Source organism: Pezoporus wallicus, unplaced genomic scaffold, assembly GCF_028554395.1.
Source record: "Pezoporus wallicus isolate ANWC-B61680 ecotype Strahan unplaced genomic scaffold, APGP_CSIRO_Pwel_v1 contig_642, whole genome shotgun sequence".
Taxonomy (NCBI): Eukaryota; Metazoa; Chordata; class Aves; order Psittaciformes; family Psittacidae; genus Pezoporus; species Pezoporus wallicus.
In genome coordinates, this window is record NW_026637470.1 from 702,198 (window position 1) to 981,397 (window position 279,200).

Consider the following 279,200-nt stretch of genomic DNA (forward strand, 5'->3'; position numbering starts at 1 on the left):
TGCCGCCGACTCCCGGGGCCGCTCCCCCTCGGCTCCCCGCAGCCTCACGAAGATGGAGAGTAGGGCGAGGGCCAGGACGGTGAAGAGCAGCCGGACGGCCAGGTACAAGTCCACGGCCACGTCCGTCCCGCCCTGCTGCTGGAGCCCACCCGTATTACAAGCCATTGCCATAAAGCACAGTGAGACAAGAACCTTAGCCCAGGCCCCACACTTGATAAACACTAACACAGCAAATACCGGCTCTACGTAAGTTACAACATTCTGAAGCTGTGAGATCAAGAGAAACAACTCTGAGAGCCAATAAATCAGTATTGTGACGAATGACTATTAATCCAGTCAGATCTGTCGTTATCTCAACCCTTCGTGCCCCACGTTGGGCACCAAAAAGAACTGTCGTGGTTTAAACCCAGTCAGGTAACTCGTTCACTCACCCCCCCCCTTCTTTCCCTCCCCCTACTCCCGGAGGGACGGAGAGGAGAATCGAAAAGAATGCAACTCCCACGGGTTGAGATAAGAACAGTTTAGTAACTAAGGTATAACACAAATCACTGCTGCTACCACCAATGATAATAATGATAAAGGAAATAACAAGGGAAGAGAATACAACACCTCAGCACCAGCTGACCGATAACTCGGCCCCCAAGCCCGACCAAGCTCCGACCGATACCTCCTCCAACCCTGCAGACCCCCAGCCCTTCCGGCTTACTCCCAGTTACATCCTGGGCATGTCGTGCTGTGGTATGGAATACCTCTTTGGTCAGTTTGGGTCAGGTGTCCTGTCTCTTCTTCCTCCTGGCTTCCCCTCCCCCCTGGCAGAGCATGAGGCTCACAAAGTCCTTGGCCAAACCAAAACATCTCTATCAGCTCTGTTCCCAGGCCTAAAGTCAAAACACAGCACTGCATCAGCTACCAAGAAGGGGAAAAATGACTGCTACTGCTGAACCCAGGACACTGATTTAAGATGAGAAGGAAGCAGGTTTTAGTTCTTTCTGTTCTTGGTTCAGAAAAAGGATTTCAGCCTCAGCTTGCCCTATTCAAGGTGAAACGAACCCACTGAAAGGTTACATGGAAAACAGACTTTATAACCTCTCTGGGGAGGGGTTTTATCAGTGCCTATAAACTATTCTTAACTGGAAAACCAGGGAAAACAGATTAGAAAACTCTAGAGAAACTGTTACTGTACTTCAGTGGGATGCAAGACAGTTACTCATGTCCCAGCTCTGCATGCAAAGCAAGTAACTTGACCAGATTTTATTTTTTTATTTTTTTACCCTTTTCTGCTTCTTAAAAAACTTGCTCTATGTGGCTCTGAAACACATCAAATTGATTAAGATTATGTAAATTCAAGATGATTTCAACTTGGACAGCACACACGCCCAAGCTGTCCTAGTAGGTATCGTATATATGATTTGATATTTTGTACCTGAGCTCTTGGCTGTTTACCAATGACAGTAAATGAATTGCTGGAGAAAGACAGCTCAAGTCCAACAGCTGACTGCACTGCTGTTACCTTTCATCTCTTGATTTTTCCCATTTTACACTGTTAGGTTTTAGAATAAAATGATTCATAAGTCCTGGTCATCAAGGAGACACCTTAGCTGGTACTCAGCAGAAGGGTTTCATGTGTCATCATTCCTCCTTCTGAGTCAGCAGCACTGTTGGCCACTGGAACAAACCCCTAACAGCATCTCCTCTTGGCCTATATGACAAGTCATACTCTGACTTTCATAATGGCTGCATACATTACATGATTCATAACTCCCATCAGCCCTGAAATTTCCAGCAGCCTTGCTTAAAAGCTGGCATTTACCTTTGCTGTTAGCTCTCTTCTTCCATCTTATGTAATAATTTGACAGGACTTACGTTTTACTTAAGGTCTAAACTCTTTTTTTCACCCTCATCTCAAACCTGGGCAAATGTCCTTTGCATCAGGATATTACTGCATTGGGACTGTGAATTTCCTGCATCAGAAAAATGAAAAGTGTCCAATTTGCATTGAACATGCCATAGTTCTTATGCAGAGAATACTTCACTAGCTGGCTAGCTAGAGAAAAAAAAAAAACAAACCATCACTTTTAAAAGAAATGCTTCCATATATATCAAATTAATTGAACAACAAGATAAACATCAATATTGTTTGTGTTCACTCTAATATGAACAGCTGCAAATAATTCACTTGTTAAAACAGCATGAAAGTACAGGTAAGAGAAAGAGAAGAGAGATTGTAATATGTGAAACTGGTTAATACTTTTCTCAGATCCTGACAGATGAAGAGCAAAACTCTGCCTATATTTAGAATCATAGGTTAGGGCTGTAAAGGACCTTAAGATCATCAAGTTCCAACCCCCCTGCCATGGGCAGGGACATCTCACACTAAACCATATCACCCAAGGCCTCGTCCAACCTGGCCTTGAACACTGCCAGGGATGGAGCATTCACAACCTCCCTGGGCAACCCATTCCAGTGCCTCACCACCCTAACAGGAAAGAACTTCTTCCTTGTATCCAATCTAAACTTCCCCTGTTTAAGTTTGAACCCGTTGCCCCTTGACCTATCACTACAGTCCCTAATGAAGAGTCCCTCCCCAGCACCCCTATAGGCCCCCTTCAGATACTGGAAGGCTGCTATGAGGTCTCCACGCAGCCTTCTCTTCTCCAGGCTGAACAGCCCCAACTTTCTCAGCCTGTCTTCATACAGGAGGTGCTCCAGTCCCCTGATCAGACTCATGGCCCTTCTCTGGACTTGTTCCAACAGTTCACACAGTATCACAGTATCACAGTATGCTAGAGATTGGAAGGGACCTCGAAAGATCATCTAGTCCAATCCCCCTGCCGGAGCAGGAACACCTAGATAATGTTACACAGGAATGTGTCCAGGCGGGTTTTGAATGTCTCCAGGGAAGGAGACTCCACAACCTCCCTGGGCAGCCTGTTCCAGTGTTCCGTCACCCTCACTGAGAAGAAGTTTCTTCTCAAGTTTAAGTGGAACCTCTTGTGCTCCAGTTTGTACCCATTACCCCTTGTCCTATCATTGTTTGCCACTGAGTAGAGCCTGGCTCCATCCTCGTGACACTCCCCCTTTATATATTTATATACACTAATAAGGTCACCCCTCAGTCTCCTCTTCTCCAAACTGTAGAGACCCAGCTCCCTCAGTCTTTCCTCATAAGGGAGATGCTCCACTCCCTTAATCATCTTCGCTGCCCTGCGCTGGACTCTCTCCAGCAGGTCCCTGTCCTTCTTGACCTGAGGGGCCCAGAACTGGACACAATATTCCAGATGGGGTCTCACCAGGGCAGAGTAGAGGGGAAGGAGGACCTCTCTCGACCTACTAACCACCGCCCTTCTAATACACCCCAGGATGCCATTGGCCTTCTTGGCCACAAGGGCACAGTGTTGGCTCATGGTCATCCTGTCGTCCACTAGGACCCCCAGGTCCCTCTCCCCTACACTGCCCTCTAACAGGTCGTTCCCCAACCTATACTGGAACCTGGGGTTGTTCCTGCCCAGATGCAGGACTCTACACTTTGCCTTGTTATATTTCATCAAGTTACTCCCTGCCCAACTCTCCAGCCTGTCCAGGTCTCACTGGATGGCAGCACAGCCTTCTGGCGTGTCAGCCACTCCTCCCAGCTTAGTGTCATCAGCAAACTTGCTGATAGTACACTCTATTTCCTCATCTAAATCGTTGATGAATATATTAAATAATACCGGTCCCAGTACTGACCCTTGAGGCACTCCACTAGTTACAGGCCTCCAACTAGACTCAGCCCCATAGACTACAACTCTCTGGCTTCTCTCCTTCAGCCAGTTCGCAGTCCACCTCACTACCTGATCATCCAGTCCACACTTCCTCATTTTAGCCGTGAGGATGCTGTGGGAGACTGTGTCAAATGCTTTGCTGAAGTCAAGGTAGACCACATCCACTGCTCTGCCATCATCCATCCACCATGTTATTTCCTCATAAAAGGCTAAGAGATTGGTCAAACATGATTTCCCCCTGGTGAAGCCATGTTGACTGCCCCTCATAACCTTCTTATCCTTGATATGCCTTAAGATGGCACCAAGGATAAGGTGTTCCATCACTTTCCCAGGGATGGAGGTGAGGCTGACCGGTCTATAGTTACCCGGGTCCTCCTTCTTGCCCTTTTTGAAGACTGGAGTGACATTCGCTTTCCTCCAGTCCTCAGGCACCTCTCCCGTTTCCCAAGACTTGGTAAAGATGATGGAGAGTGGTCTAGCAATGACTTCCGCCAGTTCCCTCAGCACCCGCGGGTGCATCCCATCTGGACCCATGGATTTCTGGATGTCCAGATTGCTCAACTGGTCTCTAACCCATTCCTCATCGACTAAGGCAAAGCGCTCCGTCGACCTGACTTCATCTAAGGTCTCAGGGGTACAGGGCTCTTCAGGACTGCCTGCAGCAGAGTAGACAGAGACAAAGAAGGCATTCAGTAACTCTGCCATCTCTGTATCTTCTGTCACCAGGGCACCCATCCCGTTCATCAGTGGGCCTACATTGCCTCTGGTGTTAGTTTTGTCTGCCATGTATTTGAAAAAGCTCTTTTTGCTGTCCTTGACCCTTCTTGCCAGGTTTAATTCTAAGGATGTCTTAGTCCTCCTAGCTGCCTTCCTACATCCTCTAGCAGCAGCCTTATATTCCTCCCAAGTGGCCAGCCCCTCCTTCCATGACCTGTAAACTCTCCTCTTCCACCTGAGCATACCCAGCAATTCCCTATTTAGCCACGCAGGTCTCTTGGCCCTCTTCCTTGACTTCCTATGTGTCGGGATGCTCCGATCTTGAGCACGGAAAAAGCAATCCTTGAATGTCAACCAACTATCTTGGGCCCCTTTACCTTCAAGCAGCCTTGCCCATGGGATTTCCCCTAGCAATTGCTTGAAAAGGCCAAAGTTTGCCCTGCTAAAGTCCAGGGTTGCAATTCTACTTGGTATTCTACTGCTCCTACCACACAAGATCCTGAACTCCACCATCTCGGGGTCGCTGCAACCAAGGCAGCCCTCAACCCTTACTGCTTCAACCAGACCCTCCTTGTTAGTGAGGATGAGATCCAGCAGCGCTCCTCTCCTGGTCGGCTCATCCACCATTTGCAGGAGGAAGTTATCATCCATACACTGGAGGAACCTCCTGGACCGTGGCTGGGTTGCCGAGTGGTCCTTCCAGCAAACATCAGGGAAGTTAAAATCCCCCACGACGACCACGGCCTGTGACTGTGAGGCCGCTCTCAGCTGCCTGTAGAAGGCCTCGTCAACTTCCTCACTCTGATCTGGTGGTCTGTAACAGACACCCACAACAGTATCCCCCCTGCCAGCCTGCCCCTTAATTCTCACCCACAGACTCTCATCTCGCTCGTCATCTGTCCCTGGACAGAACTCGGTGCATTGTAGTTCCTCCCGCACATAAAGAGCAGCCCCACCACCCCGCCTGGCTGGCCTGTCTTTCCTGAAAAGGACATAGCCCTCCATGACTATCTTCCAGTCATGTGAGCTGTCCCACCACGTCTCTGTAATTGCCACCAGATCATAGTCTCCTGACTTAACACAGGTTTCCAACTCCTCCTGCTTATTTCCCATGCTGCGCGCATTGGTGTACAGGCATTCCAGGGAGCAAGCTGAGCACACCGATTTCACCCTAGGATTGTAGGAGGCCTCCCAGTCTTCATTAATTCTGGAGCGCTGCCCCACTGGGGCAAGCCCAGCTACAACCCCATCCCCCTTCGAATCTAGTTTAAAGCTCTCCAAATGAGCCCTGCTAATTCGTTCCATGTCCTTTTTATGTTGAGGACACCAGAACTGCACACAATACTCGATGTGAGGTCTCACAAGAGCAGAGTAAAGGGGCAGGATCACCTCCTTCAACCTGCTGGTCACACTCCTTTTGTTGCAGCCCAGGATACGGTTGGCTTTCTGGGCTGTGAGCACACATTGAATGCGGCTCATGTTCATTTTCTCATCGACCAACACCCCCAAGTCCTTCTCAGTAGGGCTGCTCTGAATCTCTTCTCTGCCCAACCTGTAGCTGTGCCTGGGATTGCTCCGACCCAGGTGTAGGACCTTGCACTTGGCATGGTTAAACTTCATGAGGTTGGCATCAGCCCACCTCACAAGTGTGTCAAGGTCCCTCTGGATGGCATTCCTTCCCTCCAGCATATCAACCGAACCACACAGCTTGGTGTCATCAGCAAACTTGCCGAGGGCGGACTCAATCCTACTGTCCATGTCAGCCACAGAGGTGTTGAACAAGACCAGTCCCAACACTAATCCCTGAGGGACACCACTTGTTACTGGTCTCCAGCTGGACATTGAGCCATTGACCACAACTCTTCGTGTGTGGCCATCCAGCCAGTTCTTTATCCACCGAGTGGTCCATCCATCAAATTGATGTCTCTCCAATTTAGAGACAAGGATGTCGTTTGGGACAGTGTCGAATGCTTTACACAAGTCCAGGTAGATGACATCAGCTGCTCTACCCTTGTCCATCAGTTCTGTAGCCCCATCATAGAAGGCCACCAAATGGGTCAGGCAGGATTTCCCCTTAGTGAAGCCATGCTGGCTGTCACCAAGCACCTTGTTGTTTTTCATGTGCCTTAGCATGCCTTCCAGGAGAATCTGCTCCAAGATTTTGCCAGTCACAGAGGTGGGACTGACTGGTCTGTAATTCCCTGGGTCATCCATTTTCCCCTTCCTGAAAATGGGGGTTATATTTCCCTTTTTCCAGTCATCAGAAACTTCACCTGACTGCCATGATTTTTCAACTATGATGGACAGTGACTTAGCAACTTCATTTGCCAGCTCCTTCAGGACCCACAGATGGATTTCATCAGGACCCATGGACTTGCGGACGTTCAGATTTTTAAGATGGTCTCGAACCAGATCCTCTCCTACAGTGGGCCTAGGGTCTTCATTCTCACAGTCCCTGCATCTGCCTTCCAAGACTTGGGTGGTGTGGTCAGAGCATTTGCCAGTGAAGACCGAGGCAAAGAAGTCATTCAGAACCTCAGTTTTCTCCAAATCCAGGGTAGCCAGCTCTCCTGATAGCTTCTGGAGGGGGCCTACGTTGTTCCAAGTCTGTCTTTTATTTGCTGCATACCTATAGAATCCCTTCCTGTTATCCTTAACATCCCTAGCCAAGTTTAATTCTAACTAGGCCTTAGCTTTCCTAACCTGGTCCCTAGCTTCCCAGACAACATCCCTGTGCTTTTCCCAGGCTGCCTGTCCTTGCTTCCACCTTTTATAAGCCTCTTTTTTCATTTTCATTTGAATTTTCCTCAGCAGCTCCTTATCCATCCAAGGAGGTCTCCTGGCCCTCCTGCTGCACTTCCTTCTGGTTGGGATGCAACACTCCTGAGCTTGTAGCAGGTGATCCTTGAATATCAACCAACAGTCTTGGGCCCCCCTGCCCTCTAGGGCTGTATCCCATGGAACCTTACTAAGTAGGTTCTTGAAGAGGCCAAAGTCTGCTCTTTTGAAGTCCAGGGCAGTGAGCTTGCTGCACGCTCTTCTCACTGTCCTGAGGATCTTAAACTCAACCATCTCGTGATCACTGCAACCAAGGCTGCCCTGGAGAGTCGTATTTCCAACGAGCCCTTCCCTGTTGGTGAGCACGAGGTCAAGCACGGCACCTCTCCTTGTCGGCTCCTCTATTACTTGCAGAAGGAAGTTGCCTTCCACACAATCAAGGAACCTCCCGGATTGCTTGTGCCAGGCCGTACCGTCCTTCCAACAGATGTCAGGGTGGTTGAAGTCCCCCATGAGAACAAGGGCCTGTGAGCGTGAGGCTGTTCCTATCTGTCTATGGAGTGCTTCATCCGCAGGTTCTCCTTGATCAGGCCGTCTGTAACAGATCCGCACAGTAATGTCTCCCATAGCTATATTCCCTTTAACCCTGACCCACAAACTCTCTGTGGACTGCTCACCTTTCCCCAGACAGAGTTCCATACTCTCCAGCCTATCCCTAACACAAAGGGCAACTCCCCCTCCCCACCTGCCAGGCCTATCTTTTCTAAAGAGCCTGTAACCTTCCATTCCAACACTCCAGTCATAGGAGCCATCCCACCATGTTTCTGTGATGCCTATTGTATCATACCCCCGTAGACGTGCACACATCTCTAATTCCTCTTGTTTGTTCCCCATGCTACGGGTGTTTGTATAGAGGCATCTGAGCCGAGCTCCAGCTGAAGCCGGCTCATTAGCTGGAGCAGCTGGGATATCTCTACATTGCTCTGAGCATTTATTATAGGTGCTGGCAACTGACTGGGTGTGTTGGGATGGGATGATGCCCCCATCAGAGTTAAATCTCTGAATTTTAAAGTAGTCCAGGATATAAAGACACTCAGATAATAAATTTTTAGGATGAAAGACACTTGGCTCATGATAGCTCAAGAGTCAAAGTATCTGAAGGTAGACTATAAATCAACACATAAAAAAACATGTAACTTTTTTTCTTTGACTAAGTAGCATAAAATTAACTTGCATAATGAACCAGCAGGTAGAAAGTGCAGATGTATTTGAAAGCTTAAACACTCACTGATTGCATTTATACTGCCAAAATCAGAAAAAGTATTTTCCTTATTCACATTACTTGTAAATTAATTAAATAATAAACTTTTTTTTTTCAGACTGTTGCTCCATTTCTATGTCTATTGAACCTCCAAGGTAAAACCCTTCACCAGGAATTGATTTAGAAGTCTAAAACTTTCTGAATGTAAGGAACTGGGAAAATGACATAAGCATCAGTCTCACAACTAAGGTCATCACATCAAGCAGAGTCCAAAACCCTGACAGCTCCTCAAACCATGGCATGCTGTAAAAAGCAGTATGGAGCAGCAAAAGGACTGTCAAAACAGATACACATGCCCACAAAGAGGTTAATCCACATCAGGCCCTTCAGAAATTATTTAATTTGCTAGGAACTCTTCTGAAATTTGCACTAACTAAGCAGTGATCTGCACAGCACTGCCACAAGGTGTTTTCATTTGGAAAAAAAAAAGAAACTAAATTCCTTCTTCAACTGGGATTTTGTTCTAGTTGCTTACTTTGTCAACAAAAGATTTTTTTGTGGTTTTTAATTGTTTTGCAAGATATTCTGCTTTGTATTGCTGCAGGCTACAAGACTATGCCACCTTAGCAACTATACTTGATCACACCACTTAAATTGTCACACAAACCAGGCTCTACCACCCATAAAACCTGATCAGGCTGAAGAAACAATGCGACTACTGACTTTTTTCCCTCAAAAGAAGAAAGTAGATGCTTTGGCAGACACTGCATTGACTTCAAGAGGTAAATTTGCAGTTGACTTGTCTATATGTCAAGGTGCTTATTTTTTCAGTGTTGCAAAGAACTCCACAGAACTAAGTTAAACAGCATCAGAAATTTAAAATTCTTGCTTTCAAAGGCAAAGCACAGAAATACCTTTCATTGGGACCAGATACGAATACATCTAAAGAATCAGGTATAGCATTTCTTAACCTAATGATTTCTTACATGTTAAAATCTAATAATGTTGCTGAATCTCTCACATTTTTTTGTGAATTCCCAATTATGTTATTTAGGGCAGTACATTACCATGAATCCTCCATTTGCCCTTTGCCAATTTCCACAAAGCAAGACTGTTGGCAGTGAGAGAACTGAAATGGAATTTGAAGCACACCTAATTGAAAAGAAAACCAAAATAAACCAAAACAGAAAAAACTACAAGAGTAGAGAAAAGACATAATTTAAGACATCACAGTAACAGATTATTGGGGATAAAAATAAAAGATGGAAGCTAACAAGATATACAAACTGACCATTTGAGTCTGCAGCTTGTGTGTGTATTTCTATGGTGCTGCATGAGACATGCCTATGCAGGTCAAGAAATATTTAGAGTTCACACTGAACTAACAGTGCAACCACACACACATACAGAAGTATCACACAAAGTTATCCAGATGAAGACCGAAAATCCAAGTTTGAAGTCACTGCTGTCATGTTTGCCATGTGTAATGAAGACAGCAGTGTGGATCTCTGGATCACATCCCATTTCAAAGCACAGATACCTTGGCTGGATTAGTTCTAAACATTTTACATAGAATTCATCGGAATTGTCAAAATCAAGAAGAAACACTAGAACACATCGACTCTCTCAAAAAAAAAAGTCACTAGGCTCAAACCAGAATTAAACTCACTCAGAGCTTTTAAGGACTACTTAGATGTTTGTGACCAGTTGGTTATTAGACAATTCCCAGGCAGAAAACACACTATGCACAGCTCGGTGCTTCTACCTTTTATATATTTGTATTATTGAAGCAGAACTATGAAGGTTTTAAAAATATGCTAATGATATGGTCTGTAAGGCTGTGGTTTCTGTAATGAAATCCTTCCTTCTGTACAGGATGGCCAATGGAGAACAATTTATTATATATATCTTAAAGTACGGGTATAGCAATGAACAAATGAATGCAGCTGCTATTATTTATTTGTATGTCAAAGGCCTCAAAGTCAAGTCACCCAGGAAAAGCTGAAGTAGAAAGTAAGAGATGGAGGCAGGGCACAGAATTAGCTCAAATGGTACAAGGTCCCATCTTGCTTGAGAAACATGTCTGTGGGAATTTGCAGAGGTGGAAAAGGACAAATTTCCCAGTGAACAAATCAGCAAGTAGAACAATGGTATTTTAGTTAAAAGCAGAGATGATTTTAAGGTTTTAATGAACACAGGTGAGGGGGCAACACGACAAGAAATATAATTAAAAGGTGGGTAATAAGCAAAGAATTTCTACATTCAAATGAAGACTCACAGGCACCTTTGTATAGTTCCAAATTACATGTGTTATCTTCAGATGAAGACCTGCACATCACTAAGGCCAGGTCTGCAGAAACTTCCATTCAACTTATCTACAAGCAGCTTAAAAAAAACCAAACATTTCTTTCTCCCCCATCCCACAGCACAACAGTAGAAACAGCAGAGATGACAGCACTTAGTCTCACAAGTTAATAGTTCACCTTAGGTAACAACGACTCCCTTCTCCTAAATTGTGCAGCAAAATTTACAAATTCAGAGAAAAACTAGAAACTAATTAAGGATGAAGAAAAGTTCCCTTACATGAAAAGTAAGGGAACGGAGACAAGAATACAAAGGCAATAGCGCATGGAAAAGGCAACAGCAAGCTTTTAACCATCGTTTTCCTTACTTGAAGATGATGCAGGATCTGAAAGCTGGCAAATTCAGGTGGCTTTATCAGATATTCTTCAGACAACAGTTAGCTTGTAAGTTTGCTGAAGACTTCCTCAACTTATTTATCTTTAGCATAATTAATGTTGATATACAATACAAAAGTATTGATAAATACTTGAGAAAGTAAGTAATATGGGCTAATTCTCAATGCTTTTGGCCTCACACTAAGAATGTGCTACTGGGTATCAGAACTAAATATCCTTTATGGACACTAACTGAGCACATACAGGTGGTTTCTATCCTTCTCAGAATCACGCAACTCCAATCTACACAGGGCACTGAGAAATGCCAACTATCTGTTCCAGTTCTGTAATTCTGAATGCTCCTGAAATAGCATATATTGCATGTAATCCTCCAAATGAATCCTCTCCCATAGCCAAATAATTTCACACCATTCTCCTTTTAATCCTCTACTGTGGATTTTAACAGTATTTATTATCAAGACTGTTTACATAGCTAATTGTCAAGGTTTAGATTAAGAGATTTTTTTCTATCCGTAGTTCTTCACTTAAGACCAGCACCATCCCATGTAGTTTCTTATGTACCAACACCAAAGTTTAGCAAATGACCGTTCTGCCAAAACCTCAGATCCAATTCCTATTCTGTTCTAGAAGAATCGATTTATCATTCCTGAAACAGACTGCAAGAGTCCTTGCAAAATAATTTTAAGATGTAATCTGCCCATACTGTCCCTGTTTCAAACAGCAGAAGCTCTACCAGAGTTTTGTTTATGGCTGCTTTATGTATCCTAATAACAATGGCATTCACCTCTGCAGATGTCTCAATAAAAATCTGTAATATGCTTCTTTTAGTCAAATGATCTATGTTTTCCAAAGACACCTCTCTTGCTCTCTCCACACTTCCTGAACAACCACTTCTGGCCCCTTCAGTCTTATGGATAAACCAGTGATTTTTGGATTAGTTTAACACAAAACTAGTACTGGTAGGTTTTTGTTTTGCCATTCCAGATTCTCTCTCTGCTGTGTCCACGTTCCATCTCAGAAACTTTTTTCAAGTGACTGTGTCACCTGTGCTTGCAAATTAAAAGAGTGCATAATTTCAAGCTCCTTATGGGCCTACTAGAGTATTCTGTCAAAGAAACAGACTAGCTTGCTAAATTTCTACTTCTAATTATTAGCCTACTGAAAGAAATAACAGACAGCCTGCAGCTAAGGAAAGGATGAAAACAAGTCAGGTATACTAGTTACAATAATAAAGTAGCTAAAGTTAAACAATTAAACAGTTGTTTTTTTTTCTTACTTAATAAATAACATAAAAAAAGTGAACCAGTTATTGGTTTGGTTTTCAGTTGTTTTGGTTTTTTTTTTGTTACATTATGGAAATAAACAGTTTCTTATCCAACTCCAGCAATAATACAAGCAATAATGAAACCGATTTAGATTTCTGGGTGGACATTCCATACCCCATTTGAGTGGAGTACAGTGTGCATAGCCTCACAACTAGTGATGACTTTCCCACTCCTGGCTTGGTTTTCTTTTGTGGTGCTCTGGCTCCATAGATGGCCTCACTGTTTGTTCACACAAGTAAGAAAATAAAAACCATATTCCTTGGTTAACATTTAAAAAATCCACAAAAATGTGGCAAGCTTCAACCCCTGATCATATCATAACTACTTTTAAATCACTATACAGATGTTCAATTACGTTTGTCACATCAACAGTAACATGGCATTTTCTCTGTAGGGAAAAAAAATGAAACCCAATAGTATATACACATACACACACACAGAGTACACTTGACAAAAACACTTTTATGTGGTTTACATTTCACTTTTATTTAATCCTCAAAACTGCCCATATTGCAGGGTTTTTCTTGATGAAATATGGAACTGAGCAATTAATTCTAGAAAATTATGGTAAAAACTTGCTCATTTTTCTACCTTATTGCTAAGAAACTTTACAGGTGCACAGTTTGTAAAAATAACCCTTTTAAGACTGAATGTACACACATGCTACAGGATTTAGAAATAAGTCATTAGCATAGCACCTCCAGATGGGGCAAATGCAGTGCTGAACACAGCACATTTACAAAGTTAGAACTGCTCATTTAATTTACAGCATTTAAAGGGAAGAAGTCGTTCAGTCCTAAAAGGGTTAAGTAGAACCCTAATATACTTCTTTTTCTAACAAAGCTGCCACTCAATCCCACAGTACAGTGCTTGAAAACAAAGTCAAAAGTCTGGCACAGGAAAGTATACACATTTGTTCAGTACTCATAAACACAGCTGCTTTTGAAAGAAAGTAAATAATATGGTTAATAATTGAAGAGCATCTTAGTTTCAAGATGGACACCTCAATGGAGTCATTCAATCAACAAGTGGGTAGCTTACTTCCAATAGATAATTTGCTTCACTTGGCATTAAGATTTTGTATACGGGGAATTCTCTGATTTATGTCTTGAGTTCATGTCTTTTCAGGTAATCATTCTCATCTTACAAGTCTGTGCAATGAAAAGAAGTACAGAATACCATTATTACACAGTCGTGGGATGCCCTCAGGCAAATAATTAGGAAAAACATCAGCAGCAGTTTATTAAAGACTATGCTAGTGTTGAATTCTGAAATGCAGTTCCAAACAAAAGAAAGTAAGAAAAAGGCATTGCTAAATTTGAGCACTTAATATGCTTTTTATGCTTTTTCTTCCTATAGTTGGAACTAAACAACATTCTGAACACAGACTCAATTTCTATGTATATAGAATTAACAGCAGACTTAACACAGCTAGACTTGAACAATTATAATAGTTTCATACTGAAACATTCTAAACGTAGTTTTATCAAAATCTTGAGATATTGTTAATAGCATGAAAATTGATTAACAGCTCACAAGGCCAATAAATGTAACAATATCACCCCACAGGAAAAAGTTCAGGAAGATAATATATCTGAACTACCAGACATCTTAACAACAGTAAGGACCTGGAAGACCATTTCTGTACTACTGAATAACTACTGGCAACAACAGAGCCACAAGCCCACAGGTAAAATGGGGTTTAAAATGATCTTGTAAGCAGAACTTTAATAGTCTCTTTTTTTCACCCACTTCGCTGTAGTGTGTAGAACACCAAATATTAGGCTAAGTCATTAGGTTCTTTACAAGTCAAGGAATATTGCATCTACTGGGCAAAACTGCTGTAAGTACAGAAACTGAATATAAAAAGTATTGCATTTATATGTAAAAATCTTAAAATAATGAGTATAAAAGCATGTGTCAAGTTCTGAAAAGCTATTTTAAATAGCCTTTGAAGGTTGAAAGGCTTGTTATGGTTTGTCTACCGTGTGTATATTGTGGTTTCTTCTTGAATACCCTCTGAATCTGATATATATTTATCGCTTAGTTTAATTCTAACCAGTGATGAAAATCTGTGGCTCTTGAATTAAGCCGTATTGTAAGATACTTCTGTGCTTCTAACAAAAACACTGTGAAATGATTCCTGCTACAACACAATTAAAACAAAGTTTTATAGCACTCACAAAGGTAAACAGATTTGCAAGTAAACAGTTTAAAACAGAGATAAGGCCACAATGAATTCTGCCCTTGGTCACTGAAACGGAGATGAGGTGAGGCAGTATTCACTAGTGCTAAGAACCAGCATTGCGACTACGTCATGGGAAGAAATTTTGTCAGACAGAATAGCAAATATGAAGGCCTGTGGTAGAATACAAGCACATTTTCAAAGGACAGTGGCACCAATTTTACTATTAGCTAAATATGCTTTATAATCAATTTCTTCCTTTAACCACATTGTTTCACATATACAACAGAGCACTAAAGCAAACAAGTAGAACGGAGCACAGAGTACACAAATATGGTGCAGAGACAATGCTTTAAAATGGTGGCGGGTGTTGAAACTGGAATAAGCGGTCAGAAATAAAAACCCTGTGAAATGGTCAACAGATAGGCTTGTAAGCAACACACTGTAGGAAGCCACAGGTTCACATTTACACAGCAGCTGTGACTCTTGCTTCAGGGTATGGAAAAGGCTGAACACAGCACAAAATTTGTATTTTGGCTTTTAAAAAGGAAGATCACACTATCAGAACTTGTCCTATGAGTCTATCCCTAGTTCTGTGACTACAAATGAACTACGGGGGTATACTTTGAAATACAAATGAGGCAGGCAGGTCTACAAGGAGGGACAAAAACATGGCAAAGTCAAAATGAAAAACAAATGCAACAACCAACAAAGTCAAAGTGCAAATGAGCCTTGAATTTATGATGGAGAGAAGACTTGAATGCTGCATAAGCTGTTGGCAGGGAAAGAGAAACCCACAGGAAATAAGGATGGAAGGAGTTAACATCTTCATAGTGCTTTTATGGTTTTCTATTTGCCCATATCTAAGTAATAAAATTTACTTCTAGTTATTATGGTATGATCACTTCACAATGAAAGCACGTTCTCAATACAAGTGTTACACCAAAGTCTGGCCTAATTTACTGAACAGTATGAAGAAAAACATGCTTGTTGTGATTCTCAAACGATGAAGGGCATCACCTACCAATCCCATTTGTAGCACATATTTCTCATGGTACTTTAGTTACATGCCAACAAGACAGAAGACATGCTGCCAAATGAAGTTATTGGGAACATTCCACTTTTGAAATAAAACATTTAACTTACACTTAATACAAATTATGTACAAGATTAGAAAAACCTGAACAGATCCTGAAACATTTTCAGATGTACTATGACTGAGCAAGGAAGAGGGGAAGCAACCCAGTAACAACCCTTCAAAAACACCAACGTATGCCTGTGACATGAACAATCATTAATATGACTGCTTGAGATGCCACTTTAAAAAAACTCATGTAATGTTAGAACCTCACGAATTATGACTATAAATACACATTTAAAAAAGGAAAACAGAAATAACTATTAACAATGACTGAAAACAGAGCACTAAAGTTAACATACATTGCATGTATTGCAGGCAAGGCAGAGGCATTTTTTAAAGCTTTTGCACAGACTTCATATAATCTTAAAAAAAATATGCTGGCCTTTACAAGGTTCTACTTGCTGAAATAAAAAACAATTTCAGTTCATAAAAAGTCACAAGACTTCAGTTTAAAAAAAGGAACAGTTCCAGCCACAGACCAAAAATATATATATTTTTTTAAAACTGGAAGAGTATGGTAATTAGATTATACAAGCATGGTCAGGCTTGGAACCTGAATATACTTCAGAGCAAAAGCTCAGAGGAAAAAAAAATATAAACTATTTGGTAACAAAAGTGTACTATATGTTGTGATACAAAAAAGGTATGGTGAAAATGTACCTTTTATACTAAAGCTTATACAAGTTCCTTGGTCCATAAAAACTATGTTGTGTTCATGTTTTCTAGTTTGCTCAACATGTATCCCAGCCACATTTTTTGTTTCTTGCCCATTAAAAAAAAAACACAGCTGAAAAATAGATTTTCAATAAAGTTCTTATGTTTCCGGTGTTGGTTGTGGTGTTTGGTTTTGTTTTTTTTTTTTTTTTTTTTTATTGTGGCTTCTGTATTTAAGATCAGCACTTGCAGGTAACAAGGTTCAAATAACATCACCTAAAATGGAAAGGTGTTTTCCCATGAAACCACAAAAATTGTTCAGTTCTCTTGAATGTAGCACTCAAAAGTCAGTTAAAGTCCAGACAAACGACAGTAGTTAGGAAACTACAGTTGCTGTAGATGATGTGACATTGGTTGGATTTGTGCTGACGTTTGTGTAACTTCCCTCGCTGTTTGTATTTGTTTCACTGGAAGCCATGAGGCTTGAGTTGGCTCTGAGGATTGCTCCAGCAGCACTGCAGTGTGGTCGTGGCCCTGGTTCCGGTGTGTACGTAAAGGTAAGGCTGGTGGAGTAAATTATGCCATCGTTACGGACCAAAGTTACTGGAACCTGGACTGGCTGACGGACCCACCTCCAGCCCTCTCGAAATGCAGAAATGTCTGGAACAACACACAGCATACTCTCTGCACACCTGGAAAAAAAGAGGGTCAACTGAGCACAATAAAACTTAAGCTTAGAGAATAGAACAGATCAGAACAGTTCGGCTGGATGGGTCTTACAACAGATCTAGTTCAACAGCTTGACCACTTCAGAGCTGACCAAAAGTTACAGCATATTATTAAGAGTGTTTTTCAAATGCCTCAAATGCTGACTGGCATGGGGAACCAACCACCTCTCAAGGAAGCCTGTTCCAGTGTTTGATTGCCTTCTCAGTAATGTACCCTAAAGTCCAGTCTAAACCCCAACTGACACAGCTTTGAACTGTTCCTATGCATTCTGGCACATGATACCACGGAGAAGAGCTCAGCACTTCCTTCTCCACCTTCCCTCCTCAGGAAGCTATAGAGAGAGAGGAGGTCACCCGTCAGCCTTCTTTTCACCAAACTAGACAAGCCCAGAGTCCTTACCTGCTCCTCACAGGACATTCCCTCCAGCCTACATCCTAACAGCTTTGTTGCCCTCCCCTGGACACATTTAATTACCTCCATATCCTTCTTAAACTGTGGGGCCAAGGACTGCACACAGTGCCCAAGGTGAGGTGGCACCAATGCTAAATACAGTGGAATAATCACCTCTTCTGACCAGCTGGATGCAGTTTGACCTCTTGGCTGCAAGGGCACACTGCTGACTCATATTGAGCCTGCTGTCAACCAGCACTCCCAGATCCCTCTCTGCAGGGCACAAAGTATATGCTTCAGTGTGTACATGTGAATATATGTTCTTCAAAGCATCCAGTAAAATGCAGTCACCATAAAAGTAGTAGAAAATACTGTACCTGTACATGGTTTCTGCTTCCACATCCCCAAACCAGACACGTAAATTTGGAGTGAAGTTCTGTCCTGTAAGTTCCAACATTGCTACATCCCCACCACCATTCAACTGGAAAGGAATTGAATAGAAAAAATTAGAAAATCCAACGTAAAAAAGTATTAATAAAAATATACACCCCTTCTAAGGAAGAAAACCAAAACAAGAAAAATTATTCACATGCATATAGGAGCTGTAAACAGTGCTGTTTCTGTCACCTGGATAAAACTGAAAGAAATACCTACACAACTGAGCTGTAAAAGAAGTAACACATCTAAAAGATACTGCCAATTAATTTGATATCCTGAAAGAGCTTACAAGTTTTGATAGTGGCTACTCAGAACAGGATTCAATAAGGCTTTGAAAACAAAGAACAAACAATCTTTCGGAGAACGTGTTAGGAGAGCTTATTTTCTTAACAAGGTATCTGTCTGGCTCTGTCTGATCTATAGTTGGTTGATTTAAGAGCCAAAATCAATTTCTAAATGATCAAACAAAAGTAGAAGTCCTAAGGATATTACTACCAAAGTACTCTAAGAAATAAAATACTTAATGTATAGAACAATATTATTCCTATGATGGACAGGCTCATGTATTCTGAAAGGTAGGTAAGAAAACTTGTTGCAACATAAAGTAAGTTTCCTATTTATAAAGCAAGTAAGAATGCTTTCCTACAGTATTCCACAATGGTACCATGAAGGTTAAATTTGCATGACAAAAATAATCTCACATAAGAGAGTTTATTAAAAAAAAAAAAATTAAAATAAAAACCAACCAACTTACCTGAAGACTTTCTACAACAGGCACAGGTGTCACAGGAGCATGGACCGGTCCCATCCCCTCATAAAATGTGTATTCTGCTTTATCTGTGCTAATGATTGTCCAAGAAGCTCCGTCATTAATCATTTCTTTATTTGGTTCTTTTGGGCATGGAGTGGCCTTAGAAAGAAAGAAAAGTTTTCAATCTGACCTGTAGACTCATTAGTCAAGTCACAGAGCTAAAAACCAACTCAGCAAGTAACAATGTCTATTCCAAAAACATGTTTCCTTACATATTTCTTGCAACAAAATGACCTAAAGAAACAGTCGCATACATTTCAGCAAAAGTAGTAAAAAACTAAAGCTTGTGCGAACACTGTAACTCTCACCTGTGATACTGTCACGTTTCCAACCTTCTGTTTATTATTGGGTTTTATTTCAGTTCAGCTTTCAAAGTGTTAACATTATTCAACAGCCAACAACCAACAAAATATACCAACTCCAAGCAGCTATTTAAAATAGAGCTTGCTTTAATAATGCAAAGTGACTAAAACACCTACAGACTCCAAGTCTAATAAGTTTCCATTAGTTATGATTTATATAAGGCCAGGATTTTGTTTTCCTTTTAGAGAGCTCTTCAACATCCACAAAATGATAGATAACACAATCTTATAGAATCATAGATTATATTTCAGTGTTTGTGCAGACATGGGAGAGAAGCTGAACTGACAACCTCACAAATTAGTCAAACTTTCACTGTCTCCCTGTAAATAGTACTAAATCAGTATACATGCATACATGGAAAATACATTGACAAAGTGTTTTTTATAGCAACAACACCTTTCTGACTAATTCCATCACCTAGCAACCAGTAAGAAAATTGTGTATAGGTTAAACACAGGTACAGAAAAAATGGGACTCAAAAATTCTAATTTTAATACCTAAATTCTGTTTTCTTCCATTAAGCTATAAGAATATCTACATATGTAACCATAACTTTCATGCTTCAAAATGTCAGATAAACTTCAACTAGCATGAATTTACCAGTTTAGATGAAAAGAAGATCAAAGCTGTATTCTTATGTGGACTCTTCATTTTGCTATGATCATGTAAAAAAAAAAAAAGCACTGAAAACTGCTTGCAAGAGAAATGTGTAAGAAGGATAGGAACTACAGATCTTTCCAAGCTCAACCCCGTTTTAAACGACTCACTTGAAACTGGATTATTCTCTCCTGGGAAAGGCACAAATACATTCTCTCGGTGTCTTTAAGGTAAAACGCACATTTATGGAGCTGCGATACTGGATCATCTGCATCCAGTAACGCTGTTTGTTTATCTACTTTTCGAATTATCTGTGAAGGAAAATTGTACATATATATTTAGATCAATTTCTGCACTTCATTACATTGGAGATTACATATGTACTGTTAGTATTTTTTTTTAATTTTCCACACCTCCTGTTTTAATACAACATTAGATTCATAATTCTCAATGCTTTTGAAGTAAGAACACAACACTGAAGTGACACTCAATACTACATCTTCAGTGTGCTGCCTGCATATATATCTTTTTTTTGAGTAAGAGTAGGGAAAAAACTTGATGCTTCAGCAAAATCTACTTTTGTTCCATTTCATGGTACAAACAAGCAGTAGGTCAAGCATTAACAGACTTCTACAGAATCTTCCATCATTGATAGCATCCATAACATTCTGTGGCAGACTAGTTGCTGAATGAGAACAGTTGAAAATAAATATTTACTTTGCAGGTATTGAGATGTCCTTAAGTACAGTTTTGCAAACATAACAATCACAGTATATCTTAACAATAGGTGGTCGTTATTACTTAAAGACAACTGCAAAGAACAACTGTTCCTCACATCTGACAGCTCAGTGAAAAAGTAGCTGCTGATTTAATTCAGAGCTGTTACACTAATTTATTTTTAAAAATTAAAAAAGTTATTCCCTTACAGACAGTGGAAGTCTGTATCTTGGAATTTAAACTCAACTTCTAGAAAAAGGTTTAATACTTCATTTTATGCAACATCAGCAGAAGCAGCAGCCAAAGTGCTTGAAGATTTCTAAGCCGACAATCAGAAAGCCAGCCATGTCCTCTGGAATTTCTAATGATAATAAATGGCATTATTAGCAATATAAGTTTCAAGGTTAACTTGTTTCTTCAAAGTTCTTTGCATTAACCTATAAAATGCCTGCAAGTTACCTTTTAATCACATTACCCTCAATCAATCTTGTAAAGCGCAAGACGAATGTTCCCAATAGCAAACAAAACAGGAACCTTTAGCCTAATTTGTTTTAATCTATTTCCACCTAAAAATAAGGTTTCTGGAATCATAAATGATGGCATCTCCTTTCAGCAATAAGAAAATATTATCATGAAGCCCCCAGATAAAGTGAGATCCTCTTAGTAAGTGTCATGTGCACTGAACTAGATCAATAGTAACCAGGTCTGGATTTTTCTGTCAAATAATGTGATCAATAAAACAACTATTCAAGTGATCGTTTTATACTACTTACTCTGAGCAGTTTTACTTTTTTTTTTAGCTAAATTTAATATTAGGAGAGAATTTCATACACAGTCCTAGTAAAATAAGTCTGGAAAGGGGAACAAAAACCTGCCTGCAGGGAAGGTTGGTTTTACATTGGCACATTCTAAAAATCGTTTCTAGTTAAAAGTGGAATTAGCAAAGCCTCGTATGAAGTTCATAATGGGCTTGCAAACCACAATTTCACAGAGGACTGCATATGAAGCATTGTTTAGTATCAGTCACATAAAATTCCACTTAGGCTAATATTAAGTGCATAAACAGGAGGTAAAAAATAAATCTGTAATTATACTTAAATTTATTTATAAAAACCATTACAGCAATGATTTGTTTGGTTCACAAACCATAACTGGTTATAATCAATTTTGCATCTGTGACAAAGACAAGGGCTGAAATTGTCTCTTTCTAAAAAAAGTAATTACAAAGGCATTTTCAATGTTCCGTATTTAAAACGGACAGTATTAATAAATGTCCAAAATGCTTTTGCAAGCCGATATTGATATCATTACATATCCTTAGAAGTACACAGAAGTGGTTTCAGATTCAAGTTGGAAGAGCATTTTTAAAGCTGTGCTGAACTCAACAAATGGAATAGCGCTGCTGGCTGCAAAGACTTTATTCAGCTATTTTATATCAATATTTAAACTGTTTTGCTACACTGGGGCTTACATTACTATTTTAAAATAGACATATTCTTAAGGACAGCTTGCAAACTAACCTAGTTTGGCAGGTTTGAATTCTGAGAAGTTCCCTACACTTACGTTACAAGCTGTTCTTTGCTTACAGAATTAATCTGCAGATACAAAAATACACTTTCATTAAATTGAATGCCATTTTCCATATAAAACATATATTACTAAAAGGAAAAATAAAGCCAAATATTGTAAACAACACAAGCTCAACTATGCAATTACACACTCTATGCAATCTACAGATTAATTACAGCATTGGAGAAATTAAACTGTACCAGTCTTGGGAGTGCCATGCCAGTGACTGAGCATACAAGTTTGACAGTCTGCCCATAATGTATGTAGCCATCTCTCACTGTGAATTCTTCTCCTTCTGATTCATCATCATCCACTGCATGAAACAGGAATTTTCACATTATTTGTTTTATCCACTGTTTACCCCAATAGGAGGAACATTTAACATCCCACTATTACATCAAATATACAGTCAGTAACAAACAAATCCACATATGAGCAATTAATATGCAGGAAAAAAATGCAGAACCTTTATTTGTGGGGATGGAGGGAGGGAGGTGAAAATATATATTGCTTCATTTTTACTTACAGAGGTGAATGTAAAATGCTCCCCATTGCTGTGAACTGGCATGGAAATTACCACCTTCTACGTGCAAATATCTGGTGCTAACTGTTTGGGATCGAAGTCTATTAAATAGTGCCACTTTTGTCCCTGACGCAATACATACTGCAAGGAACACATACAGACTTGAGATTATAAAATTACTTCATTAGTACATAAAAAAGTAACAAAACCTCACAAATACAGTAAAATAAACTGATGAAATTAAGAAATACTTCTCAACCATTGGTAAATTTAGAAAATATTTATATTCGTGAGAGATAAAAAAAAAAAAATCACAAAATTACAAGTGGGGAACATACAGTGGGCTGTTCTCCAAAGGCATGCTAGTCCACAGAATTTTGCCACTTAGCCAAACAGGCCAGTGCTTGCCAGCTGAAAACTCCTCCTGTTCCTAGTTCTCCAACAACTGATTATTTGAGCTTAAGCATTAAGTTGCCCTTGTGAAGTACTCCAACTTTCAGTGATCATTCAGAGTATATATGAAGTATAAAGAAATTATTCATAGGAATCACAATCAACTGAAAGGAAGACAGACATAACTATGTAAACTTCTAATAACCATGCAACTTGACATTTTCTCATATTTGAACTTACTTATCATTCAAGAGAGAGAGAAATGCTAAATCCACTCCCCTGAAAAAATCTGCAACTAGCATTTCGCTATGACAAAGGCATGTTTCTTCTACTTGGTTAATATCTACTATCAAAGAATGCTTGGTTCATATTCACTGTCCATCAAAACCAGCTGTCTGAACAAAGTCAACAGTGCATACTCTGAACCCATGGGCGTGAACTGCACAGCAACAGATTGCCTTTAGTCATGTGGCAAGCTAGTGCCCCAAGATCCACATTCCATAGGTGAAATGGGTTCCAGGCCAACACAGATGGAAGAGCCTTTTAAAGCACTAGTGAAGAGAGAGAGGGGAAAAAAAAAAAAAAAAAGGGTATCTCTTGAGGTTCTCCAGTGGTATGGAGGCAAAAACTCAGGAAAAAGCAAAATTGCTCCCAGTTATACATTAGCACCAGAGATATCTTTACTTGAAAAAGCACAGTAAGCAAATAAATCTGGATGAAATATCACCAGATTTTCTCTTTACCAATTACATAAAAGAACCATGCAAAACATATTAAAAATAAAAACAACATGCAAATGGCATGAGATAGTAAGAAGGTGGCTGTGATACGATGAAGTGCAGTTTGGCTAATGTGATGCTATTCATTTATTACAATCTGAAAGCTATCTCTTTGAAGCTGCTCAGACCATCCTAAGCACCACATCAGGCAACTTAAGAGATCTAACAACTTAGAAAGCTAAGGTAGAGCATTCTTTATGCATTTGTCTACCAGGATTCACTCCTAAGAATAGTTTTTTTGGTGGACATTTTATATTTACTAAATAATATCTGTGACCATATAAAACTCAGTGTAGTCTGAAATACATCAGAAAAACAGAAATTGAAAATTGTATTTACTTTGTAGTCATAAGAGCACCTAAGAAAAAATTAGCAGGAGGCAAAATGAATTGCTGCATAAAGAAGTGTAAAATACTTACAGTCTGCATTTTTCAGTGACTGTTTCTTTTTAGAAGGTTTGGAGATGACTTTGATCCGTTTACTGAGGAACACACCGATGTCATCACTATTGCCATAGAACATTTTTACTGATAACATGAAGTGCTTTCTCTTGTCTGAGTCTGATATGTATAATGTTTTGGCAGTGCAATAATTCTGTAGGTGAAAACATACTGTTGTTTTTTCAAGTCAACCCAGTTTAAGAAACTACATATATTTAATTATGAACAAAATAGGAAAACTGATGCAATAGTTTCTAAACTAGATCAGAAACTGTTTTTTCCATCTCTTCGATATGGGTATCTTTTATGACTACTGTTTAGCGTTGTGAAGTTTAGCACCCAACTTTAGTGCCTTTTCCTAAAGACTCTTATCAGAACTAGAAACCAGATGATCAGATACTATAGCTGTGTCAAATCCATCTCTGATTAAGAGCACTACTAAAAATTACATTTGAGTAGAGCTATCATAGAGCTATACAGGTAGTGCAGTGGGCATGCACAAGAGGCTGCCTGTGCAGAAGAAGTGTTCAGCCAATTTTTTCTTGAAAGGCTGGGAGATGACTGCGGTTTCAAATGTGAAATGTGGCTAGGTGCTATATGCTAGCTGACAACAGGAGCTTCAAAAAAAAAAAAAAAAAAGGAAAAAAAATGTCAAAAAGAACTTTTATTCTTTTCCCTATTCAGCAACACATGAAGCATTTCTAAGTAGACTGGGCTGGAAATACTAGATAGCTATAAAATACTGCTTAACAAAACAACCAGCTAAAATGAGCATTAACATGTTGCCAGTTCTATTCCAACTGTTTAAATCATCACAAATATCGTAAGATTTTTTAATAGTAATTTGTATCACTGAAAAGAAACCCCAAAACGATCTTACTAAATTTATTAAGATGTCATTTGAATTGTATTTTTATGCAAAGTGACTTAAAGATCACTTCTGGCAGCAGATGGTGTTCAAATACTTCTTTGTTAAGATTATCCATTCACGTAAGCCAGAGAGAAGGACAGAGAGTTTGGGCCAAAAACCTTACTTGAGTTAATCACTGATGCCTACCAAATAATCTAACAGCTTACCGAATGAATCAACAACACATTAAAGGTTAGTACCCTGCTATGATCCCATGAACCAAATCTACCTAATTAATTGTCCTACATATTTTTGACAGATTTTTTTAAACCACTTATGTAGTAGCTGCTACTGTGTACAAAGTTGTCAAAATTAAGCAAGAGTATTCCTTGAAATATGCACCATATAGCTACAATATCTTTTGCAGTAATCCGAGTGGTTTATTACGTTTCTTCTACCTTTCCTTCCAAGTTCAGCTGTTGCATTTCTTGGTCACTGTTTCCTATTCCAATGAAGGCGCAAGGTTGTGACTCTTGCTCAGTGCAACCATCCCGTTCCATTTGCTCTTTTTTTTTCTTCCATCCACTGCCCATAAGATACACACACGGAGGAGGACAAAAGAACCTGAAAATGAAGAGCACGTTATAAGATTACACATAGCTTTCAAGAAAATTCTTGATACCAGTGTTGTGTACCCAAAGCTACTCAGGCCAGCTACCCTTTGCATTCCAGTTTATACATACATGCCCTTCATTTGCCTGAAGATTCTCTAAAACACAAATAAAATATATTAAAAAAAGCAAAGAAAATCAGCATGAGATGCAGTTACTGAGTATCTTTCCAGTTCAATATATGCAATGTAACATTCTGCATTTCTATAAAATAATTTCTACCCTTAGAAAGAAGAAATTCTGAAAGAAAGTAAAAAGTTGAAAGTGATAACAGTGTTTTGCTTTTACAAGTGCATAACATGATTCACACAGAACAATTCCACAAACTGATTTAATGGACAACTGCTGACTACAATTCCTAAACACTTGGTGTTTCATCATTAGGAAGGACGGAGTCTGTTTCAAAGCATAAATCGCTTTGCAGTCTTTAAATGGAATACATGTTACATCTTCATAGAATCATGGAACAGCTCAGGTTGGAAGGGATCTTCAAAAGTCATCTAGTCCAATCCCCCTTCAATGAGCAGAGATATCCTCAACTAGATCAGGTTGCTCAGAACCACGTCCAGCCTGGCCTTGAGTATCTCAAGGGACGAGGCATACACCAGCTCCCTGGGCAACCTGTGTCAGGGTTTTACCACCCTCACTGTAAAAAAGTTCTTCCTCACATACAGCCTGAATCTCCCCTCTTTTAGTTTAAAACCATTACCCCTCATCCTATCATGATCAGAGGCACCTCTCTGGGGCAGCAACAGCCCACTGTGGAGCCTTTCACCAAGGCACAGGTGACCAGGCTCTTTCAATTACTCTACAGTAACAGACTGTTTTAACTTTCATTGCTGTAAGAATGAAGTTCTGAAATTTTTAAATGGCCATGAATAGAAGGAGTAAGCAGTAATACATGCTATGAAACAGCACACACGGTATATCCCTTTCTTGCTTGCTCTTATGCCTTTTGCATCTCATCTTCCGCTACCTGACCTCTGCTGTTTCAGCTTTCCTCATGAAGATGCTGAATGATTGAGCAGGAGTGTATTTAAGTACAATATGGCTTTCTTTTATGTGCCAACTAAATCCTCCCGTTCCTACTACAATTTTTTGATCTCAAAACCAAGAATGCATTTCCTACTTTTCAATTGCATTTATTTCAGAGATGACATGACCTCATTTTCCCCAATGCTTCTCTAAAGGAAAAATGATCTTAAGAGCACTTACTGGTGAGGGAGACAGTGCAACGACAATGGTCAAGAATAAAAGATTCATATTAAAGTACAAGGTGCACGTTACTTTCTACAGGACCAATCTAATCTATATGCCCTTTATTGCCCTGCATCTAGATGTAAATACCATAATTGTCACCTGGTTGCTGCAACTTTCAGCATGTTTTAGTAGAAAACTGAAACAAAGTAAGAAATAACTGCTTTAGCATCAGACTGAGAAAATGTCTACTGCGGACACCTGTGATCACATTTGAAAAAATACACAGATATATATATGTGCAAGTGGGAAGCAAGCAAGAGTGTGGGAAGCAAGCAAGAGTGTAAGAAGTACTCACATGTTTATTAGACTGGTAAGGGGTCAAGCAAGGGCAGTGATCATGCCCAAGCGCTGCTTAGGAGGCCTGCTTTACTTTGCCATCCCAGATAGGGGAAGCATGATGGTGGTCCTCTGTGAATACTACTTTTAAAATGGGGGTTATGAACGAACTCCCAACTATTTGGAGAGGAAGTTTCAAGTAAAAGATCTTTTGGAAACAAACCCATATTGCCACAAAAAGCACACCATATAGCTAGTCAGCTTGTGAACTCCAGTGACAAAGCAAGATCCTTTCAGTGTTAATAGATGCAACGCACCAATTCTCTTCTCAACAGGTATAAGCTACTTCCAATAAGAAATTATATACAGACTAAAAATTAATATCAACCTTTATTAATGGAGCAATACTTTGCAAAAAAGAATCCATACCCCTTGTCTTCCAAGAAGGTATAACACCATAAAGCCAACATCACACATTTACCTTTCTTCCTCATGTACTCTTTTGTATTTTTCTTAATGTTAGAACAGAAGGAAAAAAACAACCCTCAAACTTTTTCATATAATTTTTCATTACAGCTTTACTCTAAACCAAATCCTTTGAATAGCTATGGCCACTAGGTGGCAATGAAGACCCAGGAGAAACGAGTTTCAACCCACTGAAAGAAAACAAGCCACAACAATTAAAGCGCTCTTTTTAAATTAGAACACAGAGAAAAACTTTGGAAAACTACGGTTTACTGAACAAAGACAGAAACTTTTTAAGCTGAGACAATTTTATGTTTGGTTTAAACTACCAAACAAGAAAGAAAGAGTCTGGACATCCACAACTGGAATGGGGTTCCTTATGTGCAGTCTCCTAACCTTCAGATATAGGCAAGTACAGTCTCGGGGCTTTTTCCTTTGTATTTACAAACCCAGAAACTCATGTATAGAAGAGATTAATTATAATTTTCCTATCCAACATAGTGTGAGTAAACCATGAGTATTCCTGATTTTCACAGATGATTAAAGAAAGTTATCTTTGATATGTATAAAATGACTGCTGTAAACCGGTTCACTCATTAATATTTCTGATGTAAATAGGAATGTAAATGTTTATGTGAGAAGCTGGCTTTCAGATAACTACAATGAGCAAATAAGAAAAAGAAAATCACCTCCCTAAAATAATTTGTTTCCAGTACTACTGATGGGAAATAAAGTAGGACAATGTTCAGCTGAACAAATGAAAATACTCTTCCTTCAACTTTTGATTTACAGGGCCTACCTCTCCTTTCACCACAAAACTAAAATAAGACTAAGTAGGAGGTAAAAATTCTTCTGAAGTATTAATTTGACCTATAGTAAAAAGAAAATCATGCTGGAAGGAAAGGCAGCTGTATCTGGTTCTTCCGAGCTTGCTGAGAATATTCAGTACAAGAAATAATGCTGGAAACGTATGTAGGAGGCAATTTCCTCACTGGGTTTATTCTCTTAATACCTCTTTTCTATGCTGTGAGCAGAGTGGCAATTCCATTCTGAACATGCAGCGAAACAACACAGGACCTTAATGTTGAGTGTTCACACTGTTCAGACTCCAAAGAGAGAAGTCTCAGTGAAAGGTAAATATGAAAATAGTGTAAGAAGCACCAGACAAACATCCACACTTACCACTAAACATCACCTGAGTATCAGCTGAATGTTTTTGAAAGATGACAGCCATCCAACAGGAAACATTAGGCAAAAAGTCTTAAACTCAACTGAAGTCCACCCCTGAGCTTCTCACCTCCTGGCTTCTTTGTCAGACTAAACAACACTAACTTTAGGAAAAGCAAGGCTAGTAACAGTGGTCCACTTGAAGAAAGTGGACATCCTTTCATTACTGTTATTTACAGGCAAGTACCAAGAACACTCTCAAATTAATCCAGAAAGTCTCCATCCACATGGCAACAACCTGGAATTGCGTTTCTCTAAGGCCTATTTATACCAGACCACACTACATGAGACTGCACCATGTACCCTGAGTTTTCAACAGAGTATTTCACCATCTATTAAGCCTCACCAGAACACTGAAAGGTAGTTATTGTGCTAACCTTTTAATTATGCCATGCAACATTTACTAATGATAAATATTTTCCATGACCTCACAACAAACAAGGTTTAAAGACTAGACCAAAAGGTGGAAGCTTGTTTAGGGTTTTTTTTAGGTTTTATGTTGAAAGACATAGAACTTAAATGTAAGAAATATTTTAAATTTAAGAAATTTAAGACAAATTTCAGAAACAATTCCTTTTGTAATGTGACTTCTCAGTTACAAAGATAGTGTAATTTAACTTATTCTTCAAGGATCAAAATTTAACCAGATTATATCCATGCCATCATTACTGATGCTAACAGTCTGGGAAGTAGCAGAACAGCAGCAGAGACAGTTTAAATGGTGTGTTAAATCGTAAGAAAAACTAAAATATTTAAACAGGATAATGAAAGCCTAGTATGTATTCCCAACTTTCATTTCACACCCATACCAGAATGGCAATCAGTTCACTATGACAAACATCCAAACATTTTCATTCCTAGTCATCTATTGAGTTCTGAAACTCTCTAGATACATTTGACATGCTCCCATTTTTAAAGAGGTAAATCTGAGATACCTTTCATGAACTAATGCAGCTGTGCTGAGATAGGCCACTGTACTGCACCTCCTAAAATCTAAGTGGTAAAAGAATGCCTAATGTCAGTTAGCAATTGTTTCAAGCAGTGGGAAACCAATAACTAGTTTATTGAGCATTACTACTACTTTGGTAACATACACGCCAAAGTGATTTTTAACAGAATCAAGTGAAATATACACGTATATTGAGGGCAGCATGTATTTATGGCAATTCTACCAATTACACATAGGCACTTTCAGAAACTTTTAGCAAACGACAATTTGAAGCTTTGCTCTGTATTCTTCAGAACACTTATTTAAGTTTTCCAAACTGTAACAGAACTTTGAATAATCAAAATTACTACTTGATTTTTTATTTTCTCCTTCTTTCAATGCAACCTGCTCTCCAAAATAATGATACACAGGAAAACTCTGCAAAATGTTTCTGAACTCATGAACTGCTGCAGCCCCTGGAGAACAGACTAACTGAAGTTACAGATACACTGTTTAGAAAATCACTGTCTTATCTGCAGGCACACTCCCCACTTTTTGGGAGTAACATGCTTTACTCATCTGCAGTAATGAGTCAACTATTCAACTCCTGAATGACAACACAATCTGACAAGATAACGATCAGAGACCTCTATACTGACATGATAAAACTTGCGGGCTGCAAAGGGTTAAAGTTATCATTTACTATTAGTAGGGCCTTGCATTGCAACACTTCTGCATTTACGTTTGGCAGTGAGCAAGAAGCCTGTGTAGTTACAGAGCAGATATGCAGCACACTTGTCTGCTTCCATGCCTTTCCTCCTTCCTGTTTTGCTGACTTCCCATTTGATTCTCATCAAGAATTGCACAAAGATCTAAAAAGCACTTTGAATTAACAGTTCCATGGAGCTGCAAAACCTGGACCTTGCCCAAAAGAAAGGGCTAACAGAAAGGACCACACATATTGAAAAAACAAGCAGTCAGGCACAGAATACTGAAGAACAGCTGAAAATATAGTCTTCATCTACGATTCACAGACATCAGGAAGTGTGATTTAGATTGGCAGCAATGAACTGAGAACTTCGCGGGCTTAATTCTAACATTCCTGTTTTCTAACACTTTCATGTTTAAGTATGCTAAAATCTCAAATCTCAGAAAACTGTGAAAAAACATAACGAAGTAACAGGACATGAGTGAGTGTAAAAGTAAGGTTAAAACTTCAAAACCATTAATGTACTAAATACATGGTCTTTTGTGACAAAAAAATATTAATAATAAAAAGTATGTGAAAACTAACCAAATACTGCACTTCTTATTTTAGTGAAGTTGAAGGTAGAAAAATACAGTTTATACTTAAAATTCTGTTTTACCATGAGGACTAGAAATCTGCATCTGAAGGACCGTCCTATTTGCTTCTACTAGTCGTTAAATAAAAATATCACATAGAGAAGACTGCAGGAAATTCACCTTTACCTAAAAAGCATTCAACTTCACGTTTACAGATCCCGTCCTTTAGAGAACTACCTATTATTGTAAGTTGTACTGTACTTATTTTTACAAGAGAATGTTAAAGAACCATAAATATGGTTATGATTGACCTGTTATTATTTTAAAGCAATAACAGATCTGATTCAGAAGAATATCTTACTGAGGCTGGTAATTTCCCTTTCATATTAATTTGAAATTACTCAAGAAAAACCTCCCCTACAAATAGCCATCATTGATCACCCTGCTTACTCCAAACTTAAAATGGAAGATTTAAAATTAGAGCCATTTTAATTCAATGTAAGAAAAACTTCACGCACAGATAGAGAACCTGTTGGTAGAAGAGGCATCACCACATAAAATTGCCAAAGGTTTGCAGCTTTTGTTACATAATCAGATGATCTCAGGAACACATTTTGGCTTACATTTCTTCAAGTTATAGTATGATCTGAGGAATTCTACACCTACTATGCACCAGACCATATGCTACAGCTTCCCTAGCTGGGAACTCTAGAGGAAGCCAGGAAAGAATAGAAACTTACCTTTTTTCATTTCCATACGACTTCTGCGCAACTTTTGCATGGAGTATTAGCACTGTTTGATCACCCCGCTCCTTCAGGTAATTTCGCATTGCTTCCCTAAAAATAAAAGACAAAATAAGCTTTGAAAATTCATTTGTTTTGTTTAGAACTATAATCATCCAAAGAAAGTTTTAGGACAAAAATCCCCAACACCTGAAGTTCAAAAAAGGTGACCATTAATAGCACCAAGATGAGTTTGCTTTGGTTTTTAAGACAACTACATAGCAAAAAGCAGCAACTCTCTTGCATGAAGCTAGCAGTAAGGGTCTGTGGTCATTTTTACAAGTACTACATTTTCCAGAACAGATGCTTGTGATGTAAAATTGTATCAATGCCAATGACTACACCACATTTAAAGTCCATGCCACAAATACTTGATTAGAACACAGTTTATTAATTGAATATTGTCTCCTTAACCAACTTAGATAGTAAAATAAAAAAAAAAGATTCTCCAGCTTATCATTTCATCTGGTTTTCTAGAGGAAGTCTCTACTTCCTGCATACAACTGGGTAAAAAAAAAAAATTAATTAGATTTTCTATCGTTCAACATCACTGTACTGACAGACGTTATATAAAAGCTGTAATTACCTTAAACACACTAACAGTGATTCCTTGAGAGAAGTAAGAGAACAATACACCCTATCATTCTTCTGTATAATAATCTAACTGTTCATTAAGCAGCATGGCAAATTCAACACCCTGGGGTTTAGCTGTGTCGGAGTGCTGACAGGAACACTTTTAAGTCACTGGAGGAGCTTTTGTGGGTTGAATGCCCACCAATGTGCTCGCCTTCAAAGTCATCAATCAGAGAAACAAATCATGAATTTTAAGGAAGTTATATGAAGAGATGAAACTCAACAGAGGAAAGGGGTTTTTTGTTGTTGTTTTGTTTGGGTTTTTTTGTTGTTGAGTTTTTTTGTTTTGTTTTGGGCCGGTTTGTTTTTCCAAACTGTACCCAACTGTTGAGTTCTCTTTGAGAGATCCAGAAAACCAAACATTTCCAGTGAAAAAAAAAAGATAGAATATTTTGGATGGAAACAGTATTTTGTTTACAAGGCCTTTTCCAAAAGAAATCCCCACAGACAGTTTCACAAGGGAATGAATGCAAGTAGGTGGGGGGTGTTGGACAACAACAATCCAGCTTTGTTAATGATGTTTTGTAAATTCTTGCATTTGTCATGTCTGCATAAGATAGGGACCAGTGTGTGAAATTATCTCTGTAAACAGCAAGATACAAGAGCAAAGACTTGAATTTCTGTTTTTAATTTGGACTAACTTGATCTATGTGTATTTGACATTGGCAAAAATCGATGTTTATCCATGAAAGCACAGATGGAAGATCTATCTTGAAGCATGCAGGCTTACTTTCATGTACAACCACTGTTTAAGAATACATTTTAAACCAGAATGCATAATTAATTGTGAAATCATTATTATACATTTCATTATATTATTATTTGCATGTAAGTGGTTTAAAAACTTGTTATCTGACAATTCAAAATACTATTAAGAACAGTGTCATACTAAATTAAGAACATCTGTCATACTAAAATCTTTTGACTTGGCTATCATTTAAAAAAACACCAGCAACACACGCACACAAACACTAGGTGCTAGTTAATGTTTATTTAGCACTGTATGAGGATGAAATTCTGCCTTTTCTACTGGTCTGTTGTTACAGTGGACTTGTACAATCCAAGCTTCTACAAGAATTAGGAATGTTCCCCTCGGACCCCTCCCACTGATAAAGAAAATACGTAACCATTGTAATTCTTATAAAACATTCTTCTTTTATTAAATCTTAAAACTCTCTATGAATGTAGCACTCTCACAGTTTACATCTAAAACCAACTAGCACAGTATGAACAAAATAGTGCTGTTCTGCTGGAACTTGCATGATGATAGATTATTAGACAAACAGGACTGCCTTTATGCAAGAAGGCAGAATAATTTCCCAGTAATTGAACTAAACACCTTTAAGGGTTTATAGACACATTTTTGTAGCATTATGTAAACCAATCACACTCTTAAAAATGTCTTAAGATTTTTCCATTTCAGCATTGTTTGTTTCCAGCCTCTAACGATACAGAAAAGGTTTACAAGCCACTGAAGGATGGCTAGCAGTTCCCAGCTGCCTACTCACAGGAAAGAGTACCTGGCGTATCTAGTAGTTAAAATCCTGCACATGAAATTTAGAGTCACTACAGTTATAGAAAACTTATTTAAAAGACCTTACACTGAACAGTCATTATTTCTGTTGTTCTTTTTAAATCACAGAAGATAAATTTTGTCAGTAACTTCACAGCGACACTAAGATGCTACTGCTGAAGATAGAAACCAGTTTGTTATTTAAAACTTAGTATCCTTAAATATCCCTGAAAATAGGTAGGCCAATGGGAAACAGGAATGTTTGTTCAATTACTTATAAGTCAGTACAGATAAATTTTGCATTGAAATGAAGTTTAACAATACACAAGCTAACATTGAAGCTTATCCAGGCACATGATGAAACAGATGTACCCAACACAAAATGTAAATGCTCCTCTCCACCCTGAGCTTTACATGAGGCATCATAATTTCATTCAAAATACAAGCAGGCCAGAGTGATGTCTTTATACAGCACTGTTACCACACAGAACTATTGAAAAATTGCACGCCTGTTGTACTTCAAGCAGGCAGTGGATTATAAATTCAGTGGCTACTTTAGATCGGCACAGTTTGTGGCACAGAGTAATAAACATTCGCACAGACTGTGCTACAACAATGGTGACTACCTGACAGATTCTGGTGTAAATACTTCCAGGCAGACCAGGAGCAAATCAGGCACTGTATTTCAATCACTCTAAACACTTTCCAGAATGGTCTGACTTGATGGTACTAACTGATGCTTTCTCTGACTGTTCAGGTTTAATCAAAAACTGGTTAAGATCACTCCTTGACAGTACTGTGTTCATTTTGCTTCTACCTGCTGCGTGACAGCAGTAACACAACAACCGAGTTTTGGCACTAAAAAGTGTTATTATCAAGCCAAACTTTTTAAACTTAGAAATCCTTCTGAGAATGAAATGGGTAACTTTAGAAAACTGTTAAAAACAGACTTTCTTTGATGCTTACCTGGTGAGCCGTTTCGGTTGAGGTCGCTCTCCAAATTTCCTGGAAAAAAAAAAGAAGATGCTAATTTAAAAGTGCTTAGTCACAATTTTACAGTGAAATACTATCCCAATTTTACAATTTTTGAAAATGTATTGAAATTTGATGTCTTTTCATTGTAATTTCCTGGACAGGTTACTATTAAAGTATCAACCACCTCCTAGCAATAGCTTTGTCCACAATAGCAGAGGGGGGTTTCTTTATCTGGAACACTGGATGACTTTCTTTGCTAAAGTCACATTTACTTCCTCTCTGAATCAATTTTGAAAAGTTCAGATATCACAGTTATGTAAATAGCCAAGGGATCTTTGGCACAGCACTGACCAGAAGTGCCAACAAAAACCAATTATTATCACCATACAGAAATCAACAGACTTATCTCCAAGTTGACAAATCACAGTGAATACTTCCCATGAGGACAATTCCTCATAAATTTGCTTATCCTTAGTGACTTCTCATAAAGAGGATGACAACATATTTCATATGTGCTGATACAGAATTGTTAAGGAAAATCTCCCTCGTGGAATGTACCCAAGCATGATCCAGAAATACCCTGTCATACACTTGGTTTTTTAGCCATAAGGCATAATGTGTTCTGAGGCAGAGCTTTAACACTGCTCGTGACAGAGAGGGTGCTCCTTCCAGGCAGTTAAGACTTTCCACAAAAGTATTTATTTATAGAAGACACTGAGTTTACACAGGACAGAAACATTTTCATTAACAAAAACACCCTCAGATTAAAGGAAAATGACCAGGTAAAAAACCTGAAAAAAAGAAAGGCTGTATGCTGCAATGTACACCAACCTGGCACAGAAGTACAACCACAGCTAAATAAGGAAAAGGGGGAAGTTAAAAAACAACAACAACAACAAAAAACACAAAAGAAAAAAGGGAAAGGACAAAACATAGAGATAGATTTAGCTTAACACCTTTCTATCTAAAAATAAGCTGAGGCATAAAAGACTCTGCTTCTGCTGCCAATGTTCATAAACATCTCTATGACTTGGAAAACTCTTTTGTAAGTGGTCACATCTTTGCCTTTACACTTCCAGGATAGTGAAAACCCTCCCCTCTCCTAATATTGCCCTACAACAGTGTTGGAGGCTCTCTAGGACAAGAAGTACTTCATCATTAAATGATGTGATGAGAAATTCCACTGTTGATGCTGAGGATCTGTCCTGAACTCTACAGCAACTGGTGGTGGAATGATTTGATGTATTCCAATTTCATGTGAGTAACTCCAGAAATGCACAAAGTAAAAATGCAAAGCTAGCGGCACTATGCAGTTGAGTAGAACAGCACTGAAAAGAGTGACAAGAACATTCAGCAAATTCTGAAGTTATTTTTCACAACTTGAGAAATTAATCTTCTAAAATACTGGCAGTCTTTCCTATGCAGAAGAAATGGATACGCAAGATGAAATCAAATTATTTCTTTTCAGTTTAAATGATGAAATGAAAATTTACATTTCCAACCAGACAGAAGCTCCTTTCACATTGTACTTAGTTATTGTTAGCATACTGTTCACTTGTTTGGCTTTATTTTAACTTCAAATGAAACAATGAAACCAAAATTTTTGCTGCAAGATTCATTTTCATGTATTTTCAATTTTTAGGTCTATGGGACAGGTACTTCATTTCTGTTTTCCACTGTGGTATGTATCACTGCATTATCATATTTGCAATGCAGAAAGGCCACAAGAAAACTGAAACAGCTTTGCCATTTGGCAGCCAGAAAGTTATATCCCAAAGCCTATCTGCTTATCTTTCCAGGATCAACCTAGTGTCATCTCCCAAGCACACCCTGTGACTCTGGTTTTCCCCAGATAACAGTGTGAGTTTGTGTGTGCATCCCACCTCACTGTTCTCCCCTGAAGACCTAGGATCATTAAATCTGGCAGAGGATTCACCTGTCTGTGACTCACTGACTAGACAACAGATTATCTTTAAGCAATAATTTACAACACCCCTATAGATTAGCTGCCTGATCTGGAGTAGAACTAGAGTCTTTGTTTCAATCCCTCTCCACATTTTAATTCACCAAGAAAAAAATTAAGATGTGCCTATTTTGGAGCAAAGGAGACACTGTACACACCACACACCACATTTGCTTGTACCATGGCCAAGAGATCCCATCCAAGATGAGGACACTAGTACATCAGAAACCACATTAACACAGAAAAAAAACACCCAGACAAAATCTTACACTCCCGTAAGGCTACTCTAGCCATGCAGAACTCTGAGCATAGATGATTTGCTCCCCTTGCATGTACAGTTACTGCCACCTAAAAAACTTTACTAATAATAGAGGCATCTACACACAAAAAAGAAGCCATTACTTAGAGAAATAAACACCCTATCTTCCTTTAGTCAAATCCTGAATATACCACACAGGAAAGAACACCAAAATCCCCATTCTTCAGAGGCAGAGCTGAAGCACCGAGTCATTTTGGAGATGCACAGGGTAAACCCTGATCATCTGATGCTCAGTGCACCACCTTTATACTTCAACATGCCAAATTTCCCTAGCCTCCTCCATTCAAAATAAAGTTAGTGATGTCACTGTAATCAACTTGCGAACCTGTACAAAAGGTACCTTTAGCAACATGAACCTTCCAAAACATTATGCAAACTAGATTTGGTAGATCTTTTATTATTCATAAAATCATAGAATGGTTTGGGTTAGGAGGGACCCAAAAGATCATCTCATTCCAACCCCTCTGCCATGGGCAGGGACACATCCCTCCAGATGAGGTTGCTCCAAGCCCCATTCAACCTGGCCATGAGCACTTCCAGGCATGTGGCACCTACAACTTCTCTGAGCAACCTGTGCCAGTGTCTCACCACTCTCATAGTAAAAAATTTATTCCTAACATCTAATTTGTATCTGCTCTCTGCCATCTTAGAGCCATTCCCCCTTGTCCTATCACTACACACCCATGTAAAAAGTCCCTCTTCGGATTTCTTGTACGCCCCCTTTTAGTACTGGAAGACATTAGGGGGAGGAGCAAAGCAGGAATAAATTACACAGTCATATTTACCGAAAGTCCAATTTTTTACTATCTCTGAATTAAATTCAGCTACTTTTTCCTCAGTAATGTTATTCTGATGCCCAATTGATGGTTATGTACCCTAGCCTTCATGTCACTGAACAGCACTTTCCTGTACCACCTCAAAATAATTTCAAAGATCCCATAAACATTCCTCAGAACTAAGAACTCTTAACTGACCCACAAACCACTTCCATCACTAGACATCTTCATAAGGGAAACTCTATTTTAGTAAAAAAGAATGTGACTTTGTACAGGAATGCTATAAATCAAATTATTTAAATAAGTATCCAATAAGTACATGAGTAAGGTTGGTTGACATTGCATTCTTACACCTCCCGTAAAAAAAACAAATCCCCGTAGCTCAATAGCAACAGCTAAACAAGTTAGAATTCAAGAAAGATTAAGAAAGGAATAGGAAACACAAACATTACTATGTCACAGAATTATTCTGCCACAAACACACAGTCCTGAAAACTGCCTGCTGTTAACTGAAAACATAGGGGAAAAAAATTACACAGAGTAATAAAACACACCACAAAAGTCAATATGGATGATCAACAGTTTTCATATGCAATTGGCTAAAACACTTCAGCTTTTAGTGAAAGTGAGCACACAAGAGAAAAGTGACAAAGATGTAGGAAACTAATATAAAATATGCAAAATGTGAAAAAGAGATGGCTGTTCTCTGCCTTGCAAACACCGGAACTGGAAAATAGACCTAGTATCTGAAAATTTCATTTTAGAATAAAAATCTTTTCCCTTGCTCTACAAACCTGGTTATAACTAAGTTGTGAAACATATTGCTAGAGGATATTGTGAAGGCTAAAGCACAAATGGACTCAAAAGATTAAACAGAAGTCTGGCACAGAACTCCATTAGCTTCTACTAAGCATAATGACCGATTTTTTATAACCTCATTCTCAGGAAAACCTAAACCATTCCCTATCAGCAGCAAAGTAGTTACCAGGAGGGAAAAAAAAAGCCAACAAATCAACCCAGTTTACATTTAGCCTCTTTTACATTCTTAAACTTCCATCACTGATGACTAGAATGCACAGTTCACTGTAATACTTCTACAAATCAGGTATATTCCATAGCAGCAATTGCATTCAGGATGCCAGATTTTTAGTCATGTTGCAAAACTCAAGACATACAAACACCACATGAAAAAACGAACCATTTAATAGTTCACCTGGTTTATTCATTCCTTATGTTTGCAAACTAGATAGAGATACCTCTACTGACAACACAATCTGAAGTACAAAAACTATCAGTAACGATGCTGCAGAAGAAAAGACTGAGGCCTTTTGCTTTTTCTGATGTTAGGACAGCTCAACTGAAAGTGCAAGAAACACATTATCTATGGTTTTGTACTAAATGACAGACATTGTACAAGTGATGATTGCTGTTATTTCAAACTTTTGTGTTTCACTGGCATGTTGAAAAACGGGCCAATTCAGACATTTAAAGGTTACCTGTCAGAGATGACATAGACTGCATTATTTTCCTTGCATAGGTTTTCCCTGAATTTCACTGTTCTGGAATTTCTCTTGATATTTACTATTTCTAGACCTCTTCTTTGTTTACATCTTGAAAATTTGCAGATTGATGGATAACAAAAGGATACAGTAATGTATCACAGTTCTATTCTTACAGTGGTTATTAAACAAGCTAAATATATATAATTTTAAATCCTAATTATAAATTATATATCATTATGTCTGAATGCTCACAAAGTTCCTTTTTTTATTTTACTATCCAAGAGTCAGCACTGTTTCAGGCGCACTGTACTGGAACTCTGGATATACAATCAAGTTGCCATTTTAATTCACAAAACAAAAAAAACCTTGCTAATTCAGTTCAGGACAAACTGTATTTTATTAGTATTTCCCTATCACACTGCACTGCAAACCTGACTGTGAGCATTAGTCACACCATAATCACCTGCTGTAGCAGCAAGTTTTACTTGTTCAAGTAATTCTTTTCCCAGTATTTTCTCTAGCTAGTAGTTTTTATTCCATTATGTTCATGTATTTTGTTTTCTGATGCCTTGCATATATTAATTTCACTTCCCCATTTTGCACTGTAGGCATAACTTTTCTCTCACATCATGTCCCAAATCAGTCTTCTTTTCAAGCCCACCCTTTTCATTTCACGAGTCCCACTTTGCCGTTCAAACTTTTATTCAAACTTCTTTTCCCCATTCAGAGAATGGGAAGTAAACTTACTCTTTTTACCTCTCTACTGACATCAAGTAACTATGGAAATGAACAAGAGCACTAACATTAATCTTCCAAGTACACTAACTAGTTTTGCTCTAGCTTTTAATATTCTCAGGCTAGGTAAAAGCATGACACAACATACAGACTGTTTCAAATATTTTCATAAAATATCAGAATACCAAATCCTGTTAGGAATTCCTCACTCAGGCACAATAGGTACTATATTATAGTTTTCTATGGCTGCAGGAATGTGAATGTCCATTGCTTCCAGCATCTACAATGAAGCACAATCTATAACTTACTTGTCTTTACTAGAAGTATCAAACTTTTTTCCTGTTATACAGTCTTACTTTCTAGAGATAAGCATAATTGTAAGGGCTGAATTGCGCTTTTTTTTTCCAATGGTTCTACATTTCAAGTCAATTTTGGAAGGAAAAATAAAAATTAACCAGAGATGTGCCATTTGCAATGAAAAAAAATTATAAATAAAAAATCACATGCTATCCCATCCTCAACTTTGAATATCTGTAGTTACTAAACTGCTCTAGCATCTTCCTGAGTGGAAGATGAAGTTCAAATTCTTCCATTATTGGCCTTCAGCCAAGAACATCCTCTTCACAGTCCCTCATAAATTCCATTCACCTTTATTTACCGAACACAGAAGCCTTAAAAAATACTTCAACAAGATTCAAATAGAGGCAAACTTCAGTCATTTGCCCTAAGAATTCTATCTTCAGTTGGCCTATAGACTGACACAATTCTTGGCATCTAGTAGGAACAGCATGGATCTTTTTGTAAATAATGCTCTCCAGAGAGGCAAAAACAAGAGAGTTGTCAAATTTGAATGCAGCAGGAATAACAGCTGAGCAGAAAGCAAGCATGATGGAGAGGCCCATGTGGGGGGAATAGCAGGAAGAATGAGGACTGAGAATGGGAAGACATGAGTGGCAAATTAAGACTTGCTAGGTGAGAAGAATGGGCCTGAGAACACTATGGAAGATGAGGCACCAGAAAAGCCTGCGGCAAGACAAAGCATTCTGATTTAACTCTAGAATATACAAAGACTAGTAAGAATATACTACAGTTACTGTCTTCCTTTTTTTTTTTGTGACAGTTTTCACGTTATTTTGAAAATTTCAACACTGAAAATAAAAGCAAAATACTTGCCTTACCCTGAAGAATCCAGAAACATAGGAAATAGCCATGTGTTGAGATCTCTTTTTCTTCTTTTTTCCTTACATAAACATGAAGAGGTCAGCATGGGTGTTGGGGGCTAAGCTCGGTAGGCAGCTAAGAGCCACAATGCCATAGGACAGGTGAAAAGCATGAGTGGAAAACAAGAAACTTGTAGGTCTAGATAAAAATTGTTTAACAAAAGAGAAGTGGAAGAAGAGAGAAACAAAATAAAAACAAGCCAATCACTCACCGCCTCCCAAGGGTAAACAGATACCCGGCCAGTTCCAAAGCAAACACTGGGTTAACCTTGCTAAACCCCCCTCCTCTCCATTTTATCACTGACACTATATGCCATGGAATATCTCTTTGGATAGTTTGGGTCATCTGCCTGGTGGTGTACCCTCCCAACATCTTGTGCATCCCCATTCACCGTGGGGGGGGATGCAGACAGGACACAGCGAGAAACCTTGACATTATGCAAACACTGCTCAGCCAAAGCTAAAACATTAGTGTGTTATCAACACTGTTTTAATCACAAAGAACACAGCATCAGACCAGCTGCTATGAAGAAAATTAACTCCATACCAGCCAGACCCAATACAATGAGAAAACTGAAAAAAAAAACATGCTATCTACATGGGAAGCAAGTGCCAGATTTTGAAAAGGCAGACTGCCTGTTCAATGGAAACATTTAACTCCCAAACATCCCACCGTCAAATCATTTCCAACTGGACACCTGCTGGTGCTTTTGACTGATTTAGCAAAGGCACACATCACAGCATTTGCTGCAGAACATGTTATAGGAACTCTTTAATAAGCTACAAGGGATGACTGTAATACCTCAGCATGGATTCTGGAAACAATCCCCAGACAAGTGCTCAGAAGACAATGTCCTTGGAAGGAAGTTACCCTGTTCAGTTGAATCCTTCCAGCTCCTTCTCCTAAACCACAAACCTCCCAACATTGTCAGAAATAAGATGTGGCAATCACTTCTCCAGGGCAATAAAAGACTCAGAGACTGACAAAGTGGCAAGTTCTACTTGCCTTAAACAAAGCTGTCAAATAAATGGGTTTTGAGACAAGTACAATGTGCTTCACATAGGCTTACTAGAGGACAGACACTATTAAGAATACTAAATTAAATACAGAATAGATTGACTAAAGAAAGTTTTTACTTCCTCAAAGGAGGTCTGAGGGAAACAATGCTTGAAACAGGAGGGGTCTAATGAAAAGAATTTCAGATTTTTATATAATCTCCAGAGAAGTTTCAGAATACATTGTGTGATTCAGAAAGAGAAAACATAAGAAATTCCAAGCTCTGCTCTCCAACAATATGAAGTGACAATGAAGATTGGTGAGAGGCTGAAGTTCAGTTCCAACATTTCTAATATCTGGTATCCCAAAAGCCATTAGTATGACAGGATTGGGGAGGAAGAAATACTGCCACTTCAACTACTACAGGCTTATCATAGTTAGGAGAGTACCAAAAGAAACCTCTGTGCTACACTTAATCCCAGTTCTAAAAACAGTGAACTGTCAGATGCAACCTTCTCCTACACCTCTTACATAGCTTGGAACCTGTGAATGAACGTGAAGAGCTTGCAGTTGAATAGTGAGAAGAAAGCCTTCTAAAGAAAGAAATAAAAATAAGGCAAGTAATTTACAGCTACTTCTTCTTATTCTCCCTCAACTTTAAAACAACTGCTACATACCTGAAAAACTACAAAGTTTTTCAAATGTACATTCAGCTTTTAAGACAAGACAATCCTCATCATAACAGGACCTACTGCTTCCACCATAAGAAACAAAAATACTTTTCAAACAATTAATTTCAAGTTGCTATGTGATCAGTTACTACAAACACATTAAATGTGGTGTACTACAAGATCACCGGTACATGACCTCTCTAGGTTTATCTGGTCTACTGAGGTTGTATCTAAGATAAAGGAAAGTGAAATCTAGGTTTCACTTAGGAAACTAGGTTTTCTAGGTTTACATTTAAAGTTTGAGGATTAATATAAAATATTCTTTTTCAGCCATTAGCGGAGGCATCATCTAAGAAAGTTGAAAGAGATGGATTCAGGTAGCATGCTGGGACTCTATTTTCCCTCTCTCTTCTAATCCTCTATCCTATGCCCATTTCCAGCTTCAATTTGCTTAGTACAGACAAATGAGAGAGGAACTGAAAAGGCACTAAGGAAAGCTTGCACTCATGGACTTCAAACATGCTTAAAATTATCAAAGTCAATAATATACAACAGTGTCCATGTACAGGACACACTGAACACTCCCCAAGAGCCATCCCTTAATCTTCCATTTGTTAAAAATGTTTCATATAGGTAATGCAGTATACTGCAACCTACGTGGCAAGACTCAGCTACTCCGTATCAGACTTGGGTTTTGCATACTTCAACGTTTAGAACACCACAATACATCAACAGTAAAAGCAAAGCAGCAGATGCCCGTCTTAAAACAAAGGGACTTGCTGTTCATGTAGGTTTATTTTTCTGTGCACAGATTTCTGTGAAGACAACATGCAAATACTGAAAACATTTCTGTGCATTCATCTACACAACCATATTCTCTTACAAACTTTTTAGAATGCAACTCCAAGGGAAAAGATCATCTATCACTAAGAAACATGATCCCATTTGCTGAGTTTACAGACAGAAAGAGGATTCCTTTTAAAAAATGCCCCTTTATGATCTGGCATGAGCTGGCATATAAAAAAAGACCATAAAATTTCACACAGTGGTTTCTGTTACAATTGGCTATGAAATCCATATTAAATATAGCTGTTGATTCACATCACTTTTAGTGTTTGTTTGCTGTTGGAGATAGCCGGTGCATTTAGTTTCTGTAAGTGCAATTTATTCTACAGTGCTATCCTTTATTTTTTAAATTAAGCTCAAAACAGGGCACTCTTATGATTTACCAATGATAAAAATGCACAGCTCAAAGAAGTGATGTTTTTACAGGTTTAATACATTAAAAAAAAAACCAAAACACCTACAGTACACAATTTTTAAGTGATTAATGCAGAACACAAGTAATTGGATCTATGAATTCAGTCAGGATGGAACTAAAAGCAAGTCATTAATATTACTTGTGCTCAAAGAATATGTCACATTTATCTTTTCCATGGATGTGAATACTGAATAAATGAACCATACAAATTGCTAAATAAGGACCTTTAGAAGGAAAATTTTATCTTCTCCAAAACAAAGGTCATATCATTAAGGACAGCAAAGACAGCTGTACTACCCGTAACATCCATTGCTATGAGGACTTTATCCTGAAAATAAGGAACTAAAAACTAACCCTTTTTTTTTAAATAAATACAGTTTTCGTATCCACACATAATGTACAAAGAGCCAATCTCAGCCAATCTGCTTTGAAATACCACTGACCCAATGTACCTTCTTTCTTATCCATCCATCACCACACTGGAAACACAAACTAAAAGGCAAATAAACAAGCTCATATTGTCAAAAAAAAAGGACAAGTGATGAAGCAATCCTCTCATTCACTCTATACTCCACAGCCTACGATTCCACACAACCTTCATTCCTCAGAAACGTGTGAGCAGATGCACTTTCCTCAGGCTACTCTGCTCCACCTCCCACACATATTTTCAATTTGCCTTCCACTGCTTTTTACATTTTGTTGTAACTTAATGCCATACAGCCTAATACAACCTGGCCTACACTGTGAGTGCCACTAACTACTGTGGCTTTACCTGTGTGGCATCTTGGAGAAAGGAGTTTTTCAAATCCTTAGACTAATCATACACAAAACATTTTATAGTCTTTTACTATTTCCTTTCACTTAGCACAACCACATAAGTTGTTGCTGTGCTACTTCCTCAATAAAAATACTGCTGTGCCGGTTATTCAATTCTAAGAAAGGTCAACATGACAATGAAGATTATGCAGATCCATTACATTGCAGTGATGTATCTGTCTTGGGAGTGGGGGTTTTTCTGCTGTGGACATACTGTGATTTATGTAGTGACATATGTAGGACATACGTAATGCAATACACAGGTAAATGATGCATTTCAGAGGCTCTTATTCATTCTATAATATCACACACCTGAGGTACAGAAACTGCTGCAGAAATCACACTGATCTCCCTTGTTGCTCCCTCTAGGTACAACTGTGTGCAAGCATGATCCTTTATTGCTGATGAAGTCAGCAAAATGACAGTTTCCAGATCACCCATCATGCCACAGGCCGGTTCATCATTCAGGATGAACACATGCACTAACAGAGTCACATGCAGTCATCAGCTCACTCTCACTTTTGCCTGCCAGCATCATTTAGGCCCTGATTCTCATCAGGCTGTCTACTGTAATAAATATTGCTGTGAAGACTCTGTCCTGAAGATTAGGAGTTGAACTAAAAGCTAATCCATTTTTTTAAATAAATACAGTTTTCATATCCACACATAATGTACAAAGAGCCAACCTCAGCCAATCTGCTTGAAATACCACTGACCCAATGTATGTTCTTTCTAATCCGTTCGACAAAATGAGGTAAAGTTAATTACAACCTCACCAGTTGAGACTGTCTAAGGGACATGAACAATGCTAGCATTTCTCCTACTTCTTAAGCCCTTTTCTCCTCTGCAAAGAGCAAATTATGGGTGGTCCAACTGCACTGTGCCTCTGTGGAAGTAGGGGGCACAGCAGCCCCTAAAATCACAAAACCAGAAAGCTTTCCATCGATACACAAAACATTCCCTCTCTTCAAGAAAAACAATAAGGAAAAAAAAAAAAAGACCCACCTGCTCCACGGTGAATGCCACCAACCATGCAGTATCACATCTTTGTACTGCATGTTCCTGCACTGCTCCGGCCTACACTTAAATTCTTTAAGTCCTCCAGCACGGGGAACATGTTACGCATTTGAAACAAGTCTTCTACTGTACAGCCCTATATACACTTTTGGCACTATATCAAATAATACTGACATAAATACAATAGAAAAAGCTCTGCTTCATTTAGTCACGCCCTCTCACTGGAAGTCACCGGTTCAATCAGAAACTCCCTCTCCCTTTTCTGACCCGCTTTCATCCTCCCACATCGCTTTCATTATTGTCCTCTCTCTTTTCCAATCCCCATAAAAAGAAAATCACAGAACCACAACTGCAATTTAAATACAGCTTGCACTATCCGTAAATATGCTCACTTTTGAACAACTTACAGAAAGTAACCAAATTCACTTTACAGTAGTCTACCTACCTTTGTGAAAAAACGTCATCCAGTAAAACACTACACTTGCTCATGACGCTAAGAATCAAAGGTGTAGTCCAAAAAGGCCATAATTTTAATCCAGACAGAACTCACACAACTCTGACACACCAAGCAGGGCAACAAAGTCAGTAATGACAGTTTATTTAAGAACAAGAAAGTGCCTAAACATATATCTGCAGATGTGTTTTCCCTGCTTTTGCTTTTTGCTGCAGATACTTGCAGCAAAGATATATTAAAGAACTTAGATATATCAACTGTTAAGTTGCCATTAAAATGTTGGAATGGTGTAGAATGTGAGAAACATCATAAAAAATTACTCCATGTATAAGATTCATTTATATTCACATGCTGTTATTCCTTCTTTATTAACTCCCTAATAACTTTGGCTCCAATGAAAACTGCAGATTTGCACACACTTACCTTAGCAACTGATAGTGTTATCAGCTTGAAAAACCAGCATGCCAACAGGATCTCAGTCCCTAAAACACAATATAATTTGGCTCAGCTATTGTAACTGCATAGGGAATATGCAACATAAGGCTCATTAGTTTTATCTTCAGCGGCTCAAATCAAAAAAGACTTGTTAGGAAAACAACTGCACGTATTTCACAAAATTGGCTACTAACACAATGGTAAACTGCTCACACAAAAAAAGCAGTTTGAAGCACATCTCCATGTGTTAACATCCCACATTCACAACTGTCACCAAAAACTACTTTGCTCAGTGTATGGTTATTTGGATTCTTCTTGACCATCTAGCACAGTAAATGTTCCCCTGGATCTTACCTTGCACATCACCTGTGAATAGATTATTTCACAAGTAAACTTGACTTTTATTTCCTAAGTGGTTCTATGTCCCCCTTAAACATAATTTTAGTACCAGCAAGCCTTTAAAAGCCAAGCAGCTACCTTTTAAGAAATTAGATTTCTAAATAAGGTAAGAACAGAGTTACTGAGTACTAAAGCAGTGCTTTTTAGTTTACCATCTGCCAATTACTGCAAATAAGATTCTTTTTCTTTTTTGGTTGTATTAGGCATCAACTTTAATAAACATACTGATTGTTACCTCTCTTGCCTGCTTATTTGACAAAAGTCACAAATCAGACATAAGGGAAGACTTTTTCACCTACTTTCCTGCCAATATACGAGCCCTCCTATACTGTAGTACCTGAGGATTTGCTCAATATTGCTTTCAATGTTCTGCTGTTCAGAGAACAGTTTCCCCCTTTAAGTATACCTTCCATCCTTCACTGGAAGACAAGCATTCATCTTCTGTGCAGAAGGCAACTTAAAAACACTGAATAAAAAAGGACAAAAACTTCAGGTTCATGGCTTCCTTTGAATTACCACCGTTCACCGTAATGCCAAAAATACATAAGAGAAGCAGAAATTGTGAATGATTTTGCAAGGAAGTGGTAAAGAACCATACTGAACTGCAAAGGAGGAAGACTCAAAAAGCCGGCCTAACCTCACTAACCATAAAGGCAAATACATACTTATTTTGAAGATCCCTTAAAGAGGTAACAGGTTCTTGACAGGGATGGTCATTGGACAGCTTAAAATTTCTAACCACTACTCTAATAAAGTAACAGGTTAATCACTCTTCCATGCATTTTTCCTTGCTCTATACCCACAAACACCGGAGTGACTGCTTCCTACCAGCACGAAAACAAGGAGAACATACTAATATGTCTCTAAGGGGCTTAATGTCCTGTCCCAAGTGCCCCAACCAGCTTCTCCTGCACCCACTACCTGCAGAGCTCAGACCTTCAGAGGCAGCCAACTCAGTCCATCTATCTGTCACACCACTAATACACTAGGAAGCAGGAGACGAAAGGAAACCAGTGGGTTTGGTTGCAGAAAGCTGTTTGGTCACCTCAGCAAATTCAACTTTAACAGAAGCCAAAAGAGATTACATAGAAGGAGCAGCTAAACTTGTTTTCGGTTACTTTCTACTAAGTCTGTAACTCTCATGGGAAAGAACTATATGTAAGAAAATAAAACACAGAGAAATTCTGTAAGGAAAATGACTGGAAAACCTAAGTCTTAAGCATAATTAACAGATCTTACTGCAGACTAACATCCTTACTCAAAGTTTAGCTTAGGATAGTTCTAAGACTCTCACCCAAATGCAGACAGAGCTTAATGCAAAACGACAGCTAAGTATACTAATATCTCCAAGGTTTAAGCAGACTGTTAAGTTTTGCTGCGACAGTTCAAGTCACCACTGTCTCAAATGTCTTTCCCACCTCTCTGCTAGGTCAGGGTAAGCCAATGTGTCTGTGCCCCAGCTGCCCCAGTTCACAGCTGGAGTGTAGCTGTACAGGCAGCTGAGCTGATTTGCCACCACCAAACACAGGGTGCCTGCCAGTTTCCCTTGGCTACCCTGACCTACCCTTACACCCCCTACTCCAGCCCTTGTCAGACCTTTCCACAGACAGATTGAAACCACTAACCCAGAACAAAACCTGTATTTTAGAAAAGGAGAGGGGTCAAAGAAAGGAAGGAAAGTGAATTTTACTGATTCAGTCATGAATCCAGTGAGTGCCAGCACGACCACAACACAATCAAAAGGAGAATGTGACCTCCCACTTTGGTGGCAAAGCACTATTAGAAAGCTGATACATCTATAGCTTCACTTTAGACCCATTTCAGTGTATTTTAAATAATGTAATAGTATGCACAGTAATGCAATGGTATATACAGGGCTCAGCCCACCAAAGCAGAAGTTTCAAGAGCCATCTTTAAAAACCTTTACTGCATTTTTATACTTCTACAAAACACCTTTAGGAAGTGGGGATGATTTCCTATCATCTCCTTTCTCCAGCAACTCAGTCAATTGAGACAACTTTTTATATTGTAGAATAATTTTTTTAAACATAATAATTGTGTTTTTGTAAACACAATAATAATAAAACACTGTAATAAGTCTGCACCCTCTCCTTTTGTTCCCTTTCTTCCTCCAACTTCCATACTTAAAATCCTTCAAAACACAAAATGGAAGCAGCTGTGTATATATGTTAAAAGGAAACTGCTAGAGTTTATATAAGTTTATTGCTATGCAACTGTGTCTCATTCACAGATTCTAGATACCTATCATACGAGCTATTATGGTGTCTAGCTCTTTAAATAATCAGATTCAGTTGTGACTGGTATCACAAGTGATACCAGTATGCAAGCAAAGAATAGGTTATCAGATCATAAGCAGGTTTCCATGCAAACAGTAATTTGCAAATTGGCCAATAAAATTCATCTCTTCAGTAGATCAAAATGATGACACAAAACCTGTGAATACATATACTTTTTAACAAAGCCGTATTTGGCACCAACCTGGTTTACAAAATTACAGGGTTTCCTAGATTTCAGATGTTTTATTATTGCATCACCCAAGAATTATGCGGTTAAATTAACATTAACTGGGTGCAGTTGCAAAATGAGCTGTCAGTATCCTAGAATTAATCAATCTCAAGTTTATTGTTTCATAATTAAGCTTACAAATACATCATCCCATGAATATAAAAACAGCAGCAATAAACACAGATCCCAGAAAAGAGGGAGAATTAGAAGGCTCTTTTTCAGCTTTCTAGGACAACTAAATCATTTGGAGACCATTCTTCACTGTGAATCTTTTTCAATGTGGTTGTGCTAAAGGTCTCCAACTGGGAAGCATTTATACACACATATTAGTCTTAAAGGTTTAAAGCCACATAACTAGACAGCAAAACCAGGTGATACTACCTGTGCCATTTACAAACCTCTGTTTTAATAAAAACATACATGTTTTATTATATTTAAAAACACTGGAATTACTGTTGGTGAACTGATTCATAGTTCTATGTTTCCAAGGATTTATTTATTCTCCAGCTACACCCCCTGCAATAATGAACAGAGCATTCCCACATATGAAAGTCTCAGAAGTTCACATGCCAATTTAACAAATACTTGACTACTGAAAAGAGAAAAACAGGGTACAGCAAGAAGGGTATTTCTGTTAAAATTATATAAGCTAGACCTTGCTTTCAATTAGTGCTATTTTTAATTACAAAACTCGAATATTTAGAAACAGATTGCTAGAGAAATATAATCTCCACAAAGCCTATGATCAAATATGATAAATGCTTTTAATAACTGTTGTGGTAAATGGGTCAGTGATCCCTGAACAAGATAATCAGACACTACAAAAATATACCTTTACTCCTTCTTATCATAATACACTTACAACAACCATATGAAAAGATTAAACTACATGTCTAGGATGACAGCAGGCTAACACCTTGTCATACTTTCTCCTGGTACTATAATATCACAGTTCTCTTACGTACTTCGCACGTTCCTATTGTGCCTAAATAGCTTTTACAGGGCATTTTTCATAAGAAAAAAAAAATTCTGTAGAGTATAAATGCAAAGCAATTAATATTGTCCATTTTTTTAAATGGAAATTGTGTGAATCATACTTAATTCAAGTAAGCTTGCTTTTCAGGTTTGTCAAGTTTAAACTCCACACAGATGCAAATTACTGGTAAAACTTCTCCCTGCATCTTAATGAGGTACACTATAAACTATGAAGCCAACTTGAAAACAAAAACGTTTCTGAGACAAATTCTACTTGACCTAGGTATTCGAAGTGTTTAAGAACTAGTATTTAAAAGAATATTTTACCCAACAGCACTTAACTTCTGCATGATTTTGAACCTGGGACTGCTACAATACTCATTTCCAAGAATAATGCCTGCGCTGGCATAAATTTTTGTGTAAGGATTTTACTGGATGATAAGCGTGCCTAAGCAGTGTTGCGAAGGCTCTGAACTACTGAGCTCTGAGCCCAAGCTCTTTTCAAAACACTGCTCATCCTTTCAAGTACATTCAGGCCAGAAGGGAACGTAAATTGTCAAAACTATTTTGAAGTACTAAACAACTAATGTTTGGAAGTCATTTCAGTCAGCAGCTACAAACATGCCTCACTCATATCTTGACCGGTTTAAAAGAGATGGCCAACACATGGCTACTTGCTATGAAGTACACGGAATAGGCTAATCAATAGGGAGATTTGCTTCCCACAATTCCTGCCTACTGCTGCTTCAAACAGGCAGACTGAGCTCTCCAAGAAAAATGGGAAAATCATGGACATATGTGATCATTACAGTTCAGCAATCAGATAGATAAGCTGAACCCCCAAATTAAAACATGCAGATGCCTGTGCAGTCAAGATAAATGAACAAAAAAGTCTCATCCTGCAGAAAATTGGGGGATGACCTATATTAGAAGTTACAGCTTTGAATTCAGCACTGTAGAGAGATGGTAGCTTTTCTTCCATGGCCTTAATGCATTCTGGAAAACAGGGACACGCTAACATGTCCACAGAGCAGGCCCAGTACTCCATTAACAGCTAATATTCCTTCATTGCTTTAATTTTGCAGTTTACAAAAAATGAAGCCTATGCTACAAAACTGATTAAGCATCTTTGCAGTAACTTTGGAATCCATACATCAATTCTAACTAAGTTTAAAAAGAAGAAAAGTTAAAGTTTTAACAATTAACTTGCTATGAGTTTTATGAAATCTGGAAGCTCGATAGGCATTTCCAAAACACTGATGTCACTGAAAATGACAAGCAGAACCTGGAACCTGCACACTGTTTCAGAGCTGGTCACTCTACATATACTATTTGAATAGACAGCGTATGCCTTAGCGATACTACAAATACACTTTGCTCATTAGGGATGAAGGACCCCCTGATATTGTCCAAGAAACTTTCCTCAACACACAGGGCACAAATGTATAGGAAGCACAAGTTCTTTAGTCCAGCTATTTATAGAACAACTTGGAGACCAAAAAGAAGCCCTGTTACTTGACAACAGCATATGCAAAATGCAGTCTAAACAAATGAAGAAAATTCAGAACACCAATTTGAAAGTGCTTTAATTATCTTATAAGGTTATGGGAAAGTTTAAATACTGTCAAAACAGCATTCACACATACAGAATAAATACCAGCATTTCATCTTGCAAGTCTTTTAAATCTGATATCTACATTCTGTTCACATAGGCATAAGAAATATAGAAACAAACTGTTTAATCTGCAGTCAGATTGTAAGCAGAGGGTCTCCAGAATTTCTAATGATAAGAATGCCATTTAACTGTTGAGTCATACACAATTTTAGGGCACCTGCCTTAAGTAGATTTAAAAAAAAAAAACATATCCAACCAAACAAAAAGCCCCCCACAACTATGAGTTGAGTACTGAATTTACTTACGACTATAAACCTGTTGGAAGAGGTATCAAATTATGTTATATTTACTAGCCCGAAGAAAAGCCTAATAAAATATTCTGCAATTTAAAAATAAACACTAGAAAAGTAAATCCCTTTGCAATTTGTTTGTTTTTTTTTTCCCAGTGTTTCACAGGTTGTTGCAATAACTTTGTGTGGCAAGTTACCTACAGTATTAGCTATGGTGGCGTCTAGCTCTTTAAATAAATGATATCACTATGGGGACAGAGGAAGAACTGCTGAACTGTTTCTATGACAAGAAGGGTAGTGGGAGAAGTGAAATGTGAGTGGCAGGTTTGGAAGCCTGAGGTATTTTTCACTTCTGTATTTTTTCCATATACACAGGAAACTCCCTTGGGGGGGTGAAAGACCAACTTCCCTACATCTAAATGCAAGAAAATGTGTAAAACAGAAACGCCATTCAATATTTTCTTAACCTTAACAAAAAATAAAGAATCAGACAAAAAATTCCATACTGAAATAGACAAATCTGATTTTCCTAACTCAAAAATTTCTTCTGACAAAGTTTCTTTAGTAGTACAAAATTCGAGAGAATCAAGAGACAAAAGATTAGGGTGCCTCCATACACATATAATCTACTTTTGTATTTAGAGAATTCGTTCCCTTCCCCAACCCCCGATTACTGCCCATCCACTCCCCTCCACTAGCTTTTGCTGCTGCAAAGTGAGTGAGGCCATGAGGAGGAAGGTCAGATAAGACGGTCCACGCAGAAGTACAGAGCCTTCTGCTCCCACTGTAGTGGATGCAGGCATTATTCTTACTCAGGCCAAGCCTCCAGCAATCCATCTGCCCATCTCCAACAACAGGATTAGCAGACAGCTGAAGTAAGTAAGACCCTAACAAGCTTAAATGGTACTTCCCCTGAACATTCTCCTGTGTATGACTTTTCAGTTCAGGGGATTTCTGAGCCCTATGTTGATGCCAGGAATGAACACAGCTTTTATTAATAACTGGACCCCTCATGGTCCAAGTATACTGAAGACAGTAAAGGACACATACTATGTGCTTTGGAGACAGATGGCACAGTGAAGAGACAAAAAGGGAGAGTTCTGCTATCTAACGGGACTACGCTAGATGGACAAGGGAATCCAAAGCAGCCTGGCATAATCAGTACGATCAGCCTCAAAGGTTCACCGCACCCCTGAACTAAAATTCAGTTTTAACACATGAGCAAAGCCAGCGTCATACTGGAGTGACATCTGAAAAGCCTGCAGCTCAGAAGCCGCAGTCACTCACCCTGAACTGAACACTGCAACATAACACCACAGCTGTCTGAAGGTGTACATGGAACATATGTACAGCTGTCAAGTGCAGTATGATCATGCAAATGCTTATTAATAAAACTAACTAGAAACAGTAAGGGAAAGCAGAGTGAATCTCTACTAGTCATCTCTTTGCTTTTAGAAAACTGAACTTCTACATGTGAGAGTCCCAACCAGTTTTACTTTGGTAACATGCAATACAGCCCTGCTACCAGATGTTTCCAACTTTTGAGAACAGAGTAAGACCAAAATTTTTTTTGGGGGGGTGGTGATTATTTGTTTGGTTTATTTAAGGTTTTTATTTTTCCCCAAGGAAAGGATTTTCCAGTTTTCCCCAAAGACTGACAACTACACAAGGTCCCTTAGGAAATATCTTCATCAACGACACACACAATGCCACAACAGGCACCCAACAGCTGCTCAACTACGCTACTTCTAATAGTTAGAAGATCTCATCGATCTTGCCGAGCACAGCTTGGGACAAACCTAACATATTCACCATGAAGGCACCACTCTTCACAATACACAAGGAGCAGAGAGAGGCCCCAAGAGCTCCAGTTGTCCTGACTGGTTTTGTAATGAAAACCAACATAGTCCATCCTTTCTGTAAAAAAGGCTCCCTGAACCTGCATGCCACCCAATAAATGATGTTTACAAGCAGCATGAGTTATAGCTGAATACAGGCTACTTATGGGAATGATACTGTGCCAAAACCTAATATACTCTGAGTCCCCAAAAAGATGCTTCTAACAGCTACAATCAACCGTAGACACTGCAGAAAATGGACAGAATAAGGAATCAAGAGGACTGCAACAGAAAGTCAAAAGGAAGTAGACAATGCGATAAAGGCCTCAGGCAGAAGGAAAATGTAGTGGGTTCCATTATAGATCATTTGGCAAAGAAGAAGCTGATGAATGACTCAAGTCTCAGGAGAACAGCATGAAGTTACTTTTGGCTTCCAAGGCAGAAATTAACAAAGCAGCTGAAAAAAGGAAGAGGCCACAGACAAAAGGAGCAATGGAGATCTGGGACAAGGCATAAGTGTTTGCTTCCTGTTTCTCCAACTATGGTCCAGTGTTGCAAGACTGAATGTCTGAAGGTTCCTTTTACCGAAGGAGAAAGGTTGCACACGTTTGAGCCTTGATGGCTAAAACTGTTAGTCAATTCTGATATCCAAAGGACATCCCTATTTGACTTTTTAAATTATGTTGCACAATGAAGGGGCGAGGAATGCTTTAGCCAAAACTGCTTAATCACTGAGAGTGAAATGAGGCTCACTCCTTTTGAAAGAAAAAGTGCTGTGTTACATATCTACTTCTAGAATATCTTTATGTTAAAACTTCTTAATATGTATTTTTTGTGGCACACCAATAGCAAACAAGGTCATGACAAGTATACCACAAGATCTACAATACTAAAGATGCCTCCTCTGATGAGAACAACAAACACAGGAGAAAACCACAAACAAACTGGTAATTTTTAACCTAGAATAAAATACCGCAATATGAATACTATTTCTTTAAGGTTCTGAAATGGTATTAAGAAAAGCAAATTCAACCACTGAACAAGGCAAAAAGAGAAGTTACAATTTTATGCAGAAAGTTACATATGCTCTTTTAACCCATCTTACGTTAGGAGAAACTTTATGTATAGTAAATAATAAGTTGTAAAACAAAAGCTGTATCACAAACAACCTAATGTTTATGTGTATACACACACACCCTTTTTTGGGCAATGCTTATTTACAGAACTCAGCTTTCAAAACTTGGTCTCAGCTTTACTTTCTTTGCTTTCATCACTCCAAAACCAATCCTTTCTCCCAGTTCTGCTGCTTTAGAAATACACCATGTTAGTAAGAACAAAGTGTTCTGTTTCTTCACTGCTTTCAAGATACTCTCCACAAAGCCATAAGAACAGATTGCAGTCCCCGAATTCATTCAGGATTCTATTTTATCCATCCCTCTTGAAGCAGCAAAAGGGTAACAAAATAATAAGTTTCCCATATACTTCTGAGATGATGAAAAGGACAGAAACACATCAAAAAAGAGAACCAACAGAACTCCTCTAAAATAAATGATCCTCTACTATGTTTTCTTCCTACCCCTCATAAAATACATTTCCTGCCTTCACATTATTAACAGTTAGGATCTTTCTTTGGCTTTCCCCATATAACTTAATTTTCCTCATCCCTCTGTATCAATGTGTTGTCTTTTGTTACACAAGATATCTGTGGTTTTTGAATTCTTTAGATTCTATTTTATCTCAAATCCTCACCTGTTCTTTAGCCAGGAGACAAGCGGCATACCAGTGCTTATTAGACACCCTCTCTCACAATCAAAGACACCAATATGGCCAAGCTCCAAAAAGTAAGGAATAGGGTTTGGACTTGACCTAAAACATACAGTTGTTAGATTATCACATTGGGCGAATAGTAACAGTGACTTCACCATTCTGTAGACAATGCTGGTGATGCTTTAAGTACAACACAAGCTTGACAGGGTTAGTAATAGCAAAAACGGGAGGGGGCATAGGGTGGGGAGAGAAAAGAGAACACAACAGACCCAAAGCAAGGCGCAACACTGTCAGGAAGTACTCTGGAAGTACTGCTCTGGGCAAAGGTAAGTGAACACAGGCTGCCCAGGAACAAAGAATAGGGCTTATACAGAAACTTCACTGAAAAAAAGGGGACAAAGTATTCCAGTATACTACCCCATGAAGAGGTGTAGAAGCAAAACTAATTGAAGGCTGTTCACACAGTTCAGGGAAGAGCAAGGCTGAAAGCAACTATGTGAAACAAAAAACCTCGACTTTACTTCAATATGCTTTATATATAACAAGAAGAAGCAGAACTGACCAGATCTAAACTAGAATCAGAGGAAAGGAATTTCAAGCAGTGGCTATACACATTTTTCAACTAATGTCAAAACACAAAGGAAAAACTATTAATTAGGAAGACAATTTGGACACTGGTACAGAAGTATTTTCCATCCTGAAAAAGAAAGTATTACTGAAAGAAACTGCCTAAAATCAGGGCATTAAATAGGAGAATATCGAACACAACAGAGCAAGTCTCAAAAGTGCCACCATAAAATCTGTGTTAAGAATGGACCTTAAACAATATCCACAATTTGAATCCTATGCGCAAGAAGCACAGACGAAAAACTCCAGTAAGTGAAGAAGTCTCTTATCTCTACAAATGTAATACTCATCACTGCCTAATAATTCCTAGCAAATATAGGTCTGTTGCTTTTGGGTTTAAGAGCCGTTCTAACTGAAAAAGATAAAGTTTCAAAACTGAACTGATGCAATGTGACTTTCGTGACTATGCAAACTGACAGGTCTAACCAGTCTACTGCTAAGTACCATACAGAAGTAAGGTGCAACAGCCAAGACTCAGTTATGAGAGTCACTCTAGCAGATGAACCAAGAGGCACATTCACCTTCATAATCAGCAGCAGAACAATTACTTCTGGAAGCCACTCTTGTAAATTTAGTGCTTATATGAAGATCTCTCAAGCCTTTGCATCATGATTAGGAATCAAAGCTAGTATCATCTCTGCCAAATTTGTCACAATGCATCAAGCGTGCTACAACCCTCTTCCAAAGAGGAAGCCTGATGCCAAATACTTATTTTGATTAACTATTCTGCACAACTTATTAATAAGAGATTTGTAACACACAAGCAAACAAAAGCCAAAAATAATACCAACCATGCACTAATAAAAAGAAATGGAATGCATTAGGAAAACAAATGAACAAATAAAAACCACACAAGAAAAATCATAACACCATAGGACTCAGCACTGGCAAAGTTTTTTGCTGTATCCCACTCACTTCTGGAAGATATTACATTATTAAGGATTTTACTAGTCATCAGTATGTATCTACTACAAAACTAAGCCAGCACGAAAAGAAACACACACACACATGCAGAGTAACACCAGTCTTTCCCTAAAGCTTTTCTTTTCTGAGTTCTTACACTCACTACTGAAGCCAGAGCTGGCTGACTGATCTGGAAAGCAGTAGAACATTCTGAATTTTAAAAATAAATACCTATACAGGATAATTTCTTCAGTAGTATAAACACATGGCTACAGCACATTGCAGCGCCGCTCCATTTTTCTTCAAGCCACAGTTACCCACTGGTCATGCCCTACCCACTGCTTTTATGTCTCAACTATATATAAGAGCAGCACCTCTTTAGCATCTATTCTAATAGCCCTCACCATTAGCAAAACACATGAATCATGAATACAGTCACTCTCAGTCTTCCTTACCATATCTTTTTGTTACACTGATTAAAAACCTAACAAAGTCAGGTATCTTCTGACCATCTTTCACAGTCACAGTAGGGAGAGAAGACACAAGCAGCAAACTGCACAAGCAAACGACCCATAACCACACAGAGCAACAAGAACCGAATCAGGAAACTAATTCTATTCCCACCTATCCATGGACTCTATGTTTGACCTTGGAAAGTCATTGGGTTTTTGGCTTGTTTTTTCACAATCAGGACATGAAGGGCTTTTACGCAGATGGCAGGAACAACAACAACAAAATAACCGAGTAAGTTTAATTATTATTTATTCCATTATGCCAGGCCTTAGAACTCTTCCACAATGGCATAAATTCAGAATGATTCTCTAGACCTTTGTTTTGAAGTTCTCTTTGTGTAAGAGCACTGGTAAAAGCACTAAACCATTATCAGAGAGCCCCCTGCACCATATCAAAATCAGATAAAAGCTCCATTTCACAAATTCTTCTAGTGAGCAAACAAATTTAACCTTATTTTCTACACTGGCAGCTCCCAATCTGCAATTTCCAGAAGAAACACCACCTGCAAGACCCTCTGCCACTGCTCCCAGACAAAATTAAATTTTAGAGTCAAAATAAGTGTTACCAGGAAAAGGAAAGCAGAATATTGCCTTGAGTATTTTTCACTCTGCACCATGTCTGAATTTCATGGCCACCTGATCAAGTTTCATTCTGATACCAAGTTTCCTGGTAATCTCTCAAAGCACCACACACTGGAAACATGCCACAAGTACAGGTTTGAAAAAAACAAAGTACGGATGAAATGTTTTACAGACTAAGCAGTGTTATCAAGAATACCAACAGAAAGACTTTTTTTCCTTACACATACTGGGAAGTACCTGCTTGTGCCTGTACTTTTAAAGGGAAAATTGTGTTAAATCTGCTACCCAAATAACTACAAATACTTAGATTTACAGCAAAAAGACTACAACCCATTGCAATGTATACCCTTGAATCTCGCCTACCAGAAGCAGAAAAATTAACTAACATGTAATCTCACACAGAGCAGTCAAAAATGACCACTTGCCAATACAGACTGTTGCCCATTACAACTGTTCTGGATTTTGAATATACTTATTAAATGGCACTTCATAAAATTAGTCATATAATTACAATGAAAAGGGGAGAGTTCTTGCTCCTGAATAAGAAACAAATGAGGAGAAGTTATGGTTGTGTGTATATGCACAACTACCTTAATGCCTTCGTGTTTTCCAAGTGAGGCAACAAAAACAAATTTATTTAAATAAATTACAGAAATATATACTTAAATTCAACAAGAATGTTTTCAAAGATATACCTACACAAAAGACATATCCAAAAAAGAGCCTCATAAACTCACTGAAGAAACATGCAGTGACTGAAATGTTCAGATTGCTTTAGAAATAACACATTGTGCCCCAGCAGCATGCCATTCATTGAATAATCTGATTAATCAAAATAGTGAAAGATTTCAATAATTGTATCTTATGGTAGGAGTTTATATATATCAATCTCTTTTCAAAAATTACACAAAATATTAAATGGAACACAAAACCAGTATTATCCTTGTAAAGTTATAGCCTCTGTCTATTCTGAGGATGCAAAACTGCAACGTTAATCCAGAGATTTCTCACACTTTCCATACCAAAAGCCATACCTTCTTTTTCTTGATAAAAAAGTTTACCACTGCAGATATGTAACTTACAAGTTACAAACTGAAGAGCGTAAAGGCACATGGCTATATATCACTATCTGGCTAACTAAACTCCAGTTGAGGAGTATGAAGTATTTTTCAGAAAATGAAGTTATTTTAAATAGTATACATAGGTTCTGAAAAGTGGCCAGTGATGTCACATCGAAATAAACAGTGAAAGAGTTTCTTTAGGTTGGAAAGGGTACTTAACATCTTTTTTACAAAAGGTAGCAACCACAAAATACACAGACACACACAAATTACGAGTAAAGAGAACCACAACATCAGTAGAACCCAAGGAAATGAGGTAATGTCAAACTCTAGGTTTAGCGCTTACTTTTGCAAGACTCAGAATCTAATTATATGGAAATTGCTGTTTTCTATTAATAATTTTCTCTTCAAAGAAATGTATTGGCTGTTTCCTCTTCTGAGTTTTTACACTGAAAAGAAATAACCATAATTCCATAGTATTTCTTTACCTCATATGATCTTAATGATTAATTATTGCAATTATGTTCAAGACAAGTGTATCATATTAGAACATTGTAAGCATTGCCACATAAAAATAGTGAAAGTTCAGTAAGATCAAGAACATAATTTCGCACCTATAATTATAAACCTGCCTTGAAATACTGTAGACTTAAAAGGCATATAGTTTTGTCAACAGAAGTAAGATTTCATCTGACAATACAGCTCGTGATGTTCACCATTTTCCTGTCTTCACCTAAATACACAGGGAAAACCGAGCAATTCTGTAAAAGCAGACAGACATTGCAATTGCTGAGATTTTTAAAGTACTGCAATAACACAAAAAAACAATAACATCCACTTAAAAGTACACCTTGCCTGTGAATGTTCTTGGGAAGCACTGATTCAGCATATTACAGTGCCATTTAGGTCAGTTAATACTGTGCTTACAATTAACGTCCAAACTATTTCGAATGGCAAGTATGACAAACATAGAAAAGATGTCTGGATGATCTTAAGGTCCTTTACAACCCTAACTATTCTATGATTCTATGTCCTGAAACTTTAAAATTCTGCTGCCATTATTCACTCTCTAAATGTGAAACTATTATTTTGTATTGTGTAAGAGAGAACACTCGTTTGTTATTAAATATTTTACAAGCTCAAAATTACAATTTTTCTCCTCAATTTTATCCAAACCCCAAGACTGCAAAAACAGGTACATATCACACCTTAACTGTACCCTTCACCAAAAATGAGTTACTAACTATGAAAACTTGCTTCAAAATCTTTGCCCATGAAGGCACCACAGGTCTTTTACGAGGACTTTACAAGTAGCTATAGGCTACTTTAGCTTCTCTTCACATTCTTTTTAAAGGTAGAAATTGCTTAAGCTCAAAATACTGAAAAACAACCATAGAATCAATTATTACTGCAAAGCAGAAATTAGCAAGTCAAAGAAACTCTCATTCACAAACTAGTGATCATTTATGCAATTCATAGAACAGAATAGCATGCTTAAAAGAATTATGACTGCAAAGAGATATGAGCAAAGGGTACTGCCTTTTAACTAGCATTAAAAAAAGCACATGTACTATGCCTAATAAAACAGTCTACAGATCTTTCCTGGAGAAATCAAGCTATAAAAAGATTATTTTCAAAGTTTCCTTGTGCTACTATCAACCATAATAAGTCAGAAATTACAAAGAGCTACTCAGTACAATGACTAAACAATAAAAGTAAATAAAATCAAAACCAAGAGCTTAACTTCATAAAATTGCAGCTACTGAAACTGCAAAAGGTTAAAGAATATTTGCAGGCATCTCAGAAGACTTCTTCAGATATACTGTCCAGAGTAGCCAGACTCAAGACACTGACATGCTCTCCGATAATGATTTAAATGTTAGTCACGCAAAACCATCTACTCATTTGATTGTAAATGAGTTTTTCCCAACCTTTAACACTCATCATGTGCATACACGCTATACAATAGCTGTAGTTATGCTATTACTCAAATCTTAATAAGCTCTATGTTAAAACCTCCAGTGACAGTAAAAACCGTAGCCTGAAGATCCCATGATCTTCCCTTGAATTCTACTCTTAAGTCTATATAATCCTGTTTCTACATCTTGAGCAGCACTGAAACCATTCTCACTAACATCTTGCAGCCTAACCCTCCAATGAGGCTCACAATCAACAGGTAATTCTCATCTTCCTAGATCTGTCAATCACACAAGACTACCAGCAGTGTTCCTTTTTCAGAAATATTCTCCCTGGTTTCCTTGGCACGTTGGTCTCATGATTCATCCCCTTATCATTCTAATTGTTCTTTCAGTGCATCCTCCTTAAGAAGCCTCCGCATTCACCTGTGCTATTTTATGAATCATTTAATCGATTCCTGTCTCGCACCCATTTCTATTCTCATTCCCTTTATCCTGGGCCAGGACTGAAATCAAACTATTAACTCCCTGCCATTAATCACAATATACTTTCTACTTCATATCTCCTGTGTTTGTCCAAGCTAATACCCCAGCTTGTGTCTTTCTCCATATAGATACCTCACTATCAGCTCAGTGCAGACAAAACACAGGTCTTACTCTTTCATTGCTTCAGTTCGCTTTCCGCTACTGCAAGTCACTAACCTTTGGGACTCTAAACGAAGCATCAGCCCTCAAACTATGGTTCTGTATCGGTCCTAGAATTAACCCAGTTTTCATATCCTGGGAATGCCCACCACATCACTAATATAAGCCTTTTAGTAGCTTAAATCTTATCCTGTGACCATAGCAGTTTACATCAGAACTAGCAAAGCATCCTTGTTCATGTTTCAAAAACCAGAGCTGACCTTGTTCTGTTCATTCTGAATGCTACTCTCTAGATAGCTTTTATAGCCCAAGGTCAGATCAAACAAGTCTCCCCTACATCCCCCATCTCCTGAGCAGCATCTGCTTCACTCTCTAATTCAAGACACTTACTGGTCAATGCCCTCATCCCAAAATTACTAATCAGGACATAGATGAGGTTCTTATTTTAATCAACTGTTATATTTTCATTTCTGAACTTCTCCACAAAGCAGCACCTTATTCTTCCAAAACACACCCACAAATGTTTCCACAGGGCTCACTAAAAACAAACAAACAAACAAACCGACCAGATGGCTGGCACACCTAGACCACTATGCTAAAATTCACTGCACTGATGCCAGATATTCTCCTGTGTCTTACCCTTATATTGTTAAATATTCTGGGTCAGGAAACACCTCTTAACCACAGAGCTGTGGGATGACTAATTCAGACACATAATTCAAATAGTCTGATACTTTAAAAAGTGTTACGAAAACAACTGTCTACTTTACAGTGCCTATGGAAAACATCTTAGCAGTGACAACCCCACTCAGTTATTTTGTCTTTTTCAAGGCTTCTCAACCTGTCTGAAAAATAATCCCAATACTATCCTTTATACTGTGGTGACAAAGGTTTTCACTGGCAATCAAACATTCAAAACAATGCCTAGCACTTCTCATTTTTATCTATCTTTTCTAAAATTTTGATCACTTGTATGGTGGCACAGGAATTGCAAGGGTGGTTTGGTTGCTGGTTTTTTGGTTTTTGGGTTGTTTTATTTTTCAATAGCTTCTTGCGTTACTTTCTAGTACTTTAAAGATCAGGTCATCTCAGGCTACAGAGACACTATTCCATATTTTATGTCACTGTAAAGTGACACAAAATTCAGTTCTTTGGAATAGAAACTGTGTCATATGGTTGTGTTAGGTGCAGCACAGAAAGTTACAAACTAATTGAGGCCTATATGCATTTCTGTAGTATCAGTAATTATTTAAAACAAAATGTTTTGCACTCATGTAAATGCTTCTCTAATTAAAAACCCTTTTCATTATTTTTGTCATCTTACAGTGATGCTTTCGTAAATCATTCACAAGAAAAACCAAAATACTATCCTATCTACATATATACTATATTATACTATACTATCCACATAACTATACTATACATAACACATATATATGTATATTATATATAATGTATATTATATAATTAATATTATACATTAATTCTAATATTAATATATATTATACATATATATTTTATACTATACTATCCACATACAATACTATACTATCCACAAAACCCAAAAATACTATCCTATTATTCCAGCCATAAATTACCCGTTTCATTTTAAATAATGGTTCAAATAGTTAGTAAATCATTTTCAGTTATTTGATGTTTCTGTGTACTTTCTCATTATAGCTCTGCTACGGTGCAATACAGGTTCCGTCACACCATGTATATGGGTATGATGCAAGTAAGCAGGAGTATGCCACATGCTACAAACAAGAAATTGGAAATGTAGTTTGACTGCCCCCCAGAATAACTGCAGTAAATTCCTACTATTCCGTTTCAACACAGCATTAACCTATGTACTATCAGGTAGGCTTAGGCACAAAGTTTATGCAGAAAAAAAATCGTAGTACTTTTACGTTCAGCCTACACTGACTGCAGAAACACCATATGCTTTACCTCAAAGTTTGAGCACCCCTAAGAACTGCAAACTGTCCCTTAAAATACAACATGGTATTTGCATACTACATTCTTCAGTTAAACTTCTTAATTTCAGGAACTTTTTTTCCTGTGCAATTCAGCTTTTACATAAAGAAAACTGCCTTTACTATTTCGAAAAAAAAAAAAAATCACCTACTGAAGTAACATCAATTTTTAATATTAACACAGACAGACAGCTCAGCATCAGAGCCACACTCCAAACACAGGACATAAAAAAAAAAAAAAAAAATCAGACTCCTCAATGTAATCTAACTGTAATATTAACTAAATTTAACAGACTTCATTTTACCAATGTTAAAAATATTTAACAGTAAGAAAACAAGACTACTTTTTCAGAGAATTATTCGACTTACAGGTTTTGAACAATAAATTCAACATTAAAAACCTAAAATACACACCCTTTTTTTTCCAATCATGGTAAAATGCTGTTTTTCCTAATGAATAAATAATCTACAGTTGTTACTGTCAACACTGTAACAGATCTCAGAGAAGAATAAAAGTAACATCACAAACATGAGAACACTCCTGACAAACTGATTATTATTGTAATAATCAATAAACAAAAGGAAACAGAACCCAAATATTCAGATGAATGCAGTAACAGAAACGTGGAAAGACTTAGTTGCTAACTAGAGCACAGACTAAAACTTGCAGCAAACTTTAAACGCGTTTGCTCCCTTCTTTCAACTCTAACCTCTAAAACAGTACACTCCAGGAACCACAACAAAATAAGACTAGCTTGCCCGAAGAACATTTAATTGGGAAAATGTGTATCAGCCACAAGCCGCCTTTATCAGGAGAGAAATCAAGCAAAAGCTTCAGTTTAGTTTTCGACAAACAAGAGTGAAGAATTGGAAACACTACTGCAGCCAAACAAAACAACAAAATACCATAATGCTACCTTCTCCATGAGAACAAAAGCATCAACCACCAACTCCACCCCACCCCCAAGCAGGCTGTTGCTCTCTAACCACAGAGCCAATGCTGTAGACAATGTAATCCCACAGGGAAGACAGAAGGTCACAGACACACTGTGAAATCACAAAATAAGGTCCACGTTGCAGAAGGGCAAGGCAGTACTTTCACCACTTAGGGTTTCATTTGCACAAACAGGTGGGGTACAGAAACAGCCCGTTCATCTCTTGACTGTCCTTCCCTCAACACATAGAGGGAGGTCACATATGCTTAGTCTAGTCCAAAATTAAGGACACGGCACTTACAGTAAGCAGCAGAATTCAAGACGTGGTGAGGATGACAATATGCAATGTAACACTGCAGGTGAGATTGCATTGTGTATACCAGCAGTGGATCTGTTATTATTCATCAGCTGCAGGTGGCTAACAGGGTGTCACTTAGTATAGTGACACACGCTGCAGCTGGCTAGCCATGATTAAGTATTACCCAGTGTGGTTGAAAGGGATGGCGACTATCATTCATTACACTCCAGCGTGGCGTAGCGGGGTGGGGGGGCTGCTACCCTTCGCTGCAACGCAATATTTGGAGAAAGGCAGCTAGAATTCCCTAAAGCCTTGGGAATGGTGCACGGGGAGGAGAGAGAAAGGGAGCCTTACTCCCCCAGTCTGCAGGAACTGGTGTCCTGCTAGCAGCGGCAGAAAGCCTGACCGCGCTCTACGCGACCGGGAGCGCTCCACCTCGGCGCTCGGCGGTGTCAGAGCCACCCCGCTCCCGGGCCAGGCCGGGGGCCTCCAGCTAGCCCCCGCCGTACGAAGGGGCTAAGGCAGGGCAGAAAGGCTGCGCTCAACTTCTCCAAACTGCAGGAGCAAAAGCCTTTGTCCGAGAGCTCCCCAGTATGCGGCCGAGGGAGCCCCGGAGTCCCCCTCCTACGGCAGGTTGAACTGGGGCAGCAAAGAAGGGGGAACGGCATGTGCCCGCCCCGGGTCCGTCCTCGCTGGTCTCCGCTGCTCTCCGGGAAGCCCTCAGAGAGGGACCCGTCCGGAGCAGCCAGGAGGAGCACTGACCCCGCACGGAGTTCCGACCGCTGTGCTCGTGCCGAAGAGAAGCGGAGCAGGGGAAGCGCCGAGCCCTGCCGAGCCCTCCCCACCAGGGTGCCTCCGGACGGGAGCCCAGGCCGCTCACGGCCTGTCACCCGAGGCGCGGGGGGCCTCCTCCCGTGTGCCCACCCGGCGGGATCCCAGCCCCCCGGGGTTTGCTCCCCGGGCCTGCCCCAGGGCCATCCGAAGGACAGCCCTGGCTTCCCCCGAGCGGCGGCCGAGGCGCCGACGGGCGGGTGTGGAGCAACCGGTGCGCCGCCACCCCCAGAATCAGCCGGCTGCCGGCGCGGCGCCGCGAACCCCCCGCACTCACCCTGTCACAACAGGCGCCATCTTCCACAAACTCTCGCCAAAACTCCTACTCTCGCGAGAGAGCCCCCCCCTCCCCGCGCCCGGAGCGCGCGTGCGCGGGCCCGTGAGCCACGCGCGGGGCGGGGGAAGGAGGCGGCGCGCACCGCCCACTCCGCGCCTGGGCTCTCCCCTCAGACACAACAGCCGAGGCGTGGGAACCGAGCGGCTCTCGCGAGAGCCGCGCGCCGCTGGCCAGCGGGCAGAGCGGTGAGAGCGGCAGCTCTCGCGAGAGCAGAGCGCGCGGGGCGGGGGGGAGAAGACGGGAGATTGAGGGATTCCTTCTGCCCGCTAGCGCGTCTGGCTCCTGCGCCTTACCCCGCTGGCGAGGAGGGGCGGCGGGGGATGGAACAGAGGTGCCCCAGGTGCCGGTGAGGGGAGCTCGCCGCTCTTCCCTCCGCCCCCCCACCCCGCGGGAAGCGCGTGTGGGGCCGCTTGCCTCGTGCAGCCTGTGGGCGCCGCACATGCGCGGCTGGCGGTCCGGGGAGAAGCTCCTGCCGCGTAACTGGGCTGTGCCGACCGGCGCCGTGGTGTGTGGGGGAGACGAAGACGTTCGTTTTCCTCGTATAAAATCTCTCAGGAGTTCAAATGGGATCTTCTGTGGAAGTTTTGTCAGTGCCTGCTTAGACGAATCGCTTGAGTCAAAACCCCAAGCTGATGACCATCGAGCAGCTTCACTTCCCTGCCATAGTCAGAGAAAGCCAGGCCGCACCGACTGGAGGAAACCTGTCGTGTTGTGTCTGGTGGCTCTGTCAGGCAGTACGGACTAAGCGCTTCCTGTTTATCGAGGTTAAAAATTAATTCGTACATGACTCCATACAGGAAACTGAAAATAAATTGATTTCCAAATAGCGAACAAAAACGCTGGAGTAGGAGGCTGAGATGTGGAGGCACAGGCATTAGCGCTAATGGATTTCTTACACTGAAATGTTCCATCACCTTTTAAAAATCGGTTCCAAACGAGAAGCCTGTTTTCATAATACCTCTTGTAGTCTGCAGCCAAAAGCACAAGAAGCATTTGTTTAGCAAACACAAGTTGTTGAGTCTGCTAAGACTTAACCGATGCAGCAAAGCTGCTGAGGCACGGGAGCAGAAGGTATCTACAGATGTGATCCAGTGTTTTGACATAGCAAAAGAAGACCCCCATTTTGGATTTGTTTTAACAACATGTTTTCAAGGTGAGGGGGCTGTTTGTCCATTAGAAGACCATGTCGGAAAATTAATACTTTAAGGATTCTGCCCTGTCTGTTCAACTTCTCTGTCTTTAGTATAACATGTCAATCCAACTTCAAGCACAAATGCAGTGTTGATTTAAAGATCTGCTGAGATTCCAAAACCCACATAATTTTTATTACTGCACCTCTGTACCTCTGCTGTCTCCCAGATTAGAGAGTAAAATAACATTTTAGTAATCTCGTAAATGTGATTTTGGGTTTCTCTCCTGCATACATTCTCCACTGCTAGTATTAATTCAATGAATGATGTCTCAGATGAGTAAAATCATGTTTTAAGAGATTACTTGGCAACAGAGTTTGCTGTAATTCTACTCACTGTACAAATAGCTATTGTTTGCTCTCATTAAGGGACTTTCCCCATCATGATTTCCACCTCCTCATTAGGTTTGAAAGGACTTTGGTTGGCTCCCTCATAGGTGCAGTTCTCGGCAAAAGCACAATGCATACTGGAAATCCTCTGTATTGTTTGCAGAGACTGGCTCATAATCTATTTGGAAATCTCTTCCTAAAAACATCTTTTTTTTTTTTTTTCCCCTCCCAAGGCTGAAGAATGATCTCAGCTCATGCTCACTCCATTCCATTAAGAATGGTTTCTGGATATTTGCCATGGACTGTCTCTAGATGGTCATTTGATGGGGCCCCTCTTTTAGTGTGTTTTGAATCAAACTGGAAAATCTAAAAATATAGCACACAATAATCTGCAGTGTCTAGACTTTTAATATTTTACAAAGAAGGCATTTTGGTAACCAGATTAATTGGATACTGGAGCAGGTATATTATTTCAAAGAATTAATAATTACAGAAATTATTGTAGTCTTTTCCATCACCAGCAGAAGTACATTATAAAGCAAATAACCACTGATTTTTCTTTTTTTTTCTTTTTGATGATAAACAGTCTGTAGTTCAGAAGGCCAGGAATACTATTAAAACAGAAAACAATAGCCTGAAATTGTATGAGTAGCCAGTGGAAGGAAAGATAATAAAACCACAGTGGTTTTTTTTAATATTGTTCATGCATTAATTTATCTTCTTGCTGCTATGTTTGCATTTCACATAGTAAAGTGTGAGCAATTCCTGTTGACTTTATTGGAAACTGAAAGCATCTGGTACCCTGGAGAACTACGGCCTGCTTTCTGGTCTGTAATGAATGTAAGCACTTCCAGAGCTGGAAAACACATTTACATACAAGGTTTGCTGCTTTTAAAATGTTGCGTTTGCTATGCAAATCAGTAGTTTGATGTAAGACCTCCTGAGGTTGGTGGAAGGGTGGTTCTGAATCAGGCCCATCACTTCAGAGGTGGTTTGGAGAAGCACAGCTTGGAGGCTCCTTTGAAGGGTGTAATTTCAACAGGTGTTGGGCTTCACTCTTCCCAGCAGACGCCTTGCTGAGTGGCTCCAGCTGGGTGCTCAGAGTCATTAGCTGCCTTCAAAAATGGAAGGCTGTTAAAGAAGGAAATCCAGTTTACTCTCATAAACTGAGGGACAGGATCACCTCCTACTTCTTTGGATTCACCAATACATGCAGATGTGGACAGGGCCAGGTCTGCACATCAGTCTTCTAAGGATCTTACTTTGGGTAGAAAGAGGAGAAAAGACAGGGACCCTGGCAAGAGCCGACGGTAGGGATCAGGCCCTTTGTGTGGACAAGGAGGAGATCTTTTGTCCTGGAGTTTTGTCTTGCCAATGGTACTGAAGGAGTTGCTTGCCAGCAATGTTTGAGCAACTACAGCAGAACTCTACAGCAAAAGGGCAGACAGGAGCAGGAGCACTGGGTGCAAGGTGTGATCACCAGGCAGATTTCAACAGCTTGTTCAGCCAGTCCAGACCAAACTTTCTCCAGCTCAGCCTCATCTCTGGGCTTCCCTTAAGCTCATTCGTTTGGGCACAGCATGAGTTAACATGCTGGATGGCTCCTTGTTTGGCAGCTGTCTCCTGCCTCCCTGGCTTGGACAAAAACGGGAAGACAACAGATCTGCAGACATTTGTGTAGGAGCACCCTGTCTTTTATGTGCATAGCACAGCCATGTAAGAGACACACAAGGTGACCAAGAGTACCCTTCTCTTTTGAGTCTGTCTTCTTACAAAAAATAATTAATATTGTGTCTTGTAAAATCCAATGACTTTAAACAGCATTGTAAGTAGTGGAACCACACGGTTACCTGAATCTTCACTATAAGCAACAGGTTTATCTTGAGATGTTTCAGTTTGTATCTGGTGCTGTAAATCACACATTCTAGTTGTAGGTACTGTGATACAAGCCTGCTGGAATTTTATAAGCACAGGATGTACAGTGTGGTTTAACCGCGTGTCTAGGAAAGAAAATAAACAGGCAGTTGCCCACAGAACATACCTTACATCTGAACTGTGGTGCACATGCCAACAAAAGTTATCGCTTAAGCTGCTAGCTGGGCAGCTTGATGTCAGAAGTGCCTCTGCTGTTTGAAATGGATGCTGTTGTTCAGCATAGCTCAGAGGATTTGCAATGTTGTCTTGAGGATGATAGGAAAAAAGGATGGGCTAGTTAGCAGTCTGCAGCAGGAGTACTGTTCAGTAGTTTTTGCTTCTGTGTCATTACCTCAGAGAGGACGGTAGCGCAAAAAGAAGGTCTGAATCTGTATTTTAATGCTGGTTGAGGTATAGGTATGCCTTAATAAGGTAGTTCCCAAAAGGTACAGTCAGGCTTGAGCCTCACTGGTGTTGCCTTGCAAACAAGTACAGTCCCTTCACAGAGCATTTTTATAATGTAAAGGCAAGATGCAATAAGTGAGTATAGCAAACAATAGGAAGGAAGAGGAGGAGGGAAGATGAGGTTAACAGTAATAACATCATGTGGTTATGTAGGTTAGCAGTGTGAACAGGTTAATGACTGACTTCTGTAACCTCTTATTTTTAAATACTTTTCTAAAACACACTGTTAAGACAATTTGCACTGCATTAAATTTTTGCTCCTCACCCTACCCCATAAAAGTATCTGTACTTATTTTCCATTAGCTGAAGGTCTTTTTCTGTTTGTGCATAAAGTATCCTGCATCTCTCTTAGTTTTACTGGGCTTTTCAAAGAGCCTGTCTCTGAACCTCTTGCACTGTGCTCCTCCTCTTATGCACGTTGCCTGCCCACCAGTTACATGTGGCACTGTGTTACTCCCTTAGCCTTGCTCTCCACACGCAGCTGTACTCTGTAGCAGTGGGTTGTGCCCACCCCATCCTCAGGGTGCCTCTGCCGGTGCCACCAGACTTCAGTGAATCTGTGAATCATCTGGAGAGTAGAATGTTGGCAGAGTTGGCAGATCCTGCCCACTACCACCAGGCACCTCCAGCCCTGCATTCACAGGCACAGGCACCAGCAGAGCGGAGGCTCACCAGAGCACACCTTGGTGCTGCCAGAAGCATGACTCTTGTGCTGCCCTGACCTTGTGCCGTGTTCAGTGTGGGTACCCACCAAACCAGTTCTGAGATTAAACCAAGATTACAGAGTCATTACTGACAGGGAGTGCAGCAAGAGAAACTGTAAAAATCTCCCTGCTTCCAAAATAAAGCTTTTCAGTCTGTCTGCTCCTGGTAGGACTGACTCTGAGCAGTGTTTGCCAAGGGACATTAGTTGCATCCCACTGACATCAAGAGGACAGGAAAGATTTAACTAGTCAGTTAGACTATGAATTATCACAAATAATGAACAAAGCAAAAGGAAGATTCAGAGATTAGGCTATGGCTCCAGATGTTTTATTTTGCAATGCTACAATTCTGAATCAATATGAAAACATGTCTTTGTGCAGAAAAACTTTTTAACCAGAGGTTCTGTTGCAGTTCTATTATTTTCATGACATATATTAGCTTACCATCTAAACTGCCAGAGACATCTTACACCCAAGACTGTAATTCAGTGACTGATTTTTTTTTAGCTAGTCTGCTCTCCCCTTCATGAGGCTCTTTGAGAAAATGTATGCTGACATGCTTCACCTTTACCTGCAGGTAAATTGTGTTTTTGGAAAAGCCCTCAAGGAATGAAATTCATTTTGTTTGACAAAACATGAGAGAAACCCACACTCTTGATTATACACATTTTTCTGCTGGATACAGTGCTTAAGGGAATTTCAGACTAACTCTAACAAGGTCCAAAAAGAGCTCAGTGGCCTACTCTAAAAGAAAACGACAAACTGCACAGAACCCCTTGATAAAACCATCACTAAAAATCTATTTGACATTATAAACCTTTTACTATGTTCTAAGAAAGTCTACGTCCCAGTCATAACCACACGCTATGTCAAATGGGAGGAAGCATAGACAGAAATCTTAACCTGTAATTTTGCATAGAAATATGTGCACACAGGAATTTTCCTAGTTATGGCAAGAGAGGAGTTAGGAAACTAATTGCTTCACAATGAGTATAAAGCTAGGTACTGCATAAACTATTTGGAGAATTTAGTGATGGCTAAGTCTTGTGCTGGTCCTGTGTGAAGAAGTTAAACTATTTTTGTCTGTTCAGTGGCTTACAGAGACTGTCCATGGCCTCAGGCTGTGAAGATAATACTTGTTTTGGGGCTGTTTCTTTATATAAAACATTGAGGAAGTTATGCATTCCTGAAACACAGTATTTTTTAAAACAGTCTGAAGGCATGGTCAAAGAACACATGATCCTAAAAAATAATCATGTAATACTGCCATGTTGGTATCTATTTGGATGACTTCTTTTGTCCAGAACAGTTGCACAAATTCTAGTTGTTGTGGACTTAGTCTAACTCTCATTTTGAACCTCTGCTGTTCTGTAGCTCATTTCCATAATACTCACCTGAAAAAAAGAAAGACTATTTCAGGCAGAAATTGATGAAAATAAATTCCTACAAATCGCCTAAGAATATTTCATTGCTCAGATCCAGGGTGGCTGACACTTGTGAATAAAATAATCTTTTGAATTTTTTCCTTTTAGGGCATTACACGTGACCTTTTAATGTCACTAAAGTTCATTAGTGCTTGGATGAGCTTTGTATAAATGAATGGTTGAACAGATAAGTTATAACTAAGGTAATGAGCTTATAGATGTTATGGAGGTCACTGAAGACATGTCAGGGATGCTAATTAATTAAAAGAATTTCTGTATAATTTTGTTTATTGTCAGTCTGGGTTCAGAATTTACTCTCTCTTCTTTAATCTTAACAAGTGGTGTTTCATTTTTAATGTTCCAGACAGCAGTTTTTTTTTCTAGAAATCTAGCTATCTAGCCATTCTTATTACTCATGGCTTCATTATCAGTTTGTTTTTCTGCTCATTACTGGCACTGACCTTGCCAGGAGATAAGTACATGCATAATTTTACTCATGCAATTAGACTCATTAAAGCTAATGGGATTAGTCAAAAAGTAAAGATACTTTTGCTTAAGTGTTTGTTATTTGAGGTGGTGTGACTAGAAACAACATCAGGAAAGTCTGGAAGGAATTCCAACTGAACACTGATTTTCATTATAAGTCATATAAAGAGATTCAATCATTTCTCCTTTGGCCCACCCCAATGGGTGATGAGCCCAAGGTGGTTTCACACTGGAGGTGAACAGGGATTTTCTAACATTGTTTTTTCTTAAGAATATGGGGGCTTCAAACTGAAGCTGGTCTCAGCAAACTCGGTGAGGTCATTTCTCAAGTCTAGGATGAATGAAAGGTAATGAGAAATACACATCTCAGTCAGTGGCCCAGCAGCAGAGGTTGACTGTAACGTTACAGCAGTGTCAAGGTGCTGCAACCTGGGAGACTTCAGGTCTCCCCAGAATATTTCATTAACATGGGGAGTGAGAGAGGGGCAAACTGAGGTCAGGTTTCCCCTGCACAGAAAGGAGATTGCTCTGAATGAAGCAATGTAAAGGTGTCTGCTGTCTCAGGAGAATGGTCTAGCAGTTTGGATGTGGGTTTATAGATTGAGGGTCTTGTGTGTGAAATTTTCAAGAGGTGTTTATGCCGGTGTAGAGTGGAGGAAAAGCCTAAAGAGGTTTTGTGGAAAAAGAAATGCATTTCCTTGCCATTATTCCTGCTGTACCATTGTTCCTCATTTCGAGCACTGCAGGTTTGCCTTTCTTTGACCTGCTGGCTGAAAGCCTCGCAGAAGCATTATAGCAGCCAGAAATACAATGTTCAGAGCGCAGCTGGTTTTCAGCCCCTTTCTTCGATAGCTTTCTCGGCTAGGGTTGGGAGAGGAGGGACAGGGAGCAGTTACTCCCTCCATCCCAAGGAAGTTCCCTTCTGGACCATCAGGACAATTTAATGGCAATTGGTAGCACAGGCCAAACATACATTGGATGATTATTAACTCCAACACAAAATAATTTGTCATTTTTGACCTCTGATGAGATGCCCCATATACAATGACTTATAAAGAATCTGGCCTCTCACTTACAAAATTAAATACTAACTGCTCTGCTATAATTCTGAAGCAATAAATTTCCCATGGCCTTGAAAAAAAAAAGAACATCACTTGTGGACTTTCACCTATTTTATACCTTCCTGCCAAAGAAACACTTGGTTTTGTCCCTGATAAAAACGAATACGAATGACAATGAAAACTTACTAAAGCTACAGTAAAGGCTATTTGTAGTCTAAACATTAAAATTCTTAGTTAATACTGATTCCTGTACCCTGGCCTTTTCTGGGTAGAGGTTAAAAAACAGCAAATCTACCACTATCTAGCGTAACATTGGGGGTGGTGTATTTTTAAGTATTACTCATTTTTCTCTAGGAAAGCAACTGATCTGTGCCCCAACGCACACAGTTTTATTAACATTGGAAAGAGCCATGTGGTGTTCATATAGTGTTTAATCTCAATGAAATCTCAGCACCCAAGGTTTTCTGATTAATGGCAGAGGAGGAAGACTGGAGTGACAGTTAGGGTTTCGCCAGGTCGTACTGTATATACAGCTGTTGCTGCTCAGGGGAGGGAAATGCAGGGTCTGGCTGTCTATTCCAGACAAAAAGAAATGGCACATGCTATTACTTCCAGATCATTGCAGTCCCTGCACCACCATCTGCTGGGGGTCAGAGCAGTTGTCCGGGTCGGCGTCAGTCATGCACAAACTCAATGCTTTCCACTGAGCTGCACCCAGCAGTACATATTTACAAGAACAATAAAGCAAACCTGCTCCCTGGACACAGGCACCACAATGCTCCGTCACATTGGGAACAAAGGAGCACAACGAAAGTTGATATGCATTACAAAGGAGATTCTCAGGGATCACAGCTTTGTGATTTCAGGCCATAACACAAATTGAAGGGAAGAAAAACTGTCACCAATAAGCCCAAACCTAGTGATCATTGTATTTATAATTGACATAGCATCGCTAAAAGGGTGCCTCAGTTTCTGTTTCCTCTTCTCCTGTTTTCAGAGTTCTCTCTAGAAGATAGTTAAATGGCAAAGGCTCAGGTTATTAATGTTAAACACTTGGATACACTGTTCTGTAACAGCAGCAAGATGATCTCTGCCACTTATCCCAGCTTGTCTGAGCGTTATCTCTTTTTACAGGGCTTATGCCATGTGCTGGAGTGAGGTGCAGAGAGCCCCGACTGACATAAACTGAACAGTTCCTGGAAACAGGATGAGTACAACTGTGTCACTGTGTTATTGAAACCAAATGAGCAGTTTTAGCATCTCTTCATCCCAAACAACTAGTGAGTAATTAATTTCTTCTGCTAAGAACAGCCTCTTCAACACCACCAATGTGACATGTCAGGCATTACTGCAGGGTACTTCAAACCTTCCACTAGTGCTGTCCTGCACCTTGGCTGAACATGCGTACACAGACATGACACCTTCCGTGCCTAGAACTGGAGATGTCTCTCCTTGCTGTATATTAAGGCACAGAGGTAAAGTGCAAGTTTTCTTTTTGATCTGGGTTAGCCTGCTGCAGAGCTAAGTCCAGTGTTTCAGTGCTGCATCAAAATGGAACCAGGGGAGCAATGGAGCTCAGTGCAGAGACATATGCATTACTCGGGACAAACTCAGCAGAATTCAGCTGAGGTTATTAGTTTTGTCTCAGCATCAGCACTGTTAAAATAGGCAGCAGTGCCAGCATGGGGTGAGAGAAACGGGTAGCAGCCCTGGAAAGCTATGAAAAGGGCAGGTGGAGCTGGACCCAGAACATTTTTTATGGGAGGCTCACTTCCAAATAGCTAGAAGCCATGTGTACTAGCAAAAACACATGAAGGACTGCTATACTCCCTGCCCCACATAGCTGCAGTGTCTGTCACAGCCCTTCTGCATACATAATCTCCACATACATAATCTTTGACATTTCATCTGGTAATTAGTGGTTTTGGCGCAAGTAAACCCAATCTTGTTAGGTCCTATCCTCAGTTGCTTTTTACTAAGCTCCGCTCTGGGCATTTTTGCATAAAGCCTTTCCAGTCCATGTAATATTTGACAGCTTTCTCAGATACTTTGCCTGAAACATAACATGGAAGAAGAGACCTCCAGGTAGCTGCACCCACATGCCTTCCCGGCTCCACCTCCCTTGCCTTGCTGGCATAAGGACGCACCAGCAGCCAGAGCCGCAGAGCTGGTTCTGGAGCCTGCAGGGACATGTAAAGCAGCCTTTGCATGTTCCCTTGGAAAACATCACCAGGTTCAGTTACACATTTGTACTTGGAGGGCACTAGCCCTGAGCATTCAGCACAGACCTTATCTACACAGGTTTGACCTGCAGTTAGGCAGCCTTTCAGTGCCAGATCAGAACTAAAAGGATTTTTTTTCTTTTTTAACAGTCAAGTGTTGTGGAACTGAGTTTGAAGCAAAAACTTGCAGAAGAGTAGTCAGTGTTTAGTTTAGATACGTCCTAAAATGTATGTGAAGTGTAAATTACTTGATGTTTCTAATTTAGGAGAGGGGAAGGCAGGCGATGGGAAGCTGGCAAAGTGGCTCTGTCACGACACTAGTAGTAAAATGAAATGATAAAGATCCTTTAACCCCTAGGTAATTGATGTAAATCTGTCTTCAAACACGTAGGGACTGAAAGTCATTCCTGAAATTATTCCAAGAGAAGTGGTATGTTGTCCTGTGTCTCTAGTCTGTAATAGACACGTGCTACATTGTGAAAATCATCCCTTTTGGTGCTTGCACCTGTGTTTGAGGCTTTGTTCTGACAGCCAGTGACTAGATTAGCATGGGGAATAGACTGGGTTTCTCAGTCATCTTTCTGGACACAGTTCAGACATGCTCTTCAAATGATGCTGGGGAAATTTAGGACTGGTTTCATGTGTTCTGCAGATAAATAAAGGACTTCTATATTCAGGAGATATTTTACAAGTCCTGTGTTCACTCACAAAAGTAAAATACAAGAATAGATACATTCTGCCTAATAAAATTAATTTTCCTGATAAAAATAAAGCCTTTACTGCATGAGCAGTGGAACAACTATGTTAATTGTAGTTCCATGGCATGTTCCTGATAAAGCATGCTCTTGTTGATGGAATACTCCCTCCTCATCAAACATAATCTGTCATTCTTAAAAGAAATGGTGCCCTGGATAAATTGTATTCTTCTGCTTTGTAAATCTGCCAGTTTGTGAACAAATTGCCTAGTTGAAATGAATTTTTATAGTGTCTGGACCAATTAGGCATAAAGCTTAGGAATCTAAAGTTGAAACCACACGACGTCCAGAGGCTGCACTGGAAACTTTTTGTTTAGGTACTTAGGTGGGAGATGAGCTGTTGGGAAACCTAGGCCAGAATAACAGTTTTACTTTTTATAATGCCTCTTTACTTCATCAACATCACCCTTTGTCTCTGAGGTAAATGTGTTTTTGCAAAGACCAGTTCTGTGAGTTACCAGATCTCTGGGCAGTACAAATTCAGTCCACATCAGGCACAATGAAACATATCTTGCATCAGCCAGAGCACATAATACATACACATATTGGCTGTTTATGCCAGCTTTATTCTTTATGCTGCCTCAATGACAACCATGTGAGAAAAGTCATATTTGGTCAACCCCAAATTGCACAGAGGCAAGGTTTTACCTTTTGAAGAAATTGAGCAATTACCTTGAGCTGTACCAGTTGAGCACATTGCATCAAGAGGTGGTGACATTTCTGATCTGGGATTAACCGCTGTAACTTCAGATTTATGGCCTGGTTGAGGAGCCTTGGCCTGATTTTTACCCCTAAACCACTTATATTCAGTTTCTTAATGTATCTAGCTTGAACTCATTTACAGATGTACTAACCTGTCTTCTTCCAAGTATTTTCTCTGAATTGCTTCTGCAGTAACATCTGCCAGTTTCTAATGCCAAATAAATGACCATTTGGAAATAATGGATTCCTGAAATACAATTATGTAGCTTTATGAAAGCAATATTTTAGTGATTTGCAGCTGGCCTAGGGCACATATATGGTTATTGTGGACTTCCGTTGCTTTTGTCCTCCATCCCTTCTTACTGCTTCCTCTGCCCACTTGCAACATTGTATTTTTGCCCCTTGAATTTGCCTGATTGAATAAGTCTTCACAGTAGTGTTTCCTAAGCATATAACGCAGGAGGTTCCCCAAGAATATTGAACATGCTTAAAACTTCAGGAGGGAGAAAAAGATATTCAGAACTTTTAATGTATAAATATATTTGTTCCCATTGTTTATGGTGTTACTCTTCATTGTTATAGAAATCTTCTGAAGGGATTATTGAGTGTTGTCTTGATTTAATAAACTTAGTAAGCTTTTGTTTTGTCTTGTTATGTTGGACATACAAGAGTAGCTGACATTACTCTGTTCTGCTTGCACCTTTTAAACCACTGCACTGTGTTAATGGCTGAGCAGCTTATCACTGAGTGACAGAACTGTGCTTGCTCAGCTTAAATACTGCTGCAAAAGTAGCACAAAAGAAAATGGTGTCTTTAAGGTCCTCTTTCTTAATCTCTAACTAAGCTGGAGTAGTGGATTAGAAAGAGATGAGTCAGAGAGCAAAATCATAGAAATGAAGGAAAAAGAAGTGGAAAGGCAAAGGGAGAGACTGTTTCTTCAGTGAATAGAGAGAGGGATGGCTGAGCAGACAGCATCAAATTGCTCCCAGTCTCTGTTCTGGCACTTGCGGGTCTATTGAAAATAGTCCAGAAGGACATGCTGAATTTGTTGCTCCCGTGTGCCAGCCTTTTCTGCAGCAGCGAGAGAAACCAATCAGTGCTGCTTCAAAAGCAGCTGGAAACTTAGAAAACCCTGCTCCCCTGCTGCCTGGCAAGCAGCAGTACAGGGTCTTCTCAGTTTCCAGCTACTACAGAGGCTCCATTGACAAAATGTGTGTGGCATTTGAAGTAGCACAATGTGACAATGAAAGAACCTGAGGGAGACAAAATAAGGGGGAGAAAAGAGGGAAGGAGAATTAAATGGGAATGAGGGAGCCAGCCTACGGCAGGAGGACAGAAATAAAAAGAAAAATATGCTAATCACTGCAGAAGGGGTCATAAAAATAAATCATCATTGTCATATTTGACACCTCTGCACTGCTTTTTCAAAGAATATAGTTGTAATAGCAAGACTCAAGAAAACAAAGTAAGAGTTTACTAATATTTGCTCTCACCGCCTGAGATACAGACGTGCTTACTTTAGCCACTGCTTTCACTAACACGAAGTACAGGGTAACTGAAAGATGCCAGGTCCCACACCAGGGACCATGTGATGCTGCGAACTGGACAGTTGACATCCTTACCCTCTGTTTCACAGAGAAGCAGAAGGAGCCAGGAGGATGGTGTGTCTTACTGTTGCTCTGAACAACAGGGAGAAAAAACAAATGCTACCAGAAAGAAGCCATGAGCTGGCTCATCTTCTCCTTTCCCTTATACTTTATTGTATCACCTATGAGAGCACACAGGACAGGGGAAACCAGAGTATCACCAATATCTCAGACCAAAGTAGCATTGCTAGGATTTTTGTCTTTTACCACTATCTACTTGGCCATATGGTGGGAGTTCTGAGAGGGACATCCAAGAGTTCAGGGTACTGTGGTACCTTTTCATACCCCACTTGTGGTGCTAGTTCATGGTGAAGTGTGGTCTGGAAATGCAAGAGCTGAATTTTGTTACAAAACAACTAAACTGGAAGGAGCTCCACAAATGTCCTCACATGGCTCATGGCCTTTCAGTCCAGAGGTCCAGCTCAAGCTACTTCAAATTACAATCTACTGAAACTTATACAGGGTGAACACAGGGTCATCACCCAACAGTTTCACTCCAGGTAGCAGCTTTTTCTGGAAATAGCACAGTAAAGTAGACATGCAGAAGAGAATATTGCTTGAAAGAACATTAACATTTACAGATTTTCTGGGAATTCTTGGTACTTTCTGAAAGGTCAGCAATGTGCACTATAAAAACTGAGACAGAAAAATAGAAACACCGTTGTTCAAGAAACAATATCCACCAGGAGCCGAGAAGGGAGTAAATGCTGTATTGCCAAAGTTGGAAGTGGGTGAGCTCAATTTAACCTGTATTTGCTTTTCAGCATGCTGCTGTCATCATCTTAAACTTTCTTTCTAACCAAAGGAAGGCTCCTGTCCTGGTGACAGGAGTTTTGAATTTAATAAAGTCTTCTTTAAAAAATCCCAGTTATCATTCAGGTTTAAAATAAAATGCTTCCATGTGCTCTGTTAGGTTGGCAGTTACTTTCAGTCTTGAGAAATTACTCCTCTAGTTACTGCTTAGGTAAAAAAAAAAAATAGCTTTTTCTCAACAACAAACTTAATTTGATCATGACCCATGGCATCTCCACAATCCCCATTTTTTTGAACAGTGATCAGTTTGTCTTTCTCTGTAGGAATAGTATGTAGTGTAGAATAGAACTTATATTGTGATATTTTTGCTAGTGAGTGACTGTGTGTTATAATTTTGAAAGAACCTACACATGCTTTAGCAGTTGTAAAATGAAACCACAATCATGTCTGTCTCACCAGAAATCCCCCTTTGTACAGTAGTTTAAGAATCAGACAATGTTTATTATTTCATCTGTCCAGTTCATGGATAGCAGACCAAAATTGATACCGCATTTTCAGATCTACCATATCAGGATTTTTCCATCAGAACTGTAAGTTAATTTAAAGCAAAGGTATCTTCCTTCATCTGTAAAATTTTAGCTGTACTTTTTATGTCACAGGAGAATGTGATAACAAGAGCTCTATAGGAACTACCAGCATGATAAAAAAACATGTAGAGATACTTCTCAAAATATTATGCAAAAATCTATTTGATACCTCTTTGGTTGCTTGGTTGGGGTTTTTGGGGTATGTTTCATGGGCTGGTTATGTCTACATTAGTGAGTAATTCATCATAACAGAAATAGATCAGCATATTGAAGTAGTTATTGCTGAGAAACAGCACATTCGTTATAAGCCCTTCAAGGATTTGAACTTCAGGCTACCTTTAACTTCACCCCTTGGACTGGCTCTTCTCACCATGCAAGTGGATTAGAGCTTCCCAAAGGCCCACTGCTTGGTTTGGACTCTTACATCCCCACTGGAGTCTGGAGTGCCTTCCATGTGCACTGCTTTTGGGTTAGTTCCCTGCAAAGGGAATTCAGGGCTTCTGTGCACCAAAACTGCTGTGTGTATTGAGCTAATGCACAGAAATGAGGATGGTCGGGGGGTGGGATTTGTTTGAAAACTGTATTACTGCTCTGAACCAAAATGCTAATGTATAGGCAACCATACATGTTTTTGTGGCTTTGGGAAGACACTGCGTGTTTTCCTGCTGTATGCACAGCCAGCAATTTTGCATGCTAATAGTCATATATCTGCTTGTATGCTTTTCTGGCCAGCAACCTCTGGTAAGTTCTCTGTGTTTAATGATGCAAAGACCAAAACCAGCTATGCTGGCTCATTATGCAAGCAGAGAAATACTTATACGTACTTTACATGCAACTCAGACTAGCGGGTTTTATTTTATCAAGTAATAATAATTGTGGTCCTCACATAAACAATATCAAAAGCTGGTTTGCAAGCTGCATGATGAAATAACTGATGTAAACTGAGGAAGTTTTACTTCAATTTTCAAAAAGAAAGTGATGGGTTTGCCAAATCACGAAACGAGTCTAATTGTCTGTGTTTGAAGAAGGTCCTGCGCCATATGGGATTTCATGAGAATGCATAAAGCATAAAGGGAAGAACAGAAGTCTGGAGTCATCTCAGCTTCAATTAAAGCAAAGTGCTTGAAAATGCTTTCATTTAAGTATTGAATATTAAAATAAATAAGTAATTTCTGCCATTTCAGTTGGAAAATTTCACAATATTGTTCACATCCCCTAGCTGACAAACTTTGGGCAGTCTGCAGGAAAAAGGACACAGATGTAGTAACTCAAAATTATGGTATTTGGAATCTTTAAGCATCTGATACTTAAAACTTCACCCACACACAAAGTTTGGTTTTGCTTAGACTTCTCTTTCCACTTCTGTTTTAAGGAATGAGTACAGTACATAAATATATTTCAGCATCTGAACAAGAGGACTTTTTCTTTCCAGCTCACTTACCTTGATAGTTATTCTTGAAAAGCAAGTTGATACATTCTAAAGCTCCATGAAAAGCTACCTCTCTTCTTCTGCTTCTACATTTCTCAAGGAAAAAAAATAACTGAAAGCACCTCTGTCAAAATCTGGAAAGAATCAGATCTGAAGTGTGACAAAAGTAGTCACCTTCCATTTGTTCCTAATCCTTTCTACCAGAGTTAATTACAGGTAACATTGGAAATGCAACATGTGATGTATTGAGCATGAGATCAGAGGTCAGAAGTCCCGAATGCTAATCCTGACTTTGTCGATGATTTTCAGCTTTTGTCAAGTCATTACTATTCAAAGTTTGCCACCTGAGTAAAGGAGTATTAAGGCTTCGAAGAGCAGAAGAAAGAGTTCGACACTTAACAATTCACCTTTCTGATTCCTAATTTATTTATTTGAATGAATCAGTACTTTGGTCTTAAAACGCTGCTCTGAATTTTATTTACTCCTTCTGGATAACTTTTTGCACTGAATGTTTTAATTTTGATTAGTCACATTCATTTGTGTAATTTCAGTTCCTTGGCTGGGTTGCCAGAGTTCAGGCAAGTTTCTAGTGCAGCTGCTAGAAACCAAATTAGATTTTGGTACAAGTACAAAATCTAGTTTCGGTTAATTCCTGTATATATGATTTTCACATTTGTTCTCAACAAATAATCAGGCACATTTTGAGTGAATGCATGTTTCCAGAAAGCCAACAGAAAGGAATGAAAAGTGGATGGTGAAAAAGCAATTGACTGCTAAGAAGGAGAATTCCTACAGTAGTGTACTCTATTTGCTTTGCTCTAATAGTCTTGAATTTCTTCCACTGGGGTATGACCCATGAAGGGATTTGGTCACTTAAAATAGTTATGTCCTGAAGTTCTGTCCTGGTTTCAGCAGTAGCAGTGATTTTTTTTTCTCCTTAGTAGCTGGTGCAGCGCTGTGTTTTTGACTTTCAGCCTGGGAACGGTGCTGATAACACTGATGTTTTTAGTTACTGCTCAAATGTTTGGTCTGGCCAAGGACTTTGTGAGCCTCATGCTCTGTCAGGGAGGAGGGGAAGCCGGGAGGAAGCAGAGACAGGACACCTGACCCAAACAGACCAAAGAGGTATTCCATACCACAGCACGTCATGCCCAGGATGTAACGGAGAGTTACCCAGAAGGGCTAGGGACTGCAGGGTTGGACGAGGTATTGGTCGATGCGTGGTTGGGCTGGGGGGACAAGTTATCAGTCGGCTGGTGCTGAGGTGTTGTATTCTCTTCCCTTGTTATTTCCTTTGTCATTATTATTGGCAGTAGCAGTAATGATTTGTGTTACACCTTAGTTACTAAACTGTTCTTATCTCAACCTGTGGGAGTTCCATTCTTTTGATTCTCCTTCCCATCCCTCTGGGAGCAGGGCGAGGGCAAAAAGGGGGGGGGGGGAGGGGAGGAGGGGGAGTGAGTAAATGAGCTGAGCTGTGTGGCTGGGTTTAAACCACAACAAGTTCATACTGTGTGCTGTTAGAACTACAGCTTCTGCTTAAGCTTAATAGAGAGCACCCATGTTTACACTTGTGAATCATACCCACAATCTGCCTTCCAGGTTGCTTTGCTGTCTGCCAAAGGGAATGGTGGCACCTAAAAACTTGGGCACTGCAGGAAATTCAGGCAGATGGGCTCTGCTGCCATGGACATGCTTGAGCTCACTGGAAGCCTCCTATTCTGACCTGGAGGCTCCTTTGGCACCTGCAGTTGTGCATTTATTTGCACATATTCAGAGCTGTGTCTGTCTACTTGCAGTTTACTGCTGTCAACGCCCAACAGATAAACTGGTGTCAGTGCAACAACACCGGGGCTCTCATAAGGGCTGAATTTTGTATGAGTGGCAGGAGCAGGAAAGATTTCTCTTTGTAAAAGTCTGCCATCCGCTCCTGTGCAGTATGCAACTTGATCCAGATTCCTGCCAATGATATTTGAGGATAGTGTCTCAGACTGTAATTTTCCTATCCCCAGATGAGAGGCTAAGTTTGCCCAGAGAGCTGGGACATGTTGCTCCCTGGGGAGCTACAATGTTGTCAGTCAGCTGTGGCTCCAGACTCCAGGCGCAACACACGCTAATTAAAACCTGCATCTAGAATGCCTTTTGCAATTATGCCTTGAAATGTCATTCTAGTTTAGGAAGCTTCCAGAGACAGCCACGCTCAGCTCCTTTCTGAGTCGGAGAGGACTCAAACCTACATTTTCCACCTCCTGGGCATCCTCTGTCTCAGCACACCTTACCTCCTTTTCTGGTTACGGCCCTAGAACAACACAAATGTATTTGTTTCCTGATCAGAAAATATTTTTTTTAAGTTTTCCACCTAATTTTTTTGCAAAACGAAAAGTTTCCTCTTAGGCAGTAGGAGATAGCATCAGATTTAGTTTTTAATCTGGACTGGAGGTGGTCTATAGAGGTGTTCAGAGATAAGGTTTCAGTTCAGTCTGATAAAACACCAGGAGCTCATTGTAAAACTGGCATCCAGATTTTTAACATCACCTAGAGGGTTCTGATTTTCTTCTCTCAATTTAACACAAAAATGTGAAGTATCTTCCCTTCCACCCCAGGTTTATGAGAAGTTTAGAGCTGCAGGAGTTAACACAATTGCATCTCTGAAACAGATGGGTTTTAAAATTATATCAGACTTTTAAAATTTATATTTATATATATAAATATATTTATTTTAAATTTGATCTCTAAAGAAAGCTTGCAGAACTCCTAAGTAATTGTTAATGGGTCACCTCGTAAGTCATGGAGATCAATACTTCTTATCCTCAACTATTACATCCCTATTAGAAGTCAGTACTCAGAGACAGACAACAAAGGCTTTCACTTTAGTGCAGTCCAAACAGATTAATTAAAAAACAGTCCCAGTGCAGATGATGCCGAAAGAAAAAGTCCAAAGCATGTAAGAAAAAACAAATACCAAAAAAAAAAAAAAAAGAATTACATCATTTCCTTGTATCTTCCCTAAGGACAAGGGATTGGAGAGTATGAGTCAGTCTGAAGAAATGAAACAGGCCAGCTTTTAGAGATTTTTCCTTGTGCTTACCTTATAGAGCATAGTGGGCCACTGAGAACAGCAGTTGCTGAGTTGCTGAGCAACAATCTGACTGCTTGCTAGGTTTTAAAATAAGAGTGAAGGGGTGCATGTGGATAGCTTGGCCTTACAATTCATGAAAAATATAATGACCAGGAAAAGTGCACTTGAATAGGGTGCAGCATGGCCTTGTGGACATGACATCTGCTGCCTACAGTCAGCTACAAAGTAGGTGTGCCCTGCAGCTAGGGGGTGAAATATTTTCAAAGCTCCTTAGAGAGAAGAACACATGGCACGTCCTCTGGGTGCTCAAGCCTTTTCTTTATTCCTCTATTTTCCAGTCTGTAATACAGAAGTGCTGGAATGGTGAAGTAGTTGACTCACACGTTGCTTTTGTGTGGTACTGTACATTTTGTCCATGACTTACAACGTGCCTATGACTTTGCCATGTGCTCACCTTGCTTGTTCTGTTTGACATGTTTGACAGTGTCAAGTATTCTGGCACATTACATGTAATAATGCAATGTATTTTTCTGCTCAATAAATTGAGCGAATGAGGTTTTTCTGGGTACTTACGAACTTCCTACTGTGTCAAAATGGTAGTGTTCACTTCTGTTTAAATACTGCTCAAAATAATGAAGAGTCATCTGTTTGAGCCAGGGGTTGATTTGATAGTGTCATTTACAATTCCTTTAATATCAATGATAATCCACCAGGTCAGGGTCTCTAAGGACACTCGTCTGTGTTGTTTACACTGGTGGAGGAAACAGAAAAAGCAACACATTTTTGTGCACACTCCCCAGTACCACTGAAGTCTTTCAGTGATCAAACCTGGTACTACCTTGGACTGCCCTGGAGCCTCCCAGATCACAGCTTGCAGATCAGAAGGCTTAATTACTCAACTCAAGTTTCATTGTTCCCTGATTCCTGAGATTTCATTTCAAAAGGATAGGATTTGAGGTGTCCTTTTGCCCATATTTTTAAAACTTTTTTTTTTTTTTTTTTCTGTTTTTCACCAGTAATTTCTACAGCCTCTTCTGTCTTTTTATATCGTGTTCCTTCCCTGGTCCAAATGGCTAGTCTGGCAGTCACAAAGATGTCTAAAAGACTTCAAGTTAAGAGTGTGTCTAGAACTGATGGAGGATTTAAGATGAGAAGATGGGAAAGACCTACCTGGCAATATATGTATAATTTCTTTTGCTAGTTTAGAGCCAAAGCCCCTTGAGATTAATTTGATTGTATCACAGTTTCAGTTTTCATTTAGAACTAAGTCCCTCTGAAGAAATATTACTGACGCCTGAAACAATAGCTGTGAGCAATGATGATCTTCATCATGAAGTTCACTAGCACTTAGCAGCTTCAGGGTTCCCTCACAACTTTATCAAATGGCTTCATGTGCCAGGAGGAGGAAAATGTGAAGACCCTATTAAACTCTCCAAAACTTTGGCTTTTGAAGTAATGACCTCTTTGCTTCCACCAGCCTCAGAGGGGCAAATGGGAATGAACTGTGGGCTGAGTGTGGGAAGCCAGGACTATGCAATCTTCATGGCATGCTGTGCCTTGGGCAGAGAGGCTTGCAGTCATCTGACCCCGGGCTCAGCATCTGTTTCCCCAAATTGCAAGTAGTTCCATTACCATCATGCTGTTCTACCATCCTACAAATGCAAATTTGCCCTATGACAGAATGAATCCTACCTCTGATAGACCAGATTTCGCCATCCTGTATACGTGTGCACATTATGCACAGGTCCTACGTAAGTCTTCTGAAGTGTACTACTGATTGTTTACATATGTTATCAGGGGAAAAAAAAAACAGGAAAGCTGGCAACTCATGCTGCCAAGAGACCTGGCAGTGGCTAGAAACACATTCAGATCATTTCCAGTCAATAGGCTTTGTTTTCATTTTAAAAAAAGCCCCTTCCTAGAAAGTTGTTGCACTGTTTTTTTATTCTGTTACAGTCAGTCCAGAGAAATACTTGCAATGGCTCCTGTCCTTAAAGTAGGCAATGTCAGGAGATGCTTTCAGACAGCAAGTGGAAGGTCTGGTAAGATACTGTGCTTTATGCAAGTTCAAAATATGCAGTGCTGGTTGGAGCTATGATCACGGGTTTGTGTGATAAAGGCCTTTTCATGATAATGAAATCAGGGACTTGTGATGCTAATAGAAATCAATGCCAAATGAAGAAGATAAAACTAGGATCTAGGTGTGTTCCTCATCTTCTGGTCAAGCTCTGCAATGGAGGACTGGGACTCCAGCTGGCTGCATTTAAGGATTGCCTGTAGCAGAGAGGATGTTTCCTTCACCAGCTGAGCCAGAAATGCTCACAGCTTTTCTGAAAAGAAAATATTAGAAGGAATAGATCCAAAAGCAAGTTTAATTATAGTTTAACTCAAATTCTCTCATATGTGTTTAAATCTGTGTTTTATCAGCTCATCTGCACCCATTCACAGTACAGGCAGTACTGGAAACTATTAGGGTGAAATAAAAGTTGCAAACTAGATCAGCATCTCAAGTACTACCAATCCCAGCTGGTCTAGCCCAACCTCCAGGAGTCCTTGGCTATCAATACAAAAGTGTTCTCAGAGGGTTAAGCATCCGGCAACTCAAGACTGCAGTTTTTGAAAGTGCTGACTCATTTTCCAATAGCAGCCTTAATATCAACACTGCCTGAAGAGATACAATATTCATACTAGCATCCTCCAGGAAGAAGTTCAAGTGCAAGCAAACACAATGATAAAGAGCTCTTGCATAAATTCTGTGTGAGAAGATGCAGTGTTATTAGCATCAGCATTTCTTTTGACATATTAGTCATCAGGAGCACAAGGATAGCAGTTGCGCTGATAAATTCACTTCATGTCCAGAGTCAGATTCCAGATGTAAAACCAAAACACAAGGATTATTTTCTGTCATTGTAAGCAAGTAGAAAAGTGACAAAAGCTGCACTGAGGAGACTAGACTAAAATTAGGATCCTGGTTTTGCTGTGTCATCCCTAGATAAGGGAAGACCAAAGAACACCTATTGGATGCTGAAGTTGCTTACAGGTTACAGCATGCAATTACTTCCCTATCCTCCATGGCCACTACAGATATGGTCATGTCAGAGGTTGTTGCTGCTAGGTCACATGCTCCAGTACACCAATGCAAGACATAAGAAGTTGTCAATGATACCAGTAAAAAACCTAATTCTTGTAGGCTAAGATGTCAGAGATGACCAAAACCATAGCTGGAAAGGAAACAACAAAAGTTACACTGTTCAGTCAGAACTTAGTGGACACAACCAGCTTCTGCTTTTCTTATGAAAGGGACAGAGATATTTTCTCCTAAAGACTGACAATGGTAGGACATGGCATGCAGAAACTTCATCTCTGGAGGTATTCCAGACCAGCAGAAATGGAAAACAACCTTGAAATGTATGGACTTTGCTGCCCAAATCTTCATCCAAAATACCTAATCCTGTTCTGAGCTACTACAGATGGCAACAAAACAATCGTTGGTACCAGACAACCAAACATAGCCCCATCTATGAACTTTTTACATGTTTGGTAGTGGGGGAAAGTTTGGATGAGCTAATTATGTCTGAGGATATCTTGGTTCCCTGTTGCAGGCTGACCAGGAATATTCTTGAGTTTAGCGCTTCTGCAAGAGCTGTCTGACTTCTTTCCATGAGAAGAGTGGAAGTGGACCATCATTGTTAATCACTGTACAGAAAAGCCATCATCTGCCTTCATCTCATGCTCATGGTTCCTGCAAGTGTTAGACAGGCTCTGGCTCAGAGCCAGCTCATGGTAATGGCAGCAAGAACTCATTTCTATTAGTTTCTTTAATTCTCTGTTTCCCTTACAGATCTGAAAAGAGATGAATCAAAAATAATTGCGTGCTTAAAAAGTAACACTGACTTGTTCATTAAACCTTGCTGGGGCACTGGGTGCAGGCACTTGAATGATCTGGAAAATATGAAAAGAACTTGGCTTGGGAACAAGAACAGAGCTGATACATGGTAATGGCGAAAACAGAAGTAGAAGCTATATAATGCAGGCAAATTCCTATTGAATGCCTCTTTGTCTTGCTTTAAAGAAATACAGAGAAACACTCCAAGATGTACAGATAACTAGCCAGTGTTCCTCACTGCAGAGCCCAAGGAAAGAAGGAAATGCTTCAAGGGTTAGTTCCTGGCTATATGGAATATTGCTGGACTGGAAGCAGTCAGCTGGAGTTCATCCTGATAGTCCCGCAAACCATTTTATCACAAAAATATATAGTAATCAATAAGAAGCAGCCACAGTGTTTTCCCACTGCTTTGTGCTTTATAAGAGTACAGGGAAAGGGGGAGAGAGACTTGGGGTGTGGGGGTGGGGGGGGTGGGTGGTAGTGTCCATGTTAAGATGTATCTTATGGAAAGGGGAAAAAGAACTCTGGTTGCATGTGAACTTCAGCTCTTCCTATTGCCTACTAATTATTTATTCTGTTTGTTAGGACAATGCTTTTTGCATATCTGTTCATATACAGTACTGGAGGAATAAAGATCAGTCAATAAACTGATGGGTGTTACATTATGTAATATCTTTGCAGCTGCCTCCACTGTTACAGTACCAGCTGGGGGGAGACTCTAGAAGCATTAGTCCTGCTTCACAGGCTGATCACTGCTCAGTGAAGACAAAATTTCTCTTATTTACCAAAGTATGAAATTAGAAGCAGAGTATTATACCTTCAGAAAAACTGATACTGGCTACTTTCAGAGATAAGCGTACAGGCTTAGCCTTCAATCAAGATCCACAAAAATACAATTTTAGCATCTGTTTTCTATTTATGCTAATCTGGGTCTTAAATCAGATCACTGTATTTCAGTGTGATGTTTCATAATGGTTTTGATGTACAGCTTTCGTTGTCTCACTGTAAGGATACAAGTGTCTCGTCTTAAAAAACTAGATGTGTGCCAACTTCTCAGTTTAGATTCGGGAGTACAGTCACTCTTGGTTTGTACTCAGTTCCCAGGTCAAAGTGTAGACCTGCTTTAAGTGCGTCCTTTGAACAGTGACATTGAAAAAAAAATAAATTATAGGGTAGTAAAAACAAAAGCAAAATGACCCATTGAGGTTTCTGGTTCAGGCAAGCTCTTACACTGTTCTACTAGTTCCCTTCTAGCTGACACATGATGCATAGATACTTGTTAATGTACTATTGTCGTGGTTTAAACCCAGTCAGGTAATTCGTTCGCTCACTTCCCCCACTTTCTTTCCCTCCCCCTGCTCCCGGAGGGACAGAGAGGAGAATCAGAAAGAATGCAACTCCCACGGGTTGAGATAAGAACAGTTTAGTAACTAAGGTATAACACAAATCACTACTGCTACCACCAGTAATAATAATGATAAAGGAAATAACAGGGGAAGAGAATACAACACCTCAGCACCAGCTGACCATTAACTCGCCCCCCAGGCCTGACCAAGCTCCGACAGATACCTCCTCCAACCCTGCAGTCTCTCAGCCCTTCCGGCTAACTCCCAGTTACATTCTGGGCATGACGTGCTGTGGTATGGAATACCTCTTTGGTCAGTTTGGGTCAGGTGTCCTGTCTCTGCTTCCTCCCGGCTTCCCCTCCTCCCTGGCAGAGCATGAGGCTCACAAAGTCCTTGGCCAAACCAAAACATCTCTATCAGCTCTGTTCCCGAGCCGAACTGCACCAGCTACCAAGGAGGAGAAACATGACTGCTACTGCTGAACCCAGGACAACTATGACCCAGTTATGAGAAAGAAAATCCCAGCCTTGTCCTCAGCAAGGTAATTAAGATGGGCAGGAAGAGTTTTTATTCTATTTTGTAGGGTTAAAATCATAGGAATGATGGCGTGACAGCAACTGTCTCTTCAGGCATTTTAGAGACACATTTACTGTGCCTACTGCATAAGCAATCCTGGGGCCAGGGGCTGGCAGGGGGGAGGAGGGATTGGATCCTACTGGAGCCAAGGGCAAGGAAGCCTTGGAAGCTCTGGCTTTAGCTTTATTTTGGCATTCATCTCTGTAGCAGTCAGCTTGCAACCTCAGCTCAAGCCAAAATTTGCCTCCTGGCCAGGCAACCTGCCACAGAGGTGGCTACAGAGGCTCACTGCTAATTCTGACTGACCTAGGCTGGGGGTCCCAGGGTTTCCAGGCTTCCAGTCCAGCTGGCTTTCTAGGCTCCCCAAGTCTGCCTGGAGTGTCAAAGCCATGGCAGATTCTGGCATGATTCTCGTTGATTTCACTACTCCCTACCCTCACTAGCAGCTGCTTTCTCAGAGCTGTGGTCCCTAGAGAGCACCTTTCACCCTGGAAATTATGTGGGTTGGTATTTCTAGAATGATTTTTTTTCTTTCACTTTGCCTGCTCAATGGGAAATTTCTCAGGGTTTTTTTTCTCCTCTAATACTCGTATAAACAAATTTCAAAATGCCAAAATTTCATCCCTTCAGATATTCTGGGACTTGGCTGCTTCCAGTGCAAATGTTGGTATTTGAATCCCAAGAAAGATTTAATTGATTCAGTTGGTGAGACTCCCTCAAAATGTAGCAGAGTTACCCTAACAAAGGGAAAGGTAAGGCTCTGCTGACAAGGTACATCCTCTTTATGTTTAAAATATGAGGAATTTTACTGCATGAAAGGATCATATCCAGGTTCCTTGGTTTTCTGTATTCTTTACACTGAAATAAGATGCTGAACAAAGCTGAACAACAGCTGTAAATTAAGAATAGTGAATTTTGTTTCCTCTTCAACTTGGGTAAAGTCTCTCTGCCCAGCAATTTTTGATGCTGTCCTTTGTGGGTTGTTTTGTAAAATATCCCCTTTAAGGCTGACAAACAAGCACCTACTCACTCATGAAAGAAAAATGGTTAATGTTGCTGCATAAGGAACAGTCCATAGCTTTCTAATTCTTAAACTTCCTGTGCTCCTGTGTCTGAACAATATAGAATTGTGTCGGGAAGGAAAGCATGTCCCCAGTGGTACCTGTCTGAGCTTGGCATTAGACCATCATTTAAGGATACACCTAAATGCAGTTTCAGAAGGCTCCGAAGCTGGCACTTGCCTGAACATTTAGCATTGCCTTAGTTTTAATGCTGGTTTTGTCTACCTTCTGCAGTTAACAATGTATATTTTTAGATGGTTCTGGGGTGCTCTGGTTTCCAAAGCAGGAAACCCCTGCAGCCATTGTGCTGGGTCAGATGAAAAACAGAGCAAAGCATCATTGCTTTGTAACTACCATATCTCTCTGAAGAGCTTCTGAGAAAAAAATAAATTAGAAATAGCTTCCTGGTTTAACAGGAAACTTCCTGTTATTTGTATAGTCCTCTCTGTCACCTAATGCAAGGTGTCAAGTTATAAGGGAAATGTAGTGTATCAAGTATTATACCTCCATGAAGCTGAACCAGTTCTCATTTGCATTGCTTCATTCTCATGGGTACTAGGAGTAGCTTGAACAGCAAAGCAAGATGAGGAAGTTTTTGGATGACTTTTTTCTGCTAGAAATTCTTGTTCATTTTATTTTAAAAGGAATTGTGGGGGGAAAGAAGAGTCTTTTCTGTATTATAGTTTTAACATGTTGTATGTGCTTTCAGCTCTCTATCTCAGCCTCCAACAAAGCCTTAAGGAATAGGGCCTTTAACTTGCAGGTATTTAAGGTCTCAAGGCTGTAAACAAGACACTGTAGAATATTACTTCTTTTGTGCGTTATGGTAGAGAACAGCATCATATGGGAGAAAGATACTTGGCACTGTGAGCTGATGGGGCTTAAAATTAGGGGACTTATTTTTTCTGCCTCTCTAATATTTCAATATTCTTGGCAAGTGTGTGTTCATTACATATGATGCCTCCCATCCCTGTATTGTCAGTAGGATAAAGGGTATTACAGTGTTTGGCATATCAAGACATGAAGCATAATGTGGGTCCTCTTACTGCTAAGCAATTTTACTGGTACAGACTGCAGCTGAATTTGCAAAGGTTCAAGCATGGATATGGGCAATCTGGCTCCAAGGCAAAGTGTTACTTTACTGGTGCAGATCCAGGGAATCCAGAAACCAGCAGATGTCCATGCTGTGGAATGAAGGGACTTTTCTGTAGGGAATGAAGTTACAAACCCAAAACAAGATATTATTCTTGGTCTGTATTACCACCATAAGAGATTTGCACATCAGGAACAGTCCCGTAGAGGTTCCTGTCATTTTAAGTGATAAACTAGAGGAGTATCACAAGCATGCTTCCTGCAAAACTCTCATGTGCCCTCTCTTCTCCCTCCCTTGGCAGCAATAAATGGAACAAATCTTTCCAACTTACAAAGGTGCAAATAGGTCTCTCTGCAGAACGTTTTCATTGCCTCTCCCCAGCTGTTTTGGCATTTGAGGTAAGACTGGTTTAACTTTTCAGATCTGCGAGGATTTCGCATGCATATTTTGTTTTAATTTTCCTGTGTTATTGCAGACTTGTGCCCTTCTTGCTTACTTACTGATTGCTGGCCAGATAATGACACTCAAGAAATTACTTTTTTGTCATGTTTTTTTCTTTAGGAAATATTTTTCCATGGTGGAAAAAACGAAGGCAGTGAAATTGAGTTTAAAAGTTTAGCATTCACAGGCATTGGTTTTGTTCAGAATAACTTTCAATTTTCTCACTTCAAAATACAAACTGCCAGAACTGTTACAACAACAATGGTGTCATAACAAGTTCCAGATTTGTTCTTGTTGTGCAGCCTGCTTTTAATTGTCTGAGTGTAATAAAAGTAAATTCAAAAGTTTTGAATTAGCAGCGTTTAAAAATCTGTGCAAATCTGGAACTAATAAGGATTGCACTGGATGTTAGTTCTAGAAGGTAAGGCCATTTCAAAACATATTAATTTGCGACCACTGCAACCTCCAGTTTTGGCCTGAGTTGACTTTGTACAGAACTGAGGAACATTGTGTATAGAGTTAAAAGAGAAGCCAAGTCCAGAACCTGATGGACAGACAATGCTAGATGTGATCAGGGAAATAGAGACTCCTCTGTAATAAGACATTCTGATAATACAAGCAGTGAAGAAATTACAACCATATTGCTGTAAACCAACACATAAACAAAGGCACCAAACAGATGGAGTAGATGCACTTTCTAGAGCTGTGTGCAAAGGAAAGTATCGCTAAGTCAGATTGCAGAAGAGATGGGGAAAAAAAACCCATATGAATTTGTGCAGCCACCTGCCATTAACCAACCTACAGTCTAGTGTAAGTGTGAGGGTAAGCAGACAGAAAGGACGATTACTAAAAGTATTAAAATGAAGCAGCTGAGCTTTCCTACTACAGCTACAGATATAAAGCATAAAGTGAAAGAATAATCATGGAGAATTTGAACCTAGTAATCATTAGATCAATAAAAAAGAATTCATTTAGGACAAGTGGGAACTTAAGAATGTAAAAGCAAGCACAGAAGTGATGTTTTGGCCAGTAACGTCTGGACAGGGAAATTAATTTATTTTTTTTCTAATGTCAGCAGAAAACTTTGTCTAAATGTCAGCAGCAAGAAGAAAATGTGAACTCGTCAGCAAAAAGAAACATTTATCATTCCTGAACTTCCATGTCACCTATGGCAACTTCTGGGAACAAGTTTTTCTGCAGGGAATATTATGAATATTTACTGGCAATAGATTCCAAATACTTTTAAACATCTCCCTGAAAACAAAATATATCACTGGATGGCCGCTCCACAACAGCCTTCCATGTCTGAGAGGAGAAAACACGTGAACAGTGCATCTACTTCTAGGCAAGATCCAGAAGGATTTTCAAAAAACAAAGGCTGAGGAGGTTTGAGGCCAAAATTCATAATAGGTTATTAGCAGGTAAATGTGAAACTCCTCCCCTGGTAGGTGTAGCCAGGCTCTGGTATGTACCCAGCCTACCACTGCTTCCTAGGCCCCACAGGTCTGACTGGCTTATGGAACCTTACAACCGTAAGGGCTGAGACATGAAAGCAGCATCTTCTCATCGTTTTCAAGTGTGTGAAACTTCTAGGTGAGGCTACCACAATGCAAACCATTCCATCTTCAGGCAGCACATGTAACCACAGCAGAAGACTTGATTGGCCCCTATCCACCAAGCTGGCTGTGAGAGCCTTCTCTTGCTGTGAAATGGCCCTTCTGACCAGTTCAGAACAGGAGCCTGTTTGCCCCTACCCCACTGAATACTTGGTCTTGGTATATCGGAGGTGCTGCTGGGATCTTTTCATGGTTTTGTGGGATCAGTTCCGGATTGAGTTTGATACAAAGCACCTACACTGTTGATCAGAGGACTAGCTCTCCTGGTGGGGAGGAGTAAGAGGTCCTTATCTTTGCTTGCCCTAAACCTAGAACAGGTTACTCCTAATACAGAAAACATGATTGACCTGCAAGTAAAGGCTAAAGGTAAGTAGGTATTTCTTGGCCTGGTAACATCTGAGTGGGATGCTCATTCTGAAACTACATTTAAAAATTTGATAATAACCCAGCACCTATGAGCAAGGGGGTTTCTCTGAGAAAATGTGTTGGGATTTGGGTTTAGTGGGTTGGTTTTTTTGTAAACTGTGACACTAGCTGCATGAAATGTACATCCTACCACAGATTCTATGCTAGAACTATGAAACCCAAAAGTTAAAACATGGTATAGCTTAAGACCACAATAATGCACAATTTCTGGAAGAACTAGACCTATTCTCTATGAATGTTCACAAGTAAACAGCACAAATCCTTACTTTTTCTGCATAGAATAAGGACTCTCAGAATACCTAAAAAGACAATATCCTTTTTGTATTTATGTACCAGATTCCCACTCTGTAATATACTAGTTTTTTCATCTTGCAACCTTATTACCAGATACCAGACTATATAATCCACCATGTTATGTTTTAGGGAGCATACTTCAAAAAAGCAAAGTGAAACTAATGCAATTTGCATTCATTTTGTCCTAATCAGAGCATTCCTGTTTACAAAAACATACCCCTGAGTTTTAAGAAGACAGTAAGAAAATGGTCCCCTGCCACAGCCAGGATTAGCATGTAACACAGTAGGTGGAAATTCGAGCCACTGTTGTCTGTTGTGTCTATTTAAGTATTCAGAAGCACAAAGAGGAACTGCTACAATGCTTTAGAGACTGAAATTATGATCAGTTCCAATCACTTCACCCTCAAGCTAGGAAACCAAAAATCCTAAATCTAAGGGAAAAGCAGAGCAACAGCCTCAGAGTACCATATAAGCGTGTTAAAAATCAGCCTACACTATGGCTTGAGGAATTTAAAGGCCATGAAAATAAACCCAATTTTATCATTCAATATCTAAGCAAGAGGCTACATCATTACCTAAATGGCCTGCCAGAGCTAGACAGCAGTATGCAGTAATATTTGAAGAACACCGTGACAGTGCTATTTAGAACACAGATGATTACTCGAACTCTCAAAACTGCAGCTCCCACTTACCGAGTTTGCTGAAGATTTGTTGGAAATTTGGCTTTTTGCCATATGGCATACCCATCTACATGATACCTAGCTAAAGCTCTTACAGGGTGTCTTCCAAAATGAAGCCCAGACTCTGGAATATAGTCCTTGACAGGAATTGTGAAAATCTCTTGCTAAGAGAGATAAACATTAAGAGAGATAAGCATTTCCTCTTCTAGGTTTGCATAGCCCTGGACATATTATTACTATGGAAAATTCAGGATATTTGACAGGTTTTGTTAAAGAAACATCTTAAGGAAAAGGTTAAATAAATCTCATGCCTATGCAATGATTCAATGGATTTATGATTATAAAACCCAGGCTCCTGGAAGTTTGAACCCTTATGATTATAAAACCCAGGCTCCTGGAAGTTTGAACCCAACACAGTTTTTATTTTGCTGGATTGGAAGAGCAGACATTTTATCAACATACAGGAGATCCTGCAAGTGCCACTGAATCGTACTGCATAACTTAGTCTGCGACTAAAGTTCAGTGATCCAGAAAAATCTGAAGTGCCATTTTTTTGACATAAGATTTGTAAAGCACCTTTTTGTGTACATACTTGTGTGTATGCATGTGCGCGTACACTCACGTTCTCCTTGCTGTCAGTCCACCATTAGTTTCTATATCAAAACTGTGGAGGTTTGGGGGATAATTTCTGATGGCTCAGAATACCCACTGAGGCTGAGAGCACGCCAGAGTTTCTGGAAACCTAAATCCTCTCATTTTAATAGTTTTGAAAATCCTTGGCGTTTAGCTTTGAACTTTAACCAAGAAAAGTTCTGTTTTATAAACACTGGCATTTGTTGATTGGATGAAAGACTAGATCAATATTGATTTTGGCAGCTTGTTTTGGCTGGGTTTGCCTGAAGTAATATGCTGGTTGTGGTGTTAAAAAGTTGTGTCAGTTCCTCAACATGTGCCTCTTTTTCTTGGAGCATTGCCTGAAAACTAGTTTTCAAAGTTACTTCCAGAAGTTAACCTAGAGGCTATCTATTATTGTGAGCTAACAACAGCCTTTTGCAGAGCTATCACCATGTGTGAAATAAAACCATTCAAGAAGACAGATTAAAGACATATAAAACAATGGATTTTTGTTTCACAGAAGTGCTAAATCATAGGTCCCAATTTTTATTTTTATTGCAACTGATTTACACTGTTCTTGCTATTTAAAAGGAGCTCTAAAGTAAATAACGAGGGTGACAGCAAAAAGGTTTTAGGCACTGTGGGCATTATCTAGTTGACACACACAAAATAAGATTTGTATGATTTCCATGAATCAGTTCTTGATTCAAGAGTAGCACTATGAATGAACAAAAATATATCTTCCAGAGAAAATGTGCCATTTTCAGTTCAAAATTTCCACTGAGACAGAATCTATTACAAACTGGTAAATTGTTACAGTTACAATCACAAGTAAAGTTTTCATCTCGTTTTGATTTGAAATTTTTCTCATGTCAGCTTCCAACTTTTTGAGCTTCTGAGATGACTGCTACAGGGAAGAATCACTTTGAGTGTGACTATCTGTCTGTCCATCCATCTGTCTATCCATTTATCCATCCATCTATCTCCCTACTGATCTTCTGTCTCCTGCTATTGGTTCACATCTTTCTCCTCTCGTGGTGCTCAGCCCTCTGACGTTTTTCCAGAAAGCAATTGTATCACTTCCCAGCCTTTCTTTTGCTATGATAAACAAGACAAGCTCCTTCATGCCTGCTCTACAAGAGCAGTTTTCCCCGTTTTGTCCAGGTGCCTGCTCTACCCATGCACAAGTTTGAATTCTCAAACATGAGTGAACAGTTTCCAGATAACATCTTACCAATTGACAAGTAGCATTAATATTTTACCATTTTAGAAAATAACTCCCCTCGCCTTATTCATCCTAAGGTTACTTGTCCCTTTTGCAGTCAGATCACTTTGTTCCTCTGACTGCATCCTGTGGCTAGCAAATTTCAGCCAGTTTAGTAAGTCCAGCACTTCCTGTGGTCACTGGGAGTCTGCTGCCTGAGCTTTGATCAATGCTACTTTTGATGGTGGGATCTGTGTTCAGTTTCAAGTGGTATGTGACAGAAAATTCTTTAGCATTTTACTCTAAGTTTGGTTAGAGATTTGAGATTCTCTAACCCTCTGTTACCTGGAATGGTGCTTCTGAATGATGAGAGCAGAAATAATTTCCTTATTGCTCAGAATTTGTCAGACATCTATCTGTCGGAGCAAGCTGTATCATGGGATTTAGTGTCTCTGCCTCTGACCCTAGGTTGCCAAATTCAATAATCAGAACATCCAAAAAAGAAAGACAGAAGAAAAAGTTATTTCTCCAGGGAACAAAATAAAATCTGTTTCCCTTTTTAGTCCTTGCTTTTTTTTGCCCCTGTTTGTTCAATCCTAATACATGTTAAAAAGACTGCTTTACCAGGGCCAGTCCATGATACTAAAATCAATCCAGACTTCATGATACTAAAATCAATCCAGACTTCTTAAGAATCCCTCAGCAATTCACAGGTGACCTGCCAGCTATGTAGACATTTTCTTGCCTGCTTCTTCTCTAATGCATCTCTTCAGTGCAGTAGTGTGTCATCACCACTGGGCCAAATCAGGACCATGGCCATAATTTGTCAGGCTGGAAGCACTGCCTGCACTGGAGTCAGCAGAAGGAACAGTTCTCTCCATGATCATCTCAGCTGGACCAAAGTGGAGCTATTGGGAAAGACTTTCTTTTCTGTTGGGCTTTTAGCAGAGGCCTCAGATCACATCTTCTAGGTTCTGTACTTTTGTTTATTGGATTGGAAAGCCTTTTATCATCGAATTGTTTCTTCCCCAGTGAGTGTGACTTGCAGACTCTCCCTTAACTTTATCACCCTCCCAATACGTAGGTTGAGCCCCTTCGAGTCTTTGTACATCTGCCATTTCTTTAACCCTTGCGGTGGATCCTCTTTGTGTTCTCTCCATGTTTTTGAGATCATTCTTGAATGATAAAAACAACTGCACTCTCCTAGAAGCTGCTGAAGCAATGCCAGCTGTAAAAACTCTTGGCCAACTCAATTGCTTGTCTTTTCAGGTTGGTGTTTTATATACTGAATCCCTCCACTTACCTCTACTCTCCTGCTAAAAAGCAGAAAATAATCAATGAGATTATCAGTCATCATCAGAGACCCACAAATATGAGCTATTGGTTGCCCAACTCATGTGTGCAAAAGGCACACTGACCCACACACCCACATGCCAGGTCACAGTTCAGTGAGACTCAGATGCTGTCACCCCCCTCCAATAGGAGGGATTTATGAGCAGGTGAGAGCCAACACACACTTCAGCCACATGCTGAAGCAACAACTAGAAAACAGCCACCTTGAGGTGCTTCACAGCTTGTACCTACTGTACAATTTAAACATATCCAGAGAGACATTCAGACTCCAGTTTGGAGCCCAAAACTGTAGCCATATGGCTCAACAGGGAGAAGATAGCTAGAAATACAGACTAAAAACACAATCTCTTCACCTTCCAATATGAGATCTCTCAAAACTAGGCATGAAGGGCAAGCAAAACGTAACTGATATCAATAAAAATTACATAGTTCTGTTTCTTTATAACACCAGACAGAGATCATTTAATTAACAATTCCTACATCAAGTCCACTTTTCTGGAAAATACATTGCTAAAAAAGCTAATATTAGGACAGAGAGGCAGAGTAACATTGCAGAAGGTTTTAAGATTATGTTTAAAAGTATCATGTCAAGCACTTGCAAGACTTACATTTGGTCTGGTTTACAGGATCAGCATGTGAAGTTCTTACAGTGCTTTGACCTCCTGAGCCACAGGATTGACAGTCTCCTACTTTATCCACATCCCTCTGTATCCATCTGGCTTTTGGGCTGGGCTCTGTTATTTTTAACTTGAAGTGGAAAAAGGAAGCTATTCAGATCTTTCATGTGAAATTCACTAACTACATAAAAGAGTAGACTTCCTGGTTCATATGCAGAGTAGGTCATATTCCTCTTTCACTATGACTGTCTGATCTGTGATATAAACGCCACAAACCCACTGCAGAGAAATTCAGACAGATTTTAGAGAAGTTGTTTACTTTTCCTAAATGTGAGAGGGCAGGGGCTTGCTTTTAAAGACCAAAATTCTGCTTTAAAAGAGATCATAGTAAGAGAAGGAAAATGAGCCAGTAACATGTGGAACATATATTATATGTGAGATATCTTACCCACACAAGGGAAGAGAGGATACCGAGAGGAGTTTTGCCTGCACCTTTAACAACCTCAGGATTTTTTTTCCTCCTTACCTTGCAGGGCAGCATATTTCTCTGTTCACATACAAAAACAGTCATGTGTATCCAGTCTTCTAACTTAGCAGGCTACTCAGTGACATTCTACCATCTAGTATGACTACTCTGAGTGGCACTGACAGTATGATCTACTAGTAGAAACATATTAAGTGGTCAAGGGATAATCATCTGAGTTTCAGGATAGGTCTTAACATCGGGTGCCTCCCATCACACATCCTGCTGTGGTAGCAGTAGAAAAAGGAAGTGGCTGGAAAGCTTCTGACCCAGCCAGCTTTCCGCTGCATTTCAGGCCTTCTGGAGCTCACAGAGGCCCAGCATCAGCTCTGTGATGACTCTCTTTCTCCTGTTTCTCACCATCCCTCTGGACTGTTGCGCTCTCCAAACCTGGATGTGACTAACAAGGGAAACAGGATAAAAGTGGGACTGTGGATAAAATGATGACATCGCCTGGCCAGTTGGCATCGGTAAGGTTCAAAATTCACAAAGTTGCCAGAAAAAGAGATACTGAGATACACGTCTAGTAACCTTTACAAGAAACACCCACATGCTTTTCTGTCTTCTACCATTTTTCCATTTACATGAGCGCAAGGCAGGAGGAGGCTGTTACTGCTTTCATTTTACACCCAAAGAACTGAGACCCAGTAGTTACAACTAAGTAGCCCAGTGCAGGGACATATAAATCTACTCAGCTTAAGCATGTAGCAGCAAAGCAGGCACTGGGAAAAAAACAGCCATGCTTGCTTAGCAAGTCAGCCTTGCAGGAAAGCAACCTGCGCCTTGCTAGTGAGATTATCCTGCTTCCAGAAACAAGGATTGCTCATTCAGAGACTATCTTTTAGTATCTGAAACTTGGCTTTGGAAATTATCTTGGTATGAGAAGGTTCAGAGTTGTCTCTGTCATCTCTGCATGGCATCCAAAGGAACTGAATAGGTACTCTAAAAGTACTGAAGACTTTCAGAGGCAGTCAGGGCACAGCACATAACTGTACCCACATCTTTTTGCCAGACTGACCCCCAAATTGATGAAACATGTGCTATTCTGTCAATGGCTATGGAGACTTTCACTCATATGAACAAGTTTTGACTTGGGCTCTTGGGTATGTCAATGGTTCCACTGAAATTACACTCCTGTTTTCATAAGCTATTTATTTCCTGTGAATACCTTGGAAAAAAATCTTAGAAGAGATTTAACTGAAGACAGTATTGAAACTTGGCAAGTTCACTTCAAAGTTCATTAGTGCTCATTTTCTGTTTTCCTGTATGGAGCTCTAGTGCCTGTTGTCAATTGTCAAGGGGAGAGATGGGGGCTGTTTTGTTTCATTCTGATTCTACAGAGGAAAATCCTATGGGCTTCAGTGTTTGGCCCTTAAGAGTGATAGAATTTCCCCATGGAAGCTACAACTTTAACATACTCTGTGCTGATGCATTTTTAAGTCTACCCAGATGTAAAATGTTTACATGAATTAACTTCACTTTTTTGAGCACCTGAGACAGAAAGATTTCCTAATTAAAGAAAATATATTCTGTATTAGTCTTTCCTATTGTGATTCAATCCATATGATCAATCTGTTTTCCTTGTGCCATGGATTGCAGAGATCATTCAGCTGTGGTGATTTAACATAGTGCCATGCTGTATTTGTACAGAAACACTGCACAAGGGAGATTCCAAAGGGATTTTAGCAACCCCCATCTAACACAGGAATTTTGAATAACATTACTTGGCCATAGGCAAAAGAATTTCCTTTTGGCAGTTTTTCTCTCCAAAGAAAACACAAAAAGTGGAAGTTAGATAGTACTGTTATTAGAGTGTAGTGTTCACAACAGCATGGATACAGCAGCCACTGGGAGACAGCTCCTCCGCTGGACCTTCGTTTGGTCAGCCTCTTTCCTGGATTTATGTCTTCATGGAGCTAATCCCTCTCTTGGACCATGCCTGCACACCCCACTTCGTTTTCTTAGAATTCTTTATATCATTGGGAGTTTTGGAGGGCAGAGAGCAAGCAGTGAGGTCAGTGTTGAGGTTTTACTATTTTACGTGTTAGTTACTATGGAGTTGCATGGAAATATTAAGGTTTCTTCATGGGAAGTTCAAATGGAAAGATGAGGAATGAACAATCCTGTCAAAAAAAATAAAAAACCCAGAAGCAAAAAAAGCCACCCATACTTCCCCTTGACTAGTGTAGGAAGCACCAGAACATAGAAGGTCTGTTTCATGCACTCACTAAAGCCAGGAAAATATGTTAATATTTTCATAGAAAACATTTAAAAATAATCTCCCTTCTGCAACAGTTTTTGGGTTTTCATTTTTTTTCTGGTTTGTGTTTTTTTCCCTTTCTCCCCTTCCACCTTTACTGGTGAAATAAGAGAGCAGAAAGGCAGTAAGAGATCTAGCCAGGTAAATACACAGGTAGGTATTTTGCAGTGACAGGATAGTAAATGCACCTTGAGGTAATCAAGTCTGTTGAACTGAAAGTTACTTTTCAAACATTTCCTCTCTTACACTGAGCAGGCATCAGACTCGTGCTTCAATTCCAGTGAATGGCATGATGTGCTGAAGGCATTTACATAGTCCTGCATGGCGTAGCTAATGGTACAGCGTGACACTGTTTGCTGTCCAGCCAAGAGAATGTATATTCCTGCTCCATTGTGAACACAAGCCAGAACTGTGTCTTTCTTGGACAGCAAACTGTCTATTTATTCTTTTGACTTCCATCCATCACCTGTATATGTTGAGTTTTAACTTAGTCTTTTTTCCATGTACTTCTCCTTTATGCTGTGCATGGACAAAGCAGCAGTAGATCTAAAGCAGCAGTAGATCTAAAGCAGTTCCCAATTTTTATTAAGAGTTACCATGTTAAGTTTCTGTTCCTAAGTAACTATGCCTAGAACTGCTTTAGGCTTTAGAGAACTGGCTCGCTGTTCTCCTTTAATCATTTCATGCCATGTTCTGGTTGCATTAGGTAACAAAATCATAGAGCACTCCCTCTGTTAGACTGAGCTCCTGTTTAAAATAGGATGACTTAAAGTCATCCCCCCAAGCGCAAGCCTTTCCGTATTTAAAAGCTGGTTCTTATTTTTAGAGTCTCTTTCAGAGTTCGGCATCAGATGCTTAGCAAATCCAAATTGAAGCCACACAAGATTCTTTTTCTTTTTCTTAATACAACCAAATAGATGTCCCAGGCAGTTGCATGCAGTGACCAGGTGTTCTGTGAAAGGTACTCACTGGTTCCTCTTTCAGAATTCCACAGGTGTGAGCCGCATGTTCAGGTAAGGCTCAGTGCTCAGCACACCTCTTTGTTGGTAGCAGACCAGGCTGTGCCTGCTGTGCTGTGCAGCACCTACTCACTTCAGTCAACCTACCCAGACCAAGCTGCTGCCACAGATGCCCACATTCCAGTCATGAGACCACCTCATCGCATTGCAGCTATACTAATGAAGTTTTATTGGCGGTACACATGGTAGCACTCAGTAGAGGAAGAAAGTGGGGTTTTGAAATGTGGTGTTAATATGAGTAACTCAACTGGAGAATAATGCTGAGAAGTGGAGCTGGAAGGGATGCCAGTGTATCTCGGAGAACACAGGCATGACTCAAGAGTCACAGGACCCCTAAATGCTTGAAGTTCTAGCACGCAAAACTGAATCTGAAAGGACTACTGTCTTTTCCTTCCATCTTCTTATGTTATCTTTCTTTGGGCCATTTTTTATGTTAGCTTCTCCATCAGCTACGTGAAACAGCAGATGAACTAATAAACGTGCAGCTTGCAAAATACTAGAATGAAATATCATTTGTACCAGAGTAGTTCTTTGCACTATGAAGAGGCAATATGCACTGGAGGGTGACTATTTTCATTTCAGAGTTGATTGATACTGAAGCAAACAGTGTAATAAACCCGAGCATTAATGTCTGAAGAACTTGAGACAACTTTGAAAAATGTAGTTTCTTAACAGAAGACTTGCTTGTCTGTGTTTGGACCACCATTTAAACAGCTAATAAAAATTTCCTCCCTTCCCCCTTCTTCTAGTGCTGCAGTTTACAGAAGCAAAAAGAGGAAATCTGGTGATGACATTTTTCCAACTGTAGAACAATTTTTGCTTAGTGAATTAAAAGAAATTGTAAAATAATAGTTTATTTTTAAAAGAAACTAACAGTGGCTAAGTCACTGGACCAAAACCACTAATCCAAAACTGACAAGATAACTTGCATGTCCAGATAAAATTTTTCCCTGTGCCTGTTACATGGAAGAGTTTATAAAGTCAGTACAGATTATAGGGAGAAAGGTTTAAGGAGTTCAGAAGAAAATGCTTGCTGAATGAAGTGCAGCAGAGTGGGATTACATCTTGGAAACGAGAGGAACAGCCCAAAACTGATGAGCAGGAAATTTTATTTAGTTGGCAACCAACAAAAGGGTAATTTTTTGCTTATTTCCACTTTCAGTCCATAATTTGATGCCAGGAGGGCTGGAAGAGTGAGCGACTTCGTGGCACAAAATGCCCACTGTCTGCTGGGACTTCAGGACTACTTATGGCATTGTTGGACTTTAGTTCTCCTAATGCTTAGATATGGCATGGACAAACAGTCAGTGGTAAGGATCCAAAAGATAACCCTATTTTTACTAGCTTTTGTTAACTTCTGAGTGATATCCAGCCTATAAGGCTCAGGCTCCTGTTCCTGGCCTCTCCCTGCTATCTCCTTTTTCTTCTCCAGTGTTAATTTTTCCCTATTCTTGCCATCTATTTAGTCTGTCTTAAACTGTTTCTTTTGCATCACTGCTACAATCCTGCAACCAGCAAGATAAACAAGAGTGCTTGCCTTTGACAGCCCAGCACTAGTGTAAATTTGCCAGGTCTCCAGAGTGGCTGATAAGGGTTTCTATGTTTTTATTTTCTCCAAGCAAGTTTAGAAGAAATAAAATGAGAACTTTGCTGCTGTTTTGATGTACTGCTTTCCCTCCTCCTTCTCCTCTGTCTTGGGTTGTCCCAGGAAACTAGGAATCAGTTTTAAGTAAGAATAACAAAATCACTTTTTTCCTCTTCTACCAAATGGACAGTTAAAACTGAAAAAGATTCAGAATGAGGCAGTGAAGGAATCTTCACAAGAACTTGCTGCAGCTAAATGGAAAGGGAAAAAGAAGGAGAGTTAACTCCCTTTCCTTCTTTGCCCAAGTCTCCAAAAATATCCAAGTAATTATTAACAGCGACTGTCAGCATGCCATAAAAGAGAAGATCACATTAACACCCGTGAATCTCTGTGCCCACTTCTTTCATTGAAAAGAGCTCAGCAAATGCATCTCCTCTGCTTCTGCCTTCTGGATTGACTGCCTGTCTGTGCCATTGCTGTAATCAGTGTACATGGCACAATGCACACTTCAGCCTTTATATAATATATAAAGAGGCAGTTAAATGCTCTTGCATCTTTATAAGAGAATTTCCCACGTTCAGATTGTCCATGATGAAGGGGACAGAACTTCTCAGCCACTCAGTCATTCTTAATCATTTTATGGCAATGGAAATTTGGCATTTATGTCTGCTTCAAATATGTTCCCTTGAGTCTGTTTCTTTTTAGAGAAGGCTACTTTTTACTTCCTTTTTTACCAAGTTCAGCTGATGATAAAGCATAGAAGGAAGGCTGACTGGAAAACTGGAATTCTGCTTCATGAAACTGTTTCAACATTTGTTTCTGTATGCATGCGAATGCAATCCGCGACCTTTCCACTGAAAACAAAGCACATCTCTGTGACAAGGACCCCAGAGAAGGTTCATAGTAGCTGCACTACCCAGGAAAGGGTGAGAACCCTCTGGAGAGCTTTCACTAACTGGATTGAGGTTGGAAAGTTGGTTTTCCACACCTGGGAGAAAGCCAAGTTCTTTCTCTTAGCTTGGTCTCTCCTTCCCTCCATATATCATCTGGAGAAGAGATTTTGCCAAATTTTGGTGAGCTGACATTTCAGTGTTTGAATGCTGCCACCAAATGACATTTTCTGACAAAAAAAAAAGATTTGTCAGAAGACTCCTGATGTTTTACAGTTGAGTCCCAAATAACACTCTCTGTACAACTCATTATTGTAGCATCGTTTTGGAAAAGAAGCAGCCCTCTCATTTTTTCTTTCATCAGTTGCACTGAAAACAGCACTTCAGTCTTGACACTTCAGAATCAAGTCTTTTATCTCACAACTCTAACGACAACGCAAGTGTAGCAAAATAAACTGACAGCACAGCATTTAAGAAACCTGAACTGTACAACAAACCCAACACATAAACAAAACTTGGACTCACTTTTTTCTGAACCCTTGTATTTTTCAGCAGTAGAACTTGTAGGTTTACATATGCATTGCTTAGCATGGAAAAAAAATACATTTAAACAACTGAACTAGAGGTAAAACTTGGGCCAGAAGCAATGAGTTCTTATTCAGACTTGAAAACATACCCTCAAGTGTACTGTGAAATACTTTAACCAGCCTGAAATGGAACTGCCACCAACAATATGGATCTCACCCTTGACACAGTTTATACTTCTCTTTCCTACCTTCATCTCTTGTCTATATGGTCTCTTCCCACACAAACAACAGGACAGCTTTATCCAAGCGTCTCCCTTAATCTTATTCACCATGAGACCTCGCAGGCACGTGCAACAGGAAAAAAGGATAGAGCAGAACTGGGAATGAATGAGCAGCTGCAGTGGACAGAACGAGATTTTTTTATTCCAGTGGCAATGCCAGTTTAAGCAGGATTATAGCATTTGCTGGTATCTGGTAGTTTCTCTGGATAAGGTCACCAGAATTTCCCTATTCAAATTGGGCTATGGAGAGACCTCTTTTTAATGTCACTTGTCCCTCTGTGTACAACAGAAAGGAAGCTTATCTAAACAGTCCTGAGAAAACCCATTTTCCTGAAACATAGTGTATGGCCATGAACGCTTTAATAGGTGCCTGGCATCCCCCAAGCCCGGGGTGTATTATATCAAAGGTAACCTGTCTGGCTCACACAGAGGCAGTGTGTGATGTGCAGCGTAACACCAGATTTCACTCTCCCATCAGAATTTGGAAGATTCACATACCTATTATTTCTCCAGCTATTGGGAGTGGGAGTTACAAGCTCGAATTCCTCGGTTGAAAAAAACCCAGACTATTTTATTGACTGAACAGTATTGTTCCTCTAAAAACACACACATAAGACATAAATACAGATGAACTGTTAAGTAATTTCCAATAGTTTGAAATACTTAAATTTGTACCATGCTTGTACACTTTTTTTCATTGGAATACATTTTGCACTCATTAACAAAGATGCTATTCCATTTAAGTCAATTGGGGCTTCTCTGGTGTATCTTAGAACAGAACTGGAGCCAAGATATGTATCTTACTCAGTTCATTAGACTCTCCAACGCTGTAGATTAAATAAGCAAGTATGTCACTAAATCTGTTCAGCATTAAAATGATACAAAATGTATTTTTCTTCTTCCAACTAAATAGCTTTCTTCAAATCTGAACCAGATGGAAACACAGTGAGTTATCTGAGATGAGCTCATCTGGACTTCTGAGTGGAATGTCCGACATTTGGTCACACATCTTGAGATGTGAGTTAGGGTCTAAATGGGGAAAATTTTATCATCTGATGTTTACTCTTGTGGATAGGCTCGTTAGCTTCAATGGACAACAAATACAATAAATGACACGCACACGCAGAGCAAGGCCATGCAGAATACTTTTGTTTATAAAACCTCTCAAATGTAGTTCGCATTCCTGAAGACAATTGTCCCCCAAAAGTCCAGCAAACACAATAAGCAGAAAGTCAGCATCAAAGTTAGTTATGAAAGTTATGAAAGCATCAGTTATGAAAGCTTTTTTTTTTCCTATGTCTTCCATTAAATGTGATTTTCCCATGTTTGTGAGATTAATATTTCTGGGGGCATGCTGACTCCTAAGTCTTTTATGGAACCAAGCATACTGCTGCCATTTGAGTTAATAATAAAAGCAGACATCTAAATTATTCCTTTTTATAGTTATGGTAAAACTAAGGGGAGTTTACAAATGTAAAGTGGCAGATATTAAATCACCTTGTTTACAGGATTGAAACAAATGGTTCCAATGGGAACTCGCTCCCACATGGCAATACTACCAGGAGCTACCTACATTTCAGCTGTATAGTCACCTTCTGTTGTCAGGTACACTGCTGCAGTGAAGCGGCTCTTGTGTTGAAGAAGTACCTGTCCCTTATTAGCCCAGTCAGGGTAATCTTGCAGCACTGAACTCAGGGAAGCTTTGCTATTGCCTCCACTGATATTAGGATTTTACACCCAGTCAAGAGCCTGAATATGAAATATATTGAGCTCCCACATCTTCAGCAAAGTAAATGAGACCTGAAAGTACTTAGTACCTTTTCTACATTATGCATATCCAATTTTTAGATGGTCTGGTGATGGCTGCTTGGGGCTAATTTACCAAGCTTCCTGATAAGATAAATTAGCATAGGTGGAACTTGTCTCCATGAGAATTAATCTGCTTGTAATATTTAGACTGAACAGGTTTGGTTCTTTACACTGCATTGAACAGGGGCCAGCATACTCTTAATGTTCAACTCCCCTGACTTGAGAGGAAGTTTGAAGAGTCTATTCTGTGGCAATGAACAACAGAAAATCTGAATGCCTGAGATTTAGCACCCATCTGCCTGAAAGTTTCTCCAAACTCTACTGTAGGATTTTGTTGTGGGGTTCTGTGTTGTGTATTTGTTGGGGTTTTATAACACTTCTTATCACAGCCTTAGAATCGGGACTCACTCGGGACATCACAGAACGTCAAACATCAGAGTAATTCAAACAAAAATATTTCAAATCAGAATGGCCTGACTTTATTCTTCCTATGGCTCCATTGTAGTTCAGTAAACATTTCATATTTATTCTTTCCCTCTTTTGGAAGGAATACCATGAAAATAGCTGCATTTAAACAAACTTCAGGCTTGTAAGACAGCTCGCTGTCCTGAGCAATTCAGAGGTTTTGTGTTTTTTTTTTCTAATCAAAATCAGAGACACAAGATCTGATTTGTACTGGCTAAATTCCAATTTACTCCTCTTGCCTAATGTTTCCTCCTGGCTGGCCCTGCATCTTCAACCATATGTAGCCAAGAGGAATCACCAGCCATGGAGGCATAGTGGAATTTAAATTGACTTAATCTGGGCCTCAGTGCCTTCATTTTTTACTTTCTTTTTTGATATCCCTAAAATGTTTGACAGGCGCGTAAGAGTTCATAGACCAAGATCTAGATCATTACTTGAACAGCTAAAGATGAATCAATATTCTGAAACATAAATGAATTTGCACGTGGACTCAGAGCTGAATCTATCCAGAAGAAATGTCTCTGCAGGACTCAACAGACACCAGAAAGAATGAAAAATAGTGGGATTAAAGAAAAAGATCATACTTACTGGAGCTGTGGACATTCTCAAGATAATTATTTAAATATGTTTGGTTGTGCCCTAGGGTAAAATAAGTTTTGGGATGAGGTAATAAATAAATTAAATGTGGTTTTGGAAATAGTTATACCTAACTACCCAAAATGTCCACTGCTGGAAGAATTGGGATGCAGCCGATTTTGGAAATCTGAAAGGACCACAGAAAGAATTTTTATAAGAGCAACAATACTGCAAAGAAGACACCACAAAACCTTAACTCAGCACAGTTTGAATGCTGTTGATGGATGCACTGAGCTAATCTAATTGATACGTTTTGGAGAGATTTGCTTGAATAAGCTAGGTAATTTGGAAATGAGGTATATAATAATGTACCCCCACATAGAGTCATCAGTTATCATAGCACCAACTGAAATGCTAGATGCATCTTTTGTTCACATGATGAACTGTAGAGATACCAGATTGCTTCCCACTGCCACCACCACCCTTTTTTCTTTTTTTTTTTTTCCACTTTCAAGAGTGAAAAATGTAAATACGTCTTTGCTTCCCTTATCATGTCATCCTTCATCTCCTACTGGCATTCAGTCTTGCTTGCAATGCCTCTACAGAATCCTTTTTTTAACTGCTGAGGGTCAGATCCTGGTTAGATCCTGTCCTGCCCCTGTGATGAAATACAGAATCTGCTTGACCCAATCACTCTTGAAAAGAGAGTTTTTAAGTCCTTGACTAACCAATAGGCTTATACTTAGGGTTATTTCATTTTCAGTGGAAAAGACAGATCTCAAGGATTTGAGAACATGCTGGGGCTTTATTTGGCCTTGTACAGGCAAGGAGCTATCAGTAAATTTACACAGGTCTCCTGAGGTTTTGGTACATTGCATAATTTCCCTCTAACAATGTGGCTGATCACAACCTGTTCACCAAATTTTTTGGAAGACTTAGTAGAGATCTCACCATTCTAATCGTATCCTTGGGTTGGGCAAAAAATATTAATACTTAGGCTACAGGTTCAAACTTATTTTTACATGTCTTTCTTTGCTGTAAAGTCAGCTATTCAGTTTTTTGGCTCCATTTTAGCGCTTCTCATTCTTCCTCTATTATATGCAGATGATTCTGGGCTGGCAGCTCCAGATGAAGAGCCTCCAAAGTAAGGACAAGCAAGCCCTGAATCTGATGCATGTTCCCAATCCCTCTTTAGCATTTTATTAAACAAATGGACAAATCAAGTCCAGGTAATCTTACCACTCGTGCTCCTTTGTGGGAGTTTAAGCCTCAGCCTAGTCAGAGGTAATGGAAAATTCAAATTACTCCAACACCCAGATGCTTGTACTCAAGAACTAGACTTTGGTCTCTTCTTAGTCAGGAGTTGCCTGATCTTTGGATTCTTCCATCAGTAAATTTTAAGAACTTAGCATCAAGATAAAAGCAAAAATTAACTTCCAATTCTGTCTTGGTGTTCTGATACTTTTTCTGTTTAGAAAGGTGTAGATAATTTTCATTTCTCTTTTTAACTTTGAACAAAATAGATTTCATACCTTTAGACCACTGTCAAGTGGTCACTTGCGTTAGCTCTGATCATCTATTCCATGAAATTAGCAGAAATGTACTCTCATTTCAGCACCTGTATGTATCTGTACAAGGCCACCAACAGAATCCAGCTGAAGTATTTTACTCGAGAGTCAGGTCCTCACTCAGCTAGGTAACTCACATGAAAACTGTAACCTCTTTTCTCTTTAAGTAAACAGAGATATCTAAGAAACAAAGGAACTACCTAAGCAAGATAAGAAATCAGGTATTTAACTGAAATCTTGAAAGCGAGTAGTATTTCTGAAGGCAAAACATACCATGGAAATGCTCAAAACAAATTCAGGGCCATCAAAATAACAAAAGAAGAGAAGATTATTGCTGTATAAGACTAGCAGAAGTAGTCTGATCAGAGAAGAAAGACCTGTGTTTCAAATAAGGAGCTCACTCAGTCTTTGCTTGGCTACTTACCTAAGCTGAAAACTGTTCAGCTGTGATAGGATTTTACTTCAGACTAACTCTAACCACAGCTTCTCCCCTCTTTTTGTCATGAAATCGAACACTGCAATTTTACCTTGCATTATTTAACAAGGTTAGTCAAACCTCATGAACACACATCCAAAACATGAGGAAGAGAAGATGGGATTTGTGGCTAGTAGATAAGAACATATTTCTGATGCTAATTATCAACAACTAATAGAAGCACAGATTAGGAATCCAGTGTTGAATCATTACTTATCAACACGTTTTTCTGGAACCTCCTTAAGAATACAGGGGAAATATCATTCACTTTATTAGAATTATCATTGTTATTACCAAAGCTTCCAGTGCAAATCTGATAGTTTGCAAATTTTAGTTTTGTTTCCCTTGTGCCTGTGTAGCAAGTACTTTCTTGGCTCTCTAGTGGAGCTTGGAAGGAAAAGGGACTTCCCCAGCACTAACTCTGAGCAACAACATAGCATGAAAAAGTTGCTCCAGGACCCAAATTCTTTCTCCAGCCTTGCCTACCTGTGCTGGACACCCATGCTGCTAACCCTTTAAGCACTGACCATTATTTGCTTAGTATTTTTCCCATGTACCTCCTGATTACTTGTCTTACAATGTCTCTTTGCTGATAGCCTCACTTTTCAAGCTTACCAAGCCTCTAACTGTTTTTTCTTTTTTCACTGGTTCCCTATTCCTATATATTTACACTAAGAATTCTTCAAGAAGGTAACTAATGAATCAAAAAGGAAGAAATTGTCCACTTAGCATCACTCAGATTGGATGCCTCACTGCTGAATTGTGCAGCTTTTTTTCCCCAGATGTGAAATTATTTGGGGTGACTAATGAATTTCAAGGATCAGTATGAATATTCACTTTGTGCATGAAAGCTAATACAGGATGCTTGTGCAAGCATCTTAAACCTGATTTGCATGGACCATCATCTTACTGTAGAGAATACCAGGTGAGTGCTTATTAACACAGCCGGAACTTCTGAAGAAGTTGTGTTTATGTATCCTACAGCCTGGTGGGTTGGGCAGGTAAATAGAAAGGCAAGGGGAAAACTGAAACTAAAACCTGATTAAGAGGTTTTAGAGGAGCTGTAAGAGGGACTGCCATATGGTGAGCTCAATACACTTGTACATAATGGTCTTACAGTTGCCACAGAAAGGACATACGTCAAGGGACCCACACAAGTTGCAGAGTAGTCTATGTCCTTGTTATACAAGCACTTCCACATAATATCAACAATAGATGCTAAATCTAAAAAAGTTTTATATGCAGCTATATTTTCTCAACTGAATTTAGCAACACAGTCTGTCCAAAGCCATTGAAAATCATCATTTAATAGCAGTCACCATCTATGTTCCATCAAGATATTTCTGAAACATATTCAAGGGTGTTACAGAAATATGAGGTATTGTGGGTAGAGGTAGTCTGGACTCTGTGCAGAAGCAGGCGGTCACAAAACAGTGACAGTAACTATAGCTGGTGTCTAGAGTTAGGTTGGAGTTAAGCAGTTTTCTGCTTTATGGTGGTAGGAGGGAAATGAATCGGATAAAGTAGAACAAGTACCGTTCATTCACTTCTTGCCATAATGGTATGTCAGTGTCTGTAGACTTTGCTGCAAAATCCCGTGTTTACAGCAGCAGCAATTTGCAATAACATAACTGATAAAGTAAATTAGGATTCATAACTACTACGTATAGGGCTATGTATTGCATCATTCATAATATATTAAAAGTTAATAATCATCTTGATTTGTTACAATATTGAATGCAGGGCTGCAGCACAACTCGTACTTATTTTTTTGGCAAGCAGAGAGCTGCTGCTGTAGTAGCACCACCAGACTGACATTGAAGAGACACAGGGTTAGCCACACGTTTCCTGTGTGACTTTGTATAAATTGCTTCATTTCTGTTTCTCAACTCATCCATGAAGAAGAATTACTTCCTTGTGCCACAGGAATGTGTATTAAAACACATGTATTAATGAGCAGGTATAATGATCATAGAATCATAGAATGGTTAGGGTTGGAAAGGACCTTTAGATCATCTAGTTTCAACCCCCCTGCCATGGGCAGGGACACCTCACGCTATGGTACTTCAGAAAATGTCAGTAATAATTGAAACTAACAGTGAAAGCTCTCTGTATTCATACCTGTAATTTACTCCTATCTTCAGCCCATTCTGCAATTTCTGCAGAGCTACACTAATACTCCACTGGTAAACGTCTTAATTTTCTGCTTAATTCTCTACAGGACATTGCAAAAATAAATTGTTTACCTATATAGTGTTCCATCAGAATAATGTTTTTTACTATTTATTTCAACATATTGTGGCTAAAATACATGAAATGGTAATTCCAATTCGAAGTAAAGGATCATCAAGGACTATCTACCTGATAAATGAAGTATCATATGAGGAAATAATCCCACAAAGCTTTGTCTCCTTCAATGATCTTTTCCAGTGATAAAAGTATTGCTGAAAATCTATCCAATGTGAAATTCAGACATGGTAGAGATGAAACTGTAGGTCATTTGATAGGTAGAAAGCATGTAAATAGATTATAGCAATGCCTACTTGAGGACCCTTGATTAAAAAATGCTCTGGTTAAGTCTTGAATGTATTGGAGCAACTCTTGTCTTGGTGGGTAAGGGAAATGGGGAGGTGGAGAGTGAGGGATGATGTAAGATTGCACAACTGTTCCACGTGGAGTGAATCTGCTCAGGCACTGAGGAACCGTTTGAGGAAGCTGGGAAAAGGAGAAGGGTGCGGCTGGTGAAACCGTGTCTGTCAGAGCCATAACCACATGTTTAAAATAGCATTGAAAACATACACGCTAGACCATCTTTGTTGGTTTTGAGTGCAGTGAGCTTTATACACAACTCCTCTAAAACAAACACACAGGAGGAAAAACAGGAGCCATCAGTGGCATACAGCATGTCCTTAATTTCCATGCTCCTCTTAGTTCTAAGAAAGAAGCTTCCATAGCCAAGGCTCTATGTAGTTATTGTTTAACTGAAGCATCATCTCTAGTGATGCACAGTGACAGAAAATGTTTATTATTGATTCCACAGAAAATGAAATAACATAAAAAACAGAAAAAATGCTCATTCATAATGAAAAGAAATGTGAGGGCTTATGCGTCATGTATAGATAAGTCACAGTCAGGAGGAACATAATATTCTGGTAAAATAAGCTTCCACTTCATTGTAAGAAAATATTTCATTTAGGGCAAGAGATTTTTCAATACTAAGGAAATAACAAGGCAAGCCATGCAACCAAAAGCAGTTACTTTGCTAAAGGTCTCTTTCTAACCAGTTATTTAAAGGGAGGGGAAGTAGACATGGAACTACCACAGTCACAGCTACTGTTTGAATTGTCAACAAAAAACAAAACAAAAGATATCCTCAGATATCTTTTAACAAAACAAAAGATAACCTCAGTGATCCATCTCAGAGAAGTCAAAAATGCCCTTTATGTCACTTCATGCTAGCCCCTATCTCAAAATGGTTCAGAAGTCCCTTTCCAGAGGCAGCAGTCCCATGTCTCGCAGGCTGAGTCAGTTCTGAGTAGCCACACAAGAAACATTTTTTCCACTTACATAGCTGCTTCTTCTTTTGTTTTGATCTAAACTGAGAGGTGATACCAAGGCACGTACCCTGACACGACAGTTCCAGCTCTCTCAGCCTTTTCTCGTAGGAGAGATTCTCCAGTCCCTTCATCAAATTCATGATCTTTCACTGGACCTTCTCCACTGGACCTTCTCCAGTAGGGGTTTTCCAATAGCCCTCCTCATAATTGGCCAAGCTGAGGAAGGACTGTATTTCTTGCTTTCCAAGAAAGAAGTGCTGGCCAACACCAGCCTTGTCTAAGAAAGTGTCATAATTTTGTTCATATAGCATATGGTGCTCTCTCAATCTCGTCCCTTCCACCTTTGCACACTCAGCAATCTTTTGTAGAGGAAGAATAGCTGATTTCAGAGCTGAATAGGCTTCACTGCAATCAAGCAAGCTTTTCTGAACTTCAAATATTTTGCCAAACTTAATTTGGCTACTTGACCTTGCTTTCATCTGAGCACAGGCAACCCACACAGCAGCAGGGGTGGGTCCCAGTTTTGCTCTCCCATGCAGGGGTGGCTTGTGATGTGTGTCTGCTGTGCTATGCTGGGGCACACACATGGAGAGGCACCTTCCCACCTCCGGCACAAACATCGGTGGTTCTGTGACCCTCTGCCTGGGTTTGCAGGCATCAAAAGCGTGCAGCTGTTTGTGCTCTCTTGTCAGATACCCACTCCCTCTTACCCCCTGGGGGTAGGTCAGGTCCAGCCTCTTCCTCTGGCTGTCCTGGACACATTTCTGCACCACCATGGGGAACAGTGTAGCATGCTCCAAGAGAGTCTAGTGAGTGGGCAGGACCAGGCCTGGGCAGCTACTACTTCAGATCCTCAAAGCAGTTCTGCTGGATTTGTACACTGTTGGATCAAAGCTGTTAAGCAGAGCTTTCAGTCAGAGATGTGAGAGACCGCAATAAGCACCTGGGAGCAATGTAAAATCTACTTCACATAAGGTTAACAGTGACCTGTCGGGAAGGTGTATGGATACCTGGTCCTGCATCAGTGCTGAGCAGTTTCAGGTCAAGTTTTTTGCACCCTGCTGTTTCTACAATACCTAGCTAAAAGCTTCATTTCTCCACTGGAAAGCAGTTCTTAGTTGAAATTTTCCAGCCACAACTTCCTTATTGCACAGCCACACATAGGCCAGTTGAACCTGAATAAAATCACTTCCAGCAATAGGGCTTCTATCTATTTCTGACTCATCTCACAAGGGCAGCACGTCAGGATGACATCATGCACTGGGCTCGTGCAGCAATCCCAGACCACCAACACCACGAAAGTGATGTTGCTTGAGCGGACACTCTACTTCCTGTACACCTTGAAAAGACAATTTCACCCCTCTTGCACCTGTTTCACATTGGCCTTGATATATTGACTGCACGTCCAAGTGCAAGAAAGAAATAATTTTATGCTACTTTGTAATCTTTTCATGTCATCTTGTAATTTTCTATGTTCATGATGTGTTATTACAGAAAACATAGCTCTTGCTAGGGAGCTCACAACTGTTTCTGGCCTGGTACTCAGATGAGAATACTGCAGAAGGGAGAGTCTACCAGATGCTTCTGAACACTGCAAAGATTGATTGCAAATATTTTTTGTTGTTTAGATTGAGCTGACTTCAGATTAATTAGAACTGCTGTGAATGTTGCTGCCAGTTACTTTATTTAACTATGCTCACACCGAGAGTATTTAAAAAAAGATCTTTGGGAATCGATACATTCCCTCACGGTGAGAGGATTTTTTATTGTTTATCTTATATACTTTTACTGCCAGTGCAAGCATTCACCTTTTAAAAAGTTCCCCATCACTTTCTTGGCCTGACACTGCTAATTCTCAACCACTGCCACCACCCTATTAACCAAAATGTGTACAAAGCCATGATCTGACATTCAGATCTCTAGAACACTACCTTTTCACTAATTAACTGTAATATTACAGTTAAACTACAATACTATCACAGTAGTCCCCCTGTCTATCACAGCAGTGATAGAACAGAAATAAATTAATATCTCAGCCTGAAGTGGTTACAGCATTGCCCTATGATCCTCTGGTTAGGACCCAAACACTGGTGCAATGATATCTGTATTCTCACACTCATGCGTATTCTGATGTCTTGGGTCTGTTATCAAACATTTGTGTCCTTCAGTTTCATCATTTGTAAAACAGATACAATGACACCTCTATAGACTTTCTTTATCATCTTTGTGAAAAACTTTGAAATACCATGTTTAAAAGGCAGTAGCAAAACCCAAACTGAAGTTAGGAGCTTCATTTGTTCGACTATGTCTTACTTAGGATCTATGTGATCTGCAGGTCCAACTGTAAATGCCCTGGTGACAGGGGAGGAAAAAGCCCAGGCTGTAGGCATGATAAAAGAGTAGAAACAAAAGATGTCCAAAGCAGGTTTTGCCACCCAGCATTCACCAGCCTTTTGTTTAACTGTCCCAGAGATCTGCTAGACTCATGGCCAAGGTAAATACCTGGACTCCAGCCTGGCCAGCTGTGAGCCAGCTGTGGTCTGCAAGCCACAGATAGCCATGTCCAAGCTAAGACGCCCTGTGTTAGCAAGGGCCAGAGCTTTCCTGTCAGAGCTTGGCCATATTCAGTTCGCTCAAAGGACTCTTGGACTGTCTACCCCAGCACAAACACACTTGGCCATATTTGGTATACTCCCAGTCTCCTGACAGGTATGGTTATTGTTAAACCTCTCACTGACAAAAAAATTGCATCTCACAAATTCCCTGTTCACAAACTTGCTACCCCACAGTCCCTGTTCTTTAGGCAAGGGAATTACAGGTCGCTGCATCAGAAGGGACTCACAGATTCTTAGTACAGCAGACAAAAATGCATTTTGCCTCCCTGTGGGTAAGAGGTCAGACTCTTTCTGTCATTGGAAGGGAGGGCAAAAGGCAGAGGTAAGACAAAGACTGAGGGGAGAGCCCTCATTAGTCATCCTGCTGTTGGAAGAGGCCTTAAGATCAACAGCTCCTGCCCTGCTGCTCATCCCTTCCAAAGACCATAGTGACAAGCCAAGGAGCAGGACCTCCAACAGACCAAGCAAGCTGCAGAGCCTTTGGCTGCCCCCGACATCTGTCACCCCTAATAATGCTCTGCTTTGCCTATGCTGGCAGCTGGCCCTGACTGAAGCCTACCTCTACAAACAGCACTATCCATCTCCAGTGCCCCCCCAGCTCCCTTGGGCCCTGGGGCATTGGAAGCCATGGCTGTGGGAGCACAGGAGCTGCTGTTGTCCTTGTGGTCTAAACCTTTGTCTCTGACAGGCCTTAATGCCAACTTCATCTGAGAAGGGCTTTAGAAAATCTGTGCAAGTAATTAGGGGATGAACCGCCTCCAAGGAAACTTTCTCTCTAACCCTTATTAGTAGTTAGAGGTTGGCCGCAAAGTGAGTAGCATTACATTCTCAGACTTGCAGACACCATTATGATGGACGCCCCGACGGGAGCCAATTCAAAACAGATACATGGCACTTTGTTCAGTAACATTGGTGCACTGGTTTGTGTGAGGTGCTAGCACTGCAACTCTGCACGTGCCTTCATCTTTTCTAAGCACTGGTCTTAAAGAGATTAAAAAGGAATGTTTTTTTTTTAATCCGAAGCCAAAATAACTTGATTTTGACAAGACTTCAAACTGCCCTGAAACCAAAACCAGACAATCTATGAACATTTAAAAATGAAATCTGTCATGAAAAGTCATTTCTTTTTAGGGGGTTTTAAAATATTATTATTGACATCTCATGCAGTAGTGTAGCAATGCTGTCTCACAGGACATGTAATGTTGTACAATACCTTTGATATTCTATGAGCTGTTTCTTGTCGTTTAGTTTATATATGGACAGCTGTGTCTTAGTCTTGGTTCATGGATTGGGAGGTCTTCTGTTTGTACTGTGACACATTTTTTACAGAATATTTCAACAGAATTTCCATTCCACAGGACGTTTCAGACTGTTTTCATGCTGAAGGAGAGCAATTTGCAAATTGACAATATTTTCCATGACATGGAAATCCCAGCTTTTAACTCATTCCTGTTGTAAAGCAAGGAACTATGTGGGTGACTCCTTCCATCTCACTCCCGGCTCCAATGCCAATCCTGTCACTTCCTGCATTACTTACTGTTGCTTTTCAGCTCAGGATTTATGTCCCCAAGCTTAGCAAGGATGATTTGCAGTACAGGGGTAGGAAGAAGATTTTATGAAATGAGCATGCCATTTTTTTAGAGGCGTTTCTCTTCAGATCAGAATCTCACTTCAAAGCCAAAGTCACAGCCCCAAATTAAATATATATTGTGAGTGTCCAAGCCCTGCATTTTCCAGGTCATAAGAGTTCTATGACCTGGTCTTGAAGTGAATTGGGTCTTGAGTTGTGCAACTACTTTGTAGATCCTTTTATTTGCATGAACAGCTTCAACTGTATGCACCATATGCAAAGTCCTGTTTGCAATTCACATAAATTATTAATTCACAGCTTAAGCTGCACATTGCCTCTATTAGTCACATTTCTTAGAGGCTTCTCATTACTACAACATATGGAAGTTCTCTTTCCCTATGGTGCTGTGCTGTAATTAATTGTGGGAACCAAAAGGCATGTAGAAGACATAATTTAGGACCAAACTCAACATAGAAATTTCCCTAGCACAAACCTCAAGCAAGCAGTAGAGAAAGTTTATGTTGCTGCAAGCTTTTTCAATGTTTGAAGACAATGTATTTTCAGCTTGTCCAATACCAAATGGACAACTGAAGTTTGAGAATTGCTTTTAGGGATTAATGACTAGCTGGGAGGAGCTGATGGCTCAAACGCAGTTGAGGGCCATTAATCGTGGACAGTCATTAATTCTAAGGCAACACCCAGTGTCAGAGTTGTTACTCTTACGAATTGTTGTTTCAGATCATGTGTATGAATGTTTTCAGAGTTAGGTAGTTATAGTCAGCACGTATGGGGCATTTCTAGAAACTTAACACTTTGTATGTGAGGCAGATTGCTTATGTCAGCTCTCCCCTTGGCTTTCATTTGCTAATATAATTTATTTCAGATACTGGATTGTTGTTTATGTTCTTATACTCTCCCAGTACAGGACATTTAAGTCACATCTACTGAGTTTTCAACAGCTTCCCTGTCCGTTTGAGTATGTGTGTGTCTGCCTTTTAAAACAGTGTATTGCAGAAGTCAAATGCCATGTAGATACATCTGACATGACATGTAAATATGAAAGAATTTAGGTGAATCATGGGGGAAAGAGAAAACCTCCCAGGATGTTGCAGGTCATGTGAGTATGCAAAAAGAGCACAAAGGAAGGCAGAGCAAATTCCTGACAACAGCCATACTGGCAGGTATTTTAAAGTCAATTGCAAACATGCAGACACACACCTGTGGGACACGCTGCAAATTTCTCCAAGGTGGGTACAGGAATGGTAAAAATGCACAAGTTCAAAGAACTATGAGAAGCTCAGGAAAATGATGCTGACATATGAACTAGTTTTCTTATCAGGCCTCTAATTAAAACCTTGCCAATGATAACCCATATCTATTTTATGTGTTGTATGAAATGAAGATGTTTCAGTTCCATTTTCAGCAAAGGTCTATTATTTGCATCATGTAAGTCATCATCAGAGAAGACGTTAATATGACTTCCTTGTTGGGTAAGCCAAGACGTAAAGGGCTATGGAAAATGAAGCTTCCTTTTCCTATTAGAGTTGTTTTCTCCTGGTTGAGTTGGAAAGATAGTGGTAGTGAAACGCAAAAACTATTCCTGTGCTATGTATGTGTCCCAGGTGTCTCAGCATGCCCAGTTAACACCTTTCACAAGTGCAATATCCATTTTTAATGGTCATTTTAAGGAAAGAAAAATCTTTTTTTAATATGATTACTAAAGCCAGAAGGCAGACATATAAACCAGAGAGCACATGAGCAGTTGCAGGTGTAAATGTAATCCAGGCAGCCAAACACTAGTGCAAGCACATTCTTCTAGAGCTCAAAGCCTGCCAGAGGACATCCATCTTCTCCTCCCTTTGAAAACCCCCTTTGCCATCTTGCAGATCTGTTTATTTCCCCTAAAAATCCCTGGTTCTGATGGGTTTTCTTAAAATGAGAAAATAAAACCCAAGTTACTGGTGGGAGGACTTACAAGTCCTTCTGAGATCAAGGTTCTGTAAGAACATATCAGTCTCCAATATTAGCTTATTACTAATCTTGCTTCACATCATGCTGTCTCTGAGGGCAGAACATTTTAGAGTCTAGATTGCTCTGTGGGGGGAACTTTTATCTTACGTACATGGAAAAGAGAAGGGTCAGGGAAAGAAGTTAGGGAAAAGTTTAATTCTCAGATAAAATCAGGTACTTAAGTCAGCCATGCATATTTGAGAGTTGTATATTACCATGACAGGGAAACTGCCTCATCTGCACACCTGTTTGACTGCACAACAGCTTAGATTCTTGATCTTACAATGAACTCTACATAAGCAGGTCCCTGTGCGTTGGTGCTTATTTTTTGATAACGTAGCCTCTAAATCTCTCTTCAGAATAGTTTTAAGGTTTCCATGAACTTTGCTCAAAAATGTGCCAAAAGACTTCCAAGTAACAAACATGCTTTTGCAATTTACTGAAACTTTCCCCTTGTGTTCCAGAGAAGCAACCTCCCCATTACTCACCAGAGAGACACATGAGCCAAGGAGGAAGGAAAGGGAATCAGCTAGTAAAAACAGGCAATTCCCTTCTTCAGTGTCTACACTTAGTCATTAAATAAAAAATAGAAGTGAAATCCAAACTTTTTTCTTCCAAATAGGTCATTGCCTCAGTGAAGATGGAATAGATGAGGACTATTTGTATCTTGATTTTGATCAGAAGTTTTTATAATCAGTTGCTTTTTCAAAATAATGCTGTTGCACTTCACACTGTAGCAGGGGCTATTATGCATCCGAGGTACTCTGCATCCTTCCAAAGGAATGAAGTCTCCCAAGTATATCTTACAGTTCTTTAAATGACTAGTGAACTAAATTACCCAATAAGTGAGGGGGTTGGGGTATTTTTGCCAGATACTACTTTTACTTGGAAAAAATTGAGTCAAGGCCAAGCACAAAGCTCAGATCTAAATGAGATTAACTTTCCTCTAAAGTTAGTGTGCAGCCTGAGCTTTCCAACTGACTCTTCTTAAAAATGGATTTTTACAAACTTGCAGTGTCAAGCTTGCTTAGGTTCTAGGCTTTTTTCAATAGGGAGTTGTAAAATTAGTGTTTGCAAGCTATGTCACGTGGAAGAAGCATAGGAGAACATAATGTCCCTTCTAGCCTTAAGAATATGGCAATCGAATACAAGTTGAATTGTCAAAGGAAAACGTCAGTTGATACATGATGAAATGGTAATTCCTGTTCATTTCAAACTACAATGTATTCAAGGCCCAAGAGTGATATTCAAACCTTACATCCTGTAAGACAGTCCTGTACTTAGTAACACTATGTGTAGTATGAGTTGTACACTTGTAACTCATTAATCCCCGCTGCAGTTTTTCAAGAATAGCCAGTGGTAACAAAAAATAAGCACATAACTCCATTTTCTTGAGTTATTCTCTGAAATCTTTCTCCACAAGACCACTGGAAAGACTTTTTGGGGGTACCTCCTGTATGCTTGCTATATCAAAGTGTAGAAATCCATAAAATAATCAGTGTTACATTGTCAGGGAAGCATTCTTTCCATGCATCTGGCCAAAGCAAATTCTGAAACACTTTCTGGTGCCAAAGCAGTTGAACTAAATTAAAAAATGTCTGTATTTAGCTGTCTCTCCAAATTTCAGTTTCTGAACATCATTTGGCTGCAGATGAAGGTGCAGAAGGACTCACAAGCATGGGTCAAGTTACTATAAATCAGCTGAGCCCCAGGAAATACCTGGCTGCACACTTTTAATTTGGCCAAACACAGGGTAGTGTGGCTTAGTTTAGCCATCTTTCCCCCCAGACAAAGCAACATCAACTTGCCTTACATTCTCTGTGGGCTAAAAACATTCACATTGGATTTACCACGTCTCAGCTGACAGATGGTAACTTATAAGACATCAGTATGCTGATGAAGATTTTGAGCCCACAAGATTTCTGAAGCTTTGAGAAGAAGTAATTTCTAAAGTATGCTGTGCAACTTCCACCTACACTGCTGGCTATACATTTGCAAATGCTTTGTGGGTATAAGGTGCCATATCTGCAGAGCCAAGCAGATGTGGCACTTCAGCCCCTCTCTTTCCTCCCTCCCGCTCTCACCAATTATCATCCTATTGAAACAAGCAGGCTATTTGGCACAGTAGTAAATGTGGTTACATAACAAAGCCAAGAAAAGCAGCTCCCACAAATCCAAGCCACAGATTAAGTCCAGTTTTAGAGGGTAATATGCACAGTAGTGACAAAGAGAATTATGCCATAAGAAGGAACAACTCTCTGACTCCATTGCTCACAATAATGATGTTTAAAGGCTCATACATAAACATTCAAAAATACAATAAAATAGAGTATAAGATTCAGGATGGCATTTCCCATTCATATATTTTTCCCACGCCTACAAGCCCATGCTGGAGGTAAGCAAACTAGTTTGTACTGGGCATTCCTTCACTTGCCTAAGAGCTGCCTCTGGAAGCAGTACTAACAGCATTCCTTGTTTATATACACAAAAAGGTGACAGAAGAAGGAAAAGCAAGAGAGAAGGTAGGCTTCACAACTAGTGTATCTTGAACTTCTTCAGGAAGAGTCAAAAAGTACACCTACAGAGTCTTAAGAGTTTGCTGTCCCAGAATACCATTTGACTCCTTTCTGAGGCACACATATTTTAGAGGCCACATTCCTCTGCTTGCGGGTACTGAGTAACAAGTGTTCAGAGATTTTTGGTCGGTGAAACATTAGTTTTCTCACATCACTTGGGAAATGCTTCTCATTACTACCTTTTCCAGTAGTTTGAAATGAGTCATAAAAGAACTGGTTGATTGTCAGATAAGCTGCCTACACGGGACTCCCAAAGCATGTATCCTACCGTGGAACTTGACATTCAACTAGAGGTTCTTCACTACTTATATTTGTTTTGTAACTTTGCATTATCTTCATAAATGAGGCCAAGAATGTAAATGAAAAGCTATGTGCTTTGTTAATGGGAACTAGAACAAGAACAACATGGCTTTGGCTAAACTTGAATAGAACAGTAGTTGAGAATACAGTCAGTAAAAAGAACAAGAACTTTCAGATGCTGTAAACTGTGATATTCACAGGCTTAAGATTCTGGCCCTATTATATGTATTTAATTTTTAGTCCTAATGGTTGACGTAGGAAAAAATGCACAGCTACCATTTTGTAAAATATTTGATAGGACTGGAATTGATTATGAATGATGAGAAACAGAAATTAGTTTCAGACATTACAAAAATAGTCACAGCTCTTGAAAAAAATAAAAAGAACCACCCCCCCCAACAAATACAGCAACCCACGCTCCAAAACCTAAAGCTAAGCTTTAGCATATAAAGCACAAGAACTAATTCCTTATTATTACACTAACAGCTTAGATATGTTGGCAGGTTGAGTGTTGGGTAAGGACTAGCCAGCCTTGTCCAGGACACAATTACAGATGTTTCTTGAGTCTACAGAGCTCTTTTGTCTGTGAGAACAATTCATAGAATGAGCAAATAGAAAATAGAGGGTGGCTGCACAGCCATTTTAGACCAGAATCTTCTACTGGACAGAAGACTAATAGGAAGCAATATCTGCAAGGTTTTCACTGAAAGTGGTCAGAGAAAGCATGCAGGCTCAACAGGTACATGCTCTACAAATCTTATGCATAGGATCGGACACTTAGAAGTGGCTGATGGAGTGAAACCAGCATACCACTTTTCTGGTTTGATCAAGACATTATCAAGCCCAAGTTTCTGCTTTCACCACTGCTCTCTCAGTGCTTTGGAGCTTTCAGGTCTCTTTCTAAAGAGAACCTCCTCTCTGGAAAGTTCACTCACCTTAGGAGAACAGAAATATTCATTAATACCTTAACCAGCAGCCCCACTACCTGATGTTAGCTGTCATCAACATACACATTCCAAACTGCCCACACTGATAGGAAGCTCATCAGTGGTAGAGAGATGGTTCAGTGAATCAGACAGACAGAAATCACTCTTTCAAAAGTGTAGCACAATTACAACCAGGATAGTTGTTCACTACGCAAAACAGCTCATCAAGCCCGGCAATTTGATTAAGAAGTCAGATCCCTGGAATCTATAAAGAATCATCAATATACAGGACTGGTAGGATCAAGTTAACCTGAACAGGAAAAAATGCTTCATCTTCCAACAGATACCATTACCTGTTTCATCACTTCTGGATGATTCCATCCCATATCCACATGGCAAAGCTCAAGAAAAGTGGTAAAAAATCTGAGTCATAAACTATGAAACAGTTCTGTGGTTTTCTGTATTGGTAACATTGCAGAAGACATTTGTCTGCCAAAGATGAAAATAGCCGGTGCCTCAGTCAGAGAGATCCACCTATCATGCTCCCTGAAAAATAAGTGGGTTTTCCACTCCTCAGGAAGGAAACACTATCCTCTGAAGATCTCTGCAATTGCCATCTCATTTCTGGTCAAAACTATTAAAAACAGAGTAACCAGAAAGTGCCAACAGCATAGAACTGCCAGCTTTCTGGAGTCCTCGCAGTCAGAGTTCACATCAGGACACAGAATAGAGACCGTCTTTACTGCCTCTCAAGCTACCACCAACAGATAAGCCTGATACTCCCATACAGAGCCATATGCAGGGATGCAATAAGCCACCAAGTGCTGGATGCGGAAAGAGGTGACCCTGCCTGTGGTACCTGCAATGTCTTCCTTAAAGCAGTGTATGCTCACAGCCCAGAAAGCCAACTGTATCCCAGGCTGCATCACAAGAAGCATGATCAGCAGGTCAAGGGAGGTGATTCTCTCCCTCTGCTCTCATGAGACCCCACCTGGAATTAAGCTCTGGGTCCCCTACACAAGAGGAATATGGACCTTTTGGAGAGAGTCCATAGGAGGCCACGAAGATGATCCGAGGGCTGGAACACCTTTCCTATGAAGACAGGCAGAGTTGGGGTTGTTCAGCCTGGAGAAGAGAAAGCTCCAAGGACACCTTAGAGGAGCCTTTCAATACCCAAAGGGGTCCTACAGGAAAGCTGGAGAAGGGCTTTTTACAAGGAGCTCTAGTGATAGGACAAAACAGAATGGCTTCTATCTGAAAGAGGGTATGAGATATTAGGAAGATGTTCTTTACTGTGAGGGTGGTGAGACACTGGCACAGGTTGCCCTGAGAAGCTGTGGCTGCCCCATCCCTGGAATTGTTTAAGGACAGGTTGGATGGGGCTTTGAGCAACCTGGTCTAGTGGGAGGTGTCCCTGCCCTTGGCAGGGGCTTAGAACTAAATGATCTTTAAGGTCCCTTCCAACCAAAACCATTCTATGATTCTATGATTCTATAATAGGTAAGTCCTATATTGAGGAGAAAAAAAGCCAGGAACATAGGCAGTCAGATAAAAGAGTGATGGTAACTACAGAATAGGGAGATAAACAAGGGAGAAGTTGAAGGCAAAGGAATGCTTTTTTTTACCCTTGTGGAAAGAAGGTGGTCAAGAACAGAGAGGCCAAAGGACAATATTATGAAAGTGTGTTTCTCAGCTGAGTACCTTAAATACTTCTCAATTTTGTGGTGGATATCATGAAATTTAATGTTTCCTGGTTTTGGAGAGTACCCTATCACTTTTGACATGGACCATTCTAAGAATAGTAACATAAAGAGCAACAGCCTGTGTTTCTGTGCCATTCTGTTGATACAGAACAACTGTAATGGACCTTGAATGTGTCTCTGTGATTTGGCAACCTGGAATCTAAAATGTCTTTTCCCCTTTTGCTTCTATTTTATTTTAAGCAGACCCCAACAGTTCTGAAGAGGTACTCCTCTTGCATACTGTATACTAATCACCATTTGTGTGCTCCTCAGAATTAAGCACTGACTTCACTGCATGGAAAGTCTTTAAAAAAATGTGGAGGTGTGTGTGGGGGAAGTCATTTCCAAGGGGCATTCCAAGCCCCTCCTTCTCCCTGGCTCCGAGGAGTAATTACTCTGCTGGAAAATGAAACAACACTGCTATTTAATGTGGCTTAGGACCTTGGGCCTGGTTTCATGTTTCAGATTAATGCTTTCTGCGCCTTTTGGAAATTCAGAATAGCAGAAAAGCCACCCTTCAGAGAAAGCTGCATCCTATAGATGCAAGGTATTCTGGAGACATGTATGACTTGCTGCCCCTTTCCTATTTTGCTGTTTCCCATTGAGACACATAGCTATTTTCCCTCCCACTTGAATGAACTTCTAACCTGCAACTACAAAGCCACATCTGTTCCTCCTGACCCTCTGTCCCAGATCTCTAGTTGCTCTGTGATGAACACTTAGTATACTTTGTTGCAAGATACTAACAAAGCAAAACAGACTAAACCAAACTGTTTAAAAATTAAGTACTAACACAAGCCACTTCAAGTCAACTGAAAAATCTAGTCTTAGAATATGTTATGATCCTGCCTAATTGTAGTACTAGCAGGAGATGGCTGCTTCTTATTCCAGATCTTTAAAAAAGGAGCTGAAATGCTTTCTTCAGCATATTTAGTATTTCAATATGCACTGCTTAAGCGCTTCAGTAATGGTTCTACCATTTCTTATATTGCAATGTGGTGGTTGGTCCAAGAATACGGACACATTAGGGCAGTGGTGAGATGCCACGTGAGGGGAACTTCCACATAACCTATCAGTCTGAGAAGCAAATTGAAGCAAGGTACCACTTTACAGAAGCAAGATGGTCTGAGACCAAAGTTTGGAAACTGAGAATGACTTCCAGACTGTGAGTAAAGCGTAAAGGTTTCCAAAAGCAACATGATCAAGGAATTATCAACAGCTAAGGAAAAAAATGATTATAACACTGACTTGGTAACTTGTCTTTCCAATATAATAACAAATCAGGATGAAATAAACCATGAACTCTGTGAATATCTTTAACCTCATTTCCACACCTTTAAAGGATTATGGAAAGAAATTTATATAATTTTAATAGCACTCTATAATCTATCTACTCCTTTATTTGTGTATTGTAGAAATGGTTTAACGTTTAACATAGGAATTGCCAGATCCACTCAGACACAAGGTGCATTTAGACCACAACACTTCCATTTAAGTGTCCAGCAGGAAATATTTCAGCAAAGGGCACAAGAAGTCTCACCAATAATAAAAAAAACACCCATATGTGATATACTTTGCAGCCTTACCTTCCACCCCCGCTCTACATACACTCTCTTCTTCATCACTTAATAAAAGATGTGGGTTTTTTTCAAAAGTCTACATGTTCTTCAATGTACCAACAATAACAATCCATATTGCTATAAATTTCTTCAGCAAAAGTAAGACAGTTTATTAATAAAGCATGAGAAAAATGAATTCCCAAAACTGTGGGTAGGACATTCACCTATAAATCTCACATAAAGGGTTGCCAGCAGTAACAGTTCATAGCAACCAGACTATGCAGCTTCAGATCCCACTGTCTACCCTCCTTTGAGAATATTATTGACCAGGTGATAGTCTCTGTGAAGTCTGGGAATGTTTTCAACAGTGCAAAAGCAGACACACAGACACACCTCAGGTCTACTATATGTGTAGAACAAACACCTGGTTGATTCTGTGAAGTTCAGAGCTCTTAAATATTCTGGCAACATGCATTTCACTTCTGCTTTACTAAGGTAAGCATACATTTTATAGGGAAAGTATAAAACTGAAATCTCACTACTTCACATAATTCCTTCATACTTCAAGAACTCTAATAATCCAAAACATTTCACTGCTCTCTAACAGGCTGCCTAGAGAGAATCACAGAGACTCCTACACAGCTTTGCATATTAACACATTCTTCTTCCTAGTGATAAGATACCCAGAGGTGGAAACTGCCATCCCTTAGCTCCTTAACAGAAATCAGTCTCCAAAAATCAAATTACTGTTCTCTCTTCTTTAGGAAAAGCCATGATAAGTCACTCACAGAAATAACAGGACTAGGTTGTCATGTGTGAACATAAATGCCTCCCTGCTCTTTTTGATGTCTTGCATCCAAGTTACACTTTCAAATTCCCCAAACAATTCACCTCTATCTGGTAGCAGTCATAAGAGAAAGTGAAAACCTGTGCTTCCTCAGGTGAGCTTTAATTTTCCTTCCACAGGTGCCACAAGGGTTTTCTTGTTGTCTGAATGAGATAGGGCACCACTGCCACCAAAGCAGTGCCATCACTTCCTCTTATGTGTTGCTGAGTCTCCACAGGTATGGCATAAAAAACTTATTTCAATCACAGCTATCTTTGCCAGACCTCAGCAGGAACTTCTCCAACACTGAACTTGATGTTTAGCCTTTGTTTAAAAGTGTAAAAAGTCCAGAAATATTATTATATTCTGCCTACCTCCAAAAAATGGTGGGACTTTGAACTTTATTCTATTTCCTGAAGTCTTCCGGGACCTACCAGAAATTGCTGCTTCAGGAAGCTGTTCCAAGAACTATGAATCAGGTTTCTACAGAATAATGCAATATAGTGGCAAAGTGACTGGCGCAGGGACATAAAGTACAGGGACAGCTGAACAAAGATGGAGGGTGCTCACTGTTGTTCGTGGTACTAATGGTGTGAGTTCATATCTCTAGCTAAAACCACCGCAGTTCATACATTTCTTTTTCAACACAAGTAAGTTCACAAAATATACAAATATTTTCTGTCACACATGGAACTTGACTCCAGAAAAGAATTACTTCCTTCCTTGAAGCCATGAGAAATTCCATGAGATTTTCCAATCCCATGCCCTAGCAAATTAAGAAACACACAAATCCATAAAACAAATAAAACAAAGGCATCAGGTTACATAATTATTTAATAGAACTTAAATAAAAGTGGAGAGCATTAACAACAACTTTGTAACACCTTGGTCAGTTAACTATAGCTTTTGACTCAACACCTTCTATTTCGTATTTTCTCTGGTTTCCACATTATGCCAGCAAAATGATTTTTATTCAAGATCACTGAAATTGGAGACAATTTATGCTGCAGCATGTGAAAAAGAAGGAAATAAATCTTGATCTTTAGGTTCTGAATGATGGGGCAACATTTTAAAGACTTTCTGTTTGGGCCCTGCATGCCCAAATTGTTTCTCTGGCATTTTGGCTGATACAGGTGAATTAAACAGTCTCAGGAATCCGAGCCTGATGTTTTCTAACAACAACCAAATATTACAGCCAGTAGAAGGTCTGGATCCTGAAAACTCAGCTTCACCCAAAACAAGTTGAGGATAAAAAAAAAAAAAAATCTATTGAATCTTTTCACAGAAAGTTTTAAAACAAAGTCCAACAAAATATTTCAAATTGGATTTTGTTTGGGTTTTTTTTTGCTCACTTCACCCTGCTTGGAATGCAATAAGTTTAGTCAAGTTATGGGGATGTTCCTTCCTTTACTATTTTCATGTCTATTGTTTCACTTACTCAACAAACTTACTTCCAATTGGGAAACTTACAGAGCAACAAAGCATCATGCCTGTGGTGCCCTTAAAAGTCATGAAGCTACAGAGCAGGAAATAAGCTCATTGTATGGGAAGACAGCTGAACATTATGAAATTTTGTGGTATCTTTCTTATAAGGAAGAAAAAAATAGTAATATAAAAAACACCTGTTTGCCCTTTATTTTTAAATGAAAATTAATTTTGTATCAATCTCCATTATGGGATTGCAACAACTTTCTAATATTTAGTTTTAATTAGTGTCCTGGGGTCAGCAGTAGCCGTCATTTTTCTCTTTCTTGGTAGCTGGTGCAGTGCAGTGTTTTGACATTCAGCTGGGGAACAGAGCTGATAACAATGATGTTTTGGTTTGGCCAAGGACTTTGTGAGCCTCATGCTCTGTCAGGGAGGAGGGGAAGCTGGGAGGAAGCAGAGACAGGACACCTGACCCAAACTGACCAAAGAGGTATTCCATACCACAGCACGTCATGCCCAGGAGGTAACTGGGAGTTAGCCGGAAGGGCTGGGAGTCTGCAGGGTTGGAGGAGGTATGGGTCAGTGCTTGGTCGGGCTGCGGGGGGCGAGTTATCAGTTGGCTGGTGGTGAGATGATGTGTTCTCTTCCCTTGTTATTTCCTTTATCATTATTATTATTGGTGGTAGCAGTAGTGATTTGTGTTATACCTTAGTTACTAAACTGTTCTTATCTCAACCCGTGGGAGTTGCATTCTTTTCGATTCTCGTCTGCATCCCTCCAGGAGTAGGGGGAGGGAAAGAAGGGGGAGAGTGAATGAACGAGCCCTCTGCCTGGTTTTAAACCATGACAATTAGCTTTCTTTTTTCACCTGCTATATTCCCTGCTCTATCAGAGCTAGCGTGCATGGGTTTTTCTTGCACAGCACTTGCACAAACTTGGACAAGGTAGCTGAAGATATTTGAGGATCGGGACAGATTTTACCTATTAGAAGTGAAGTGTAAGAAGTTAGGACAGTGTTATCTACCACAGCAGGGCCCATTTGCCTGTGGAACAGAGAGATTTCCAGTATGTCGGGATAATTCCCTGATTAATTTCCTAACAATTGCTTTGTCTGCTTTTCTCCCATATTAGTGTGACTTCTTTTTTTCTTTCACCTGTACGTCCTTCCCCTTTTGCTGACGTTTCTGTCTTCCTTCACCATCCCTTTGGTATAAGGTGGGTGTTTGTCACTCTTTATCAGTGCACTTCCTTCAGTACACGGAACTTTACTGGTGCCAGCATTAGTTATCTGTGTTTAAAACACCTACAGCAAAAAAAAGTATTTAATAGAGTTTCTTCCATGATGCTGATTGTGGAATGCAGAATATTTATTAATCCCTAGCTTGTGTCTTCTTGTCTCTCCAAAAAAGGAAACAACCTATTTCAAGAGACCAAAGGTTCCTCACCACCCAGGAGTCATGACAAATTCAGCCCTGGGGAGGAACAATGTCTCCATGTTAGCCAAAGTATACACTGAAATGCTGTTCTGGTGCTTACGGTTTCCAAAGAAGTGTCATGTGGCAAAGATGTCACTTGGTACTTGATAGTTTAATCAAACCCTCAGGGGTAGCAGACATTAATTATCTTGTAGTCCAAAAACATCGTTCCCTTCCCAAAGTGACATCACCTCAGTATGACAAATACATCTCCTTTCACTTTTCTGACTGGAAAGCTAACACCAAATAATTCATCAACAGTATCGTTTCTTCCTTAACAGCATTGTTGCTGTTGAAACAATTGCTGTGGGAAACATTGCACAAATGAAGAATACTGCCATGAGCACGGAGGCAAAAGTCAGGCCTCTGAAATAAACTGAAGCCTCTCCTATCATGCCATCTTTTCCTTAGCGGTTGTTAAGCAGCAGGTCACTCCCAGTTCCTTGTTATCTGTTGGAAACTAACCTTAGCACTGGGACCCTTTTACCCATTTACAGGTGTCTGCCTCTCTGTGAGGTGACTTTTCAGATGCTGAGTGCTTGATGTTCTCCTTTGGTTTCCATTTGAAAGTGCTCTGCTGAGGCATAAACTTACTCCAGTTTGCAGAGAGACTTGAATTCAAATGGGATAAACATTTTGGTTACAGACAGAAGGCCGGGCTGGTGCTGAGGTTTTGCACTCACCTTTAACAAATGGCTTTGTTTACTGCCTGGCCAGATGATAGTTTTGTCTGGCTACACCCAGGAGACATCAGCTTCTCTAGCTATCCAGGCTTCTCTAGCTATCCAGGAAAAAAGCCAGATCCAGCAGTCACCCTCTTCTGGCAGAAGCATTAAAACCCGGTAGTTGATTAAGTCTGAGGTCTACGACTTGGAGGAGGCCCTGGGGCAGGTTTGGCGTGAAGCAGGCAGGTGTGCTCACGCTCAGCCCCACGGCCTGCACGTGCTGTGCCCACCGGCTCCTGCACGGGGTGACGCTGGCACCGGAAAGCCACAGCGTCCCTTGGGGCCCTGCCAGCCCCTGGGGCTCCCCACCCTGCCCAGGGCCCCATTTCATTCTCCCCTGGGGGGGCCATCAGTCCCTTCCCCAGTGTCACCACAGCAGGGTTGGTCACCAGTTCCCCACAGCCATGCCCTGCCCCATGTAGCCCGTCCATAGGAAGGTGCCTGATGACTGGAGCCAGGGCTGCCCCGGGTGCTTGCTCCTGGCTGAGGCAGTAGGGCAGACCCCAGCTGCCAGGCCCAGCAGTGGTAAGCAGGACCACCATCAGCAGTATCCAAAAGGAGGGCTCTTGCCAGCAGCCTGTCAGGCAACAAAAGCATCCTGGCATCATTTTAGCTGAGGAAAACAGAAAGAGCTCTTGAAGCTGCTGTAAAGGGGCAACAGCCACCAGCATGGCTTTCATTTACTTCTGTGAATGTCCTTAAGTGCAGCAATTGCTATGCAAGTGGTACATTTCATTGCAGACAGCTCAGTTTTTGCTTTTAACTGGAAATCTGTGGGATGGTAAGGGTGACTGAAGAGTGGCTGCTCAACTATGGTTTGCTGGAAATGGCTGTTCTAGTGGTCATGGTCCACTGCTCCTGGGCCAGCATCCCTACATGTGATCAGCAGGTGTTGAACCCATACAGACCCTGCAGTAAAGGGTCAATCTGCAATAACACTTCTTGAGATGATTGTCCCCTTGACAAATACTGAGACTGTGAGGGAACATCTGAGTCCTAAAAGCAATGCAAAGCTGTCACACGTGCTCCTCTGCAAAGCCGGGCCCTCAGCAAGCACACAGGCGATTAAAGCAGGTGCAGGAGTGGGCTTGGATGATATTTACAGATGGCTGTGCAAAGGGCAGGCAAGAGACACAGCACATGCTCCCAAGGAGTACCACAGCTTCTGGCAGGGGTGTGCAGACTCTGCACAGTGCCTCAATGGGATGCTTGGGGAGAAGAAATAAAGCATGAGACAGAGGAAGCACGAGACACAACAGAGAGACTCTTAGTCATAAAGCTAGCAAGAGGTGAATGAAAGCAAGGTGGAAATGATGGATTTTTGCCTTAACATGCAATCACAAGGATTTTCCCCTTTCACATGGAAGTGAGAGCTCAGCCCTGCATGGTCAAATAGTGGCACAGTTTCATACTCCCCAGATTCACCCCCTCATATAAGTATGTTTTGTACCACAGACCTGTGTTTATCTCTGGCACACTGGCTTTTCTGCACATGGCTGGCAGGTGTCGTGGTGCCATTTACCTTCACAATTTTAGTCCGCTGCCCCACTCTTCTGAGTGATAGTAAAGAGTCATGGAGGGAAGAAAGGGCAAATATCATGAATCAGCTTTCTCCAGCAATTCTGCTTTGCATGTCAGCTCAGAAGGGTCAGAAGATTTCTTGTCCTGCATGGTGCCATTTTTTCCTCATCTGTATATGAAGGTTTGTCTGAGATTGCAACCCTGTGGTCTCACAACCTGCAGTTTTACCTTCACTTGTGCCTTACTGTTCAATGCTGCAAATGTGATCTTGTTCACTTGAGCTGCATACATGACATCACTTAGCTCTACTGGACTTCTGACTCAAACCTGTGCTACCTGTGGCAAAAACACATTACTTTCAAGTACTACTTAATTGTATACTAATACTCCTCTGTCTAGGAAGCCACTACACCGACTCACTCTGAGTTTATTTACAAAGTACATTGCAGACAGATGTTTCGGCGCCCGGGGCTGACTGAAAGCTATGTAGCCATGCTGGAGAAGTGTTAAGCCACAGCTGCAAGTTTATGAGTTGGGCTCTGCACCTTGCTAACTACAGGCACAGCTCAGAGCACAAGCAGAGGGAGCTCCCATCTGCTGGTGAGTGACCACATAGCTATAGATATACGTATAAGGAAATGAATAATAACAAGAAAAGCCACACGGAAAAATTTGCTGGAACGAAGATGCCTGATACGTGTTACTTTGTTGAAGAGTATAGTTAAAAAACAACAACTTCAACTTTTTGAAATCCAGCAGTAAGTAAACGTGTATCATAATATAAATAATGGATTATTAATCATAATATACATAAGGGTTATTAATCATAGCCAGATTGAAAGCCCTGTTCAAAATTAACAGGATAAGGTAATAAAGAGTATCGGTAGAAACATCACAAAGACGCAATCAAATAGGTTATCAAAATAATTGATTTTTGGATGATGGCTTGATCTGCATGAGTGGAGGATAAAAGTGTTTTTTGACAGTAGCACCTGTAGGTCCAAACAGTCTGAAGTCTCTCCTCTGTTTTACTTAGTCAAATTATGTGCAACAAGCCTCAGATATGGAGAAAAACCCAGTGTCAGAGGATAGCAGGGCAGAGTATGCTCTTCCTGGCTACTACAACACTCAGTCCTCAGAGCACCACTGGTGGTTCACCCTCCCCCATTCTTTTTCCCCCTCATGCTTCCCAGCATTTGGTGCTGTCGTTACTGATTAAGATATGTTTAACATTCAAGTGGCCTAAGTTACTCCTTCATGGCTGGTAGCCACCTCAGCTAAAAAGTAATATTTGAAAATACTATGAAAAAGCATACACGTATCGTCCAGACTATGAGATTTACTTATACCTCACCAGAAATATTTCAAGATGAGTTATTGTACTCTGAAATCGAACAGGAGCATGCATTTACATACAGACTTGTCTCACTGTCTTAGTGAAAAGAACAGAGGGATAGGATAACAGAAACCTAATGTGTACACTATCTTACCTGTGCTTGTCACTGCCATAAGATTTAATTAGTCCTAAACTTTTCAGGTCCCTTATCACCTGGAAGAGAAAGTTCAGTCTGCCTTCCTTCCATGTCCTGACTCTGCCTTGTAGCTTCAAGGCTGATGCTTTTAGATCTTAAAGTCCTTTTCTCTTAATTTTCTTCCTCAGGGTCTCCTTCCCCCTGCAGGCTCACCTGTAATGCACATCAGGAAATGCTGGTAAGGCCACAAGTCTCAATATTTGAATTACGAGCCAGACATCAGCAAGTATGTGCCTACGCACAACTACACATCTGCAGGAAGGAAGGGGTAAAAACATCTTAAGCTGAAATCACAACCTGGCCAGCTGTAGCTTACAGTGTGGTATAAGTAAAAAAGCAAAAGGTACATATAACATGCCAAAAAAGGTCTCTGTCTTACCAGATAGTTGTACATGGCAACTAAAGGAGCCCATACATAGTAAAAATCAGTTTAATGTAGGAAGTATCTTATGTGATGAGGGAGCTATAATATAGTGTACTGTTTTTATGTTTTCCTGTGCACTTGAAGCATATGCATCTGGAATGGCTCCACATTTGCAGTGTAAAAAATTTGATTTTATGTTTACAAGTCAACAGAAGTCAAATTAAGTGTCCTGCATCAACAGCATACTTTGATAATGAAACTGAATATTTAACACTAGCCCATAGAATATGAGCCCTGACGGGTCCTGATGTAGCCCCCTCTCCCAGCTCCCAGTGAAGTCCATAGTTCTTCCATTCAGTTTTGGATTAGACCTGAAGAATTGCACATAGCAAAATGCTGCATGCAGAGAAAGGGCAGGAGATTTGCAGCCTGAGCACTGGACTGCATTGTGAGAGTAGCTGAAGACTTTCCAGGCACAATGTTGACATGCCCTGAAGGTATTATAAAGTGATACCCTGTTTAAGTAAGGCCACTATATGGGTTTTATCTATTTTGACAGTCTCAGTTCTCCACAGCTAAAGGGAGAGAAACACAGCATCATAGGCATGGAACAGGTCTCTAGACACCATCCAATCCATTTTCTAACCTTATTACTTCTAGTTTTTAGCACAGGCTTGGAAATGTATAGCATTTTTCTTTTCTTTACTGTATTTGAAGATTTACATCCCATCTCAATTTGGTCATTTTTCATATGTATATTTTGGGTTCCTATCCTCTTAAAAGCAAAATAAAACAACAAATCACATATCCTAAGCATTGTTCAGTCCCTCCTGGGGCCAAGCAGTCTCACAGAGCAAGCTATTGCACAGGAAGGACTATGTGATGTGCAGACTCCATCTGCCTCTGAAGTGTGTGTGCAGCACCAGGCCAACAGTGCGCTGAGTCGCAGCTCCATTCCACAGAAACACTTTCCACATTTATTGTTCTTGATTAGAAAAACATTCCAAATTTTAGAATTGACATTTAAGACTGAATAAAGTTCCAGTTTGGTTTTATCAGGACAAACTTTAAAATAGATTGTCTATTAGCCTTTGTTACTGTATTTCTTTTATGACTGTGAGTGGGAAGAGCAATAAGGAAGGCCATAAATCAGACGCATACTTCTGGTGAGTGCAGAAAATCCTTTAACCTTTTTATTTCATGGAAATAGGAATAAATGTGGATTTATTCTTATTGTCTACACTTTCTGAAACATAACCCAAGGAGGCATTTCTAGAAGGAAAATGATCAGAAGAAGAAAACAAAGACAACAAAAAAGTGTTCCCCAAAACACAGTGGTGCCTAAAGCACCAATTAAATGCCACTGCTTCCTACTGATGTAAGACAGAAGAAGAGACAAGAAAAAAACCTATTTTGTTTTGTTTTTTGCAGGTTGAAGGTGGAGGATAAAGGATCACCATGGCACTGAGACTGGAGACAATTCTCTTAACACCGATAGCGTGCAAGCATGTCCATTGGAAAATAATCTGCCGTTAGTGACTAACTCCCAGCAGAAAACGTGGCTACTTGCCAAAATGTAAATATCCTTCATGTATGCAGGAAATAATTTTCAGCAACCTCAGAGCTGGTCTAGCAGGATGGGAGATCCTGAGCAGTGCGCCATCCATATATTCTTATTGGAATGGGTTAAAAGGCACTCTCAGCAGCACGCTATGGATGACACCAGCGAGAATTTAAGCATGCAGCATAATAGTAAGGTAATTAATAAGAGCAGTTGCTAACAGTTGCACAACAGAGGAGTGTTTAAAAATTCCTGTGCTCTTTTACAATAATGTGGAGAGACACTGTGAAGGGGGTGGGGGACAGGGGGGAGGCCTGGCATGGAAGGGACATTCCTTCAGTTCCTCTCAAAAGTTTGAAAAACCTCTGGATAGGAAAATACTATTGAGCAGCCAATTTTTTCCACATTTGGCTTAGCCCAATGCCCAAAATACACAGAACACTACTTCCCTTTGAAAGGATTGCAATACTCCTATCATCTGAGTCATCTGAAAGCAAATAAAATGAGACCTAAACAAATAAACCTAATTGCGCATGGAAACAAATCCAGCTCTCCAGCTTGGCCATGGCTTTGTTTTTGTTAGTTTAAAGCCTGCATATGCAGTTTTAGTGGCATCAGGAGTTATACAAATATTGACAACAAATTGCCAAATGTTGTTTTTTTCCCCTCAGTGCACAGTGTGAAGAAGCTGGGGGAATGCTTCTAGGAACCTTCCCTAGTGCACTGAACCAAATCACAGCTTGATGGGATCCGCTCCAGCCTCTTCTCTGAAGGGTAGATGCTAATGAGATTGAGCTTGTTGATTGTTATCGTCAAAGACTCTTATTTTTCACTCGTGAACTCTACTGAACACAAATCCAGGCTTTCGAAACGTAGCTCAAATGTTTGCACCACAGCCAGGGCATTGTCACATGCTCTGTCCTCCACCCCGTGATTTGTTGCTCATTTGTGTCATCCTTAACCTGCTTCTGGTGGTTTGGCCAGGAGAGAAACAAATAACGATGACAAGTGAGAAAAGCAAGCTGCTCTCTGATATCCTTCCGTTAAAATGCTATTGCCACTTGCTGGTTCTGGAGAAGGGGCGGTTGCCTTGAGACAGAAATTGTTCATGAAATCCTGCTGTCATCTGTCAAAGGTAGATTGCGCTCAAGTTGGTCTGTATCCTTTAACAGCTCCCAAGGAAAAATGAGAATATGTCAAATCTTGATCCGTCACAAGCCAAAGTTAGCAAAAATATATTTACATTTTACTTTTAAATGAAGCCCAGACTTTGCTCTCACACAGAGCCAATGAAATAACACATTTTCTTCTTTGCCTCATGTTCACAAGACACCTACAACTTTTATTATTCTAGCTGTGTGAATAACAAGGTTTCTAATTTGCAAAAACTTAAACTTTTAAACCCAGAGTTTGTTTGGTTTAGTTTGTTGTTTTTTTTTTAACAAAAAAAAAAAAAAAAAAGAATTTTAGAATTGAACAAAGACCGAGAGAGTATTCACACAAAGAAACCACAAAAATCACTCTTGCACCCTCTGGGAAAGCTAAGACACTCAAAAGTTAGGATAGTTATCTACAGTACTGGAGAGATTAATTCATACTCCTATTTTTTTCTAATTCATTCTGAGAACTTAGAACTTGGTCTTGTACATCTCAGAGATCACCGAAGAACCACGTAATTGGACACCCTGCAATGAACTTCTATCCCCTTTTATCAGAAATTGCATGTTACACATAAGAAACTCTCCTCAGAATTTCATCACAAGTACTGAATTTGCATGAAAAGTTTTAGGTTTTACTTTTAACATCTCCATAAAAAGGTTCTTGACTGTACAACTCTAGGCTTTCACTATTGTAACATCCAGTCTTCAGTTACTATAGCATTATATGCTCACTATATTAAGGAAGACCTCAGTATATTCAGTAAGACATATGCAGAAGCACCTACTTAGGCTTTCTATATTGCATTTCTTACCAGAAATCTAGTAAAAAATGGTGATCACTAAATTGGTGGGAGGAAGGTGTAGTGGAAAGGCATGAGAATTGAGGGTTTGTGAGAAACAGCAGGAAAAAAGATCCCCTCTATTTCACTAACTCTGGTCCTTCATAAAAAACCCAACACAATGCTTGGGACTGTTCATGCTGTGAGCAAACACTGAAATATGACAAGGCATCAAGGCATGTTGTGTTACATGATATTCAGGCAGCTGCTGTGATGGCAGTTTCAATCCACCAACTGGTGCAACGAAACAAATCTGAAATGTAAAAGCTAGATATCCACCAAAATATTTCATTAATATTACATGCATGTAAGTCAGGGAACTCAGACTACTAATCCCCATGGCTACCCCAAGTCAGCCCTGAGGACAAAGCAACAACACAGCTGCACAGACAGGGTCTCAAAAGGTATTCCAGGTTTCAATTTGCTGACTGGAGTGTGCAAAGTTTCTCTAACAATGTTTTGTTAGTGCATTTTCTTTGAAATTTTTTGAAGGGGAAAAATACCCATTGCTGTTCTGTAAAATTCAAGTATGAAATGACTGCACACCAGTATATGAAGATAGCCAGATACAGCTGAATTTGTGCGAACACCTACTAGAGGAAAGTTCCACCCTGTGCAACAGACCTCAGCAACATGCTTTAGGTCAGAGGAGGAGAAGAGATGATCTTTTTCCATCCTTGACTGGAAATCAGGCACCAACGAGCATATGCCATAGCATATGCCACTCTTGAAACCTGTCCTGCACTAAACACAGTCCTGTCCCCCTCTGAAGCCTCACCAGCCAGCCTGTTAGTAGAGGGGGTGAGTTGCCATTAGGTCCTTGCAAGAGGTACAGACCTCTGCTGCACAGCACCAGAGCTTTGCTCACCCCACCTCAGCTGACATATCCTGCAGATCCTACACCATGGGGTATGGAGAATGAGCCATCACCAAAAGTTTCCACCAAGGCAGGAGAATGGCACACTTCCTAGTGAAGAAAGAGGAAGCAGGTGGGCAGGTTTTGTCTGATTGAGCAAAGTTCTCCATGGAGAGATCCATCCAAGCCACTTTCAAATGTCGAGAGATTACAGCAACAGGGGAATGAGAAGTGGGAAAGAAAGTGGCTTCTGAAGCTGTCTGTATAACAGGGTGATATGTCTGGATAACAGATTACTGGATATAAAGGGCACCTCACCAGCCTACTCTCTCCCCACCTCTTCTCTTTTTCTGTCACACACACTCACTCATCCTTGGGCTAGGTGCCTTCTTGAGCACTGCAGAAGTCAATTAAAGCCAAATAAAAACTATAAATATCACACATAGGAAGGAGACTTCCCTCCCAGTGCAGACAGCTGCTACCACAAACATGAACTGCACAGTCCTGCCTCCTGACCCTCCCTCCCATCGGCTCTCGCACCCGACAGCTCCCAAAATGTGGAGATGTCAGTCTCACACCACAGCATACAAACTGCTCCTGAGCATGACAAGGAAAACTGTCATTTTCCATCCTTGCTGCCATCGTGGGTGGTCATGTTGGTGTCTGCTCACATTTGCATGGTACTGGACCCTGTGGAGTGTACAAACTGTTCCATATGGCACATGGAAAGAAACATCCCGTTCAGGGAGAGCTATGCTAGCAGTACGTTACTGCATTTAGCAGTCATGTTACCATATAGAGCCCCTGGTCTGCATTCGACTTGGCAGTTCTGAATCATTATCAGGATAAATGAGAATAATCACACTTCTCAGCTCATGAAAGGACAGGAAGAGTGGCTACTAGCAAGTCTGTGTGCTGTATCTCAGGGTTTTCACCCTTCTGCTCAGTATCTGCCACATGTTTAACTGTTTCTTATGATCTTCATAGCTTTCACTCCTTCCTCTTAACTTTCTAGGCCACCTACTTGTTTAATATCTGATCTTCTCCTGCTCATTATTTGACTGCTATTTCTGCGACACTGTCTAGTTATTTACCTTGCAGAAGTGACATAAGCTCTTCCCCCCAACCACCCCCGGTCTGTCTGGTTTCCCCCCTCTAGTCTGACTGAAGTCACAAACTCCCTTCCCTAGCCAAACATTTGTTTTTACAAGGTATTTTTATACCATCACCTCTTCCTTGCATCTCCCCCGCCTACCCACCACAAACACATGCTGTGGTGGGAGGACATTCTGGTTTCACATCATTTGCAATGTTAAGGTGACAAATTTCCCCTCCTTCAAGTCTGTCACTTCCATCCCCTCTACCCCCCACCCCAAGAGATGATTTGTAAAATGAAAATGGCAAAGGGTTAGTTTCTCTTAGCCTTTTTTACCCTGTGCATGGAGATGTCCTCCTTTGCTTAGAAGAAATCAGGAGCAAAGGAAGCAAAAAAACCCTTGATTTAAGTTATGTGAAACCTATTTATGCCATAAAAAGATTCAAATGTACACAGTAAGAATACTGTCTAGGTTGACAGATTCCTTTTATTCATCCTAAGGAAGACAGGAATGATGAAGATTTCTGAGAAAGTAGGCAAATTTAACTACCCCATGGACTTCATTAGGCTATTACAGTCTGGTTTTCCCTGTATTAAAATGCACATGCAATCACATTCACACAGGAAAAACAATCTTAAGTGCTCTGAGCATCAGACTTAGAAGCATGAAAAACATGACTGTGGCCTTCATCATACCCAATTAGGGGTACATGTACTCAGCAGTGATGCTGGTGTGGTGCAGAAACGCCTAAGCCAGCTTTAAATTAGGCAGAAACAATTTAGTTAAAACAGCACAGAGCCCAAACTGGGCTCAGCCACTCTAAATATTTACCCTACTTTGAGCTAGAGGTTGCCGGGCATGCATACTACCATGCCTGGAGAACTTCCAGTACCTACATTCACCACTGCAAAGCTAGGTCTGATGTGCAAAACATCCTGGCCATTCTAGCAGCATACACATGCGGAATGGCCCAAATTAAGACAGTTTATAAAAGGACTGAGTTTACATGGCAGGATGGCTGAATGCTTTTTATACAGAGACTGCATCTATTCAGCACACACCATTAGACTTCTTGAAGTGGGATGAAGTCTTACTCTCTGACCAAACTGAATATTGTGCCAGGATGTCAGCTGCATTTTAATTCCTGTTTCATGTAGAACTTTCAGTACAACGCAAGACAATCAAAAAAAAACCCATGCCCCAATAATACAGCTTTGTTAATTTAAACTTTGATTTTTGTCTCATACAGGAAGGGCAAAGAAAGATAAATCTGAAAAAAAAACCAACCCAGGGTGGGTCAACGCACTGCCAGCAGCAGGGGGAACAAAAAGGGAAAGTGCTAAACAGTGAGATTTATTTATACTGTGCAGCAATAGGCTCAGAGAACAAATTATTAGCAGAAGGAGCCACTTGCAGCACATGGAAGGCTTTCCTCAAATCAAACAGATACGGCTGTCACTGTGGGCAGCCAAGAAGCAGAGAGAACAAAAGAGAGAGGAAAAAACCCTCTCCACAGACTGAAAACATTTTGTAGTTAAGGGGCTCAAAGCAGAACGTGGGTAGTGCTTTTTGTTTTACTTTGGTTCAAGCAAGGTCATTTGGGGGAAATGGCTGCAGAAAACCACCAGGAGTAAGCTGAGCAAAGGGAACAATGTGAGTTTCTCAGTAAAAAAAGTACACCAGTTGGAATGACATGGGCTGTTTGGCCATTCCAAGACTTTTCGGAGATAGCTCCCTTTTGCATGTTGTGGAAAAGTGAGTAGAGGACCACCACCAGACCTTCGCAGAGGAGCCATCAACCACAATTATCTGGGGATACATCTGGGAAGAAGAGCCACCCCCAATCATCCTGGAGCTATTGGTCTCTAGGGCTTTGCTGGAATTGTTTGGGGCAGTTCTGCTGGCTCCTCACTCATCACCTAACCCCTGGCACATACCCAGAGCCAGGTAATATTTATTTGGCAGGACATTCTTTACTAGAAAAACAATATGAAATCCCTATATTAACACCCTTCTGTTGGCTAAAGATATATCATCTGTATGCCACTGAAGACTAACAAGTGACCTCTGGATCTCAAAATCAGCATCCAAACAGAAATCTGTTGGTCATTGAGGGAAATATGCATGCACATGAAGAGACCCTTCTGGGTCACGTAACATTCCCCTGTACTAGACAAGCTGAACATTCACTCAGCGGGTAGACATGACACAGCCTAGCCTGAACCTATTTTCACCAGTGATAATCTAGTCAGTATTTGACTTTTTCCATTTCCCTCCCCTCAGAAGAAGCTGCAGAAAGGAGAGATGCATCTTTGTGACTTCTCTTTTGTCTTCATTCCAGGTCTTAGACTTCCTTTTTCCTCCTGAAAGTAGGGCAAACATATCTTTATGCTAAAGTGACTGCAGCTCACAGGTACCCACCTGAGCTAGCCATGCAGTGGCCTGCTCAGGTCCTGTTACCAACGTAGCTGCATCAACATGAGCTCAGCACCAGCTGCAGAAACCATCTATGCAGCTAAGAAAATACTTGGCCAAGTAGCCATAGCAGTACCAAAGTCAGTGGAGGCTATATCGATGGCAGTATCCAAAACAGGCAGTAAAACCCTGGCTCAAATATGTCTGCAAACACTGGCATTAGCCCACCTTTGTTAATGCTTTCAAAATGTTCAGATGCTGCATCAGCACAAAAGCATTCCCGCAGCAGTAAACACACTTGGCTGGACCACTGCCTTTCCTTGAGCTCTGATTTGCTTCAAGTAAATACAGTCATTTATTGCATGTTTCACCTTCTTGTGGAACATCTGCTGTCTGTGAGAAGCCAAACAGCAGACAGACTCTCAATCCTCCTGAGATACCTCTGGCTAACAACACACACAGCTTTCCTCAGAGGCCAGCATGTCACTGACAGCTGGCTTAGTATAAACCACCGCACGCTGTAGGTGCTTCCAGCTGCCTCACGCTGCATTTGTGTCACAATCCATGTTCCTGAGGAGCCTGGGCAGTCTAAGTCACGCTTTATACCTACTCCAGGAGCAGCTTATAAAGAAGTTCTTTCCACCCACAAAACTAAGAGAAAAATCACTGGCTCTTGAGGGAAGGTCAGAAGTAGAGTATGGAAGTAGGGGGGGTTGAGAGCTAGTAACACTGCTCAGCTTATTAGGATAACATCTTTTCAGGAACAGGGAAGGATATGAAGAAAACAGATAGGAAGACCGTGAGGACAAGGGTGAACTCAGAGGATGCTGGATGGTCAACACGCAGAGTGAACAAAATGCAAATGCTGATTGAAAATGCACTGAGGAATTTAAATTTCATTCAAAACATAGTAAGCCGATGAAAACATTCAAAGGCAAAGGTAGATGTGGCAGGAGCCAAAGGAATTTTTGCTGTAGGACTGTCAGTAGACTGAATGGAAAGTCATGACAGCAGGATTGCAGCAGGCTGTAGGAATTTGGCTATGAGAAGCCCAGTCTGAGTCAGACTGCTCACCTTGGAGGAGGTGGTGTTACAGATGAGGTCCAAGGGCATTAACAAGTCTGCAAAAGAGGGAGAAACTGCAGCACTCTTTAAATGACACAAGGAAAAGGTAATACAAATTGCTCCTCCGAAGTATGGAATAGGTTAAGGTAGTGCCTATATTCTGTACGCTGCACTTTAGGAGAAGGTGAGACAGAATCTAACCAGTTTAGACATCTGTGGAGTCTGGTTACTTTTGCTGTCTGCAAAGGACTTGCTCTCAGTTTACACCAGCTTAAACCTTGTCCCCCTCTGTACTCAATATTACCCATCTTGGTTTTAACTACATAATGGCTTCAAGCAAAAGCACAAAGTCATGCTAATCCAGGCAGGAATTCCTCCATGCTTCCTCCCACCCAGTGAAGTTTTGGATATCACAAACAGATAATGACAGATGGTGGCACATAAACCCCTGTGCTAAACTAGTTAAAGCCCAGAAGCTGAGGCTCTCCCTATATATCTCGGAAGGTAGGATTGCATTTCTGCCTTTTGAAAGTTTGAGGAGGATGAGTGGGGTTTGTTGGGTTGTTTTGTTGTTGCTTTGTTTTAATAATCTTTAGCCAAGCTGTTTTATTTTATATTAACAAGCATTTGCCTCACCTATCCAATTTAATATAGATACAGTTTTCTTCACCCTTACACCAAGCTATCTCAGGAAGCTTGCTCCACGCTAATATAATTAGGATAGATACATCATTACCTTTTCTTCCAGGCTGAACAGTGGGAGCTGGTTCCACAAGGGCAAGATAGACCCAACTAGCCAAACAATGATATTTCATCTATAAGACAAGCAGAAGGTCCCTGCTGTCACCAGGCTCTGCAGCTGCAGAGGCTCCTACCTTACATAAGGCCATCTTCACTGGTGTTGTTTGCCCCAGTGTAAGGCAGCAAATAGTTCTTGTACCTGCACCATATTGCCTGCAAGAACACAACCAGCTCCAGGACTCACACTACCAAGCCGAGTTCCAAGGAATGAGGACAAAGCAGAGCACAGTCAGGGAATATGTAGAACATGCAGAGGTGTGATTGTGTCTAAAGGGAAACTACATTCCTATGTGTTCAAGAAAAAGCTTTTACTCTTTAGAACAGACAGTATGCAGGGACTGACTTACTTTGAGAGTCAGCTTCTCTTTGAATGAGTATGTCACATGAAGTGTGAACAGGAAGCCAGAAATGTGGGCAGAAAGCAACTGTGGCCAGCGACTATGGCCACTCCTGTGGTCTGTACAAGTCTGGTGCATTGATAAGTATATAAAAGTCACAACAGCTTTTGGAGGAGAGAACTGGAGAAGATGACCCGAAGGCAGGTAAGGTGATCTTGTTACTGGTACCCTCTACAGGCACATGGAAGACTACCAGAGACTAAAACTTGAATCATTTGCATCCCTGTGAGTGTTGTAAACACCTAACTATTGGCTGGTTTTGGGGAGGGAACACTCATTCCCACATCTTCACACAGCAAAACCTGCAAAAGATTTGTTTCCATTCCTGTGTAAAGAAAGGAACATAATTTTAAATCTCAGAATTTCAAGGAATAGAACAATTGTTTACGACACATGTTTGTAAAGAAAATAGTCCAATTGCGTCAAAGTACGTGATTTACCCTTACAGTACAAAGGTAAAGCGCTTTCAAACCAGACTGTTGAGCTAAGAGCCAACGAGGGCTACAGTTTAACTTCGCATTCAGAAAAATCTTGACCGTAACTATAAGGAGGCTCACTTTCCCCATCTACTGGTCAATGGAAAGATTGGACTACACTACAATTAAAAGCATTACCACCGAAGCCCTGATTCAGTCGAATTCTCGAGTTTTCATTTCTAACTTTAAACAGATGTGTAAGTGCCATTGATGGTAGCATTTCAGTAAGCACATAAGTGCTTTGCCGAACTGGGGCCTGAGGCTGATAGTTTAGCATGGCAGGAATAGGGTTATGAGTTCTTTACAACCAAAGAGAAAAACACATTATTTTCAAAGACAATACTAGGACAGCCTGTTCAGCAACACTGTCTTGTTAACCATGAAAAATTAAATAAATATGCCTTCTTTTGTTCTGAAGTGCACTAAGGTCATTAATACTATAAAATAGCAGCCTGCAGAACCCTTGCCACAAAGCAGCCGTATGTACTGCAGCTCAGTAAGGTCATCATAAGGTTACCATGGCTTCTTAGGGATTTTTTTTTTAATAAGTATTTGTTTACTAAATAGAAAGTCAGATTCCCTATAGGCCTGTTAACCTTATATTTTCCATCATTGCATGCAGTGCATCCATCCTTCCAAAGTGGGTCTGTTCCTTAAGGGAGCAGACTGAGTCTAGAGTGAAGATGTGAAGTTTGGGTTGACTTGAAGAGACATTTGACCCTACCCCAGGTAGGATGACTTGTTGCATTTCTCACTTTGAGCACATGCCTCACTGTCATCCATGTTCTTTGAGGGCAGCACCTGCACTCGTACTGTAACATCCATCTGCTCCACAACCTCCCATTCTGGCTGCAGGTCTGATCAGATGTGCCTAGAGACAAGCTGCAGCCAACAGAAAGGCCACAAAAAGCCTGGCAGCAAGCTGCCCACCAAGTAATCCAATATAGCTGCAAGCTGATTCACCATGCGATCTGACACCCAGGCATGGTCTCTCCATGTGACCCCAACAAACCTATGACAGTTTGTGTAGGCACATACTCAGTATGCAAGTAGCTGCATTTTCCACAGGACACACAAGTTTCCTGCTCAAAGGACTGCTGGGTCTTGAAAAGTAAGCAGAGCCTGGACAGGTCTACCAAGGCCCACACATGAAAGTTCAGAGGAATTGCTGTCACACCACAGCAGATTGATGAATTGTCACTCTCAACAAGGAGAGCCCAACATTGTCTTCAGGAAGCACAGGTGGCAAAGCACAAGTGTGACCATCTATCTTAAGGAGCTACAACTCTAGTTACCCAGCAAACTCTGTGAGAATAATCCAGCCACTGCAAGGAAAAGACTGCAGAGGAGAAACAAGAGCATCACCACTGAGGTTATTTCATCTCAGGTGATAAATCTGAGAAGCAACTGTAACTACATTTAAATAGCAGGCAAGGAAAGAAATCATTGTCAGTAGGTCTAGTCCTCCTGGTATACCAAGTGATGTGTATAAAGCATATAAAGCACATCACTACTCTGAAGATCATCACAGAAGGTTTGCTTAGCCTCCTCCCAGAAGTGTATTTTGGGCCGAGTTATTTGTCTTAAGAGTATATTTAAATGTTCATGAAATCACTAGAGTCAAAGACTATAATGGACAAACAATGGACAGTAGTGTCTTGGAGCAAATGCTTGTACAGCCTCGTAACTGCAGGGTAAACTGGGATCCAGCATTTCTAGCTGACATCCCTAGAGAGGTCACAAAACCAGCCAAGAGATTTCTCAGATGAAGCATGTGATAGCTAGTACCTCAGGTACCCAGCAACTGGGATAGAAGAAACACTGTCAGTGTCCTGAAGTGTCTGCAAGGAAAGACCCAAAGGACCACCTCCCCAGGTACTCCCAGCATCACAAGCCTGCTGGGAGATTCCCTCCAGGCACACCAGCACCTGGCATACTCAACTAGGCAGCAGGGAAGCAAACAGCTGACAGCCAATGTGTCACCCAGGACAGCACAGAGATGTCAGAGCTGGGCTGTGCCCAGAACAGCTTGCAGTGTAAACTGGATTCCTCAAGGGCAGGTGTGCTGGGAGTCCTGTAGCTAAGCACAGGCTTCCTCAGTAATTCATCAGCTGCATGGGACCAGTACAACAATTTAGGAGTATTTCAGTTCTCCAGCCTATAAAACACTGAGTGATGGAGGGGGGACAGCATTTACACTGAGAATACAGGTGCCAGCTGTGCTGGGCTTGTGAATTTGTGTACAACAGCCCACACATGAAGAGACACCTGGAGAAACACCCCTCAGAACAGCTCAGGGTTCCTCCCTCCTGTGGGGATGCATGGTGCTTAGCCACCCAAGCAGCCACCCACAGAGCAAATGCTTCTAACCCGTTGTGCTGGGGGGACCCACTGAGACCAGCTGGTTGGGTGGAAGCTGCTGGAAACAGAGCCATAACAGGTAGTTGTGAAAGAGGCGACCCTGCTGAAGACAGACACTGAAAGGATGCCAGCACTGTTTTACTAACCACTGAGTAGGATCACTCTCAAAAGTGGCTTCCACAGGCAGGAGTCAGACTTCATTAATCCTGTAGTCCCTCACGGCAGACACCTTCGACAGGCCAAGTTCTGGCTTGTTAGGCTGGGAAAATTCACTCTTCCCTATACAAGGCCAAATTTAGGCATCTGACTTACATCACAGGCCCAAAACTTATTTTGTCAATCCAAGCTGTTAAATAATCCAGAAACTGGCAAAAGCAAATGTTTGGCGAGAGCTCTGAATATAAACCAGACTTTAAATAAAAGCTATGACCATGACAGCAGATAAACCATTAGTCTTTGTTTTACTGTTCCCATAAACGTACATGAGACAATCCTTCATATCCTCAGTCTCTGCTCCATTATCAGTGTTCAAAAACAATCTCCAATTGTTGGCACTCGACAGATTGAGGACCATTTTTTAATTTGTAAAACAAGGTGAATCAAACATCCCTGTTCCCAGTTGTGAATAATTCTATAATTAACTATGTTAGTTATTTACAATACATTTGAGGAGGAATATCTAGCACTATTCTCTCCAAAAGAATTTATTTTCTTGGTTACATAACAGAACTGAATGCAATTTTTCTTCCCCTTAACCTTTTTCCTGGGAACAGTCTGCATTCTTCAGCTGCGCTCACTCAGGCTACTGGTTGAGATCTTCAGTTTTAAATAATAATGCATAAGAAGAATACAAAGACAGGGCTCCCCAGAGACCAAACCATGTATTCTATATCAAAAGGCAATTTGCTTTCACTGGAAAATAACCAGCACAGAAAATACTAAACCAGAAGTTTCATTCTACATTCAGACACTTAAGAGTGGGTGATTATCGAGTTATTAGTCACTGTTTTGGGGAGTCTTCTGGGATACAGGAGTAACTTATCTTTAGTCACAGATATTCTAAAATTCAAAACAACAGAAATAGGCAAAGCAACTAGTATATCACTTCTTGCTACCACCACATGCAGTAAGAATATTGTTAAACATGCCACTCACTCACCAGGAAACAAACATCAGAAGGAGCTGGAAATCCCTGCTTTGCCACCACTCAGTTTTGACGCTGTCACTTTCTACCTCCTTGCAGAGTCCGGCAGTGCCTTTTCAAGCACCACCTGCGTCAGGGCACACTGTAATGTCCCAAGGGATCAGCCAGCTCACTCTGACAAAAGAACTAGGGTCAGGTGCTGGAATCAGCCCAAGGGCCAAGTCCCAGCTGGCAAATCTAAAATGACTTCCAGCCTGAGGGAAATGGGAGAGGAGTGTTTGGAAAGAGCTTGCGTAGAGCACTTCCAAACAGTAGTAGCCCTCCTTTAGAGGAACAGGAATACTGCCTAGGCTGAAGATCAGTAGATGGTTTGGACTGTTTGAGGTGTTTTGGGGGGATGGTTCTTTTCTTGTCCTGGACTGGGGTAAGAAGCCCCCATTCTTTGGCTGGTGAGTAAAAGGAGTTTGCACAAACATGACTGTGGCTTTTGCTTTGCTTGCTGGGTGAAGAGAGGTGTGATTATAACTCGTGCCCCACTGCATGCCTACCTTCCAGCTGCCAAAAGCCTCTTGCCAGTGAGGCTTCAAAAGGGAGCATGGCTGGCCAGTTTGCCCAAAAATAGCTCCTCACCTCTCCTGGCATCTTTTCAAAAGCTTGCTCTATCCATACTCTCACCAGGCGGTAACTGCTGGTTACCACTCCCTCATCTATGGTGGGAAAAGCAAATACAGCTCTTTAGCTTTTCTTTGCACTATGAACACATAATGAGAGTGTTCCTTGGACAGGTCCCTACTCAGGTAAAGACTCAAACTTCACCATGACCCTCTACTTCCCTAAAACTACTGTAGGCTGAATGGAGCCTCCTGGACAGATAGATAGATTCAGTCAGTGGCATGTAGATCTCTCCATTTGTCCCCTCAAGATTGCACAGAAGCTTATCTGGCATTCATTGATTATGCCACCTTACACACAGCAAAGGAACAAATGTGAACTCTTTAATCACTGCAAGGATGTTTTTTTCTCCAGGGCAGAGATGTTAAGTCTGGAGACAATCAACACCATAGTCCCTGGTGCAGTACGACAAGCTTTGCACCAAAATGCACAGTCATTTTGCAGTGCTCCCGGAGGTGATGATGTCCTGTGCTGACTTATCCTAGCTTGAGGGACTAGCTACAAGACAGCACATAATCCTAAAACAAAAATCCTTAGAAACTTGATCAGATTCTGGAATTAGCCCCACTTTCAGAAGCAAAATGGACCAGATGACCTACAACAGTAATTTCCAGTCTAGAGCCTGTGATTTTGTGATACCACTGCTTTTGAGATAGCGCATTTGTGAAGGAACAATGGAAAGACTGCTTCTGCCTCACATTTGGGATTGGGGATTCAATTAGAGTTAACATTTTCCTGGCAAAGATTCTTTGCGACCCTTGTGATCAACAAAATACAAACACAGTGGAAACACACTGACGAGATCTCTAACATTCAGAGCAGACTTGAGGCATTAAGCTTTCACTTTCTTTAGGGCAAGGGTATTCCTGCCCAAGGAATGTCTTGGGTCCTCTCCTACATATAGTTCCTCTTTGAAAACTCCCTGTCACTTCCTACAATAGCATATATATGGAGCAACATTGTACTAAATATAGTAATTCCCGAGATGCCCAGCCTCTGAAAATTTAAGCGGATGTGGCCCTTCCTTCATTACTTTATCACTGTGATGATGATCACTGTGACTTCTTTAGATCCTCACAGCTCATTACAGGCTCCTTCACCTAATGGTGCTGCTGGCATTGTTGCTGTGATCCAGAGGCAGAGAGAGGTAGCAGGGAGCAGGCAGCAAAGGCCACCAAATCACATAAACCATATTAAAAGCACATAGAAAATGCAGGGAGAAGTAATACCCCACAAGTTTTTCATGTGGGACACAGGATTTTGGACAAAACTATGGGAAGTTCTTTGTTATATGTGACATCCAGCATGCCTGTGTTACCCACTCACAGGATGACTATAAGAAGGACAAGGGAATGGAGCTTATTTCAGAAGAAGCTACAAGCAGACAGTGAAGATTCTGTTACTAGGATTACCTGCTTTCCACGCTTCAGAGGACTCTTAGAGGTGCTGGTCAGCCAGTAATGGCACAAGAGTTCTTGTATGAACCTTCCTTGTATCTGTAGATGGGAGGAAATAAGGCTAGAGCTGCCCTGCCACAATCACTGGCACCCCAAAAGTCACAGGTAATAGACCAGGGAGCAAATGCTTCTGGTTAACATCCACAGTGGCTTCCTCTTCATCCAGGGTGGAAAAATAAATACATTCCTCAAATGTGTCTGACCCATCCAGTTCTGGGAGTGAATGGGTGGCTGAAGAGGACTCCTCCTACAGGAATTTCTGCTGAGGCAATGGGAGTACCTTCCTCCTCTACTCTGATTGGCATTGCTGAGATTCACTGTACAAAATTACAGGAAGAAGTTGACAGCAAAGGAGGTACCTTTCCCTGTCACCTGAAAGACGCTTTTCAGCATAAGGTCCCTTCCAACTCGTTATTCTCATTTCTGATCTCTCAAGGTAGGCTAGAGTGAAGGGAAGTTAGATAATTTCTCCTTAGATGAAATAATATTTCTCCTTAGATGAAATTATCTACTTAAGATGAATTTTTCTGCTTATGATAACCTCATCTTGGCTAGGAACTTTCTTTAGAAATGTTCACCTGTGATCTGCTGTGGAGGAAACAGGGAAGAGGGAAAGAAGTATCCCAAATTGCTCTGTGAGCAGCAGAGCCTCTGAAGGCTGTGTTCCAATGGATTTATGTTCTATGTCCCTCATGCTCCTGCCCATTGAAGTGGCCAGTATGCCCTGTCTCCTCTTCATAACTATCACCTGACCTCCAAGGTATTCCTCCAGGGCTACAGGGGCAATACTCTCTTCCCTGGAGTATCTTCAGATCTTCCTCATCTCTTTTAACTGCAACTCAGCTTCGCCTGCTCAGTACTTGCAGCAATCTTAGAAGACTTTTAGCTATTTCTCAGGCATCTGAAGGTCAGAAGAGGGGACCCATTGTTACAGAAGACAAGGGAAGTAGCAAGTCAAAACACTGAAAACTGCTGAATGCCGAAAAATTGCTAAGGCACCTGGAACAGCAGCAGAAGCTGACCAATTTTCTGTGGTTTTGTGCAACTGTAATAACATTCATAGTGGGTTGTGTTTCAATTTGCATGTAGAAGCTTATACTCCAACTTGGAGATCTTCTGAAAAACATCAGTATTGTGAAAAGCAGGTGAGTTTTCTGTTTGACTCCCCAAAAAATAAAATTCCCATATTCACAGCCTATATTTCAGCAGTGTAAAATCCTGGGCAATTTCAGAAGTTGTTTTCTTTCAAAAAGATTCTTCAAAACATTTTAAATTCTTGGAACCAAAATAAGATTCTCACACAAATCCAGGCCTATTTTTCCTAAACATGAAGAAAACTCCTCAGACAAGAACCAAATGTTTTCTAGAGCATAAACATCCCCCCCCCCCCAAGTATTTACCTTCATCATGCCTTGCAAGTAAGGGGAGTACTCTGATTGCCATTTTACATATGGAACTGAAGCTCAAAGGGTACATTACTTGCCTGCTATCAGATAGAAGCATGGTAGAACAGGGAAGTGACTACAGTCCTGTTCCCAAGACAGTGTCTTAAACGCTGCACCATTTTTCTTGCAAGGCCCACAGAGTCTGTGATATTCACAAATACACCTCGGATCAGAGGCTAATACATAAAAATGAGAGCTTTAATATGCTTTGACCTGTACTTTGGTTTTGCTCTCTCCCATTATACACTGTCCTCATAGAAACAGTGTCTACCTGCAGCACTTTCCCAGAAGCTAGGAAATAATTTCCTTCCACTATCAAACATACTATTTGGGCAGCCTGGCACCAAAGAAAAAGCCAATACAGTGTTTCATTTACTGCTGTGTCTGCATGTTAACCTAAAGGTCAGATAGGACAGTACACAGTACTGAGAAAATGAGTAGTTAATGATTGCTAGACTGCAAGAGGGGAAAATACACAACTTACATTGGTTTAGAAGACCGCAAATCACTAGCACTGCTTCTTCTTCTTCACTGTATTTTGTGGAAGGCTATATGTACAATAACAATTATGACGTTTGTTGGAGTCTTTTCAATGTGCTTTGAGTAGGACAGAAAAAAATGTCCTCTCATCAGTGTGAACAATCTCAGTGAAACATACACAATATTTAGCAAGAAAATCCCATTTTTCTTGCTATGTATAATCTGGCAGCTTGCAGTATCTTTTGCCATATTTACTCCTTCTGAAGTGTTTGTGCTTGAGGGTTTCATTGCATCATCAACAGTCTGTAATGCTCTGAAACTAAGCTGTGTTTAGACCAAAATGCCAGACTTGTTCTTCATGGCACAAGTTTTAGTAATTTCATAACTTATCAGCATACAACAGCAGGCCTAAACTTAGTACAATGATGCCCTGTTGGGGCATCAAAGCACTGGTTAAAACTTTCCTCCAGTCCTCCAAAGGCTGAAGTTGTATTTGCTGTTCTTACTGCAACTAGCATAAATAAGAAAAAAATGCATTTGTATTACAGAATAGTTACAAAAAGCTGTTTTAAAAAATCCTAAAAAGGCATTTTTATCAAATGCTTTGTCTCAACCTTTCCATCAGAACAGATGGACCCTATGGGCTCCTCTGCAGAAGGCAGACTAAGAATTATATAGAATTATGCATCATTGTAAACACATCTAACAACTTTGTGTGATAGCACTGAAAAGTGATAGCTGTTGCAGGCTACAGAAGTAGCAAAACCTCTTACTTCCAGAGGAAGATAAGGAGAGTCCTGGGGGGCACAACTTCACCTGTTACTGGGTAGCTAGGAGAAGGAGAGGCTTACCTCCAGTGTCCAAGAGCAAAACAAAGCATTGTCACGAAGCCCAGAAAGCCAGCTGCAGGATTATAACTTCCCATCTGAGTCTTGTGCAAGTCTCCAGGCAACTGGCAAATGCCAGAGCAATCACAGAAAATTTCAGTGTAAATAGTTCTGGAGAATTATTGCAGTATGTTCCTTGTTGACTTGACAGTTTTATCCAGACAGAATGTCAAAGATGTGAAAAACACATTCACTGCTCTAACAGTTTAAAGACATGGGCAATCAGCCCACTTTACTAGGTGGAACACAGCAAGTAAGAAGTGATGATCAGTAAAACCAATTCTTTCCAGAGTTCAGGTTCACTTCAGGATGCAAAACACACTGTTGCAAATACTGCACAGGAAATCACAAAACTTAAAAAGCTTTTTTGCCGTGGAATGAATTACAGATCAGGACCAACAAACATGCACAGTTCTATAAATGCTACACTACTGAGTTCATGTACTCAAATGTTTTGCAATGTTTAAGTAATAAGAAGGCAGAAGGCTCAGCACCTGCCAGCAACAACCAGTTCTGAAACCATCCAACATTTTTCTAAGCAAGATCCAGACTTGTCAAATTGCTCAACTTCACAAAGCAAATGACAGACAGATTATCTTATCTCCTAACTCAGTAGTTTAATAGCCTCTGTCACATCACTTATCCTGAAGAGTGGTTTCTTTCACACTACTACCATGACGTATGTTTTTTAAGCATGCGTCACCAAGTGACAGAAGCAGCATTATTTAACAATTCCCAGTTTCTCCAGAAACTTCTTGTTTTGCAGCTAGTCAGTTATAGATGGAGAGCCCGAGTTTAAGCAATACTGTATTTCCACTGCAAACACACTTTAGACAACTTTACTGAAACTGATGCATCTCTATGTTTTGTCTGAGAAAACAGAACCCAAGGCTCCCACATTTCCATAGTTTCATTGAAGAAAGAATTAAATTATTAAAAAAACAGTCTGTTCCTCAATTTAATTGCTTCTTCTTTTCCCAGGAAACACTGAATTAGCTTTGTGACGGTGTTAGCAGTTGTGACTGTGCTATATAGTGAAACATCTGTCATTATCCCTACAGTGAATGTGTATACTTCCTCCAGCTTCAGCCATCATGTGAAATCACCTGAGAACTCAAAGAAATCAAGTTTGATCTCATTTTTCCAGCAAGCAAACAAAAAACTTGTAATGCTCATAGTGGTAACAGGAGACTGGGGGAAAAAAAAAAAAAAAAAATCAACTCAAAGCAGAAACGTTTGAGTGGGAGGGGAACAGTAATGACGGGTAGAAAAAGAATCGCAAGTAGCAGAGAACACTGTGAACATCCAGTCTTTCATCTGTCACCTTAATAAATGCGTGATGTCCAAAAAAAAGCTACTGACTTCATAAGTAACATTCACGAGGCATACGTTCTTCCTAACATACATGATCTTGCAGTGCTCCTTAAAATGTTGTATAACATAATGAAGTGCTAAAAAAAAATCAAAAGGTAGTATACTCAAATTAACGCACATGCTACATCTGTACTTGAGAACAATACCGGTTAGGTTATAGACTGTAACTACAGATTATAGACTTGTTTATTTTCACTGAAATCTGAAAACACATAGTTTATTCAGAACCAATTATTAAGAGAGACATAGAATTTAGGTAAGGATTTTTGGTAGGGGAAATGCTTTGCTTGCCTGTTCTAACTATCATTATGCTCACTGTGGAAAAGTGTTTTTAAAAAGAGATTCTTTAAAGTATCTGCTCTGTTACCCAAACATCTGGTGTTAACCTCCTGTATTAGGTGTACCAGTTAGGGTTTTGGTGACAAGGAAGGCAGGCTGCAGGAGTTGCCCCACGCTGGCCACAAACAGCTCCAGCTGGTTCCGCAAAGAACCCACTGCATCACACAGCTCAGCCCAGCAGCCAAGCAGGTGGCACCTTTGTGAGAACATCAGACAAGCAGAGGAAAGAGGGGGAAAAAGTGAGAAACAGCAGTATGAACAAAGTCAGGAAAGAAGGTGGGGAAGGAGGTGCTCTAGGCACCAGAGCAGGTATTCCCCTGTAGCCTCTGGAGAAGACCTTGTTGGAGCAGCTATCCACGCTGTGGCCTGAGGAGGAGACCACACTGGAGCAGCTGGGTATTTCTTGAAGGAATTGCAGCTCATGAAGAGCCTATGCAGGAGCAGGGGAAAAACATGAGGAGGAAAAAGCAACAGAACTGTTGTGAACTGACAGTTACCCCCCCCCCATCAACTGCTCAGGGGACCAGGAAGGGAAGAAACGGAGGAGTTAGGAGCGAAGCCAACCCTGGAAAAAGAGAGGCAGCGGGAAGGCGCTATTTTAAATTTTGTTTCTCACTATCCAAATCTATTTTGATTGCCATTAAAACTACATTAATTTACCCCAAGTTGAGTCTGTTTTGTCTGCAACAGTAACTGGTAAGCAACCTACATGTGTTTATCTGGACCCACAAGCTTTTTCATCCAATTTTCTCCCCTGTCCTACTAAGGAACCAGAGAGTGGCTGGGCAGCACCTGGCCAAGGTTAACCTGCACGCCTACTTGAGAAACAAATTAAAAAAATACACACTGGTTTAAAAGGAAGAAATTTTAATGTACAAATGTACACTCACCTTGTTACATTTTCTGCACTGATCTCTCTCAGTATATACTTTTATCATGTTTTCATAATAAAACCGCAAAAAATAATTCTCAAACTAGGGAGAAAACTGCAGCGTCTGCATGATTTATTCTAGTCACAATTTATTCTACAAGTGTCTACATATTAACAAAATAGTGCTCTTCCCTTTTCTCACAGAAACAAATATTTTACTTTTAATCTCAAGAATCATACAGCTCTCTACAGTCTGTGCACTATGTCCCAGTATCCTCTGTCAAAACTAGCATGAGTTTATCTCTTAGGACTTCAAGCAGTAGCCTTTGGTGCTCCTCATGTGCCCACACAACATATTCAGAATTCTTCTCCAGCGACACCCAAAGACAGAGTTCAGTGAAAGAAGAAATGGCTGAAGATGTCCATCTTCAGTTTTGCCTTGCAATACACCCAGCCGCCAACATTACTTTCTTCCAAATGGATCAGACCATACTTTTAACCCTACAAATCAAATATGAGAATAACAGCAGTTCATAACTAGGCTATTGGAGGAAAAAAAAAATAGAAGAAAACTGGTCTGCTACTGCAGCCTGGTGTACAAAACAATAAGGAACCAAACAATTTCTGCCCTGAACTCACAGCTCTGCTTAAGCTTGCAAAAATATTTTAAAAGGCAACTTCCTCTTGCTCTTAAGCTTCAGATAATGGAAAAATTTATTACATTCATAAGTAAGGTGTTCTAATACTGCTGGAACAACCATCTAGAATTGCACCTTGTACTTAAACTTGTCTAGATTTCACTTTCATCTAGTGGATCTCATAACTTCTCAGCAGCAGCTAAATTTAGATGGAAAAGATATAATGAGGAGAACTGATCCTCAAGTACCAGCATCTTGGATAAATGAGCCAGTCCAGCCCTCTTTTATGTTTAATAAAAAGGCAGGTTTACCTGACTTCTATTTTGCAATACCCTTCCCACTCCTCTTCAGCATTTCACCACTTTCCTGGAAAATAAGTCCTGCACCAATGATTGAACTGACATGTGTAGTAATGACATGGCATTAATCCTATTTGGTTTTCCTCTCATGCTGATGGCAGGCTTTTCTAAAAACAGGAATACATTACCCTTTAACATACTAAGATATGAACTATTTCATCAAGACATATCATGTCTTTAAACAAGACACATCATGTTTAAAGACGCATCATGTCTTTAAACAAGATGTGCTAACCTTACATAATGAATAGCCAGTTCCATTAGCCATGAAACAATGAACTACCAAGGACAGTCTGCCATACTTTAATTTTATTCCCCTCATATGCCCTTCTACGGGCAACAGGGATCAAAAAGCTATTAGCATTCTAAATTTTCTTTGTATGTAGTAGATTTCTGCCTCATCCCTCCACCCATGAGGCTGGAAGGTACTTCAAAGTGCTCATAAATTGTTTTTCAGCCGAGTTGTAAAGCAGTATTCCACAAACCAGGGTACAATAGTGTATTCTTTATAACTACAGCTCAGCTCACCCACGGTTCTTGGTTGCTCTGGTTCAGAAGATAATTTCTAGTATGGAAATTGGCATCTATTGAAGAAAGTGCGAAAATAGCAATTACTGCAACTTATTTGCCTTTTTAAGCCAATTTAAAACAAATTTCATTAATCTGTACTTTTCAACTCAAGAATTAGCCTGAAAAAAAATTCATGGCAAGTTTATTATATATATTCTTTGAATATATTCTTTACTGTATTATTTAAATCCATGTAAGTATTCCAGTCTTACTTCAAGAAGGTCTTTTAAACAATCAATGCAAACACATGAATCAAGTATACCTGCAGGCTGAATATCCTCTTGAACAACCCCAGCTCGGTTTATTGACTGTTCTTTCTCTGGAAAACAGAACAGAAAGGACACTACTAAGAAGAAAGAGAATACCAGACATCTTGAGTGCACCCATTTTATTCATTCTACATGCTACACAGTAATATTCTGTTGAGTATCCACCTACATAATGGAATGGAGTCTTAATACACTGAGAAACTAACAGCTTGTCTGTTTTGAGAGATTACAAACAATAAGATCTTAAAGTAATGACTACTGTTCAACAAAAGATGCCAAAACACGTCATGATCTTACCACATAAGGACTAGTACTTTCAGGAGCTCACAGGCTCAAGGTAACTCTCAAGATTTATTCTTTCCAAGATCAGTGACCCCCATTTTCAGGCCCTGAAAGATTTTGCATCTTACCACAAGCAGATTTCATGACAGCATCTACAAAATTACTGCACGTAAACTGTGTGAATTTAAGGATTGGAGGGATATTTTTCCCTACAATGGGCCTGTCTCAGACTTTTTTGTTTTAAAGTTTCAACCACCTGAAAGACAAGACATGGCAAAATCTATGTAATTTCCCTTTACTAAAGGCACCTCCTTTTTTCCTCCTTGCCAGTTAAGTACTTCACCCCTGTGGTACTTTGAAGCAGGAAGTCAAAGCTCTGAATTAGCCTTCTGCCCAGACCACTGAACTTTAAACAACTATAGGGTGCACGTTCTCAGGGGAAACTCAGAACTAAGTTCAACTTAAAACTGAAACCTTTCAGCCTCCTATCCCACTGAGAATGGCCAGGCACTATGTGTTATTAGGCTGTCGAGGTACAAGCCTAATGCTACTGGAAACCAGCAGGCGTATCACAGTAATTGATTCGACTTGCAAGGGAGGTAGGCACGGGAGGCAGATCCAGCTGTTGCTCCAGAGAACTAAAATCAATTCTTGCCTTTTGCAAGATTACTGTGTGATGTTAATGATGATGTCCAGCTTCAGACCCAGCATTCCAAAATGCAGAAATACTGAGTATCCACCACAGCTCAAGGCAATGGAAGTTGTAAGCTTCTACAGAAGTTGCCATACAGCAACATGCACTCTGAAAAATCAAATCTTGTGTACCCTAGAGGTTAAAATACTTCTGCTCAAGGACCACAAATGTGAAATTCCACGTTTTTGTCTCAAGTATTATGAGAACTAATGCTTGTGCGTCTCTCACACTGCAGTGATAAGCATCAAGAAAAGCACATAAGAAATAAGTAAAGGTCAGATCAAAGGAGAATTTGAGCAGCAAGCAGTAAGTTTAGACTTGCATATTAAATAGAAAATTTAAGCACTTGCTAACTGTGCATCACTTATATGCTAAACCAAGACTAAAACAAAACCCTAACCTACAAGGGAACATACGCTCACATAATACACAACTACAAAAGAGGATGTCATCTACTATTTGTTTCCTTCCCCTAACGCAGTCTCACTTCTGGTATTATATTCTTGGAAAGTGCATCATAAGCAAAAATTAAGGTTTTTCAATAGGAACACAGAGTAGAAAACCTTTGTGGGCAGTTTCCAACTTCACAGGCATAGCTTCATTAAATAAAAATCTGCTTGCAAATTTAATTTTAAATCATCTTTGATACAAGGCTAAAGTCCCTCCAAGATCAGTAAGTTTGTTACCTTTTCCTTTTTTTTTTTACTTCTTCCTAGAAATCGCTTCAGTTGTCTCAGGAGATTAACCACATACATCTTCAGGCTGTCGTCAACAGCTTGCTGACTTTTGCACAAGCTGAAGCAAGGGGATGAGGCAGAACTTTTACCCAGAACCTTTACCCGCTCCCTTCCGCGGTACTGAACCGCGGCTCACGGGTGCGCCCCCTACCGTTCCCGCGGCGCGGAGGGAGCCAACGCTGGCAACCGCGGGGCTTCGCACCCGAACCTACAGGCGACTACGAGAGCTCCCTCGTCCCAGCGCCCAGGGACGGGCTTTGGCGGGTTTTGTGTGGTACTGGCAGGAAAGCGGGCTCTCCTCAACAGCCAGTTTCAGACCGAGAGCAGCGCTAGCAAACCATCGCAACCGGTAAAGAAACTGTTAGCACTGTTTAAGGTAAACACTTAAATTGCAGCTGGAAAACATAACTCAAAAGAGTCACACAGAATGGTCTGTTTGGGTTGGAAGAGACCTTTAAAGGACATCTAGTCCATTCCCCCCAAAATAAGCAGGGCCATCTTCAACTCGCTCACGTTGCTCAAGAGCGTTGTACAATCTGACCTTGACTGTTTCCAGGAATAGGGCATCTACAACCTGCTCCAATGCCTCACCATCCTCATTGTAAAAAGCCGTATTCCTTGTATCTAGTTTGAATCTACCCTCCAAATATAGAATCATCATGAATTGTCCTATGGCATTGTCCCCATCCTTTTTGTAAGCCCCCCGGAGGCACTGGGAACTCTGGGCTCTAAGGTCTCCCCTGAGCCGTCTCCTCTCCAGGCTGAACGAACCCAACTCCCTCAGTTTCAGCTCACAGGAGAGATGCTCCAGCCCCCTTATCGAACCCTTTAACTGCCTTTCCGTCCTCGTAACAGCTTCAGTGAACAGCTAAAGGGTGTCCTTGAGCACGTACTGGCCTGTAACTTGAAACAAGAGTACTACGAGTTTTATTGTTTTTTTTTTTAAAGTATCTCTCAGGCCACTCTCACCCTCCGGCAGCCCCGGGGCACCCTCAGGCGGGCCCGCTCGCGCTCCCTTCCCGTCCCGTCCCGCCCCGCAGCGGGACACAAACCGCTCACGGCCCGCTCCCCTAACGCCGCGCAGGCACTTACTGTACTCCTCCGGCATTAGCAGCGGCCGGAAGTAGATAGGGTAAAAAGCCGCCGCCACCACGGCCACGAAACCACCGAAGATACCGACCGTGCGGTACAGCCCCGCCATCGCCGGCGGGCACAACCCGGAAACCATGTGCCTCCTACTTCCGGGACGCACCGGATGCTCCGCCTCCCCTGCCTGGCGCGGCAACAGCGGCGGGCAGCGCCCCCGTGCGGGCCGGCGGGGCACAGCCCGGTGTCCGCGGACCTCGGCGAGGCGGGGACGGCGCCGCGACACACCCGCCGCTGTTCGTTGTGTCACGACGGGCCAGGCGACCAGCCCTGTCCGCTGTACCGGCGTGCGCACGCCTCTGCGCTGCCCCACGGCACGGCCGGGGAGCTCGGCCCCCACAAAGAGCTCGGCCCCCGCGTGTAGCCCAGCCCGGCCCGGCCCGGCCCCTCCACGCCCTCGGCACCTGGCTGCGGTGGCCCCTCCTCCAGGAAACCGGACCTGCCGCGTCCTTGTCGGCGTGGCCAGGCTCGGACTCCCGGGCTGGGCAGCGCCGCCACCGCGGCGGTATGGACCCTCCGGCTGAGCGCCCCGCCGTGCCCCGCTGCCGCTCCCTTCTGCTCCTCCTGCTGTTCCTCACGGTGAGTGGCGGCCGGTCTCGCACCTGCCCTGGCCCGGCCCGTCGCGTCGCGTCGCGTCGCGGCCAAAGACTGGCTGCGGCGAGTGGCCGGGTCGGGCGGCGGCTGGCGGTGAGCGCCCAGCCCCGCGGGCGGGGTACGCGGGTGCTCCGCGGTGGAGCTCCGCGCTCGGGGGGGCAGTGCGGGACTGCAGGTTGTGGTCAGTCGGGGCCGGAGCCGGTGCCCAGGGGTGCGCGGGGGCCGAGGCCGCCGCTCGGAGCCAGCCTCGCGGTTGTCCGGCCTGGCCCGGCCCGGCTAACCCCCTCCAACCCCACGGTTATGCCGCGTTATGGATCTGGGGGACATGAGGTCATTAAATCGAGGTGTTAGAAAGCTTTACCGAAGTGACGTGATATTTGGGGTTTGAAAGAAGGGGGGTGTCTTTGACATCTACTTACACGTGTCACTGTGGGGCTGCTCTGGCTTACAGAAACAGATGCCTTTTAGAAGCATCTACTGAGCTGCTTTTTCCTCTTAAGGCTGTTGAACACGAACTCGGTTAAACTCTCTATGCCTGTAGGGGGTATTGATGCTGATGGGCAGCTTTTTGGCATGTTTCCTTTTCAAGCATCTTAAGATCTAGTGTGGCATGGTGGGTGTTCACAGGGAAAGGGCTCTGGTTATCTGCAGACTTTGTGCAAACAGGTGCAGTTTCAAGGGGCTGTGTGGGATTTCTGCAGGGGTGAGCTCCGGGAGGGTCCTGCTGAGATCTTATTTCCAGCAAGTGAAGGAACAGTTTCTCATCATTTCTGTATGTAATACACTGCTGAAAAATTTCCCTTCCCTATTGGTTGTTGTGATTGCCTCACACAATGATTCTCATCCCAGCGTCTGATGGGGTGACTTGTGCTAACTCCTCCAGATTCAGCAGGTTTTAAGAAAAAGATCAAGAAAAAAAAAAGAACTTTTAAATTTTTTGTGGCTAAGTTGCCCCATACAATGAAGCCTTTCTTATTGAGCTCTGCCAGTTTATGGTCACAGTTTGAATCCAGCATACGTGGCCTCTTTACTGTGCTGGGAAACTTTTATATTTAAATCTCATAATCACACTTATTGTGTAATCCTTTCATCCTCGCTCTCATGGTCGGAGATGATACACAATTAACTCTACCTTGTCTGAGATAATGGGGGGAAGGTACTGTGCACATTATGCAGTGCTCTGGGGACCCTGTGTAGAGGCAACCAAGTGGTAACAGAGACACAGCTGTGGTCTGGAAGAGGTTACGGTCTGTGGTCTCTGCTGCAGGGTGTGGGATGGCTCAGGGGTCTTTGCACCATGCTCCTTGCAGTATGAGCCTCCGGAAGGGTAGGTTAGGTGTGGTGTAATGGCAGACCCAAACATGCTTCTTACATTTTTGTAGCATGTGTCTCAACTAATACCCAAGGCACCAAAGAATAGGAAGAAAAGTTTCTTGAGTAACTCTATGGGAGTCATTTAGCAGAACGGGCACTAAGGGAAAGGCAGTAAGGCTAGCAGAGCTGAAGCTCACCTTGTGCATCAGCAGTCACGGTACCTCACACTTAAGTGCTCTATGAGCATCATGGAGTTGCTTCTACAAGGAGCCGGCTTTGGATTGCAGAGCTTTCTACCATGGGATCCCCACCGCAAATTTTCTGCCACTCACTGGAAGTCAGATGGCCACATTCATACACTGCCGTATCTTTGTTAACTGTGCTAGACCCAAGCTGTCATTGCTGGAGGTCAGCTCCCATATTGCTGTATTGGATAAACCCCTGAGAAAACTGGGAGCTGCCTGTGTGTATTTTGACAGTAAATATGTGTATGTGGTAGCCACACAGTGGTACCACGGTGCTTTGTAGTGTCTACCTGCTAGACTGCTACATTTTGTGCTAACCGTGTGGCATTGCTTTCATAACATATTACCATCTTCCTCATGACACAGCCCCGTATCACAGGGATTAAGCTGTTTACAAGTACTCTTTATTGTGAGATTAAAAAAAAAAGTTAGGAATATGAATGATAATTACCAAGTAGAAGAGATTTACAAGAATTTGTCTTTACTACTATGCACTTTTGATGGTTTTAGAGGTATCTAGGACCAAAGAAGCATTATGTAGGAAGCATAAAAGAATAGTATCTTTGTCAAGTCAAGCTCTGAAAGATAATAAAATTAATATTAAAATTAGGATTCTCTTATCAACTTTTGTATGAGTATTTGTGTATGTGGTTTTGTTACAGGATATAGTAACTTTTCCAATGGACACCAACTTCCAATTGTGATTACTTTTTTAGCCCTTTCAGTAGGCATTGTTTTTCAGTATCCATATTTATACCTTCACAGGTTTTGCTGGCTTTATGTTTTCAGAGTGTAGCTCTCAAGCAGTGTTAACATATCTTAAGAAATAAAAGCAAAATAGTTTATCATTAAGGACTTTTACTGATCCCCATATTGGATCACAGTGAAGGTCTTGTACTCCAGGTGCATGACACATAATGCTGATAATTAGAAATGCACTAATAACTTGGCCAAAGCTTTTAAGAATCACAGTGAAAAGCCATCAATCCAAGATAAATTTCAGTTCGATTTGTTTAAGCTTAGCAAAGTTAAAAGTTACCAAAGACATATCTTCTCATTTTAAGCAATCTTAATGACCAGCTTTCCTGGTAATCCTAAGAGGCAATTCTGAATGTTTTAGATGGATCAGGGGACTTGGCAGAAGTGCGGTCCTAGTGACTGCCCTCTAAGCTAAGTAATCCTCAGTATCCTTGGCAGTGCATCAGGCCAGATGCTGATTGCAGAGCAAGAAGAAAAGAAGCTGTTTGAAGCCGTAGGTACAAGAACTTCAACATGGAGGATGATCCTGGTGTATGTCCAAACACTCACAAAGTTTATTATAATGTACGTAGCTGCGGAGAGCAGAAGCTGGGCAAAAACTGCCTGCTGGTCTTGCTGCTCAGATTTGTAAGTCTGTCTCCAGGATAAGAACATTTCAATAATAATCTCCTTAACACTTCATGAACATTAATTCATTCTCAGGAAGCCTTAGTTCTTACGACGTCCTACAGGTATCTGCATGAGAGGTGACAAAATTAGCTAACTTTACAAAAGATACAGAAACTTCATGTAGTGGCAGTACTAGTGGACAACAATACAATGAATAAATGCCAGTACTTTTTAGTATATACTCTTTAGGGATGATTCTAGGACCATGTGTCAATAGCATGACGTGTAAGTCAGTATCTTAGACCGGATTCTGTTTGCGGAAGGGCGAAAGGATACACCCTGTAAATACAGTTTGTTTGTAGAAGCATGTGTAACTATGAGAATTTGATGTAAGGGAGTTGCTACCATTAAAACCTTGATGATAGCTCTCCAGTAATGCACATCTGCTTGCTGTGTGAAAGAAACCTAATATTCTGGAGCTCGTGCATGGTATGTAAACCTTCTGCTTGTGCATTGCTTCGTGTGCTTCTGTTATTGCTGCAGGTATATTAGTAATCATGTAAACTTAGATTCTCTGGTTAACATGTTTTGTGTTTGTTTTTCTTTCCAGAATTTTGTGCCATCCTTTGGAAAGGAAACATTGCGGACAACAGCAGTTCAGTTTGAACCAAACATGAGTCATGTGGACTTTATTCATTTAAACATTTTAGAAAGGAAGGTTCTTAACAGTTCAGAAGTTTCAGTTCAGTATTTGTGTTCTAAGCCTTGTATTATCAACTTAGAAGCAGTAGCTTCTTCCGAGTTCAGGACTGGTGTACCAGTGTATAGAAGGAGATGGAAAGATGAGAAGAACCTTTATGTCAGCAGAACTCGACAAGTACATTTGAAATTTCCGAGCATCATGGTTTACAGAGATGACTATATCATCAGAAACTCAATAATAGTGCACAGTGTGATATTATACGCATGGATTAGTCACAAATCAGTTACCAGCTATAATACTGAGCAGAATGAAGACTACCAGGATGCAGTTGCCAAGAACTACACTTTCTTAGAAGCCGTTCCACCTTTTGAGCGCCCATTTAAGGACCACAAAGTTTGCTTTCAGTGGGGTGCTGACTATTTGTGGATGCTCCAGGCAAATAGGATACCTCAGTGCCCTCATGAAAGTGGTAGGTATAATGTCACTTTTTTCCCCCAGGAAACTAATGGGACCCAAATAACATCCTTGGTAAGCTGTTAAAAGCACACACCAGTAGTAAGTAGTAAATGTTATGTAGGATGATTTACTTGGCAAACATTGAACATTTAAACCTCATAACTGAGGGGTGAGAGTTGCAAATGACTGAAGCTGTCATGTCCCTCAGGACTGACTTGTTTCATCACTGCCAGCTTGGAAATTTGTAGCAGCATGGCCTTCTATTTTCTAATGTATTCAAACAGCGTTATTTAAAAACTAGTGATTGCCAGTTGAAAGCATTCCTTTGTCTTCAGAGAGCATTGTTCAGTCCTTACTGCTTTAGGTCAGTTCTTGCATACATAATTCTCACACGGGTAGTCTACTGATGCTTAAGATTATGGCCATGCACTTAGAAGCATATATTTAGGACTTTATAATGCAATAAAATAATTATAGCTCTCATATTTTTCCCCCAAAACATTATGTACAAGCAGTTTTAATTTTAAAATTTATAGTTTAAAATAACATAATGTGACTTACCAACTATAAATAACTGAAACTCACAACTCTCTAGATTTTCTCTGAGTTCTGATAATTTTTGTCTCTGCCTGTCTCTAGCTTTACACCTGCTGACAATTCTTTATTTTTTCTTCAATATGTATTGAAAACAGAATCTGAAAGAAATTGGGTCATTTGCTTCTAATGGTGTCTTTCCTAGGAAATCCCATGATGGTAATTTGTTTTCGCTACCTTAACATGTAAAATGCTCTGAAGACAAATAGGGAAGCAATGATGTTGCTTCTTGTTGGAGACAGCATGTGATCTCTGACAACAGTGTGAAGCATCTTCTCTGTTATCAAATTGTATTATAAATGAAAACAGTTTAACAAGAAACAGGAGGAAATAACATTATACTCGGATTTGGTTTTTAAAATAAGATAGGAAATCTGATGATGTGTCATGGCCTTGAAAATCTTTTTCCTGTTTCTTAGCAGGGGCAGCTTTATAAGATTTATTACAGGATTATGCATATCAGTTAAGAACAGAATTGGTATCTATACATACATACAGTATAAACTGGAGAGCTGAAAATGGAGATAAAGTCCAAGAGCTATGGAGTAATGTCACGAAGACGTAACCAAAGATAGAATGAGATTTAGGTGAATAACATAAATGAAGATTTCTTCCTTACTAACTGGTTCTTTAAGTGTCTCAGATTTAAATGAGTCTGTTCTTTCCCTACTCCTAATACCAACTGAAAATGGACTTCACTTTCTGTGGGTTATTCAGTCCAAGACTGTACTGTATTTAATAGCAGTGAGTGAAGTTGTGTTTAAGGACTTACTGAAGTTTTATGTTAATTTTAATCTGTTATGTGATTCAAATATTTGACTGTATGAGTATGAGCTAATTAATTAGTTATAAATGCTTGTTGTCTGGCAGATTTAAGAAGGATTGTATTTTGCAGATGGTGTCCAGATTCTCAACTTTATATACGCTTCCAGTGGGGAGAAAACAGGAATTGTAAAGAAATTTGAACAGTTTGAAAACAAAGAACTTGAGACAGTCAGACAACATCAGATTGATTATCCTATGTAAGTATAGTCAAATAATTGAAGTAGGCTGTAATTGATTATTGAAGGCTATAGAACATACTTAAACTCTTAGGCTATACCACAATTTAAAGGAATACTGCCTACCAGTTTGAGAAAAGGCACAAGAGGAAACTAGTTGGCAGTTCCTTCTGTTCTCTGATTTTAGTTTTGGAGAGGATCAAGCTGAACCTCAGGAATATGTTTAAAGTATGTGCTAGTGCAGTGCTGTGTAAGGGGTCCCAATAGTAGGTGAAACTGAGCTGATTAGATACCCTTAGAAGGGTAAGTCGGATGTTCTGTCATAGTCAGATTGCTCTCTCATGACTAGCTAGCCTGGGGTTTTCTGCATTACAGAGAGATCTGCATTTCAAACATCCTTTTGAGGCCAAGTACAGAGTGTGGTTTCTTGCAAGGGCAAGCAGTGTGGAGCAGCTTTTTCGCTATAATTTTACACTCCAGTTTATGTTGCAGCTGACAAGCCCTTAGTGCTAGAATCCCCTGCCTAGATAAGTCTTACAGCTTGAGCTTACACTCTTTCGTTCCACTATCACTGTGTAAACTCTCCTAGTTGGACAGGAGTAAAACCCTGTAGCCCCTGCACACTGTTCAGTTACAGAGGAATCATTCTGTGAAGATTATCTTTTTCTACTCTTCTTCGTCTTCCCAGAACTGTCACAACTCTTCAGTTGTATTTTGCAACTTTAGAGGAAAAAGTATATATAGAGATACATAAATATATCTCCCTTCCGCCAGATCCTGTTACCCCGGCAACATTATCACAGAAATAGGAAATGATCGCAGGAACTGGAACTTGCCTGCTGGTTTGTATTTGGCCTGTGACCACAAGAAGAGTGCCAAAGAAGACTTGTCAGATAGTGCAGGTTGCATACAAATTACTAGCCCTCAAACTATAGTTCTGAAGTCATAAGTACAGAGAAATTTTTAGCTCCTGGCTGCTTCAGGATAGGTGACAGCCTGGTTTGCACAATCTACTGCCCTTTGCTCACCAGCACAGTTGCATTCTGCTCCTGAGGTGCTCAAGCTGTGGTTGAGAATATATGGCATGAATTTATGTGTGCCTTGACCTGCTCCACAGGGTTCCACCCTCTCTTGCCTTCAGGTGGTGTCTTCAGTGTTAACATGCAGTATTGCCTTTGTGTTGTGGTCGCCTGTGGTTGTGACAGCCTGGGGTAGCTCTGGTAAGAAGAGGAAGAGAGTTTTCCCTCAGCTTTCTGTATGTGAGTGGTTGTTCCCTGTTGCAGCAAAAGGCCAACAGAAGCAGGTGGATCTAACTGAAGTTACTTGTTTGACTTCAGTCAGGGATTTGTAAAGAAAGAGGACTGGAGATAGACAGCTGCCATTTGAAGTAGCTACCAGTGGACAGCCTGCAGCAAGAATGGACTGGAACTGTAAGGGACTACTCGCACTGTAGTGCATTCTGTGGCAGTGGAGAAGTGAAATGAGTCAGCATTGTCCCAGACCTGTCCCAGGAAATGTCCAGAACAATTCTGTGCTCAGCTTGGCAATCTAGCAATTGAAGATTAACTATAGACTGCGGCATTTAAAGTTTGCTATATTGCCAGAGGTGAAAGACGAAAAGAGCGATATATAAGCATAAGCAGTATTTCTGGAAACACAGTGTTTGCCTGTAGGTCATAACAATCAATATACAAGTCTTTGTGACCATATCTCCTTCTAAAAGTCACTAAGAGAACTATTTTTATCAGAAATTGTAATAGTCATATTGCTTCACTGACTGTATGCTGGGGTATAGTTTTTATTGATGTTCAGCACTTGCCTAAGTGCTGTGGAAAGGTTACAGAAATAAGTGGTCAAGTTTCTGTTAAAAGCACTGAAGCAGATTTAGTCTGGCACAGAGAAATTCCTTAAAATTAGATGCTGCAGTATAAGTTATGCTTTTAGTGCCTCAGCCAGCTTTGCACAGAAATTTCTAACTAGATATCATTGTTGGGTCTTCAGGTTTTTATTTTGCACTTCTCCATAGTTTGCACAGGTTCCACCTTTATTTATCCTGTGCTAACTTTGTGACAGCTATTCATACCTATCTGTACTACCCAGCCGCTGGATTCATTTTCAGCTACTTCTTCCAAACACATTTTCACAGTTTGCATTTAGCATAGAAGACGCAGCTTAGTTTTTACTGTCTTTGACAATCAAGACTACACAACCATGCATTTGGGGATTTTCTACTGTAGCCTGCATGCGGGAGGTTGCCTCCAAGTTGTCTCAGTAGTGTTTCCAGTCCTTTATTGATGTGGGATCTGGCAGTAGCTCTGAATCAGCATTTTGGAATTGATTCAGATAACATTCCCATACTCTTCTCTCATGTTGTTACCACAAAAGTGTGTGGTTAAAAGGAGATCACAGATCCAAGAGCCTTAAGTACTGTTGCTCTGAAAGTTTTCACTGCAGAGGAAATGTTCTGTTCTGAAGATTATGTGTGTGAAACAGGTTTGCTAAATTAAAGTGAAATGTGTGCTTTTCAAATTATAGAGGGAGATTTCTCATTAAAAGTGGATTTTTTGTTTATTTTTGCTCATGCAGGTTCACTCTTTCTATCTGGCTGTATTTACTCCACCACTGTGAAAAGGATCTGTGTGGTATACTCTATTTTATTGATCCAAAAGAAATGTACAGTACTCCTGCTATATTTCTAAATGAGGAAGGTAAGGGATATTATTAACAGCCTTCAGAAGGGGTCTAATACAATCTTCATAGATTGGTGGCTAGAAATGACATTTATAAATGTGTTATCAGACCTATTTTGTGAAACTGATCCCTTGCAAAATTCTTCTTTTTGACTACAGTGTCTCAGTAGAAACGTAGCTACCAAATTAATAGGGTAAAACTGAGAAACAGCGGCATAGCTTCTAGTCTTGGCAAACTACAGAAAATGTTTGCTTTGTCAGGAGAATAGACCTGTAGGTCAGGAACATATAGTGGTATTAAACAGTCTTATATCAATGAACAACCTTTGCTATTATTATTGAAGTATTATTTTAATATTCTTCTCGAGTCTTATAAACATACTACATGAAACTTTTTGAAAATCTGAAATAGCATCAGAAAAAGGCCTTGCCTGTATGGCAGTGTTCAAGAAGCACAGTCTATTTCCCCGATCCAATAGAAGTTAAGAGGTAGCACTGTCTTTAGTCTAGCAACACTTGTAGTAGAGGAGCATTCCTACCAGAAGACGGCTCTTTAACCTCTGATAGAGAATGGAATTCAGCAGCTGTGGGCTGCTGGCAGGCTCAGAGAGGAAGGAAGTGTGCAGAGTTTTTAAATTGCATACCTGGCTTTTTATAAGACATTACATTTTTCTCTTCCCTTCTTTGCAATTTTTTTCCTCTCTGTTATTTTTGCTATTTCAATTTTCACTGTCTTGTAACCAATCTAGATTAATTAATTTATCCGTTATAAACTATATAATAGGTGCTTTGAAGAACAAACAAAAATGGCAGTTCAGCTGGAAGTTGTCCTCTTGATATGAGATTTCCTTGGAGAGGTTTTGGGGCAGTTTTATTCTCAGTGTTGGACTACATTACCATGATAGCTTGTTCTGGTCTCAAGAGCTCAGACCATGTCCAGGTTCTGCAGGTCCAAGAGTGGAGGGTATAGTCATCTTCTTCGTAATCATTGCACTCTCACATCCTAGCAGTTGAGTGTTGAGCAGGTACTACTATCTGCTGTTCCCTTCTTCTGTTCGCTGCAAGTCATGTCTGCTTTCTGGTGTTTGAGATCAACTGTGACACCCTTATGTTTAGTATGTTTAGCCCTCAGACAGTTTTTTTGAGTCTGTGGTTTCATGTGGGATCCTGGGCACTAGCATCCGAGATGTGTGTAACTGACTCATGGAGCACATTTCCCTGGGATTCTGTGAGAGCTGATGGATGGCTTGGCGAGTGCTCAGATCTCTCTTGGTGATGAAGAGGATGAAGAAGACAGAATCATTGTAAATAATACTTTAGGAACCCTGTTGTTAATCTTCATATTTCTGTGGTGGTTGTTTACTTTTTCTTCCTTTGTTGCTCTGTCAGGTTATGTGCATATTCAGATGCACCTCATGAGAGGAGATGACCTTGCAGTGAAAACTAGCTTCAGTCTTCCTCTGAAGCAGTGGTTTCGACTGGATCTCTCTTTTAAGGGTGGACAGGTATGCATGCTACTGAATTACAGGATTAAGGCTGAGATTTGTCTCATTTGATTATGCTTCTGACAAACCCCTTAATAGCTGAGGCTGAAATACTGTAATTTGTACATGCTTACATAGCAAAAGAATGAAAATTTATAATTAGAAATTGTTGGAGGATGTTGGTTGAGACCATCCAACTTCAGGAAATCACTCAGATGCATAAGAGCCAAGCCTAGAAATACTGAGTATTACAGTAGCTATCTTGGCTCATGGTTGCTCTCTAGAGACACTGTTAACTGTGCATGCAACCAGGACTCCTGGCAAAGGTCGCTTATCTATCTACTTGAAGGTGCATGGTATGAATAGCTCTGAGGGACTTTGCACTTGGAGGCTTAGGCATTTCTACCATTCTGATATGAAAATACAAGAGTCTGGGCTTCTGTACCATAGCATGCCTCTTGCCTAGATGTGTTAGCTAGCAGGAGGCATGTGCAGTTTCTAAGTTTTGCATATTTCACAAAGTGGCATAGGATTGACTATCATTAAAAGGCAAAAAGTATTGGAGTATACCTCTGTAGTAGATAAAATACGGCATTTGCATTTTAAGAAATCGCAATTGTTTTTTCAAAAAACCTTCCAAAAGCAGCCCTGAAAATGCAGGATCCCTGCCCAAGATCCCTTCTTGTCTGTACCTTCAGCTGTTATAAGATAGTAGGATGTGAAAATAATCAACCCCCTTTGTCTTCTCTTTCTCAAATTCATTTCCTTGAAAAAGGTGGAATAGATTACATTCTGAATTGAAAAAAGAAATTGCTAATTAATGGCAAGAACAGCTAAGCAAATTTAAAGTATGAGGTAAATGACTGAAACAATGCTGCACTGAGAGAGCAAGGTACAGGCTAAGCTACTGCTGTTCCTTTGCACCCCACCTTTAAGTACTGTTAAGTATGTAAATGGTGAGCAATTGATTGTCTTGCAAGAAAATAAAGTAGAAACATGTGTTTACTTTTAATAAAATATGCTATTAAAGGGAAAAGTGGGGGGAAAAGTGCAACAGGGAAAAGCACTGTCTTTTTCTGCTTGTTTAAATTGTAGTTATAATTTAAGTTCATGGGAAAGGGAAGACCCTATGGATTCAGGTGCAAATGTGAAAATTACTTTCAGTATTGATAGAGAGAGTGTTGGAAATTTGGGGATTGCTTGTATGATTAGATTAAGAAAAAATATTCTTCCATCAGACAGCAGAGTGAATTTATTCAGGTGTGAGATAAAACATATGGTAAAAAAATTCCACTTCTGGACAAAATAAGGGAGCCATGAAGAGTTTAATGACACTCTTGTGAAAAAAAAAGGAAATAGGACTAAACTTGAGAACATTTCAGTACTTAGAGCCATTCCTTGGAAGAGGTGAAGCTGTGGTTCAGTTCCATCTTAATGACATATTTTCCTGGAATAAGTTTTTAAATGCTACATCCTCAAAAGGTACAGAAAAATCTCCTTGTTTAGGCACTTTGGGTCCAAAAGAGCAAGGAAGCTGGTGAAGGGTCTGGAGCACAAGTCTTGTGAGGAGTGGCTGAGGGAACTGGGGTTGTTTAACCTGGAGAAAAGGAGGCTCGGAGGAGTCCTTATTGCTCTCTACAGCTACCTGAAAGGAGGTTGTAGTGAGGTGAGTGTTGGTCTCTTCTCCCAGATAACAACTGATGAGACAAGAGGAAACACTCTCACGTTACCCCAGGGAAAGTTTAGATTGAATATTAGGATAAAATTCTTCTCTGGAAGGATTATCAAGCGTGAATACAGGCTGCCCAATGAAGTTGTTCAATCACCATATCTGGAGGTATTTAAGACATGGATGTGATGCATAGGGACGTGCTTTAGTGGTGGACTTAGCAGTGTTAGGTTTACAGTTGGACTCAGCACTTAAAGGTCTTTTCCAACCTAAGTCATTCCATGAGTATTTCACTTCTGTTGATTTAGATACATTTAGTCCAGCATGATCTGAAACAAAATAGATAAATTAGGGAAGGTTGAGAAATTGAGGCATCGAGAAATTAATGAGATTTTAAGAGCATCTAAAGATGCAGATGAATCCCTAAAAACACCCAGGCATGTGAGACAATTTTGCAGGATTGTTTTGTGAGTCCTTAGGCAACTTTTTACAATACCAACATGTATAAAAATCTAATCTTCCTTCTCAAGCATCGGAATTCCTTTATCCAGTCTGGCTTTGAAAGCCTACTGAAAGTACATTTGTAGAGGCAGGAGTTGAACCCAGAGTTTTTTAAATCATGGTCTCTTACATTAGCTTTACGGCCATTCTTCACCAGTAAGCTACAAGTTCTTGATGAGAGATTTAGCATCTCTGCTATATCAAAGCAAAACAGCATTTCACACTTTGGAAGGATAAAAGTTTCAGCAGAGTACAGATGTCTTGTAATTCAGCACAGGAATGAAATAGCTGAATGTTGTGGTTTAAACCAAACCAGACAACTCGTTCACTCACTTCCCCCCCTTCTTGCCCTCCCCCTACTCCCGGAGGGACAGAGAGGAGAATCGAAAAGAATGCAACTCCTACGGGTTGAGATAAGAACAGTTTAGTAACTAAGGTATAACACAAATCACTACTGCTACCACCAATAATAATAATGATAAAGGAAATAACAAGGGAAGAGAACACATCATCTCACCACCAGCCAACTGATAACTCGCCCCCCCCAGCCCGACCAAGCACCGACTGATACCTCCTCCAACCCTGCAGTCTCCCAGCCCTTCCGGCTAACTCCCAGTTACCTCCTGGGCATGACGTGCTGTGGTATGGAATACCTCTTTGGTCAGTTTGGGTCAGGTGTCCTGTCTCTGCTTCCTCCCGGCTTCCCCTCCTCCCTGGCAGAGCATGAGGCTCACAAAGTCCTTGGCCAAACCAAAACATCATTGTTATCAGCTCTGTTCCCAGGCCAAAAGTCAAAACACTGCACTGCATCAGCTACCAAGACAGAGAAAAATGACTGCTACTGCTGAACCCAGGACACTGAAGTAGGCACCATCTGTGCTATTTTTGCTATTTTTGATTGCTTGCAGTTGGCCATGACAGACAGTGCCAATGCTTTCTGTTAAACTCTTATGATGTATATTGGGTATGTGACACCTTCCTCTTTGGTGCAGAGGAGATGCAACAAGCTGCAGCTGTAATCTTCTGAACTACGAGTTGAAATGGCTTAATAAATAAATCTTGTAATATCTTGTTTAATTAATATTTTGTGTTCTTTTAGATAGAAGTAAGCAGTGTTGGGAAGAATTTGAAAAGACATCATCATCAGTCTTTTACGTAAGCAGCATTTTCCCCTTTGTTGAGTAATAGATTTGTGTGTGTGTTCAGATACAGAAAATGGGAGAATGAGAGCACAAGTTTGTAACTGAGATTCCAGATGATTTTCAAAATGTCTGTGGGGTGGTTTTCCACTCTGTGCTTTCAAAAACAGTTTGCATTTTACTGTGCTTACATGGAGCATGAGCTAAAAAATTTTGTTAATGCCATGAGCTCATTAACATGCTGCATGATCTAGTACCCTAGCATCTAATAACCCTCACTAAAGTCTGATTGTAAGGTAAGTGGTATTAGGATCTATCTTCAAACGAAGTCTTGGCCTTACTGAAGTCAAGGGAAGTTTTGCTGTTGCTGTGAGAGAGCTCCGATTTCAATGGTGAAATTGTTACTTAATTTGCTTAGGTAGAGAGCAAAATTTCTACCAAAAATGTTCTTGCTCTATCCTTCATTCTAAGGAACTGAATATTTCTTTAATTTAATTGTTTTATTTCACTATAATTTAAGATTCACTCTTTTTTGTGCAAATAATCGTGATAAACCTGATAATATAGAAAGTAAGTTACAGTAAATTGCAGGACAGACTTCAGTGTTTTTCCTTCTCTGCTATGGTTTCAAACCAGAAATTGTAAATTTGTAGATAGTAACCCTAGGAGACAAATAACTTAAATTTTCATATGCCAATTCTAGAAACGTGCAAGGGAGAGCTGATACTGAAATCTCTTAGGTTGTGTAATGATGTATAAAACACCAGAAGATACCTACAGGTCAGAAAAATAAAACACCTTGCTGGTTTAGTATGTCTGTAGACAAAGGGTTTGTTAAATTTACTCCACACCTTGCCACACCAAATTGCAGAGTAGATTTTGAGAGAAAACAGATGAGAAAAGAAGGTAGTGGCAATGAGCTTAAGGCTGTCAGTTACGGAAATTTTGAGATACATATTTCCTTTTATCTTTCATAGTACTTCTTGATTGCCAACTTCTCTTTATTGTTTTCAAGTTTTAGGGAAGATTTCTATTATGATGACACTGCTGGATACTTTGTTCTTGGAGGTAGTGGATATGTAAATGGTATTGAAGCATTCTTTGGACCTGTGAAGTACTATCGTCTCAATGTGTTGGAAACAGAACAGGTAAGTGAAAGCAGTATTTGGAAATGTTTAAATGTTAGCAGCCAGCTATGGCTGTGCTTTTTATTGTATTTTTTTTCTTAACTGAAGCTCTTGCTAAGTGATAAACTTGCTATAAATCATAATAGTACTTGGGAACTAAAATGTGATAATTTTCTGTTGAAATCTCAGAATGTTAGTTACCTCTTCACATGTAAAACGATGTTCATATATCTATATATAAGTAGAATTGCTTTGTTTCCCAGAGTTTTTGATGATACAATATTGAACACACTTGATAAATTAGTGGGTTTATTGAAATAGGTGGTGAAGGTCACACAGGCTTAGTCAATTTTGGAAGTTCATCCATGGTTTTTTGGATTACACTGAATGTTTAAAGTCATAGCCTCTTGTAGCCAGCATCAGGTTGCCTGGCACATTAATGTGATTTGCTAGGTAAGCTGATTGGAGTAAACAATGTTTCCTTTTAGTTTTTGTGTGTAACACTTCTTTCTAGTTAAACATTGACAACAATAAATACTGTGGATGCTATTTATCCATAATTTGCCTTTTTATAGATTTCTAACCCTCTTCATGACAAAGAAACAGTGGAACAAATTGAACTTTACTACGAGAGATGCATGGACATTCAAGAAATAGTTTATGCGTACAGACATATTGTAAAGCAGGGTGAAAAAGCGCAAAGAAATTGTGAGTGTTGATCTATGACATACGAATTTTAAACTGTTATCTTTGGAGACCTGTTTTCTTTCCTTTTGCCAGAATCTGTATAACAATCATCAAAAGTAAACTTAAATTCAGCCATAACAAGAAAAAAGGCAATTTGAAGAGATTAGGCCTGTTACTGGTAGCTAAAGCTGTGGTTTTGTTCCTGCGAAGTCTTTCATGCCATGGAATACAAGCTTAAATCATATTTCTTCTCTAACAAGACAGTTGCATAAAGGGACAAAGAAACAGTTTCAAGCTTTCATGTAAGCTGTTTGATTGCCCGTCTTCAGTTTCAATCCTAAACAACCCTAAAGGCACATGTATTTTAAACCTTTTCCCCAGAATGGCTGGGTTTTGCTAGAATGTCTCTGCCACAGTTGCCTGATGGGTAGTAATTGAGAGGTTTCTATCAAAGCAGTCACTTCAGTGAAAGAATAACATAGCTTAAATGTGTGCTGAAAACTAATTTATATTTCCAATTAGAATTTGATTGCATATATTGTGACTAGAGTATGGAAGAGAGTAGAAGGAATACATATTTGTAAGTGGCCTGCACTAGCTATATGAGCTTTTATCAATAAATTATCTTAGTTTAAACTAGAAATTTTTAGTTAAATTTTTAGTTTACCCTAGAAACATCATTTTTTATCTGCCAGAAGTTTGTTTTAAAGACCAGCCAAGTCAGCTTTCATGTCTTAAATATGTTGTTTTCTCCAGGTTACTGTGAAAACTATTATTTGAAGCTGGTTCATAAATATGGTGAAAAATCCAAATGTGATGCCTTCACGTGGGGAAAAGAGCTCAGGGAAAAGTACCATACTTTGCTCAAACTATTAAAAGACACAGATTTCAGTGCTCCAGATGGTAATCATATTTTATTTTATTGCCTTTAAAAAACTCCACAATATATTTCATGTAAGTTAGTATGCTTTGACTTCATTTCATGTCTTATACATTTTTGTTGGTATCAGCTGAGTAATGGAGTGTAATGTGGCTTATATGTTGTGCTGCAAATGAAGTATGGCATATTCTATGGAAGGAAATAGAGATATCCTTACGTTTTTAGTGGTTGGTTACTTTGAGATGATCTTTTAGACTTTTATTCACTCTTACTATTCAATAGTACCTTGTATCTAGGAATTTTGGTTGTCTGCGATGAGAATACCATTCAGCATAAGAAATAACAGAATCTGCCTCAGTCCTGAGAAATTAACGAGGGGAAATCAGTACCGGATTTTAACTCTTGCAGTAACTGTGTGTCCTGTGTTTTATTTTTAGTGTTAGAAGATGGAAGTGATACAGTTCTAGAAGTTGGTCGAAGGATATTTGATAAGGTTTCAAAGGGTCTGTCCAGCACTGATGGCCTGAGCAATATGGGCTCCTCTGTCCCTCTCTTGGTGGAGTCCAGTTGTTGTGGATACCATAAGGCTTCCTATTTCCTTGCAGTTGTATTTGAAACAGGGCTTGGTGTGTCTGTGGATCGCACAAAGGTAGTATATTTAATATGTTTGGTTATGTCTGTGAAATTAATTACTTCTAAAAGCAATTTAGAAATGGGATGAATTTATGATCAGTTGAATTAAAAGTTGTGTAATGGCTTCCAGATCCAGGCTGCGGTTGAAGGGATTCCTCAATACCACTACTTCTAAATAGCCCAATGTCAGTGAAGTCTTTATGATGTCCTGATGGTGAGAATCCTTATCCTGCTCATGCAGAAAAAGGAAATCGATGTTTTAGTAAGACCTAAAAATGGTGGTAAAGTGAACAGCATGGAACATAATGCTTTTCCCAGTCACTGAGGAGGTAGGATGAGGTATAATTTGAGTCACCCGTATCTGTAGATGAGTATGAAAATAGTCTCATGTCAGGCAAATCTAAAGTGGAAAGATTGCATGGTAGAGTCAGGAAAGCAGTCCCATTCTACGGTGTGCAAAACTGTGGCACTGATGGTCACATATATATATAATGGTCAAATATATATCTAATGGTCAAATGATTAAAGGTAGCAAAGTAAAACACTTTTGTTTGGAGAAAAACTGATTGTGCTTCAGCTTATGGACTGCAGAGCATGTGAACTCCAGACCTTTTAGGCAGGTTGGAAATAACTAGAATGTTTCCATATGATTCCATTGCAAGGTCAAATAAAGGGAAGGTGTGTGTATATCACTGGAAGAGGGCTACACTGAAACTGCCAACAGATATTTAATTGTGATATAATGGTATCATATAAAATGCTCATGAAGAATAGCAGATCTGCCTAAGTTGGTTACAGGATACTAAATCAGAAGTACCCCTGAGAGGCCAATCTGAGATCAAGCTCACTATATTTTCTCAAACACAAGAAACCTTAGACAGAAGCCTGGTTTATACCCTAATTATGGATTATATCTAATGCTGATGCTAATTTTGGAGGCTAAGTAATTCCATTACTGGATCTGCTTCAGATATTGTAGAAGATAATTTAATATCCAGCACAGATGGGACACCACTGTTTTTATTACTGTGCAGGTGAAAAATAATAGTAGCACTGAAAATGATTTTGGCAAATGTGCAGGTACCTAGACTATGTCTAGCACTAATTAACAGGTATCTCAAGGGGGCTTTGTGCTGAAACCTTGTCAGCCACAAGTCCCATCCTTCTATTCCTGTCAGATCCTTAGGGTAAGATTTTCAAGTGTTGTTTGTTAACTTCCAGATGTTTCCACTGAATTCAGTGAGAAAACTCTGGTTGACGTCAGTGAGACTAGTTAAGGTACTGCTGAGTATAGAAAGTGTCAGAGTATAATTAACACTATCATAAGGTGGCTTTAAAAATTGCTGCAGACTTAGCAGTGGCAGAATAAGTGCAATACTCGAAAAGTATTTAGTATCTAGTTTTTCTGTCAAATCTTTCTATTTTCATCTTCTATAGATGTTTTAACTACTGTAGGACTGTGCTTCTGTACCTGTGTGTCCTGGGTTCAGCAGTAGCAGTCATTTTTCTCCTTCTTAGTAGCTGCTGCAGTGCTGTGCTTTTGACTTTCAGCCTGGGAACAATGCTGATAACACCCATGTTTTTAGCTGTTGCTAAGTAATGTTTAGTCTGACCGAGGACTTTGTGAGTCTCATGTTCTGCCAGGGAGGAGGGGAAGCCGGAAGGAAGCAGAGACAGGACACCTGACCCAAACTAGCCAGAGGTATTCCATACTGCAACATGTCATGCCCACTATATAAACTGTGGGCAGATACCTGGAAGGGCTAGGTCACTGCTCAAGCCAGGCTGGGTATCAGTCACCGGGTGGTGAGTGGTTGTATTCTCTTCCCTTGTTATTTCCCTTATCATTATTATTATTGGTGGTAGCAGTAGTGATTTGTGTTATACCTTAGTTACTGGACTGTTCTTATCTCAACCCGTGGGAGTTACATTCTTTCAATTCTCCTCCCTATTCCTCTGGGAGAAGGGGGAGGAAGACGAGAGGGAGTGAGCGAGTGGCTTAAACTGGGACACTGTGTTTACGTTGTATAGCTCGTCTATCAGCTACTGGTATGAACACTGTTCACTGTAAATCTCCACCAAAGTGCTAAACTTGTGAAATGTGCGCTGAATTCACTCTTGTTTATGTCTATTGATTTTTGCCAGGGACTGCTGTATAGTTTGGTTGGTGCTCAGGGGAATGAGAGACTTGCTGTGATGAATCTTGGGTATAAACATTACCAAGGCATTAATAACTATCCACTTGATTTGGAGCTGTCATATGCTTATTACAGTAATATTGCAATAAAGACATCATTGGATCAACACACTATAAAAGGGGAACAGGTAAAAGAGTTAAAAGTGTGTCTGAGCTCATTTTCTGTGCAAATGACTTTGTATATTAGTTACATGGCCAGAACCTTTTTGCCTTGATTTACAAATACTAGCTCATCTGATTGATGTCCCTGCCCATGGCAGGGGTGTTGGACTAAATGATCTTTAAAGGTCCCTTCCAATCCAAGCCACTCTATGATTCTATGTGTTACAAAATCCTCCAAATTGTAAGTAGGTATCATTACTCTGTTTCTTAGTAAGGGGGAAAACATATCAAAGTTACTCTCAAATCCTCAGAAATTCCCACATGCCTGTCTTTCAGTAAAGTCTAAGTCTTTTTCTTGGGCTCTAATTCCTCGCTCAGATTTTCAATTATTAATATAATTGGATGTGTTTACTAAGCAACTGATCTGCTGTTTCCTTAGCCAAACATCATAAAGTTTGTGGAAAAGATGGAATTGTCCTCTCCATACTAACACTTTTCTATAATCTCATTGAAAGATTTACCTGTTAAATAGCTATCTGATGAGATAAAGTTACAGTAAAATGATTTTAGAATGCTAAACAGGAGGCAACACAACTCTATCAAAAACAGAGATATTTTTCGTACTAAAGAACTGAAAATCAGCAGGCAGCACCTAGGTAAGAGTGCTGTAGGGCAGGTCTTCATCAAGCTTTCTGCCAGCTTCCTTTTTTATCTTTAAAGAGAGATTTCTATAGAAACTAAAAAAGTCTTAAAAAGCTTAAAAGCATTCCTTTGCCATTATTAAGTGCATTTAAAACTACAAAGGTGTGGGGAAAGGGGGCTCAGTTGTTGATGCCTTGGCATATCTTTCCACTGTAGAGTGGACTTGCAAGTTTTGTGCTGTAATGAAGCAGTAAATGGTTTTACACTGGATGAAAGGATGGGTCTTAATGCACTGGCCAGTAGAGGGGTGGTGAGAATTTTTGAGAATTGATCTCAAATTTTTGGGGATAAACAGGAAATAGATAACCTTTTTCGTGGCAGATATATGAAATCATTGTGTAATCATTTTTTTTTCTGTTCACCTGCTCTTCAGGCATTTGTTGAAACGATAAGGCTGATGGATGATGAACTGCTAAAAGCTCAAACAAAAGAAAACGGTGATGTCTTTATGTGGTTAAAACATGAAGCAACAAGAGGAAACGCAGCTGCACAGGTATGAAGTAATACGTTTCCCTTTCTTCGTTTTATACACACGTCATGTAAGTATATAGACTATGTAGGAAAGTTGTGGAGGAGAGTGGACAGGCGTTTTCTTCTTCCACCCCAAATTGCTTCTTTTTATGAGCTTAAACTATTTCCCATGTTTCTCTCTGATAATATCCAGTGACCATGCAAAAAAGCTGTAACAATCAAGGAATAGTTAGGATTGGAAAGGACTTTAAGATCATCCAGTTCCAACTCCGCTGCCATGGGCAGAGACACCTCACCCTAGACCATATCACCCAAGGCTCTGTCCAGCCTGCCCTTGAACACTATCAGGGATGGAGCATTTACCACTTCTTTCAACAGCCTGTTCGAGTGCCTCACCACTGATGATGCAAGGCAAAAGGAAATTGTTGTTCAAGACTTAGCAATCTCCTTCTCTGATTGTTTTTCCTGGCTTTGTGTTTGACATGGTGCAGTTATTGCTGCTTAATCTGAGACCAGCAGCAATATGTTGTAATACTGAGCCATCGCATACATCAAGTCTGCCTCTGTCACTTACCTCTCTGCTTAAATCAAGCCAGACTTCCGTGGTACTGACAGCTGTAAAAAATAACCTTGATGTAGATTTAGTATCACTGCATTTCACCACTGGGAAGCCCTATAAATATTCCTGATAACCAACTGTTTTCAAACTGTTGAAGATGTATACCTAGTTTCTTCACACATTTGCAGGCTTAAATGGATTTTACAAGTCTGATCCTACAATTCTATACTAGCATTTATAACATAAGAGTTTATGTTGTTTTCTTCTAGCAACGATTGGCTCAGATGCTTTTTTGGGGCCAACAAGGAGTGGCAAAGAATCCTGAAGCTGCAATAGAATGGTATGCAAAGGGTGCAATAGAAACAGAAGATCCAGTGTTAATATATGATTATGCCATTGTGTTATTTAAGGTAAGTCATGTTTCATAGTCTCACTTTAAAAAAATCATTCCTATGACGTGGATGTTTGTAAGTTATCTGCAGTGATTCATTGTGAGAGTGTATACAGATGCTTTTAGATTTTTTAGAAAATCAATGGTTGTGAAACTAGTATTAATTTTTATCCTATATGCACAACGTTTTTAAAAATGGCAAGTTTGAAGCAGTTTAGTCACTTTGTTTCTACCCAGATGCAGGATCAAAATGCCACCTAAATTGTGGATCTTAAGTTTTTCTAATGGTTTGTCACCTAAAAATTCTAACCTGCTAGTGGGCATAGACCTTGGGGTAGAGGTGTAGGTGAAAGTTTGATCCTTTCTCAGAATGGCCTTTTTTAGACCTCTGGGACTTTTTGGTTATTTTGGGTTTGTTTTTTTTTTTTGAGTAGGAATTAAATAGTCTCTGCATACAGTTAGTTGTACCCTGCTAGAAGCAGTAGGCAGCACTGGCTAAACTCAGGCATAACTCCACCTGAGTGAGGTAAGTTGAGTCAGCTAAGCAGCATCACCCAAAACACATTCAACAGTACTGGAAATTAGAGATATTAGGGAAGAACCGTTAGGTTTTCGTCTCAATCTTTTGGCTGTAGAAGGCTGTTCTCTACCAAATGCTTGCTTAAGTTTTGCTTGTGTTAATTTTGAGCTCTCATAGCTATTAATTCCATGTCTGGAATTAATTTTTATGGGTATTCTATGTATCTATGTATTTCCTCTGGAGACACTCTGTCATCCTTTTTCAGGAAAGATAAGAGCTCTTATTCATTGCCAAATTGTGAGCAATCTATGTACCTTGGAATGCTAATTATTCTTCCTTAGTTGCTGAAAGTGAAAGATCTGTGATGTTATTTACCCATAAAAATCAATTGGATCAACTGGTGAAATATTTTTTCCTGGACTGAATCACTGAGATTCTGAATAACACATAGTAAATAGCAGTATCAATTTTAAAATGCAGTTTCAATGTGTATATGTGAATTTTCACTAGCTGGTATTCTGTATTCATAAATTTCTCTAAATTTTCTGTATTTATAAATTGTTTCACATATCCATTTCATAGGGCCAAGGTGTGAAAAAAAATACAAAACTTGCTTTGGAATTAATGAAGAAGGCAGCAGCCAAGGTAAAATATAATAAATATTTTATTGTAAAAGTCCTATACCAGATGCTAATAATAATTAACTCTGATTTATATAAAATGCCTGTTGCCATAACTGTGTGTAAATACTGGTTGTTTCTCCCAGTGTCTTCAGCATGAATGGTGAAAGCCTTTATTTCCCCAAACTGGCAGACTAGACCACTCAAAATCAGCCAAAATATCCATGGAAGTAAAAAATTTCTCTCTACTTACATCTTTGGAATTTGATGATAGTTAAGTGACTGTACAGAGTGAATAGTTGATCCAGGAGTATGGTTTTGCCTCATGTTCCTAAGCATTTTTTTCCAGACCGTACTGGGTATGTTTTTCAGAGGGGTGCCTGCCAGGACTTAAAATTTTGACATGGTGATCTCTCCACAGCCAGGTAGAGAGAGCTGCTGTCTTTGAACAACCATGCCAGCAGGCTTTGCTATAATTACAGTGTCTTTAAGTTTTAAAGTGGATGAAAAGGAGTAAAGACTGAGTTCTGGATTGTACTTCCGCAGTGTGCACTAAGTGATTATGCATTCCTTCAGCACAAGAGCTGAATGCAGAAGAATGGTGGCTTCCTGTCCAACCCCCCTGGAGCTGTGGTGGTTTATGGCTATATGGCCAGTTCTCTCTGCTTAGAGTTAAAACCCCTCCAGGGAATGCTGGTGACTGGAAAAAGACTGTATGTGCTCTCCCTGAGCAGCTCTTCACTACTTCAGGGAGAAGACCTGGATGTCTCAAAGCGTTCTGTTTTTCCCATAGCAGGGGCACCACAGAGGAGAGGAGCCTCAATCTGTTTAATGATCTAGTACAGTGTGATTACCCAAGCCATGATCTATTCCTTAGTATAAAAATAAAAGAGCACCTAGACCTTGAATACCTTCCTAGCTCTTAGACTGATAATGAAAATGGGCTTCCTTGCTGACCACCATCAGAAAAGAATTATGCCTGTTCTACCTGTTCTACTGCCCATTTGGAAAAAGCTTGAGTAAATTGATTGTCTTTCACAGTGTGATCAAAATACCTTTGTCTCAGGATCTGAGGAACAGATTCCAGTAAGCATCCTAGAGACAACAATTTCATTACTCTCCTTTAACCCAGTTTTTATGCTCTGGTGCGAATTTTCTATACAAAAATAACATAATAATTATTGAAAAGCTTAACTACTTTTGCATTTTTTGATGGGTAAGTTAGTAAAATGGTTTAAACCTGAAAGGAATATTTTCCACAAGGCCTTTGTAAGTGCCACTAGTATGCAATTCTTTCTATAGAGATTACATAAGGAGACTAGTGGAGAAGCCAGCAGTAGCAAGCAAGTAACTCACATTTGTGCACTGAGATTTTTTATGTAGTTTTTACCTTATGTCATTGTTCTGGTTCTTGGTTGTTATTAAACATACATTATAAAATAGGAGTAAATAGCATGTTTGTGTTTATTGGTAGAGAGTAATTTGAACTGCTGGCAGACTTACAGCCACCATATGACCCACCAGTTTACGCAAGGAGACGGTGACTCATTGCAACCAAAATAAAATCTGTCCCAGGAAGACTTTCTCCTCTTGATCCATAGTTATTGATGCAAAGATGCACCTTAGTAATAGCATGTAGGACTCTCTTAAGCAGACCTGGATGATGTTGTTCGAATACATTTTGAAAACAGCATCACAAAGTTCTGTGGTCATTGCTTCCTAGTCATTCTCATGGAAATAGTCTAGTTTAAAAGCAGGGGTTTTTGATTGCTAATCCTGTCAGCCAGGTTCTAGGAGTTCACAACACCAGATGTCCTGGTTTGGTTTTGTAGAGAAAACAGATTAAAAGTTCACGATTTTTTCTTGTCACCAGGTACAAATCTGGCTGCAGACGCAGCTGAGACTGAGACAACACTGGAGCACTGGAGTCATATTCCTTGCTCTTAGTATGAGGCCACAAGGAAGAATAAAGTGAAAAAAAGCCAGTGAACCTTTGTATCTTTTAATCCCAGATCAGCGTAATTTTGGCTGGATCCTTGTGCATCCAGGCATCTAGAATCTAGGCAAGGTCACAAGAGCACCCAAAGTTGAGCAGCAGGTTGAAATTGCAGAATGACCCAAAGCAGAATCAAATGTGTGACCTGAGACCGCTCTTCTCCTTCCCTAAGGGCTTGCCCCAGGCAGTGAATGGATTAGGATGGTATTACCACAATTTTAAAAGAGACTACAGGAAAGCAGCTGAACACTGGTTAGTTGCTGAAGAATTGGGAAATCCAGATGCATCATACAACCTTGGAGTCCTTTATTTAGATGGAATTTACCCTGGAGTACCTGGTAGAAATCAAGTAAGTAAATATTTAATAGTACCCTTACCATGTTAGGACCCAGTTTAGAATTTTTTGCTTTGTTCTTGAGACCGCTGTGTTTGCTCTGAGTTGGATTTTGATACCTTTTATCACAAACTAGGTTGTTACTGGGGAATTCAGTCAGACTGCTTAGAGAGAGATGTTACACAAGTATCTTGGTCGTACTTAGGGGTGTGTTTGTTCCTTAATTTAGAAACAAAGAAGGTACAGGTTTAACTCTGGCAACTGCCTCTGCTTTCCTCCTTCCAGTGACAGCACCAGGATAGTGCATGCTCTCACATTGTATGATGTTTTTGTGTTCTCTTGGTTTTAGATTGGAAAGTGTATAGGCTGAAGTTGCTTTCCACAATAGATGAAAGCAGCAGAACTTTTGCTCCTGAACTTGTGAACAGCTATGCTACATTTGTATTGCTTCTGTGAACCTCAGAACTGCAGTGAAAGTTCTTCAACCCAGACTTGCAGATGTAACTATTTAATACTGTCCTGGGAGACTGCAGTATTTTGGTTTGTCATTCTGTGGCGCAGCCCTTGTATTAAATTTTCTCATTCACATGTGCAAAATTAATTTTCCTCTAATAAGAAAGGTCTACTTAGGTTGTCTTTATTCAACTAACTAGGTAGTTTACAACCAACAGCACAAACGTAACGAGGAAGGCTGTAATAGATGCAAGTAGACCTTGTACTTGGAACTAAAAGATGTTTCCAGTATGGCCAGTGAGTTCTGAGATCTGGATATACTCCAGACTGAGCATTTCTGCTGCCTGCCAACAGAAGCAGTGCTTGCCAGTGTGTGCATTTGGCAAACACATTTTCCTTCCCCAAGGACAAAAATACCCATTTCAGAGTTGGCTGATTGTAAGCATACACCTAAAAGTGCCCTGCTTTCTTTATTCACCAAAGCCATAAGCAAGGAGAAGTACATTGTTACGGCTATGATGGATACTCTGAAGCCCATGCTTACTCACAAAACCCCCATATATCGATTGTTGAAAGTTTCCTGAAATAAATTGTTTAAGGCTGCATGCTGCTTTGGTTTATATTACAGATTACTGTTTGTGAGGGTAAAACATGGAGAGGCACATAGCCCACCCGCTTCTGCAGCTCTGGCCCTGCCTACTCAGCTTGTGTTATCTTCTATGAACCAGTTTCAGAGGCTTGAGCACTGTGTGCACTGCTGGTCATACTGAGCATTGCTGCTGCCCTGCAGCCTTCACTTAGGCATTAGGTCCTGTTCTCCAGGATCCCTTATTAACCTTCCCACTAGTGAATAGCTAATTTTACTTTTGTCAGTGCACACAAGACTTGTATGCTGCCAGGTGTTAGTTTAATGCATTTAGACACTTTTCTATTTGATATTCCATATATTACCAGAATTTACAATTTTAAAAACGTTCTTGAGCCTCAACTGTTAAAAAGCTAGAAAAAGGGGGTTTATTTCATCTAAGTATGTTAAAGGTAGTTAAACTGGCTTGCCCTCATTAGCCAATTGCCTCTTGTAGTTAATTTCATTAAATGAGTCCCAGGAAACTCAATAAACATTAATAATGCAGAGTTGCTAATTGTGTCTTGTTTCTTCACAGACAGTTGCTGCACACTATTTCTATAAAGCTGCCCAAGGAGGACATATAGAAGGGACTTTACGATGCTCTCTGTATTACATCACAGGAAATATGGAAGACTTTCCTAGAGATCCAGAAAAAGCTGTAATGTAAGGAATGAAGCCATTTGTCAAATGAGAATATATTTCTGGTGGGATTATTTTGGTTATTGATGATTTTTAAGTCCATAGCCTAAATATCTTATACTCCATGATGCTAACCCCCTTGACAAAAGGCTCTTCGGCAGTAAAGTTTGATCCACATGAATATTTAATGAATACTTAAATCACCAGCAGATTTTGAGAAATGCTGAGTACTTCCAGTACTATCTTTTACCAGAACAGCTCTGAGAGGTTGTATCTAACAAAGCCGTGCTTATTTGATTTTCAAGAAATACCAGGCTAATGATGTGGTAGAACTGGCATTTTGCATCAAGAAAAAGGCAGGTAATTAGTTATAGCACTTACTTAGGTTTGTTTTCTTAAAAAAAAAAAAAAAATATTGCCAAGGAAAAAAAAACACAGGGTATCTCTGGTATGCTCATGGAGATGAATGAACAAAATGTTCTCAATTCAGTCAGCAGCTGCAAGATTGATGGAGCAATTATTGTGAAATCCCATAGTTTCTCTTATGGAAGGAGTCAGAAGGTGATCCTATATCCTTTTGTGTTCATTGAGTCAGTGTGAGTTGGAATAACATTACTGGAGCACAGCTGTTCATTTTTTGTTGTTTGTTCTTTTCTATAGCTGGGCAAAACACATTGCAGAGAAGAATGGCTACTTAGGTCATGTCATCAGAAAAGCTCTCAATGCTTATCTGGAACTTTCATGGTATGTTTGCTGTTCTCTTCAAGTTCATTTTCTATTTTCACTTTATAGCATGATAAAATAATTTACATTGGGCCATTACCTCAAAGAAAAGCACAAATAGCAGCACCACTGAAATCAGCAGCAAAACACTCATTAACATAAAAGGAAGGATGAGTGACCCAAAGCATAATTCAACAGTTCTTTCAGAATCAAGTGAAAAAGAGGGAATTTGTAGAGGGAAATAGTGTATCTGCTGCCTGTGATTTTCATCCCATAGTACTGTAGCATGTAATGTGCACTGGATTAGCCAGAGGAGCACCTTTCACTTTTAACATTCCTTCTGTTCCAAAAAACATATTTTTCTTTCTCTCTTCTGTCTAATACCATTGTGAATACTTAAGCTGCTGGATTGTGTTTGTTGGTTTTTTGTACATGGTTAATACTATATTCTCTGTAAAGTATAGTAGGAGGCTGCAATATCCAGTGAGCCAACAAGGAGGTTTCAAAGTAGCTTCCGGGTTAATGCTCCATTTTTGCAGTGACCTGTAGGCATGAGTATCAGATACTGTATATGCAGGCATCAGACTGTCATACGTGATTAAGACAACAGCTTGTTTAGTCCTGCAGCCTTCCCCTGCTAGTACTCAATTAGTGCTTCAAACTTAGGAGGTCTACAAGAAACTGTCAGTGGATTGTTCTGAAGTAACTGAGACTTGACGTCACTTTTTAACAGTCAACAACTCTCTTTTAATATTTTTGTAGCATGTTCTGATGTACCGCATACAGTCCCATTAAAGTTCTGTGCATGTGACAGGGTATTAAGTTCCCAGAACGTCTGGTCCCTGCAGTTAGGAGGAAAAATCTGCTGGAGTTTCACTTAAGATGCCAGTGATGAGTGTACGGGTAGTTACAGATACTAGTCCTAGTCATCTCTAGTTATAGGAGTATGTTCATGTTGAAAACTTTGGTCCTGAATATTTCTTCATATATCTTGCATACATGTAAATCATTACACTGCCAAGCAGGCCAATGTATTCCTGGGTTGTTGGTGTCAGCAGACATGTGTTCTACACACCTGTTAGTCCTGGTGGTTTGATTCTCAGTGGCTGATTTAAAGGCCTTAAATGTAGAAATTTGTCTGAATTGCCCTTTGAGACTTAGGGATCAGAAGAACTGACTTCCCAGCTGCCTGTAGTTCTGTAAGGGTAATTGCTTTTGCAATTTCATTTGAAATTTCTTTGCTTAAGCACCTACTCGTGAAGTCAAATGTGTATTTAACCGTATTTGCTTCCAGTTTGTGGAGAGAATCACTCGAAGCATGACCCTTCAGTAGGAAGTTTTAGTTCACCAAGTAGTTTTTGTTTTTTTTTCATCTTGCAATCTTAAAGACTTCCTCTTAATTTTGGATGTTTAGTCTTCGTAATACTGAGTAGATACAGGACAGAATGTTAAAGAGATGCTCTCCTCTGGAGCACACATGAGCAGTGGTGTACCACTGTACTGCAATAATGAACTGCTATACTGCAAATACAAAATTAGGTTTTATTACTTGCTTTACAGTCATAGAAAGAAAAGGGAAAAGAATATCAAAGTAGTTGGATGCGTGACTGACGTATGTATGCATCTAAGTTAATTATGTATTTTTTTTAGTGGAGGAGGTAAGAGTCTTAAGAATATTTTATCTGAAATATTTAAATAGGTAATTGGCCTTTAATATCAATTCAACTTTATCATCAATCTTGCATTTAGAGTAAATGCCCACTGGAGCCAACCTAGCATCAGTGCAAGAGAGAAATTTTTCAAATCCCTGAGATCCAGAACGGTTTGTTACACCATGCATTGCCAGTAGGTGTAGCTGTTGCATGGGCATGTCAGCCTCTTGTTTTGAAACCTTGTACCAAAATTTTGCTCTTAGGTGATTTTTATCAATTTATTTAGTGGGGGTTATTTAACTTTAACTAAAAATATTTTTGTTAAGTTTTTTACTCATTTATTTTATCTAACGTTAGGCATGAAGCTTTGCTGCATTATATTTTAGCAGCTGAAACTGGGATTGAAGTGTCACAGTCCAATTTAGCACACATCTGTGAAGAAAGACCAGTAAGTAAATGTCTTCACAACTAAAAGGAGCATTTCTCAATGATAATGTGATTATAATCTCTTATCTGTGATATGAATGGATCAATTACTTTCTTTCCAGGACCTAGCAAGGAAATACCTAGCAACTGATTGTGTTTGGAGATACTACAATTTCTCTGTTTCTCAAGTCAATGCACCATCATTTGGTATGTATAAGGAATTCTTTATAAATTTTAATTTTACCTTTTTTTTGTTTGTTTGCTTGTTATCATTTCTGTGTGAATGAACAAGTTAAGGGAAGAGAAATCTCTACTTATCATACATTTCCTTTTGAGTGTTTTGATAGGAATATCAGGGGGAAAAAAGTATTCCAAGTGTTGGGTTTCCACACAGGTTTTCTGAGAGTTTCCTTTATATTGATAAAATATGAATAAAATGACATAATAAAAAGCCAAGCCCTGAGAATGGGCTGGATATTGAGGAGCCTGAGCAATTGACTCAAGGTTTAAGAAAAAAAAAAAGGTTAGTTTATCAAAGGGAAAATCCAAAAGCAAATATACTTCCATATCATAATTGAGTCATGAGAAACTAATGAAGGCTAAAGTACCCCTTATCTAATTTATTATGAGTTTTTCTGTTAAGGTACAGAGTTTATCAGCATTGGCGCAGCTTGTTTTGGGGAACTGAAGGATTCTCTGGTTTAAAAAAAAAGAAAAAAAAGAAGGTTTAAGTATTTTGTAAAAAAAGCACATGAAAAATAGAGTGTAAAAATAATTCAGGCTGCTAATTTAAGTACACAGCAGTGCCGAGACTGAGTATCACATTGATACAGCCTGAAACCACTTGCTTTTGTGAGGAGTTTGTAGATGCCTTGCCAAGGTGCACTTTGGCTGACCTTTTGGCAAATCCAATGGTACAATAGTAGAGGACCTTCTGAAGTTCAGACTCATGGGGTAAGACTGATTCGAACACTTGCTGGGTTCAACAAGGATAGAATTTTATTACTTTATCTCTTCCTCACATGAGTAACATAAGGGGAATTTTATCTGTGACTCCTCTCTGCGGTAGCAGAGGATCAAATCCGCAGTGCAGAGCCTGGGATAGAGAGTCTAACCCTGGCAGAATTCATTTCCAGGCCTACTTTATCAGTTCAGCTCTCCAGGCCAGGGCTGAAATGATGCAGTTGGTATGGTGGAGGGGAGCTCTCTCCTTGACGATCCACTACAGTGTTCATGGCCTTCCATTCTGCCTCTGCTGTTGGGTCAGTAACCAACTTGCTTCCTGGAAGAGCTCTGCTATGGTCCACTGTAAAAACAAGCGGGATTTCTAAATACGCAAGGCAAGGTATAAAAATGTTCCAAACCATTTGGGGAATGCTTAGGTCAGGAAAGCATCCACATGATCATGGGGGGATCATTTTAAACCCTTCAGCCTAGATTAGTGCAGTGTCATGCTTTCTCTTGTCTGGCTCAGTGCCCACCCTCTTGGAGCATTAATTACCATACATTATCTCAGAAAGATATATGTAAAATATTTGCTGGGCACTGCTTTCTTCTAGACCAGGATAATTCTGTACCTACTGTTGTCCTGAGTTGGGTTGGGTTTGAAACTAACAAAATTATCATTAGCAAAGTCTCGGGTTTTGTGAAAATAGCAATATCATTCATTCATTAAAGAGAAATTGTGAGACGTTTCATCCAGGAATAAATATTTTCAATGGGCAGGCTGATGTGAAGTAGCCACAGAGACAACTAGACAGAAAGACTAGAATTACTATTACCTTCTCCATCACATTAATAGTTGGCTAATCCAAATTTCCACAACTACTCTCAGTGATCTGCTACTGGTTTGTTCAACAGCTTATTTGAAGATGGGTGATTTCTACTACTACGGTTACCAGAACCAGTCTAAAGATCTCGAGCTCTCAATGCGGATGTATGCACAAGCTGCACTAGAGGGAGATTCACAGGTGGGTCTGCAGTCATAATGTGCTTATAATACATCAGAGCTTAGAACAATAGAGGATTTATCTGAGACTGCTTTTTCTGCTTGGCTACATCTGCACTGAAGAAGCCTGCTAGAATAAGTTATTACTATTTCAGAATACTATGCGAGTCAGTAATTGCTGTTTCGTGATAACAGAAAGTAAACATACCATAGATGGACAGTCACAGAATTTGGCTGGTTTGAAAGCTAGAAGTTAATGGCTCGAGTGCTGTCTTACCTTGGCACAATTGATTCTGTTGTGACCTTGGTATTTTTGCTGCTGCAAAGTGGAACAATTAATAGACTGCTGAGTTATGTTCCAGTCCTATCCTCTGCTATTTTAGGATGCAAAACAAGAAGACTGGTTTCTTTCCCTTGGTATACTGTGTGAATCCTAGGGTGAATTTTGTTCACTCCACCAACAAAAGCTTCATCATTCTATGATTCTATCTTAAAATGCTTTATAATTCAAAGAAACACCCATAGCATGTTGCCAAACACATGCAGTGTTTCAACTCTGAATTTCCTGCCCTCAGATCTTCCTGAAGTGTCCTAGGTGCAATATTCTGTTCTCACTGTCCCTATGAAGATGTCCTCAGACAGTATCTTGTATGTTAATTTATTAGAGGTAGCATAGTTGGGTTCTGTTTTGAGGATACTGGCACAAAACATTACTGTTAGAATCATAGAATCATAGAATAGTTAGGGTTGGAAAGGACCTTAAGATCATCTAGTTCCAACCCCCCTGCCATGAGCCGGGACACCTCACACTAAACCATGACACCCTGGCCTTGAACACCACCAGGGATGGAGCATTCACAACCTCCCTGGGCAACCTATTCCAGTGCCTCACCACCCTAACAGGAAAGAATTTCCTCCTTATATCCAATCTAAACTTCCCCTTGTCCTGTCACTACAGTCTCTAATGAAGAGTCCCTCCCCAGCATCCCTATAGGCCCCCTTCAGATACTGGAAGGCTGCTATGAGGTCTCCATGCAGCCTTCTCTTCTCCAGGCTGAACAGCCCCAACTTTCTCAGCCTCTCTTTATACGGGAAGTGCTCCAGTCCCCTGATCATCCTTGTGACCCTTCTCTGGACTTGTTCCAAGAGTTCCGTGTCCTTTTTATGTTGAGGACACCAGAACTGCACACAATACTCCAGGTGAGGTCTCACAAGAGCAGACTAAAGGGGCAGGATCACCTCCTTTGACCTGCTGGTCACGCTCCTTTTGATGCAGCCCAGGATACGGTCGGCTTTCTGGGCTGCAAGCGCACACTGCCGGCCCATGTTCATTTTCTCATCAACCAACACCCCCAAGTTCTTCTCTGCAGGGCTGCTCTGAATCTCTTCTCTGCCCAACCTGTAGCTGTGCCTGGGATTGCTCCAACCCAGGTGTAGGACCTTGCACTTGGCATGGTTAAACTTCATGAGGTTGGCATCAGCCCACCTCACAAGCATGTCAGGGTCCCTCTGGATGTCATTCCTTCCCTCCAGCATATCAACTGAGCCACACAGCTTGGTGTCATCGGCAAACTTGATGAGGGCGCACTCAATCCCACTGTCCATGTCAGCCACAGAGGTGTTGAACAAGACCAGTCCCAACACTAATCCCTGAGGGACACCACTCATTACTGGTCTCCAGCTGGACATTGAGCCATTGATGACAACTCTTTGTGTGCGGCCAATGGCTCAATGTCCGGCTGGAGACCAGTAACGAGTTAACCAGGAAAGGAAAGAAGAGGTGCCTGAACTTTTAAAGTATGAAAACTAAAGTGATGGGGAATTTTGTATTCTTTCTCATGTACTCACCTTCATGGTTGTAAGAGACATAGAGATGCCTAAGACTTGTCCAGGCAAGCAAAACTGCGAGATTAAGGATTTAGATTGTCTGGAGAAAATTTATGCTCTCGATTTCAGTATTCAGATTGCTGTTATCTATAGAGCTAGGTGGACAGGAATGAAACAGGAATCCATTTCTACTTTCAGTCTGTATTTCCCTAGTAGATAAAAAATTAGAGTTTGATATGGTGGCTGCATTTAAAAAATAATTAAAATAAGAAAGCTCAGATCTTTTCCAGATGACTTCTATGCAAACAGTGTCACAACAAATGAATGCTAATTATTTTGCATTTTCAGTATTTACCTGAGTTATGGTTAGGAGAGAAGGCTTTCATAATTACTCAGTGAAGATCACATTAGACTAAATGAGTTTATAGAAGGCAGTTATCATTATTTAGATACTTGATGCTTACAGTAGGCCTTAAATATATATATGAAAATTTAATGGTTAAGAAGTGTGTATGTTTTTTATATTGTTAGGGTTTCTTTAATTTGGCCCTGGTCATAGAAGAGGGCAACTCCATACCTTCTTACATTCTGGATCACTTGGAAATTGATCAGGCATTGCATTCTAGTAGTATGTCACTTCTTCAGGAGCTTTATTACAGGTGAGTCTTTTTTCCCTTTAATCAGCATCTTCTGGTTTTCCATGTGAGTAGCATTTACTGTGGAGAACAGCAACTCCTGTAATTATTAACCTTGTTCACTTGTCTGATTTAAGGCAGGTTAAGGTCAGCATGCTTGAAATGTTTAAATTACCGAAATATTTCAGTTTATGCCTGTTAAAGAGACCAGATTATATGTGATTACCTGAAATAGCAGGGACTGGATTTAATGATCCAGGAGGTCTTTTCCAATGTGTTTAATATATAATATTACATATATATTTGAGTTCCTTAGTTAAGCACTGACAATTTGTATACAGTCCAAAACAATCTTGTAATGCTAAATAGAGCATAATTTAATACAGATCTTACAAATATGTAACTGGGATGACAGCAGTCCTTCATATTTATTCTGCAAAGACATTCCAGCCTGCACAGATGATGTGGCACAGAATATTAGATAGGGAAGAAGGTTCACATTCTGCTGCCTGAACTGCACATGCCAGCACTGTTCATGCACAGATCACCTAGAGACCTCTGGTTCCAGCACAGAACTTAACTTAGGTTTCATTTACCTGGGTAGAGCAGCATGTGTTGGAAAAGAAAGTGGGAATGGGACACTTACACAATACTTGGTGGATGTGTGGAATTGCCTCTCAGATATTTAAAGAAGGAAAAGCTGAAGGTGAGGCTGTGAACCGAACATAAGTGGTTATCTTCTGTTTTGCTACAGAGTATTGTGTGATCAGAAAAAAAGTGGAGAGGATATCAGCATCAAAATGTCATTTGTTGATTCCCCGCCAACCCACTGAAATTGTTCTTCACTGCAGTTAGCCTGAACTTGTACCCTAAATGACCTCCACTCCACATGAAATTACTAGTCTGATAATTAGAGCTTCTGGACCAGCTGGCCCATCTGGGATTGTAAGATTGAGCCTCAATTCTGCCTTTACTTGGACTGAATCCATCTGCTTTGCAGTGAGAGTAATTCCAGAGTGGACAGTGCTGCGGGCTTTTCCCGTCCTCATACACTTTTGTCCAGAAGGGCACATACTTTTTTTAAAAAATATTTATATATATAAAAATATGTAACACAGAATTTTACATTAAAATATATGTTTGATATTTTATATACAATTTTTATATGAAAAAAATTATGTGTCTATATGCACACCTCACCCCTCCCTCCTCAGCTTGGTTGAAAAGATTCAATTGTAGCATAAAATAGGTGCCTGTGATTTAGCTGTCTAAACACCCTTAGTAGGCAAAGTCGTAACTGATAGAACTGAGAAAGCTGCTCACTCAGCTCACCCCAGAACAGACACCTTTTAGTTGATCAGCTAAAGTGCTCTTTGAGCTCTGACTGCATTGTGTAGCACTCCATTGTCTCTAAAGGGGGTTTAGACACCACAGTCCTGCATAGGCAGCTAAATTTTGTACAGCTAATCCTAAATTAAGTCCTACTGCTGTTTACTCAGAAGTAAATGTCTTTGGTACAGCTTTGTACTGTGGCTGCTTGACAAGGGTAGCCTGAATGCTTAGACCCATTGTAGACTAACAAGAAAATAAAAAATACACTGCTAGGATAAGGTATTCTGTGCTCAATGAGGTTTATCTGATGTATCTATGAATTTTTACTTCACCATCTGTGAGATAGTGATGATAATATCTGCTTGTTTTCCTGGGTTACTGAGGTTTGCTGCAAACCCACTGAGAATTCCCAGATGACTAGCGCCATTGTAAAGGACTAATTAGTTGTTTCAATCTTCTTCTCGTAGGTGCTGGAATAATAGTAACCAAGAATCAATTAGTCCGTGCTCATTAGCATTGCTTTATTTTTACATGAGAGTTTTCTGGAACAGTATTTTACAATCTACTCTGGTATGTATTGCTCCTTTGGTACATGCAGAGTTCAGTTGGAGCAGTACCTTGATTTTGCACTGCTGTAATTATGTTTTTAATCTTATTGTCACAGATCTACTTCATGGGAACCTTTCTTTTATCAATTCTGGTTGCATTTGCAGTGCAGTATTTTCAGTCTTTATCTGGTAAGTATTTGAATTTTATGTCATAGTAAAACTGAAGAAAGAGGAGTTATCTTTGTATTTCAGTAAGATCTTTAAAATAAAAGGAGGTGTTCTAGATTTGGTAGAGGTACCTCTGAACAGCAACTTTTGACACACAAATCATCTTTTGATTATTGAAAAGGGGTGGATGAGACGAGACATATGCTTAAAGCTGTTGCTTTCTGGAGAATATCCCTTGGTAAAGGAGACTTAATAAAAGCATTAACTGCAAGAGATTGTGACTGTAAATAAGAGATTATTTCCCATGTCCCAGCATGCGGTATCATTAGTGTAATTACATGACTGATTTCATGTACAGTCTGCAATATGCAATGAGACTGTGGTCCCTATTTCATATAAACTCTATCCATTCAGATACAAGGTGGGAGGAAAAAGTGAGGTACACAGAGCTGATAAATTGGAGTAACTTAGGAGGAGACAGTTCAGCCTCTTCAGATCAGTAACAGAATCAGTAGATACATTCAGTCAGCTCTTGCAGACTCCTCCTGTCCTAAAATAGAAAGTTTTGCTTTATGCTGTTTTTTTTCTGATGGGACAAAGAATATTAAGGGACAGAAAGCCAAATGCCAGGCTTCAGTCTATTAAAACTCCAATTTTTTTTTTTTTTTACCATATTGAAGGAGATATCAGAAACAAAACTGTGTTGCTCAGGAAAGGGGAAAAAACCTCTACCATCCCATACAAAAATAACAAGTCATCATTTAAAAAGCACTACCACCTTCAACCAAGTGTTTCACTTCAGATTGCAAGACAGGACCTTGATGGGGATGTTGTGAAAAGAGTATTTCCAGTTATGGAAATAATTTCTTCCACTAAATGCATTTTCTTAGGTCCAGTAGGCAGTTTAAGGTTATTCAGAAAATACTACTTTCTGACATATTTCGGTAATAAAATACAGAAAAAGTTACTTTCCATGTTGAGAATCTACACCTGTAGGGAATAGCATTTAAAATAACCCCCAAAACAAACAAAAAAAAACATTAAATGTAAAAAGATTATTCAAATTCTATAATTCCTTTGTAGCGCATAAGATATGTAGCTGTGAATAATACGTTGACTAATTATGAAACCCTGCTTTATTTCTTACCAGCTATAGTTTATAGAAGTTGGGAATCATACTACGTATATACAAAGTATACAGTTAAAGTTACAGTTATTATTCCTTCAATATTTACTAACCATTGTGTATTATCCTTATATGTGATTTTTATATACACATTTAAATATTTATAAATATACTTCCTAGATGCAGTGAGGTCTTTTTTAGTAATTTCTTTTGATGTTTTTCCAAAGCCCATGATCCTCCTGGAGCAAGAGCAGAACCATCATCAGATGAACTTTCTTCCTCAGGGAGTAGCAATGAGGATGCTACCAGACTCATACAGCAAGATGAATCTACATTTTCAAATGATTTAGCACAGCAGGAGTCAAACCCTCAGAATCCTCTTGTTACGAGCTGAAGTGTAGTTTTCTTAAGGTTGGTGTCCCATTGGGAAGATGGGATATGAACAACTACAAATCTAAAAACTGGCAACCAACCCTATTAGTGGCATTAATAATGCAGTCCAACAGTTAAAACTGTGGGGAAATTCAGTGATATGATTTCTCCACTATAGAGGAAAACCACCCTATAATTTAACACTCGAAACAGATAACGCAATTATTTCTGTCCCCAGTATATGATCATACTGTATTTCATTGGAGGACTTGAAGAAAGCTTGCGAAGTCTTTGCCTAATCAAAGAATGAGCAAACCTCCCACCAGTTTTGATGAAGAATTTTTACTTGCATATCTAATGTCTTATGAAATTGGCTTTTTTAAGTGTATTATACTAGTGAAGTTAAAGATTTTTCTAAGTTGGAAGCATGAAAATCACATAAAAGTGAAACCTGGCCACCTGCGGCACACCAGCCAAGGCTTCGGTACATGCAGTGATAACAATTCGGATTTTGGCATTTTATATTCCATCTCAACTCTTAGATGGGTAGATTTGCAATATGATCATAACACAGGAGTTTTGCTGGCTGAACCTTAGGCAAAGTTTCATGAGTTTCAGCAGTTCCCTGGTCAACAGAACACTTTCTGACCCTGCCAAGAGCCACTGATCAGACAAAGTAACTTCCCTAGTGAATAAATAGAAGAATATTTAAGTGTGAACAGGTGACACCTCACAAAGTGAGTAAACAGTTTATTTTTGGATTCTTCCATCGATAACATTGGCAAGAATTTATTTCATGTTCTGCAGTAACTCTTAAAAACACCTATTTAAGTGACAGTTTATTTGGTAAAGTTTAGATGGGATATATAGGTAACAAGTACAGAGTGCAAATGCCTTCTGTCTCATTTAAAATTTTCTATAAAGTGGCTGTAGGAAGGGCCTGACCTTTAAAGCAGGTATGCCTGCACCTCTGCAACATGATGTAGATCACAGGTTATAAATTGCACCAATCTATGCATTATTGAGGGTTAAATCCACTCTTCTTGCACTACATTATTTACTCTTGTAAATAAAAATATTTTTCTAATTCAGCTTGTATGTGGAGGATTTTTTTGAAGCACCTCTCAGATGAGATATAGCATCTTCTTGTTGCAGATTCTCAAGAACAGTATTTAGGTGTCTGTTTTCCTGACTTCAAATGGGACAATCAGCTCTTGCTTTTTTTGAAGAATACAGCATTCTTACAGACCTGGAAGAGTTTTTGTTGGTTTTCAAGCAAGACATAGGAGTTTTCAGTAAGAAAGGAATGGGTTGAAAGGAAAAAGCCTCCATACAGCACAAGAGATTAATATATGCATATACACATACACACATCAAGGTATGTTTCACTTCCAGAAAAGTGGAAATTCAGGTGTGTGCTTTTCATGTATAACCAATTATTTGGAAGTGTTACAAAGGAGTTTCACTTGTACATACTAAACAATTGTTGTTGGCTTTCAGAGGTTATATGTTGTGCTTTTGATATCTACCGCAAATGGCTCGCCATCATTTTTGAGTCTGAGTTGCAAAACCTTGTGCAGCTAAACTTGATTCAGAATTCCTTAACACAAATGTATGAGTATTTCCTACTTTTATCACTTGATAAAGGTCAGCTGTGCATTTGTATGAAAACATGTAGGTTTAGGTGGTGAGCCCAGATGTTTTGAAGAAAGTCAAGTGTAGGCTTTGCAGGCAAATAGACAACTGTCACAGCATCAGCATGATGCTGGCAGTTAGATGGTCACAAAAAGACTATTTGGACATTCATACTGCAAATGTTGTTTGTAGTAAGCTACATGTGCAAGATGTATTTTACTACATATGTTGTATGTAGGCAGCAAAATTGAAGCTTCTAGTGAACTATTAATCCCATGGGAGTCTGTCAGTGGTGGTATGATTGCAACCCATGTGTTGAAATCCTAAAGCAACAGTGGTTTAGGCTGAGCACTTATGGGTCAGAGTTAAGTTTTAACAGTCAGGCTGACTGCATTTTCCTCTCCAAAGTAAGCCCACATTCTCAACTTTGGTAATTAACTAATTTGAGGAGGTTTGCCAGAAATACGATTTCACATCTGTATTTCAGAAGACAGTTGCTGAAGCTTCAATGCATTTCTTGACGCCAGCAGTTAATAGTTAGGTCTTTGTTTACTGTTATCTATTGCATCAGAAGTTCTGCCAAAGTATACTTAAAGTATGTTAAGATAAGCAACTCTTCACAATAAAATGGCAATGCTTAAGCCTGAAGTAGTAATAGTTGTATTACCCTTCACTTCTTATCTAGGGGGCTATTATTTGACAGCCTAGAGAATCAAACAGTTCCCAGAAAGAAGATGGTTAGTTAAGCAAAGCAGCTACATAATTCTACTACATCCACAAGGAAGGAGAAATAAGAAGGGGACAGTGGGGAAGAGGGGAAGATTATCAGTAGTTATTTTTGTAAATTGAAACAAGGCCACTGAAACTCATAGTTTCTGTAGCCCAGGCTGAGGGTCAGGACAGGAGTGAGGAAATAATAAATCACAAGTAGAAAGCTAAAATGCTGCTTGTTCATACACATTTCATAGAAGCCCAGCTGTCTGAACAACACAGGCAGTGCTTAAGGTAGTGTAAGCGATGGCCATTTTTCTCTTTCTCCCTTGATTCAGCTCAGAATCATCTTCAGCAAATAAATTAGAGACAGCAAAGAATTTCTGAGTGGTTGTTTACACAATAGGCACCCAATTACTTAAAATTAGAATCAAAGAATTATTAGGGTTGGAAAGGACCTCAAGATCATCTACTTCCAACCTTCTGCTGTGGGCAAGGACATCTCACACTAGACCATGTCACCCAAGGCTCTGTCCAGCCTGGCCTTAAACACCACCAGGGATGGAGCATTCACCATGTCTTTGGGCAACCTGTTCCAGTACTTCACCACCCTCACAGTAAAGAACTTCTTCATTATATCCAACCTGAACTTCACCTGTTTAAGTTTAAACCCATTACCCCTTGTCCTATTGCTACAGTCCCTGATGAAGAGTTCCTCCCCAGCATCCTAGTTGTTAACTCCAACCCAGAAAGTGGGTGTGTGTTATAGGAAGTGACAAGGGAGCAAAGTTATTACATACAGTGTAACGTATGCACTGAGTGAGTGAGAATTAGATACCAACTACAGGTTGGGAAGGGGAGGTAGGTGAAGGTAAGCTTAAAGAAAGGCGACGTTGAGTAGTCCTGGGTGGTTAAAGACTTTATGGTTATGCAGTAGGCGATTCAAACCGGTTTCGCAGAATTTGCAGCTATGCTGAAAAGTTTGCTCAGCTTTGAATTATATAGGAGGGTAACAGCAGGACAGACCGGAATGTGGGCATCCTTACATGGGTGACTTTGTGACCACTGTCCAGTGCTGCTTTCCAGTCCATATAGTGATGAACTCTGCATCCCAATATACTGGCATGAGTGCATGCTTAAAGTTGTATATTAATACCTTGCAATAGGAATTTTATTCAGCAGTAAAGGAATACATGGAAATTAGTCCTGACATACTGATTATATAAGTATACCCTCTGTTGGGACTTCTGTATTCCCATTTGAGCTACTAGGAAAGCATAGATGGTCTTTAAAAGCATGTGTGAAACATGGATTATCTGTGAAGAGATTTGTTTTATACCAGATTCTTGTCTGTGTAAGCTACCCATTGACTAATGGGCTCTGACATTTAACACTGGTTGACTGTTGACCCTTATCCTAAATGAAATGAAGCACAAAGGTACGAAACAGGTTGAATAAGCTTTGGCTGAGGAATTCCACCCACACACCCTCTCCTCCCTCCCATAAATGCACCAAGTGCATTAAAAGACTGGGGTGTACAAAGAGAACAGAGTTGAATGAAAGAGCTGGATTTTTTTTAAAAAGAAGGCCAAGTGTAAGGAAGGACAAGGGGAGCCTGGGCATGGGACAATTTCCTACGCTGTCTTCTGAGCTCTAGGTGATGGGAGTAATTCCTGAATAACCAACGGAACATTGTAAGTGAAGATAAAGCAGCTACTGGGATATAGATGTGCTGGAAACGCATTACAGCTTGGGTGTTTATGAAAACACCTGGTTCCAATGCCAGACAGCCAAACAATTTATTTACAGTAAAAGTAAATGGTGAGTCTATGCCTAAAGAGGAGGCACCTCCGTTACAGCTGTTATGTACAGATAAGTTAGCACCAAAACCGGAAAAGACAGGGAGTAATGAGTAATCAAAATGGAAATTAAAAGATCACTTTCATAATTGCAATATATGCTTATGTTACAGCAAGGATTAGATGTGTGTGCAGAAAAGCAAAGCACCAGCAAAACCCAAGCAAACAACTAAACAAAATCCACCAAAACACCCCGAAGAAAAACCCCTACCACTTGCAGCAGATTAGATATTGTGAAGCACTGGGGTTCTGAACTTAAATTGCACCAGTGCTATGTGCCCGTTGGTTTAAGGGACTTGGGTTGTTTGGTAGATGCTATATCCATCCACCTTTGGGCATCCTAATGACCCCTTAGAAGAAAACTGGCTGCAACAGGTTTGTTTATGACTGTTTGGTGACCTTTCCTCTCTGCTAACATATTCCTTGACCTTGCTTCCCTCCCTGGTTCACGTTTTCCAGTTCCTGTTGTTCTCCTCCGTTTGTCCACATTGACCTCTCCTTAATCACTCATTAGCCTTCTAGATAGCTCCTAACACTCAGTGTTGCTATTTGCTCTTATCAGTTCTGTCAGGTGAACAGGAGAAAGCACAAGTCCATTAGCAGAGCCTAGCACTGTTTAATGACAGTCCGCCAAAGCAGGAACAGAGATAGGTGCACAGCATTTTCTATCTGTTCATTAATGGCATGGCCTGAGTCATGGATTTATACAACTAGTATCTTTGTGCAAGTTAGAAGCAACTCTCCCTGGCTAGATTTGTATTAATAAACTAATGAAGGCCAGGCTCTGCTACCTGACTGGGAGTAGTTTTTTTCCTAGGAATCTGGTTGCCTCATGTACTACTTGTTTGGACCAGTCCTGGTGTGTAAAATGGTACCCCCAAATGGTGCCCAGCTGTTGTCTAAGAGGATTCTACCAGGAGCTGAGATAACCACCCAGTGCTCAAGCATAGCCTTCAGACCTTGTTTAGATTAGTTGTGTAGATGAGCTGAGACTACTGGCCTCTCTTACAGGCTCTGAGCCTCCATTCCACCTCCAAGCAGCTACTGTCAGATTAGTCTCTCCAATTTCACTGGCAAGTTTATCAGTGTGTGCCATCCAGCAGTGCAAAGATGGTCAGAGCTGTTTCATGGCTTGCTTTCTTGAGAGCAGTGTGCTTAGCAGGTTTTTGCAGACCACGGGACAGCCTTTCCAGAGCACACCAGTACTGACTGGGATGATAAATCAAAGTCCCCACTAATGCGTCAGGAAGACTGAGGGCACAGTGTTCCCCTTCTGCTCTGTGGAGTTGCTTAGTGGAGGCTGTCCCTGCCTCCTTGTCCCCTACTAGCTGCATCTGCTGTCCTACCCAGCTAACAAGGTTTAGAGGCTTACAGTTGCAGGTGGACAGCTCCTCTGGTTTCATTTGAGTCAACCACAGCGTGCAAGTCCCAGAGAAAAGTTAACTATTTCAATTCAGTTGCTTACAATACCAACTGGTGAAGCCCGGATTCATCTACTCTAATGAAAGTAGCCTGGTTTTCTACCTTAAACAAATATGAGAAGTTGTGGAGGAACAGAAATCTTTCCTCTAAATATTTTTAAGTCTTACTGCTCAGCTGCAAAGGAGGCTCAAAGGGGACCTTATTGCTCTCTACAACTACATGCAAGGAGGATGGAGCAAGGAGGTGGCCAGTCTCTTCTCCCAGGTAAGTGATAGGACAAGAGGTAACCGCCTCAAGATGCAACAGGAGAGGTTTAGATTGGATACTAGGAAAAATTTCTTCACTGAAAAGGTGCTCAGGCATTGGAACAGGCTGCCTAGGGCAGCGGTGAAATCACCATCCCTGTAAGTGTTCAGAAACTGTGTAGATGAGTCCCTAAGTGACATGATTTAGTGGTGGTCTTGGCAGTCCTGGGGCAGTGGTTGTACTTGATCTTAAAGGTCTTTTACAACCTCGTTGATTCTATGTAGATGTCCTTAGAGAGGCTGAAATCTACAACCTAAGTGACAGCCATGCAGAGATAACCATGGTGAAGTCATGCAACCTTTTAGGGACAGGGGGCAGAAGCAATCTGGCAGTGGTGTCACTGCCCAGCCTGTCTCTTGGGCTCTCACAGGGCTAACTCTTGTCCTGCATGGCACTGCCTTAGTGCACTCTGCAAACATACCCCTCTGTGCCTCTCCTAAAGAGAGATAAAAATCTTCATTTTCATATCTTACGTATCCGGTGAGAATACACAGGAGATCATTGGCACTTGGATACTATCAGCCCCACACAGGCTTATACAAAGGAACAGTATATGACAGAGTCAGTCACACTGATGCTGATACCAGGGATAGGGAACACCTCGTTCAGCACTGAGTAATAAAATACCTGTGCACCTTTCCAACAAAGCCTCATTACCCCATGTCCTAGTTCAGGTAGCAAGAGGGAAGAAATAAATAAAAAACAGGCTACTGTCCAAACCCCTTCCTTATGCCTATTTGTTCCTTGTGCCCCAATACCATATCCCGGGAACATTTAAATTCCCTTGTGATGCATTACATGCTTATTAATGGTGTGTGCATAAAATAAAATCTCTTTTCCTGTTGGAATAATTTTTATGGTCATAAGCCTGCCTGTAAAACCGTAACAGGTAAATTCCCCAGGCACCCACCTCCCCACCACCACTTGCAGATGATCCCACTTTGTGTGCCTGCCTCATATAAATCCAGAATTATTTTGAGGGCTGAAGATGGGAGTTTGGCTTTAATAAAGGCCCCTTCTGCAAATATGTAAAGATACACACAATCGATTCTTTCACTGAATCAAATAAAGGGATTTTCTTTGTAACATTTGAAAGATAGTGCTAGTGTTAAGAACTGCACGCCTAGGACAAAGAGAAATTCAGCCTGTAAAACACGACTTTTGAAGATACATGGTATCAGTGCTACTTAACTGAAGAATAATTAATCTGAAAACTCTTAGATATTTGTCTCACCCTTGATCTCCTCCACGCTTGTTGTGATTTAACCCAGCCAGCAACTCAGCCCCACACAGCCACTCGCTCTCTGCCCCTCCCAGTGGGATAGGAGAGAGAATCGGAAGAGTAAGTGAGAAAACCTGTGGGTTGAGTTAAAGACAGTTTAACAGGTAAAGCAAAAGCTGTGGACACAAGCAAAGCAACGCAAGGAATTCATTCACCGCTTCCCATCAGCAGCCAGGTGTTCATCCATCCCCAGGGAAGCAGGGCTCCATCACATGTAATGGTTGCTTAGGAAGACAAACACCATCAAACCCTTCTTTCTTCACCCAGGTTTCTATGCTGAGCATGACACCATAAGCTCTGGGATATCCCTTGGGTCAGCTGGGGTCAGCTGTCCTGGCTGTGTCCCCTCCCAACTCCTTGTGTACCCCCAGCCAACTCACTGGTGGAGTGGTGTGAGGAGCAGGAAAGGCCTTGACTGTGTAAGTCCTGCTCAGCAACAACTAAAACATCCCTGGATTACACTGTTTCCAGCAGAAATCCAGAACACAGCCCTATACCAGCTAATATGAAGAAAATTAACTCTAGCCAAAGCCAGCAAAACACACAAAACCATCATTCCAGAGTGTGGTGCTTTATTCTGGGGCTAGCTGGAAAAGAAAGCCATTTTTGTTTGGCTGTGAATAAATTGAAGTAAGAGAAAAAGAAAGGAGAAGAGCACACACAAAAAAAACCTCTAAACCCACAGTCTCTGGGGTCCTGAAACTCTTCCGAAGTCTTTTACAGTCTCCACCACTCTTTTATCCAGGGAAAAAAAAAAGAGCAGCTATCTGGATCTTTACTGCAGTTGTCTGATAAATACAGTGATGTTGTTTGCAACAGCGCAGAAGGGCTTAGAATATTCTCCTGGAAGTCTTTGTATAGCACAAGTCAAGACAGTAGTTCAAGGATGGCTCATTGCAGTAGTTCCTTGTGTGGGCTATCAGCAAGTTAACCTATACTTGCTCTTCAGTGTAGTGATAACCGTCCCTTTTCAGCCAACAGCACTGGGCAAAGGTCCAGACAGGACTGTACTTGAACCCTGCATGAGTTTCTAAACTATGCTGGATTGCTGCTGTTGAGTGGTAATGCAACAGGGAGCAGTGCAGAGTTTGAACACCTGTAATTGTTTCAGGGCATGGCTGGACTGTGAGCTGGGGCTTGAGCCCTGCAAGTTGGCCCTGCCATAGTTTATGTTCCACCAGCCCCAGCATACAACCCAACCACTCGAGGCTAATCCATACCAACATAAGTTTATTGGCACACGTGAAGTACATTCATGTGGTGCATAATCTACATTGCAAGACAAATTTACTTCCATCAGATTAGGAACATCGAGTCACTCTCACAGTGGCCTTCATCAAGGCTTCTGCCCATTAGCAGTAAATATAGGAGCGTGTCTTCAGGATTTGTGTCTTACCAATAAAAAAAAATAGTAATAAATTACAGTTCCCTTGGGCATTTGACTTACAGATGAAACACTGTACGCATTCAACATGACAGTTTCCGATTGAAATGGGTTACTGTTGCAAAAAGACTGGACTTTTTACCACCATGTAAATAAAACACTGCTCCAGAGCAGTTCCCCTCACCATAGGAATAAATATCACAACTGTCCTTGTGTTTTATAACAGAAGGCTGAATTACTCTGCTAGACCTGACTGTAAATACAAGCCCTTACAGGAAACATTTTCCTGTTCAAAGATCACGGGAGAAGGCCTTTACAAGTGTGAGTATTCAGGAGCTAAAGGGCAAATCTGGAGAAGAGAAGGCTGCATGGAGACCTCATAGCGGCCTTCCAGTATCTGAAGGGGGCCTATAAGCATGCTGGGCAGGGACTATTCATCGGGGACTGTAGTGATAGGACAAGGGGTAATGGGTTCGAACTTAAACAGGGGAAGTTCAGATTGGATATAAGGAGGAAATTCTTTCCTGTAAGGGTGGTGAGGCAGTGGAAAGGGTTGTCCAGGGAGGCTGTGAATGCTCCATCCCTGGTGGTGTTCAAGGCCAGGTTGGACAGAGCCTTGGGTGTCATGGTTTAGTGTGAGGTGTCCCTGCCCATGGCAGGGGGGTTGGAACTAGGTGATCTTAAGGTCCTCTCCAACCCTAACTGTTCCATGATTCTATGAAATTTGGGAGCTGAATGTCCAACTTCATTAAAAATTAGTATTTCTAAGTCATTCTCCCACATAAAGGTAACAATCAGGTAGCTGATTGTTTCAAACTCAGAATAGTTAGATTCTCAGTTGAAGCCTTTTTCCTCCTTACAAGCTAGGATTTCGATACCCAATTTTTGTTAACATCCGCAGTAATAAGCCCCCAAAGCCATTTGAAATGCCTGTCCTTATAAAAAAAAGCAAAAGCTTATAAAAATCAAGCAAAAGCTTGATTTGCTCCAGAACTCTTTCAGACTCAGAGAAATAGCACCAAGGAACTTGGAACTCTGGTATTTGTGTACAGTGTTCTGACTATCTTTGGTTACAGCTTCTGGTTACTGTAAAGGCCAAAAAACTGTGTGAAGGTGCCCCAGTGCCAAGCAGGTCCAAGAACCTGCTACTCTGCTGCTGTCTTACATACAATATACTGATAGGGCTCTGTAATTATACTGGTTTTGTATAAAAAGTCAGCTTTTTTATCATTAAAGCCAGCTTTTTGACTGGAGAGCCTACCCAGGCTGAAGTAGCACTCAACAGCCTCTCAGGAGTCTCTCACTCCACTGAAAATTGCCCTGCCCCTACAAATTATCGACCTTTCAGATATGAAGAAAGTCCCATCAATACGACTTGTATTTGTGCCACAGGAGATATGAATGGGAGCTTGGCTTCATACTGTGGCTAGTCTATAAGCATTCTCAGGAGCTGTTTTACACTCCAGTGCTATTCTAACCCAGAGTCAGCATTTCAGGTACTGCTGGTACTCATAAGTGCTTTTCTGTTTGCTGTGTGGTCCTGTGGAAACTAATACAGGGCTAAGATTTCTACAATATGCAGTATATGGACTATGCAACTTCTAGATAGCACCAGAGCTGCCTGTCACTAGGCTGGAGGATCTCAGCATCACATTGAACTAACCCTCACCTCATCATCCTCTCCAATGGATGGCTTCCCAAGCTATGTGGTGGTTCCTCTCAACTGCCTAACTTTCCCTCCTTTGCACAAAGGTGCTCAAATGCCTGAAGCTAGGCAGCACAATGCCAAAACTTGTGGTGCTTCAGCTTTCTTTCCAGGACAAGAATTCTGCTGCTTGACACAAAGCAAAACAGGTGGGATTTTTGCTATATTAAACACCATATTGCCTCAAACTTGAGTTAACCCTAATGTGGCATTTGTCAACCCCATTTTGTTTCTGTAATCCCATATACATTTCTACTGAAAAGACTTTTGGGTAATAAGTAAAAGGTTATGATCCTCCAGCATGTTAAGACCTTTGCTACAGTAATATTTTCTGCACATCTGTCTTGATGTGCAGTTTGCTTAGAACAGTGGCGTCACTAAGTGACTATCTGATCCTCAAGTGGTTTGGTCAGGACCTGGCCTAACCTCCTGTCAACTGTTATTCAGCAGTGTTCCCGGTCTGCCTGTAGGCTGTCCTACCAGCTATCAGCCTGAGTGGCATAATCCCAACACAAGCCATCCAGAGGTCTATCCAAGAAAAGAACATTTAAACCAGGTTTAAGACTACATTGCAATCTCAGTTAAGGCTCATAATAATTTCAATTCATTGGAGAAACCAGCACTTCCTCTTAACTCCTTCACAGCTGAGAAAGCTTCATCCGATTTGAGCATTTTATCACACAATAAAACTGCAAGGCTGGTCCAATTTCCATTGTTTTTTATGGATGTACAAAGCCCTCGTTTGACTCAGATCCCCTCTTCTGGCACAGCTTGAGCTGGGTCTGCTGGGAACAGGCTGGGCCAGGTCTAGTTGATTGTCTTGAGCAAAGACTACAGGCAGCTAAAGAATAGACATTGACCTGTATCAGGGTAATTCTGGGTGGCATTTCCTCATGGCTTTTCTCATTCAGGTCCCTCCCATGTTCCCCTGTCCTACAGGTACAAGAGCTGTTGAGGGGTGGATGCTAGTAGAACAAGTGCAGACACACAAGGCCAAGTGCAGGACCTGACGCTTCACCTTGTTGAATCTCATACAACTGTTTGCAGCCCAACAATCCCTCTGCAGAGCCTTCCTACCCTCAAGCTGATCAACACTCCCACCCAACTTGTCATCTGCAAACTTACTGAGGGTGAACTCGATCCCCTCCCTGGAGACATTTAAAAGACATGTAGACATGGTGCTTAGGGACATGCTATAGTGGTGGATTTGACAGTGTTAGATTTACAGTTGGACATGATTATCTTAAAAGTCTTTTCTAACCTAAATGATTCTATGGTTCTCTATCCATCTGCAGCAAAAACTCCCAGTACCTCAGTTCCTCCAACATTATTTGTCTGTATCATGTACCAGTGGTTAGCCACATTTTATCCATTTTTTTCCACACAACAAGAAGTACAAGCTTTCTTCAGAAAGATAAGCATTCTGCTCTCTATTTAATAGCACTCAAAGCACAAAAGCCTGATCCATCCCTCCTAAACCATTATGCTGGTAATGAACAATAACTACATTCAGATATCTACTGCCCTACTTTTCCCTCCTACAGATAGAATCAAGTCTTAACTAATATGCATTCATCATACCCACTACACAACTATCAGAGCAAGCTTTGATTGTACATAAAACATTCACAGAAGTTTTCTCACAACTAGGGAGGAGAAAGGGAAAATAATATCATTTCTACAATAAAAATCAGCAAAAAGATCCTCAATGAGCCCGTGTTTATGAACATTGCTGCTGTGACCAAGGTAAAATATCCTCCCCTTCTCCCCTAGTTCAAGAGGATACTCACTCTGAGTAAACACCTCATTCCCTTCTACTATAATACAATGGATTCAGACCAACCAACTGGTGCCAAATAATAAAAAAATTAGGCATTTACATCCTCATTAAACAGCCACAATCTTAGGCTACACATCTTCATAAACACCCTTACCTACCATGAGCTTCAGACACTTTAATGCATAGCAGCTTTTGGCTCATACACTTAAACCAGAAGATGACAATCCATAGTGAGGGTTTTCCCTTTGGTCAGCTTTTAGCTCTCTTCAATCACTTCCTCCTTTTGCTTTAAAGCATCACCAGCTGTGCCCCAGCAGCCCTGATTTAGCTCTTTGAAGTACTTTATCTCTCTAAGGCAGTTTTCCCACATCCTTTCTAAGCTGAAAAATAACTTGAAGCTTTTAAGGGGGGGGGAAATTTCCCCAGCCCATCTTGAATGGTGTTCACTTGTAGCCCAATAGATACTAGGTGACATTCTGAGTGCTTGCTTATCCTTTTTCATTTCTTCTTCATTTGCATATGTGCAAATATATTGTTATTAAATAAATAAATAAAACCCAAACAACAAAACAACAACTATGGCTGCTTCTGATACCTCACACAACACCCGTTATCTTACAAGTTATTTGCAGACCTAAGACTAAGAAATGCCTATGGTACAATGTGCTTATTCAGGCATAGGCATGCTTCGAAAATTGTGCCCTACAGAAGCCGTCAATGCCTGCTCCTGAGGGGAGAGAGGCACCTGGCCCAGGTGAAGCAATTTTAAACTCCACTGTGATTTGTATCTAGGAGAAATGCCAGGACATGTCATCAGATGGTGTTTAATGGCCCTTTCTATGGTCAGAGGGGAAACTCATTCTCAGCACTGTAGTATTTTCCATTAACAGTAGTCTGCTTTGTTGAAGCTGCTGTATGTATGCTGAAGGAATGCTGCCATCCGCTCTCCCTTGTCATCTTTAAAAATGTTGCTTTCTAGTGAGAAATAAAGCATTTCTCAAAACTGATCTATTTGGTGTTTTGGCTTAAGTCTTCTCCAGGGCAAAATAGTGGGGAGACCCCCCGAGCCCCCTCAACAGGCTGCCCCATGCGTGAGCCAGCCCTGAGTCCTGGTGGCTGAGCCCCCAGGAATGGGGTTGTCCTTGGGACCCAACAGCTCCACCACTCTGCTAAAGGGAGTGTGGGAACTGCTCCAGGAGGACATACCTGGCTGTTGTATGCTGCCAAGTCCTCTCTGCCCTACACATGCCCCAACGCACAGCAGAGGTTGTTTTGCCTTTGTGGATGCTTCAGCTGAGTGATGCTTCCAGCTCTTACCAGATTAGGTTTTTGACTGAGAACAGCTTCTGAAATCTTACCTGTAGTATCCCTGCAGTATGATTTTTCATTGACTGAACATCTCGTTGTTTACTCTTATTCAAAAATTAGCCTGTGGTGTATCCTGAAAGAGATTATTAATTAACAGTGGCAATGGCTGAGTAAACATAGGTTCAAACATTCCTCCCAGCATGGTGCAACAGGTCTTCCCCTGCAAGGCCTGGCTGCCTGACAAACTGATCTGATGTGAGAAAGCCCCAGAGCTTCACACCAAACTGTGGTGTGCTGTAATTCATCCCTGTCACCTGTTACACATGGCTGAGACACATCTTAACAGCTTTAAAAGTTGTCTCTCAGGGCTTGACCTCTCTGACTCACACCTAAGAGGGGCAGCTGAATATGTCTTTGGAACAAGCTAGTTTTGCTGTCAGAGGAGGAGGGGTGCTCATGCTGCTCTCAGGCAATACCCATACCCATCACAGGACAACTAGTCGCAACAGTAGAAGACCACTTGACAAGCAAAATCTCCAAGTTCACCAGGAACCAGACCTCTCATTCTCTGGAGGGGATAATGATGACCTTTAATGACCCCCACACTAGGGCTAATGATGACCTTTAATGACCCTCATACTTAATCTAACTATTTTTCAGTCACTGATTTCAGCAGTGTTGTCTTCCCAGCTGTATTTCCCAGCTTTATAGTCACTGGTGCCTGTCTACTTCTTCACATGGGTCATTCTGCCAGCTGCAGATGTATGTCCTAAATGTACCAACATGTGGTGCTTCCACCCAACACATCAGCATCCCTCTGTGTGTGTGTATCAGAGGAGAGATGGCCTCGCTGCCATCCTGCAGTGGGAGAGAGGTCTTCTCCACTTCTCCCTAAGCAGTGCACAAGATGAAGCCCTGCCAGCGGGTGCCCCTGAACACTGGATTGTTTCCTCTCCTTAGCAACTTCAGTGAATGCTTTGAGTCCACTTTAATGAGGACTTTGCTGAGGATGTGAATGCGTGGCTGGTGGTCTCCTGACGTGTGGACAGGAGGTGCTCTGTCACTCTGTCACCAGACAGGAGGTGTCTCTGGTCATTCACGACCATGAGGTATCTAAAGGACTGCCAGATCCATCAGCCAGGGCTTAGGATGCCTTGCTGGGCTCACCAGGAATTTTGTTTTAATCCAAAGGAAATAAAATGTATTCCTTTCCCTGCATTTCAAGCTTATGTTGAAAGTGCTGTTGATTAATCCAAAGTGATCTCTGCCTGCTGTGATATACATGCAGTCATTTAACCACAGGGTCCAAGCTGTCACCCAGGCGCAATGCCAATTCCACTTCATCCACCTCCAAAAGTCCTGCCCTATTTAGGAGCTCTGTCCCTCCAGCCCTTCTCCTGCTCTATGACTCCTCAAACCCCAGCCTCCCAAGCTTGCAATGTGGGCAAGGGAGGACACAAATGAAATATCATTCCCTGCCCCTATTTTTCCCAAGCTGGATGAGCATCAGCTTGGGGGTTCCTCGCTCAGCAGCATTAGCATGTTTGAGAGGAGGATGCTCTGTACCTAGAGTGTAGTAGGAACAAATGCTTCCCACTCTGCTGGGGACTGTTTGAGATTGTGTTCTAGCATTGTCTTTGAAGAAGACAGAAATTACGCTGATAGGTACGTGTAAGAAAGTCTTTGCAGGCAATGTAACAGCTGGAAGCAACAAGCAAGAGTCAATACCACATAATTTTACTGTACAGCAAAACCAGAGCCGGCCTTCTGCTAGCAACCATTTGAGATCCAGTGCCTGAGGCCACTGCATTAGTCAGTTAAAACAGGGCTTAATGCTATCCTAGCTCACATATGCACCCATTTTCCCACTGTCAATTATGGCTGCATGTTGCCTAACCAAGGGCAGACTTTGGTCCATAAACTTTTTGCATGTCCTGTAATTTATGCTTTTTTTGCATTGTGTAAAAGAAATCCCGATCTATCAGCTTTGGTGTTGGTTGCAAAATGCATCCTCCTGTAATTACTCAGATTGTTTATGCCATGGTAATGTGTCCTTAGACACTGAGCTGTGTAAAAGGATTGATACACCCCAAAAGTGTAAATGGCAATTAGGGAGTTTCGTCAGGTGCTGAGTAAGACAGGATGTTTGTGACACTTTAATGCTAACCTTCTCTCTGTTTCTCTGTCTTGTTGAAACACTTGGATCTCATGTGTTAGGGAAAACCTGCTTAGGGACAGCTCAATGCAAATCAATATAATTACTATCCAATATGCAAAGTAAGCAGCTCTCTTGTATGAGTCACGTGTTTCCTTTGTAGTAGAATTGTAATATAGAGACTAAGATCTACAGAGTGCTCGCTGTAAAGATATCATGAGTGAGTTTACACATACAGTGTCATGCCTTTGGCATGTGGCAGCAGCAGGGTTGGCCATTAGCTACAGAGAAAAAACATCCGAATGTAGATAAAGCACTTACATGGAACACAGCTTATTGAAATGGTGCAATTGAAGCATGGCCTGGCATTCCCCGGTACGTGTATGGAGTATATCCTCCCTTACACAGCTCTTGAAAGAGTAGATTTTCTGCTCAGTACTACTCACTGCTTATTTTTCACTGACCAGATCAGGTCTTTTGCTAGTGTGTGCTGGTTCAGCTACTGCCAATGGCACCACACCACTCTGCACCCCCCAAATAATTTGCTGTACATCAGAGAACAAACAACTTTTTTCAATGGCATGGCCAGCAGCTGTGCTGGGGACCTGACTGGGTGCCCATCACTACCTGGTAAGGTGAAGAAAGAGATGATGAAGCATTTATCCTGCCTTTCTGACTGATGAGAACCCTACCATAGTGGTAGGCCTGGTGAAGTTAAATGAAGTGCTATCAAGAATCTGAAACTGGAGAAGTGAACATGAAACTTAAGCAGAGGGTAAAACAGCACAGGAGCAGCAGCAGGTGCTGTGGACAGCATGGTTCAGTTGCAAGAATAGAGGAGGAAGGCTGAGATCAGTCGTAGGAGCATTATTCTGAACATTTGAAAGGCTTCTGATAAGTGCAGCACTTCATGACACACACCTGCTGTTAGATACCTACAGGCATTACTGAACTTTGCCCTAGGTACCTCTGCAAAGGATTTGGAAGTGAAGAGATGGATGGCACGACTTGTGCACGTTTCCTGGATGTGCTTTGATTCCTGCTGGACAATGAGTCATGGAAGATGGTGGCGCACAGAATTACAGTATTTCTACATGGGTGAAGGAACCTCTAAGTTTTAAATCATGGGCCTGGGGTGCTTAATGCTTACTGCATTTTTAGAAGACGACAGTTTACACTGTAGTGCTTTAAGTATTTGTGTTATAAGAAATACTTCAGTTATCTTTGTTTCACTAAAATACTGTGAATGACAGTTGCTTTTGGGGTTGGTTCCTCAGCTACTGTTGAGCTCATAGTTAGGAGGTCTAATGACATTTTTAATAATTTCAAGGCATTTAAGGAGTACTTTTTAATTCTCTGTTTAAGGTTAAGCTCCAAAGGTCATGTGTGATTTAAAAAAGAATAAGATGGATATTTTTACGCAGTTATAAGCCAGACATCTACCAGGTCATCGGATACAGGAGTACTTTGGAAACACTTCGCCATCTTTCATGTCGGTGGCAGGATCTTGGCTTAGCACAGTGATATGGATCATTCGTTAGAACTCACCACATATCCTGTTGTTACAACAGCCGTGGCTTTGCTCTTCCATGCTTACCTTCACAGAGTACAGTCTGCAGAACCCTGCCAAAAAGTATCTTGACCCACACAATTGCACTGAGCAATTCTTTTTGTTTATCTCCATATGAAAATCTCATTCACATGAAATGTTAAAAACGCAGGACTCTGGTGGTTCTCTTTAATGCTTGATGCTAACCTCAAATCTTGTACATTGCATCAGCTCAGGCTAGAGCTTGTCTGCACACTTTTTTTCTCCAGGCTACCATGGTATGTATATAAACAGATGATAATGTGAAAATAACTTATTTTTTTAAAACTTCTCTTTATTTTTACATTCAATGCACGAGGACAGACAAGATGAAGATTCATGACAAGGTACAAAGCTGTATGCTGTCTTCAAAACAGTTAAAAGATACAGTTTTTATGAGTTTTTAAAAGTATTTTAGAAACCTTGTATTTCCAAAATTCCTCATTACAGAAGATTCAAATCATTTAGAAAAGGTGAGTTCAATATCCTTGTGCATTAAGCCGTGTTACGAAAGTATGCAGGTGTTTTTCATCTTTAAGAAATCTGTCTCTGCATTGCTAACAATCTTTACGTAACCTATTGATGGAGACAACAGCCTCCATAATATGCAGTATACACAGTTACAAACAATTTGAAAAGTTATATTACAAAATATACAGTAGTTCCTTTTTACATTTTTATAGTGAAACATTGCATAGTTTTCAAATACGTAATATATAACACAATCAAGAGCCTTTTCCTGTATAACTTATGAAAAATTCTGTACACTCAAATAATTATAAATAAAGTGTAAATATCTTTTGGTAAGAGCTGGGGAGAAAATATGCCAGGACATGTTGTGCTGTCAAGTGTTAAGCAGAAATCTTTGTCGAAATCTGTCTAAAACAATGGCACAATATGGCCTAGATGAAGGAAAGAGGAGTATAAGAATAGATCATAAGGGAAATGTTACAATGAGGAACCATAAAGTACTGATGTGTCTAACAGTTTTTACCCTGACTCTTTTGTAAGAACTGCTTTCCCACAGTTCTTATCACTGTGCTTGCCGGCTTAACTTCAAGATGAAAAATAAGGTGCACGTTGTTTAAGAAATGAGTAAAAGTAGATTAAAATGTTTCCCATTTCAATGGGTGGTCAATGGAAACTTAAGATAACTTGGAAAGAATTGTGGATATTTTTATCATATTTTTCCCAAAGAAACAGAACATGGGAAATGCATACTGGGATTTATAGAAATCATTCTGAAATCATCCAGAATTGTGAAAATAAAATGAAGAAGTATTACTGAAGATATCAAAATTCCAATTTAAAAATGAGATGCTGACAAAATTCTGCTTCAACACAATGAGGGACAAAGAAAATAATTTCTAAAATAACAGTTTGGCATAATTCTGCTCTCTGATACTAAACCTCAAAAGAGCAGAACTACACCAGCACTAGATGCTTTTGGAAACTCACTCTGATGAGCATATTGTCACTGGCTCACAATTACAGAAACAGTTGGAACCTCAGTATGCATGCAATTTGAAATACCTTTTCAGCAACATAGTTTGCCAATCTGGATGTCAGGTTAAAAAAAAGTCAATTAAAACAATTTTCTCTTTTAAAACAATTTTCTCTTCTAAAATATATGTATTTACCTGATAGCCAAATTCAACCTCCTGAATCCCAGAGCTCTGAAGAAAAGAAACAGCTACTCAAAAGTAGATGTGTTCTAGCAGCACTGACTATTAAACTAGGGGTCTTCTCAGCATTTCCATTACAAATTTAATCTAAAACTCAGACACAAACTGGTTTTTAAGGACACTTGGCCTACACTCAACCACCTTTTAACACCTTTTAACATTAGTGGTTGGACTTCATCTATTATCCCATAGTCCCTGACATCTTGGCTACTGAAGGCCAGCAGAAGTACTCAGTGCATCTTTGAAATGCTCTTTTCTGGCGTTGAAATTGTGCCTTTTGTCAGCCCATGATTCAAATAGGCTCACAAGCATTTCCTAAAACACCAGTAACAGTACGATTTGAGCACAATCAAGTTCCCACCAAGTGCTACACTACCTATGGATTGACTACACATAGTAGTAACTACACAACTTATGGATTTTGCTTGGGATTTTGATTGCTACATACAATTGCCAGTGAAATTCACATTACTTCCAAGGAGGGTGGTTCAGAGCACAAAGTGATGGTGCAGAGTGAACACTGTTTTCTCTTCAGTGAGGATTACCACATGTCCTGTGCTATAATCTGCTCTCCAGGTTCCCTCTTTTGTAGCTCTAAAGCCAGTTTCCACCACTACTCTGAAATATCTTTTTGTGGCTCAGCCAAAGGGAGCCACAGTTGCACACAGATCTCCCCACCTAAGCTCAGGCTTGGGTGGCTGTCTCCTCCCCTACATAGGCCACTTGTCCTTACCCCTACACCATTCCTTGGATTGTGGGGTTACATAGTAGCAGAGGACCATCTAGAAAGAGGAATGGCCACACAACCACATCCTAAGTCCATCAAGCCCTTTGGTAGCCACCTAGTGTCTCCAAACCCAGTGCTTAAGCTTCAGCAGGCAGAGGGATGAGCAATTACTTTTATGGCATTAAGTTTGAGATAATAAAAGATTATAACGTCCTGCACCCAGTGTTAAAGGAGACAGAGAGGGCTCAAAGTGGGCTTATGGACACCCTCATGCCAGAGTAGGACTCCCAGAGCTTCTGAAGGATTTCTCAGCATTTCATTTTCCTTCACACACATAGGACAAATTTTCTCCATACTGGGAAAATGACTGTTTTCCTTTCTGTCTACTGCAAACAGGCCAATAACAACATTAGAATTCTCTCTGCTTTCTTTTCATTTCCAGACCTTTTTAGATATTACAAAGCCACTTTTGCTGAATACGCCAGTAAGTCATAAAGGCTGTTCTACAAGTGCATTGTTTGTTTGTTCAATTGAGTTTGGATTGATCATGACTCTTTTCATCCCTCTTTTCATGGGACTACATCAGGATTTCTTTTGTTTGCTACTGATAGCATTGGATAAAGTTACCGCATAGTAGATCCTCTGTAAGCAAATCTGTCATTAGCTTTTCAACTGATCATAGATAGTCTAGGGACTCTGTCAAGCTTGTTTGACTCCATTCCTTGATGAGTGATGTACCACTGGCTGCAGGAACCTAACAAAATGTTCACTCTGTCCTCAGTGCATTGTCCAAGGTGGTTTTCAAGAGCCTGACTGTCCTATGATGTATCTCTGCTAATACAGGTTGATACACTCCTATAAGGCTGTGTTGTTTGTGCCTGTTTTTTCAACACAAGCTGTGGCTGGTGCCCTTCTTCCACCTCTTTCTTCATCAGCCATCACAATGGTGTTTTCGTAAACCTCCATAGTTTTCAGTTGCTTGTCTTTGGCACCCTCCTGTTCTGTATTGACTTTACAGCACTTGCAGAAGCCACAGCAGTGTTTCCCACAAAAGGCGAGTGAAGACATAATGATATTGTCCCAGGGCTCTAAGGAGTGCAGCCAGATGGGTAGGAAATCCCAGTTTTGGAGCTTTTCAGGCAATGAATGTGGTCGCCTTGTCTGCATAATATTAATTACAATCACAGCCATAAAAAGAGCACTCAGGGGAAGACAAACACCCAAAAGGACTGCCCAGCCTGCCAATGACAGACCAAATACAAACAAAGGCAAAAGAAAGAAGCAGACGAGAAGATAAAATATAGCAAACCATCTGTACTTGGCTGTTATGTTTCCCAAGGTCTTGGACATGCGGATTGGCAGCCGGGTAATAGGTAGCGGGTAAAACAGAATAATCCCAGAGACATTGAAGAAAAAGTGACACAAGGCAATCTGAAAGCAAAAATGTTTGAGCAGTTCATTATCTAAAATGCCTTTAAGTGCTCCTACACACATTATTATAACTTCCAGTTGCACTAAGACTATAGTTTCTCTTCCCTTACCCCCAGCTGATTTTCTTGTCTTTCACTGCAAGGCCTTTCCTAGCAGGAAGCAAGGACTCAGTAACACCTCACAGATTGTGAAGATGACTGACTACAAACAGAGGATAACATCTGGACACAAGACAGGCTTAGAGGGTATGGCTTATCTCCCTGCAGATGGAGAAGTCTTAAAATGCAGCTTTCAACTACAAGAAATGAAGTCCATCAGAAATAAAGCTGACAAACCAAACAGTTATCAGGAAACAGTCCTGTTGTTATTAAGGTATGAGAATCACATGAGAACTGTTCATTGTCAGGTTATGCATCCATAAATTATTAATGAAAAGATGGGAAGTGTGAATTAGGTATTGCATACAGGCTATTGAGAAAGTATTAATGGTACAAACATGAATTTTACAGAAATTATCTAAAAGTTTATAAGAGATTCCTGGAATGTGACTCTGTCCAGGCCTCTTACAATTGTTTGATTCACATACTTCAAAATTGATTTTCTTTTAAATAAGTGTGAAAAGACATCTACTTGCTAAAGCTTTCAGAAGTCACTTAGACAGAATAAGCATATACGGAACAAAACGGTGTATTCCCTGCTCACCATATCTTATTTTCATTCCATAACTGTTATCAGACTAAAATGTATATGAAAGTACAGGGGTTTATTTTTAAATTACGTTATAAAACCAGCAAATAATCATGAAATCTGAGATTGGTCTAGATAAAATCATCTCATGATTATATCTGTTCTATCATGCCTGGGGACAATAAAATGACTGCTGTAATTTTCTTGATTTATTGTGGCTAGTAAAAGACATTCGTCCTATTCATGAAGGAAAACTTCATTATCTTTTCACTCTTTGATGTAGAGGGTTCATTCAAATGTTATCTGCTGGCTGGAATGTTCTTTACTGGGTGGTAAATGGGAGCCGAGAGCCAAGCTGCCTACTTTTCAAACAGTCTGAGGTGCGGAGAGACAAGGAATTCAATAAAACCCATTCAGATTAGATTTACAATGAGAAAATAGATGCCATGATGCTCACTGCAACCTCAGGTAGGTAGATGGCTTGACATCTTAAGGGTTGTATGGTCCTCACCTAGCTTACAGAAATCCTTATACACTGTAGGAGCAGAGTTAGGGTCCTGAGGAGGTAACTTGCAGAAATTGGTTACCCTCTTAGGGGACTATCTAAGAGGGTTGTCAGGGATGTGGGCACTGAATTCCAGCCTGCAGAGACTGCATGCTCAGGGGTCAAGTGACCCACCCTGTATTAGTTCTGAATTGATCAGATCAAACCCAATTTACAAAAGTAAGATTTTACTGTATTGACATTCTGGGAAGGTTTAATACAAGCTTTTTGCTCTAAGCAGTTGAAAGGAATGAGCTGTCATAAATAGAATGTACAAAATCAGGCATGACATTCACGGCGTATTTGCACCGGAGCCAATTTTGTCAGGTTTATCTTCAGAAAAGTTACAACTTCTAAACAAAGTCAAGGAAGGAAGCACTGGTTTATACTGACCTGTAATGAATATTTTAATGTACTTCCTGGACTTGCTAAAGCAGCAAGTATAGCTGTTGTGGTTGTGCCAATGTTAGCTCCTAAGGTGAGGGGATAAGAGCGCTCAATGCTTATAACACCAATGCCTAGGGGAAAAAAAACAGGATTGAGTGTTTTCAGAATGGTGGAGAAGATAAAATGTGGGGATAAAGAACAGTATTGACAACTTACCAACAAGGGGTGTAATAGCAGATGTGAAAACAGAACTACTTTGGACAACGAAGGTCATACCAGCCCCTGCAAGCATAGCCAGGTATCCAGCTAGCCAAGTAAAAGGAAATGGGAAATCTAAAAAGGTAGAGGGAGAACATCATCTTCAGCATAACACAATGCTCTATGTAACAGTAACACAGCAGTGAAAGGACTGTTAAGCATTTCATATGTAAATGTATCGTTTGCATATTGCCTCTTAACTGACAATTTTACATTAGAGTCAGTCACTACTCTAATCCACCCTGTTCGCTGTACTCCTTCTCTAGCCTTCCACAACTGAATACACTTTGAGACAGATACTAGACTAGGTAGACATCTGTCCTGACCTAGGGTAGCATTTATATTTAGGCACCAGAAATGTTTCCACAGAGGTCAAAACAAAACCTTCTTGGTGGCTTGAGTGCCTTCATTTCAGCAACCAGGCACCTGCTGCATGGATCAATCTTCAGAAAGCTCTGAAGACCATCCTGAGAAAATCAGGTTGGTTGTTCCAACCAGTTTCAAACACCTCCTAAAACTTCACTTGTTAACCCTTGCAAAGAAACGCTTATTACACTGATTAGGAAAACCAGGCACAATGGACCCCTGTGGGGGGACTATGATTAATCCAAGAAGTGGGGCCTTAATCAGTCAAGAAGACACAAATGAACACAGAGTAGATCACAAATGAATAGTAACCAACAGCTGATTACTTTCTATCCCTCATTTTTGATTCAGGTTGTTTTCTTTGCCCAGGAGAGCAGAAAAGAGCACTGGGACCTCTTTGTTGCCTTCCCTATTTCTGTGAACCCTCTCTTCAACCACTACCAGAGATGGGCCAGGACTGCTTTTCTTTTCTACGGATTCTAACCTCTCCATTCAAGGGAGGCTGAAGAAAAAGTAGCCAAGTGAAAAAAACTCAGCGTTTGCACTCACTGGATCAAGGATGAAAAAACACCTGGAGACCACAGGGAAAGATGGAACATATTTGGGGCTGCCCTATCTTACAGAAGAAAGGGTTAAGCAGTGGAACAGGGCAAGCAAAGGTAATTAGATCATTAATCACTACAAACTTTTTTCCAACTTACTTTAAAAGAAACATGCAGGCTCTGTGCCAATGCAGGCAATCACCATTTCAGCACTTCACTGCTATCTTTTGAGGATGGGAACACTGCATTTCTAACAGCTAATGATTATACATCAAGAAACAGAGCCTGGACTTTGGCCTCTGTTGATGTTAATCTGCTGCAGTTAATCTGTTTGCTAATAGATTTTTTTAAAAAAAGAAAATAACATGCTTGGGAGGAAAAGAAAAATAAAAAATGGTGTGCGTATGATTTTAGTTTGATATTTCCTGTTTTACTTAAACTATTCTATAATAGCTTCCAGAGCAAGAGATATCAATAAATGTGCTCAGTGTCCTTGTCATTCCTGAAAACAATCTTCAGGAAAAGCAGATAATTACCAGTGTTGATTGTCTTCTTGATAACACTTGCCACTTGTCCTTTAAGCACAGAGTTTAATAGCTTAACGATCATCACCAAACAGGAACACAGAACAAGCAGGGACAAAGCCAGAAGGATGAGACCAATGGCGAGATCAGGCAGGTCTGCTTCTGCAAAGAGATGCCGGCCTGAAAAAGGAAAGGAAATGAATTGGCCTGGTCACATTTTTGCTGCTGATCTCAAGCCCAGCTCTGGTTTTCATATATGCCTCTAAGAAAAGAGGATCAAAGCACACACAGCTTGAGGGGGTGATGCAAGGAGTGAAAATTCCACCTCTCTTGCTCCAGAAAAGCCACATCTGAGGGTGGCAAGAGGGCATTTATATAGACACACTTACAAAATACACAGCAGGCACCCCTGCAGGGCAGGCCGGAGATGGGTGACCATGTGCAAGGGGGAGGAATACAACAGTGTGAGGACACTTTAGTGTGCTTTGAGGTGAATGGTGGGTTGGCTCTTCCCAGAGGTGGCTGCATGCCTGAGAAGGGCTGTTGAAACTCCTGAAGGGCATTGCATATGGATGGAGATATCCAGCCAACCATTGCAGCAAAGTAACTGTAGCTCCAAGTCACCTGAACAGCGAGGGCGACATGATACTGGAGACCTCAATTTACTGATATCAGGGAGCATGGAAAGAGATCTATCAGCAGCCAGATATCATAATGATGCTGGTAACTTCAGCTGTGTAGCTATAATAGCTCTGACTACATATGCAGTAGTATCTTCTACCCATGTACAGATGATTGCTTCTTGATACACCTCTGAAGTGGTCTGTTAACACCATTAGAAAGCTATATACATTTATAAAGATATTACCAGAAGTCAACCAGTTCTACCACTTACATTTACTGATATATTCTGTTTCTGTTACATTCTTGATGGTCCATGTCACATTTCCTTCAGTCCAGCAAAAGTCAGGAGATGTGCAGTTTTCTGATGGTGGAATTGTGACATTTTGCAGTGTCTACAAATTGCCAAAGCAGATAGTTCAGTCACCCTTCATTAAGAGCTCATGCAAAGTTCTAGGTTTTTACTACACCAAACATTCATTAGTAAAGGTGAATTTGTTAGCTGGGGTGTAAGCTGGCACCACACTAATGACAAGGCAAAATATTTTTGCATCCTTTAAACAAAGAATTGGGCTGTTATCCAATTCAGTCAATTCAACATTTAAAGATTAAAATATTCCCCAAACCTATATTGTATTAACCATGGCACCAAGTCATTGGTACCTTAACTACTGATGTCAGGGTCTGTACAGCCATTGCCCAGCTTACTTGCACCAAAGCCAGATCTCTTTATTGTCATTTTAACAGCAGTTAATGGTCTGGTGAGTACTGCACAGGACCATAATTCAGAATACTACAATACTAGTACAGCTTTTGTCCTGCATGAGCACAAGCTGCCCACACTGCCTTGCTCTGCCTCAGTTTCCCCATCTGCTACTACTTTCTTTTAAAAAGCTCAAGTGCTATCTAAAAGCTAATTACTAGTGCTCTGATTAGCATTACTATTGCAGAGCTGAACCTGAATTTCTATATACTGCAATAAACCCTTCCTCATAGGAGCTCCTGGCCCAGACATATTGCAACCTGAGGTTAGGTTCGTAGGTCCTTATGCAAATTAAGGGTTCACTAACTGAACTGTACTTCCCCACAAGATTAGCTAAGAGCTGAATGAACTCTGAACCACACTGATGAACAGGAGGTATCTCTAAGACATGTTTCAGTGATTCTTTTTGCAGAAAGAGGGAAATCAAAATAATATTTTCTTGCTGGACCCTGCCCGCAGACACCAGCATTCTTATCCCTCCTCCATCTGATGTAGATGGGCAAAGCCCGGGGTGGGTCCAGGGCCCTCACACTTTCAGGGCGGTCTGCAGCACATCAGCTTTTACAAACACAACACAGTGTTGCTTCTTGCCCTTTTTTTTCCAGACATCTGAGTTTCAAAGCAGTTACTTTGGATCAAAATATTTATCCTTATATTTTGCTTTAAACATGTGGGCTCTGTGTGTATTTATCCCTGCCATAAGTCTGTTTTATTATTGTTGCCAGAAGTGGGTTTAACCCACTAGGAATGTAGATCATTTAAATGATCTTTCTCTTCCATGACCAAGTTCAAATCAAGCTTGTAAGGGTTTCATGTGTTTCTGTAATTTGACTACATGCTTGGGCAGTAGTCACACAGCCAAAATATAGACAAATACAGAAGAAATTGTGTATATGCAAACGTAACCTTCAGCCTGTGCTTTCTGTGTACTTGCCTGTCTTCTAAGGGTGGGGGGGTCTGCAGGTCTCAGGGGCTCAAACCTCACTGGGAGCCAGCCTGTGCCTGCCCAGCCAGTGCGGCGAAGGGGTAGCCAAGTGTAAGATAGGAGCCTGGAAGCTGTACAGCTGCCCGAGCATCGTGCCTCACCTGAGATGGATATACCCAGGTCCTCGGTCGCGTAACCTGAGCGGAGTTTCACATTAGCACAGCTCTGTTCCTGGCAGTATCTACCTAGCTAGCATTTCAGTGGCCATCCAGGCTGTCATTCAATAGGAGCTGGGCTCCTCTAAGAACCCAAGCACTTTATTTTAACCTCTGCTGTGTGTCTTTAAGTGTCTTCTGCCTCAGGAATTCAGGAATTACTTTTCTATACATATCAACAAATAGAGTAGCCTAATTAGAGTTCCAAGGGATATTTAACGCTCTAATTGTCAGTTAGCTGAACAATGCAAACCATACACTCAGTTCCACAGTTTACCAAAATATTCATTGTTGTCAATCTGGGCAACAGATTCCTTCAATCTGCAATGTTGCTTGAGTGAAGAACAACGGGACATAGCCCCACAGAGGCTTTCCCCAAGGGCAGTTTTCCAAGAAAGCTGCAAATAACCAGCTGCCACCATATCACCCTAACACATGTAAGACTAATGGTGGTTAGATCAATAGATAAATGGTGGGGGAAAAGATATTTTCTTTGGCTTATAGTGCAGATTTTTTCCACTTTCAGGGAGTCAGTAGGAGTATCAGGATTTAAAGGCATTTGGATGTGAAAGGAGTAAAAGGTTTGGCTCCAAACCACCGGTTTGATAAGCAAGGGCCTGCATGGTACTGAAAGCAACCAGGTCAAGCTCACCACTGGTCTGACATCCTTGGTTTAAGGGGAGCAAGAACTACATTAAATTGTTTTCATTCTTTTTCTGCTAATGCAAAAAAAATGCCTCATTTAAAAGCCTAATTTCACAACCCTGTAAAAAGGAGTGTCAGCTACAGATCAGTCATGTATTTCCTGAGGAACCTGACAGTTAACTTAGCACGATACTCACCACATTGGTTTCAGTTACACACCAAGTCTTTACCAGGCTTTTGTTTTTTGCTGATTCATCATTTGTAGCAATTGCATTTATTACCGATTTATCAAGCTTAAAAAGAAAGAAGAAAAAAAAAGTATTACACCAACTTACATCACACACTTCTGTTCAGCTCTACTCAAATAACTCCCTTTGGAAGCTCAACCAGTTAATGCCTGCATGACCATCTCTAATGCTGGAGCTGCTGCCCAACAGGTAGGAGGGGCTTTACTCTCAGAAAAGGGTACAGCTCTATGCACACAAACACTGTGTTTCATTCTCCCCAAATCAGCCACTACCTCATCTCATTGCTTCTGTTTAAACGACTATGCTGACACAACTGCATAGATGCATTTCGTGTCATTTTAGGACCTGTGTGCATCCCCTCTGGCCTCCAGCTCCCTCTAGATTTGTGCAAGTTTCTGCTAATTTCAATGTCTTCTATTCAGGTCCTGGTTGAGCTAGGTTGTCTCAGTGAGTACTATCTGTCAATGTCTAGGCAAGAGGCTGCCATCCTATCCATCCCACATCACTGTATTTGTGAATGTGGGGGAAATAGAAACAGGAAATATAGAGCTGGGGCTTTATGAAATGTGGATAAAAAGAAGAATCCGTTTGCTAATGAGTTTTACTCCAAGGACACACAGAAGTGAGTGGGAGGTCCCCCCTCTCCTCCATATTCAGAGCATTTTGATTAGCTGTGACTGAACCAAGTAAGCAGCTTCCTTGAAGTGAGAAAGAGCTTACCTCAATGATGAGCTTTGTAAAGGGGTCTGTGATAACTTTTAGTAGCTCAGGGGCATCCTCACCACTTTCAAGATGAAAAGACTCAACTATAACATTGGTGAGATGGTAAAGATAGCCAGAAATAACTTCAATGGGCAGCAGCGCAAACACAGCGAGCCAGTTAAAGAAATCATGGATTGTTGCCCCAGCAAAGGCCCTGAGAGAAGAAAGTAAAACCAGAGCTGCTTTTAGTTAAACAACATGAGCACAACATCAATTACATATGAAATCATAGAAGTGAGAAAGAAGCCCATTTCGATGGCAATCATTTAATTTCTGGGGTCACAGGAGATGGCTGCTTTGCTATAGAACACTAAGCTTTCTCCACACCATTGACCAAGTGAAAGAGCCATCCAGGTGAGTGAAACAACACAAAAGCAGAAAAGGCAAAAGTGGTCCTTAACACATGGCTGCCAGTGTACTTGTCTGCAGAAAGAAGTGCCTGCACAGCCTGCTTTTGTTTTGCCTCTTACTCATTTTTGGTATACTTTTAATCCTGAGCTATGTGTTGCCTCTGGGACCTGATCTGCCTGACTCGTGGGGGAAGGTGGCTCTTTGCAGCCCTCTTGCATGGTCTTGCAAATGATTGGTGAACAGCTCCCTTCCAGCTTCACCTCTACAGCCTGAGGAGCCACAGCTCTTCTTTCAGAGGCTCTGGCTAAGTGTATTTTATGACTGGTATGCCATAATTCACAAGGTATCAAAATCTCATATCATTCCCAAGTTTACTGCCCATCTCCAGTAAGCCATGAGCTCTATCAGTGATCATGTCAACTGGCAGTCTGAAAGTTGTCACTATATATATCTGACAGCCAGAACATTTCATTTCTCTAGAGTTACCAGCTCTTACTTACTGTAGACTTAAAAAAAAAGCTTCAATATTGAAGTCTCTTTTAAGGACAGTAAACCAAAATACTGTAATATTAACTTCTTGTACAGCCATCCCATAAGTAAGAGAGAATCAAAGGTGGTTGTTATAGTGGGAGAAGTTGAAAATTTATCCAGTTAAAAACAGTGGATTCTCACAAACACATTTTTAAAGGAACCCAATATGCTTTTCTTCAAGTATATGAAGTCCTATATCTAGGCAGCATTATACCTAAACCATGGCCATCTTGTGACTTTCTTAACAAGACTTCCAAATAGTGGCCAAGAGGTTGAATGGCTGCAGCAGTGATAGGGAATTCAGAAGAAAACTTACAAAGCAGGAAGAAAAGCAACCTGTCAGATCTAGTGTTTGAGTACAATACCTTCTAAATTCATTCCTGTCCCCGGCTTGCATGAGTGCCACAATTGTATTTGTAACTGAGGTGCCAATGTTTGCCCCCATTATGATAGGAATAGCTGATTGAACAGTCAGCACTGGAAAGCAGAAAAGGAAGCACTGAATTAAAAAATCAAATCATCAGCAAGCTCTTTGCTCCAATGAGAATTAACATTGATAAATGTCACTGGAACCCTGATTTCCCTTGGTGTCACTGGGATTAGGTGCTCCAACCCAGATAGGTTTGCTTTAATCAAGCCCCCTGGGAGCATGGTACTTCCATAGTCCTGTGACCCCACTGAAACTGCATCCCATGGTTATCCCTTTTCACCACATGTTAGAGGGCCAGATTAGATAAAGTTTCTTCTTTCCCAGGCATTTTCCTATTTACTGTAGAATTTTGAAATCATGCCACAGAAGCAAATGAAGTTCAGTAGCTGGCTAACAGGAGAAAAGTATGCAGATACTTCAGAATTAATGCATTCAGTGTCAGGGCTTCCAATGTTTTTCACTGCAGTTGTGGACTTACTACAACTACTACTACTACTACTACTACTACTACTACTACTACTACTACTACTACTACTACTATTATTTAAGAAACTATTCCAGACCAACAGCTGTGACAACCTTTTCCTGCCGTCTCTACTCTTACACCCAATAGCTTGTGTAATTTGAACACAGATGGGAATGTCTGCACCCCAGGCCAAGATTTGTGAGTGATCTCTGCGAAGATACTGTAAGCAGACTTACGTGTCGAGGACACCATGCTGACCACAATGGATGAAGAAGTGCTGGAGCTCTGGACCATAACGGTAACCAGAACACCAATCACCAACCCCGCAACAGGATTAGACAGCACTGAATCGTCTTGAAAAATGTCCCCTGCTGCTTTACCTACAAAAAACATATTCTCAGTGTGAGGGAAGTGTGAGGTAAAATATATAGGAATTATCAGAGCATTTAATTAAAGATCATCCAACCATTTAATTGAGATACATATACAAACAAAAAATATGCAAGATGATGTAGCCCAGGGATCCAAATTCACGTCCTGAACTTTCAGCTTCTCAGTTGTCAGATACTTTATATTCCCTCATTTCAGAGACTAAACAAGCTCTACTGAACTCTGAAGAGAACCAGATAAAACCATATGAAAGCGCATAAAAATGCAGCCGTCAGAGGAAAGAACGTAGGACAAAAACACTACATATACATAGATTTAAATGTTATTACTGCCTTAATATTTTTGGTTACTGCATCAAAAAAAAAACTATTTTAATAATCCTGAGTAATTCTGTTCCCACAGCTTTCTGCGTGGCCAAAAATAAAAAATACCTCTACAAAAACTCATGTATTTCTCTGATATTCTCTGCTGAGTCCATCACCAGAATTAAACCCTTGGAGACAGGCAAAATACATTCCAATAGTTTCTGTCTTTGAAGGATTTGGGGGATTTTCCAATGCTGGGTGCTTTGATCAAGAGTGCAATTTTTATATTTCACCTTGTTGAAATGTCTTTCACATGGGATAGTTTTATGCGCAGATGTATTCATGTAAACTGTCACTAAAGTAACAGGAATCACCTATGAAATTGAGGCCAATAATTGCTATATCAACAGCTCTCTGGAATGTGAGAAACAAAGGCCCTTTCAAACAAACAAAGGTCAGTCTTCAATCAAAGCTACTTCCTTCTGAATCTGTAACACAACACATAAATCTGGAGAATGTTCTTGAAAAGTGGCACTTGTAATTTAGTCACTGAGATGAAATTTACTGCCTAATTTACATTTTATTCTTGATGGTTTAGACATTTTCATACCTCCTACTAGTTGAAAAGCAGAGCTCAGTACATCCAGAGAACACACGAACATGTAGAGCAATCCAAGTAGCATAATAAACTTCCCTATCCCATAGAGTACACGAATGATTTTTCCTTTTCTATCCAGTTCTGCAAAACAAATATATTATGCATGAGACTTGCTTGATGCATCTGGTGTTCTGGAACTGTCTGCACACAAGCAGAGAATAGGAAGTCAAAAGACAGTGATGTGAGTCCAGTGTGTGATTAAACCTGAAAGAACGGTCTTCTTAATCAAATTTTAACTGCAGAAACAGGTGGTTTGTTTACCTAGTTTTAGCATGTAAAAGCATTTGGTATATGAGAAAAGCCTTGTGAAGTCTGAGATTGACCCTTGGTTTTAGACAGTCATCCTACTGAATAAAGAAAAACCAGTGGGTGCCTGGATATAAAACCAAACTAATTTTGGATCATTTTCCATATGTTCCTTGTGTTTTAAGGAGAGTAAGCAGCACGATTTCCAAATTTTTAATTGACTAAATATAATATGCCCATTCACTGTTGGGGAAGGTGAGAGAAAGTGTAAAGTCTACATAGAATCATAGAATAGTTAGGGTTGGACAGGACCTTAAGATCATCAAGTTCCAACCCCCCTGCCATGGGCAGGGACACCTCACACTAAACCATGTCACACAAGGCTCTCATCAAGTGAAAAATTCAATTCTGCAGCAAATACGATTTCAGAAAAATAAAGGTGACAAAGAGAACAGAATTTGTGGAAAAAATAAATGCAGATAACTTCTTTACTGAGAAATGGTACCTGACCACTTGATCCCAGTATCCTGCAGTTCCGGCAGAGCCCATGGGTCTTCTTCTTCTTGCCTGGTCTCATCTATCAAGGCTATTGTGGAAAATGCAGGTTGAATTTCCCCTTTATTTCCAAGTGAAGCTACATTGCCTGATAAAATAGAACATTAAATAAAACAGTTAAATTACTTTCTGTCTTCTCCAAAGATCCACAAAACATATATACCTCTGTCAGTCACAGGTGAGCACACATTACCTTTATGATTTTCTCCTTCTTTCCCAGCCATGTTCTGGTTTTGTTTGGAAGAGTCCCCAATATAGTTATTGGTTTCAGGCTTTTCCACCTCAGGCCAGGGAGCCATGATCTGTGACTGACAAAGTAGTGCTGAGTTAAATGTGTGTGCAGTCAAAATATTCAACTTGCAACAGCATATATGAAAAATATTATTAAGAGCAAAAGAGATGGAAACAGAACATAAGCAATATGTCCTTGAATAAAGCTTTTTAATGACCTTTATTTAATTCATTTTATCTCATTTCAGCAAAAAGTTGAAGGACTATTTCTTCCACCTTCTGGATATAACTGACTGCATTTACCAAACTGGTAAACCTTACCAAGACCTTAACAAAGAAAGTTCTTCCCTAAAGCATTGCCTTGTTTAGGTCACGTATGCTAAACACGGTCTTCTTGTTGCCTTTACTGGTTCATTCCCATGGAAGCATTGAGGCGAACATGACCCTGGACATGGTGGAGAAAGACCACAGAGTTTCAAGTTCCAGAATGATGCTTGCTGAATGAGGGGAGAAGAGCATAACTGGGCAGCAGTGGCCATTTGCAGGTCTATATGTGCATGTAACTCATAGCTGATGCTGCAAGTGAAGCTGAGTTAGTGGCAGCAAGGTCAGCTCACTCATCTCATATACGCATCTCTCTGTATGAACCTGTTCCTTCCTGACCCCTTTGAGCACATTTGACATGGATTGTTGTATTAATAACTTAAAAGATGAGACACCAGATGGCCAAATCTGGCCAGCACAGGTACAAGCATGTGATAGACCTAGCCCAGGCACAGGAGGAGAAGGCAGCCATTCCTTCAACCAAAGAGTGGAAAAGTCACCAATATCAGAAGGAGGGTCATGAAAGAGGGGAAGGTGACCATGGGGACCATGGGTAGCATATGATAATTCCTCTGCCTTTCCAAGCTTGTAAGGCTGTTGGTTAGCTCAGCCAGCATGATCAAATACTCAGTGAAAGAGGTGGGAGAAGTGAACCCTACCCAGAAAGACCTTTGGGTCTCTCTCTTCCACCCTCTCTGCCACACAGGTCAATCAGTGCTGGGGGCAAAGCTGCCCACGGATACCACGTCTGGCACCCACACAGCTGGAACATCTGAGGTGAGCAAATCTACCTGCAACACTCCTTATAAACAGGGCACATACACCCAGCCTCCAAAAGCCAGTGCCAGGGTTGGTATCACGCTCCCGTAAACAAGGTTCACCTGCATTTAGCAGCCACTCTAAAGGAGTATAATTAATCATTCATTTAATCATAATCCCTTATGTAGCTGATGCTGGAAATGTTTTGTCCCTGCCTATGCCAATAAGCCACACATCCTCCTCCATTTAGGAGGAAATGTCACAGACAAAATCACTCATCTCCTACTGTAACAGAGGAGGGTATTATTTCTTGGTACTCCAAAAAGAAAAGAGCATCTCCCCTTCAACATTAATAGGAAAAATTATTCTACAATCGCATTGGTAAAAACTTTGATTTTACACATTCTTTATCTGTGGCGCAAGATCTAGAACAGCTCCCAAGATACACAAAGAAAGATTGCAGAGGAGATGGAAGAAAATCACTCTTGCTTGTTTCAACAAGAGTTGTCATTTGCTTGGAGCAAATTCCCGTATTTTGCCCCATGCCAGAAAAACCTCCAAGCCCCACCCATGCCAGAACACCTCCATCTTGTTAAACAAGTTTCATTTATACATGTTCAGCATTTAAAGAGCTCTAAAGAAAATAACTGCTCAGCACAAATGCTCCTGAAGTGAAATGCGATCATGAAAATGCATTGGAAATTCAGATGGAAGTTGCATCGACAGCATATTCTCACCATGGAGAGACACAGAGTATGCTGGACACCACCATACCTAGAGATGCCACCAGTACTTCTACAGCTGTTCTGTTACGCTCAGTATGGAAATGAAGGATTCAGCCTGCATGATTACTGTATGGAAACTGAGCTGATGCACTCACTGGAGAAACTGGAGCTTGAAAACATCATCAGACAAACAGCCTCAATGTCTCCTAAATAAACGCTCCCCATTCAAGAATTCAGCAGGGCATTTTTTCATAATAAACATCTCCCATATTCCTGAGGTGCTCAGGATCCCACAGGTACATCATGTATTATTATTTGTTTTGCTTTATGTGATTAAATACCATAGAATGAGAACTGACCACATCCATGGAGGAAGATTTTTTTGCAGGTAGGTTTATAAAATCATTAGAGCCCTAGTCAGCCTCTGATTTGGGAAAGGAATACTGGAGGTCTCTACAGTGTTTTCCTTGTGCATCTGCGTTTGCAGAGGTATAGCTAGAACAGCTCATTCTGTGTGATTGGTATCAAGGACAGATGAAAGCGGAACCTGAAAGCATCACCAAAGCTGTCAGTTTTCTTCACATCCTGACTCTTGTTAAGAGGAACAGCTGAGAAGCTAGTTTAGAGCCACCTGATACTCTGCTAGAGTCCTGGCCACAGCTGCTTACTGTTAATTAATCGCTGGGCTACAAGGATAATCTACGTTCTACAGTTTTCCCTTAAAAGAATTCTTGCTTGGCGCAGATACAGACATTAACATCTTCAGAAAATACTCAGGGGATAACCTGAGTGCTGTGGAAGAGCAGAGCAGTGGGGTGACAAAGCTAACTGCATCAGTCTCTGGCAGCTCACATGAGCCCTTGGAAAGCCTGACGTCATGGTATAAAAGACCAACAACATTGACGCAAGATGTACATGACAATGAAAACCCTAATAGTGGCTCTCTTTTGAACACCAAGGACATAACTACACTGTGAAAGAACATGTTACAGAAGAGGCAGAGGATGGGCTGGTGACAACGCACACTGCATCAAGAAGCTGCACTCAGCTGGACACACCGGTCCAGGTGCAAAGGCAGGATAGCCACAATTGCTGGATGAGGTGACAGGAGTGATGAGCTTTGCCCATCTCTGTGCCAGCCCAGGTGTCTCAGTGTCATTCTTCTGGTTCCCACCTGAGCTGGCAATAAGTCAGCCAGGATGTCTACCTCCAGGGAATAGTCATGGAGCTCACGTCTGGATAAGCACTGGTGCTTTGGATATCCACTTGTTCAGAGCTGTGATGAAATGGGAGCTAATTTCCTCCTGAAAGTGGCAGGTCAAAATACGCTATGCATATTGCAAAGGTCTGAAAACTAATGCCTGCACAAACTGTAATCCAGTCCGTTTCGGTGAACCTCGTGGCAAATCCTCTCACACCATCGTGTGTGCTCTTTTCGTTGTAAGTATAGTCTTTCCTCGCCTTTGGAAAATGCTAAATACATGTGACATCCTTTCTAACTCCAAAAGAAACTGAAACCTCCTGCTCCTACAAGGGAGATAGATGGAAATCAATGGCATTCAACATTTGAAATAAAACATGAGAGAAACTCAAAGTCGACTCCTATGGTTTAAGACATTATTTAGTTATGGATAATTTAGTTATGGATATAAATCCATACTGACTCTCTCACTGCAGCATTTCAAAGAGTTAAAAGTCTCTGGGGAATTATCTGAGCAACACTAGGTGTCATGCAGGTGCCCTATATTGCATTTCTCGGTGACTCATTTACTGTAACAGCGTTGCCTCTGTAGCAGGGCTAGGCTCTCAGTGCTTCTCAGCTTGAAATCAGAAACAGTAGTAAGTGTATTTATTTTGCTGGACTTCACACAGAGAATATGAACTACCACTTCCCTGAGCCTGGATGGTATTGTTTGTACCTCTCCACCCGTGACAGATCACTGAGAGGCCACATTGTGCCTGAAATAAGAACTACAAAGCAGTAAGCCTTAAAGAAATCTAACCTCCAGGGGAACAGCCCCAGTGAATTTCCAAGAGGAAATAAAAGTACTGGAAAAATTAGCAGTATTTTCAAAACCAACTGGTAATCACTGCAACAACCACCAACATGACCATGCATGTGCCTAAAAGTTGCTTCAGCAGCTCCAAATCTGATTTCGGGTTCAGCAAGGCTTTCCCTTCTCTTGTGCTCTCTCCTTGTCTCACAGCTTTTCTACAAACCCTTAACTTTCTTGTCATTCACTAATATGCTACAGATTGTATGTTAAAAAGGGATTTATCGGCTAATCAGATATCCAATACACCACGTACTTCATAGGAGTAAATACCAAGCCATGTAGCAATCCTTCTTATACACAGTTTGAAAAAGTACTCTTTTCCCCCCTCAAAATGCATCATTTCCAACATAGAAGCACATTATGTAGAGACAGTAAAGATCCTCAGCCAGCACAGATCCATTCAGTAGCTTTATAGTAGCTGATAATTTTGCCCCAGAGCCTGTTCCATGGGAGCCACAGAGCCCCAGGTGCGACAGAAAAGGCAGCGACTTAAATAAATACCAGCAATGATTCAGCCTTGCTAGCAGCAAGTCTTGCCTTTGCTCTGGCACCAGCTGCCTCCTTGGGGTTTTTCTCTGAATAAGCTAGGAGGCTTAGCCAGGATGTAAACTTTCAGCTAATGTAGTAGTCAGGGGATAAAATCATATATGAAAGATAAGAGAAAAATGAGCATTGTGCTCGTTGTTTGTTCCTACAAATGCCAGAGTCTTATTGTTCACAGGCTTGAATCTAACACACAGCAAAACTAACAAAAACCCAACAAACCCAAAACAAAACCCACATAAAACAAACTAGTAAAGAGAACTAATTTCTAAACAAGTGAAGAGAAAATGAATCCCAAACATTAATTTCTGCATTCACAACAAAGCAAAGCACCAGACACTGCCTCTGAGGACCCACAGTCAGGAATCCTCAGTGAACTACTTAAAATGCTTACTAGGTACTTAAATAAAACAATTACTTTTTTAGAATAAAACAACATCAGCAACAAAATCCCACCCACAAGGAAATACAACAGATCTACCCCATCACAAGCACAAAACACACAGTAAAGAATCGAGAGAGGAAAAAGTAATGGCATAAAAAAGACTTACTGGCTAATGGAAGAGGTGCTAATAAAAGTTACTGAGAAACCAGTTGAATTCTGCCTACTGCCACATTAGTTGAGCTAACTGCATCAGACTAATGTATTCCTTTTACTGCTGTGTATCAAACCAAATTAGCATCAGAAAATGTTTCCATCAAGAATAGCCTGACACGGCCGTACTGCACCACACAGACATTACACACTATCTATGCTAACACACAAACTGACAGTATTTCCTTCCAATGTTTCATTAATCATACCCTAGACATTTTCCAGTATCCAATGCCACTGAATGGTATGACTTAAAAACCTCACTTCATTTCAATCCAAATAATAGTTAAAACAATACTTTCTTATGCTATAGGCAGTTTTTTCCTGTGTGGGTTTTGGTTTGGTTTTTTTGACAGCTGCAAATAAAATGCTTTTTTCCTTTATCATATTCCAAAAAAATAAATCTAGTTATTTGCAGGCAGAAAGTAGCACACTTTGTTTTCAGAACTATGGTTTTTTTATCGCTTCCTTAAAGTAGAAATGCAGTTGAAAGAACAGAAGGTGAAAATGCTAACAAGTGGATGACATTTCACATGCCACTCCAGTTCTTCATGTTAGAGCTCTGTTGGCATCCCTTGGCAGAGCTTTAGATTTGTAAGCTAAACAAGTTCGAAAGAGAAAGAAAGAAAACTTGGTCTCAGTTTTCTTACTTACCACTTCTTTATTCCCAGACCACAGAGTGAACGGATCAGCTGGGCAGCCACTGAAACCTGCAATATATATAGACAGGTGTTGAGCAAAGTTTGCTTTCATCACTGCGCACTAACATTCCTATTTTACAGTCCAGAGGCACTGCCTACCTGCAGCTTAATGATCACAATCAACCTTTTTTTAGCAGTAGTGGGCAGCAACCAAGACTGATAAAACTATGGGCTATTTCACACTTATCACATTCTAAAAAATGTCCCATCAGCATTTAAGTACAAGTTACTAATGTGTTCATGTGAATGCTGGGGAACGGTTTGTTCCAGCCTGGAAAATTGCCCTCCGCCTGATCATTCAGTAATCTTTTTTCCAATAATAATTTTCCAAAAATATTTTGCAATCTCAAAAGTCTGTCAAAAGGGTGTGAAGAAGATGTAGTACTGTTATTTGTCTGTTCAGGTGCCTATTAATCTGCTAAGAACAGAAGCAAAGGAGAATCTGATAAAAAGCCGTGTAAGTAGGAAACACGTAAGAACTTCTTTGAGAACAGAGGATGGAGTTTCATTCTTATCAGTGCTCAGTGTTTACAATTAAGGCAAGCTCATTAGCATTTTGGCTGTGGCTCTCATTCCAAATGAGATTTAAAGATGCAGGGACACCTCTGATAATTGCATTCAGAATGCTACCAAGGAAGAAGACTATATGATAAATAGGTGCATTATTCAATACAGTGTAGTATTACAGATTAGACAAAGCAGCCACTACATTGCTGTCTGTTCTACTGATGATCTTAATGAGGAGCAGGGAGAGGGGGGCTGCATTAGGCACTGTAGCTTTATTAACTCTGATTTTTTTCTGTTTCAACAGACATCATATACTGAGAAAATAAGCTGTAAACCAGCAGCCTGATCAGCAGATCTGCTTTGTTTGCGTGCTTGGGGTCATATCTCCCAGCAGCTTAGTGACTTAGTAACTTAGAAAAATAAAACTCTTGCTTTTTGCACCTTTCAGCCCCACAAAGAAGCGCAGCCTTTGGAGCTGTGAGTCAGAACTTACTCCTCTCCTGCGTCGGCATCAGAATTTTTAATAAGTGGTGATCATAAAAGCCTCCACAGCCCCATACACAGCATCACATCATCGCAGTGGAACCAACAAGCACCTCCTCTGGCTGCAGTGGCTCTGCTGGTGTAGACCTCACCAGCCCAGCCCCTACTACCTGGGACACAGCTGGTATTGGAACCCAAGGACAAAAGCACCAGGCCTGTCTCCCTCCTCCCAGGAGTTTGCATGGAGATGGCTACGGAAAAGGAACGGATTTTTATTTCTCTGCAAAGTGGAGAACTGGAAAATGGGCCCAAGGTCCACCTTGGTGGCTCACAGGTTCAGTTTTCTTGACGAAAGTGCACTTTAACATTGCAGCTAAACCCAGTAGTTGCTCATTGATGCCCTACATGTAGGAAATGAGATGAAGCTTGTAACTGGGAATCCTTGAGTTTCTCTGAGCTGTGGCTTGTTCTCCTCTGAGTCACTGTTTGTGAAGCCCAGCTCTGACAGGGAGAAGGTGCGAGATGTGCACGTTCCAGGTACCCAGTTAAGGCTCAGCCAGAGCATGGTGACGTCTTCCACGGCGCTTTTTTTCCAGCACTGCTCATTCCATTTGCTAAGCACAATCTTATGTGCTGACCATGTTAATGTTTTAGGAAGGGAACAATCCTAGATCATACCCATTGTGTTGCCAAAAAGAACTTTGGGAAAGAAAAACCCAGTCACTCAAAGCCACAAGTCACTCAGCAGCCCACATGAAGGCAGACAATCTACAGTCTGCTTTGAAGGTCCAGGGTGTAACTTCTGCAGAGTCACTCTCAAAGAGCTAGCTACAAGGGATGAAAGTGGGTGTTATTTGTCCCAGAAGCCTTTACCTCATTCAGAATTGGGGGAAAAGAGTCTGAAATTATTTCTGGGACAAGAGGGAGGCCAGAGCAATAGTTCAGAGCACTTTTCATGCATCCGGCACAGTCAAAAGATGCTACTGCTGAGGAAGAATAACCCAATGCTTTTTCTTCCCCCTTCAGGGTTTACTTTGAAGCAAATGAACTAATTTAAAAAAAAATAAATGGATAGGGAACTGCTAATAAAGCAAAGCAAGCAAGTGATTTCAAGGGTCCCGATTTCCTCTCACAAAGGTGCTGGATTCCTCTGCAGCTACCTGGATGAGGATCTGTGATAGTCTAGCATTTAGCAGGAGGTGCAACCACAGAAAAAGTCTCAAACACAGATTGAGAAAAAATTCCTGGCATGTGCAAATTCCGTGAGAGGTGAACTCTGTCCAGACACTCTTTTATGTTGCAAGAAGTTAGAACAATGTAGGCAAGAAACATGTCTACATTACAGAGATCTGCGCTACAAGCTCCCCTACAGATCTCCCATTCAAGAGGAATACTTGCCGTGCAAGCATCAATCCCATTCATCTTTAATATAGTGAACGAAGTACACCTAAGTCACAACTAAAATAAAGGGAAGTAAGAGAAAGTCATCCATACTACAAAGGTATCAGAGCAGCTCAAGATATGTATTTATTAAGAATAATATTCATATGATGAGGTTTGCTTTCCTAGCAGACAGCTTGAAAAGACGGAATGCACAAGCAAGACTCTCAGCTAATATCAGGAGTCTCCCTTACAGGTTAATTTAATTTTCAGTGTTCCACACATCCAAAGAATGCACAGCTAAACACTTCTGTGTGTTCGAGTACGGCTACATAACTCTCTGCTGAAGAGAACTGGCATCGTTTCCATCCTTTGAAAACCTCATTGTCTATTTCAACTTGTGCAGAAACCTTGAATGGATCTAGTTGTCTTCATTTTGGAACAGCATTAACGTATATTAGCCTTCCCTCTTCCAGAGATGTAAAACACAAAGCCCTGATTATTAAAGAGAGAGACCAGTGCTGATTCCAATATGGATTACAGCCAGAAGAGTTATTTGGTTAAGGACTTATCCCTTTCAGTTGAACACCTTCCTTCTTTGTGCAGTTACCTAGAAGAGTTGAAGCCCTGGCTTTCTCTATTGTCTGAAAAGTATTCTGCATGTAAATATTTGAGCAATGAAGTTTATTAATGAAAAACCCGGTCAAGATATGTTTTGTGAATATTAAATACCATATTGATATGCACCTGGGTATTTACTAGGGATCAGTATTTGTAGCAGGCTTTGATTTTGGAACAGAATGCAAATGCTACAATTTTGTTATTAATTAATTTGTTTCCCATTAAGAAGTGTCGATTTGTCTTTGAAGCTTCAGTGCATACAAGAAAATTTAGCTCTCCTGTACTCTTCTGCTTTCGGCGGTTGCAATGCATCGTCAGAACAATTTTTTGCCCAATATTTGTGTTATAGTTTGAAATAGTAAAGAAGAACTCCTAAGACTGTTTTGACCATGATAAGAAAACACCTGATTTAGTGTATAAAGGACTTGAATCCTATCACAAGGTTCTGTATTACAAAGCTGCATCTCATCTCACATACATGATACATAAAAAAAGTAATCGAGTTAGGGTAGTTAACATACTTCCAGAGCTGCATAATGAATAAAATCATAAAGAACTAGCATTCAACAGAGCCAATGCCAGGAATGGGAGGGGGAAATAAAGTGTGAAGTGACGGTGTTACAAAGAGAAAAAACACAGAAAGGGCTTTCAGACATAATAAGGAAAATAAATATTTCAGTACAGGAAAGGATTAAGGAATAACACGGCCAAAAATTTAGACAGGTAGATGTATTTGAAAGGAAAAAGAGACTTTGGATTTACAATAATTTAGAAGCCCCTTCACAACAGAACCAGTTTAATCTCATTACAACCACGCCTCAAATGTTTTTGCCAGCACAAAAGCATCCTTGGGATACAAGTTAGCTGGTTATTCCCATCCTCCACGATAGTTATGTTTTCCATTGAAGTCACATATTACAATTGTTTTCATTCTTTCTTATCTTAACTTCCTATTTAGTGGATATTTTGCTCAACATTTACTAAAATGTAAGGGATCCAGAGCCTGCAGCACCAGGCAGAGGGGGAGCAGTGGGAGCCCTGCAGAGCCTTGCCACAGGACAGCAAGTGCTTCTGACCCTCTCCTAGGGAAGGCATGACCATGGGCAACAAGGCACTGACTAAACCATGGCACATGTGAAAAATAACACCACCAGAAACCTGAACTTGATTTCAGCCAGAAGGCTGAAAATATGAATAATATCTTATATTTAGACAACTAAAGTCCAGATATATTGTTAAAACTTTTCTTATTATAGCTGCTCTAAGCTTGTATTGTTTGGCCAGAACAGTTAACTAAAAGTTTTAAGAAAGATCTGTTAAAACCCCCCCAACCCCAAAACAAAGACTTGCTGATGCTTTAGGGTAAGAAATTTTTAATCACAAAAGAAACTCAATATTATTCCCCTCATGCTAACCTTTCCTTACTCTTCTTATAGTCTCTCCCTTTACCTTGCCCCCACCCTGCACCCCCTCTCCTCCCTACTCCTGTTCACTCTCTCAACCAATCTTATATTCCACATCCTCCCGTTGCCTCCCACTTCGGACGCATATTCATGAATGCAAATAGCATCTTCCCAACAAACAAGTAATGGGGAAAAGGAAGAAGAGAAGAAGTGAAGAGAAACGTGAGAGCTCTTAAATAAATAATAATATTTAGACCCTTGCAGGTACAGATCTCAGAGTGCTTTGGGAAAGCAGGACTGTGGGCTTCTTTAGTATTCATAGACAGTACAAAGATTTTTTTTTAAGAAATCCATGCTTTTCTTCCTGCACAATAAGTTAACCCTTGGCTGACTCTGGACATGGTGCTGCCGGTAGCAGTATGAGCAAGTATAATTACTGGCAGCCAGCTGAGCATGTTTACACTGAAGAGAAGACTCATCTCACGTTTCCAACCTGTCCACTTCTTCTGCACCTGCGTTGTGCAGCCTGCTGGCCTTCGTACGCTGTCTACAGCGCAGCTGCCCAGGTGCAACAGCCATGCTTGCTTGCCTTCTACCCAAATGACTTATGCCTAAACGTAGAATTTGAAAGAGACAGAGTTTTTACCAAAATAAATAATCTCACACAAAACTGCTGCTTTTTCAAAGGCCATATAGGCACTAATTTTGTGTAGATTTGTACATTCCAAATAAACCAGTAAATACCTCAAACTCTGGCTTAAAAATCACAAATTATTTCGTCAGTGACCCTGTTACTTACTGCTGCAAAATGCTTGGCAGTATCTCCTTTCTGAGCCTTCATCCCTGAAACAGCTTTTTGGACAACTCTAGGCAACCTGTTACCATAAGGTGAGAAAATAGATATTTTTTCTCTGAACTTATTTTCCATACAACTAATTATCCAACACGCTAACTCTGTACAGATCTTTAAACTAGATCTGCAAAATCAACAGCAAAATCAAACCATGTGGTATTGCATAAATCTCAGGTACAGTAACTTCTAGTTCATGAGCGATTATCCATGATTAATATCTAATATGAAGGTCCTTGCATGCGTCTAGAGGTGGTCAACAAAGCTGGTGGAAGGGCTGGAAGGGATGTCCTAAGAGGAGCGGGTAAGGACTCTGGGTTTATCTAGTTTGGAGAAAAGGAGGTTCAGGGGCAACCTGTACTCTATACAGCTTCCTGAGGAGGGGATGTGGAGGGGATGGGTTTGAGCTCTTCTCCCTGTGATCCAGGGAATGGATCAAAGCTGGATCATGGAAGGTTCAGACTGGACTTTAGGAAGCACTTCTTTACCAAAAGGGTAATCAAACACTGAAACAGGTTTCCTAGAGAGGTGGTCGATGCCCCAAGCATCAGTGTTTCAGAGGCATTTGGACAATGCCCTTAACAACATGGTGTAACTTCTGGTCAGCCCTGAAGTGGTCAGGCAGTTGGACTGGATGATTGTTGTAGGTCCCTTCCCACTGAAAGTATTCTTTTTCATTCCATTCCATTCCATTCCATTCCTGCCAGAATAATCAGTAAAGGATCTCAAGTCAAGTTGGGTGCAAGAACGGCCTTCTCCAGAGTGAGCACTACAGTAATTTTCTTGCTGCATTAGGCAAACTAGTTTTGCTGCATAGTTGTGAGATCTTGCAATTAGGAGACCTCTCTGTGCCACACATCAGAAAAATTTTCTCCTTCCATTACAGCAACTTCTTTCAGTGACTCTTGTGCCACATAAACTGTTTTGACCCAGTCCTACTGTCAAGTGTAAAAACTGTGGATGGTTTTGGAGGATTTTATTCCCAGAAACATGACACTGTCCCTACGGTACAGGAACCATTCCCACTCCCCTTGCAGTGTAAATTGGATGTTTAAGGTCCTCAGCCTTAAATTACACATGGAGAAATTCAGTGTTTTTTCTTTAAAAACATAATTCTATCCCCATGGACTTTCTATTGACTTCAGATGCCCGTTTTTAAGATGCAGGTAATGAATGACTTCACTAGAACAAGAAGACAGTCTCCATCTGTTAACAGCATAGCTTCTTGGAAACTTTGGAAAATTAAAATCTACCACAGACACATAATTACAGTTCCTATTGACTTAGAAGAACTTGTATGTACGTAGGTAAGACATCATACGGACCAAGGCACGCAGGCAGTAGCTGCTTTTTAATTGTTTACAGTTCAACCTTTTAAACAAATAACTTTAGCTTTATAAGGGGTAATTAGGGGAGTAATGATACCAGTATTTGCTTTTCCAAAGGAGAACTGTAACAGACACAATGTAAACCTGAAGAGGAATCCAAGACAGAAAACATTGCCTCACAGCCCACAGCCTTAGCCAATAAGCAGGGATTTTCCTGCCTATTTCCCTTAAAAAACTGGAAGCCGACACGAGTGCTTTTATTGTAGCTGTGTCTCTTTACAGGGAAAACACATAGTAGCCTTTCATATGGGGCACACAAAGCAGAACTCAAAGTTATTGAGTAAATCTGTGAACCTTTGGGCTCAGTGCTGGCAGGAAGATGCTTCAAGCAATGAGGCAGGGAAAAGTAACCAAGGGACTTCGAAATCAAATCACAGCAAAATATTCTCTGTCCTGTTCTTAAGCTGAAGTCATGGAACATGAATTTGAGCATTTCTTGGAGAGACAGAGGTATACTTCAAGGATACCTAATTCCACCATTAACTTTTTTTCCTGAAGCAAACAGATCCAAACTGTGGCTGATTGTTCGCATCCAAAAACGTAATACTACATCAGAGACCACCTTCTTGCTGTAAAAGGTAGATGTCATTAACTATTAAAATGATTATGAACAATTCCTCTGCATGAGAAAATATAATTTTACCTCTCTGAGAAGACTGATCGATAAACCTCTGGGTATATAGTTTGGCTGCTCTTTAAAGCCTCTTCCAATTTACGCTCAAATATTATGTTTGTTGATGAACATAAATTTCCTGGCAAAGTTTGACCTAATTAAAAAGTTGCATTTGATTCTTGCCAAGTGTCTCTATCAGTCTATGTGAACAGAATCTCAATAATCAGTTAGTGCACTTTCATTGCAGTATCAGTAAAAATGACAATATTGCAAACCCAAGACTTCCATTATGTTAAAATGAGGCGTTTCTTTGTTTCAATAACAAGCATACATTAGGGCAGTAAGAAGACAAGAATTGCTTCTCAACTGTAGTGGAAGGACTTCTTTTTTTTTAAACCTGAAGGTAACAAGTGTCATGTTGCATATTTTAAGATTTAAAGAGGTGTCTCTGTTACAGCCTATGAGTAACTCAAGACTTCCAGAGTTGTAAAACTGTAACTTTATGCTAATTTTTATAAATTATGTATAGCCCATTTACAAATATGTTACGTGCTGTCCTTGATCCCCACACCGTGCTCGAATTGGTCTGCTATTTATTTATCAGGTCCTTCTCCACAGGCCTCATAAACTGTTTTACAGGAAATGAGATTTGACTTATCAGCCTCGTCCCCAGTTAGTCGCAGCAAGGGTTTTTACATGCCCTGTACCACATCATCATGAGAGTTTGAAAAAGGTCCATGGAACTCCTTGATTTGAAAATGTTATTGAATAAAAAAAGGATGCAATATAAAGCTTGTGATAACCAGAGATATTCAAAACAGACCTGCCAGAATAACTATTATACATGACTTTTCCAAAGACTGAAGCCCTGGATCAGATTTAATGTTTCCATGCTTGTGGCTACTCTTTTCACTGAAACTTAGTGTCAGGAGTAATAACCAGGACATTTTTCAGCCCGTGTGCATTAAGGACAAGAGGGCACACTGTGCCTGGGGAGAAAGCCCATCCAAGGCACTCACTGGGAACTGCAGTGTGCCAGGACAAAGGGTACTGAGGAGGCACGGCCTATCAGGATGCTTAGTGCACACTCTGACAGCTACACCAAGGCCTGGGGACAAGGGAGCATCAGATTCTAGATGTCGTGCCTTGGGAAACACATGACTATTTCTTGTGAATGGATAAGTAATGTGAGGAGGTATGAGCCCTGGAAAATAGGAAAATAGGGAAACCATGAATTCTTAAAGTTTCCACTGGAGTTTACAATGTAATTGCACACACCAAACAAACGCACAAGACTCGATCCCTCCGCTTCTACTCATAAAAGTAGTCCAAATAAATTTTATCAATTGCAGTTTGTCTTTCAGGTTTGTGATACATCGAGCACTTGCCTCCAAAGATGAAGTGCTCTTGCATAGCAGGTTATCACAGAGATGAAGACATCATAGCAAAGGGTAGCATGAGGAAGGAGAAGTAGCTCATACAACCAATTTATTTGAAATATCAAACACGTTATTGTGTGTTTTTTAAAGACTTACTGATATTTCCTCTGGCAAGTCACTCCTTGTTGGGTTTAGTCCCACTGCATTCTGAAAGGTGTAATATTTACTATTACTGGTCTTACACTTTGAAGATTAAAACAGATCATAAATGGTATTAATGGAAAGCCAACACAATCTGTTCAGGAAACATATGGAACAGTTCCCAGAAACTTTGGTGTATTTTGTAAACAAAATGCATAAAGCTAATTATGTCCGATATTAGTAAAATGACATCTGATGTTTGTATAGCTCATTTCACATTAAAGAGAAATAATCTGTTACAGCACGTTGAAGATGTAAGATTAAGAGAGATATAAATGGTTAAGAGCAATTCCTGCTGAAAGACAAGTTAATGTTGCCTGGGATAGATACCACACCATACAAGACATACCGACACAACTCTATTCTGCAGTCTTTGTTTTAAACTTCCCAGATTTCAGGTGGTCCTCAGCTAAAATTGATCTTTGAAGGGGAGGGCAGGGAGATGCCCATTTTGAACAACTATTTCTGAGAACTTTCTCTTTTTGAAAGCATTTTCTTGCAGGAAGTGGTTTAATGGCAGTTTTAACCATACTGGTAAGCACAGGAACACTGGAATAGCCAGTCTGAGAAAGCTAAAAAACTTTCTGCTAGGTTGTTCAAAATGTGCCATGTTTCAGTTGTGCCATAGCATCACATTATCCCTACCCATGGAGCAGTTCCCTCAGACTCCCTACAGCCCCTTGCTCATTCACTCAGGCTGCCCACAGCACCCCAGCTCATGCTGCCACCACCTGAAACATCTGGGCTTACACAAGCTGTAAGGAAACAGTTGAAACCTTCCTACCCTAGCCACAGCCCTTGCTGGGATGCTCTGTTTTGAGCTGTAATACCCAGACCACCATCAGTGTAGAGCATCTCCTCAGCAAGCACCTTCTTCCTCTCATCCCAGGCAGGCAGCATGCTGCAGCATGCCACAGCAGCCAGCAGCTCCCTGGCTGGCAGAAGAGGTGAATTGGTTGCAGGTAGGAGCAGACATGGAGCTCACAGCACTTCAGGTGCAGCAGCTGGCTGCAGGTCCATGGGACGCAGGAGCAACCCAGCACATCAGGGCTGCTCACCCCACACAGCTGTCCTGGTGTAATGTGTCAGTGCCTGCAAGGTGGGCCATCCCTTGGGCACAAACTGGAGCTTCACAGCTAGGTGATGAGGAAGAGCTGACAGAGACAGGGAATGGCACAGCGCTGCCACCAAGCCCCATAAAGCATACATCCGACAGCTTGGTTGTGGTGTGCAAAGATGGGCATGCACAGAGGGAGGGCAGGGGCATGAGGGCTGAGGTGTTCTCTGCACTCCACAGTTGTCAGTGTGTGAGCCGGTCCTTGCTCTTGGCAGCCAGCAAATCCATCTGTGCTTCAATTCACTGCCACACAGAAACGTCCACCAATGAACAGGGTGAGACATGCAGATCTCATCCTCCCCCGAGAGTTTACAACCAGCCAGAAGGAAGGAAAGTTCACAGACCTGGAGGTCCAGGGCATGACTTGCTGATACTTTGGTCTGTAGATCCCAGTGACACAGTAAAACTGTTCACAAAGAAGAAAAAGCATTTTTGGTGTGTGTTGGGGGGCTTTGGATTGCAGGGATCACAAGAAATATTGGCAAGACAGCTCTATCTTTATTTTTTCCATTGAATTAGGACAATCTGGATGCTAAGGCCATTTCTGTACAGTGTTAACTCTAGCAGGTGGAACAAACCTCACTAAAGGAATTTCAGCCTTGGCTTGAGATTTAAGAAGTTAAAATGTGGCATTAGAGTTATAATGGAGTTTCTAGTATTGGAAGATAACTCCTTCAGTGCTACAGAAGTGCAAGGAGACAGAACTGGCTAGATGAACTACTCTCCCTAGGCTTACTTCTTCAGCCAATGCAAACAACAGTTGACTGCTCATATTCTTGTCACCCAGCCACTTCGTATTTTATACATATTTAGCCTGGTTTTTAGTATGAAAATTTTTTGGTATGAAACTCTGAACCTTGTCAATAACAACTGACGGACACACATCTGTCAGATAACTCTTCACCAACATCATGCTTCTCACACTAATACTTCTCCAGATTTAGATATTACTTCCTTTCTGAGACTATACTCACAGTTTCACAGGAACAGACGTAAGGAATTTGGGAGGCCTAGAAAATAAATGGTTTTATTCAAAGGAGGAAGAGTAGTCTTTTCTTCACTTCCCCTCAAAGGTGCACCATTAACCTGGTGATCAACAGGAGACACAGATACTCACAATGCCAGATTTTGTTTAGTGGTAAAAAATGGAAGAGACCATTTGAGCAATGTTTAACAAATCCACTTACCTAAAGCCCGTGTTGGAGTAGATCCTCCCTGTGCTAGGGGCATAAGCAAAGACAAATCATGTTATTTAAAGCCAAACCACACACCTCTCATTTCCACAGCCAGAAAAGGGTTGCACAGAGGATTTGTTCTGATTTACACTCGTGAGCCTTCTGAGGCTCTAGGTTTTTCAACCTAGTATCACTTAAAAAAATCTTTTCTTAAATTCTCTTTCTTTAAGTAGATCTTGGAGGGAGGAACTGCCTTATAGAGCATGTTATGACCTCAGCTGGTGTTAGAATAAATAACAGCATTTAAGAGCACACTGTATCTGCTGCACATGCAGCATGGGAAGTCATAAACCTTTATTCACCAAATGCAGTTGCATAAAAAGCAGCGTGTCAAAAATGCCTGAGAAACAAAATGGGGGATGCTTCCAGTCAGTACAGTAAATAATGCTCTCCTACCTGACAGCAGAGAAATTTTACTCAGTGTGTCATGCACAGGAGCTGGCACAGCCTTCATCTGGTGCCAAGTCACACAGCTTGCACCTTGGAAGGGCGTCCACCTCAGGTCAGGACTACTACTCACAGCCAAGACACAAGCACAGAGCCAGCTTAGGGTGGCTGTGAGATGTGCAGTGGCACATCTCCTATGCTCACCAGTGGAAGCCTCTGAGGAGAAGGAGGAAGCCCACTCCATGCCCTTGAACACAAACCGAAAAGCTGAAACAGCTCACAGGAAAGTCCCTCCACCTTTCCTGGGAGCTTGGTCAGGTTTGCTACACAACTTAAGCAATGCCCAGTACAGAAACACTGGGTAGGAGTACCAGCATGGCAGATCTCAGGGACCCTGGAGAAGAAGGAAGATACACCAACACCCTCCACCCCTAAGCCTTTCCAATTAAATTTGATATTCTTACATTTGATTCAAAATGGCTTGTATAATTTATTACTTCTATTTTGTCGAAGGTCAGCACAGTAAACGCAGGCTTGTATTCAACACTGTTGTACACAAAGGTAACCAGCAACTTGGAACAGAAATTCAATATGTAAGCCACTCATTGCAGCTTGATGGAACAACATAATATCCCAGTGCCTCACTGGCCGTATATCCAGGGTCTTGTCATTTGAGCCCTTCAAGAGAAATGGGAGCAGATCACTCAAGCTGCCTTTCTGAAGCATTGCCTAAAACCCCAAGGAATCAGGAAAAGAGGTTAGAGCTGGAGGCAGCTCTTCGGACCTTCTGCTTCTTAGGGAATGCTAATTTGTCAAAACTCTTTGTGATTCACATGTTTTATATCGATAAAACTTCTGAAGGAAATGCTTCTTGGACTGGAGTTGGACTTTTCTTCAAAAAGAGGAAAGGTTTGTGGGATGTGAGCCCAGGAATTTTAGTTTGTGAGTAACTTCCAATAAGGCCTGACTGTACATCCTTTTCTAACCACAGCTATTCCATGCAAACACCTGTGGACAAGGTCATTTGAACAGCAGTTGCTTGGGTCAGGAGCTACTTGGGCTCATTTTCACTCAAAAAATATTAGAACTTGATAACATGAGCAACTCAGCAGCGGAGCTGGCTCTGGAGCAGGGACAGCCATCTGGCAGCGGCCTGAAGACACACCTCATTTACCTAACACCATTGCCCTTCACACAGTGAGAAGTGACCAAAATTTCCAGTAGCAATCAGCATATCAAATTTTGCATGCTTAACACCAAGTACCGATTGTCTGATAAGTAAGAATACAAATCAAACATGATAAGGTTAGAAATGTTTACAAATGACTACATTTCTAAGGTTAGAAATGTAGAAATGACTTCATTCACCTAATGGTCAGAAAATGGAGAAAGCAATAGCCTTTTTACTGTTGCCCCTATTGGATGTAAATCACTCCTGGATGCAAAAAGAATTGAGGGCCCGTGTGTGAACGAAATTTTGCATCATAATAACAGCAAGTCAGAGCAAAGCTCAGGAAATAAACAAATAAAAGAAAATCATTTATAGGCAAACAAAACATAAAGGTCATAATAAATGGAAGTTTAAAAGTTAGAAGTTCAAAGAAAAGAAGGAGTAGATAAAAAAGATGATGGGTGTAGACAATAATTACAGTGCCACATGAAGAATGTAGTTAAATACAAAGCTTAACATGCTTTAAAACAAAACAAATGAAAACCCAACAGCAGCATAAACACACACACAAAATCCCAGACAATTCTCACAAAAAAAAAAACAAAACAGATGTACAAATCATTTTCTTAAATTTGTCTCTCCTACCGTGCCTTCTACTGACTAATTTAAGGACAACACTTTTAGGAGGTGATCCCATGAAAACACCTCTCTCGTGCTGTTGCTTGCCATATATTCCAGGTATATAAGCAATCTATAAAATAACTCCACCTTTCTTTGAGGATTAATTTACATTAAAATCCCCTTTTACCTACATTACTGCTTTTACATTCATGGGATTCAGATGTTTAAAACTGATTAGATCTAACAGTGACTGTAAGAATAACAAGCAAGTGCCAAGAAAAGGTAAAAAGTACTTATGGATGTGATGAATATCATCAAAGAACTCAGAGATCTGTAAAGTTTAACAGCATTTTTAAAAGCTGCATTTCTAGTGATACAGACCAAAAGAAAGTACATGACCTTACTAGTGCTTAACTTCCTCTGTTTAGAAGAGGGCAAGCTTACAGCTCACCACAGAATTATAGAATGGTTTGGACTGGAAAGTTCCTTAAAGCTCATCTGGTTCCAACCCTCTGCAATGGGCAGGGATACTTCCACTAGACCAGGTTGCTTCAAGCCCCATCCAGCCTGGCCTTGAACACTGCCAGGGATGGGGCAGCTACAATTTCTCTGGGGAATCTGTCCCAGTGCTTCACCACCCACAAAGTAAAGAACTTCTTCCTAATACCTAATCCAAATCAACCCTCTTTGAGTTTAGAGCCATCATTTCAGTACTAGAAATTGCTGCCTAGAAAATTCCACTCCATAGAACAGAAATAAAAGACACTATTGTTACATAGACACACATAATGAATATCCAGTTTAAAAGCAGGGTTTTAATTGTAAGATACAGCTACTGATCTGTAGCTACTTTCCTAATATGAGCTTGCAGTTCTTATTTGGAGAGGACCTAACTACAGAGGTGCTTAGCTATGTTATCGTAGTTTTCTTGAGCTAGCTCCTTGTTATCCTTTCTCTCATCCCAGATGTAAAGACCCTGTGGCCACTGGAGCAACAGAAACAATGAGCTTCCTTTCTAGTCACTGGAAAAGCAAGCTGTTTCATTCCCCTTTGCAAAATGCTTATCCAAAATAGATTTATCTGCTTTCTGTTAACAGTAGACAGCCTGGACTACCACTGGTGTCTTCAGAGGCTAAGCTCAGCGAAATGAATGCTAGCGTAATAGTCACTGTCTTGTACTAGTCTAGAAAGAAAGCAAAAATAAATCCTTACAAATTCCTGACATCTGTATTTCAGTTACCTCCACATGAGGACTCTTCTCAACCTATGGATAAGAATGTTATAAAAGCACTAAGCACTGCATGAAGGTGCTGGGAGCAGTCCATCTGCATCAGCCTGGCATCAGCCTGGGTCAGTCTACTGTCAGGTTTTGGTATTTGGCCAGTTCTTCACAAAAATTCACATTGAATGTGCTCAGACCAAAAGAATTCTGGGTTTCTTGTCAAGTAGGGTTTATTCTGACAACATATACCTTCACTGCAGAAAGTCTTGGAGATGCAGCAGATAGAAAGGCACAGCAAGAATATTTGTCATCCAGAAAGAAGAGAGAAACAATTGGGAGCTGCAGAAGAGCACACGGCTGCATTGTGTTTTAAAATCACAGCACTCCTGCAAAACCAGCTTTTTTCTCTCTTAACTGAAGAGGTGGCCTACAAATGTTTGTGCATTTGAATTCTTTCCCTTAAATGATTTTCTGAGCTACATCAGCACGCTGTGATCCCTGCTTACTGACAGGTTACGGCAGGGGAATAACCTTTGTGTCTTGTGAGGCACTAATAAGCATCTTTTTTGTCCACTGGACTAGGCTGAAGGACTTGATGACTTCAGGAATAGCAGTGGTGAGTCTTCTCCTTGGGAAGATGGGGCTTCCTAAGCAAAGGCAGCAGGATAAGGCCAGAACACAGGAGAAACAAGCCATTATGAATACAAAGGGATGACCCCTCAAGAAGAAGAAAATGGGGAGGAAAAAACCCACTGTGTTTCCAGTCATGATGTAGACTGGACTGCAGTGTGAACTTGTTGTCTACAAATGACATTTACAGAGGTCTGAGGTATATTCATGTGCCCAGTGAAGTCAGCATTTAAGTTTGTTGACCTACTGCCATACCAGCTCCAGAACTGAAAGAGTGTAACAGCAACACCTAAGCAGTGTTGTAGGTAGGATATCGTAATTAGACTGGAGATAGTACCATCCTACAGCAGCAATACTCTTCAGGTGCCCTTGCACTGTGGCCACATTAGTGCATTTCACCACACTGACACATCTTAGAGAGTTCATCTAGAATGATGCACAGCTTTATAAACATCAGCAGTTACCACCCAGTGAAGAAAGATTGGGTGTTTACTTCTGAGTTACACAGTTCAGGAAAGAAATGTCATGGGATATTTAAACATACTAAATACTCAGGAATTCTAATTTATGTCCAACTCACAAGAAGGAAGCAAGTAACAGTGCCCCAAACCTAATGGCATGCAAAGCACGACAAAGGAAAGATACCCTGTTGCTCAACACGATTGTGCATGCTACAGAAACCTCAGCCTTGCCTCTGGTGACAAACAGCACGCAAGGTATGAGGAGATTACAACCCAACACTCTGATTGCAAGCCAAAAAATTAAAAACAAAAACCCAAGCGATAAATTAGATGTTTCCATTATCAGAAAAATGGACTCCTGGACTTCCACAGAACTAGTCTTATATCTAAAGCAAGCGAGACTGTAAGAAAAATTGCTTCATGAGATTACAGTGAAAGTGCAGAGGAGCACATTTTGTCAAACATCAGTGTGCATGTCTTCTTGTTTGCTGACCTTGGTGTCCATGATCTGCTGAAACAAAGCACAGATACCTCTGAGGAAGCAGAATTCAGAGCGATTAAGTGGTGCTGCCACATCAGTACTAAGCAGTGGCTGAACTACCAGGTCGTATGTGATCAGGAGCAGCTTTTCTCTAATGCAACTACCTTGATTTTGGATCCAAGAGCACAGTTCTGTACAAAGGCACTGTTTAAGAATGGATGAGCTGGGGTTGACATTACTTCAAGTCCTTCTTGAGCCATGTTACAATGGCTGGTGCAGACCTATCCTCTGTAAATTAGAAGCCCAAATTCCACAGATATCTAATGAGACTGGTTTTGACATAACCAAGGTCTTCATTTTACTGTGACAAACACTCCTCTTCTTGCCAAAACAGCCAAGTTACAGGCACAGACGAGGAACCCAACATCCCGTGTTTCAGAGTACTTCTTCAGTGTCACTTAATTCTCATAGGTAGTCATGTGGTTGATCACCAACAGTCTTCATGTCTCTGAGTATAATTAAAAATATATAATAAAACAGTATAATAACAATAACATACATATAGCATAATAAAAAAGTTCAATTTTCAAAAAAGAATAAAAATAGCAGCTAGCCTTATAGGAGGAAAGGCATGGATGGGACTGCAGGCTGTGGGGTACAGCTCTCTACACCTCTACTACATGGGCAACAGGATTCCAGAGTCACACTTTGTAGCTGTGCAGTTCCCAGAGCAAAAGAGAGGATGCTCATAATTAGCTGACAAAAGGCTTAAACTTTGAGGTACTGGCGGTCTTAAATACTAACATCTAAGTTCTACATATCTGCTTGCCCTTTAGCACAAAAGCCCTTCAGAATCTCCCTCTCCTTTTTCATGGGCCTACAGCCCTCCTATTCACTTGTTAAGCTTTTCACCAAACTCGGATAATAATTTTCTCCATAATTTACAATAGTCAGGTTTGGATGGTTTTGGTAAGACCTACCTGTTTTGGTTTTGTATGTTATCTTCTGTGCTAATAGCCTTGTAGTCAACAAAGCATATGGAGCTGAACTACAGGTGAAAATAAGAGTGATATTCAAGGATTCCCCATTTCACAGAACAGGAGAAGAACATGAAAAAGGTCTGCCAGAATACAATTTTTACATCAGTTCTACTTTTCTTCTGTTTTGCATTATGTGAATGACCAAATGCCTCCAGCTGGGGTGGCAGCGAACCACAGATAAAGACAGAAAGAACCTGAGAAGCCTAGATTTTTTCCCAGCCTCTGGAAATGTTGACTTCTGCCCACTAAGCCTCTCTTGAACATTTAACATTGCTTCATTCCTGTGAAGTATCACAGACGACAGCTTTTTGATCCAATAAAAAAATAGTGTTCTGTTTGAAAAGCTTGTTAGCCTTTCAGATAAAGCCAGCATAGCTGCAAACCCATCAAAGTTTCATTTGATTATAAATTAAAAAATCCAAACAAAAAGGCCAAGCAAACACCAGCCAAACCTGAAGACTTCACTTCAGGGTTCCCAGATTCTCTGTTTCCTTTGGCTTTGTACTCATGAGTATTTGTTACCATTTTTAGCACCAACAACATACTTCTCTGAACATTAACAAAATAAGCAGAGTCACATTCTTACAATGAAAGGAAAGTCAAACAGACAATACAGCACCCCAGCCTAGGTCTGGGAAGACTATGGAAAGAGTAAGTCTGAGTACATGAATAACACCCCCTGTGAAGTTTGCAACTATTATGCCTTGACCAGGCATGTGCAGGTGCAAGCTGGCACATAACAGGACCCAACTATCTTGATTCCTGTGCCAGTGACTAAGAGGTACGTTTTCCGTCAGCAGAGCAGGCTTACCACCCACCCGACTTCTCAGGAAAGTGCTGAATCTTTCTCCTTTGCAACCAAAAAGGAAACAATATCCAGAGAGATGGCTCTGGATAAGACAGCCCTTGCAAGAAACTACTTAGGGAACAATACCAAAATGAACACCAAATTTTAAAGCTGCATAACACCCAGAACTGCAGATATCCACAACGCTGGCCAATGTAGCACTGCGTGCTTGGGATGTCTAAAGAATAGGTCTTATTTTCAAACTGAGTAAGTTGAGAGAGTACAAACCAGCAAGCAGTGGTTTGCATAACATGCATTGCAGGGAAAAGGAGCAAGGAAAGGGCTGCATTTTTGTGTCCTCGCAGTAACAGCACCTTTCTCAATACAATAGGCCTATTTAAATTATGGGGTCTATAGAAAAGCTTTCTCAATACAAATATCAGAATCTAACGGATGTATTTTCCATTTACAGACCTGGACCTGCTCCAGAAAAACAAGAGAAAAGAATCCCCTAAAAACTCAGAGAGGGAGAACAAGTAAAGCATATTTAGGTGATTTGTCCCTGGCAGAGAAAGAAACAATTGGTATTGGTTTATTAATAGATTGGATACCGCTATCTGCTTCGCTTTCTCCTCCACACCAGAGAGTGCAGCTGCCATACCTTGTTGTTTAATTGTGATGATATTTTGTGTCAATACCTGAGAACATGTGCTATATCCTTGAAATGCTTTCAAGAAAGTGTAGAGTTCTATAAAAGCAACAACTGAGAAAAATATTTGTATAGATGTAAGAGGGAACAATTATTTATTAACCCCTCTGGTTTGCACAACTGCAGCTTCTGAATTTGTCAAAATGACTTTGCACCAAACCCACAATTTTAGATTGAAGAATCAAGCTTACAGAAAATACTTACTCTTGGTTTAAAGATACCAGATGATGAGAAAGCCAATATGTGCCTGAATTAACTGTTTCCAGGGTAAATGATTGTCACAATTAAAAATGTGAACTGTATCCCAAGCCATTATCTGTCCATCCTTTGGACCTTGAATATTTTTCTTGATGCAATGGAATTAAATGTCTGGTACTATTCAAGCTCTAGCTTCAGTATACTTAAAATTGCGTCTGCCAGCCTGCCAGCCTGAAAACTTCACAAAGGAGCTTAAATAAAGGATTTTCTGAGCAGAGCAAGTGATTTTTCCAAGATCATTTGTTACTTCAGATTCAAATGCTATGGTCAAATCCATCACAAATCCATTTTTCGCTTCCTGTATTCATCCCAGCACGTTTAGAATTAGAAGACAAATATAAAAGGGTTTAAATTTGCAAATAGACATTCACAGATAAGAAATACAAATTACGTTATCATGTGGAAGAAAAACCATGGCCAAAATTAAAGAATAATTTATATGTCTATTTGTTTTGATCTATGGTTTCTCCTCCTTTATTTACCTTGCACACTCCTACTACCAGACCTTTCCCAGGTCAAGTTGATTAATCCTGTCATGTATTTACACTGAAGATCACTGCAACAGGCTGAAAATCAGTACCTGTAATAACACACCATTTCCACAGCTGGTAGAATTTGAATTCATTCCACCATGTATTTACATTTGAAACTGCATCACCTGTGACAACTGACACCAGCTATGCTGCCCATTGGACAACAGGCTTATTTCCCATCAAGGAAACAGCCGACTCACACAAATCTTGCTCATACTCAGCTCTGTTTACCATCCCTCAGTTATAATATCACCAGAGATGCACCAAAAGACTACATCATTCCTACCAGAGAGAGTGCAGTCCCTCTACCTGACAGTTGTGTAAATCCACAGATGACAACCAAGCATCTGGATTTGTTACTATATTTGCTTTTTTATTCCTTGTTCTTTTCAGAAAGTATTTACGAAAAGGAGTTTAGCAATAACAAGCAGCAGGTTATGCACAGAAGAGACAAAGGGTGCAGAAGGTCCCTCTCCTGCCCCTGTGCAGGAGGGTGGTGTGGCTGCAGACTCAGGGGTGCTGCAGCTCTGCACCTACCAGCACAGCCTTAGGCAGGTACTCTGGCTGCTCTGCACAGCACGAGCCAAGGACCATGCACCTCCAGATGCTGCAGTGGGAGAGACCAACAAATCCTCAGCACACACAGCAGAGAGGCCATGCCCTTTAACCCCTGTGATGGGTGAGCAGGAAAAGGGTTTGTAAAGAGGATCCCACATTGCCGGCGCTGCAGCCCCAGGCTTGTGAAAGGCTGGCTGTTCCAGAAGCAGGATTTCTCAAACTTGTTATGTCTACACTCACCAAACAAAAGGTTCTGGGCCACACCTACCTCATGCGAGGTGACATTCGAATATAATGCAATACTTAATTTTGTGAAACCTGTCTAGCCAAAGTTTGCAATGACCTCAGCCTAGGTGCTGCTTCCCCACCTTCCTTTGGCATTGCCTGCCTTTTGCTTCACTGCCAGCCTTCTGCTTCTTCTTTTAACTCTTTTAAAGCTCTGATAAAAGATGTTTGCCTTTCTGAGTCCTCTGCCACTCTGCACCACTTTCTATTAGCATCCTACAGGTTTTTGACCCTGGTTTCTTTCTCTTCACCTTCAAAATTCCTCCTAGAATCTCAAGTGCAAATCATAGCTACAGTTTCCATGCCTCTGAAGTGCTAAGGGTAGAGAAGGTCTTAAGATTCTTAAGATTATGTTTTTTTTTTAAGCTAGACATATTCACAAATAAAAATAGTGTCTCAGAGAGCTTCTCCAATGTTTTAGATGACTGACTTTGTATGTGATTTCTCTAAAACTTTATATACATCAGAGCTACTAGAGAGCTGAATTCATTCATGTTCAGTCTTACAAGATACACTTCAATTTCACAGAATCATAGACTATCTCAAGTTGGAAGGAAGCCCTAAGGATCAAGTCCAATTACTCCCCAAAAATGGAGGGAAAAACACGACCTGATTGTATATGATTTGAGAAATGCTATATAGCAAAGACAAGTAAACAAGAAGCAGCACAAATTTTATATGTGCAGGCTTACGTGGCTGTATTTTGACTCCTGAGTACTTGCTGCAGGCTTTCTATGTCTCCAGTTAATTCATGGAGAAGGGTGCTACAGAGACAACTGCAGCGCACCGTGCTTTGAGCATTATGAGCATGCGAATAAAAGCCTATGACTGTTCCAAGACAAAACTTGGCCCTTCTCAAACGGGCGTCAAAATCGCTATTGACAACTCCACTTACCCTTCCATTGTCATGTTTCAAACCAATGCCTCGGGTGGCCTCAGTGACACTGCCCACCACCACCACCAGGCAAGGAGTGCCATTTCACCCGAACAAAGGTGTGTACAAACAACAGACCGGGAGAGGAAACAGATTAGAGTCTGACAAGAATAGATTATCTAATAGTGAGGAAATGCAGTCAGAGCTGGTCATCAGCGTTGGCTAGATAAGGAGATTAGGGTTTAGAAACTGATGAATTGTCTAGGATGAACAAGAAGGGAGACGGATCTGAGGGGTACTGGTAAAGCTGGCAAAGACTGTGAGGCAGGAAACAGGGCAGCTTTGAATGGAGGGGGACACTGGAGAAAGAAATTATGTTTGAGAGGGTGGGAAATACTGGGGAAAAGGGCAGTTAGAGTGTAATAAAGAATCGGCTAAACAAGTAAAATGGGAAAGAGATATTGAAGAACTGATGGGGGACGGGCCAAGGACACCCCTAAAAGGCAGTGGTGTTTGGGGAGGGGGAGAAGTTTGCAGGTAGGAAGCTCAAAGAACTTGGTTAACCATTACCATAGTGAGCTCAGAGGGACATCTGGGACCGGCTGGAAAGGAGGCTCTAGAAGATACCCAAAGAGAGAAGATGAGATGAAAAAGCAATGAGGGCACACAAGGGACAGAGCACAAGGGGAAGACATCACTAGCCTGGGGAGAGAGATGAGAAGGAGCAATTAAGTTTGTGCCACCAAGTACACACTTTCGTCCCAGCCCTCGGATGCAATCCAGCACTTCAGAGCCTTTCCAGCCCTCTCCTGTGTCCAAGCTACAGAGCTACTTTCTATTTTAAAGAGCAGCACATTTGCTGTGGATGGGAGTACCTGCAGGAATGAGGAGTTCATATCATGTTATTAACCACCACCTAGCCCAGAAGCAGCTACTGATCTGTTACAAGAAACTTAAGGGTTTTTTTGTACAACCCTTTCTGATCTTTGAGTTCAAGTAGTGGTTGCTAACCTAAGCATAATGCTACTTATTATACTAACACTTCTTATAACAAGCAAGAACTTGAAAAGTTGTAAACAGGAACCATCAACATTATCTAATGATTCATCTAGCCTTGTTAAAGAAGCTGTATAATTCATTAAGTGTATTTTGGGAGTTGGTTTGCCATGAGTGATAATGCCAGAGTTGACTTCTGCAAGGAACATTTTTCTCATTATTTTAATCTTAGAAAAATATTAGAATTACAAAAAAGTATCATTAATCAAATCTGTTTATTAATTTCATTAGTGAATACTGCTATCAGAGTAGGAAAGCACCTCTGAATCACTGTTTATCAACAAAGATGAAGTTGGGCTCAGAAGAAATCATCCGAAACTGGACAATGAGAGATTAGGTCAATGGATTTGCTGACTGTCTTTCTGGTCTGGCCACTAGCAGTGATCAATACCTAGCTACAGGATAATAACATGCAGCAATGCAGGGGGAGGAGGATGGGGCTACACCTTGGTGACAACCCATTCTCAGATCAGTTTAAGCCAGCACTGAAGACTGACCCCTCTGAATACATCGATCGAGTGTAGACCTATATTTCAGTAACTCTTATTTGTGCTTCAGAAAGCGTGCATTGCAGGAAACTCTTTCACTTGGAGAAAAAAACATTTCACTTGCATTTGGGGGGTGGGGGGAGGGAAAGGCAAGCCTTTTTTAAGACCACACATTTTGAGGACCCTATTGTCTTGATATCCTTGGGATATATGACTTACATCTGGCAGGTAAATAGGAACTGTGTTGACAAAGTGATTTACTTTTTTTGGATGTGAATCAAGTTCTTTTTGTTACGCATATGCTTACACACACATGTGCAAGTTTTCTTTGCAAAAGACAAATTGATAGCTGCACATCCAGCTTATTATGTTTCAGGAAGGACAAAACCAAACTGAACTTACAGCAACTATGAAAAAGGTGTTAACTCACTAACCTGAACTGATAGGTTTATGCCAAAATCAGATGAGGATCACGAATTCCCCTCAAAGAAGGCATTTATTATTTCAGCATGCCCTTTAAAATCGCAAGCTGCATTTCCTAACTTATCCTCATGGACTTTCCTGTACCTCCCCTACCTACTCCAATATTTAGAATGCCTTTCCTTGTGCAAAGCCCCTCAGGTGGCGGTTTAATGTTTCCCCCACCGCCACGGGGAATCACTCTCTTATCTGTTCCCTGCAGGAGAGACATTCGGTTTTGGTCTACCTCAGTGTTGTCCTTTGTGCTATGATCTAAAACCACCTCAGGTCTTGCGTTCCCCACACTCACTGACCATGGCTTTCTCACAGCGGGGTATGGATACATCCTTTTTTTTTGTTTTCCTTTTCTCTCCAGGATCTGCACCCTGCAGGTATCACCCTGAGAGTCCTTGTCCCCTACAGTGCCAAGTGATCTTAAAGAGAAAACAAACAAAGCCTTATTTAGGAAGATTTCAGGTGACAAGACTGAAAACAGAAGTACCACAACTGTAGAACGCAACCCAGCTGATATTTAGCCAGATACCTTCTGAGATGGTTTTGCCTCCCTTGCCCAAACACATCCCACTAGCTGGAGCAGGGAACACAAGTTTTACAGCACCCACAAGTTTTACAGCACCCACAAGTTTTACAGCACCCACGTGTCAGCCAGGTGTGGGCCAAGTTCTGAAATTTTCTGAAGGTAAGTTAGAGGAGGAAGATTGGGTCCCAGCTTCCACTCCCTTCATCACTTCAACAATTACCATTACAATCGTGATTTTCATTTAGCACCTTCAGTGGCCTTAATATTGATAACGCTTCTTGACAATCAATTCTATGTTAGTTTTCAGTGTTCCTTTACTGTGTTTGGGGTTAACATCTTAAAAATATGATAAACACGTTGCTAGTTTTGCTTTGTGAGCAGGAAGAAACTCCCTAGGTGACACCCTATCTCTATTTTATGACTGTTAAGTAATGCCTACACCTTATCATCACACTGAATTATCTGAAGACTGAACCCTGACCTCATCTAGAAGATGTCACTGGACTTACTTAGCCTCTGTTCTGGAGTCTGATTGTCTCATTTAATGGCAAAACCCCTGATATCTTAGATACATGGCTTCATCCTACACCATTTGTTCATCTCACAGCAGTTACAGATTCAAAACATCAGTAAAATTATCTGTGAATTTTTCTATGTTTCCATGTTCTTCCAGTGGTTAAGTTTTCAAACTTTATTTATTTATTAAATTACAGCAATATTGTGAAAGTTGTCGTAAGAAACAATTAAAAAATTATTTTCCTTCAAGGGAAACTGCTGAGTTAGAATGTGTATTTCCAGCAACAGATGTTTGTAACATCAAATAAAATAAATAGAAGTCAGTAATAGAAAATTCCTAATTCTAATTCAGTTTTCTTCCTGTGACATCCCTCACTCCCGTCAAGTTCCTTCAAAATGTGACCCAAAACTCTCATTTGTTCATTCTCCTTCTATTTTGCAGTACCCTCTTCTTTGGAAACAAAGATCTTCTATTTTGTAAGTAGGACTTTGCTACCATCCCTCCTCCATGCTTGAAGCCCTTACTCATACTCTGGTACCAGAACTGCTGAAACCAAATCAGGTGTAAGAAGGTGATCACGGAGCATTAGCCCAGACACAGGAATCTGAACAAAGTTTTGTGCCTGGGCTGTCTGACATCAACCAGAAAGTTGTTAAAACATCCTAAGAAAGATAAGCCACTTCTAGAAGCTATTACAGAATCTAGAGAACCAAGGACATGACTTTGTATTTTGTGACCGATTTATAACTAATAGCAATTTCTCTTCAGGATGCACTTGCACCTACATGTGGATGGATTACAAAAATCAGTGCTAAAGAACACTGTTAGCATCAATTGTGAATTCGACACTAGGTCAACAGTGCTTAGTGACTCTGGAAAATCATCCCTATAGGGTGATTCATAAAGACTGTGGTGTTTTGGGCTCCATATTCAAAAGGGCACTGATTATTTTTGTTGGCTACAGGAGGGACTAAGTGCATGAGATTGCTGAAACACACAGAGTAAACTATACAAAACAGGCGAAGGGAGTCAAGTCTTGCGCTGACTGGCATACTAAGGATTTTAGTTTTGACTTCTATAAAATGAACTAATTTTGGTCTACCTTCCCAACACAGCTACATGACCTTCATGCAAAAGCCGTGTTTCTGCACACTCTCCTGCCTTTTACTTTAGCAGTGTTTGCCTCATTCATGTCTGCGCTTCAAGAATGTTGCAGAGCTCAAGAACTTAAGCATCTGCAGTTACATATCCTAAGGAAGTCTCAGGAACTGAGGATACTCACTCAAGAACGATTATGCATCTTACTGTCTGCAGCCTCCTCTGGAGAACAGTTGTCCTCCACCTCTTCCTCTGAGACCACTTAAAGATGAATCAACTTACAACTTGACACACCTAATTATTACATGCTGCTAGCATTCAAGGTTCTGTCAGATAAAGAAGAGGGTGTAGTCTCCAAGCAAACATGCTTTTCTGCTCTCAAATCAAAGGCTTTCCTTTAATTAGAGTAATTTAATTAATTTAGGTCCAAATGAAACTTCACAGGTAAAGGCAAATCCAGATGAGGCATCATAAATAAGCAATACAAATCCCCCATTCATCCTGTAATGACTAGAGGTTTTCAAAACAAGCCTTACAAGGAGGCTGAGGTCCCCTATTGTTTCTATCAGGGAAGGAAGAAAAAGCTTTTTTAATCACCTTAGTTTGAAATATGTTTATATAGAAGATGACTAAATGAATAAATACAGTAATCTAAAAAGTTTAAAAAGCAATTAAGAGAGATTTAAAAATTAAAGAGTTAAAGCTATTAGAATGATGGGCAATCATATCCTTCCCTTTGAAACACTTCTGGCTATTAGCCTTCATTTCCTGGTTATGGAAAGGCTGCTCATGTTTTTAATTTAGAAATTTCTAACAGGGGGAATCATTAATCGACCCCACATTTCACCACAGCCAGAAATCTATACTGGATGAGTATACATATTAAATCCAAAATTTAGTCATATTCTGGTACTGAGTGATGGGTCAGCTGTCTAACCAACTCCCATTCGCTTTGGTCCAAACTATCTTTCAGTACGTGCTATCCATTAATCCCGGCAGGAAGAGATGGCAGAATGAGCCCTGCATTATTTTTCCAATCTTTCTTCTTTTATTCTTCCAGCTACAGTGACAACGTAAGATGAATTACATGAAAAGAAAGCAAGCTGCAGCATAGCTGGATTTCTGCAACAGGAAAACTGGCTTGTCTCTCTTTCTTTGCACCTGACTAGTGCTTATCTCCAAGGTAGCACTGCTCAGACAGACTATGGAAACATAGAAATTGCTCTGGAAAAAAAAAGAGCAGACCTTTTGCCATGGCTCAGAATGCAAAGCCCTCTGGAACTGACAAAAGAAAGGAGGAGTCTCTATTCTCATCTCTGGACTCTCACAGCCCACCAACTCTAGTTTATCTGTGGTAGCACATAGTACACTGCTTTTTTTTTCGAGTTCTTTCATGCATCTCCTGAAAAGCATCTTGAGACAATGGCCAAACAACTGAATCAGACAAAAATTTAGGGAACATGATGCTAAGAAACGCGCACAACAATGCTGCCATTTCATCTGAATGCATACACAGGTAAAATTATTCCCCCCCTCTTGACCTGGTTAATGCAGACAAACCCCACTTTCAGTTGAGCAATTATCTGATCAGAATAGAAGGTTATAATGACCTTGGAGGAAGGTCATTAAACTTTTTCAAAAGCAAGCCAAACAGATTTTTAGAGAGGAGTCATATTTTGGTTTTTTTTCAGCCAACCAGTTGGTGTAACAAACTTTCAGAGACTGAAGAAGCACTTTTCTCCCTTAAAGCAACTCTGCTTTTTTTCCAGCTATATCTTTTGGTCTGATAAAATATATAAATTACTGCCTATAAATATTGTTTTTCAGAATATTACAGATGTATCAAAACTACAACTGACCAAGATATGTTTCTTCTGCATTAAAAAGTCATTTTAGGACAAACTCTGAAGGAAGATTAAGCCTGTACTTCTGAAGTGCCAATAACACAGCCACATTTCACACTGCACAAATGAAGACAGTACAGATTTAAACAGGCCAAATGAAGTTAGCAGTAAGCAAAGTACACTTCCTCAAAGCACTTCTAGGATAAACTCCAAATGGACGAAGCATAGGACAAGATTACTGACACCGGCTGACCTACACACCTTTGTACCAGAAGATTCCCAAACATCAGGATTAGGGCAACAGAGAAAGCATAAGGAGGCCTCCGGCAGGTCATTAAGCAGAAGGCGCTGGCATTTGAAGCATGCATATAATATAAAGAAAAACATTGCTTGAAGGCTCCCAGAAATAAACGCTTAAGATGAAGGCAAACAGGTATTCAATAGCAGCTTTTAGAGAACAATGAATCCTGCACATATTTTCCATTCATTTAAAATCAAATCCACCTAATCTGTATTCTTGCTTTCTGCATTTGCTCTCTGTTCTTATTATTGCAAACAATTTGAATAGGTGGAATATTCTTAGAAACTGACTATTAAGCAATTACTACAAAGAGATCACTTTGAACTTAGCATAGTAAATATACACACTGAAGGCAGAGTGAACCAGTGTAGCCTAAACAAGCACAGGGGGGGGGAAAAAAAGCAACTCTGCGTAGCCAAAGGACATGTATAAGATAAGTAATGGGCAGAGCTGGCTTCTTATGGCTTATATTCACTCCAGCCACATGCTCCCCCAGATCCTAGTCTCCCCAGTAAATCTACAGAGGGTTTCTGAAATTAAACTTCACGATACAATTCCTCTTTTGCCCTTCCCACTTCACATAAAATAACAGATCTCATGGCTGCTTTTTAAACAGCTTTGTCTGCTCAAGGAGAGTAATGCTTCTGTCTTTTTTTTCTCCACTTGGGCTCCCCCACTCTAAACCATACTCATCTATTCCCATCTGGGTCTAACAGCTGAAGGATCAGCCAAGAAGGCATGATGATATTCCTCCAGCATTACATTACAAATAGTCAGACACAGGAAAGTACAGGTGTCATCAGAAATCTTAAGTCACAAGTATGGTCTTCAGCTGAAAAGAAATGACACAAAGGTTGCATTCTCAGGAAAGTTTTCCCGATCAAAGCCCAGGTTTTCAGAGGCACCTGCCTGGTACGCAGAACATCTCACAGACTCATGAAACATCTAGCTAGTCCTGGTGAACCCAGTAATAACTAGAACCAATGTAGATTTACATCATCTAACAAAACTCAAGCGTTTTTTCTGCACATACTCTCTGTGTGCTCATTATAATGATATCAAAATGAAGGTTCAGGTTGTTCTGTTACCAAAAATAATTCTACTTCATAGAAAGATATGAAGACATGACTACCCAAGTGAGTTGCTATAAGATATGGTTGGGTGTGGATTTACAGCACACTAGGCATTTCAGAAAGACTGGCCTTGAGCATGCCCTTATTACATGGTGCCAGTGGGCTGCCTCCACTATCACTGCACAGTAGCTAACCTCACATGTGCTAACAAAGGGGAGCTGTGTGGTTTTCACCAGCCAGTGGCTTATTTTTATAAATACAAACACTTCCACCACTATGCTGTTCGGCACTTAATGGATTGGCACAAAGCAAGACTACATTAAGTCACTGTATGTACTACAACAAGGACAACTGTCTAGATTTTCTTTTTTTAATCAAGTGATGCAGCACAGTCCCACCTGCTTGTGTGAACCTTTTTGAGTTACCCAGAACTAAGCTAACAACAAATACCCTTGTGGGCATTCAGGAACAGTACTGGGCAGGTACTGAGAGACACCAAAAAGATGTGCTCTATTTTAATTCACATTTTTCCAGATAGGTAAGATGCTTCAGTTAGATTTTTAAAAGAGGTGCTACATATTTGGCATTGCATTACTATTATCAGCATCTGCCTACAACACTCTGAAAATAAACCTTTCATTATGCCCAGACATGATTTACAGATACACTCCTTCAAACAGAAACACTGTGTGAGTTTTAAGACAAATCCTTTCTTATGTCCAGATCTGATTTACAGTTAATTTCCTTCAAATGAAAATGCATGACGCACATTTCCATTTGCTTTCTGCCAGAAACTTCTATTTTTAGATGCAGGGCAACTTTATACTCCTTTAATACACCTACCACTCCTATGGTGTACTTTAGTAAGGGCTGACACATTCCACTAGATAAATAAATTCTGCAGAACTGCTGACAATATTGTATCAACGTTGATAAGAACAGCAATGTGTCTGGACCTCCTGCTTGATGGAAGTCTGCTAAAGAAATTTTCTCTCTTTTCTTTCTTTTCCTTTTTCTTTTCTTTCCTTTCCTTTTTCTTTTTAATTGTCATTTTTATATGTGGAAATAAAACAGAAAAAGAAATAGCTCTCTAGGTATAATCCATACTGGAATCAAATTGCTCTGATACAAAATGGCCTCCTCCTTCTGTCAAGCTGGGGCTGCTCTAGTCTTCATTGGCTCCCATTTTCAAGGCACAAGGTCTTATGTCACCAGCTTTGCCCAATGTTGCCTCCACCTATGTCTCTCCCATTTCCTCACACACCTTCCACTTTCCATGCTCTGCCCAAATTACTGATGACTGACCATTTTGGATTCTTCATCCACTCCCAACTGTGGAACTTCTTATAGTCCACTCATGCTGGTAGAAACAACCTCTCAGCCAGTATCTACCAAATATTTTCCCTCCATCAAGAGGACCCAGGAAGCTCCTGTTCCAAAAAAACCCAAATCACTCCACTGTTAAAGATTATGGGGATATGTAGAAAATATGAAATGTTATGTACTGTGCCTTGTGTCCAGTGCTTTGTCTGGCATATGTTTAGTAACATATAGACAAGACAGACAAATATTTTGTTAGCTAGAGGAAAGTACTGAAATTGCTTTCTTTCTTGTTTTGCTCTTCTTTTTTTCCCCAAGTGACAAAGCTGAGTCTAGGTTTTTAATAAAAGTGGAAACATGTGGCACACATCTGATATACACATATGGGCTTTTTATTTTCTCTTCCCTATCTTAATATCAAGTCAAATGGAATTTTCCTGATTAGAAAAACAGTTTATCTATCTTGACTTTGTGATGGCCTGTCTTTTATATTTTATGAAATTATGACAACTGCAAACCATGCATTCACTGCTCTTTCTAAAACTAAACAGCTTATTATCTACACAAAGTGTGCAAACACAAAGAAATCAGACTTCATTTAGTAATTTCATTCTCCAGAGTCCTCTGCAGCACAAGTAACGCAGAGTGCAGTGAAGATCATATACCTCAAGTACTGCGTTTCAGGGATCTGTAACATTCCTTGCTGCAAGCTTTGGGAAAGAATCAACTTCTGCTAAGACATTTTTCTTCTATTAGCTAAATTATTTTGAGTTATTTGAAACTATGAATATTTGTCCAAATGTTTACATTACTGAGCAAATGTTAGGTAAATTCCATCCAAACAATGAAGCAACTTCCAGCAATGTGTAACAGAAATAGCACCTCCCTTACATATTTACTTTAGTAAATGTCTAAAAGCTATCCTATAATCAGTTACTGCAATGAGAAAAGAAAGATACTGGGAGGATCGCAACTCTTGGAACAAAAACTCTTTCACCATTTGGTAGATAGTATCTGCGTAGGAAGAGAGACTTTGCACTCACTTTCATTTCTCATGGATGTTCTTGCTTATCTATTCTCCTCAACGCTTCCAAATTATTTCCTGCTTTGACAAAACAAAACTATTTTTAGAGAATTTCTCAACTCTGGAAAAAATGCTTTAAAATAACACTAGGAAAGCCTACTAGAATGAAAAAGATTTCTGCCCCCACCCCCACTGAGCTCAACTGGCACCCGTTCAATTTAAAAACCAAGATCCTGAAAATAATTACACTTAAAATAATGTACAATTCTGATCATTTAGGAAGTTTGTGAAAACACAAATGCAGTAGCTCTATAATGATTATGAAGTAGGGAAACAAGTGTTTAAAATTAAGAATCAAGAGTTTTATCAAGGATACAGCTATATAAGCACATCCTTACGATTCCATAGATTAAAATTGGACAACATGAGTATGGAGTATGCAGAAAAAAATCAGAACTGTTTTAACTGTAATCAAAAGTTAACTTTAACTGAAGAACTTATTAGGTTACAATATTACTGTTTAGTTATTTTTGCCATATGACATTTTCTCCATTTTCTACAGAACTAGTATAAAAAGTGTCACCTGTGCAGCTCACAGAGCTGTCTGCAACACTGTGAATGTTTTTCCAAAACCAATGCCAGAAATTCTTCAGACTACCTGAAAATACCTATAACACATTCCCTCACATTTCAGAACAGACCTCCAACTATCATGGAGCTACAGCACCTTGTGTCAGCCACATGTTTTCAGAGAGCTTCTAGATATGTAGGAGTACCACCCAGATTTTAAATGAATGAAAGTTCTTCCTTCTCTAAATCGAATCACAAAAATATCATTGGCTTTGAACTAAAGCGTTAACAGTAACTATGTGTGGTATTTAGGAATATTACTGTAAATAACTATGAAGTCTGCATTAGGATTAAATAATATGATGATAGAAAGTGGAAGCAGCGTACAAAAACTAGACCAGAAAACAGCAATCCAGCGTCCTGTTGCAGAAACCAGTACAGGATTTCCATTGCTGTTCGTTCTCTGTGGACAAATCCCAGGCCCTTGGAGAAGGCAAATCACCATCTCTTATTAAGAGCTGTCTTGAGAAGCAGACTTTCGCTGGATAAGTTTGTTATATTAGAGCAGCGTTTTGAAGGATAAAAGACAAGGCAGATAATGTATGGCATGATGCATATCCTGCCTCAGTTATTTCTCATCTTGCAAAACAGATAATAATACTTCCCAAATTCAGCATGGCACAGAGTGATGGTGTTTTCAGCTATTGCTGACACACAATGCTAGTAACTCAAACTGAATTTGGCAAAGGGACTGAATTTAAAACAGAAGTCTCTCTTGGGAGAGGGAACTTCAGGAAACAATCTCACTTCCCAGTGCTGACACCTTAGTGACATAATACCATGATGAAGCTTTATTTTACTGCCAAGTCTGGTATCCTCTTGTAAATCTAATTCAAGCAAAGAGGTCGTCTTTCCTGCATGTTTACTATTGCTCTTCAAGCACAGGCAGCACCAAAGTTCTTGTGAGCAAAGACACCTGGATCAGCTTATGCTTGAGAGAAAGTGGTGTTCTGTGTCACACTTCGAAGCGTCTTGTTCAAGTCCCACCTCAGTCCAGTCATATTTAATTTCTCTGTCACAGCACTTTGCTATGAATTGCCCCCCCCCAAAAAAAATCTTTTAAAGATTTTTAAAGCTTTAAACTCTATATTAGGTTTGAAAATGAAGTCACGAAATTACCTGACAAAACACACAAACTGTAGATCCAGACCTAGATCACAAATGAAAAAAAACCACAACATTCACAGAACAGCTCCATAAAGTTAAGTTGCTCTTGTACTGTAATTCAAGCATCTTAAGATGTCTAAAATCATATGACATCCAAAAATAAGAAAAAAACATTGTTGTAACTGGTAATACTCAAATCTGGGCACGAGTCTGGACATTGCAGAGCACCCTTGCAGTGCTAATGGTGCAAAAGTCAAGCTGATTCAGTCTGAATGCGAATGTTCTCCTTGAAACCTTTTGGGAAGGGAGGCAAGTTTAGTTTCCACATTTAAACCTTTCTCTGATGTCAGCTAAACGGCTTGTTTTAAAATATCAATACCTGAATGCAAACTTGGGCTATCTACCCAAGGCACAAAAAGTACAGAAAGAGAAGTAAGCATCCAGCCCCAAGCTGTGGAAGGATTGCAGCCTGAAAGAGAACTAACAGGTTCCTGTTAGAAGCATTTACAGATGCTTGCAAGTGGGCTACTTCATTCACTAAGAGTGCCCTGCAGCTTCTCACATGATCAAAATATTACACTCTGGAATAGTTTGAGGATACAAGAGCTCCCTTGTGAGTTCAGGCTGCTGCCAGCATAACTTTGGAGCTGCAGGGCAGAGGACAGCAGCTACAGCAAAGTTCCACCCATGAACCAGAGTTTAAGATCACACCATGTATGGTGAACAACAGGTAAACAAGAGAAATGCTAAGTGAAAGATACAAGATGTTCATTTAAAATAGACTTCACCTTGCACAACTTGGAACAGAGTATGACCTAGCGAGCAAGCAGTGCCACTTCCAGACAGAGGACTGCACTGAGAACTATTCTTCCTACATAAAATACTCCTTGCATGTACTTTGTGTAGTATAAAAGGGATGCAACCACAGCAAAATGCATAAACCTGCTAGTGCTTTACAGGAAATGTCTCACTACAGATTGGACAATCCCACTCTAGGAAATCAAGTTCAATTCAGATTACAAATCAAACACACCAATAACTGAGCCCACATGCTGTTGCCATATGAGTACATGCATGTTAGCATGTCTGAGGGATATTATGGAATAAAAGTCAGATACAATCTCTAATGCAAACAGAAAACCTAAAAGGGAAATTTGGGTCTGTTACAGAATCTTAAATCTAAAAGTCTGTAGTTGTAATACAGAAAAAGTCATAAACATTGTGGGAAAGTGGAAAGTATAAATTTCACCTACAGTTGTTCAGAACCACTCCCCCATCTCTCCCCAAGTTACAATCAGCAGGGATGCACCTGTTTTGAAGTTCTGCCTTGAGACAACTCAGTTCCAACATGCCTACAGGGACTTTGTCACACCTTCATTTGGGTAAGAGATAACTTTTGCAATCAGAGTTCTTGGTGGATTTTGTTTGAAAAAATACATAATTGATGATTTTGTTAATGCACTTTAACAAGTTATGTTGCATTTATTTACTGCTTCTCTTAGACTTTTCCTGACTGTAAAGACTTGTAGATTTCTGTTGATGCTAATGTTATGAAGGGAATCCGATGAGGACATTTACTGACATCTTCTAAGCTTTACTTTTGTTGCTGTAGGATTAAGCTAGGAGGGAGGAAAAAAGAGGAGGGCGCACTCTCCCCTTGCTGGGAGATATCCTTCAGCCAGGACTTTAGAATCTGACCATGGATCAGTTTTGCTGGGGTAAGGACAGGGTGGCACAGGACTTTGGCTAGAGCCGAGATCGTGCCAGTAAAATGTCAATATACCAGAACCATGACAGATCAGGTTGTGCCTTCAGTCAGTACTGAGCCATCAAGCTTCAGGTCAAGGAAGTAGCAGTAATCTAGTAAGACAAAATATACTAGGGAGTCAGGGAAGCAGGGACAGAGTATCTCTTCACTCTCCTCCAACCGCAATTTGCTTAAAATCCCTTACCCTTTGGTCATCTCTATCTATTTCAGGCCTGCCTGAAAACCAACTGAAGCCAACTCAGTGTCATTCTTCCTGAACGAGCCAGTCAGGTCCTACTTTCTCTCAACGTTCAATAACTTCAAACCTTCTCCAAAATACAGACTGCATCCTTTATAAAAGGATATCACATCTGTTATTTGGAATGTGATCATTTCAATACTCCTGCCAACTACAGCAATTCTTCATATTAAAAAAAAAAAAATCATTCTATTTTTGAAAGTATTTTAAAGTTTAATGAGTAGGAAGAGAGAAAAATAAGACACATTGTAATTAGCCACATATTTATGGATCACCACAAGTCCTCCAATGTGAATCTCCCATGTACAAACCATGCTATCTTAATCAGGAGCACAGTATATCTATTATTGTAGATATCCCTGTAGTTGAAATAATACTCAAAATGTGTATGTCATCTAGCTGGGAAGTAATTGAGAAGTGAAAGCCCAGTCATAGAGTCACTTCTGACTTAGATCAGTGTCTGCTTTTATTAGAAGACACAGATCAACCCTGAGACTCACCTACTAAGCAAAGAGTTTCAACTCAGAACACTGGTAGAAGTGAAATGCGTAGTCGGGAAAACGAAAGCCTGGTTTACATGTTACTTGTAGGCAGCATTTTAGTAACATCAGTGTCTTTTTATATAAACCAACAGAGCTGAGTGCTTCATATCTTTTTGTTACTGTAGTCTGGACATTGATACCGAGTACAAGGAACTCTTTTTATCCGTGAATTGTACGTCATATCACTGAGCATGCATGAGCACAGTATGTCCAATCTCTATCATAAGTTCTGCTGAGAAACCAGACCAACAAGTAGGTCTGATCTAGCTGTACCCACAAACATAGCAGGTATGTAACAAAAAATTCTGCTTTTAATTGTGTCCAGCAGCCTCCAGTGTTCTTTTACAGGGATAATCAAACACGGAATTTGGCCTACAGCAATTTGCTTTTAAGTTGCATTCAAACATCAAGATTAATAGGTACCACAAAAAAATAATCATAACCCTAAACTCTGGACTAGTATTTTATGTCTTCCAAAATTATCTCAGATACATTGCTAAAAATCATTGCATTCAGTTCTTGCTCTCCACTTTCCCCCCTTTAGACTGGCTCTATTCTTTCACTCTTTAAAGGACACCCGGCTACATCACTCATCCATCCTCTTTGCTGGTATTTCCTATGTAAGCAGCACAGCAGCAGCAAAACAGGAAACCACAAACCCAGGCTGTGTAAGAAGGGAAGCTGATTTCATTTTAAAACAAAACTAATTTCATTCACTCACACCCTCATATCCACATACTCACAGGCACCTAGATATGCGTGTCCAAGTAGTATGTGCAAAATTCAGGTGCCAGATTCCTGAATCCAGGAGATCTGTATAAGACTCCTTGTGACAACACAGAGAAAAAGGGACACCAGCCTTTGAGTTCTTACCATGTTGGGCTCCTCTGAGGTTGGCAACTGCATGCTGGTTTTGGCCAGGCCTTTTTGTAACTTTTAGGAACTGTCAATAATCAGTCTGTCCATCTTGTCCTGCCTCCAAGAGTCATCAGGATTTTCCCATTTGCTCAGGTCCTTTGCCTCCTGATCACCTGCACGTAGACACATTAGGATTTTGATGACCTGCTAATCTAAGTGACTTCAAACGCATGCCATTCTTATAGCCCTACTGCTGCTTTTGTTCCTTCTGGTATGTCCAACCTCCAGACATTCCCATTCATGCAGGCCTTAACATATCTATTACAAATCCCCAAAATTTCAGTGATCACCAACCATGGAAGAGAACTATATAAATCCTAACCCTCCACAGAGAAAAGCAGAGAAACAGTTTCAGTGCACAGCAGAATTGCACAGTTTTTTAAGGAAAGCAGTGAACTAACCAAAATTTGGCCAAGGTTATAGGCAGGTTGTCTTCCATAGAATCATACAATCAACTAGGTTGGAAAAGATCTTTAAGATCATCAGGTCCAAACGTTCTCTCTCGAGGGATTACTATACAATGAAAAATGTTATAGAAAATAAATTTAGAAGAGATTTATTTCTAAGTATCACAAAAAAAAATAAAATCCATAATTCTCATCTGCTTTACTCACTAGCTCATCTTCCTGCCTTAATAATGCTTTTTAGAAAAATAAAATAACTAAACATTTGGGCTAGCAGTATGTTGTATTTCATGCAACTGACCAAAACTGATCAAAAACTGATCAATTAAAAAATAATATACGCTATCTGGAAACCACAATGCCCACTGATGCCTTTCATCCTCCTCCTCCATTTCAATATTCTGAACATTAACCAAGTACCTGAAGCATTGAGCCTAGTACAAATTAGCTGGGACATCACAAATACCACATTTCTGAAAGAGAAAACAAAGGGCATTGTCCATTTGCTTCTAGTCTAGTAGAATTCCACCACAAAGAGGATATAGTTAATTCAACATATGGAAAGATGAAGTTTCTTGTTCTGCAGATAACTGCAACATATGAAAGCTCTGGTCTTTGTGCTATCCTCAGGAAACCACAGGTCACCTCAACAGTCTAAAATAAATACATGACCAGATGAATAAATTCCTTACCCCTTGTGGGTCTTAATTGTAGTGGCTGTTTAAGAGAATGATTTTTGGGCACCTCAGGGCAAGTCTTCATCTTCATAACAGAATTTATATATAAATTCTCTTGAGAATTACAAGATGCAAAATCAATATCTGAAGTTTTCAGTTTAATACTAATTTAAGAAAAAAAAAAAAGTACTGCTAAAAATGACTGCACCTCTAAATCAGTAAAAGAATCACTATGGTAAGAAAAGAGGGTTTTTTTTTCAAGTTCTATTTTGAAACTTACACCACTTTTGAAAGTTAGGCCACTTTGGAAGAAGGCCTTGAGCCTCACTTTCTCAGGTGGTTAGCACGCACCCTCATGTCCAGATTAGAATCAAACATTTTTCAGTTAAGCAAACAAATATTTGGTTTGTTCAAAGTAAAGCATGTTCAATGACATACTTAGAGAACATCAGTTTCACCATGCAACAGCTCTGCTGCCATGAGACTGAATTCCTTTTGTACGACAGTAAAAGTACGGGTTTGCAAAGAGGGTCTTATTTCCTATACTAGGTCCTAAGTTGTTATTTTCTTTTTCTCATTAAGAATAGGCTCACTCTAAGAGATAGGGCTCCTGGTGAGAACTGTAAGAACTAAAGCTGACAAGATTCTTTACTTTATCCTCTAGGTCAAGTAGAGGAACTGCAAAAAAACACCCAGTCTTCTGATTCACAGGAGCAGGCTGCGATTGTCCAATTAGAGCTGTAAAACTGCCAGCTAGGAGCAGTAGCCATATAATACCGCCTGGGGGAAGAATGTCAGAACTCCCACGCTACCTTTATATCCCATTACAACTTACTGCAGCCCTGAACTTTGCTGGCAACCAACGGTCTCCAGAATGATTTGTTAGCAGCTCTATTACTTACCCTAAAGGTATAGTTGAATGCATTTTGTTTGCTTACAAGTGGGATTTCTTCTCTTCTACTTCCAGAGATGGTGCTGTGGTTTGTTTTTTTTTTCTTAGAATTCCTCCACAGTGGAATCTCCATAGAGATACCTATGTCATTTTGCATCTGTCTCCTTGAAACTCACCCTCTGACAGCTCCTTTCACCCCCTCTCCTCATTCATATGCATTCTCCTTATTGGTTGTTATGAAGTGATCTCTGGTGAAGTCTTCCCCTCTCCTAAATGTTCTTGTTATTACTACCATTGCTCCATGGCACAAGCTAAACCAGCTCTTCCCCCCTAAACCAGTTTGTGAAGCAAGAAATTAGTCACAACTCCAAAAGCAACAGCCAGCTTGGTGTAGCAAGAGATCTTCTTAGATAATACTGTAGTATATAACAAGATACAAAGACAACTCTACAGATATTAAATACAGGCCACAGAAACTTACTAAACAATTATGACATATTGTCATATGTCAAGGCTTACATATGGGCTTCAAGCTTTTTCAAGTACGTTTTTCAAAGCCAAGCAGCATCAGGAGCAACTGCAGGTATTGTTACAAAAATATACACCCCTTCTCCCTCCTGCAAAGCAAAACAGTTAACTAAAACAAGCTTTTGTTCACTATTTCTCTCCATCCATCTTTTTGCTCAGCTGAAGTCATTTATGAAGGCAGGTGCGTGCAATGAAATACATCTGTGTAAGTAGGAGACAAAAGTACCATGGCATGCCCAGGCTGTGAAGTTAAACAGCACCAAGTGCTGAAAGACCAAAGAAAAAACTCGGCAATGTGGCAAGTTTTGAAACCCTAGAGATCAGTCAGAAAAGGCATTGACAAGAGATCTGGAAAAGGGATTACACAAGGTGAACAGCAGAAAATAAAAGCTGACCAAGATCTTCTGAAAA

At 40.4% G+C, this 279,200-nt stretch overlaps 4 protein-coding genes and 2 long non-coding RNA genes across 17 annotated transcripts; 2 read left to right on the forward strand and 4 right to left on the reverse strand.

Annotated features, from left to right (window-relative positions):
- Positions 1–13,001: 13,001 nt before the first annotated feature.
- Positions 13,002–153,177, reverse strand: RBPJ (recombination signal binding protein for immunoglobulin kappa J region). Of its 5 annotated transcripts, none has more exons than XM_057405597.1 (12): positions 152,180–153,177; positions 47,289–47,347; positions 35,126–35,164; positions 31,972–32,067; positions 25,579–25,744; positions 24,250–24,424; positions 22,662–22,799; positions 22,336–22,448; positions 20,020–20,160; positions 18,833–18,988; positions 18,018–18,121; positions 13,002–17,213 (listed from the first exon to the last, which is right to left on the reverse strand). In XM_057405597.1, exons 4-12 carry the CDS (start codon positions 32,058–32,060, stop codon positions 16,898–16,900), a joined length of 1,398 nt encoding a protein of 465 aa, XP_057261580.1. In that variant the 5' UTR covers positions 32,061–32,067; positions 35,126–35,164; positions 47,289–47,347; positions 152,180–153,177; the 3' UTR covers positions 13,002–16,897. The 5 variants fall into 5 exon arrangements, with proteins under 5 accessions (XP_057261580.1, XP_057261579.1, XP_057261578.1 ...); XM_057405596.1 differs by lacking the exon at positions 152,180–153,177 and adding an exon at positions 67,274–67,345; XM_057405595.1 differs by lacking the exon at positions 47,289–47,347.
- On the reverse strand, positions 63,989–64,675 carry LOC130597250 (uncharacterized). The gene is made up of 2 exons (XR_008971704.1): positions 64,506–64,675; positions 63,989–64,321 (listed from the first exon to the last, which is right to left on the reverse strand). It is a non-coding gene; the product is annotated as an uncharacterized LOC130597250 (long non-coding RNA).
- On the forward strand, positions 75,507–105,590 carry LOC130597249 (uncharacterized). 2 transcript variants are annotated; one of them, XR_008971702.1, is made up of 3 exons: positions 75,507–76,186; positions 104,897–105,083; positions 105,527–105,590. It is a non-coding gene; the product is annotated as an uncharacterized LOC130597249 (long non-coding RNA). The 2 variants fall into 2 exon arrangements; XR_008971703.1 differs by having other exon boundaries at positions 104,988–105,083.
- Positions 153,178–153,982: 805 nt separating the features above from the next.
- Positions 153,983–164,449, reverse strand: SMIM20 (small integral membrane protein 20). 4 transcript variants are annotated; one of them, XM_057405599.1, is made up of 4 exons: positions 164,331–164,449; positions 161,519–161,575; positions 160,639–160,793; positions 159,669–160,190 (listed from the first exon to the last, which is right to left on the reverse strand). In XM_057405599.1, the coding sequence occupies exons 1-3, from the start codon at positions 164,437–164,439 to the stop codon at positions 160,675–160,677; spliced, it is 285 nt and encodes a 94-aa protein (XP_057261582.1). In that variant the 5' UTR covers positions 164,440–164,449; the 3' UTR covers positions 159,669–160,190; positions 160,639–160,674. The 4 variants fall into 4 exon arrangements, with proteins under 4 accessions (XP_057261583.1, XP_057261582.1, XP_057261584.1 ...); XM_057405600.1 differs by lacking the exons at positions 159,669–160,190; positions 160,639–160,793 and adding an exon at positions 153,983–154,332; XM_057405601.1 differs by lacking the exon at positions 160,639–160,793.
- A 417-nt stretch (positions 164,450–164,866) lies between these two features.
- On the forward strand, positions 164,867–202,292 carry SEL1L3 (SEL1L family member 3). Its single transcript, XM_057405603.1, has 24 exons — positions 164,867–164,963; positions 168,516–169,077; positions 170,554–170,680; positions 173,246–173,367; positions 174,739–174,854; positions 178,103–178,158; positions 179,158–179,290; positions 179,845–179,977; positions 180,713–180,859; positions 181,274–181,485; positions 183,615–183,794; positions 184,844–184,963; positions 185,770–185,910; positions 186,994–187,056; positions 189,200–189,376; positions 190,978–191,105; positions 191,742–191,825; positions 193,814–193,904; positions 194,005–194,089; positions 195,743–195,852; positions 198,189–198,316; positions 200,092–200,194; positions 200,289–200,361; positions 201,694–202,292. The coding sequence occupies exons 1-24, from the start codon at positions 164,892–164,894 to the stop codon at positions 201,858–201,860; spliced, it is 3,330 nt and encodes a 1,109-aa protein (XP_057261586.1). The 5' UTR covers positions 164,867–164,891; the 3' UTR covers positions 201,861–202,292.
- Positions 202,293–220,584: 18,292 nt separating this feature from the next.
- Positions 220,585–240,613, reverse strand: SLC34A2 (solute carrier family 34 member 2). Of its 4 annotated transcripts, XM_057405608.1 has the most exons (14): positions 240,270–240,613; positions 240,124–240,179; positions 234,429–234,543; positions 234,186–234,323; positions 233,387–233,515; positions 232,318–232,461; positions 231,551–231,662; positions 230,262–230,457; positions 229,491–229,586; positions 227,020–227,140; positions 226,137–226,304; positions 224,651–224,767; positions 224,441–224,565; positions 220,585–222,816 (listed from the first exon to the last, which is right to left on the reverse strand). In XM_057405608.1, the coding sequence occupies exons 3-14, from the start codon at positions 234,532–234,534 to the stop codon at positions 222,241–222,243; spliced, it is 2,028 nt and encodes a 675-aa protein (XP_057261591.1). In that variant the 5' UTR covers positions 234,535–234,543; positions 240,124–240,179; positions 240,270–240,613; the 3' UTR covers positions 220,585–222,240. The 4 variants fall into 4 exon arrangements, with proteins under 4 accessions (XP_057261591.1, XP_057261590.1, XP_057261592.1 ...); XM_057405607.1 differs by lacking the exon at positions 240,270–240,613 and having other exon boundaries at positions 240,124–240,243; XM_057405609.1 differs by lacking the exons at positions 240,124–240,179; positions 240,270–240,613 and adding an exon at positions 236,324–236,416.
- Between the last annotated feature and the right edge of the window lie 38,587 nt (positions 240,614–279,200).

What these genes read in the sequence shown, in the direction of transcription:
- RBPJ (XM_057405594.1), bottom strand. Translation starts at nt 67,293, where the DNA reads ATGGCGCCTGTTGTGACAGG. An exon ending in ATGGCGCCTGTTGTGACAGG is followed by an intron (nt 35,165 to 67,273) that starts GTGAGTGCGGGG and finishes TTTTTTTTCCAG; the next exon opens with GAAATTTGGAGAGCGACCTC. An exon ending in AGCTGAACTTGGAAGGAAAG is followed by an intron (nt 24,425 to 25,578) that starts GTAGAAGAAACG and finishes TTTCACCTACAG; the next exon opens with AATTATTGCACTGCCAAAAC.
- SMIM20 (XM_057405599.1), bottom strand. Translation starts at nt 164,439, where the DNA reads ATGGCGGGGCTGTACCGCACGGTCGGTATCTTCGGTGGTTTCGTGGCC. An exon ending in GCTAATGCCGGAGGAGTACA is followed by an intron (nt 161,576 to 164,330) that starts GTAAGTGCCTGC and finishes TCTGTTTTCCAG; the next exon opens with AGAAAGAACAGTCAATAAAC. An exon ending in AGAGGATATTCAGCCTGCAG is followed by an intron (nt 160,794 to 161,518) that starts GTATACTTGATT and finishes TCCTGTTTTTAG; the next exon opens with AAAAGCCTGCCATCAGCATG.
- SEL1L3 (XM_057405603.1), top strand. Translation starts at nt 164,892, where the DNA reads ATGGACCCTCCGGCTGAGCGCCCCGCCGTGCCCCGCTGCCGCTCCCTT. An exon ending in TCCTCCTGCTGTTCCTCACG is followed by an intron (nt 164,964 to 168,515) that starts GTGAGTGGCGGC and finishes TTTTCTTTCCAG; the next exon opens with AATTTTGTGCCATCCTTTGG. An exon ending in GATCCAGAAAAAGCTGTAAT is followed by an intron (nt 191,106 to 191,741) that starts GTAAGGAATGAA and finishes TCTTTTCTATAG; the next exon opens with CTGGGCAAAACACATTGCAG.
- SLC34A2 (XM_057405607.1), bottom strand. Translation starts at nt 240,222, where the DNA reads ATGAAAGCAAACTTTGCTCAACACCTGTCTATATATATTGCAGGTTTC. An exon ending in GTGTAACTGAAACCAATGTG is followed by an intron (nt 227,141 to 229,490) that starts GTGAGTATCGTG and finishes GGCAATTTGTAG; the next exon opens with ACACTGCAAAATGTCACAAT. An exon ending in TGCTATTACACCCCTTGTTG is followed by an intron (nt 224,566 to 224,650) that starts GTAAGTTGTCAA and finishes TTTTTCCCCTAG; the next exon opens with GCATTGGTGTTATAAGCATT.